Genomic DNA, 288,358 nt, shown 5'->3' on the forward strand with positions numbered 1-288,358 from the left:
CTGGATTCAGCCTTAGAGATAGGGGGAGGAGGTCGGACATTCGGGAGGAGCTCAAAGTCGAGCCGCTGCTCCTCTGCATCGAAAGGGGCAAGTTGCGGTGGTTTGGCCATCTATGTAGGATGCTCCCTTGGGAGGTGTTTGTCCAACCGGGAGGAGACCCTGGGGCAGACCCAGGACATGCTGGAGAGATTACATCTCTGGGCTGGCCTGGGAACGCCTCAGTATTCCCCCGGAGGAGCTGGAGGAGGTGGCTGGGGAGAGGGAGGTCTGGGCATCCCTGCTTAGACTGCTGCCCCCTGCCACCTGACGCTGGAGAAGCACCGGAAAATGGATGAATGGATGGAATCTTATGCACAGAATATATTCTGCAAAGGACTAAACAAGCCAGGAAGAACTGGATAATCATGTTAACATAAAACTCATTTATGCAGCTAGGAACATTACATTAAAAAAATGAATGAATGTTTATGTAATGTCTGTAAGTGTTAGATGCTACACTCCCAGTTATGCTCCTGAAATGGAAGCCTAAGTCCCACACATGCTAAACCCTATCTTGCAGGATACAGGCAATTACTAAAGCATCACTGAAACCAGTTTAAAGGTCATACTGGGGAAAATGTCAAGGGCCCTGCTCAGCACTCCAGCAGTACCAGGACCGCTACCAGCCAAATGAACTCTCTATGAAAGCTAATTAGTCTGTAAAGTTACCTGCGAAATCTTGGTCAGGATATTAAGTTTATGCAGATGTAATTTACTACCAATAAGAACTGATAAATAATATGATTTTTGATTTATGTGGTAATATATATCTAAGTACGGAACATATTCGATCTCCAATAAAACCAGATAAAGATTTAATTGTGAAAATTGTCATGTAGTGTCCTGCAACCCCAACATCAAACACGTGATTATACTGTATATTAGGGGTCCAAATTTTTTAAATTGTGACGTCTACGTCTTTCAGAGCTAATGAAGCTACTTTAAAGCACCATTTTTGTTTGGCATTCGCAGATGACCTACTTAATTTCATGACACATTCGGAATAGCGATTCAGAAATCAAGTGTCACACTTGATATCCGCATGGATGTTCCCATGGTGACAGGTGAATAATCTGATTAGCCTTTTACAGATAGCTGGGATGGATAGCAGCCTCTGCTTCACACATGACCAAGGTCTTGGCTGTTGATGAGTACACTGGCTCAGGAGACCCAACTCGAGTCCACTTCATCAGCATGAGAAGGTGTTCTGCTGGCTATCTTTAAATACTTTCTGTGTTTAATACTGGCCACATACACTCATTGGCCACTTTATTAGGTACACCTTGCTAGTACTAGGTTGGACCCCCTTTTGCACTTCAGAACTGGCTTAATTTTTCATGGCATAGATTCAGCAAGGTGCTTGAAAGATTCCTCAGAGACTTTGGTCCATGTTGACATGACAGCCTCACGCTGCTGCTGCAGGTTTGTCGGCTGCACTGTCATGATGCGAACCTCCCGTCCATCTCTTCCGTTATTGGATTGAGGTCTGGTGACTGTAGAGGCTGTTTGTGTACAATGTGCTCATTGTCATGTACAAATAACCAGTTTGAGAAGATATTCTGAACCTACCATCTGAATACTACAGTAGATATCGAGAATCATATAAGCAGGCAACATTTTTCTAATCTCCCAGTGTCCAGTTTTGGTGAGCCTGTGCCCACTGTAGCCTCAGTTTCCTGTTCTTAGCTGACAGCAGTGGCACCCGGTGTGGTCTTCTGCTGCTGTAGCCCATCTGCCTCAAGGTTCGATGCATTGTGCATTCAGAGAGGCTCTTCTGCATACCTTGGCTGTAGTGAGTGGTTACTTCATTTACATTTGCCTTTCTATCAGCTTGAACCAGTCTACCCATTCTTCTCTGACCTCTGCCATCAACAAGCCATTTTTACCCAAGGATCCGCCGCTCACTGGACAGCCCATTCTCTGTGAACTCTATAAACGATTGTGCTTGGAAATCCCAGTAGATCAGCAGTTTCGGAAATATTCATACCAGCCGGTCTGGCACCAACAACCACGTCACATTCACAGTCAATTAAACAACCTTTCTTCCCAGTTCTGGTGTTTGATGTGAACATTAACTGAAGCTCCTGACCTGTATTTGTATGATTTTATACATTGTGCTGCTGACATATGATTGCCTGATTAAATATTTGTGTCAAGGAGGAGTTGAACAGGTGTACCCGAGTGTATGACAAGTAACAGGTAGCAGGTACAAAAACGCTTTGATATTTGTTTCTCTTACATAAATGCATTTACACTGGGACACAGAGATGAGACTCACCAACTTTGACTAACATCCCCAAACTTCCTTGGGAAAAAGTCATTGTGGGTCCAACTGGATGTAAATAATGGACTCTGGAAGGGTTTTGAAAGTTTCCTCCTTGATCCCTGTTTAAAGTAACACCGGACAGCTTCAAACGAGACTAATTCATGCTGGCAAGGATGACATTCTAAAGCCATATATCACGCGCAGATATTTGATATCATTTATATTTTATATCCTATAGAAAAATGATTCAGACAACAAAAATAATTAACTCATTAATTCTCCTGGTTTGGGTAAAAGTATTTTTGTTAACTCGACAGATATGTAAAACCATAAGTGATTTTAAGAGTTGTTTTTATTTGTAGTTCTTCAAGCCTTTGTTTCTGAAAAATACAGAATCCACCTTCTTACAGTGATTTCTTGCATCTGTTTTACTTTATTCCACATTTTTACTTGTCAGTATGATTCCAAAGCAAAGGTGCTTTTTTTTCTTTATGTAATGCTTGGCATTTTCACCAAAAGATTGTAAATGAGTAGTTGCTTCGACATGAATCATCGACCCCCCCGAAAATACCTGAGCATAAAGGACATAAGACTCTCGCATCAACAGAAATTCTCCATGATGCTCACTGGGTTTCATTTTAAATTAACAACTTTAATTTGGGTTACTTGGTAAACCTAGTGTCACAATTTAAATGCACATAATGTGGTGTTACAAAGGGTATCCTGGCCTTTGCGAATGTAGAGATACAGAACTCTGAGTCTAGACCATCTTCCCTCAGAGAGAGAAAGTGATCTTTGCAGTCAGGTCGAAAGACAACCATGCTGTTCTAGAGGCGACTTGTGTCTCTCAACACTGAATCTGCTGGGAGAGACCCCTTACCCAGAAACAGCACTATGTGAATGAAGCCTCTTTAGAAAATGCATAGAACCGATTGCAGAAATGCCACTGTGCTTAAAACCAGTGTCTCTGTGCGGCAGAACTTCACTTGGAGCTTAAATGACTTCTTAATTGCACAGCCAACAACGCTAAACATTTGCAAAACATTCCTTTATTATAAATAAATTATTTGTATAAAAATTAGCATGCTTCAACCATCGCATTTACAGATTCACAACCCAGGGCAACAATCCTGTTAACCAATACAAGGGACGAACTCATCTCATTATGCATATCAGACAGTGAGACAAGAATTTAAAATCTTCACAACCACAAAAATACTAACAAGTAGAATAACAACAAACATGGTTGACTCTGTATCTTTTTTTATAATTATCATCACAGGTCTCTTCTCCTTTTTAATGCTTTTTTTTTATAAATCTTGCTTTGTTGGTCTTTTTTTGCATGTTGGTTTTTTTACTTCATATCACCACCTTCTCGATTTTTAAATTCAGCCTCTAGTTTATTTTATTTACTTATTCATCTACCCGTCCGCCAAGGACCTCCCTCGCTCTGCCCTCAGTTCAAAGCCGGACAGCAGAAAATGGCTCATGCTTGGGTTCCAGTGGGCAAATCCCATCGTCTTGGAACGTCTCCAGTCGGCGTGTGTTCTGGTGCATCATGGGAGTCCCTCTCCCTCCAGTTCTCTTCAGTTGGCGTGATTGCTATAGCTGACATATGTTGTCTTGGTTGATGAAGCTGTCGAGGGAAAATAGGAGGGATAATTACTTTCCTTTTCAGCAAACAGATCCATTTTACAATTTACTAACATTTTGGGCCCATTAAATACAGAAAGGATTCCTTTAAACAACTGATTGCGACTGTTACAATCCACTTCTAAACCTCAGCGATGTGTCAAACAATCGCGACACATTTTTATGTCATTTTAATAATAACCTTGAAATTCTCAGTTTCTAGTGTCATAATTAACACTATGTTTTTTTTCTTTGCATCTTGGAATCCAGTTTAGTTCCTGGCTGCATAAAAGGAGCATTCTTGATGTCACAGAGCCATATCAGTCATTCTCCATGTCTTTGCACATTTAATGCATTCTCTAATAACCCTCTTTCTTCTAATCTGCACGACGAAGCTGAATGTGCCACTGCTGGCCCGCCTCCTCTCACTGTCTCGCCACTGGTCGCAGAGCTGGAAAGTCTTCATCTGGACACAGTGCTTTCTAATCAGACTGATTTCCATTATGCATCTGAGGTACTGCCAGGGAAAAAAGCTTCAGTAAATAAAACAATTCCTCTCTGTACTGACTGAAGCCAAGATCCCTAAAACGATGTCCGAAGATTAAACGAAGAACTCAAGCAAACTAAATTCAAAGTGAAATCCCGTGCACTGGGCCGCAGTTCCCTTGCGTACATTCTGCAGGGGCAGATAACGAGGCCACCTGCCTTGGTAACTCAACAACAAGCATATTTTCCCCACACAAATACCGAGTGCACCAATACTATATAGAATAAAAAATTGAATTCCTGAGGCAAATTAATTCTGGCTAAAGAAAGTGAAAACCTAAAATGTGTTTATTGCAAAACGGAGTTAATGTATATACAAAGTAAGATTAGTGTGATTTGACAAAAATAGACAAATGTTTATTTTAATTATTTTTAACAGATTACGCAGAAACTGATGTGGTGTTGCCCAGCTGACACAGTGTTCTGAAAATGACTCAGATGTGTTGTGTTGTCCAAATTAAGCAGCCGAACACAAAAAGTTTAAAAATGTACCTGTTAATTCTGAGCCAAATTTTGTTCTGACTAAAATCATACAGTAAACTGTGCAAATTCTCTTTTATTACTATGGCCCGTAATGAATTTTCCTCAAGCTGTTTAAGGACTTAAAATGACCTGATGTTCTGCCTTTGTGTTCATTTATTAAATGAAATATAAAATGGAATAAACTTGCCCCTACAGGGCAAACAAATGAAACAGATTTGTATTTCTTGTCAGTAGCTCTTCGGAAACAAATTAACCTTTTTTGCATATGAGTTATTCTTTCTGGTTTATCAACAAGATTGGTTTTCAAAATATGCAGTAAGTTGGCTCTTTAAAAGTTAATGTGAAATAAAACTACAAGTGTTAGTCAAATTGTTCCTAATGTCACAGAATCAATTTTAATGTTATTTTATTAAATGACAGTGAATTTTTCTTGGAGGAGCCGTCCATAGCAGAGGGACACCAAGGGAGAGAAGCCAGTCAACTGCAGGGCGTACAAACATTCACACACTGTAGGCAATGAAGGAACATCACCTACCAATTACTATTTAATTTAGCAGATGTTTTTACCCAAAGATTTCTGAGAAAGCAGTGTGACACAGCTGCTGGAGCGACTGGAGCTTAAGGGCCTCGCTCAGGGTCCCAACTGGGAAACAGTCTGCTGACACTGGGATGTGAACCACTAACCTTCTGATCACAGGCACTGTGCCCTAACTTGCTGAGCCACACACCCCCACCATCCCAACTAACTGCATGTCTTTGGACGACAGATTTCGGCATTTAATTTTATAATATAAAAATTCAAGGTCTGAAAAGGTAGCGCACCACACTCACTGTTGGTCTCCATGCTCTCGCAGAGCTCGGTCTTCACCTCGCCGTTGGGTCGGTCGCCCCCCTTCTGCGTCAGCTTGCCCGACATGGCGGCGGCGGTGACGATGGCCTTGAAGCTGCGTTTGCGCTTGGGCACGTTCTGCTCCGGGTGGAAGATGATGACGTAGACCTTGGGCATGTAGAGCATGCCCAGGGAGACAGAGGCGCTCAAGCTCAGGGAGATGGTGAGGGTCGTCGTCTGGATGTACATCTGCAAGCAGGTTTCAACACAAACCACAGAAAAGCACTTTAAAGACTCCTACAACATGTCCCAAATGCCAATGTAATCCATCATTAATTTAATCCAATCCAACATGTAAAATTATATTTCTGCATCTGGACAGCTGGGCTTTTTCAGTTTAGTGTAATGCTATTTGGACTTAACCAGACACCTTCTGACTCTGAAAGGATGATACAGATGATGGCCTAATCCTTTAAATTATTTTTTTTTGTATATCTGTAAAATGCTGCAGCTTACTCCCCTACTGGAGTCCTGGGTCAGGTCTGATATAATTTATAAATAATATGACAGCATTTACTTTGTGTGTAACATCTACTTCTGTTTTCAGTAGATCTATAGACATGTTTTTCGATCAACAATGGATAATCAATGATATCACAGTGGGCAAATTCATTTTTGGAAAACCCACCAACAAGACTAAGAAATAATTCCATGAAATACTGCAGTATATGACGATGAACTAGATTCTTTTGAAAAAGCACATAAATGGATTAGACGAAATGCAATTAATTCTGAATGTTACCATTAATTATTAGTCGAAGTAAGATTGAGGTGAACCTCTCTTGCCACTGGAAAAAGCTAAACTGCCACCACTGTGAACGTAAAGTTCTTAATGACTGAGATTTTGGTGGATTTAACAGGCCCGGCAGTTCTTAATCAAAGAACACCCAACAACACCTGCACTTCCTCAGACATCTGAGGCACAGATAACCAAGCCCTGCACAATTAAAAATATAATTGGGAGCGATACAGTGTGCCTGGACAGCATGGCCGCTCAGGATCACAGAGTCACATGAAAGGCTGAGTTGTCACAAAAGATAATTGTCATTGACTGTCACTTGACAAAGCTGCAGGTACGGCCTAACCATAATCAAAGTCCCCAGCCATCCAGGTGTTTTTGCAGCCTTGCTGCTCAGTAAATGGAAACAGCACTTAGACCTATAGCTGCCAGTAGGGTTTGTATTCCAAATGAAGCTGGTTTTCTCCAGGGCTGATTGTATCGATCCTGACACAGCACTAGGCATAGTATCTTTTTTCACTGGCTTCCACATTCAGTGCATGGGGTGCGGGGTCAGTGGGCACCACTGCAGCCTCACACCTGCAGGGTTGCAGGTTCGATTACTGACCCAGCTGTGTTCAGTCGAATGTATACTTGGGTATCCCAGAATCCTCTCACAGTACCAAGATGTTATTTGGGTGAATTAGCACCTCTAAAACTAATTGTTCCCTGCATTTGTACTAGACTCACGTGATTCTTAACTGAATAAGAGGTTATGGAAGACATATTTATTCTGTGTTTTATGCTACCCTGCAGCCACTGTGCGTATTCTGTTAACATGAGCTATGTCTCTAAGAATGCTTCACATGATTAATTTGCAGACAAGTGATTCCAAACTAATCCTTGGCATATTCCTGTTCGAACACACTTAGCCAGCAAGTCTGATCTGCAAGACTTAATAAATAGCACTGGGCCAACATATCCCTGTTAAGGATTCACATGAACTGGACCGTTAAATACTGGTGGCATTTATAACCAAAGATGCAGCAATGTAGCAAAGTGGATGGCTCTTTTTTTATTTGACGCTATAGGACAAATAAATACACAAAAAATTGACAAAGGGACACTCGCAGGCTAAAGCCCACACCCTGACAGTACATCTCCACTGTCCATTGTACCATTTTCCTAACATACCTTTGCTCCACTGTTGGCCACAATTCAGCAGAATGTCATGACACCCCAGCACTCCGTACACCGGCTCCACGACAACACATGAAGCAGAATGCATACCTCAGCTGCTTGCGGTTCCCTTTGTAAATTTACCTGCCCTGATGAAAGGCACTGACAACGGGCTATTAGTTCTGCATCGGTACCGTTCTCATAAGAAACTTGTCTTTTCAAAAGTCAATATGGAGCCTCTTTGTTTGCAGCTATCATTTGCTCCTGGGCTTCATTCGCCCTGGAAACGTGGTGCATCAAAGAACAACAGCAGGAAGGACTGAAATAAATCAGACCGTGCAAGAAGAAACGGACACAGCTATAAGAAACTGCAGAACTGACCGCTCTGTTAAAACCCTCCTGACGATTTTCCCGCACTTCATCACAAGAACATAAACACACATCTTGTTGTGCAGTGCCATCAAAACGTAACCGACAAGCCATTCATCTGCACACTGATATTTACAGCACTGCAAACCAAACAATAAGGCGGTATGCAAAGTATTCTTCTCTCTGTCACAAAGGCTTAATCTAATTTTTCATAAAGTTACGCTGTTGCTATGAAACCGATGCCAGCTTACAGCTGATGCTGGACTTAACATGCAGTAGAGGGCAACTGAACACATTTGGAAAAAGAGATTGATGATGTTGTGCCTAGATTTAAGACAACAGTTTAATACATTCCCTCTGGTAGGAACATTTTATTCCGAATCTGCATCATAACTCCCATTTCCAAACTGCATATTATGTCAACACAGGGTGCATAAATACAAGCTACTGTCAGTTCCACATCTAACATGATTCATGAGTTAACATGATTAAAAATCCATCAACTCCATCATTCCAAATAAAAGGGCTATTACATAAGGTGCATAAAGACTGTCTTTCAGCAGTAATGCTCTGGGGTCTAGATTTTCAGTGTTTAACACAAACACAACACTTCCATACACCAGTGTCTGTACGAACATGAACGAAGCCATAGCCTGACTGAGAACATCGAAACTCCCAGTTAGTCAGCTGGTGAGAGCTATCAGGGCACTTAATCACTCAATGGCTCTGCTAATTCCTCGAAAATGCCAAAGCAGAATCAGATTAGAACACGTATGTAAGTGTAATGTCTTTGGCTAGAACAACACTGCTTTCATCAGTCTCACAGAGATATGACTTGAAGTAACTCCTTAAATTACACTGAATAAAACATAGCAGAGCAATGGAAATATAGCTAGAAGGTGCAACAATCATGGGCAGGGAGATAGCAAGCATGACGCTTTAATAAAATGTTAATTTCAGTTCCTCATATTGCATTACTATATCGCAGTACCTAATGCATTGAACATGGCCAGGGAAATGAAGGGATTAAACTGGGGCGGATGATACATTGTGATAAATTTCACTATTCTTTCATTGTAATTTAGCTGAAAAATGGTCTGGCATAAGGAATAGCTTAGAAAGGCCTCAGTGAAGTGACTAAAAGCTGAAGCATCACACACAAGCTTGAAATGTGACATACGGTTTTACTGACTATACTGATTAATGTGCATCGTGTTACGAATTTTATAAGTTCTGAAACCCCCAGTAATTGGACGGCTTTGATGATACTGAGCTGGTTCCCATGAAAAACACTGCTTTGCCAAAACTATTGGGAGATTACAGACACGCCTTATATCTAATGAAATACATTTCATCTGTTTATTAACGCCATATTAGCAACACGACACTACCAAATACTATATTTCGCGATTATTATCATCTCATTTAAGCGTTTGTGGAAGCAAGTGGCTTTCATTAATACCAAACAGAGTTTCATAATTAAAGAATGCTGATTTAAAGGAAACAGAAGACGGTGTGTAATTAAAGATAACCACATGTGTAATGCCCCGAGAGCACTTACATATCGCGTTCAAGACAGTTCTGGATTCAGTGTATCTTTTCTTGGACTGTCATGACGAGGTCTGATAACCTTCGCTAAAGAAATCATTTTTGGAAAGCTCAATGAAAATGCAACATACAAAAAACTTTATCAGCAAGGACCATTCGGAAATATTTATCTTTTTTTTAAAAAAAAAAACTTAATGCCATTTTTATCATCATGCCTCCTTTCCCACATCTTCTGAACATCCTCCCTAACGACATCTAGAGAGCCTAATTACTGCTGGAGAGGAGAGTCTGAGATTTGAAATTTGCGACGGGTGGATTTTTGAACGTCATTTCTGCCATCACTAAGCTATTAGACTGTGCAGATCCACCTTTGTTTAACAAAGTCTGCTAGTTTCTAATATCTCAAAAATCATTAGTAAAATGGAAAAAATATCATCATAAGGCACTATATGTGACCACCAAGTCAATGCTGTAGTGAAGTACACTGAATCACTGCTGGTGTACCCATATACGTCTATAGTGAAGTACACTGAATCAATGCTGGTGTACCCATATACGTCTATAGTGAAGTACACTGAATCAATGCTGGTGTACCCATATGCGTCTATAGTGAAGTACAATGAATCAATGCTGGTGTACCCGTACTGTATACGTCTATAGTGCAGTATGCTGAATCATTTCTGGAGTACCCATACTGTATATGTCTATAGTGAAGTACACTGAATCAATGCTGGTGTACCCTTATACGTCTATAGTGAAGTACACTGAATCAATGCTGGTGTACCCATATACATCTATAGTGAAGTACACTGAATCAATGCTGGTGTACCCATACTGTATACGTCTATAGTGAAGTACACTGAATCAATGCTGGTGTACCCTTATACGTCTATAGTGAAGTACACTGAATCAATGCTGGTGTACCCATATACATCTATAGTGAAGTACACTGAATCAATGCTGGTGTACCCATACTGTATACGTCTATAGTGAAGTACACTGAATCAATGCTGGTGTACCCTTATACGTCTATAGTGAAGTACACTGAATCAATGCTGGTGTACCCATATACGTCTATAGTGAAGTACACTGAATCAATGCTGGTGTACCCATATACGTCTATAGTGAAGTACACTGAATCAATGCTGGTGTACCCATATACGTCTATAGTGAAGTACACTGAATCAATGCTGGTGTACCCATATACGTCGATAGTGAAGTACACTGAATCAATGCTGGTGTACCCATATACGTCTATAGTGAAGTACACTGAATCAATGCTGGTGTACCCATATGCGTCTATAGTGAAGTACACTGAATCAATGCTGGTGTACCCATATGTGTCTATAGTGAAGTACAATGAATCAATGCTGGTGTACCCATATACGTCTATAGTGAAGTATACTGAATCAATGCTGGTGTACCCGTACTGTATACGTCTATAGTGAAGTACACTGAATCAATGCTGGTGTACCCATATACGTCTATAGTGAAGTACACTGAATCAATGCTGGTGTACCCATATACGTCTATAGTGAAGTACACTGAATCAATGCTGATGTACCCATATGCGTCTATAGTGAAGTACAATGAATCAATGCTGGTGTACCCGTACTGTATACGTCTATAGTGCAGTATGCTGAATCATTTCTGGAGTACCCATACTGTATATGTCTATAGTGAAGTATACTGAATCAATGCTGGTGTACCCATATACGTCTATAGTGAAGTACACTGAATCAATGCTGGTGTACCCATATACGTCTATAGTGAAGTACACTGAATCAATGCTGGTGTACCCATATACATCTATAGTGAAGTACACTGAATCAATGCTGGTGTACCCATACTGTATACGTCTATAGTGAAGTACACTGAATCAATGCTGGTGTACCCATATACGTCTATAGTGAAGTACACTGAATCAATGCTGGTGTACCCATATACGTCTATAGTGAAGTACACTGAATCAATGCTGGTGTACCCATATACGTCTATAGTGAAGTACGCTGAATCAATGCTGGTGTACCCTTATACGTCTATAGTGAAGTACACTGAATCAATGCTGGTGTACCCTTATATGTCTATAGTGAAGTACACTGAATCAATGCTGGTGTACCCATATACGTCTATAGTGAAGTACGCTGAATCAATGCTGGTGTACCCTTATACGTCTATAGTGAAGTACACTGAATCAATGCTGGTGTACCCTTATATGTCTATAGTGAAGTACACTGAATCAATGCTGGTGTACCCATATACGTGTATAGTGAAGTAGTGAATCATATATGTTTTCCAAAGCAGCAAACTCACATGTTTAAAGGAGAATTACTCAGGGCAGAGCAGTACAGAAATGCACAGGAAATCACTTGTTATATTGAGCTAACAGCGGATTCACACTAAGCTCACACAGGATTTATGCTGTACATTAAAACTCCTAGATCCGTACAGGATGCACTTTCTATGATGGAGGAGATCAGAGGTCAGCTTTACCAAAGACCTCTAGCCTGGTGCAGAGGCAAAGCTATATGGACTCTCCTATGGCCAAAAGAAGCACCCGCTACTCAATTCTGCTGATTTACTCCAAAGGAACCAGGCGGCATCCTGATTATTACAGTGACCTCAGATGACAGCGGTTTGAGAAAAGGATCCAAAGCAGTATTCTGTAAGACTGCGTTTATCAGCAATGAAGAACCACACAGAGACTTCAACCCCTTCTCCAAACCAAAGCTACCATTATCCATGCTTGCACACTCATGGTGCCAGGCCACCCCCTGCCTCTACTGTCTGGGCCCTGGAAAATCTTCTCATTTCCACCCCTTTTTGGACAGTGCTGACGCTGCCACATTCAAGTGGCCCTGCCTTGTTCGCTGTGCATTCTGGGAAAGGCCCCAGGCCCACTGTGACTGAGGATGAATGGATGGATTGATAGATAAAGTGTCACAAGATTGAAATCTACATCCTATATGTAGGGTTGGGAACGCAAAGTAGGTTCCAAATTACAACCGATAACACAGTTCCTGGTACCAGGTACCCAGTTCTCTTTTCTGAATTTTGGTTCTGCTTATCGGTTCCTAAGTATTATATATCTGTCATGACCTGTTTTAGGTGAATACATCATGCATCAACGCGAAACAAGCTAGCATGTGTGAAAGACAGTGACCCATCAAAAGTGCAGTTTCACTTTATTAATGAAAATGACAACAATTGATACACATCAAATTGAAAAGTACATAATCAGAAACCTTAATCTGTCTACCGTAAAATGCGTTCTCACAAATTACACACTAAGTTTGCATTTCTATAAAATACATACAAATCGCAACATGCTCCTTAATTTTTTTTTCTCTCAAGGCAGATTTGTCTGAAGTGCGCAACCTAAATAACTCCACTTGTTTATGTCAGACAGATTTAATAAAAATATCACTACAACCCAAAATGTGTCTTCTTTCAAATATTCTCTCAGCAAACGTCCGCTTTTATATAAATTAACGTGACCGGCTAATCCTATGCCAACAAGGAGTTCATTCAAGGTGGAGATAAGTCACGCGCGGAAACACCAACCGAGAATGACAAAACGGCCGGTTGTATTTGCTAAATTTACAATGCCAGACACTCTGCAACAAGTTCAACCATTTCTTGACAGCGGTGATGAAATTAATTCATCCTCCGATGAAGACTGTGACAGGGATGAAGATCGTTTTAATGAGAAATTCTTTTACATACTGGCACAAAACAAGCTGATTGTTCTTAATCATGTTAAAATAGCTCTTGATTTCCCCAATCTCTCATATTTACCATTACCATTGCTTTCAGCAAACAGACAAACTACAAATTATTTATATTTTTGGCTTGTTTCACACTGACGATTTGCACTAGACAGGTCCATTGACAGGCTGATTTGGGTGTGGGAAGTTCCTCAGGTGAGCATCAATCATATTCATGACCACAGCTGTTTGCCCAGGTAGAGACAATTGAACAGAATCAAATTATTGTGTTAGTCCGACTAAAACCGGACTTTTAAAGTATAGGTAAACATCGTAGTCTGACTGAAATTGCACTAAATCAAATTTCTCAAACTTGGACTAAGACACCCAGATAATGTGACTGGGAGTGGATTTACTCCAGCATGCATACCTTCAATCGGACCCAAACTGGCCAAGGTGCTCTGCCCATGCTCCACAGTGCCCACCCCCCCCCCCCCCCCCCCCCCCCAGGCTTTGACCCAGAAGTAGCAGAAGAAGCTTGGAACATAGCAGAGCATGTGTGAGATGTACAGCGCTGTAAAGCTGTCCAATTCACCACTCAACTAAAGGGCATTTTTCCACCACACCAGGTACCGTACTTTTGGTACTTCAGGGAGGTACCAAAACGACGGTACTTCAAGGTGTTGATTTTCTACTGCTGTAAAAACTGGAATGACATCACAACGCAAGGCAAGTATGTTGTACTGAATTAGAAAAATGGCTGTAGTAGGACTGGACAGCTAGATTAAGATCAGGTTTTTTACCTTCAATTTGGTATTATGGCGCAGGGAGTTTAAGTCTCGCAATTTTTACTCTGTCATATGAAAAACCCTGCAAGTTTGGCAATTTTAAAGATTCATTCTTTTTAAGATTATCTAGTACATGTTTAAAAATCAGTTTAAAATTGACCTCGGCTGTTTCTGCCTGAGCGCTGCATGCGTACTCCAAAACAATCAGTCATTTTCATCCTTGCTGTTTAAATCACTCCTTGACGGGTTTGTGAGAAATTTATGTTGAACTCATAAATACCCCAATATTTATTACAACAAAATCACTTTGCAATATTTGAAAAATTTCCAGTACTGTGCTGTCATAGTGTATTATGCAAAATGCCTTATTTCTTGCTACGCTAATCCTGATCCTGATCCTGATCTTGATCCTGATCTTGTATCTGTTCTTCTGACCAGATCGCAATTAAAGCTCGTGTCACTTAATTGGTCCATCTATCCATTATTACTCATTTTATTCTTGTTGACAACCTTGACGTAATGGGTCAACTGGAAAACGCATAATACTAACGGGCTGAGAGGAGCCATATCGCCACCTACTGTAGCGGAGTCATACTTCGGTCAATAAATCGATTCCCCTCCCATGCATGTATACTGGGACAGGGACAGCAGTCTGATTAAACTGCTATAACTATAACATTTCCCCCCACAGTCAGAAAACATACTGAGGTTAATTAGAGTTACCCCATTGCCCAGAGCTGCGAATTCCTTACTTTATGGGGACACAATGTCCTCACAACGTGATGAATACCTGTTTTTTTTTTTATCACAAAATGTCACAAAGCGTAAAACAGTATCAGTACATTTCTGTGTAGGGAAAGTACTGGCTGAAGCAGCAGCTTTGCCGTGTGCACTAGCTGTCAAGATAAGGGAGACTTCATTTGCCCTTTGTACAAGATACACAGGAATTCATTGGTTTCCATATGCCCCATCTTACACTCCGTGACACACGCGGTTTTGGGGTCAGAACAGAGGGTTAGCCAGCAGGTTGTATTCCTGGAGCAGTAGGGGTTAAGGACTATGCCCAAGAGCCCAACTGTGATATAATTATTCTGCTGACCACGGGATTTGAACCAATGACCTACCGGATATAGACCCCTACCGCACTGTGCTACAGACCACCCATGGAATTCAGGAGTGCATCAACATACTGAGAGGACTGCCTGCCTAAATGTGACACTGTAGAGGAAAAACAGCTAAACTGCAACAAAGGAACTTTAAAGAAGCCCCCTTTGCGTCTGATGTGAGAGGAGCGTCTTGTCTCGCCTGCGACATTTATATCCACATACGGCCCCTCAGGATTTGGTTTCCAGTGTGGCTGAAAGTCACAGCAAAGCAGATGTTCCCATTTTTAGCCGTCAGCTTTTATAAACATGCTGCTATTATGCCCGATAGACTGTGCTTTACTGTGAATGGGCTCCGTAAAGCCTGTTCACTGCTCACAGTGACACGTCATTGTTTTTCCTCCTTCCGAATTTCTCCTAAAGTTACCTCTACTAAGCTTTTCGATTTATCTGCATTGGCAGAAATAGTTTCCTTGCCATAAAAGTGAGTGCTTTTTCCCCAGGAAGAAATTGTTAATATGTATGTTGGCACCTCGCTCCTGTGCAAGTCCTCAAAAATAGGTTGCACGTATTTGTGTTATGTTCTGCAGGCAGTAATACCTGTTACTGGGTGTCATTAGTAAATAAAGAGCTGGAAAGCTAGACAGACTGGTCAGCAGGGAAGAAGGTGCATTTTGTGACGTTAAGCAGCAGTGATGACTAAACAGAAATGAACATTTTATCCACAGGCCAAATTTGATTAAAGTTTGTCTGTAATCTGCTGTGAGAGGCTGGGTAATACTGTTAGGGAGATTCATCATGGGGACTGATAATACAATCCTAGAACATCTAGATGATGCAGGACAGCATGCTGCTAAATTAGGCATAGTCAGAAACGTACTAAAAGGCTTTTAGATATCAGGTTGATCCAATTCGGGGTATATAAGCAGAAATGACCGTGATCAGGCTAACATGAATGAAACAGGATTTCTCAGAAAGTCTCCTACCCATGTTTATGATGAATGAAAGCTGAAGAGGTGCTGATGCCATGGCCCATATAAAACCTGAGCGGAGAGTGTTTATGCTGCTGGAGAGAGCACTTTAGCACCCAGTCAATTGATCAGTCTAGATCTTTAGCTCCAGGTTAATATGCTGAGCTGTTTTTCTGACAAATATCCCCATGGCGTCGACCAGATACACTGTGACATGTGACTGCCCCAAACCGTCACTCTCAATGGCCGCTCCTTCCATGTGATTGTCTTCTTTAATTGCACATGAATGGCATGTCACGTGACTTACAAACCCAGGCTATTCTCCACTGCTTCAAGAATCTACTTCGCCGACCAATACAAGCGTGAGCTGTGAAATAGTGTGGCCTTGTCTTAACGATATTTATGGTAAACATATCATTTAATGAGAAGTCACTGTTTGTTGAGGAATTACATTAGTTGGAATTCCCATGCATTTGTTTGAAAGGCACGGATACAGTCAAACGGAAGGTAATTAGTCATTTGTAATTTTAAATCATTAATCTAACACCTTTTTCATGGCCAAAACCTGAAGGATGTTTCAGTTGTATCCAATAAAAAATTTCACAACTATATTTTCCTGTGGGAAAAACTCATCTGAGATTAATTAATAAGAAAGATCCAGAACAGGCAGGGGCATTATAAGCGGCGTGCATGCAGTGCTCAAAATGAGCCCCAGGGGGCAGCATAGAGCGAGCAGATGCTGGCTTTCGGTCCGAATGAAGGCCGGTGCACAAGACACCACCCCCTTCTTGCAGTGTCTTAAGATGGCTGACAACAGCAACTGACAGACTCAACACTGCGAGCGCCGCACCAACAGCATGATGGATGTAGTTCAGGCACCAACCAACTGCTTCTCAAGGGAGAGCCGTGTCTGCTGTAGGTCTGAACGGCTACAGTCCGGTCTTTCTTCAGCTGCCTCTTGGCCATGCTGACGACAAACATACAGCCAGTCACGTCCCTGTCTGAGGCAACCTTACGTATCTCCTCCTGCTGCTTGCTGTGCCTGTGTTTCTGCCCGTAATAGGGAACCGTTAACAGAGGAACCGCAAGATGACAATTACTGTCCTGTCGTCTACCCACTGGGATAACCTAACTGCGTAATAGCTATCTACTCAGCTGGCCATTATATCACACAGATAGAACATAAATCCTTCTTAGACAATGTATGTTTTATGCCAACTCTGACGGCACTGCAGAGAGATCCGTTTGCCTATGGCTGAAGACTTTCAAGATGGAAAATTGGGCTAAAAATAATTGCCATCCCCTGTTGGCGATGCCGACCCCCACCACAAACACACACACACAGGGTGACAAAGAGAGACAAAACAGAAAATAGGATCAGTTGGCAGGGTTATTCCCATTCTCTAGCGGTGTTAATGAGGTCTGGGCAGGGAGAAGTGAGCCAGACCAGTGAGGGGAAGCTGCCCAGCTGCTGACACATTCTGCTCATCGCTGCCCTTTTGCGACGACTGAAATGAGACGCCACGGACGGCAGCGACTTGAAAACGAGGCTTTGAAACCTCCGCCGTGTCGTCAGCACACGCCGTTATCGGGCCCATCTCTTTGATGGCAGTTCAGGCTCCCGGGGGCCGCTATTGTAAGCAAAGCCGCGAGGACTTTGATTTCGCGGAAAGGCTGGTCTTCTAGCAGACGAAAGATCAGACGCCGGCGGTGGAGAGAGGAAAAGCGTAAAAGCTTACATGCCGGTGTTCAGGGTTTTCGCTTGCTGCTTGCCTCAGCCCCGGATATTCCTGACAGACCTCATCTTCCATGACTCACACCGATGCCAAAAACGAATGCAGGAAATATGCTAAGCCATAGTTAACATCGACAGCAGATGGCTATGTATCTAATCACGGAATACATTACTACACACCGTGGTGGGTAATTAATCAGCTGCACATGGCCCTGGCCTGACGCAGAGTGCGCCTGAGATGGTTTGCAATCTTGTTTGCATCTGAACGATGCAGGGGGACACCCCAGTCAGAGCAGGCACACGGGAGCAGGGTCAACTCATACTGCTGGTCCCAAACGGACTTGGTCACCACGCTGCCACCTTTCACGCTCCAGCACCTTCTTCAGATATGAACTGAAGAGCAAATTTCCAAAACTCACCAAGGGATACGTTTCTGAGGAAAATATCGGTAGAATTTTTTTCTGTAAAAATTTAACGAAAGTTAAAAGTTGAGCAGTGCGTTTCCGTGCCCAACATGGTAACATATGAAGTGGAAGCCTGAGTTTGGGGTTCAGGGGGCCTTATCTCAAAAACAAAAAAATCGACTGAGCGAGTTTTGTTACTTTGCCTTTCAGTTCTCACACTGAGGTATGTGTCTCTCTTAATGTTCAACAGGAAGTAATTAGCCAGCTGCATGCTGGTGCAGTAATTAAGCCGACTTACCCTCTCTGCTGACTGTGCTGTCCCAAAAAAGATGGGTATGAATGCCAGCCAAATGATGCAGGTAGTGTACATGGTGAAGCCAATGGGCTTGGCCTCGTTGAAGGTCTCTGGAACTCCTCTTGTTTTTATCGCATACACAGTGCATGTTACCATCAACAGAATACTGTATCCGAGGGAACAGATGAGGGAGAGGTCCGAGATGTCGCACTTGAGGACACCGCGGGCATTCGCTGGGTCCTGGGTGCGCTGCTCGCCATAGTCCACCACGGTGTGCGGCGGGTCAGCGGCGAACCACACGAAGACGCCCAGTAGCTGTACGGAGATCAGGCTGAAGGTGATGGCCAGCTGGGAGGCGGGGCTGATGAACCGCGGTGCCGTCACTGACCGCTTGCCCTGCTCGAAGATGCGGTGGATGCGGTTGGTCTTGGTGAGCAGGGCGGCGTAGCTGAAGCACATGCCCAGGCCCAGGAAGATGCGGCGCAGCGAGCAGATGGCGGCATCGGGGGCTGCGATCATGGGGAAGGTGGTGGCGTAGCAGAGGAAGATGCCCGTCAGCAGCACGTAGCTGACCTCGCGGCCCGAGGCGCGCACGATGGGCGTGTCGTTGTGGCGCACAAAGGTGACGATGACGAAGGTGGTGGCAACAATGCCCAGCATGGAGATGAAGACAGGCATCATAGCCCAGGCTGAGTGCCACTCCAGCTTGACGATGGGGATGGGCTGGCAGCCAGTGCGGTTGCGGTCGGGCCGCTGCTCGTATGGACACAGCTCGCAGCTGAACTCGCTCGCCTGGATGTGGTAGCCCTCACAGCGCTCACAGTGCCAGCAGCACGGCACGCCTTTCACCATCTTCTTCCGTTCGCCCGCCCTGCAGGGCATGCTGCACACGGATAGGGGCACTGCGATGCTGCCCCGTGCCCACCGTAAGGCGTCCATCTGCGTGGTGAGACCAGACAGCGGCATCAGCGATTCTCGCAACAGTGACCCAACACCCCAATTTAGGCACACATCACAGGGCAGGGACACACACCACAGGACAGACAGACATCATAGGACAGACACACACATCACAGGGCAGGGACACACATCACAGGGCAGGGACACACACCACAGGGCAGACACACATCACAGGACAGACACACACATCGCAGGGCAGACACACATCACAGGACAGACACACATCACAGGGCAGACACACACATCGCAGGGCAGACACACATCACAGGACAGACACACATCACAGGACAGACACACATCACAGGACAGACACACACATCACAGGGCAGGGACACATCACAGGACAGACAGACACATCACAGAACAGACACACACATCACAGGACAGACACACATCACAGGGCAGACACATCACAGGGCAGACACATCACAGGGCAGGGACACATCACAGGGCAGGGACACATCACAGGGCAGACTCACTTCATAGGGCAGACACACATCACAGGGCAGACACACATCACAGGGCAGGGACACACACCACAGGGCAGGGACACATAACAGGACAGACACACATCACAGGGCAGGGACACATCACAGGACAGACTCACTTCATAGGGCAGACACACATCACAGGCTGGACACACATTGTGTTCATATGTTTGTGGGGAAAACTCTAATTCGAACATGACAACCTTAACCGCTACCCAGCCCTAATCTTAACCATAAGTAACCAAATAAAATACAAGAATATTTTGTTTAAAGTCAGATTTTTATAAAAACTGAAAAAAAAAACAGTCCATCAAAATAAATACATCAAAATAACAGGTTATTATCACATTGTGGGGACATTTGGTGCCCACAATGTAATATGTACATAACCCACACATATTCAGACACTATGGTCAATGCATTGTCACAGATTCGCCTAACTGTGCGTTTTTGGACTGTGGGAGGAAACGTATCTTAAAACACGGACTCCACCCCGTGAGTGGAGAGCATGCATCGCCTGCCGAGCCACGTGTCGGTGGGGAAGGGAGTCGCTTATGAGTGAGAATTGGGGGGGGGGGGACTTTCATACGCACATCCTGCGCCTGGCCAGAGAAGACGACACACATGGGCTCCATCAGAACACGCTGCATCGATTACCTCTTTATGGCTGCAGCGTTGCGGAGTGCTGGACAGCCATGAATTATTCATACTCGTAGACCGTGAACTTTTTTTATTATAATTATTGGGAAAACAACTCACAAATGAATTGCACTCTAATTATACTTATCGCATAAAACATTATGTGCTTGGGAAGAGACTAAAGCCTGGACACAACTCCATATTACTCAGGTGAAAGATAATTATGCTTTTTAAAATTTATTTTTCCAAGAAGGATCTTTGGTGGTTTCAGAATATTTTTTTTCTTCATCCGGGTTTTTTGATTATATAATTTAATCCTTGGCTCAGTTTTTCAGAGGGGGGAACGAGATGATCATGGGGGATTTGTGAGATCTTCCATACAAAGATCTGATCTGTGCAAACAGATTCCTGGAAGCCATCGCACGGGAGGAGGGAGGGAAAGCCGTCTAGCTGGCTGTGGAGGAAAGCTGTTCATTCCACAGGCCGTCCTGCTCTGCCTCTGCCAGCCATGTGCTACGCAACATGTTTGCTGCAAACACTGGGATTCTTCCTTCTGTGCGTTAATACGATGCCAAGAGGGAATCTGGGTCGAGGCAGACCATGTTGTGGAACAGGAAAGCAATACATATGTCACAAAGACAAGGGAAAACAACAAGACGAGGGCTGAGAGGCGTCCCTAATCAGGGCTAAAAGCGGCTCCGTCGCCCTTACATTTAAGTGAAGCTGGTTGGTCCACTGGCCAATGACCTTGTACTCGGCAGTGGACCTGTTGCTGATTTGGTATTGGAAGATGTCGTAGCGTCCAGGCGCGTCGCCGTTCTCGTTGAACATCACGGGGGTCCCGGCACTCCCTGTGAAACGGGAAGATGTGGAATCAGCGCCACTCCTGCATGCACGTCAGCACGGCAAACATTTCATTCCAGTTTCCTAATTAAGTTCCTTCTGACGGCACACGGCACCCTAATGAGTTTGGAGAAGTGACAAAAAGGACAGAATTGTGGAAGCTGCAGCCGCGAGCCGCCCCTCCCGCCAGGATCCTGAATTTGCTCCGCGCTGGGAGTACCGAACGCGTGTCCAGCGGTCCCACCTTCCGAGACCTGTCTGTCAGTCTGGCTGCCGCAAGCCTAAACAGCACGATTTTAGGACCCTAGGAAAAAAAGCATGAACACATGACACCTCGGTTGGGTATTTCAGGAGAGAAGGACCCATCGAGTGCCTTAAGAAACAAGGATTATTATTCTTATCATATTTTTTAAAAAATCACACAGCTAAAAGGAAAATGGCGCGTGACAGAGCTAAGGAGCCCCGGCGTGTTCCCTGGCATGTGTGGGCAGGTGAGACTGGAACATTCCACGCTCTGTCATCCTCAGTAACAAAGCAACCGACACGAGGAGCTCTGAGCAAGCGTCTTATCCTCCACACTTTAATTTTCAGCGCGGGCTGCAGGCAGGGCAGGGAGCCACAAAATTAAAAGCAGGAATTGGAGTTATGCAAACCCCTAAATCTCATTCTGTGGCACGTGCCAGTGTTAATTAGAAATGTGGGGAGATGCAGTAGTTATTATAGAGAGTTTATAATGAAATAGATAAATAAATATATTTGGTAGCACACAGGAAGTGATTCTGGCATGGGGGAGGGTGCTGATGATAAACAGGGATGTATATGGGGCTGGGCCCCCGGAGTGCCCCCTCCCCTGTCATTCACAGATCCAAATCATATCTTTGGCTAATGGTAATAATGGCACTTATGTATGAATTACGCCCCCTCTTATGCCCCCCCTAAAATATCCTAGCATCACCCCCAATGACTAGACTGTCTGACTAGAGCGACATTTATGACCGTCTGAAAAGAGGGGCACAGATGCCATGAATTAGGCTGAGTGAGTCTGGCGATCTTATGCAGACATGAAACACACAACAACAGTGCAATAGTGTGTTAGTAATGCCTGATATTTCAGGCTAGTTTTGTTTGTTATGTAAATTTTCCAATGCCATCCGACACAATGGGGAGTGTAGGCAAAATGATCGAAAATCAGTACACTTTAAAATCAGCAATCAAACTTGGTCAAATGTAAATGAAATAATCAGTGAAGCAGGCAAACAGTGAACACAACACAGGGTGACTTTGAAATATAAACGTCTTTAATCAGGTGAAGAATCCTTAGGCCGAATTATGTACCTCAAGGGCAGACCCTACGTCCAAGAGTCATTGCTTTGATTGCACAAAAACACAAAAACATAGTTCAGCTTTGCAAGGAACTGGAACAACCTGGAGCAGGTGAACACAGCCTTTCATGGTTCCTCATCCCAAGGCTTAGTCTCCGGTCAGCCTGCTCTACAAAGGGAAAATCTTTGAATCCCGAATTAAGGAGACAGAACTATCACTGATAGTGTCTCCATTAGCACTCAGGCACAGCTTTGGATGAATTGCAAATGAACATCTCAAGCCATACCCTCACAGAAGAGACCCAGTAAAGGTCCCCAGAAGGTGAACAGCGATAAGCAAAGCGCAGCTGGTGTGAACATCTACACTGTATCATCGTGGTGCCACCCATGAGGGTGCAGAGCTCTTTCCTGCAGCATGTACTGTACAGAGGAGACGAATGATTTGCCCCTTGCAGTTTGTCTACAGCTAATCCATTTCAGATTCCAAGCTCTCAGGACAGCATAGCACACAGCCTGAGGACAGCATGGCACGTAGCCTCGGGACAGCATGGTACACAACCTGGGGGCAGCATAGTACACAGCCTGAGGACAGCATAGTACGCAGCCTGAGGACAGCATGGCACGTAGCCTGAGGACAGCATGGCACGTAGCCTGGGGACAGCATGGTACACAGCCTGGGGACAGCATGGTACGTAGCCTCGGGACAGCATGGTACACAACCTGGGGACAGCATAGTACACAGCCTGAGGACAGCATAGTACGCAGCCTGAGGACAGCATAGTACGTAGCCTGAGGACAGCATGGTACGTAGCCTCGGGACAGCATGGTACACAACCTGGGGACAGCATAGTACACAGCCTGAGGACAGCCTAGTACGCAGCCTGAGGACAGCATGGCACGTAGCCTGTGGACAGAATGGTACATAACCTGGGGACAGCATGGTACGTAGCCTCGGGACAGCATAGTACGCAGTCTGAGGACAGCATGGTACATAGCCTCGGGACAGCATTGTACATAACCTGGGGACAGCATGGTACGTAGCCTGAGGACAGCATAGCATGTACCTGGGGACAGCATGGTACATAACCTGGGGACAGCATAGTACACAGCCTGAGGGCAGCATGGCACCTAGACATGGGACAGCCTGGTACATAACCTGGGGACAGCATTGTGCGCAGCCTGAAGACAGCATAGTACGCAGCCTGGGGACAGCATGGTACGCAGCCTGGGGACAGCATGGTACACAGCCTGGGGACAGCATAGTACGCAGCCTGGGGACAGCATGGCACGTAGCCTGGGGACAGCATGGTACACAGCCTGGGGACAGCATGGCACGTAGCGTGGCGCTCTCTGTCTACCACTCAAGTATGCTGTAGTTTTACACTGATTCAGTAGGCAGGTGGTTTGCATAGGGGCACAACGAGCAATTGGCCCTTTGGGAAGCAACATTAAGCCCGCCCTCCAAACTCAGGGGGGCGGGGCATAGGGTCTCTGGCCCCAGCTGATTGGTCCCCAGAGTGCCCCCTCCCCTGTCACTCACCGATTCAAAACATCATTGGCTAATAAGAAGGTGGGCTCATCTGTACCAATTATGATCCTTGATATGAGCCCCTGGCCACTCGAGTGGTTAGTCTTGCTTTGCCTAAATGTCGGCTGCTTTTCTCAATGTGAAGTATGGGCATATTAGAAAATGGAAGACAGGATGAAGTCACGCCAGGGAACATAGAGAACGGCCGGCAGACATGATCGTGACCATGAAACTGTGATGTCAGCTGAACGGGGAAATGCACAAATCGATGACTTTTACTGCCGTTAATGTCCCACATAAAGAGCATCTCAATTACAGAATCCCATATCATATGGCTATTAAACTGCATTAAGCTTATTGTTTATTCTTCCTGAAGTTGTACAGTGTGCTGAAGGCATCATCCTGTATCTGCAAGTGTGATTTCTTAAATGACCCCCCCCCCACCCAGAATGAGGAGGAATGTGTTGCTTCCTGAATGTTTCATTAGTCACTCTGCTTAGAGCCACAATCCGCCCACCCTCACCTGGTGACTGTTTATCTCTCTTCATTATGATTTGCCTGGGGAGGGATTGCTCTACAGGAGCATGAAATTCAGGGGAACCTGTGAGCTGCTCGACCCCCCATCCAGATGCATGCTCGCCGGTGGGCCTTTCTCATCTGGGACTGTCTGAAAAAGCGAGGAACTTTCCGGAGTGTCGCCATTACATGCATAAGGATCAGGCCATGGGTGGGGGGGGGGGGGGGGTCGCCACAATGAGCACCTGGACCTTTTGCCTAAATAACTGAAAGGGCCCCCTTCTGAGGTTGTAAATACCCCTTCTTGATCACCGACGATCACAAAAAAATTACGGAGCGGGAGCCTGCAAGGCGTGAGGGAATACATTTAGCTGGGAAGACAGGAATGTGGCTCAGCTGGAGCCACTGGTCCAGGACCAGCCTGCCTTCCTGTCTCCCTCCCACAGGCGCCGGAGTCGCTGACTGTCACTGAAGCACAGAAGACCGTCCCCCAGGACCTCAGCATTTCTCCAAATCATTCCCAACGCTGTTCAGTAGCTCGCCGGCATCGACTGCGCGCCATGGAGAACCAGCAAGTGAGACACACTCACGAGCTCGCCGGCACAGCAGCGCGTCCTTCCACGTTTTCGGCCAACATTCCGGCCTTCGCACATCACGGCTTGCTGGTTACGCCGTTGGTGAAGGCGTGGCACGCAGAGACTGCATTCCGCTGCCCTCACCAAGAGTGATCCCACCCCCGTGCTGAGCTGAGGGCGCTAAGCTGCCCCCATGAGGGTTTAAGGCCATCGTTATGGAGCAGGTGCGTACTGCCAGTTGTGGGGCTTTATTTCAGGGTTACATGCCAAGGGAAAGGGGACTGCTGGTCGCTGGATTTAGTGTAACAGCATTAGAGCGGGGAGGAGTGGGGAGAACATGGCCAAGCATTTTTAGGGAAAACATAGGGGCAGACAGACGGACACGTTTATGGTCAAACAGGATGGCGTCACAGGGGCGTATACAGGGGAGGGACCACAGGGGCACCGGTTCCAGCTGAAAGCTGATTGGCCCCTGCAGGGATCCTCCCCTGTCACTCACCAATTCAAAATATTTCATTGGATAACGATAAGGTTGGCCCCTCTGCCTCAGTTATGCCCCCCCAAGTCCCTCACATTTAAAAAAATCCTAGAATCTCCCCTGCACCTGCATTTATTTAATAGTAATGAATGACAACGTCATAAAAAGAGGAGTTTCTCATCCTGTCATTGTCAAAACACGGTTTCGAGTTCTGCTTGTCGCGGCAATCAATCTATGACTGGTAATCGAGTCCATGTGATTAAACTCACCAGGCCGACATCTCCAAGGGCCAGTGTTGAACTGCAACACGGAACCATTCTGCTGGCTCTTAGCCAATCAGCAGCCGGGTGACACAGCTGTTCACTGGGCTGCGCACACAGCCGTGCGGTATGGTGCTTAGTCAGTCAGTTAATGAGGACAAATTCAATTATTCCTCAGTCCTATTATTTTTGCAGCACTCGGAAAACTGCACATTGAGGTGCAACAGCGTGCAGTTTAACTAAAAGTCTGAGATGGGATCAACTCCTGCAGTTAAAAGAGTCGCTCAGGAACCGAAAGACAAAGTGTCCAGACTGAGCCCTTCCCATGTCCAGGCCCTCGCCCCCCCATGCTTGTGACCGTCAACAGCGGTACACGTTTCACACGTCAGCACGCATCACACATTGGCTTCACAGGTATTGTGAACATTTCACAATTTTTTTGGGTCTGCAAACAGTGACAAATGTTTCACACATTTAATTCTGCCTCCCGTTAAGATCAGCTGCAGCCATATGCCCTTGAATGTGATAGGACGTCACGCAGCAGGTGATCCAGCCGCTCAGCCACTTTGCCAATGAGAGAGCGCCACTTGTTAACTCGCTGAATAACAAACGGGAGCCTGCATGGCTGCAGCCGCCGAGCCAGCGGGGAAGTGCGTCTGCCACCGAGGACTGGCGCTAACCGCTAGCTAGCTAACCGCCCATGTCCAAATTCCCTCCAAACTGTCCATACAGCCAAACGTGGCAGACAGGACTATTGGAAGGATGCTGTGATCTGTTGCTATAGCAAAGGACATGATACCCTAGAAGGTGGTCTCCACTAAAACGGGCCCTCAAAAAGGGCACCTGCACGCCCCCATGTGCCCCCCTCACAAACATAGTAGGGCCTCGGGGTACAAGTGAGGGATTCGTGTCCCATTGTGATGCCAGTGGGAATCGCTGGGAAGAAGCCAAGCTACTGAGCTGATCTGCATGGATGCTCTGCCGGTGATAATGAGAGGAAGTGGGAAGCTGGAGAGAGACAGCGTTCGTTCAACATCAACAAGCCGTGGGAAAAGACGAATGACGTACGGGGGCCTGTCGGGCTGGGGCGCTCTACTGGATCTGAATATCAGACTCCTGTGGGGTGAGCCTGTCCCTCATTGCTCAACTACATCAAGGTTATTATTTTATTTGGAAGACTCCTTATAGCTGTAATTCAAGGCAGTGAGGGAATGACGTTTGTCTGCCCATGACGTTTGTCTGCCCATGACGTTTGTCTACCTGGCTTGACATCTGTCCACTCAGACTGGCATTTGTCTGCCCGGCGTGGTTTGATCACGGGAATCCTAGGTGGTAACAGATAGCAAGCAGATGGAAAGAGAGATAAAGTGGCTGGTTCAGCAGCTGGTGTCACACAAGTGAGACGCAAAACAAAAGAGAAACTGGCATGTTTCAGATACGGCCTGGAGAATGATGTCAGCACTGTAAGGCAAAGTAAAACACACCAAGTTAGGCCTGCGCTGGGGACACCAAGTCAGGCCTGCGCTGGGGACACCAAGTTAGGCCTGCGCTGGGGACACCAAGTCAGGCCTGCGCTGGGCACACCAAGTTAGGCCTGCGCTGGGGACACCAAGTCAGGCCTGTGCTGGGGACACCAAGTCAGGCCTGCGCTGGGGACACCAAGTCAGGCCTGCGCTGGGGACACCAAGTTAGGCCTGCGCTGGGGACACCAAGTCAGGCCTGCGCTGGGGACACCAAGTTAGGACTGCGCTGGGGACACCAAGTCAGGCCTGCGCTGGGGACACCAAGTCAGGCCTGCGCTGGGGACACCAAGTCAGGTCTGCGCTGGGGACACCAAGTCAGGCCTGCGCTGGGGACACCAAGTTAGGCCTGCGCTGGGGACACCAAGTCAGGCCTGCGCTGGGGACACCAAGTTAGGCCTGCGCTGGGGACTACATCACCTCTGACAAACACACTCACACCTATAAAGCCATTTTGAGAACAACTCCACCCGAAAGCATAATCCATGGAGCTCAGGAAGGATCCGGCAAATGTCAAAGATATGCATACTAAGGCACGCAGAATGATTTGGGATCTGAACCGATCAACGTCTCTCAGTTTCCATAAGAAACAGCTGTGACTGCCCCCCCATAAAGGCCCCCATGATCTTCCTCACAGAGGGTGTGGTATGTAGAATATGACACCTTCACAAAATGTTGTTAAAACCAGGTAAAATCTCTCACACACAAAATATTTTCAAAAACTGAAAACTATTTAATTCCTGGGACTGGGGACTGAATAATATTCCGATATGTTTCTCAGTTCTTTTCATTTATCCTGAATGCCTCCCCTACATCATAAGAACCCAGTTCCGACTGGTTATCGATCTATACACAGCAGTGTGAGGAAATTTGTGAACCCTTTGTATGCAGGCTCACAGCATTCCTCCATGCTGTTCTGTGAGGTGGAATGCATTAAAATTCCCCAAGCTGATGTGCAGGACTGTTCACACACAAATATGTAACACTGGATCACTGTCCTCAAATAAAGAAATAAATATAATATTCTGTGTCATTTCCCTGACTGGCTTCTCTTTATCTAGTTCTAGGACTTACGTGAAAATCTGATCACGTTTTATGTGATGTTTATGCAGAAATAGAGAACATTCTAAATGGTTTCCAAACTTTTGAGCACCACTGTATGCATATGTAGAAGAATGGAGTGCAAGGACATATGTCCTGCAGATGAGAGCAGCGAGAGGTCTGTAAAAGCGACGAGGACATATGTCCTGCGGATGAGAGCAGCGAGAGGTCTGTAAAAGTGACGAGGACATATGTCCTGCGGATGAGAGCAGCGAGAGATCTGTAAAAGCGACGAGGACATATGTCCTGCGGATGAGAGCAGCGAGAGGTCTGTAAAAGCGACAATGTCCAGCAGGACCAGGCCCGTCACTCTTGAAGGGGTGTAATCAGTCTGAGTTGCACAAAGTCATTCTGCAGGCTGAAAGCAGAAAATGATTAAATGACATCTCTCTGACTGCTTCGGCCAAATGGGAACATTTTAAGCTCTGGAGAAAAACGACGTATCTCTCTTAAATGGCAGCGCTAATCACAGCCGTAATGGTGAATATGTAATGACACAATTATGAAAATAAACAGCATCCATGGCTATAGGAGGCCTTGCAGAATAAAGGGAGCAAAGCAGAGAGGCAGATGGTATCAGAATGGAGAAAGACTAACATCGTACGCTGAAGCCGAACAGGACCGGCTGAGCCAGAGACTCTGAGCAGACTGTCTGACTTCCTGTGTGGTTAATTAAGTGATTTCTGCAGTGCGAATCGAAAACACGGGGCTCTTACAGCCACGAGGGGCCGTGCCGAGACAGGAGGGCCCTGGGGGTGACTCGTGGAGGGGCTCAGCTATCCTGTCCTTTACCGGGGGGGTCTGGCTTTCCACACAGGTGGGGGACTGGGGTGGGAAGGCCACCGAACTCTATAATCCCCACCATTACCACAAGGGGGCCTTTCAAAAGACTAATCAGCAGAGTGTGTTTCCAGGAGACCACCCCCCATGTAGGCAGGAAAGCAAAATAAAATAAAATGTGTCTTTGCTAAGTGTGGACAGGGTCTAGGCGATTGGTTTCGGAAGTGCGCTTTAGGTTGGCTTGATTGGTATGAGCCCAGCACACTGTTCCTGCTCTGTGAGTCCCATCCAATTACACTCCAGCTAGCATCGGTAAGCTGAACGCCCAATCAGCAAGCAGAAAACAAATCACATGGCTGGGTCTAGCTTTCACAGAGCAGGGTTTCCTGGAGGAGCATGTAAGCACACAGTCACCAGGCTAAAAATGCTTCTTTAAGTATAAGCGGGATCAGTAAGGCAACGCAGGGAGGGAGACACATCGTTTGACAGTGTGAAGTCTTCAAATAAAAACTGAAGAGTCGTCTTGCACTATAAAAAAATCCCATCAATATCGCCACTAGCCAGCAGGTGGCACCATGGTTAATGACGTGCCCTCAAACCTCAACATCCAGAGAGGCCCTATTGTGGAATCTATAACATGAGCCGTCCAGTAACAGAGCCAGCTGAGCCAGTTTATATAAATCACATTCGCCATGCTTCACCCTCCAACACTTCTAACTGTTTTTCTCGCCCAAAGGTGTTTTTTCAGGATGCAGACACATTACTGCTCGTTAAATCCATCTCCACCCGGCAGCCTGACGCAGCAGACGCAGGCCGGTGACAGTGGCCCTCCGTCGGGGGGGGCGCCTGAAGCCCCGCCTTCCCACGCTGGTAAACTTTCGCGAAGCCGCTGGAATCCCGACAGACGGCCACCATACGAGATTAAGCTGAGCCCTGACAGCAGAAGGAGAAACTCCGCGCTCTAATGGCGTGGGAAGGCCTCAAGTACTCATGGTATCAATGCGCATGTTGAACAAAGCTGGTAACCTACTGCAATAAGGCTGCCGACTTTAAACTACAATGGAAAAAAGTCTAGTACAGGTACAGAACTAAAGATAGCGCACTTCGGTCATGTCACCTTCTCTTGAAAACTCTTTGATTCTGCCAGCGATACAGCAAAGCTGCGAACCGCAGGAAGTATGCAAGGGGAATTAACTGAAGGTAACAAACAAACAGGCAGCAGCTCTTAAGTGCTTATTCTGCTTCACATTTTGGCCTTTGGGAATGAGTAAGGAAAATGTGAGCAATGGAGTCTCCACCAAATTACCCCTCAGTTTCTGCGGCTCAGATCAGGGTGTAGTAACAACGCAAAGGTTGTGGGTGGGTTCCAATGCCAGCGAGCGCACAAAAGGTCTAAAACTCCCTTCTACTGTAACTTGCTTTGGCGAATGTAATACAAGATGCAACCTGCTCTACCGGAAGGTTCTCAGATTTATACCACCGGCAAGCCAGCCCTACAGGCACCTGCCAACGGACTGTCTTCCCTTTTTCTCCTTAGAGCAGCAAAACGTGGGATTTGACCATGTGCAGGCTGACGGGTGCCGCTTGAAGCCCAGCGAACGGCCCACACACCGTTGAAGCTGACGGCCCGGATGTGCATGAGCAGCTCCTTGCCGTCGATGTTGCTCATGCGCGGACAGAGGCCCAGGTATCCGGAGCAGAGCTGGCGGTGCATGCGGTGCAGGGCATGCGCCATGGCGTACACAGCGTCGATCACGAACTGCACCTTGCCCTCCTGCTCGTAGATGGAGTCCCTGCCCACCTTCTCTGTCCCTGGGGGAGACAAAAGGCAGCAGCTGAATTAGCTATAGTGAAAAAAATAACAAATCATTTCCTATTTGAGCAAAGGTTTTCTGAGGAAGAAAGAGGACATTGTGTACGCAACACCCACACAGGAGACATCTCCTGCTCTTCCAGAACAAATATCCCTGACATTTATGCTAGCATTTACTGGAAGATGAGCCATTTTCTATTGAACTCCAATCGTCATAGAAACATCTGACTACCCACAGAAAATTTCTCTTAACTCCGAATGACTAACTGTAGCCTGTCCGTGTAAAGAAAAATAAATCCCCCCCCCCCAACGGGAGTAGAAAAAGACAACAACATACATCCACAATAACAGACCGAACAGAGTTACTATTCCATCCAATACTTTATCTGAAAATGAGGCTTTATTAAAATCGCTTCAAATGAGCCGAATAATCCTATGTGCAAAGAACATCAATAAAAACACATTTGCTGGGAATTACTGGCAACAAGCGTAAACAAAGAGAATTCCCAAAATTCTGTGCCAACAGGTGCCCATGGACAGTCACCACTGGACCAGTTGTTCATTCTGATTTTCAGGCATAAAACATTTGTTTAAACTGAAACGAGGGCAAAAATGGCTAGTTTCAGGAAAACTGTAATGGCTCAAAGTCTCCAAACAAGGACTGGACGACTTGAAGAGACGGAGTTAATAATTAATTACCGAGGGTTGGGGGGACAGTGTCAGGTGTCGATTTGTTTTTTACTCATACCGCGGGGGTGAAATGTATGTAGTCACAGACCACGGACACCCCCAACACCCCACGTGCTCCCCAGGGGGAACAGAGCGTTCACTGAAGGATCGGTGACATCTGCTTCGCTCACTAAGTCAGATCGCATTAATAAATACACAATGCTGAGATTAAATGGCTGTGCAAGTCGGTAATTGAAACCAAATTAGATTCAATTGACCATTGCTGACAGAGGTACTGTATTTAATGAATTTGCCAATCTTGATTACACACATATTATATGATCACATACCTTTGAACAAACTGAACGCCTTGAGTATTTTTCTATTAACCGTGAGCATTAGGTTCCAGTCTGTCCTTCCTGCTGCAGCACTGGTGTCCCTCGCACTGTACTGCAGACGTGGCTTCAATGCCACGAGGACTTTGCTGTACTGCAGACGTGGATTTAATGTCACGAGGACTTTGCTGTACTGCAGACGTGGCTTCAATGCCACGAGGACTTTGCTGTACTGCAGACGTGGATTTAATGCCACGAGGACTTTGCTGTACTGCAGGCGTGGATTTAATGCCACGAGGAATTTGCTGTACTGCAGACGTGGCTTCAATGCCACGAGGACTTTGCTGTACTGCAGACGTGGATTCAATGCCACGAGGACTTTGCTGTACTGCAGACGTGGCTTCAATGCCACGAGGACTTTGCTGTACTGCAGACGTGGCTTTATTGCCACGAGGACTTTGCTGTACTGCAGACGTGGCTTCAATGCCACGAGGACTTTGCTGTACTGCAGACGTGGCTTTAATGCCAGGAGGACTTTGCTGTACTGCATACGTGGATTCAATGCCACGAGGACTTTGCTGTACTGCAGACGTGGCTTCAATGCCACGAGGACTTTGCTGTACTGCAGACGTGGCTTCAATGCCACGAGGACTTTGCTGTACTGCAGACGTGGCTTCAATGCCACGAGGACTTTGCTGTACTGCAGACGTGGCTTCAATGCCACGAGGACTTTGCTGTACTGCAGACGTGGCTTTATTGCCACGAGGACTTTGCTCATATGCCTTATACTTTCCACCGCGGGAGTCACTTTCGGAATTGAGATTCACTATCATCTCTCCATAAGCTGATATTGCAAGGTGAGACTGGTGGGGAACTGGAGCAATTTCTGGAAGAAGGCAGAGATGAGTGATTGCCTGGCCTCCCGCTTAAACCGCGAAAATGAAAAACAAAGAGGAGAATAAGAGCCACCACATGTGCGAGATGCGCGTGACTGATGTCTGGCGGGAGGCCAGGCCATCGTGTATCACGGGGCAAAAAGCCCTGGGTTCACACCTCACACGCCAACCGCGCGTCCTGTCAAATCGGTCATGAACTCAGTCCATCACGTCTCCTGGCTGGAGTTAATTGGAGGCGGCAGCTAATTAAGCAGCCTGCTACTGTCGGTCACTCTGGCCGAGACGGACGCAGGGAGGCTTGCATGTCAGGTTCCGAGGTGACAAGGAACCTGCAGTCATGAAAAAGCGAATCAAAATAAAGAGCAAAGCTGCCGGGGTACAATCTGCCCCCGCTGCACGCCCCAGGCAAAAAAATGTTGCATCTCACTTGATGACAGACAACTTAATCACATGAACAAGCAGTATGGATAACTGCTAGTTAGGCAAGCAAATTCAATTCCCCACCAGAATGGACCCCTTCATCATTTATCTATCTGTTAGGGTACTATTGTCTTTGAGAAAAGGAATATATAACTACATATACAATGCAACCCTAAATAAGCATTTTTTTTTCAGAAATGTATTTCTGCAAAACATATTTATGTTAATTGCGCTCGGTTGTGGCTCCTGAGTGTATTATAAAACTGTTAAATTCTAAGTTCCACAGGTGGAGGTGCTGCTGGTTCCCAGAAGGGGTCTGGGGCATGATTATCATTTTGGGTCCAACTTAGCTTCACTTTAAAGCCAGTTGAACAAGAAATACAGTTTTTTCTGTAGACAGAAAAGCAGAAGGTCTGGCTAAGGTCACACATGTATCACCTGATGGCTGGTTCAATCCCGTGCCCAATGAGTGTTACCCTACTAACCCAATAAGATCGGAGCTTATCTACATGGCCACTATTAGCCCAATGAGACCAGAGCTTGCAGATTTACAGACAGATTATTTACCCAGTAAACCCTCAAGCTTATAGGTTTACAGGGTTACTCTTAACCCAATCAGAGCCCAGCTTGCAGACCTACAGATGCACTATTAACTGGGGAACCATCTCTTCCCTCAGGCCATCAGACACCTCAACTGGAACTGAACACAATCCCCCCTCCCCCCCCCCTCCACACACATACACATCTGTACATATATATATATTACAGATGTATATATAGTATTTATTGTTATTTATTGCCTCTAACTCTTTACTCTTCTATACCACAGCATTTTTGCACGAATAACCCTCACTGCTACCATACAGTAACTCCACTGTTAATTTGCACTGTATGTTGTCTTGTCTTGTCAGTTTGTACTGTTCTGCTTGTGTCCTGTCTGCACTTATGATGTTGCTCTGTTGTGTCCTGCTCTGTGTTGCACCATGGTCCTGGAGGAACGTTATCTCATTTCTCTATATACTGTTTGTATGGTTGAAATGACAATAAAACCTACTTGACTTGACTTGACTAATTGCTCTGACTCTTTGGTCAATCCTCAGTTCTGTGGAGAAAATGGTGAGATATGAGTGGCTGCATGGCGGCCCTTGGTGGTGGGGGCGGGGTATGTGAGTGAGGGTGAAGGAGGTTTCCGTGAGTGTTTAGGGCACTTAGAGTGGGCGGAGCCTTGTGACGGTCCCCCTGAGCACCATCCATGGGCAGCGAGCTGGACAGATTGATGTTCTGGGACGGAACATCTTTCGGTTTCCCAGTGGGACACCACAGCCCAGCATGTTGAGCCCCCCGCAGGGCTGCCATTAGTGCCTGAGTTCTCCTGCCCTGACCTGCTCCCCACCCCTGCTGGGGCCAGGTGGGGTCCCCGCTACAAACACTCTCAGATACCTTAGTGCTCAGGTTCTTGCTGCTTGAGAAAGGTCAGACAGATCACACAGCTGAACACTGCAGCTCCCGGTCCCCGCCCCCCCCCCCCCCCCATGCCCAGCATCGCCCCCACATCAAGCATCACTTCATCTGTGAGACACCAGCGGGCCAAAGCGAGCAACTGCCAATGAGGGTTAACAACCCCCCACCTGAGAGATGCTGCCTTTTTAAAAAAAGAAGGCGGAGTATGAAATCGTATATCCTGCTGATATGAAGCAGGGGCAACAGGCCCCGAGAGGCAGCTCCACAAAAAGACCCCTCCTCCTGGCTTTCCACAGGTACAGGAAATGCCACGCACCACCCAGGAGCCGGGGGGGGGGTTTAGCAGCAAGGCCAGTGGAGGGGCAGTAATTTCATTTCTGCTTCTTTAATTTTGCCGGGTGAGAGCTCATCTCACGGGGCGTGTGACGCCTGATTAAACCCTCCACTGAACACGGACTGCGGGGAGACAACAAACTCACCGAGGAACAGCCACCTTCTGAAAGGTTTGCGTGGACTCGCCACGTGCCCTGTGATTGGTCAGTAGTGAGGGCGTCGCTCGGTCGTTGTGAACAGTACCAGTGCAGACATGTTACTGCTCAGCCTCAATGGGTCAGCACACCTTTGATCAATGACTGCCATGGACCACAAGCAGCAAGTACATGCTAGGAAAATGCAGAGGTTATTTGTTGAATGATGCTACGATCTCAGATCAGTGACCTCTCAAAGGTCGGTGGGGGGGGGGGGGGCAGCCTTGGTGGGTAATTATCTCTCTAGGACCTTCAGCAGCTTGTACTTCTGCTCCATCCGTTGTGACATGGATGCAGGAGACACACACTGGCGCAGACATTTTCCGAAGTTTCAGTGCCAATAAAATGGGCACAAATGCACTCTCTCGTCAAGATGGGTTCCCCAAATCTTCAGCACCAAAAAAGGAAAAATGAATTAATTTACATAAACCTGACAATATAAAACAAAGCCAACAATTTAAAATGGCCGCTCAGACAAACTGCACCGAAGCGTGTAGATCTGGCACCTCTGCTATCGATCCACAAAGCCGCTCATCAGCAATGCCATTCACCAGAAAAATGCCTATATGTAGAATCTGTCCCGGCCTTCATTTTGAACCCCCCCCCCCCTTTTAATGAACCTGTCAGAAACAATGCCATCTGTGATGGGAGCGGACCATTTTATAACTGCGTGGGGGGATAATTCACAGCAAGAAGGAGATGGGACATGGCAGGGAGCTGGCTGGGATCCAGCTGTCATCCGGCTGTTATCATTCAGCGGAGGTCAGGGGTCACAGGCAATTGGGGGTTGTGGCTGACTGGGTAACCCTGAAACATCACTCCTTCCGGAGCGGCGGGGAGTGAATCATATACGACCGAGACCCACAGTGCGGCACTCACGATCCAGCGATGCCGGATATCAATGCTCACCAACTCCGGCCAATCAGAGACCGGTGTTATGACATTGCAGCTGTTCACCAGAACTGGGACTGACACGCGACACGCTGTCGTCCTCCAATTCACAAGCCCTTCAAACGTGACCCGCAGCAGCCAAACGTGAAAACAATCGGAGGTTCCTTCCCGCGCAAGTAGAGCGGTGAGCGGCTGTAATACAAGGGCTTCCCTGCTGGCTTTGGGAAGGAGGCCTTTCCAGGAAGCCTGAAGCAAGACAGGAAAGTGGTTTTTCGTTGGCGCAATGACCGCCTGGCACATGATATACGGGCATCTGCCCGGGCAGACTGGCGGCAAGCGTGTGTTCACCGCATCCTGACAAGGACCCATAAGACAGGGCTGCTTTCTGAGGTACAAGTTACACAACAGTGTCGCATTTCCTCTCTGCATGCTGCTCGGACAAACAGCAGGATGCGGTATGCAGCCCCTACTCTCTGGGTGCCAAGTGCCGATCACACAGGAAAAGGGCATGTCCGGGCCGCTATTGGCTCACTCCCGCAGACCACCTGATCACAGTCCGCCCAGTCAAACCTGGTTGATACAATGTGACTGGGATTAAGGCATCAACATTGTAGGGGAAACACAAACACAGTTCTCCTCCCCAGAATCGATTCCCTCTCTTAGGTTCCAGTGACAGGGTGATGTAATTAAACTATTTGCTCGGCCTTCGGAGAAAAGGTCCCATCTATCTTAACCCCAGTTGGAAATGAGATTCCCACGGGACTGACCTCGACAGCGACGTGCGACGGAACTTCCGACCGCGAGACATTCCCCCCCTTCATCCAGTCAGAAATGGAATAAATTGCATTTAATGGCGGCCCTCCCCTCGACCATGAGCGTGGCTAGGGCTACTGACAGTTCCTTTCATCCTTCATCGTACAGTCGTAGCGTGCGGTTAAATTATTTCAGTCGCGTGGTAATCCTTTAAGACAGACACACACCTGAGATCAAACGGGTAGGGGCACAGGGGCCATTCCTACACGAGGCTTTGCGGAGCGAAACGCACTCTCATACCAACCAGCTTATTGAATCCAGCCTTCGGTGTGTTTGATTTTCTCAAAGGAACGTAAAGCTATTTTTCGAGATTGTACATAAGACCTCTAATTAAAAAAAATTGTTTTTCATGTTGCATCACAGCCTTTGTTTTGAACCCATTCAGCTACATATAGTGAAGCAGCAGCAGCTTGGTGCAGAATGAACAAAGGGCTGTTAAAGGCTCTAAATGAAATAGATTTTTCACAGTGTAATCTGTGTACAAGCAATTGTGTTGCATGTATTGCACTTAATGCATGTGCAGCACGATTGCTGTGTGAAAATGCTCAGCTAGCAGAAAAATGCGCTTGTGTTGGACACCAACGTGTGTGAGTGCCGAGGGGAGCTGCATGTCTTCCAGGTCGTGGCTTGACACTCGGGTACCTTAGTGCTCAGGTTCTTGCTGTTTGAGGAAGGTCAGAGAGATCAATGTCAGGGCCCAGCCATGAGTGACACTGACTACCTGAAGGAATCTTCCTTCAACACACGGATTCTACAACAACATGCAATCACTACCAGCATCTTTAAACTGGAGGCCTCGACGGTCAATCGGGGCGGAGCTGAATGCTTGGAGATACCCCACAATGAGCCATCTGACTCGCTCCTGAGGCTTCTCCCCTCCCGCCTCACCCACGGCAGCACCTGACAGAGAGCGGAGCCGCTCACGAGCGGCCGTGGACCACAGGGAGCTCTGCTGTTTGTTTTCTAAGCACCATCCAAGAGGCAGGAAGGACACCGCTATGCTTAATGACACAAACAGGAGCCATCTGAGCTCGGGGGAAAGGCACAGTATCCCAGCATGCAGCAGGGCTGACTGCTGAGCTGCTGCAAGACGTGCACATGAACTCACACAAGCGCACGCACACACACACCCACACACAGTCACAGAAATACAGTGATTACACCCACAGAAATATAAATACACACACCTAGCACAAACATACGTATAAACTCACACATACAGAAATACAAGTCACACAGGTCAATGTACACACACACACGCCCACACGCACTCCCACACACACACCCATATACGCACGCCCACACACCCACACACATATACGCACGCTCACACACACGCCCGCACACATATACGCACGCCCACACACACCCACACACATATACGCACGCTCACACACACCCACACACATATACGCACGCTCACACACACACCCACACACATATACGCACGCTCACACACACGCCCGCACACATATACGCACGCCCACACACACCCACACACATATACGCACGCTCACACACACCCACACACATATACGCACGCCCACACACACCCACACACATATATGCACGCTCACACACACGCCCGCACACGTGCCCATATACGCACACCCACAGACACGCCCACACACACACACACACACACACATGCACGCCCACACACATGCACATACCCCCCCACACACACATGCACACTTACACACACGCACACACACACACACATACACGCACCCCCACACACATGCACGGCCACACACACACGCACCCCCACACCCATGCACAGTGCGTACGTTGGCCTGGCGTGCTGCTGACTCTGCCATTTGTCTCTCAGCACCCTCACACTCGGCAGTCGGCCAGGAGAGGTAGAGAGACACCGGCCAGTGAGCGTCAGACGGCACCAAAGCCCCATTTTAACTTGAGAATAAAATCTATTCAGAATGGAGTCACCCCCATACAGGAGTACAGCCCGGTCCATCTGGGAAATACCACCATGGCAGAACTGCCGTCCAGGGCCTTCCGGCCTCCGGGTCCGAACCTGAATGACCCCTGGCTCATAGGTTGCTATTAGATTTATCATGGAAATCAAAGAAATGTTTATTTCCAATTTATTTGCCGAACGTTCCTGCATTGTGGGATTCCTGCATCACAGAGCGTTACCTGCACCTGTGCAGAGGATCTGCAGCCAGAACAGCGTACATCCATGAACCGGGGAAGTGTGAGCACCGCCGCAGCTGGGGGGCGGAACATGGCACAGACACGCCGCCTTCCACGTCAGTAGGCCGGGAGACCCGTGCATGCCGTGACCCCCCTCCCCTGAGCGTGCTGCGTCCATTTGGGATGTGACAGAAGGAGTGGAGGTCCGTCACGCTGCCACAAGCGATCTGCGCGACTCTGGTCCCGCGGTCGGAGTGACTGGGGGGATCGGTCTGGGCGCCAGGGCGGACTCACTCGCACTCTCTAATTATTTTAATTACATGTCAAAAGCGCTCTGCTCAGACGGATGGCAGGCGCCCGTCCCCAGCCCCAGTTCGCATGAAAAAGCTGTCAGTCCGCTTCGTGAAGACTGCCCACGCACACTGGAAACGGTGACAGATTGGCATATCTTTGGTCGCACAGAATGTCACATGTTTCTACCCTAAACCATTACACACGCACATCAAACATCGTCTAACCCCTTTCATAAACCATGATGGGATCTCTGGCTCGGAATTTGCAAGGTTTCAGTTATACATTTACGGAAATTGTGCTCAGTGGTGCTGCCACATCCATCCTGCCCCACTGTGCCCCAGCACCCAACTGTATTCTGTACATCATGTGTTACAGCCCAATACCTGCATGTCTTCAAATCCAACACAGTATCTCTACATAAATATAGTGTAGCCCAGTACCTGCATGTCCTGTATTCTAACACAGTACCTGTCCAACATATATTACAGCCCAATACCTGCATGTCCTGTAATCTAACATAGTACCTGCCCAACATATATTACAGCCCAATACCTGCATGTCCTGTAATCTAACACAGTACCTGAAATCATATATCGTACCCCAGTACCTATATTTCCTTATACTAATACAGTACTTGCACATCATTCAGTGTAGCTAAATACCTGCATTTCCTGTATTCTAACACAGTACATCATTTATTGCAGTGCAGTACCTGTACATTTCTTGGGGCTGCCTGGCCGCTTGCCGTGGGATCCCAACTTACACCCAAAGTTCTCTTCCCAAAATTCGGCAAACCAAACGTTCCTTCTGTTGTTCGACAGGGACCGGCTCCGGAAGTACCTGTCAAAGGCTGGAGGGGCAGGAGTGAATACAGGAGATAGCAAATAAGTAAACAGGTAGCGATTGTTCAGGCACACTTTACTTTCCAGCTTAGCGCCGATAAATTTTTCCAAACGTGAGCTTCCCATTAGCAAATAGCTAAGCCCGATGTTTAATATTCATGATTACCACACCTTCGCTATCACTGTTTTAGCATGCAACATGCTATCAGCTAAAGCTACAGCCACCTGCTACCCACCTGCCTATCAGTGTGCTACAGGCTAAAATTCAGACTTATAGGATCCATTTAATCAATATGTTTGTATTTATGTGTGTAACCCCGTTCAGCGCTCCTTGCTACCTGGGAGGCGGGACGATAAGCTCTAGGGGACTAGGCTTTGTGACTGTGGATAAGGGTAGCATGAGGGCTGACAGTGCTCCAGCAGAGAGCAGGCGCTCCAGGCAGGGTTCGGTGTCCCCTCCACCCTGGGCCAAGATTTTACCCCAGCAGGAGGACTCGTACCGTCCACCGAAGCTCGCTTGGGCAGGATAGTGACTGCGCCCTCAGCCACCCTCTCCTGCTGGATCACCGGGGAGATCTTCGACCCCCAGCTGTCGGATCCCACCCACAGGAAGTGGCCCGTAAGGTTGTTCCGTCTCGCAGCGTCTAGGATGCGCCTGAGAATCAGAGAGGAGTTTGCAGACAGTGAAAAACACGCATGACCTCACAGAAGGGGTCTCGGCCCCGTCTGACGGTGGGGGGGGGGGTGTTATGTAACCGACCCAGTCAAAGATTGGAGGGACAGAAGCTGCCTTGAGGTTCAGGACTTTGCAGAACATTCTTCTTATCTTTCTGTACTCCTGTTTTTAACTCAGCTCTGATTAAGGAAACTCTGCCTGAATCATTTGAACCGAAAGGTGACACATAAGCCTAGACTCTGTGTCGTCCTCGCATGACTTAATGAAAACGCCGCATCCCCAGTCCATGCCGAGCGGCTCTGCATTACGGTGCTGAGGATAAACCGTCGATCTGCTCTTGACTTAATGGCTTCTGGGTGCGGCGAGCGGTGACTCCCACCTGATGTCGTCCTCGTTTGCGAAAGTGATCACGGCGCGTGCGCTGGAGGTCTCCAGCAGCCGGCGGATGATCTTGTCAAACTCTCCCGCCTTCGGCTCCCTGGGGATCTTCACGGACTGCGCGATACATACCCCACCTGCAGGCAGATGGTAAAATAGCAGGGAGAAGGGGAGAGACAACTGTCACAATCGGTGTTTCTTCGGCAATCTCTAGGAATACAGATGAGGAGGCCGGACACAGGGCCGGTGCAGCCGCTGTCCGCTGCCGGGAGATGAACTGGGTTTATATTAGAGTGATATGAGATGCTATCACCTCGCCTAAGGTGTCAGGAATTTTAATGTGCCCCCTAACATATGAAAGCCCCTGCCCATACCCTCCCCCGCCACCTATGGTGCCCTCATCTTTTAATGCATGTCCGCAGCATAAAAGGCCGCCTCCGAGGGGAATGCCCCCCGGCCTCTCCCCTGCTCTCGATCCCACGCAAGATAACATCGACGCAGCGTTTAAATAAACACGATTTGATAAGCCACTTGAGCCGAACGGAACGATCTTGCATTTAATGAGACATAATGGCCCTCCATCTTTTCCTAACCGTCCTATTATGTTATTAGCTTTCCATTCTGACATAAAGGATGATCTTCCTCCCGATCCAATCTCTTTTAGTTACAGCCCATTTAATGAACATCTGCACAGTCTACTCCTCTTGATATGACGACACTCTATCAGCCCGTGTGTTCTTTAAACTAGCACCACGCTAAAGAAAACAAGCTATTATCCCAAATGAAGGACTTCTCTGACTTAATTACAAAAATCCCTGCATATTTCGCTTGCAGCTCCTCATCTCCAAAAGCATCTGAGCTCGAAGTATCATGAATTGTACTGCCAGCGACATCGATCTGCCAGCCGGTGGGATTAGACGAGGATGTACTTGTAGCGATAGCATTAAGGCCCAGTAGTTTTACAGTGAGCCTTGCTGTGATTTCACCTTATGGGAGTATGGCTGAGCCAGAGCTGTGTTGGTGCGCCTCAAGGTGGTGCAGGCATGTGTATAGGGGCGGGGCCACAGGGATACTGACCGCCAGCTGGAAGCTGATTGGCTGACAGAATGCCCCCTCCCCTGTCACTCACCGGTTCAAAACAAATAATTGGTTAATGATGTGGTTAGTCCCCCATATAAATGACGGTCCCTCTTACTCCCCCCACCCTAAAATCACCCCTGGGACGGTGCCTGTTCTGCCAAGGATGGTGAATAATAATAACAGCAAAAGTGACATGCAGGGAAATGACACGTCGAGATAAACGGCAGCCAGACCGCAATCTGCACTAACTGGCAGTTTTTCTTCTTTGCTTGACCCGCACTGTACTGGTCAATCCTGTTTTTTTCTTTTTTCTGAAACAACTTTAGCCGCCTTTAAGGGGGAAATTATGCGTTAGACTCAGTGCGTTACGGTGTTTAAGTGTAGCCACTGCGAAGGTGGAATTGATCCATTAAATCTCTCATTATTTCAATCATCAGCCTTTTATAAAACATAAATTACCCATCAAAAATGTAGGACAGGAAGGGCGAGCTAATGAGCTGAAGGCTGGAGCGTAAATACCTGACATACAGTTACACATATTAGCTCTTTCTTTTTTTAACAATACACTCCAGTTTCAGATATTTATCAGATCTCATTACCACTGAGGGTCAAACACTGCTAGGTATTCTTGGGGTCCGCAGATGGCACCACACAAGGAGTCACCTAAATCCACACTGGAAGTGCTAAAGTTTACGCTTGGTGACGCAATAACACTATAGACCTATAGACTAGAGACCCAGCAGGTAAAACTGATGTGACAGTGACCCGAGCAGGATCCTTAACAGCAAAACGGGCGTCCTTGTCACGAAGACGTGCCGCTCGCCGTGGCTCAGGAGGCACGCAGCTCTGATGCGCCACGCAGACCTGCCATGCAGCTGGCATCATGCTCCGTGTCAGCATTTAATTGCTGAGGAAAGATAACTGCGGTCCAGCAGAAGCAGGAGATCCACCGCGAGCGCCGTTCAATGACGCGTTTGTGCTGCTCATCTCTAACAATTTGATCTTCTCTCCCGGCCGCCTCGAAACACCCAGTGCTGAGCTGAGAGGCGTAGCGAGAAATTCAAGCCTGCTGACAAAATGTTGCCAATATATTTTTAAGAATTCAAAAAATCTGCAGGGGAATCCATGTCCTACCTACCGCACCCATTCAGAGGTGTGATTAGTAACTGGGGCTTTACAAACAGGACTCGGAACAGAGATCATGGTGTCCGGACCTTTTTTGCCCCATTTCAGCTGATCAATCCCTCCCACTGTCATATAAGCAAGGGGGGGGTATCAGGTGTTGGGGGTGAAGCAGAACCGAAACCCAAATGGGGTCCCAGCTGTGAGGCTGAGGGTCACAGCACACTTCAGTCCAGGAAAATAGGATTTCTTTGGGGGGGGGGGGTTTCGGACACCTTTCTGCCTGATGAGTTTCCTCAGAAACTGGCCCAAGCAGCCCCACCCCCACGGTTCCAGCACAGTGGCGCAGAGTGTCCTCCAGGGGGCGAGACCCAAGTGCTATCAATCCACGGGCATCACCAAACGGTTTCCCACCTCCCTGACCGGACGAGCTCGGGTGAAATACAGTGTGGCCTATTTGGGAGTCAGGTATCCAATCGAATTACCCGACAGCACTTAAGAAATACACCTGGGAGACTCTCTCCCCACATTCCCTGGCTCAGGAAAATCATAAAACTCATACACAATCCCAGGTGTGCACGCAGTAAAGTACCACCAGGCATCGCTGAGTCTCTGCTCCAGCGTGTCAAGTATCTCTTTAATAAAAGATATTAAATCATTACAGAAATACTGCAGACTTTCCACACCACTGAATTGATCATCTCTTCATTTTTTTTTAACGATTACTCCAACAGACTGCTGTATTAATATGCCCTGCAATTCTGTCATGGGTAATCAGGGAATAATCATGCACATGAAGAATGGAAAAGGTTTGAGTTCTGGGATCACTGGGGATTCTGGGATCACTGGGGGTTCTGGGATCACTGGGTGTTCTGGGATCACTGGGGGTTCTGGGATCACTGAGAGACACTGGAATATGACCTATACAGTAAGTATTGGGCTATCAAATATTGATTGTGTCACAAAGTCTGAAGAAAATGGATGAACAGACAAAATGCCACTGGGGTGTAAATTTGCTAAAAAAAGTGGGTTTATTAACAGCACATTATTCAATAAGGAAAGAAAAGCCATCAATAAGCTCCCAAATGTATGAGGAAGGGGGCTTTGTCCTTCCCTACCTGTGACCAGCAGCTACACCAGTGCAGGAAATCTACAGCTCAAAGAGAAACGCTTTTTTTTTGGATGACATGAAGGCAGGATTCACTAACATTTACACAGCACGGCCTTGCAGACAGTTCTGTCCATACTCATTTACAGGACATGCCGATCAACGGCACACGGAGACAGTTTGCTCGTGGAACAGATCTATTTTACACACACCGGTGATGTCTTCATTCAGCTGAACTTTCACACACTTTTATGCTTCAATGAATCAGTCCAGATTGAATAACTCATGCCAGCTCGTGACTCAAATTCTGCCTGCACCCCAACTACTGCACACTGCACATGCCAGACATCTTTTCATCTTTAATATAAGATTCTGCTCCATGTCCAGTTGTCCCTGTTAGTGTCATGGTGAGCCTGGAGGTCATCCGAGAAAACTTGGGAATGAGGGCAGGGGAGGATCCAGGGTGAAGCTAGAAATTTTGGGCCTCCAGACAAAATAGCCCCCCACCCTCATCACCTCCACTGGGAGGGTCAATTTGAATAAATACAGGGGGGCATCTGTGTCCCCAGCAAAAAAATTGCCAAGTGGGTTTTTGTCAGGATCGCCGGGTGATCAGGTGAGCGTACAGGCAGGCAAGCAGGCAAGGAGCAGGCAAGCAGGCAAGGAGCAGGCAAGCCTTCGAAGTAGGGGAAAAACGGGGATTTATTAAGGAGCGGGACGAGCAACGAGCACTTACATCCACAAACATCAATGACAGACTAAGGCAAAACAGGGACTGAAATAGACATGACAGAGCAAAACAACAAGGTACAGCTGGGTACGATCAGGGAAGCACACATGGATAATCAGAGGGGCGTGGCACACACGAGGATAATCAGGAGGGCGTGGCACACACGAGGATAATCAGGAGGGCGTGGCACACACGAGGATAATCAGGGGGCGTGGCACACACAAGGATAATCAGGGGGGCGTGGCACACACGAGGATAATCAGGGGGGCGTGGCACACACGAGGATAATCAGGAGGGCGTGGCACACACGAGGATAATCAGGGGGGCGTGGCACACACGAGGATAATCAGGAGGGCGTGGCACACACGAGGATAATCAGGGGGCGTGGCACACACAAGGATAATCAGGGGACGTGGCACACATGAGGATAATCAGGAGGGCGTGGCACACACGAGGATAATCAGGGGGTGTGGCACACACGAGGATAATCAGGGGGGCGTGGCACACACGAGGATAATCAGGAGGGCGTGGCACACACGAGGATAATCAGGGGGGCGTGGCACACACGAGGATAATCAGGAGGGCGTGGCACACACGAGGATAATCAGGGGGGCGTGGCACACACGAGGATAATCAGGAGGGCGTGGCACACACGAGGATAATCAGGGGGCGTGGCACACACAAGGATAATCAGGGGACGTGGCACACATGAGGATAATCAGGAGGGCGTGGCACACACGAGGATAATCAGGGGGTGTGGCACACACGAGGATAATCAGGGGGGCGTGGCACACACGAGGATAATCAGGGGGGAGTGGCACACACGAGGATAATCAGGGGGGCGTGGCACACACGAGGATAATCAGGGGCGTGGCACACACGAGGATAATCAGGGGGGCGTGGCACACACGAGGATCATACAAGTCGTTTTGTGTATAAAAATATTGAAAATTGTGTGGGTGATTCCCAGCCCTTCCTGCTGACTAGGTCACCAAAATGCATAACACGCAACATGGGGAGAGTGTACACACACCACGCAACATGGGGAGAACATGCACGCACCATGCAACATGAGAAGAGAGTGCACAGACGACACACATACAGTCAGAGAAAGAGGTAAGGAGCATGCACTGATTATAGTACGTAAGGAGCGTGCACTGATACAGTGCGTAAGGAGCATGCACTGATACAGTGCGTAAGGAGCATACACTGATTACAGTGCGTAAGGAGCATACACTGATACAGTGCGTAAGGAGCATACACTAATTACAGTATGTAAGGAATGTGCACTAATTAAAGTATGTAAGGAGTGTGCACTGATTACAGTGCGTAAGGAGCATGCACTGATACAGTGCATAAGGAGCATGCACTGATTACAGTGCGTTGCCACACTAACCAAATGACAAACCACCAGGGATGAGAACCTGAGTGCAGCCATGTGGCAGGTGATACCTCAGTGCCAATCCTGCCACCAACCACCACATTATTCCCTGTAAGTTGGAGGACTTCCTTATAGGGCTGGATGTAGATTAACATCATACTCAGGATGAAGCAATTGCGGATTAAGGACCTTGCTCAATGACCCAACAGAGTAGAATCACTCTGGGCATTCAGGGGACTTGTACCAGCAACCATCCAGTTACTGGCACAGATCCCTAGCCTCAGAGCCACCACTCCACCCAGTCAGAGGTGGGATTCAAAGCCTGAAGCCTGGAGTCATGAAGCTACCTACTCAGCCATAAAAAGCTTCCCAAAGAAGTCATTCGGCACAGTGAGCCATTGCTGCGATGTAGAGACCCTCCAAATCACTTCCTGTCATTTCTCCTTTGAATTCCTTGGCGGCAGCACTTAGAATAGCATTTATATTGGCGTTTCGAAATGTGTTCATTATGCTCGTTTTCCCATTTGCACACAAATGAGTTTGCAGCCATGCCGTGTGCAGGTCACCTTAATGTGGTGATGGAGGAAGCAAGGGAAGACACACCTCGCTGCTGCCCTTAAACTGCGGATCCTGGGCCGTATCTGGGGGTTAGGGACCTTTTGTTTTACCTGGACACATGCCAGGAGGACTGCCTCACAGCGGCCGGCATACGATAATGCCATTGGCTGATTGAAACATCTGCCTGCCCCCTACAACCCGTGGCTGGCGGCCCCGCAGGCTGCCACTGGCCGAGAATGACAGCACCCCATCTTCGGTGCGCCAATTATGTGTCACAGAAAGTTTTATGAAGACTAGGGGGGGTGGTGGAGTGGGGAGATCAGGCCCCTCTCTGTCACCTGGTCACCTGACTAGGGGGGGTGGTGGAGTGGGGAGATCAGGCCCCTCTCTGTCACCTGGTCACCTGACTAGGGGGGGTGGTGGAGTGGGGAGATCAGGCCCCTCTCTGTCACCTGGTCACCTGACTAGGGGGGGTGGTGGAGTGGGGAGATCAGGCCCCTCTCTGTCACCTGGTCACCTGACTAGGGGGGGTGGTGGAGTGGGGAGATCAGGCCCCTCTCTGTCACCTGGTCACCTGACTAGGGGGGGTGGTGGAGTGGGGAGATCAGGCCCCTCTCTGTCACCTGGTCACCTGACTAGGGGGGGTGGTGGAGTGGGGAGATCAGGCCCCTCTCTGTCACCTGGTCACCTGACTAGGGGGGGTGGTGGAGTGGGGAGATCAGGCCCCTCTCTGTCACCTGGTCACCTGACTAGGGGGGGTGGTGGAGTGGGGAGATCAGGCCCCTCTCTGTCACCTGGTCACCTGACTAGGGGGGGTGGTGGAGTGGGGAGATCAGGCCCCTCTCTGTCACCTGGTCACCTGACTAGGGGGGGTGGTGGAGTGGAGAGATCAGGACCCTCTCTGTCACCCGGTCACCTGACTAGGGGGGGTGGTGGAGTGGAGAGATCAGGACCCTCTCTGTCACCCGGTCACCTGACTAGGGGGGGTGGTGGAGTGGGGAGATCAGGCCCCTCTCTGTCACCCGGTCACCTGACTAGGGGGGGTGGTGGAGTGGAGAGATCAGGCCCCTCTCTGTCACCTGGTCACCTGACTAGGGGGGGTGGTGGAGTGGGGAGAGGTCAGCTGTTCCGGTGGTGTCACATATATAAAGAATGTTTGTGCCACCATGCTATTCCAAAATACTAACATTATACAGCTTATTGTGCAACATCATACAGGTTACATGTGCCTCAGACCTTCTCTGCAAGCTTCCATAAGTAATAGAAAAACATGAAAAATTCAGAAGCTTGATGAGTAAAGATCATGCAGGGTCACTGCAATAGATATGTATTTTTACGGTAGCAGAGGGCTAATGGTTAAAACCGACAATGAATTTGAGGGTTCTTCCAAATTCATAGGTATTTAATTCTGTCTTCAAAGCCCTGGTAAGAATTTCATTCCTGAGTTTTGTTTTGCTCACTCTTTCCGTTTGCCCTTCACCTGATCCCCAGGAGATGCCTCAGATCTTGTCCCCCCTCCCGTCAGTTTCGCCTTGCCCCTCTTTCCCCAGGATCAGTCTAAGGCTTGTTTTCTCGGCACCGAAAGTGAGACTCCTCTAGCGGCAGAGATTTCTGCCCCTCTGGACCCAATCACAAAGAAATCTGGTGTCAGAAGCTGCCCCTGTGGGCTCGCTAATCCAGGCTGAGCACTGGAACTATGGCTTTGATGTAATCTGCCTCCAACTTCCATGTAATTATTCCCTCGTTCTGTGTACACTTTCTTCCCATCTACACCCTTAAATGCAGCATCAGCACTGCCACCCCCATGACAGGGACCTCCTAACTATTCCCCACCCCCTCTTCCAACCTCATATGTTTTACATTTAATTATTTAATTTGCTCACACTTTCTCCTCTTGGGGGGGGGGGGGGTTCCTCCCATCTCCTGTCCACCAGACTTTGCGGATCAGCAACAATACACTCTCCATGACAACAGGAAATGCCGTGAACACAGAGCATAATCTCACGTAGCAACCTCCACACAACAGACATGGAACTATGTGAAGAGACACACATGGCTGTGTGTTAGCTGACCCTGCTCTTAAAGGGCAGCTCAGATGGCTTAACTATACGTGTGATATTGGCATTTGCTTTACTGAGAAAAGGTCACGACCGTCAGTGGCCCCGAAGTTCCTCAGGATGCCTGTTTTCCAGCTGGCCTCTTCGTAAAACCCGCACCGTCATGCTCACAAAATGCCATCCCGACGTAAACAGCCCCAAGACACCATCATCATGTCTGGGTCTAAATGACATTTGGAAAGACTTTCCTTGGAAATGGAAGGCAGTAACAGTGCGGCACAACTAGATTAAAATCATCTGTTCAAGAACTACGTTCACCACCCTTCTCCCAATGGCTAACATGCATGTTAGGTCAGGTTGGCGTTTCCCAATGGCTAACACGCATATTAGGTCAGGTTAGCGTTTCCCAATGGCTAACACGCATAATAGGTCAGGTTAGCGTTTCCCAATGGCTAACACGCATAATAGGTCAGGTTAGCGTTTCCCAATGGCTAACACGCATAATAGGTCAGGTTAGCGTTTCCCAATGACTAACACGCATATTAGGTCAGGTTAGCGTTTCCCAATGGCTAACACGCATAATAGGTCAGGTTAGCGTTTCCCAATGGCTAACACGCATAATAGGTCAGGTTAGCGTTTCCCAATGACTAACACGCATATTAGGTCAGGTTAGCGTTTCCCAATGGCTAACACGCATAATAGGTCAGGTTAGCGTTTCCCAATGACTAACACGCATAATAGGTCAGGTTAGCGTTTCCCAATGACTAACACGCATATTAGGTCAGGTTAGCGTTTCCCAATGACTAACACGCATATTAGGTCAGGTTAGCGTTTCCCAATGGCTAACACGCATATTAGGTCAGGTTAGCGTTTCCCAATGGCTAACACGCATAATAGGTCAGGTTAGCTTTTCCCAATGGCTAACACGCATAATAGGTCAGGTTAGCGTTTCCCAATGACTAACACGCATATTAGGTCAGGTTAGCGTTTCCCAATGACTAACACGCATAATAGGTCAGGTTAGCGTTTCCCAATGACTAACACGCATATTAGGTCAGGTTAGCGTTTCCCAATGGCTAACACGAATATTAGGTCAGGTTAGCGTTTCCCAATGACTAACACGAATATTAGGTCAGGTTAGCGTTTCCCAATGACTAACACGAATATTAGGTCAGGTTAGCGTTTCCCAATGACTAACACGCATATTAGGTCAGGTTAGCGTTTCCCAATGGCTAACACGCATATTAGGTCAGGTTAGCGTTTCCCAATGGCTAACACGCATAATAGGTCAGGTTAGCGTTTCCCAATGGCTAACACGCATAATAGGTCAGGTTAGCGTTTCCCAATGACTAACACGCATATTAGGTCAGGTTAGCGTTTCCCAATGACTAACACGCATAATAGGTCAGGTTAGCGTTTCCCAATGACTAACACGCATATTAGGTCAGGTTAGCGTTTCCCAATGGCTAACACGCATATTAGGTCAGGTTAGCGTTTCCCAATGGCTAACACGCATAATAGGTCAGGTTAGCGTTTCCCAATGGCTAACACGCATATTAGGTCAGGTTAGCGTTTCCCAATGGCTAACACGCATATTAGGTCAGGTTAGCGTTTCCCAATGGCTAACACGCATATTAGGTCAGGTTAGCGTTTCCCAATGGCTAACACGCATAATAGGTCAGGTTAGTGTTTCCCAATGGCTAACACATATTAGTTGTGGTTAGTGGTTTCAGCTGAACTGTTGTGTTATGGTCACATATAATACGTAAGTTATATACCCCTGCTCCACTGACACTGTTTTATATGGAAGATAAAAAGAAGATTATATATTTCCCTACCCAGGCATATAATACCCAGATACCCAAACCGCAAACACATTAGAACAGACAGACAGACAGGCAAGAAGGCAGAAGGATGAACAGGCAGACAGATAACCAGATAGACTGGCAGACAGATAGATGGACAAGCAAGTAGGCAGACAGACAAATGGCTGGACAGGCAGGCAGACAGAGAGACAGACAGACAGGTAGGCAGACAGACAGAGAGACAGCTAGACAGGCAGATGGACAGACATACAGTTAGACAGCTAGGCAGACAGAGAGACAGTTGAACAGGCAGACAGACAGATAGGTAGACAGAGATACAGACATGCAGAGACAGGAGGGAAGACACAGAAAGACAGCTGGGCAGACAGACGGACAGGTAGGCAGACAGAGAGCTGACTGCACAGGCAGACAGGTATACTGACGGACAGACAGAGAGAGAGAGCTGGACAGGCAGACAGACATGCAGTTAGAATGGTAGTCAGACAGATAGACAGTTACACAGGCAGACAGACAGAAAGGTAGGCAGAGACACAGACATGCAGGCAGACAGACAGAGAGATGGTTCCACAGGCAGACATGCAGACAGAAAGACATGTAGGCAGACAGACAGAGAGACGGCTGCACAGACAGACAGAGAGACATGCAGACGGATGGGTAGGCAGACAGAGAGACAGATGGACAGGCAGACAGAGAGGTAGACAGACATTGGGACAGAGTTAAACAAGCAGACATACAGATGGACAGGCAGGCAGACAAGTACACGGACAGACAGGCAAACAGACAGACAGGCAGAGAGGCAGACAGACAGGCAGGCAGACAGAGAGAAGAATAGACAGGCTGGCAGACAGACAGACGGAAAGGCAGACAGGAAAAGTATCTGCAGTGAGACGAGCCTTGGCAGAGCAGGGCTGCAAAGTGCATCATAGTGTGGAGCCCATTTTATTCTGTTTGAAGTGCTGATGACTGGGAGTTTCTGCTGGCTTTTGTCAGCAAGTAAATTGTCATATGAGAGAAACACAACAACATCTCTGCATCACACCAAGATGGAAAATATGAGCACAATCCATCTGTCAGGGAAAACCAAGGATCCTTTGATTAGATATTCCCAGGAAGCAATTCATTACCTATTTCATATATTATAAATCTCGCATAGTAATTTTTGTCTGTAAGCTATTATAAAAACGCTGCCTTTTCAGATTTTATTTTTTTACCTTTTGTGATTATGGTAAAATACCACCTCTCAGCCTGGCCATCTGCACGTGCCATTATTTAAAAAAAAAATAGCTGAGAACGGAGACGATTCTGCAAACCCAATTGAGTCTTGGTGAGGTCTGTAATGTAAACAGCCTCCTGCGGCACTTTTTCAAAATAAAATGAGTGCGGCAAAGAGGGAACGCCCTGCCTTCGATATTCTCCCGTTAAAAACAGCAGTGGTGAGTCTAGCACACGCCTCAATACACGTAACACAGAGTCAAAACCCTTCACCGGAGTCATAGCATACGGCGAGTCTGAACGCTCATGTCATCTCGATCCTCCCCAGAAACATTTGCCATTTAAACAGGCAGATCGATCTTCGAGACTTCAGCACACCGAAGAAGGTCACTCATTATCCAGGCAGATCTTCTCAAAGCTGCAATCTCACACAACCACCAAACCATCTAGGATATTTCATTCTGTAGTCTTCATAGTAGCGGGTTTATATATACAGTCTGTAAACCATGGATAATGTTGCACTTCCAAAGAAGGTTCTGTACCCGATAGCCGGTAGGTATCAGATGTCCAGTTACGTTGCACTTTCTGCTCATTAGCTTCTTGCTTTGTTAGAGTTGCTCCTGCTTCAGTACTGCTTACACTGTACCTGGGCATTTACTGGAAACTCAGCCTTACTGCACTTACGCCTAGCTGACTCCCCCACAGTCATGTGTTTGTAATATGCAACACTTGTACGTCACTTTGGACAAAAACATCTGTTAAGTAAAAATAAATGCGAAATAATATAAATAAAATGTAAATGTACAAAAAAGTCATAGATGTGTTCAGGAGACACTAAGCGAAATACATCAGTGCATCTTTGTGACGGCTCACTGTCACAGTTTTTAGAGGCTGTCTTACGAAACGCTGCTAAACTATCACATTTCATCATTCTAGGTGGCAGAATTGCTGTTAATCTAAGAGCGGCATCACTCATCACAATTTCAAGCGAAAGCTCCACACTCAGAATAAGTGTGAAAGCAGAATCGGGCTCAAAAATATAACAGGCTGTGGCCAGACAAAACGGCCAATCGGTGTCGCCCCAGAAAGAAATAATAAATCACCAATTTAAAACCGGCGACTAGGAATGGCCATGAGCCAATAGCAAGAGGCATCACCATGGAGGCTCTGCAGCTCCTCAGGCAACATCACAGAGGCTCTGCAGCTCTCCAGGCATCGCCATGGAGGCCAAAGCTCCCAAGGATTCGCCACGGAGGCCATAGTTCCCGAGGATTTGCCACGGAGGCCATCGTTCCCGAGGATTTGCCACGGAGGCCATAGTTCCCGAGGATTGGCCACGGAGGCCATAGTTCCCGAGGATTTGCTATGGAGGCCGCAAGATGCAGTTCCATGGGCTGTACTCTGGCTCAACACTGCAGACTGACAGAGATCGGAGCTGTACACAGCAGCTCTGCGCCTCACTGGCTTTCCACGAAAAATTACCTGATAAGGTGCATCAGGCTGATCTCTCACATTGTATTACTTCTATAATTTGTTTTCTCTTTGCTTAGTCACCACACAACGCCCCCCCCCCCCGCCCCCCCACACCAATGTACAATGGCTGTTATGATACCGGTTCATTCCTGACTCAAGCAGCGGCTCCTCCTCCAGTTTAGGAGGCTCTGACTTCCATCACGGCCTTGCTGCTGGTATCCCACTTCAACAAAAAGGAGCAATGAAAAAACACCAGGCCCCCCACAGCCACAGAATCAGAGTTGAAAATGGATGGATGGATGGATGGATGGATGGATGATGGAGAACATGGTGAAACATTTTCAAGATCAGCAACCACAGTTGTTTTTGAGTTATGTGAGACATATTTCATGATATTTCCGAATGACTGAAAACCAAAATTTCCTAAATCTCAGACGATACTGGCAGTTACTATTCTGTACCTTTAAACCCTCCACGGACAGCTGAAGTCCAGTCCAGTGCTTCCCTTAATTACTTCTTATCTTAATAAGTTTGGGCCCCTTCTAAAGTGATGAACTGCTCTAGTCCGCTAATGGACCCGCAGATCCTACAAAGCACGTCCTTTGATCTGTGGGAAATTCACATCTGTCTTGAAACTGCACATTTTGAGGCAATATCTTATTCGCACCCCTGAGCTTTTTGAACTCAATATAATTCAATATGATCCTCGGAGCGAATGAAATTGTACGTATATTTCAGCGGAATCACTTGCTTACCAATTTGCAATGCTCAAAGCAGCTCGTCATTCTGAGCAAACCCTGGGTCATAAAAACACGATTACATGTAAAGTGAAGAATGATATTATGAGAAATATTGAAATAATGCCACTATTTCCATGAATAACATTAGGTTTTACTCCAAGCGTCCATCGGCTGAGCTTTGCACAGCTTATGCTAGGAATCAGTCTTAGGGAATCATCTAGACTGTTGTTGCTGTATAACACTGACCCCCCCACCCTTCTCTGGTGGGTTATCTTCTTCAACCAGATGGCCCCGTGCATCTTTTTAAAAAGAAAGCAAGCTGATTTTCAACCATAAAACTGAACGAGGAAATTAAACATTGAGTTGCTTTCTTGCAGGGTTCTCGCCACCATCAGTTGGCCCGTACTGATGGGGGGACTCCAGGGACAGAGAGGAATGGGAGGTGTGGTTCCCACTAAGGCTCAGGCATCGGAAAGCTGACCCACAGGAAACATCCTGTAAGTGTCGGGACTTGAGCTCCTGAGCACGTTCCACTGTCATCTGTGTTCCTCACACACGTTCCTCTGAGAATGCTCAACTTAGGAATGTCCTCTGAAGTATTACCCACAACACAGACCAATAACTGGAGTAACTCAACTTCAGAATAAGTGGACATGTGCCTCAAACAATAAGTAATATAAAAACCACTACTGATATTTTACGTTTATTGTTATTGAATGGGCAGATATTCTTCCCCAATGTAAACCACAGGTGACTACAATAAAGCGCCTTAATCATAAGCATTGAATCATTAGTATATGACTGCTGAGGAACACCTTTGAAAATGAGTAAACGAAATACATGTTATTCTTCAAACCGGCAGGTGTACTGTACAGTTTCTGTAAGCACTGGCAGTGAGACGACTCACCAAGGGCACTTCAGAGACGCCCCTAAGCAGCATGCATTGAGCTGTGGGGGGAATTCAGGACAAACACAATTACCATACACATTACGCTTAAAAAACACGGGACTGGAAGTCAGAGGCCACATCGGCAGCCACTGGGTATGCAGAAGCTGATATTTCTGAAACCTAAAACGGGAATCATTGTCGATTTAGCATGAGGCTAAAATAAATTCAGCTATCACAAGTAGTATTACCATCACTCACATTTTCAAAATCAACAACTAATTTGCATTTTCCTGCCCTCCAACCTATTAGATTCATTTTCAGATTCTGGCCAATGATTTGGCTTTTTCCATTCCAAGGCATCCCTGTAAATGACACGAACTTTAAAGGTACTGCTGCACTTAACAATTTAACTACTTCATTTCAGGCTGATTAGCAATGTATTTAACCTGCCCTAAAGAGCAGGAGGCTCATTAAAGCAATTACCTCCATTTATGAGGTTCACGCGAAAACCATTAGAGTACTTTTTTGCACTGAAAATCCCACAAAAATACAAAAATAATTAGAGCTAATGAAGACAGTGAAATCGATTTTTTGTTTTAATTAATCAAACACCAGTTTTAAATGACAGATAATTGCAACAAAAAACAATGAATAATCAACGCAGGCTAATTAAAATTCTAGGCTTTAAGAACACCGGACGTACATAGGCAATTGTAGTGTTTTCTCTGGTGCCCAATTAAATTAGTGTTCCCATTTTTCACTTTTACATCATAATTATCATCGACGTTATTGCCATAATGTGAAGCCCGTCGTTATTAAAGTCTTGTCGGTTAAATTGACTCGCTTTTTCCCTGCATTGTGTGGCTGTGAATTGTGGAGAACAAAGGAGTTACTGTGAAAGAAAGAGAGAGAGATAAAAAGCATGCGGCGAAAGAGGACATGGAAGGAATTCAAGGTGCAGAAGTTAATTTGCCTATGAATGATTTAACGAGCCCCACGAAGTCTTCATAAATGTTATGACACGCCGGCGCACTGACGGGCTTCCTCCTGAACGCGGACCCGCGCTTCGCCTGCGCATCCAGCGGAGGGAGATTAATGGTGCTTGACACGCAGCAGGCTAATTCGTCTAGATGTTTTAAAAACATTTGCGAGACGAATGGCCAAAGCACATTACTGAACAGCCCGGGTGCCACAGGGCCAAACTCTGTTGGCTGAAGCATTTATAGCGAGCACAATAGCCGCCATATTACAGTCAGAGATGCTGGACATTTAGCACCCGAACGACGCGCCGTCCAGGTTTACTTAAGACTCTTAGCACTTCCTTTGTGGTTACTGAGACATTAAGCCATTGTGTAATTGCAGTGCCATGGCGAGTCAGTGGGTCGCACTAGGCCCTGCAGCCTGCAGAGTAGGGGGGTTCCATTCCACATCAGGCTGCTCCCCCTTGTTTGTGTGAGTTAATGCTGTGGCTTTGGTCAATCGGCGCATCTGGACAAAGCATGCCCTGCAGCCAGGGGTAATTCTAGTACTTTTGTAGCTGGTGAGCATAAGAAGGACCAATCTTATCATTAGCCGATGATAAGGTTTACTTCAGTGAGTGACAGGTAATGGGGGACTCCACGGGCCAATCAGTTTCCAGTATACTCCCCCATGTAGGCCATTACTCGCAGCGGACAGGCATTGCATCCGGAGCATCCCCCGGTTCATGCAGTGTGATATTCCCAACATGATTCCTCAAGTCGCTAAATGCCACAGGAATCAAGGAGGGTTTTCCGTCGTGTCATCTCACGAGCCGGGGAGCTTTGCGATCATCAGGCAAGCGATCCGGAAGATTCTCCATCCGTGGGGTTGACATTGCTCTTCATAAGCTGCCTGTCTGCCCCCCTCTTGTGGAGGCAGGATCTCCGCCACGCTTGGGCACCCACCCGCCCGCTGTGAGCAGTGAGCCCTGCCTTCTACCTGCATGGACCACTCTCCCTGACTCACAGATCAGAGGGGGAGGAGACCTCGTGCAAACAGTGTGAGTGATTTATTCCAGGGAGAGTCATCAATGTGCCAAACATGAATATCTACAAGTAGCTGCCCCTCCATCCTTTTCAAAGCCCCTTGTTTACTCAATGGCCACATCTGAGGTTGTTCCCACTTGTCCTTGATCAGAGGTTGTTCATTTGTTTATATGAATAATGGGGTTTAAACCCAAAGCCTTACAACCCACACAAACATTTCAGGCATTTCATTTTTTCCGCTCATTACACTTTATAATTTTACCTTCTCTAATATCAAGAGACCCCTGCACAAAGCCTTCTGACATTTACCACCCTGCCAAATGAATGCCTGTCAGCGTACGTTGCCTGGTGCAGAAATCTGGCTCAAGGTTCTCAGAATGCTGTCGTGCTGTGACTTGGGGCCGGTTTTAATAATCGTTTGCAAATGTGGCGACAAAAAAATGTATGAGACCGGCTGCCCTGAACGTGCGGTTCGGCGAAATGTAGCAGCAGGCTGATAATAGCAGAAGAGCTTAACGGACAATAATCAGAGAGGAATGAGACGGGCTGCATTGGCATCAGTCTGCTACAAGCATGCTTAGCAATACCAGCCGGGTGCGTGAGCTTGGGCCTGAAAAGACCACAGCCATCTGATTATCAGCATATAAACTCGACTCTCATCCCTTTTATTATGTGCAGAAATGAAACTCGCAAACTGTATGAAAATAACAAGCAAAAAAAGCAACATCTACTATAACACAAAAGTAGTCACAAACAGGAAGTGTTGGTCTCACTCTCTACATGTCTGCAAATGACATCATCAGGAAGGTGTTTTGGCTGGAGGGTGTATAGAATCCCTTAAGTCACTGTGATGTACGCAAGTTGCTTATATTATTATCAGTTAATTGGTCCAGAGACTCTTTTGTTATGTTGCAGTCAAAATACTGAGTCACAGTCTGGTTGGTTGTGATGCAGCGGGGAACGGTGAATGGAACTACAGACACAGAGGTGTCCTGCAGTGACTATCTATGTGAAGTCACTGCAGAACACTGGCCTCTGCTCTGAAATAGACGGGAGGGCATAGCACGCAAGATTAAATAAAAACAGCGGTCAGAAGGGAAGATAGGTCCTTGATTTACTAGCCCGACGACAGCTGCGTTATCACTTTCGGTGTCTGTGGCTGTTGTCAGGAGCAAGCTGATGTGTTTCAGTAACACCCTGTAGCAGCACACTCACGGTATACACTGCTATCTCAGCACAAGCATCGCCGAAGCCTTTTCCACTGCCACATGCTGGGTGACTCACTTCCTGTTTCCTTTTATTTTCTGATTGTGTCTTTTGCTTTTTGTCCTGCTATTTTGGCAAGTGTGTCCTGTTTAATTGCTGTAACAGAAGCTCCGGCAAAGCTTATTATTATGTTGTTTTTCTCTCTGGAAAATCTACACATTGGCTTAGCGCTCCATTAAATAGCTAAGCAGGGCTCAGATCGATGCCGGCATGAACCGGAAAGAATATACAGTGTGGCACTAGAGGAATAAGCCTCCATAATTAATGACGATTCCCCTGGCGTTTGTGCTCAGTCATACAAGGGTTTTGTCAGTTATTTAACCCCAATTATGCTCCAGAAATGGGTTTGGAGGGAAAAATACATTTTCAGGACTGTTTACTCCAGTAATTAATGACTTTGCAGAGTAGCTAACGTTCACTCGTTATTGTCTGAATGCAGCAGTTTCTCACAGAGATAATGAGCTGCAGGAGGGAATTTCTGAGGCGCGGGAAACGTGCTTAGTGGCGATGGGCCGGTGGATGCAGCCTGACGGGAGCACGGCAGCAGGGAGTGTAAGCGGAAACAGAGAGAACAAGTTCATTACGGCTAGCCTGGGGGATTTCACCACGGCTGTTTACAGAACAAACGGCAAATAAACTGAACAAACGCAACAAAACTGCAGGAGATCCATTCAGAGACATCTGAGAGTTTCACAGTTTTCTAAGTCCAACGTGAAAGATTGTAGCTTTTGGTCTTTACTCACAGCAACTGACTTATCTGCACTTCCTCGCATTTAAACAGCAGCTGAAGCCGTTTTCACGCTTGAACCCTGGACATTGGAGTTGCCCTTTCACACAGGTGGCACACAAGCAGAAACAGTCACATAGACTACAAATACTCCGGCTGGTTTAGCCGAAGGTGGTGCTCGGCTAGAGCATGCAGAAGGCGAGGCATCTTGCAAGAAGTACGCTGCGGAAATCGCTGTTTTATTGACGGCACTACTGGCTGAAGGTCCCGGATCCAGCCGCCTCTCCAGTTAGCCATGTCTGATGGGGTCTTCTTAGCATAAATGACGCTTCTTCCTCGGCCTCGGATGATTCCACTCTTCCGCTTTCGCATCACTTGGATGATAGGAACTCCTCATGAGCACGGACATTCGCTGGTGGGGAATTCTCCAGAACCCGCTCCATTCATTACCCAGACTTTGTACTGGGGAGCTAACAGGCTAAAATGCGTTTAAAGTCTGACACGACGTCTGCGGTCACACATACAGCCCCTCTGGGTATCTAAAGGTTCAGGGTGGCACTGCGTGTCTGAAAGGGACTTAAGGGAAAAAGGAAACAGAAACATATCACTGCCTAAGATCATGGATCCCCACTCACACAGAATTAAATAGGTCTCACATCAAAAAGTTACGATAAAACTGTACAATCACACAGATTCTTTTAAAGTCACTTTACAGCGGAAAAATTGTCGTAATATTTTGGCCAACCTTAATATGTGATTTTGCATCATATTTGAGTCACGTGCATGAAAAGCCTCTAAGATTTTCTGCAACGTTTTCTTACATAATAGGAAAAAAGCACACACTCAGAAATCATACCTGGTGCGACTGGTGTGGCTGGTGCGACTGGTGTGGCTGGAATGGCTGGTGTGGCACTTTCAACTGGAAGAAATAGGTAGGCTGTGTCGTGTGGCAGCCCCTGACAGTTGCGGGCCCCTATAAAGACCTGGGCCCCCTGAATCTGCCAGGGTATTCTGCCCCAAAGAGCCAGAAAAATTTGGCGACATGATCTCAGCACTCGGACGCGGCCTCTGACGCACCTCCAACCCACAAGTGAGGGCATCTCTCACAGCCCACTGATTCCTGTGAAGCTCCGCGAAGCACTGAGAACAGCTCATCTCGCCAGCCCAAGGGCTCCTAGATGCTAAACAGCATGGAAATTGAGCAATCTAAGGAAGAAGATGAGCCTGTGCCGGCGTAGCAGAAAGCGGCCGCCCACACGGGACGCAGGGGAGGAGTCCTGGGGGCGGGGCTTCAGGAGAGGCGGGGCTAACACCACACGGGACGCAGGGGAGGAGTCCTGGGGGCGGGGCTTCAGGAGAGGCGGGGCTAACACCACACGGGACGCAGGGGAGGAGTCCTGGGGGCGGGGCTTCAGGAGAGGCGGGGCTAACACCACACGGGAGATTTGCCAGGGTGTTACTTTATATGTGGTTTTTGTTTTCATCTCTGGGAAAGGGGCTTCTTTTCTTGTGACTTTGCCCTGTGACTAAAGTGGTGGTGTGTGCCACTGAAGGCAATTCCAAGATATCACCTTTAGGGAAGCTCAACCCGGGGGTGGCATGGTGGTGCAGTGGTTAGCACTGTTGCCTCACACCTCTCAGACCCAGGTTCGAGTCTCCGCCTGGGTCACATGTGTGGAGTTTGCATGTTCTCCCCATGTCGTCGTGGGGTTTCCTCCGGGTACTCCGGTTTCCCCCCACAGTCCAAAAACATGCTGAGGCTAATTGGACTTGCTAAATTCCCCGTAGGTGTGCATGTGTGAGTGAATGGTGTGTGAGTGTGCCCTGCGATGGGCTGGCACCCCATCCTGGGTTGTTCCCTGCCTCGTGCCCATTGCTTCTGGGATAGGCTCCGGACCCCCCGCGACCCAGTAGGATAAGTGGTTTGGAAAATGGATGGATGGAAGCTCAACCCCCCAATACTCAGCCCTCAAATATGGAACACCAGTCTAAAGTCTGCCAAGTTGGTGGGGTTCTCCCACAATAATATTTGTTGAATTGTTGTAAGAAACTTCTATGAAAATCGCTACATGGTTTTAGAAAATTATCTCGGGGGGGCAAAAAACAAGGGGGCCTCCATAGGATCTAGTGGCGTGGGGTATGGCTCACACACTGCCAGTAGTTGCTTGCATTCCGAGCCGAGCAGAGTGGTGTGCACACCCCCGCGCTCCACTGAATGTGGTACGATCTAGCGATTCATAAAAATGAAGTACAAAGAAATGCGTCGCGGGACACGGTAGTTGGAGAACAGGGCAGCCAGCACACGGCCCCTGATGAGGATATTTACAGGGTGTGAAGGTTAAAATGCAGCGTTGCTCACCCGCCATTACCCCCAGCATGTAACTGAGTCATCCGGACTACAGGGGTCAGCGAAGAGCCACAGCATGAAACCAGAGCGTGACTCTCAGTTACACAACTCCAGCCCCATGTTCCACGCTCGTTTCCATATGCAGAGTCTGGGTAATCTGCCAGTCTTCATTCCCAATACAAATGTAGCATTAGCCACTAAAGGAATTGGGAGATCATACCTGACTTATTCCGATTAGCTAAGACATTGTACCTGGGGGAGCAGGCTTACTATAGAGCTCTTTATCCACAGAAACTGGCTAGCTCTAGAAAGTGGCTAATTAGAAAACCTTCTGACCGCTAATGGGAGGTTCTCGCTAACTGGCTCAGCCTCTGGGCCATCTTTCTGGCCCGGCAGGACCCCACCAGCTGGAGAAGCGGGGTGAATTCGGCAGGCTGCCTTAAATGCTGCCGCTGTGGTGTGTCAGCGTAGGAGGCTGCTCGCAGGCAGAAAGCCCCCTCCTTCCCGGGGCCCTTCCTGGGGAGTTCCCCATGGGTATTTAAAATAGAAAGCAGACTCTCAGCAGTCAGGCCACCACCAGGCTCACCTTTAAACTGTTACAAAGCACATTTTTCCTCATTAGTGTTTCTCATAATTGGAGGACTGTTTCCATGGTAATGCTCAGAGATGGAAAGTTCAGGACCAGAAAGTACAAATCAAGACCAAGGTTTTGTTTCAACCAACCAGTTTAGTGACTCATTATACTTAACTTTCTGGACCTGAAGATTCCACCAGTGGAAACGCTGCTGCCTCACGCCTCCAGCTCTGCATGTGCAAGATCTCCCATGTCCTCCCATGTTTCCATGTGGGATTCTTCGGGTTTCATCCCATCAAACTTCCACTGACGACTGTGTAATTCTAACTCTCTTAACCTGTAACTGCAATGCACTGCTGCTTTGCTCTGCATTTACCACCTTGCGCCCGGTGATTCTTATTGGCTGACCTTTGACCTTCATATAGTCTAAGGCCCAATGCTCTCTGCATCCCCTGTGCTACTGCATAGGAGGTGGATACTCTCCCCGTGTTCTTCGTTAGCACAAGTTTCTTTAATGACAAAATGAAAGGCTATGAAAATAGCCTCAAACGTTTGGAGACATACTCAGTTCAAGCAACTATGTATAGTTCAGAAATGAGGACTTCCTCCAATTTCTAAGGCATATCAGTTGAGTATCTTCTAAGTTAGGTCTTGGTACAGCCTTAAAGTACATTTCTTCTTTTCTCTTTTCCTTTATTTGATTCTGTTCCTTTGTTCTGGGATCTATGACCTGTGCTGGTAGGTCATGCTTGCTTAGAGTGAGGCCAAATTATATCATGAAATTATGAAAATATATGGTTTTCACGGTTAGCATTGAAGTCTGCATTTAATACTACTTAAAAGACACTTCCATCTTTGCACTACATAATATACTCTACACAACAGAATAAAGCTAGATCTGTGAAAATGATCAGCTTAAAAGTATATAAAAACCCAGGATGTATCATGTGATATCAACTCCATGAATGGTTACATGTCCGAAGCAGCATACCCTGGCTGATTTTGTCCCTCGAGGCAGACGATTCTGCTCAGGCTCAGCGATAGCACCCCCTACAGCTGAAGTCGGGTCTCTTCCCAAATGCAAGACGTAAGAGCTGAAGGCAGCGGGAGTGAATTACCACAGATCATCTTAGAGCTCGTGAGGGGAATCTGCTGCCTCCCGCCGGAGTCCGGGATCTGGGCCGATTAGACCACTGGGGTTCTGTTATATGACGAGTCTCACTGCAGGCCGCTCCCTGCTCTTTGACATTTCATTCCAAAAACCACTCATTTTGTTTTATCGTACTGAGAGGCAACAGGCCACGGAGGAGCTCATCTTATCAAAATAAGCAAATCCGTCACGCGGAAGAACATTGGCCCTCCGTGTCTCCCAGCCTGGCGTCGAAGCGATCCAGATTGTTCCCCTCCCTCTGCATCCAAACAAGCGCGGGCGCGAGATTGCAGCACCTGTGACACACTCGCATCAATATGTGGCCTAAACATTAAACATAATTAAGACACAGTCTGCACTGGAAAGGTCAGTAAAAATGAAGGCGTTCTGGGCAGCAACAGTTCAGTCGTTCCAGTCCCATTATGATTGCCGGTACCTGGGGGCTCTTTTCTGTCATTAAATCGCTGAATGTCACTAATTTTGATCAGGGATTATTAGGGCCATATGCATAATTTATTAAGATGGTACCATAACTTACTTGGAAAATTTAGTTTTTATATTAAATGTGTCTGCTTTTATTTTCATGCTTTTTAGGCATTTTATCTGCAAAACTAGGGGATAAAATATGAAATACTAGTTAAGGACTTGCTCAGGCACACATAAAACATTATTAGACCTCATCATCCCGAAAATCTATGCACATATGATCGTAATCCAGACTGTTACAATATTGTAGATTTGACGGCTACCTGACAGGGAGATCAGCCCACTGGACTGCAGTAACCTTCTCAGTACCCAGGCGAGACACGTATTAATTATATCCTAGCCAGGTTAGTTATGTGTGCATGCTCTCACTGCTGACGGAGCTTGAAGTATCATGGAGTCCCACTGAAAGCGCATAAGACATGGGTGGGAGTGGCTCTGATTTCGGGGTTCGCAGGGGCTGGGTGGGAGTGGTGCCCATGTGTGGGGGAAGAGCGAGGAGCAAGGAAGTCCATCAGGGAGCAAAATGAGCCATCAGCCGAAGGCGGGACGTGTGTCTCGGTCTCGGCCAGGAGCAAGGGGCGGGCAGGGCAAGGCGACACAAGCAGCTCAGGTCGCCTGACTCTCCGACCAAGATGCCCCCCCTGCCCCCCCTGCAGTGTTATCCTGTGATGAACGGCTGCTTACGCTTCTTACGGTTCCCAAACACATCGCACAGAAACAGCAAACAGGCTGTAATACGCACTGATGCTCACACTCTTAGTAAGGACAACATGCTTGTGTCTTTCATCATTGCTGTTTGTTTACAATCGACTAAAGGAATTTTTAGCTTATTTTCGGAAGCTAACCAAGAAAAATCCTTACTCTCCACAAAACACATTTCCGTAAAATTCCAAGAAACAAAGCAGCAGTTTTTGATGAAAGCCCCAGCCCCAGGTCAGCTCCAGATCAGCCCCAGATCAGCTCCAGATCAGCTCCAGATCAGCCCCAGATCAGCTCCAGATCAGCTCCAGTTCAGCCCCAGATCAGCCCCAGGTCAGCTCCAGATCAGCCCCCTAAGGTCTTATTGACCTGGGAAACCTGCTTGACCATGACCCCCAAAGCCCTGTGATGCTTCTGCCTCTGATAAAATAAAGTCACATCCAGTCCTGGAGAGAGACAAGAGGTCACTTTCTAACGAGACATTAGCATGCGTGGATGGTCATGTTCGCACTGCACTGATGAGGAATATCGGCCAATAAAAAAAAAATCATTCCATTTTTAAAAGGAGCTTACTTTCTGACAAATATGAGGGTATAATAGCCAGTTATGCTCAGCCCAGGCCTGTCTGTGCTCATTCCAGGGTAGAATGTGATGCGGCTGTGTGTGTGTGTGTCCTCCAGTCTTCACGCCGAAAAGCTGCACACTAAAAACTCAGACCACGACAACCTAACAGCACCGAGACTCTCAGGAAGTTTCAGGATTTATACGGAAACTAAAGGGAGAGCTTCAGTGCCAGAATGATTGATCTTGTTATTCATCGTTGTTTACGCTGATGACGAGATGCACCGCTCACTTTAATCTAGAGTACAAAGCACCATACATCCGCATCCAGGCCGGAATCACAACGCGGGGGGGGTCTTGCCCCTTGGCAGTCATGCTGTGGATGCTGTGACTCCTGAGTGTACTGTACGCCAGCCGGGGGGGGGGGGGGGGGGGGTTCTCGCGGTGACCCCCAGGGAAAGACTTTCATCAGCATGATTACATGGACAGGTTCGGCTCCGGGGGTTTATTTAAGCAGACTAAGCCCCTCAATGTCAGCTCCAAGCCCCCCCATACACCTTTTCAATCGGTAAGATCAGTCAAAGTACTTTTTATAACGTGTAAGCAGAATCATAAAAAGAGAAAAACATGCCAGTGTATCAGATTCTTACAAATCATCGATATATTTTCAAAATGGGATATAGGGTTACACTATAGTGCTTATATCAATATACTATTATTTTTTGTAAAAATTAGGGCTTTATTAAAGATTCTTAATAGAAACCAATGAAATGGTTGAAATCAAACCATTCGGGTACCGATGCCATACGGGGAAGCTGACAGAGGGGAAAGACCAGGAATCATTGTCACTTGCTTTGTTTTCTTTTAAAGCATCGTTTAAAAATATCATAATCTGCATTATTTGATTTATTCTGTTGAAGAGTAAAATCTTAAAATGAGGGTCTCTCCGCATTTTCAATGGCTGTCAGGCTTTTATTTTTAGAGCCATTTGCCAAACAGGTTTCCGATTTAGATTTAAATTTTTTTGTCCACTGATAAAATTTTTCAAAAAAATTTAAAGAAAAGCTGTTGCTAGACAAAGTGGAGTGAAAGGGTTTCATGTAAAGGCCTCGCTACACTGCATGCTGCTGTCCTGGGCTGCCTGCTCGAGCCGCCATCAGCAGCCGCTAACGCTGATATAATGCCGCCATCAAAAGTTTGTTTCTCTGTTGGAAGAGAAAAGCCCCACACAACATGGAGCAGATGGCCGCTCTCCTGCCAAACAGGGAGCGTGATCATGGCCAGGACACCGGGGAGAGTGTAACACGCATTCGAGTGTTCGCACAAGAGCCCACAGCTTTTTACAGCACTAACAGGCAGCAGTTGTACTTATGTGTTCAAATGCTAACGTAATGTCACAGGATTCCTGCAGCCTTGCTAATATATATTTTCCGTTTAAAAAGGGTATTTAGGCTTGCGGTCATCGGGAAGCACAGAAGGCAAAGAACTGCAATGGTAGCACTGTCAGCATACTACCCTTGTTAGCAACTGTCACTGGCAAACACCACTCAAAGAAATAGTTCACAAATGAGGCCCTGGGAAGTTCAGCAGCCCTTCCTCCAGACTATGTGCTTCAAGACAGTCAACAGTAACAGGGAACGCACCCGAGCACCTGGGTTATGAGAGGTTATCACAGTTTGGTGTAGGACAGAATATATCATAGGAGTAATTTTTATTGACAGTACATATACAGGAATGTTTCTCAGCTCCTCGAGGACGCCAAGACCGACCACATTTTTGCTCCCGCTCAGTTCCCAGCACACTTGTACCTTGGTATTATGTGTTCTTGAATGGCTGGGAGGTGGGGTGGAGCAAGGATATGAACTGTTTGGGGGGGTCTCATGAACTGGATTGAGAAAGACTGATGTACAGCATTCATTGAAGGCAAGGTGGCCCTTACCTTTAATGTAAAAATGGACGTGATTGTTCCATCTGACCATCTAACCCTTACAATCCAAGCATTCACTTCGTTCCAGTAATCTACTTCTTGACTAGTAGTTAAATCCAGCCCTCTGCACAATGAGGGTTTACAGACTGCGTTTCTCTTCATAACCAAGCATGTGAAAGATATGTGGGGTAATTATCCTCAGCGATCACTCTCTCTTATTACTCTTAACATTAGTAGTAAATCAGATAAGAGCTGGTTCCTGGGTTCAGGAGATACCCGCAGCAGAGGCTGATTGCTGATGGAAGCTGGCGGCCTTCACGCTTATCTCTGCCGGGGGGGGGGCTGCTATGGTCGAACCAGCAAGCTCTGCACTGTGAAAGGATCCCAAGAAGACACTTGATAAGTTCTGGTTGTGTTGGGCACCAAAGATAAGAGAAGAATGTCGCTGAAACGATTTTATCCATCCATCATCAGACTGTTTCTTCTGGTGAGGATCGTTTTGCAATCAAATGCAACAAATATAGGCAGGGAATCCTCCGCCATTCCTACTCCAACTGGAAGACACGATGCTTTATTATTATGAAGCAGGTCAAGCCAGGACCTGAGCAAAATGGCCATGATCTCACACAGTGAAGCTTAGAGCCTGCACTTGTTATCTGAGGGTGATTCCTTTAACTCTGCTGCGCTGTTTTAGCACAGGTGCATGTGGAGAGTCCCTTTCCATGCTCCTCTTATCGAATCCTACCTGTGCCAAATGCCTCGTTCCACATCCCTTTCCATGCTCCTCTTATCGAATCCTACCTGTGCCAAATGCCTCGTTCCACATCCCTTTCCATGCTCCTCTTATCGAATCCTACCTGTGCCAAATGCCTCGTTCTACATCCCTTTCCATGCTCCTCTTATCGAATCCTACCTGTGCCAAATGCCTCGTTCCACATCCCTTTCCATGCTCCTCTTATCGAATCCTACCTGTGCCAAATGCCTCGTTCCACATCCCTTTCCATGCTCCTCTTATCGAATCCTACCTGTGCCAAATGCCTCGTTCCACATCCCTTTCCATGCTCCTCTTATCGAATCCTACCTGTGCCAAATGCCTCGTTCCACATCCCTTTCCATGCTCCTCTTATCAAATCATACCTGTGCCAAATGCCTCGTTCCACATCCCTTTCTATGCTCCTCTTATCGAATCCTACCTGTGCCAAATGCCTCATTCCACATCCCTTTCCATGCACATCACATGCTTTTTTTCCCACGAGGGAGTCTTATCGAATCCTACCTGTGCCAAATGTCTCATTCCACATCCCTTTCCATGCTCCTCACATGCTTTTTTTCCCCCGAGGGAGTCTTATCGAATCCTACCTGTGCCAAATGCCTCGTTCCACATCCCTTTCCATGCTCCTCTTATCGAATCCTACCTGTGCCAAATGCCTCGTTCCACATCCCTTTCCATGCTCCTCTTATCAAATCATACCTGTGCCAAATGCCTCGTTCCACATCCCTTTCTATGCTCCTCTTATCGAATCCTACCTGTGCCAAATGCCTCATTCCACATCCCTTTCCATGCTCCTCACATGCTTTTTCCCCCAAGGGAGTCTTATCGAATCCTACCTGTGCCAAATGCCTCATTCCACATCCTTTTCCATGCTCCTCACATGTTTTTTCCCCAAGGGAGTCTTATCGAATCCTACCTTTGCCAAATGCCTCAGTCCACATCCCTTTCCATGCTCCTCACATGTTTTTTTCCCCAAGGGAGTCTTATCGAATCCTACCTGTGCCAAATGCCTCATTCCACATCCCTTTCCATGCTCCTCACATGTTTTTTCCCCGAGGGAGTCTTATCGAATCCTACCTGTGCCAAATGCCTCATTCCACATTCGGCACAGAGGACAGAAACCTGCTTAAATGTTAGTCGCAGATCAGATTACTGCTAATCCAGGACTAAAGCACACATTCTCGCAAGGCGACTATCCCGGCACAGGATCCTATAGGATTCCTATTACTCAGAACAACCATTAAGAGTGACTGGATCCAGACAGAAACCCATGCAGTGCATGCCTGAGAAGACATCACAGAGATTTGTGTTCAGGGTTATGAAACACATTAAGGGTCACATGCTATAGATTCTAGGTTGGAGAATGCTAACCCAAATCTTAGCTTTAGTGAGGTTTTCTATACATATATACATCTATAGTATAACATCAGCAGTTGCAAGGGTAACCACAGTTTATGCTAAATGAGTGACACACAGTAAATGTCATTGCCTAAATTATCTTTTACAAACTCATCTGACATAAAGTTCATTAGAAATAGCCATTTATGCAGGTCCCTGTTTTACTGGGCAAATTAAGGTAAAGTGCTTTGTTTAATACCAGCACAACACCCACCCAGAGACAGGTCCAAGTGCTTAACCATTACCCCATCTACTGGCATAAAAAAATAATACACAGGATTCGGTTGCAGCATTACTAATATGTCAAAACAGCTCCTTGTGATTCACAGCAGGCAGGACAGAAACGCTTTCAAAATTTGCTCAGAACACGTTTTCAATCGATACCTTTCAGCTGCCATGGAAGGTTTAAACCTACAAATCTTATAACAACATATATTTTCTCTGACACACTGAAAAACCTCCTGTACACTAAACTTTTAAACATTCATGTAGTTCTCTGCATTGGGAATGGATCCATTTTCTGCTAGCTTGTGCAAGCTGATATAATTGTATAATATTCTACGCAGTGTATGGTTTTGTTGTGTTACACTATTCTACACAGCACACAAGCACAGGATGGTAATACCATGGCATTAGCAAATAATCTTAATAAGAGAATGCAAGTCACTCAATAAGCAGCGTGGCAAAGGGGATGACGTTCAGAGGCCCAGACATTGGCGGGGGGGGGGGGCCTCAGGATAAACGGAACAAATGATCGACAAGCACACCCCCACAAATGTTATCATCAACACTCCAAATCCAGACAAACCAAATTTTTCTGAGGGCCCCTGAAAGGATTGCATGCATTCAGCATCCCCCCCCCCCCACTCAGGTCACCCCAGCCCTGTCTTTGTGCTACCCCATCTATGTGGATTAACGCTTGTATACATGTATTCTGCATTCCAGTGGCTATGATACTTAAGCAGCTGGTTTCTAAGCAGCAGACGGACCGGCAGTAGCACTGTGACAGGTGTCAGGTGGCATCGGAGCCGGACAGTGGCTCTGTGTTGTAATGGAGCTAGTTAGCACACTGCTGTCGGATCCAGTCGCTAATTATACCGCGGTATAATGAAAAAGCGCTAAACACACCAGCTCGCGTCCAGAAGGGAACCTGACGGCACATTACAAACTGCCGGATGTCTAAGAAGCCGGGGACCCATTATATTCTCATGAGATGACTCAGAGCACCTTTGCCGTGTATCCATGCTGACATGCGGCTGGCGTCTGGAGGAGCGGCCAGCAGAGACCGATGGCCCACGGCGCCCCTGCCAGTCGACGGCCGTCGGGGAGATAAGTGCCTCACTGTCTGCCACAGCGGATTGAATCGTGACAGCGTGCTGAGTGCACATCGACCTCATTAATTGGCTTTTCATTTAATGTGTGAAAAACTCTGTTCCTGGTGCTCAATTTTGTAACTGTGTTAAAAATGAAGTGTGTGTGTGTGTATTAGCTGGATTAGTGTTTTGTGTTTCCATTCTATAATTATTCACAGTCAATGGCTCGAGCACAGTGAGGCTATCTGTGCTAAATGCCATCACATCTCCTGGGTCACTATGACAGAGGAACAATACCACCGCCACGGGGAAGCCACTTTGCTAAACCGCCGGAAATTAATCAGAAAGGGCTCACAAGTTTTCCTGCCTCACCTCCCTCTAGCATGACTCACCACCATGGATCATTGACCATGGGTCACTGTAGGATTTTGTAGCTTGTGGGGGGGGGGGGGGGGGGGGGGCATAAGACGTACCATAATTCATAAAGAGGGGCCAACCTTTTTATCAGCCAATGATATCCTGTGAATCAGTGACGGACAGGGCAGAAGGCACTCCAGGGGCCAATCAGCTTTCAGCTGGAGCCTGTGCCGCTGTATACACCCCCCTCATCAACCTATTAAATTGACGAGCCAAACCTGTCAAAGTGTTGGGCTGAGACTGCGTGGCTCCATCAGCTCATGCTAACTCCAATGGCTGCATTGGATCATTTCAGGAGCTGCATTCTCCAGACAAAGTACTGATCCAATGTCAAAACCCTCCCACAAAACCACGGTCTTGGTAAAAACTCTCAGAAAACCGTAACTGAATGTTACGGCATCATCTGGGGTCTTATATTGTGTCCCTGAACACCCCCCTGAAAATCGAAAACCTTCGGCCTATGGGCCACCAAGACCAGATGGGACATGAATCACATATCAGATCCCTGTTCTGGGTGTCTGTCCCATCAAGAAAACACCCCAGCAAGTGTCAATAACAAGAAATGCCTTACAAAGATAGAAGATATTACCATCCATCCTTATGGGCACAAGGCAGGGAGCCACCCAGGAAGGGACACCAACGCATGACAGCGAAGGCCGTCCAATGGATATCAAGCATTTTATGCAAGTAGGACTGAAGGCCCTCAGACCAGTTGTGTTTTTCTTTTTGAAGAAACACTTGACAGGGTACAGAAACAGGTATTATGGGCTGTTTGCTGGGCCATTAGCAGAAATCAGGGCCTCTCATGTTACACTTAAGACCTTTTCCAAACAAAACCAAGTGAGTTGCAATAAGACCTCCAACTGTGGTTCAGGGCCTAAGATTTTAGGAGACGCAAAGGTCCAATCGGGACACCCTCCTCTTCCTGCCAGACTGCACGTTGAATATCAATGCGCTCCGCTTCTGTGGGGTTTGCTTGTTCCAAAAGCCCAAGTCAAATTACTGAGCTCTGTAAGCAAGACAGTCTCATGGAGGCTATGCAGTCAGTGTAATGAACCTCAACATCCACTAGCTTCAAAGCAGAGGTGTGTGTAGGGGCGGGGCTACAGGGGCACTAGCCCCAGCAGAAAGTTGATTGGCTCCCAAAGTGCACCCTCCCTTGTTACTCATTGATTTAAAACTTATCACTGGCTAATAGTAAAGTTGCCCCCTCTGTATGAATTATAGCCCCTCCTTACAACATCCTAGAATAGGCCCTGCTTCAAAACCTTCAGATTGTTGATGCCGGACATCAGAATTCAACACAGCTGGCTATTTTGCTTCAGTTTAAATGGGACGAGCAGAGTGAGAGGGCCAGAAAGAGAGAGAGAGAAGAGAAAGGAGGGAAAATTGCCTTAAATTACTTCCCACTTTGCTGACGCTGAAGGCAGGCGAAGAGTGTTGTCACGCGTTTGGTGTGATTGCTGCACCCGGCGAAGCTGTAATTCCCAGAAATTCAGACCTGACTAATCAGCACAGCACGGCTCCTCATTCATCATCCGGCAGGCCTACACTCGGCCGGTATCAGACTCATTAGAGACAGGAAAGGTTCCCTCTGAGCTTCCTCTGGGTCTGTAATAGATTTCCACGCTCGGCTCTCTGGCCTGGCAGGTGTGGAATTCCGTCTGCTTTGTCTCTGTAAACATTGATTCAGTGTGAGCCTCCTCTGGCTAGACCAGGAGCAGCAGAGCAGGACGCATACATATCTCTCTTTCCGTTTGCTGTATTCATGCGTGCTTCAGTCCAAACTACATTCACACACAATAAAATCTTTCACCTCAAACATTCAGAAAGAACAAGTGATTATCCCCTTCTCAGACGTCCCACGTCTCCCGGAGTTCCGGGGGTCTCCCGCAAATTGACAGAAGCTCTGACACCCGTGAATGATGCTCAGTGTCCCAGAAATCTGTCGCTATGCTATTCAGTGGTGGGTAAAATTAGCTGTAAATAACTACTATGGCAACTCTAGCCTGCACTAGGCTCGGCTGGAATCTAATATTTAATTTTGTCCAGGCATTATACCGCGGTACATGGTATTTTGATGGTATTTTAAAAAGGAAGGCTTTTCTGGCATTTCCTGATAAAAATTTTGATAAGGGGGGTGCGGGGTGTTGGTATATTTTTTACCAGAAACACTGTGGTATACTGTACTTCCTAGTGATGGACAAAATGATGCTTCATGAACCATTTGCTGTATTTTTTAACCCCACTAGATGGTGCTCTAAGTTAGATTTGGAACATGCTTTGTGCCCTTTTTTGAACAAATAGCACCACCTAGTGGGGTCAAAACAATACAGCAAATGGTTCATGAGGTGTCATTTTGCCTATCACTAGTAAAACCTAGCACCCCTCTCTCCCATATAACAAAGGTGGGACTCCTGCTCTAATCCTCTGGATGACACGCCAGGTAATTCCAGACCCAAATTCTTACATACTAACCTTTGCCAGAGACAATATGAAACATTTACTTGTTTGTACTATCAGAGATTACATCAACGCTTCCAAACCATCCAAATTCCAAACTGAATATTCCAGCCTTGATCAGCATCACATTGCATATCTTTATTTCGATCTTAAAAAACAGAACAATTCAACTATTATATGGACACTAGAAGAAATGAATACGCATCCTGAAAGACACAGTCATAATGCCTTCATCTTTAGCCAGTGTATTAATGAATATTTAGGTCATGAATGCATTACTTCTCTCTGGCGACGTTATTTGTTGAGAATCTACTGCATTGTGAAAATGTGATGTAGAGGAATTCATTAGATTACTGCACTTAAATCCCAAAGCTGTCTTTCTCCAGGAGGAAAATCATCTAGGCCTGACAAAATTAGCACTTAGCACGAATCACAGGATGAATATTATAAATATGAAAAATAGTAAAACATTTTAAAATGCGCCTCGTGCCCATTGATTCCGGGTTAGGCTCCGGACCCCCCGCGACCCAGTAGGATAAGCGGTTTGGAAAATGGATGGTTGGATTTTAAAATGGCGGGGGATTTCAGGGTTATGGTGTTTTTGGCCATCCATCGTTATCTCGTGATGAACATGCGGGTCCTGTAAGTGGCGAAGAGCAAAGCCACGGTCTTCCTCTGCTGCGGCCCTCCTGTTTGTTTGTATCTAAGGATTCATTTTCATCTCTTCCCCTTTAACGTTACAGAACACTCCGGAACAAACCGGCAGCTCCTTCACTGGCGGATCTGCCCAATAAAAAGCACAATAAAAAAAGACTATGAGTTTCCAGAACTCATTATATAAGTTTTTTTTTTTTTTTGCTTGTTATTGCGAGATAATACAAGTGTTGGTGTTGTAATTTATTTCTGCAGTGACACATCTGACCGCTTTTTAAAGACGCGTCCCGGGGATCTGAAAGTCACTGAAGCAGGACTGAAGGATCCTACACTGGAGGCTGACACATCCGGGGGTCACACGGGGCAGGTTACACCGCAGTGTTTCCTAAGAATGACAGTGACACTGCACACTGCTCTCTGCCCAGCCATACAGTGCTGTGCTGTCATGCCTCCCTAGAATTTCCTTTCTGTCTACACTCAAACACAACATCTAGCACACTGCGAACCGCAAACTGGAAGTTGGCAAGCATCAGGGAACCATCGCTCTACAAGGCGCCAAGGCCAATGTCATCCTCAAAATGGTTACCAGTGAATCCAGAGCACACTCCAGCGGTCATCCAGAGGTAATGCCAGCAGCAGGAGCATCACCATCTAGAGCCTGTCCTGGGGGTGCAGGACTCAGGATATCGTATCTGGGGTGTAACCCATTTGGAAACCTGAGCATGTGGAGAAGACCCAAGGGAACTCTAGGCGAGTGTGCAGGATCCAGCCCATGCAGAATTTGTACTAAGCTGGATTGGACAGCTATGGACGTATGAGGCAGAAGTGCTCTGCCAGGCATTAAATACGTCCAGCATGAGAGTTCCTTTGTTGGACAGGTGACTTTGCAACATGTATAGATAAGAACTGGTGAATCTGTGCTTGGTTGACAAAGTTTGAGACTCCAGTGGCTGGGATGGTTGCGTCACGCAAGATAAGATAAGATATAAGCTGGTTGCAGATCGAAAGAGTGAAGAGAACCATGTCCAAAGAACGAAAGCTCTGCCTGCATGTGGGTCAGCCACGGTGCTTTAGAGTAAGACGTGATGAAACGGGTGATTCTGCGAATATGATCATCACTATATCACGCTGGCTCTTAGCTGTCAGCTCACCGCTGATTCTCCTCTTTCTCGTACTGCAGTTTCCATGGTGCACGTCTGATTAAAATATCTCAGAAGGCTTCCTCTGGAAAGCAGAAACAATCCTGACAAAGCATCTGTTTCTGTTGATCTTCAGTTTGGCCTGGTTTTATTCTTCAAACGCATGGATCCTCTGCATCTAGTGTCAGCATTTAGCCTCATGCTTCTTGATCTGGTTGGTGATTGACTGTCAGCTTGTTAGCAGGAGAAGAGTCCTCTTCATCAATGAAACAAAGCGAATTGGAGAGAAACAGCAGTAGGACAAGTAGGTGAGTCAAGTCAATGAGGAGTTTAGGGAGGAAAGTACCTAGAGATTTCTCTCCATTCCAGTCATTATTCTGGTTTAAATGCAGAAATATATTAAGCCAGTGTTTCTCAACCCCAGACAGTGCAAATTTTTGCTCCCTCCCAGCATATATGTATTAGATATTCAGTGTTTGTGACTGGCTGGGAGCCTGGAGGGAGCAAAAACATGGACTGTCTGGGGGTTTCTGAGGACCGAATTGAGAAACACCGTGTTGAGTATAGGACCGAGTGTCCGAGGCAGACCCACGTCTCCATAAGCCGAGAGAAACTAAAAATGAAGAAGCGTTTCCATTTGTTAATCTGTCGGACATTCGGAGATAATATCTGAAGAAGACAGCAGACAGCACTGTTAAAAGTAACGGCCTCCACTGGATCCGCATCACGACCAGCAGGATGCACATGGTGCCTTTGTGTTTAGTTTGGATGCAAAAAACATTGCCGACGTGTGGCTTCATGTTTATTAGTGAATTACTCACTATGATTTACTGTCTCGCTTTCAGTCACATCCTGCTTTTCAGGAATATTCTTAATAATGTCTGCTAATAATCTTGATATTATTAAAGGAAATTAAATATTCATTGCAGCAAATTAAATATACAATACAGCGAGGGCAGGCTTAGCAGTCAAGAGCATTTTTCCCCAACTGAAGAAAAATAATCTTTCCACATAGCGCGTATCATTTAATCTGCTTTTACATTTCAGAACTCACCCTCAGTTGAACATTTCAGAAGGAGAAAATGATGAAAATTGCCACAGATTTACCCAATTTGTCCAATTTAAACTGATAACCTGCTGGCGAGAACATGACCCAGGGTCAAGCAGAAGGGCAGCCACAAATTCCACATGTGGAACCAGCCCTGCAGTGTATGATTGCACTTATCTTCTTCGTTACTGATCAGAAAAACAGGAGCTTCCAGACTTCTGCTCTCTCTGGTGGTTTAGCTAACATCCATCCATCCATTTTCCAAGCCGCTTATCCTACTGGGTCGTGGGGGGTCCGGAGCCTATCCCGGAAGCAATGGGCACGAGGCAGGGAACAACCCAGGATGGGGGGCCAGCCCATCGCAGGGCACACTCACGCATCATTCACTCTCACACGCACACCTACAGGCATTTTAGCAAGTCCAATTAGCCTCAGCATGTTTTTGGACTGTGAGGGGAAACCGGAGTACCCGGAGGAAACCCCACGATGACATAGGGAGAACATGCAAACTCCACACACATGTGACCCAGGCGGAGACTCAAACTCAGGTCCCAGAGGTGTGAGGCAACATTGCTAACTGCACCACCATGCCGCCCCCGGTTTAGCTAACATGACACCTGAAAACACTCAGAATGTCCATCCTAGAGCCCAAAGATGCCTTAAGTGCAATTCTCTGCCCCCGAAGCCCAGATCACGGCAGCTCTTACTTGTTAAATCCTCACATTAGGACAGACGTCTTATCTTGCCGGACTGCAAACCACTACAGGAGGAGAAGAGCAGCCAGGTCGACTCTGAGCTCCACGGCGTGGACGGTGGAGGTTGGTGAGAGCTCAATCCAGGCAGACCTGGGCTCTCTCACTCTGCTATTAGGGAGATCGATTCTGCCATGTGTTTGGGAGCTAACTGGCCCTTTCCCAGCGGGGTGAGTGGTCTGAAGTCACGACTCCTGCCAGGTCCTCAGGCACCGAAACCGCCACACACAACATGCAGTCAAATTCTTTTTTTCAGACGTCAAAAATATTTCCGGGAACAAAAATGCTAAATCATTTCAATATATTTTGAAATTAATTTGGCACGTCGAAATTGCAGGTTAGAAAAGTTGGTGTCGTGCTCGGGGCTAAATTATACCTTTCGTTATTAAAATGTCAGTCTTTCCATATTATAGGCAAAGCCTTTAAAACAGGAGACAGGTTCCCATGTGCAACAGCCTGAATGAGGCAACGACAACCATCACCTTCATGGTAGGGAGACAAACTCTTGAACAATCATTTAGGCTGCAGGAGACTTCAGGAACAGGTTGAGAATATACTGAAGGACCAGTATCTGCATTACTTGTTATGAGTATCCTTGGCTAATTTCTTAAAGTTTATATTGTGCAGCAAGTTATTCTGCTGCTCATGATTTTTGGCCTTGTTATCACTGCTACAGACGTCTACGAACATCACACACCTCATCTGCCTTCTGGGTGGAAGGAGCTCCACCATTTGCGAGTTCTCATGTTCTCCAGACACACGACTGTCGAAGAGGAACCAATCTGTGGTGGGGCATGGTGGTCTTCACAGACTTCAGACTAAGAAGCAGCACTAGTGCAGTGGAGTATTTGCCTTGTCTAGTCTTAAATGTGTATGTATCTGTTGTCTGTATGGGGGCCACTGACCACAGGAGACAAACTCCACCACCAAACCTGATCCTGATTCTACTTCTCTTTCATTGACCTGCAGGGTTTAATTTTTGCTTAAACCATTTATGATGCTGCCTCGTTCAGTTCTGCGAGTTCCTGCTCATACTCTTGCACATTTCTAATCAGAAGTCTACAGCTTTAACTGTCTCTAAGAGCAGCACAGCAGAAAGCAGACGGTGTCCCGTCAGTCAGTCACACATACACAGATATCAGACTGTATCTTTTTTTCTCCTTGAAGTGAAGCTGACAGGAACGAGATGTGAACCGGGAGAAACTATGGATCATCCAAGCAGAAATCCTTTTTTAATAAGCCGGAGCTGGTTTCGGCTCTGCTTTGAGAGCAACCCCTTTGCAGTTAATGCCATCGCAATGCAATTTAATCCAGGAATCGCAGAAAGTGTGAGCTGTAAATAAACCTGCTGTATGAAGAGTGCAACCGTGTCAGACTGACATACCTGCTGTCTCTTCTCGTCAGTGTTGTCTGCCTGTTAATCGAGGAAAAGTAGTAGGACATTATTTTCTCAATAAAATAGTTTTTTTGTGTTATTTTGGGCATTTATTTAGTGTGCTGCCTGGGACAGGTCCCAGGTCCCAGCCCCCACTCAGGGGGAGCGAGTGGGAGATAGATGGATGGGGGCGTCCATGTCCCAGGACGGGCCAAAGGGCCAAACTCATCCGACAGGCACGTTTGTTCAGCTCACCTCGGTTTCCTTATTCCCAGTCAACAAACATGGCTGAGTATCGCTTCCTCTCGGTCCAGGTAAACAAGCACCTGCCCTTCCACACGGCCATATCCCTCTTTCCCTTTTCTCCTTTTTCTCATTCCTTCTCCCACTGAGCTCCCCATTCCCATCAGCTGCTGTTCTCCATTTCGCCCGGGGCACGTCTCACGATGCAAACGAGAATAGGAGAGAGTGCCACTGTCCTCACAGAGGATACGCCAAAGTAGCTATTGTTCCTTTTTTGCTTTGTCACTCGTTCTGTCCAGTCTGTTCAGTAGTTAATCGGATCATGGTACCATCCCATGGCTCTGTCCTGCCATCCTAAGACTGCTGTAAGCCGTCAACTGTCTCAGGGGGGATTTTGAAAGGGAGGAATCTCTCCAGTCTGTTTCCGTGCCAACGAGCAGCGGATGCCGGTTAGGGATAACGACAGGCCAGGTAGCCATGAGCCTCCCCTTCTAGTGCAACATTTCGTGGCTCCTCCTCCCGGCCAGCACATCTGGATGGGCGGGGGAGCGTCACGCCCCCTGCCTCTCACGCTCGACCCCAAGTCCCCAAAGTCACCTCAAAGTTTTACACGGTGAGGTTGATGACAGGGAGTTGAACAGATCGCGCCGACACTTCTGAACATTCGTGCCGCAGCTTATGAATATTAATTCTGCAATTACAGCCTGATTAATTGAGCCGCACCACAGCCGCGGATGATGGTGTGGGAGAGGTGGGGGGATTGATGACTGCACACGCAAAGCAGAGAAACTTGGGTCACGGGCCTCTGTTATGAAATTTGTCATTATCTCGTCATCAGATCCATGGGCTCGTCCTGTGCGTGACAGTACCCCCCCCCCCGCCCACACCCCCATAGGCAACCCCCCCAACCAGTAAGCTGCACTTAATTGGTAACCCTCCAACGTAATTGAAAGCAGCCCCTCCTCGTTTGAATCTCATATCAATAAATAATTTTGAGGCGGCAGTTGAGAGAAACTCTCATTAATAATTGCTGAGTGAATTTCATGAAACGAATGAAGTGCTGATATTAAGGGGGGGTGCCATATATGCCCCCAGAGCAGGGCAGGAATGTGGGCCAATGACTAGGTTTGGATCTACCTCCCCCCCCCCATATAACGGCCATCCAACAGAAAGTGTTGCATCTGTTTACAAGCCACATTTACAAGAACTAATACATGTAACATTCAGCCCCGCCAAACTGACCAAACAACATTTGACCATGTTTAAACAAAAGACACTGGGCAAGAAGTCGGGTTTAAATCTAACTACATCTACAGTAGTTTTTGTACACTGTGTATCAGCATCATGTATGGCTTTTCTCTTGGGCTTATATATGCATTGTGTGTTGGGGCTTTCTGCAGAGTCTCTCCATGGAGACCAGGTTAATTTGCATTTAGCTGTCCCACCTGTTCTTTGTTTTCGATGGCGAATACACTCTCTCATTTGTTTTGTTTCACCCCCCATAATCTGAACGCTAATTTGACTCATAACCGCAGCACCATTGATTTGGCAAACACCAGGCAAACGGCAAGAAAATTCCAGGCAAATGGCAGGAAAACACCGGGAAAACAGCAGGAAAACACCAGGCAAACACCAGACAAACGGCAAGAAAAAACCAGGGAAAGAACAGGTAAATGCCAGGAAAACACCAGGCAAACACCAGACAAACGGCAGGAAAACACCAGGGAAACAACAGGCAAATGCCAGGAAAACACCAGGCAAACCCCAGACAAACGGCAGGAAAACACCAGGGAAACAACAGGCAAATGCCAGGAAAACACCAGGCAAACCCCAGACAAACGGCAGGAAAACACCAGACAAACAACAGGCAAATGCCAGGAAAACACCAGGCAAACACCAGACAAACGGCAGGAAAACACCAGGGAAACACTAGGCAAACGCCAGGCAAACAGCAGGAAAACGCCATGGGGTGGGGAGGATCACCTACCGGACTCCCGGGAGATCTGCACAAAGGCCTCCACCCCGCTCTCGCCGTAGTTGCCCTCCGACGCCAGGGTGGAGACGTAGGTCCAGCCCATTGCCATGACGATGTCCAACATGGCCTGTGCCTGGTAGGAGTCGGGCGGCACCACGCGCGAGAAGAAGTCGTAGCGGGTGTTGTCACTCAGCTCCGGGGCGGTGGATGCGTAGCTGATCTGAGGTATCTGTGAGGACAGCAAGACATTGTCAATGGTGAGAGAAGCACAGGTCACAGATCAGCTTTAAGTAACAGGTAGTCCAAAAGAACAACTTAGAGGATTTTTACACAGCTGAAGAATAGAGGAACTGAATAAAAATGAGCATGGTTTCCTTTGAAGGGAACAGCAAAGTATCTACGGAGCGTCCCTCTGGTTGCTGGCATCGTAGCACCTGCGTCAGCTGGCCGATTTCACTTGTACTGCATAACACAGTGCACTGGCAAGACAGGGTGCCTAAGGAGGGCAAACTGGCAGTTCACACTAAGGAGGCTGGTATATCGTAAGTGGGTGTGCTGACGGAAAGGTGGGCGAGCGAGCAAGTGGCTGGCCAGGATAATGATCCGCTGCAGTGACTGATTGACGGATTGATCCCTCCACATGGAAAGGCCAGGACATCCTCTGGGGCACCCCCTGCCATCTCACTGGCCTTCTGGAGGAGACTGGGGGCATATAAATGGCACTCACGGCTGGGCAGGGCCACCCACTGCCTGCTGACTCACAGACAGCCATAAACTGCACATTTGTAAATACAAACTGTCCTGACGGTTCCACACAACAGTCACGTAAATATTTTTTATTATTATTATTTTTTTTTTACAGTTGCCTCTCTGTTGTACCATGGTAAGAAAATATGCTCTGCTTTGAAAGGAGCACAAAATGTCCTCATAAAGATGTCAGATTTGTCGGGCCTTGAGGAAGACAAAATGAGGGCAGGCGGTCTGGGAGACTGTCAGCTGTGACATTTAAATTGCATGTCATTTTCTCCAATCGGATAAGCTATATTAAGTTTTATTTGACTCTTATCGATTTTAATATATGTTGCGTTACATCTGGAAAAAGACCAATGAACTCCACCCTTTCAGCAGGCCAATCTAGTTAACTACAGATAGTAATGTTAAAGAAATCATTAACACCACTGTGAACAGGTTTAACTAAACTGGAAAACTACAGGCACCCCTAAAGCTACCCAGTCACACTACAGGAATGCACACATGGTAAGATCAAGCATTTAACCCACCAGTAAGCCAGTGATGGACACTACTCAACGTGACGAATACTACTCAAAGTGTTGAACATTATGCAAAGTAATTGAATGCAGAATGGAATATTCAAAGTGCTGGACCCGACTCAATGTACTGGACACTACTCAAAGACGTAGGCACTACTCAATGTGAAGGAAACTACAGCAGGTGATGGACACTACTCAAAGTGATTGATACTACTCAAAGTGATTGATACTACTCAAAGGGATGCCCACTGCTCTTTACAGACACTACTCAGAGAACGACCATGCCACTGATCTGAATATCTTTGCCTTTGATGTGGCTGCATTTTAGCCAATGCATGCGAATTGAGCATCTGTGTGACTAACCCTCAATGGAGGACAGCCTCAGTGGAAAGAACCTTCCCCACACAGTGTGAATATTGCTCAGCGTTGCTAGCTAGTATACAGGATAAGCCAGGCATTCATAGCATCCGCCGTTCAATTCCCTCCCAGAGTGCAGACACTGTTGAGTTAACGTGAATGATGAGAAAATCGATATTTGCATGATTGGTTAGAGACATAAAGAAGCACATCTCATTACTACATGTTTAACGCAGGTGAAACGATCCCATTTTTAATACCACTACCCCCGGTATCTGAGAAGCTAACCTCGCAAACCGCATCATCCTTTTGGCTAGACCCTTAAATTCACTGCACCCGTGGGTGTCGTCTTAAACACATATCGATCAAAAAGTCGGGCCTTTAGGCCAAGAAATACGATGATAACATAAGGAGCAGCCATGCGCGTTCAGCGGCTGGCTTTTGGGGAGTAAGAACAAATGACATTAGCGATAAATTACGCTGCGGGGGTGACTGATTCACAGTGTCCTTGGAAGGAGACCTGGGACCCACAAAGGCACAGATTTTACGGTCATTGTTAAGTGTAGCCAGGGGTCGGCATCCTGCCATCCCATAATGCCCCCAGAACAGCGCTGGCATGGAGATACATGCTCAAGCGGGCACCTCGTTTTGGGTATAATGTGGCACAGCCTGTTTTATGAAGTGTACAGTGCGATCCTGCGCTGGCCCCCCTGTGCGAGAGACTGAGCCAGCGGCGTGATAGATAGTGCACACCAGCGGTAATTAAGCAGGCGGCGGACCTGTGCTCCGGAACACGGGGCAGGGGAGGGGCCGACATGCGGGGGGACAGCGGGCCCGGACGGAGACGGATGGAGCGCCAAGCTAAGTGCCGCTAATTTGTGGCACGCTGTGCCGGCTGGACAGACGCAGTGACACTTATTAAGGGAGCCCATAGCCATGATATACAGCTGCTGTGATACCATTCATATTCCACAGCACACAAGCTTTCTCTGCCTTTCTCTCCCTGCACATCCCTCATCCCTCCCTCATCCCTCCCTCATCCCTCCGGGTCTGTCTATCCTCCACTCTCTCCACCACTCCTTCCTTCTGCCGCTTTCAATGCAGCCAGTGATTACTGCGGGTAAGTGCACTGCATGTGACAAAGAGATGAAGGCTGATGTTTGAAAGCACATTACGCGGCAGGTCATTTTATAGGTCATTTTTCATGATGCTCCAAAAATTCAGATCTCAGTCAATTAATAGATATAAATAACAATGAAAATAAATCTGTTAAAACTAAAAATAATCCTTGCCCTGCGATGGGCTGGCGCTCCATCCTGGGTTATTCCTTGCCTTGCACCCATAGCATCTGGGGATAGGCCCCAGCAGCCCTGCGTAGGACTAGTGAGTATAGAGATGGATGGATGGAACTAATTCCTCATTATTTGTCAGATTACTCCGTCTTCTAGCAGGATAAAACAGCAACAAACAATTAGCCAATCAGCCTTCTGGACACATGTAGCGACGGTCCAACAGGGGACACAAAAGGGAACAGAGTCTTCTGTGGACACCAGTCGTGGGACCACAGCAACCCCAAACTGCTCACTACACAGGACAAGATCCTGTTGTCTCCAACCCTGAATTCATCTGTAGGAACCCCAGGAAAATTCTGGAAACAGTCCCGCTTTGACATCCAAACCCTTGCTCTATTTCCAGTAAAGGCAAGCAATGCTGTGGGAAATGCTGTCTTTAGTGGAGATCATGTCATAATCAACCGCGGGTGAAAACCTCCACAGCTAAGCACTTTCATCAGACATAGATAATAGCCTGGCAGAGCAAGGCTGAGAAATCCAGCATCATGCTTCTGGAAGGATCTCTGAAACAAAAGTTACAGAAAAATTAAAAATGTATGTGAAATTTTTACATAACATTACATGACCTATAAGATTGGTAACAGTGCTAACGTTGCAATACACCCTATCATAACATCAAAAGCTGTAATTTTGTACAATTAGTTGGGTCTTTGAACATCTAGGCTAATAGGAAATCGCAGTTCAATTCAGACGCCGGTTTCAATAAACCCGTCCAGCTCGTCGAAAGTAGACTGCAACCACAACCATTAATTACGAGCCACAAATATCTGGCAGTCAGAACTGTCACCAGATTTGATTTCTCTTCAAGCAGTGTTGTGTGCTGGGAGAGCGGCCAGTCCGGAGAGGAGATCTATCAGGATCTATCAGGATCTATCAGATGCACGTTAGAGGCTGGTGTTACGGGGCCACATGCGAGACGTTGACCCATTCCACTTGTCCCTCATGTTAGCCTTGTCGCTAGCATCCCTCCTGCAATTCCTATCGAGAGGCTATATTAAAATCGTTTTTTTTTTGTGGGCCCCTGCTCAGTCAGCCCTGGGCCTAGGAGCCCTCCAGCTCAGCCCACCCCCCCGCCAACCCAATGTGCTCTGAACCAATCGCAGGGCCTCCAATCTTCCACGCCCTGAGGTCACAGAGGGGGGGTTGACTCCCCGGAATGCTAATGCTAACGTCACACGAGATCCAAAACCAGTGTGTTGAGGTGGAGGCGCTCGCTGAGGGAGTCAAACGAAATCCCTCCCGGCCTCCGTCCTGCAGTCCAAGCTGTTCTGATTAATAAACTAATAAAGGTCCGAAAGAGGCGCCGCCGACAGAAGCAGATGCTGTAACACTGAAAATGGAGGCACTTTATAACCATTAGCGTAATCAGGAGATTTACAGCACGCTGTTTATGAGCGCAGCACCAAACCTAATATTGGCTGCCGGCTATTTCCTTATTTTTCCCCTTATTGATCACATACCCCACCGGGGTCATATATGTCCCTGAAGGACAAACGCACTCTCCAGAGGGAGAGACATTCCAGCATGTTCCCAAGCCGCCACTAGGAGGCGCCGTGCCAAACTGCAGTGGCTAACAGCCCCCGTCACGTCACAGACCCTCCGGCAACTCAGGCAGAACCATATTTTTCCTTCCCAAGTCAAATTGTTCGATGTTTTTTTTTTTTCTCTTGAGGGGAAAATGAAATGAATCAGAGGTATCAGGAGAATAATACACCCACCGCCAGCTCCGCCTGCAGATGCGAGGCTAAGGGCTCCAGGGTGGCGAGTTTCCCCACGACTCCAGCCGGACACCAGCAGCACAGAATGTCAAAGCGGCTGCTCCTGCCTGTATGCCAGGAGGATAGACCGTGTGGTTTCCAAGCAGACTCAGCTAAGTACTGCACCCCATTCATAAAAATGTGAAATTTCCAAAATGAATGCTTCATTTAAAAGTCTATATTATAAAGGATGCTTCACGCAGGGGTGATGGAGTAGGATTGTTCCTAGGCTACGAAACACTCGACCCTCCCACTAAGACAAGATATCATGCGACAGCTAGAAAGCATTTTCAAGAGGTGATGCGACACTCCGGGGCGCTGCTAGTGACTTTGGGCCCCATCAAAGCACATCAAATGGGCCCCCCATCCCAGACCAATCCAGTTATGTTCCAAATTCTCTAGGGCCCCCGGCCCCCCAGGGCCCCTTGGAATCATCTCGACTTTCCCTTTTCCAGTCCAAGTGACACGATTGCGGGGATTCAGATGGTGGAATTTCAGGGGTAATTATCTCCAGGTTACCAGCTGTGCTCTCATGGCGCAGAGGAGAGTCATTCATAAGCGCGCTGGCAGAACTATAAAGGGAAGTGCCCCCCCCCCCGCGTCCCGAAGGGCTGTCTTGCCAGCAGGTGTCATCCTAGACTCGGGCTGGGGGGAGGGAGGCGGACTGCCCAAAGACCCCCGACCGACTGGCTCGGAAGGTCACATGTCTCCAGGAAATCAAGGCCTGGATGGTGGGGTGCTCCAGTGCTCCGAGTGTGATGTCATGCTGCTAAGAAGGGTGGATCAGGGGAGGGGGAATTCCCCCCCGGCGACAAGAGCAGGAGCCGAAAGCTGTGCTGTCCTGAAGGGGATAAACACATTAGTGCGCCCCCCGGTGGTGGGATAAACCCGGGCCATGATGAAGGTGCAGCTACAATGAAGAGAGCAGAGTGTGACACCGCAGTGCCGGCCATAACACAGAGGAGGATGCACTGCGGTGTGGGGCTCCTCACTCCCCGGCCTGAAAGTGACAGGTCATTATTCACACGGTCCCATGCAGAGTGGTGGGGGGGAGGTGGGGGTTGTCCCGGAACTGGCGCCTGCTGCAGTAATTAGCGAGCAGCCGGCTTTGGTTAATCAGGGACCACCCCCTTGCCGTCACACGGCCCCTCCCTTGCAGTGGGAGTGCACTGGGCCAGCTTACACCATATAACGGGGAGACTCAGGAATCCCCACACAAAAGCAGCTTTTCCCCAGTCAGAGTCGTGATGCTCCAGAAGCACATGACTGTGAATGCCGCTCTGCATTTGCATTGGTCCTCCTTTTATACGGGGTCAGACTGCACACACACCCAGGTACATCAAAGTTTCCGAGCCCTCAGTGTCAGCGCTGCCAGTCGGCGGCGGCTGCAGACAGTCCGCATTCTTACTCGCTCCCAGCGCCCAGCACACATGGACCAGGAATGCTATGCTCTCCGTGGAACTGGATGGAGTGGGGGGGCGAATTCACCCCGCCGCACACATGCAAGTCACATTTTGGAAGGACAGACGAAAGGATCATTTTAAAAATAATTTAAAAAAGATTTCATCATTTAAAATAAGACTAACACTGTTTAGGGTACAGTCTTATAACTAAACATAGTTAATGAAATAACTGATCCACAGGATGAATGGTTTGTCTGATGCAGGACTGCTGCGCCTCAGTAACATAATAAACGATAAAGAACGTACTCTTAACTATTTCACGTTTTGGGAAAGACGGGGTTGGGGGGGGGTGTCAGATATGCCAGTATTGGGGGCTGTCCCCCCTATTTCTGACACCCCTGGATATTCCTGATTGGCTGGGAGCTGGAAGAGAGTGAAAAGGTGGACTGTCTGGGCCCCCCTGAGGATTGGATTGGGAAACACTATTGTAAATCATTTACATTTTGTTAATTTAGCAGACGCTTTTCTCCAAAGAGACATACAAATGTGGAAAGCTTGGGGTGAAAGAGGCGGGAGAGGGTTGGGGTTAAAGACCCTGCGGTGATATGATGGGATGCGAACCAACGACCTTCTGGATGTGGCTACAGAGCCCTAACTGCGATACTGAGATACTCAGCACCCATATCCATCAGCATCTTTTGTGTTCTCATATATGGATCTGCCGCGGGCATCTAACTCACAGGACCGCTGGGGGTGGAGCCATGGTGACACAGCAGCCCTCTGTGTGCTCACAGCTGCCGGGTCCCCAGTCAGGGGGCTGTATCCTCACACAACGCGGCCTTGTCACCCTGCACTCTGGGCAGGGCCCCCATCTCTATACCACACAGCTACCCCTCTCTCCTAATTTCTCTCACATATCTGCTCTCCCTCCACTTTGCTTTCCTCCTAGACGCCACGTCCCTCATTGTCCCTTTTCCTCCAGTGCCGCCTCCTGCTACATACAGCCCATCTTGGCATCGCAGCACCAATCAGTGCCCCCCCAACCCCCATCACCCCCTCCAGCCTCAGTCCACTCCCTCCATCAGCCTCCAAATCCCATCCATTCAAAGGGGTTTTATTACTCAGCCGACAATCTCTTTAGAGCCTGCCCCTTAAGCAACACATTATTCCTCTGTCCGAGGCCCTGCCCTGCCGTCTCCCCAGGACTTGGCAAATGGACCATCTCTCTCTGTCACGTGCTGAGCGGGGCCAAGCCACTCCCCAGGGTTTAAGCACGCCGATCCCATCAGCGAAGGACAGAGTGCCAGACAGGGTTCCGCAGAATGAAGGCCGATGACCCGAACTCATTTATTCACAGAGGCGGCCCGTTTATCCAGCTAACAGGTACTTATTCAGCCTGCTATCACGCAGGACTTTTTCCGGTGAAGAACTCTGTTTCAAGGTACAATGACAGAACCCATCTGAGATTTGATCCAGCAACACAGGTTTGAGTCCTCTGTGACTGGCTGACGTGTTAGTGCTCTAAGGTCACGCAGCTACGCATTAATGACGCTCCCCCACCCCTATGCGCTTCTAGGAGTGGGGCACAGACCATAATTCATAGAGGGGCCAACCTTAGCATTAGCCAATGATGTGTTTTGAATTGATGAGTGACAGGGGAGGGAGCCAATCAGCTTTCAGCCAAGAGTAGCGCCCCAGTGGTCCTGCCCCTGAATACACCCGAATGCCGCCCAGATCAGCTAATCGACTGCCTGCGTTGTCGCCGGCATTCGGTTAAGTACGTGAGCCGACGAGAAAGCAGTGCATTTATCACGGAGGCCCGTGGGGCTGAGGTCTGGGTAACACACGGAGAGCCACACTTGTACAGGCTCACTCCATCTTCCTGACAGCGCACAGCAGCAGAGCTGGCACAGACAGACGCCTCCGTGACGCGCTGGCTCTCCCCTTTAATTCTAAAGATATGAAAGAAGACCCTTGGGATTGAGACTCGAAAATAATGACCCAAGTCTGGCAAGGAAATCTCCAAACAAGCTGGCATCATTTGCACGGGCCCTGCGGAGGCCTTGGAGCCCGTCACCGCAAAACAGGGGCCAAAGCAATCACTCCGGGCATGTGACGTGTCTAATGCGATGTCTCCCGGGGGCCTGCTTTTTCCGATGGCATAAAATGCGTTTAAAGTGCACTTTGTAGAGGAGGGGAACTAGAAGCCACAGGTCAGAAGCAATCAAAATGCCAGAAAAGCATCGCTTATGCACTGTTCTGCTTGGGGCCACAGACGCCATCACTGAGACACTGCAAAAGGGAATTTAAATCTAAACTTTGTGACGTGCAGTCACACAGCACCCACACTGAAGTTTGACTCTCCGGGAGTTATTTATAGCAGATGCGTGACCTGCTCCGGAATGTGTCACCTCTGCCTTATTCCCTTATCCTACGCGTTAGTCCATGGCAGGGATATCGGGAAGCTTCTGTGATACTCGACTGAGAGCTTCTCACCATGCATCCTGCTTTCCTATTCAGTATCTGTGTCACTTACAAGAATCCCGCCATTTTGTCTGACTCTCCAGTCCTCATGTAGCTCAATGTTACCACTAAACAACTCGCAAAACCCCCCAGCAGCAGCAACCTGACAGAACTGTTCCAGAATAACGTTTCCCACATTACAGGTAATCCACTAAGGCTCACTCGACATCGGGCATGCTGCACGCAAAGCCTTTTTTCGATGTTTGGCTCGTTAAAACCCAGCGTGAAGCATGCGTTATGAAAGCCGCTCTCCATGCTTGCCGACGCTCGTCGGCGGCCTCTAGGATAACGATGCAGAGATACAATTAACATAAGCTGTCTTGCGGCTGCTCTGGGACTTGACTGCTTAGCTACAATTGTCAAAGTTAATTACACTCAGACATGGACAGGAGGCCTGCGATCCTGATCAGGCAGGATATAAACTTTGTATCTCCTCGGAGTCCGGGGGTAATATGTTTGTAAGAGAAACAAACACTTCTATAAAGTGATGCCAGCAGAAAGATTAGCTTTGAGGTGTGATCTGAATAATTCTATAATTACACGCAAAGTCCCCCGGAGAATAACAAATTCATATTTCATGAAGGAGACTTTTCACACCGCAGCCAGAATATTATAAAAGGCGTTTGCATAATTTAGACGGTATGGAATCATATGCAGAGAAATTAGCCAAAGTGGGCAATTACGAAATGCGCTGGATTATGTCACGCCACGTCCCAGAAAGCCCTTGTTTCCTTCCCTTTATTTCCAAGCTTTATAACCCATGTGAGCTAAAGCCAAAGGCAGAGTAAATACTGCCCCCTCGCAGCCCCCGAAGATCAGCCGCCACATGCTCCCACGGCTGCCTGCTCCCCAAATCCAGGCCGGGTCGCTGGGATTCCTCTCCAGCTGGTGCGGGGCGTCAACTGGCACCGCGACTCGCCGAGCACCATGTGCCCAGACGTCAGCTCATCCCGGTACCTGCATGTGGACAGGGCCCCCCGTAGGGGCGGAGACAGGGAAGCCCAGCAGCGTGTGCCAGTGTGGGTATTGGTAGCTTTGGGCGGGGGGGTGTGCATTCCGTAGAATTTTTAAGGGGCCCAAACATGTCTCTGGGCAGACATGTGTGTCAACACTGCTGTCAGACTGGCTGTCCGGTCAAACTTTGGATAAAAATCCTTTTAGAGGGATATAGATGTAAATTCAAAAATAAATGAAGCTACATTTCTCTGTCAATAAGCTGCACCTCATTCTCAGGAAGCTTTTCCCCGGGATTCTTACCTGCACACAAAAGGATCCCACACCTCAGCGCTTCCCGAAATGGGTCAAACTCATTTCTGAATGTGTACAAATTACAGCAAACTATCTGCAGCAGAATCCCATTCCACTCCCTCTGGGGTGAGTGGAGGGTGAGATGGGGGGTGGGGGGTGGGGGCGACAGAGTTAATCAATGGGTGGGTGGCAGACGTTCACAGAATGAGCCATGGGTCCACACCGTCCTGTACGGGCAACTTGTGATTAACGCTCCATAGTCTTTCCTCTCATTTCTGCTATTGTTCAAAAGAGAAAAGTTTAGTACAATAATAACAAAAAAAGGAAATGTATTAATATCCATCCACCGATCCATCCCAGGGCACACTCACACTCCATCCATCCATCCATCCATCCATCCCAGGGCACACTCACACTCCATCCATCCATCCATCCCAGGGCACACTCACACTCCATCCATCCATCCATCCATCACAGGGCACACTCACACTCCATCCATCCATCCATCACAGGGCACACTCACACTCCATCCATCTATCACAGGGAACACTCACACTTCATCCATCCATCCATCCATCCCAGGGCACACTCACACTCCATCCATCCATCCATCCATCCCAGGGCACACTCACACTCCATCCATCCATCCATCCATCACAGGGCACACTCACACTCCATCCATCCATCCATCACAGGGCACACTCACACTCACACTCCATCCATCCATCCATCCATCACAGGGCACACTCACACTCCATCCATCCATCCATCACAGGGCACACTCACACTCCATCCATCCATCCATCACAGGGCACACTCACACTCCATCCATCCATCCCAGGGCACACTCACACTCCATCCATCCATCCATCCATCCATCCCAGGGCACACTCACACTCCATCCATCCATCCATCCATCCATCACAGGACACACTCACACTCCATACCATTCATTCACACAAGCACACCCACGGGCAATCTGGTAACTCCAATTAAGTTTTAGACTGTGGGGGGAAACCGGAGTATCCGCAGGAAACCCCATGATGACATGGGGAGAACATGCAAACTCCACACATGTAACCATAGTGGGGGCTCAAACCCGGGTCCCGGAGGTGTGAGGCGACAGTGCCCACCCCTGCACTACATTACTATTATTACTGCTGCTGCTGCGTATCGGGACAGTTTATCTTCTATATCTTACATCTATAAAGATGGCGGCTTCCGCACCCTGTGAGGTGAATCTGAAGCTCACGCACACACAGTTCTCTCACGTCTCTCCTCCGCCGGCTCAGCCACGGCTGCCCTTCTTCACGTAACCCTACAGCACAGAATGCTTCATCTCTCGCTCCTTATCGTCCACACGCACCTTCAATCCCCTGTCTGTGTCTCCGCCTCCACGTCAGAGGTGAAAAATACTGTTACCCTGTATGTCCGGCACGGTGACCCGGCATAAACCTCACCTCCTTATAACACTGCCATCACATTGTGATGGTGCAGCACCATCAGCGTGAGACGATAAAGAAGACGAGCTCTCCTGAAAAGGCCGACTTCCTTCTGCCAGTAAACAGCAAATTCCTCTTCTGCTGCAGCATAATCACATCTACCCCCTCCCCGTTTAAACTGCCATCCCATTAACTGCTGGGGTGCATCAAGGTAGGGCCCCTCTGGGGGAATGTCCAGCAACATTTACGACAATGTCCTTAACAAATACGCCACCTGCTGGTCCTTTTTCGCATTAGCAGCAACTCCAAAAAAACATACAGGAGGAGCATTCAACAAAAATCCCGAAGAATCCTAGTCTGTTTACACTCAGGGGCTGACTGCCTACCTAAAACCGGAAGTGTTAACCAGCAGTTTTCGATTATCTCTGCAGTAATCATATACCATCTCACATAAGGGCTCATTACATCACCTTATGTAAAAAGCATAATGTGCTAAAGCTAATTTTCAACACCTACATGCTGTTCAATGAATTATACTTGCATGTTATTACCCCAATCTGACCCTGGATAAGCCGTATACAAAGTTGAGGGATGGATGGATGGATGGATGGATGGATGGATGGATGGATGTCATTGCCCTTTTGTTACCACTTAACCCGAATGTCACCCTGCTCAAAAGGCCATCTGCCCCCTGCTGGCAGTCCGCACCTTGGCACCGTCATTTCTGCCAGTCCTCTGGAAGAGCCCATATATTTCTTTAGGGTTTAGCAGGGATGTCTCTTGCACTAAAAAATGCACCATCTCGCATGCGGTGATCTAACACTCTCCTGTACCTTCAGGTCCCATCAGAATAAGGCTTACGGGGTGACTTCCTGTCCGGCCTTAAGATTCCCAGCCTGCCGGATGGTTCGCCAACCCTTGGCTCTTTCTCAGAGGGAAGTTTATGGCATGCTGTGCCCGCCAGGTCGTGCGTGGCACCCCACCCCCAATCGCTTTGCAATATCCATGTGACCTATGAACTAGGCCATGCTTATCATTACCTCGGCCTGCAGATTCATGCTTCGGGCTCATGGCTAACATGCAGGCTGAATGTGTGTAGCCGGGTATGTTTACTCACTGGTCACTTTACATCTATACACTGTCACGTTATTTATTACTAAAAATTCTTGCATTACTGTTTATTTGTTGTCTCTGTAGCTGTCACGTGCTTTTTTGACACGTGCTTTTGTGTTGTTCAGTGATGAAGTCGTATATACAGCCAGGCAAAGACAAAAAGGGAATTGTGATCATGATGTGATTCTGACAATGTGCTTGATTCACATTATCAGAGTGGAAAATAAGTGCTTGTGTTTTAAGAGCTTGTAGTAGTAAGCCATTAGTTCCCATTGCAGCCCACAGAGCTGAGAGACCGACTGACACCTGAGCGGATTCTGTCAGAAAGGCTGCACTGCTGACGCAGCGCTGTTGACAGTGGGGGGGTGCCAGAGGGCAGTGGGAATCTTCGGGAAGTCGAAACTTCATAACTGCATTCATCCACCCACCCAAAACCAACTCAGAGCTTATCCAGGACAGGGTTGCAGTGAGCCTGGAGCCTAACCGAGGACACAGAGCACAAGGCGGGGGGCACTCTGGATGCCAATCTATTGCCATTCCAGTCTATCGCAGGGCATGGGGGGGGCGGAGGGAGGGACACCCTGGACGGGATTCGCAGGATAGGCATAAGTGTGAGTCTGAGTACCTATAAGCCTGGGGTGGGACACCAGCCTTGAAAATAAGTACACAAATTAAATTTTATGAAAGGTTTACAGAAAATGTGTAAGTCAGTAGAAGTGCTGCCACATATATAACAATATATGTCCAGTATAACAAAATCCATCCATCCATTTTCCAAACCACTTATCCTACTGGGTCGCGGGGGGTCTGGAGCCTATCCCGGAAGCAATGGGCATGAGGCAGGGAACAACCCAGGATGGGGGGCCAGCCCATCGCAGGGCACACTCACACACCATTCGCTCACACACTCACACCTACGGGCAATTTAGCAACTCCAATTAACCTCAGCATGTCTTTGGACTGTGGGGGGACACCGGAGTACCCGGAGGAAACCCCACGACGACATGGGGAGAACATGCAAACTCCACACACATGTAACCCAGGCGGAGACTCGAACCCGGGTCCCAGAGGTGTGAGGCGACAGTGCTAACCACTGCACCACCATGCCGCCCGTATAACAAAATCCCACTAAAATAATAATAATGCACTGTAGCTCTTCATCACGACACAGAACACACGCTATGTCGCTAATAAGGTACAAGGTTCTGGGCTAGTTTGTCACAGAGAGGCTGCACTTTACTTCACAGGGTGGCTGCAGGACCCGAGGTTGCTCCTTTCAAATGCCCATCCCACCAGGCTGCAAAATCCAGCCACACACAGAGGAGCGATTAAGGGGAAGCAAAGCCGTCTCTCCTAATCAGAACCTGTGCACCACGGCACGAGAGCACAGAGGCTGAGGCTGCCTTCCATGCCGCAAATTAATAAAGAGCGGGCAGCAGGGGAGCTGAGGAAAAGGCCGCTGCACCTATCAGGCAAAAGCTGCAGCCAAAGACCCGCATTAAATCAAGACTGAAACCAACACCCACTCAAATACCAATGACTGACACTTCTCTGGATTGGAGCAAACTGCTTCACCCCAAGATGTGACTCGGCGGGGCCGCATGTGGGAATCCCCCTCCACCCAATAAAGGTAGCTGCCCAATTTATTGCTCGAAGGAGCCTGAGGGTTCGAAAAGCATGGCAAGCATGGTGGGGGAATAGCAGCCATCTCCATGAGTCCAGACCAGCGAAAAGTGAGAGGCGTGTAGAGAGGGAGTCAGAGGGAAAGGCGAGCTAACACTGAGCAACTGAAGATTAGCTATAATGCATCTCCTGTGCTGACAGGTTCAGACATGCAGACCGGGTGGGGGGGACACCACAAGAACACCTCCGCCTCGTGGTCACATACAGGGCAGCCGGGAAAAAACAGGCTGTAAAATGTTAGCTAAAGCTAACAGTCAGCAAAAAGCTCAGATGAGTTTGTTACGATGCCTGTGAAAGAGGTGATGACCCACCCCCCTACCCCCCTCACCCCCCCCAGGGTTGGAGTGTTAAGGCATCAGAATCTGGCTGTATCTCTGTATCAGGAGATGATCGTAGAAGGACTAGGTAGGTGAATGCAGCCAAGAAACAGGAGAAGCAGGTGGGCGGCCGGGAGCAGGAGAGGCAGGAAGGTGGACTGGGAACAGGAGAGGCAGGCGAGTGGACCAGGAGCAGGAGAGGCATATGAACAGACTGGGAGCAGGAGAGGCAGGCGAGTGGCCGGACGGGGAGCAGGAGAGGCAGATGAACAGACTGGGAGCAGGAGAGGCAGGCGAGTGGACCAGGAGCAGGAGAGGCAGATGAACAGACTGGGAGCAGGAGAGGCAGGTGAGTGGCCAGATGGGGAGCAGGAGAGGCAGATGAACAGACTGGGAGCAGGATAGGCAGGCGAGTGGACCAGGAGCAGGAGAGGCAGATGAACAGACTGGGAGCAGAAGAGGCAGGCGAGTGGACCAGGGACAGGAGAGGCAGATGAGCAGACTGGGAGCAGGAGAGGCAGGCGAGTGGACCAGGGACAGGAGAGGCAGATGAACAGACTGGGAGCAGGAGAGGCAGGCGAGTGGACCAGGAGCAGGAGAGGCAGATGAACAGACTGGGAGCAGGAGAGGCAGATGAACAGACTGGGAGCAGGAGAGGCAGGCGAGTGGACCAGGAGCAGGAGAGGCAGATGAACAGACAGGGAGCAGGAGAGGCAGATGAACAGACAGGGAGCAGGAGAGGCAGATGAACAGACTGGGAGCAGGAGAGGCAGGCGAGTGGACCAGGAGCAGGAGAGGCATATGAACAGACTGGGAGCAGGAGAGGCAGGCGAGTGGCCGGACGGGGAGCAGGAGAGGCAGATGAACAGACTGGGAGCAGGAGAGGCAGGCGAGTGGACCAGGAGCAGGAGAGGCAGATGAATAGACTGGGAGCAGGAGAGGCAGGCGAGTGGCCGGATGGGGAGCAGGAGAAGCAGATGAACAGACTGGGAGCAGGAGAGGCAGGCGAGTGGACCAGGAGCAGGAGAGGCAGATGAACAGACTGGGAGCAGGAGAGGCAGGCGAGTGGACCAGGGACAGGAGAGGCAGATGAGCAGACTGGGAGCAGGAGAGGCAGGCGAGTGGACCAGGGACAGGAGAGGCAGATGAACAGACTGGGAGCAGGAGAGGCAGGCGAGTGGACCAGGAGCAGGAGAGGCAGATGAACAGACTGGGAGCAGGAGAGGCAGATGAACAGACTGGGAGCAGGAGAGGCAGGCGAGTGGACCAGGAGCAGGAGAGGCAGATGAACAGACTGGGAGCAGGAGAGGCAGGCGAGTGGACCAGGAGCAGGAGAGGCAGATGAACAGACAGGGAGCAGGAGAGGCAGGCGAGTGGACCAGGAGCAGGAGAGGCAGGCGAGTGGACCAGGAGCAGGAGAGGCAGATGAACAGACTGGGAGCAGGAGAGGCAGGCGAGTGGACCAGGAGCAGGAGAGGCAGATGAACAGACTGGGAGCAGGAGAGGCAGGCGAGTGGACCAGGGACAGGAGAGGCAGATGAGCAGACTGGGAGCAGGAGAGGCAGGCGAGTGGACCAGGGACAGGAGAGGCAGATGAACAGACTGGGAGCAGGAGAGGCAGGCGAGTGGACCAGGAGCAGGAGAGGCAGATGAACAGACTGGGAGCAGGAGAGGCAGGCGAGTGGACCAGGGACAGGAGAGGCAGATGAGCAGACTGGGTGCAGGAGAGGCAGGCGGGTGGACCAGGGACAGGAGAGGCAGCTGGTCGAACGGGGAGCAGGAGAGGCAGATGAGCAGACTGGGTGCAGGAGAGGCAGATGGGCAGATGGGGAGCAGGAGAGGCAGATAGGCAGACAGGGAGCAGGAGAGGCAGGCGAGCAGACTGAGTGCAGGAGAGGCAGGCGAGTGGACCAGGGACAGGAGGGGCAGATGAGCAGACGGGGAGCAGGAGAGGCAGGCGAGTGGACCAGGAGCAGGAGAGGCAGATGAGCAGACTGGGAGCAGGAGAGGCAGGCAAGTAGACCAGGAGCATGAGAGGCAAGCGAGTGGACCAGGGACAGGAGAGGCAGATGAGCCGACGAGGAGCAGGAGAGGCAGATGAGCAGATGGGGAGCAGGAGAGGCAGATGGGCAGATGGGGAGCAGGAGAGGCAGGCGAGTGGACCAGGGGCAGGAGAGGCAGATGAGCAGACGAGGAGCAGGAGAGGCAGATGAGCAGACGGGGAGCAGGAGAGGCAGATGGGCAGACGGGGAGCAGGAGAGGCAGATGGGCGGACGGGGAGCAGGAGAGGCAGATGGGCAGATGGGGAGCAGGAGAGGCAGATGGGCAGACGGGGAGCAGGAGAGGCAGATGAACAGACTGGGAGCAGGAGAGGCAGGAGAGTGGACCAGGAGCAGGAGAGGCAGATGAGCAGACGGAGCAGGAGAGGCAGGCGAGTGGCCGGACGGGGAGCAGGAGAGGCAGATGAACAGACTGGGAGCAGGAGAGACAGGCGAGTGGACCAGGAGCAGGAGAGGCAGATGAACAGACTGGGAGCAGGAGAGGCAAGCGAGTGGACCAGGGACAGGAGAGGCAGATGAGCAGACTGGGAGCAGGAGAGGCAGGCGAGTGGACCAGGGACAGGAGGGGCAGATGAGCAGACTGGGTGCAGGAGAGGCAGGCGGGTGGACCAGGGACAGGAGAGGCAGGTGGCCGAACGGGGAGCAGGAGAGGAAGATAGGCAGACGGGGAGCAGGAGAGGCAGATGGGCAGATGGGGAGCAGGAGAGGCAGATGGGCAGACGGGGAGCAGGAGAGGCAGATGGGCAGATGGGGAGCAGGAGAGGCAGATGGGCAGATGGGGAGCAGGAGAGGCAGATGGGCAGACGGGGAGCAGGAGAGGCAGATGGGCAGACAGGGAGCAGGAGAGGCAGGCGAGCAGACTGAGTGCAGGAGAGGCAGGTGAGTGGACCAGGGACAGGAGGGGCAGATGAGCAGACGAGGAGCAGGAGAGGCAGGCGAGTGGACCAGGAACAGGAGAGGCAGATGAGCAGACTGGGAGCAGGAGAGGCAGGCAAGTGGACCAGGAGCATGAGAGGCAGGCGAGTGGACCAGGGACAGGAGAGGCAGATGAGCAGACTGGGAGCAGGAGAGGCAGGCAAGTGGACCAGGAGCATGAGAGGCAGGCGAGTGGACCTGGGACAGGAGAGGCAGATGAGCCGACGAGGAGCAGGAGAGACAGATGAGCAGACGGGGAGCAGGAGAGGCAGGCGAGTGGACCAGGAACAGGAGAGGCAGATGAGCAGACTGGGAGCAGGAGAGGCAGGCAAGTGGACCAGGAGCATGAGAGGCAGGCGAGTGGACCAGGGACAGGAGAGGCAGATGAGCCGACGAGGAGCAGGAGAGACAGATGAGCAGACGGGGAGCAGGAGAGGCAGATGGGCAGATGGGGAGCAGGAGAGGCAGATGGGCAGACGGGGAGCAGGAGAGGCAGATGGGCAGACGGGGAGCAGGAGAGGCAGATGGGCAGATGGGGAGCAGGAGAGGCAGATGGGCAGATGGGGAGCAGGAGAGGCAGATGGGCAGACGGGGAGCAGGAGAGGCAGATGGGCAGATGGGGAGCAGGAGAGGCAGGCGGGCATCACAATCAACAAAGAGCCTTCTGGAGCAAGAAATTCGAGGAGAAGTTTAAAGACACCGTGGACGGCGCTCAGCATGCTGCTTAAACGAGATCCCACTGAGCCTCGGCCGGGTTCTGGCAGACACAGGTAGCTTGTCATCCTCATGAATTCTTCCCACAGCAGGATATAGCAGAACTGGATCAGGCTGCACTCTTGTGGCCAGGCAGATTTATAACTGCCTAAATGGGAAACCAGCTTCATACAAAAAAAAAGTCTTGTCTTACTTGGGGCCTAAAAAAGGTGCTTTTGTCGAGGAGGACAGACATTGGGACACATTAATGGTTCCGCCTAACAGAAATTATCCATATTAAAGGATCTCCTTATGTTTTCCCAGCATGCCAAGAGCATGTATAAGAAATTGTGAATCACTCAAAGGAAATCATTTTGGTTTTGAATATGAGTCAGACAATATCTTATAACCCTAGGGCAGAATCCTCCCTTAAGAGACTGGCACAAACCCCCTACTCCTAGAATGGTATGTTCCTATTGCACTCTGATTTAAGAGTATTGAGGGAGTTTGGCATCACACCTCTAAAAGGGTGTGTGAGGTGTGTGAGGGGTCAGCATGATGGTGAGCCACCTCCTTCTTCACAGCGTCTCGGGGGCTTGGTGTGGCTGAGATGTTTTCAAGAAGATCATTAGCACCACAGAAGACCTGGCCTCCCTAAAGCCCCAGTGAACTACAAGCAGACATAGCTTCTCCAACCGTGGGACAACACCCTAGGAGAAGGAACCCAGCAAAGCTAGTCAGGAACCGCAACCAACAAGCATGTGTCATTTTCATCGGGGGGCACAGCACTCACCAGGACTGCTATTTGCTGTGCCCATGTGGCCGCTGAGACACATGTGAGACACATTTTTTCTTGTTTTGACAACACAGCTACGCATCACTAGATCATGAATAAGCAGCAACGAGAAGCTTCTGCCAGGAGGGCCTCCAAGTGCCACATCAGTGCCAAGAAACTGTAAAACACCAGCCTACACAGAGGCCTGTGTGGATGGAGCAAAAATCATTAAACCCCATCCCTCTACATGCTGGACTCTGAGGGGTTAAACCCCATCCCTCTACATGCTGGACTCTGAGGGGTTAAACCCCATCCCTCTACATGCTGGACTCTGAGGGGTTAAACCCCATCCCTCTACACTCAGTACTCTGAGGGGTTAAACCCCATCCCTCTACACGCAGGACTCTGAGGGGTTAAACCCCATCACTCTACATGCAGGACTCTGAGGGGTTAAACCCCATCCCTCTACACTCAGGACTCTGAGGGGTTAAACCCCATCGCACTACATGCAGGACTCTGAGGGGTTAAACCCCATCCCTCTACATGCAGGACTCTGAGGGGTTAAACCCCAAGCATCTACACATAGGACTCTGAGGGGTTAAACCCCATCCCTCTACATGCAGTACTCTGAGGGGTTAAACCCCACCCTTCTACACATAGGACTCTGAGGGGTTAAACCCCAACCTTCTATACGTAGGACTCTGAGGGGTTAAACCCCACCCTTCTACACATAGGACTCTGAGGAGTTAAACCCCACCCTTCTACACGCAGTACTCTGAGAGGTTAAACCACACTCCTATACATGCAGGACTCTGAGGGGTTAAACCCCACCCCTATACATGCAGTACTCTGAGAGGTTAAACCACACTCCTATACATGCAGGACTCTGAGGGGTTAAACCCCATCCCTCTACATGCAGTACTCTGAGTGGTTAAACCCCATCCCTTTAAACGTAGGACTCTGAGGGGTTAAACCCCACCCCTCTATATACAGTACTCTGAGGGGTTAAACTCCACAACTCTACATGCAGGACTCTGAGGGGTTAAACCCCACCCTCCACACAAAGAAACCCAATGTCACACACTCAAGCTGACAAGACTTTCTAACGACTTGGAATTGTTGTTTATAAGAGTCATATTTTCTCACATCGCATTATTATTAAAGCTGCTCTCCACATGACTCATTCACATTTGCCCCTTTATTTTGCATTTCTCTAACCCATAAAACATCCTTCTGGGTGTATCTGAGACTCTGACAGCTTTTAACAGGTGCCTGCGTCAGGTGGCTCTTTATGAGTCAGAGACAGAAGTCGGTGTCATTAGAGGCTCATCAGAAGTTCCCCCGGGATGTCAGCAAACGACGGTGGGGACACACCAAACAGAGAGGGGGCAGGAGCACGCACGTGTACGCACCGATAGACAGCAAGGATGGCGTGAGGCGGGCGGGCAGGGATGGTGGGGGGTGAATCACCATGGCACGGTGCTGCCGGCTGCACCCCATTGGCCGCTGGCCCAAAGACGGCCCACGCAGGGTTCTGACGTGACCCGCGGGGAGGGTGGGGCCACCGAGACAAGGCGAACACACAGCGAGCATGTCACACCGCGGCGGTGCTTATTTAAAGAGACGGCCAGTTTGGGGGACTTTAATGAAGACGGTCATCGGGACAGACGCCAGAGTAAACGCGGCTCATACCTGTCAGCGCGGGCACCCTCTGCGATCTCGCGTGGGGAACACAGGTCCATGAACGTCGTGTCGCTGATGTTCCCGCTCGCACGCTGCGCCTTATTTATTAACACACCCACGGCGTCGCAATATTTCTTCCCCGCCATGACGGGAAAGCGCGGCGATTACGAGCGGCAGCCGTCCCGGCCGGATGCAGACGCAGGAGCCGCTGACAGGGGAGCGTCCACCTGCGCTCGAATGGCTGAATCCGCCTCCCCGCCGCTTAACCGGCAAAAGCGGGCGTCCGCAGGGAGACCGCCTGCCATTCTTCACATCAAATATTTACTATTATTTTTTTTACAAATAAATACTTGTCGTATACTGTAAGACAGGCTAAATAATGACACAATGTCTAATATTAACCGCAATAACCGATATTAAATTATGGTAGGAGCAGTCCCACTTGTGGGGACAGTACTTGACCTGATGATTACAATTAATTAATGGCCCTTGAACGGGTGTAGTTCACCGATAACCTGGTTTCCCACCATATAACGCTGCACCATGGCAGCAGATTACATTCTATAATGTATGCTAACGGGTGTGAAAGCTAAAATTAGCTAAAGATATATTTTTGATCGTTAATTAAAAACCTCAAATGCTTTAAAGAGGAAACAATAATAAAACCGTCTAAAACTCGAACAGTTCCATTTGCTGGGATTTACCCGCCCAGGGGGATTGGATTTAGATACCTCACAGAGTCTCAATTGAGCTAAACCACCATCGTTAGCCTGTGGGTCCAGCTCTCCCACACAACGCGACCGGCCACCATCTTGGTGGGGGCAGCGGAACCAGGCTTTTATCTTAATGCCGCCTTCCCGAGAGAGCCGGTCCGCGTTATCCGAGCTAACTGAAGCAAGCAGCATCGACTGGCTAATTATCTGCTCTGGGGCTCTGAAAATCTATAAGAGGCCTCGTTGGCAGAGGAGCCAGCGAGGAGCGCGAGCCTTTGACCAGCACAGAGCCAATTAAAGCCGCGCTGAAGAGCTACGTCGCAATAACGACCTTTGTTGGGCAAAATCATTCCAATGTGCAAGAATAAAAGCCAGGAGCTCATTTTCATTTTGCTTGCCAGAGCAGAACGATGGTTTTAAAGGATTCTTTTTGTTCTCAACTCTCACAGCCATGAGATGAGTCTTTTTATCTTTTCGTTTTCTCCACTACACGTAGAATAGAGAATATGACCACACAAATCCCCAAGCCACGGGAATTGAGGCCATTCTGAATTGTACTGGATCACACACATCCTGCTTTATAAGGAGTGTGGTTTTTAAGAATGTAAAAGTCACAGATCTGCAAAGGCTATGGTCAGCCCCTTTCGCTCCTGCCATTTCCACACACTTTTACGCTGTAACCTATACAGACTCATACCCCATTGTTCAGTTATAAACACATGTGCTGCATAGGGGATGCATTTTTAAAATGGTGGCTATCAACTCTGTTGGTCATCCTGGCCCCTAGATGGCGCCATGCCAAACACCAAAAAAGAAACGATAACGAGAAAAGAATATCTCTGGATTTTCAATTTCCCTGCGGACTGTTCTGACTGCTGAGGCTACTAGTCCCTCTTAGATTGAGAGATATACAGTTTGGAATTTCTAGACGGTTCCCTGGCAACCGTGAGGGTGATGGAGGTCAGTGTGAAGAAGAGGTTTAATGGAACCAAGGGACAGGACCATGACGATGTGACGCACGTGACCAGCTGCTGTGGTGCTGAAGGCCAAAAGCCAGGCCCGGGTCAAGCCCAGATTCAGAGCAGTAATCAGGTCCATTTCCTCCACCTGAATGAGGTCGACTTTGTTGCTTGGTACAGCTCGATGTTAGCCTCTACTGCGCTAATCCCACTGGCCCTTCTAGGAAGTGATGCCACGACCTGCCACATGACCAATCCATGGGCCACTTGTGCCACAGCACCCGTTGGCAGAAGCCATAAACACACAACGGTGATAGGGACGGATGGAAAAGGGCTACCACGATGCCAGGGCAGCTGAGCACTGCACAGCCCCGCCTCAGCCCCAGAGAGGCTGACATCTTGCCTCGCCACAGGTGAGCTGAGGTGTTGCTCCCAAGATACATTCTTGAGGATTTGGACGTTGAAGGCGTAAGCTCTCTGGCACCCCCTAGAGGGCTTGCACTACACCTGTAATCAGGACTCCCAGAGGCTGGCTAAGAAAGCTACTCAGCAGCAGTTCTGTACGGCTTAAGTGTTTGAAATGTGCTTAAATCTCCATTCATGCATGCAGCACAGCATCACAGTGGGGCTTGGAATCCATCCAAGGCTGAGATAAACACATATTTCACACACACAATCCCACACTATGGACAATTTAGAAATGGCAGTTCACGTAACTGCATCTTTTTGGACACGTCGCGTGCAGAGCAGGGACAGCAGAGCATGACATTTCAATGTGTTTTTGATTAAATATTCCTTTGACACATCAGTTTTACGGGTAGGATATTTATAACATGAATGGAGGTATTTCCCAAAGTCTGAAAGATTTACAGAGAGGTATAATTCGATCAATATTTGGGTGTACACATACATAATATTTGCATCCTCTTTCCCACATCATCTACTAAATGTGGGCTAAATAGAAATTTGTAAAAATCTAGCCACCATTTGGAGTGACAGATCCGTCTTCACACCTAGAGATGTGTGGTTCTGAAATCACAGCTGAAGAATATTGCACCTATCATATTTAACACGTTATTTTTAACTTCCAGGATACGCAGCTAGTCTGACTCTTCCCTAATCGAAATGTACACGCTGTGAAAGCACAGTAATGGGTAACGCTGCTCTGTACGTTCATTAAACCCGCCTGTATATCCGAGGCAAAGGACTTATTCGCAACAGCACTGTCATCATGAGTATAAGTAAATGCTTCTAATACTTTTCGATTTGAATTTGCAGTCGAAGGTGAATGTTATGTTCTGAAACTGGTATATGAGAGATAAGATAAGAAAGTGGGGGACATCTTGCGCTGGGTGTCAGCATCCGGGGGGGGCAACTGCTTACGAATAAGCAGTATGAAGCATGCATCAGAGGGAGCTACGAGTCCGGCGACTGTCAGAGCGGAGAATGGGGCGGAGCCACAGGGCTACTGGTCCCATTCGAAAGCTGATTGGCTCCCAGAGTGCGTCACTCACTGACTCGTAAAATTTCACTGGCTAATGATAGGAGTAGCCCCTCTGTATGAATTATGGCCCCTCCTTAAAAAAAATCCTAGATTCTTAGTGGAGAGAGCACACCGTCCATAGGAATGACACACACACTGCAAACACAAGCTCATTTCCAAATATATGGCTCAGAAGAGATTCCCCCATGCACAAAACACCAGGAAAGCCTGACATCCTGCGATTGGTGGGGCCGCGGCGTGCGGGGATGCCCGCCTACTGCTGTACAGCCCCTTCTAGAAAAATGACTCTGAATCACTGCCGAGCTCCGTGTTACTACCTGCCTGTAGCAAAATGCTATGCTGAATAAAATTTTATGGAAGGGGGTAGATTTATGAAAGCGGCCCTAACTTATGTACGCAGCATAGCGCAAATCACTCCTCCGTGGGCATGGGGGCTACGCAGCGTCTCGGCCCGCTACCGGTGGCGTGATTAAGCAAACGTTCAGCCACGTTTATCGCAGGCGTCCGGAGAAACACAGAGTGGAAACAGGTCGAGCAGGAGAAACGCGTGTGATGTGTGCCTGCAGGCTCCATTAAGCAGAGAGCAGTGTTTGTTTTACAAGCTCGCTGAGACTGCGGCTGGCAGACCACGTCCGGGCAGGGGGACCTGGGCAGCTGTCCTCATGCCAGTCACGCCGCACCTTAACACACCCCCTCATGCTATTACCCCTCCCTCTGTCACTGAATTCCAAGTGCTGGACTCACCTGCTTCACGAAAAGGCAAAAATGTTTTTCTCTCTCAGTCGAACAAAAGTGGACTCACAAATGCCACAAAGATTACAGGGTTGGTTATTTTCCTGAGGCAGATTAAAAGCTCCGAGATCAGCTTTGTGGAAGCATTTATATAAAGCGAGGAATAAAAATTCAAAGGCTGGTGGCTTTTTCCAGTCTGAGCTCCATTTGAAAGGTGCCTTCATCTTTTCTTTCAGGGTTTGTCCAAAAATTGCAGCTTAAACACAGACCCACCAGCCGCCATGGAAGGACACACTCGAAAAGGACTCACAAGCAGGCAAAAAGTCTCCACCCCAATTTATTTACTGCAACCTGAGCTAAATTCCATGATGACAGACCCATTTATGGGGACCCTGCAATCAGGAAGGTCCTGTCTGTCTGCAGGTTCGAGCAGAGATGATCCGACAAAACAGAAACTGCTGGGATATCCTCACCAAGCACCGTTCGATATTTACAAGCACTGCTGGGTAGTAAATGCAAAGCCTTTACATTGAGCTTAGGCTCACTGAGTAGAGGTGAGAAGCCCCACACTGGCATGCAAAGGCCAAACACTAACTGGCAAGTAAATAAATGGCAAGTAACAAAACTGACAATATATACTTGATCAGAGGAGACATCATTTGCCTGCCTACTTCACATACGGGTGGACAGTCGGTGGACAGACAGCTCCTGAAAGGGGCCTGCAGTGCTACAGTCTCCATGAGCATCATCAGCTCAGCCATTAAATGCTCTTACATCCTGGCACCTCTTCCGTCCCGAAAACCCTCAAGCGAGAGCATTCCAGCCCAGCTGGCTGCGGCCAGGAGCAGCCACCGATCTGAGAATAATTACCTCAGCATAATCACATTCACATTCGCTGCGGCGTTAGCCTGTCGGAAACCTCTGCTCGGTACCACTTGGAATCACTAACCTATCACAAGTAGGACCCATTATTTACTTGTTAGAGTGAATGTACACATGTTCGCTGGACTGTGCATGTAATTAACAGCAATAAACCATTTTCCTCATTGGAGGAAAGCCCAGATCACCAGTGTTCTGCTCAAGCCCAACCCAAGTGCAGAGAACAAGAGGCCCAGCCAATTACAGGGTCCATTTCAAGGGCAGGCCTGTGGCGGGGGTGGGTACATCTTAAATGACTAAAAGACGTCAGAACATCTCTCCCATGTCCCGACACACCTTGAGACATATGCATCCATCCATCCATCCATTTTCCAAACCGCTTATCCTACTGGGTCGTGGGGGGTCCGGAGCCTATCCCGGAAGCAATGGGCACGAGGCAGGGAACAACCCAGGATGGGGGGCCAGCCCATCGCAGGGCACACTCACACACCATTCACTCACGCATGCACTCCTATGGGCAATTTAGCAAGTACAATTAGCCTCAGCATGCTTTTGGACTGTAGGGGGAAACCGGAGTACCCGGAGGAAACCCCACGACGACATGGGGAGAACATGCAAACTCCCTTGAGACATATGTACAGTTATTATTACATAGCAAGATACTGGTTTATTAATCTGCTATGAACCTGGCTGACTGTTCTGTAATTACCACCTACAGCAAACACTTCCTCTGTACTTGAGGATTTCAGGCATACCTTACTGCCACCGAGCCACACAGTGATATGGACTCCAAACATCTTTAAAAAGATTCCCATAATTCCTTGGTCCTGCGAGAGGCTAAAGTTGCAGTTTTAATGAGTAATGCAAGTTTCTTTTTCTTACCAGAAAAAAAATCACAGGCTTCCTCTTGCAGGATTCTTCAGGGAGATGTGACAATTCATCATATGACACCCCTAGCTGTACACGGACCTGCCTGCCCGCCATAACTCCGTGTAAGGGATCCGCAATCGTACTTTGGCGGATAACATCGGCTTAGAAGCACTTCCAGCACGGGTGAAATCTGCCCCATAAATCTCAGCCGGGAGATGATTAATTGTTCATTTATACCAAGGGAACCCAAGCGAAAACGGTCTCTGTGACAAGTACGTTATGGCTGCTGGAGCAAAGGTGTTATTTAAGAACAAAAAAAATATATAAAAATGCTCCACTCTTCAGAGATGTATATCAAGCTTCACTTCAGATCCCTGAGTACTTCTCTCACACGCTGTCGCCTCCATTGGGGGGTGGGGGGTGACAGCAATGAAAGTGACAGAACCACGACAGAGCTTCTGTACAAAATCGGACCGCTGACTTTGTGGTTGTATTTGCAGAGGAAACCCCAGACCCAAGACGAAGGAAAGGAACACTCACGTGTCAGTCATCTTCCAAATTTCTTGTCTGTCACAGTCAACAGTGGATCGCCCCATTGGTGAATCACGGTCATGTGATTTTACACCCTGCTAGCAATTGGCATTCCAAGAGCACAGTCCTCCTGTGATTAGCTCTAAATCCTACGGCACAGGAAATGCCATCAGATCATTCATTTGGGGGTTAAAGCTTGGCATGCAAGATGCAGAATAGCTGCTTTGCTAACAGGCCACCTATGCATGAGGCACTGACGTCAGGGCCCCAGAAAAGCCCCGGGGCTGCTGTGAGGCTGCCTCCCCTCGCCTCCTCCTCTTCCTCTGCCTGTTATTCCTCCAAACTTAGCTAATAAAGTGAAGCCCCCCCCCCCGCATAAGCCCAAAAGAGAAGCACATGTGTTGAAGGCGACCATTAATTTTTCAGTGAAATAGGTGCAGAGCATCACTTTCATATCTCGGTTTTCGATTCATAAATGTTTAATTGAATCTGAGACTTATCTCAGCATCCGTTAGGTACAAAATAAGTAGTTTTACATATTACATGTGCGACTGGGTGCCGATATGAAATACACTAAATCATCTTAAGGTCCCAGTAACTCTCGCTTTGATTGACGACTGTGCAAAGTAGTTTTAAATCACAGTGCTCCTTGTTTTGGAAAATGGCTGCTGCTGTCCTCCCACATCGCCGGTACACCGACCACGGTTCAACCTTTCCGGACATTTCCGAATCAGATATATGTGTGTCTGTGTAGAGGCGGAGCAAATGTATGCTGGTGGGTGGAAACACTGATTCAGGGACAAATGTTTGCTCTCGAATGCTAGTCCAGGTCAAATAAAATTTCTTTTCATAAAACCAAGCATGTGTGCATGTGTGCAAGCGTCTTTTATGTGTTTAAGGAAGTTGTGTGTGTGTGAGGGCAGCACAGAGACCTCTCACCTGCAGGGTGCCGGGTTTGATTCCTGCCACCCACCCACTCTGCTGGGTTTGCATGGGCTTCCTGGGGGGATCCTAATTTCCACAAACACGTTCAAAGACAGACAGTTACTTTATTGGTCTCTCTAAAGTGTCCACTGTGTGTGTGTGTGTGTGTGTGTGTGTGTGTGTGTGTGTGTGTGTGTGTGTGTGTGTGTGTGTGTGAGGAGCCCTGTTATGGACCGGAGCCCCATTCAGGGTATCCCCCTCGCCTACTGGAATAGGTTCCCAGCTCACCATGACACTGCAGAGAATCAGTGGTTATTAATGGATGATGTAGTAAGTTGCTCTGTTTTAAAGCTTCTGCTAAACCAGCGATTCTCAACCAATGGGTCGAGACCTAAATTTGGGTCGCAGCAAGTTCTGAATGGATCACAAGATAGAGTTGGAAGCATTTTAAAATGATCAAGCTCCTATGCTGATCCACGATCAGATTTTCCATCCTAGAATTAACCTGTACAAATGGATTTAGGGTCTGCAAATGCTTGGCGCAAAATGACTGACCACCTCAACCCGAGAAGTCGAACCACAGATGCTTAATTTAAAATTCACTGGCACATCCAATCAGATTTGTGCGAAAGGCATTGAGTGGCGTAAACTGCAGGGTGCACTGTGTGCTTGGTCATAGCGTTCATTTAAACCTATACTTGATATAGGGTCGTGACTGAGCTGGCATTGTGAAAATTGGGTTACGTTGCAAAAACGTTTGATAACCACTGTGCTGGATCACTGTTTCACAACAGAGCAAAAATATGAACAGTCTGGGGGTCCCTGGGGACTGGGTTGAGAAATACTGCACTAGAAAAATGACTATTGATGCAGAAATGTACAGACCCTCCCTTTACAGTCCTGTTACATCCTCATACGACATCAGTCCCTGTGCACCATCCGGAACTCATACGTACAGCTTGTATTTAAGGTAATGAAAAGCTGGGTGGAGCCAGAGGGCGCAAGACCCCCAGAGCTGCAGGCATGACGGAGCAGGAGCCCAGCTGCTTGGGGGTACTGGGGGTGCATCTGCGTGCCTAATTACAGCTCGCATGTCCGCATACACACACCGTGCCACATGTTGGGGTTTCCACGTGAGCGTCCCTGCTGCATCACAAGGCCAAAGAAATGTCTTGGGTTTTTACATGTATTTTTTTATTTTGCATTTATTTAGCCAACGACGCAGGCTTCTCAGCAGACAGCCCTGAACGCGAGGCCCCCAGTCAGGCTCGGGGGGAAGCAGCCATGTGACCTTCATACACGCAGAGGCAGCACACGGCCGGGGCGTCCCGAATCGCCAGCGCCCCCCGCATGCCCGGCCTCTTACTGGATCCTTTTCAAGGACCTGACCCATCAGAGTCCACCTAAGAGTGGGGGGGGGGAACATCTTAAATAATTAAAAGATATCAGAGCCTGACAAATGGGTCTAATGGTGCGGCTCAGGAACTCAGCTGGGGTGGGGGTGTCAGTGCGAAGTGGTGGCGGGTCCCGCTGCAGCCACGCCTGCCCCTGTACCCCCACGCCGCCGGTAAGTCTCTGTCCGTAGCCCGAATGCTGCAGTCGCCCCCCAATTCCTCAGCCCTGTCAGGTGCAAACAGCTGCACAGCTGTCTGTGATACACTCTATTAGCGGCGTGACGCACAATCGCACACGACACAGCCCCACACATCCCGGAAGCTTATAAATCGGACACTGTTTAAAAGCCGGATAATCATCATACTATTTATGCGTCTAAGTTCTACAGCAGCGGCTGCAGGAGAAAGAGACCCATAAAATAAAGATGGCTGAGCTGGGGGGGGGGGGGGGGGGAGGCGGAAATTTCCAGACCGACTGGCACATCTTCTAATTTAGCCAAGACCAGTCAGGCCGAAACCAAGGATCTATCAGGATTGAGGAGAAGGCAGGAAATAGAGAAGCTGCTGTACAGACCCGGCCTTCCTGTCGGCCCGCAGTGCGAAGCGACGCGTGAATTACAGCCGTGGGGAGTCATTTCAGCCGCTGCTCAGCAGGGGCGCCATTATGGGATGGAAGTGAGGCATCACAGAGAGGACGGGACGGCCCTCTTTCCCCCGAGTCGGGGATCCGCTCAACATGTTCACGCCCACAAGGCGATAAAAGTACAGCAGCCACTGGCATGTCGATGTGATTACAGCACACGCAGCGGCCATAGCGTCGCCTGATGTGGACTAGAAAAGGATCAACCTGTGAAACAGCAAAAAGCGCCGGCGTGCCACATGGGGAAGGCTGCACTGGGCTTCCCATTCATTTTTCATAGCCAAAGAGAATCACGTGATCCTGGATCCTTCTTGTCAGTGGGAGGATCTATTTGCACACATTTGCATATTTAGCACGTAATTATACAACACAAACCAACCAGGACTGGAACTACTAGGAAAGCCCTGCCATTTATTTATAAGCTGTTAATAAGGAAGAGGAGAGACGCGTGGAGACTGAACACACACACACACACACACACTGTGTCCATAACATCTGCTCCGGACACCCCGGCATCATTGTCCTTTCGCTCTGCCGGTCATCGTGCGCAGGTCTGTCTACTACCGAGGCACTACAAATTGTGATGTGATGGTGCACCGTGATCCCGCCACACACCAGCAGGGGGTGATCAGCACACAGGCCGGTGATAACCATAGTTATCTCAGCCACAAGAAGACTGGGAGCAGGACAGTGTTCCCCAGGAAGGCTTAGAACTCATGCTGGCAAGAAGGCCAGAGAGAAAGGAGAAGGCAGGCCGATCAGGGGGTGGCCTTCCGGAAGACTCTGCCACCTCTGACTGACCCCAGCCTGTTAGTGGAGAGAGACCCTTACCCACACCACTAGAGACCACAGCCCATCTTCACAAGGCTTGTGTATATTTTCCTTTTTCCCCTAAATAACCCCCTCGCCTCGGGAGGGCTTTTTGTCTGCGACCTCATCTCTCCACGCCTTCCTGCCTGCCACACAAATCCTGTGCGTTTCTGCTCATGTGTGATTATATTGGCAGTCATGCAAGGGACGGCCGGTGCCGAAGCGCAGCCTCGCAGCAGCCTCGCAGCAGCCTCGCAGCAGCACACACCACAAGCACATCTGCATGCCTCTGGTCACATATGCTGCCTTTTGGTCCCTCTCTATACCCACCATGACCCTCTTTGCTGATTAGAAAGCTTATCATCTATCATAAGCTACAGAGCTAGTCTGTCTATTTAATCACATTCATTGGCTGTATGCACATGCCTGTAAGCATTTTTCTTGCAGTGTGACATAAATAAAAATGAGTATGTTGTGTTTTGCTGGGCGTGTCCATTCTATGGTTCCACCTACATACATGGATGCAGACACAAGTCTGCAGTGGAGAGTGTAGTCTGGTGTAGGTGGCCCCATCTTCAGCATTCCGAGCCTGGCTCATAGGGAAGACGAAGACTTGGGGGAAAATCTGTGCATGAGCATTTCGTAGAGACATCGTGAGATTTTAAAGTGAAATTGTAGGCATCCAATGTACAAACGTTCTGAGTAAGCAACTATGGGGCCTTAAATATCTTTTTTTTTTGCAACAAGTATTTGCAACAGCTTGCGCGAAGCCCGTTTTTGGCTAATCCCAGTGACAGGCGGCCTCATTACCCATGTGACAAGCAGATGTGTCGTGGGAAATTTTAAGAGTACAAAGAAAATAGAGCCTTCTGGGCTCTGCCAGAACCTGAGATGAGGAGGAAGACCAAGAGGTTCTTTTTCTGATAGGAGAAACGCTACATACAGAGGAACATGAAAGCGGTACTGAAAAGACCCGACAAATGAAAGGTTCGTCCTGTCGACTTTTCGGCATCGTGCTAAGGGCGCCAAAGTTGTATTTCAGGAGCTTTGGAGTTAAATGAAAGCGTAAACAAACAGGTTCATTGCGCATATTACAAACAAATAAGTGATAACGCCCTGGAAAAATCTAGGACAAAATCTGTTTATAACACCAAACAAAAATCCTCCACAAAAGTCTTTTTTCTGAAAAGTTACACACGAAACTCTACATAAGATAGTCAATTAAAAGTTGATATAATTCAGCAGAGTCCCTACGGTAAACAGTCTACAGCTACAATAACCCATTTCCCATTCTCACCTGCGGCCAGATGCTGCCCCACTCCCCTCGTCGTACTGGGAATATCCTTCTGCTGCTGATTGGCCAGTCTCACATCCCCTAAATGTCATCGCATGCACAGTGGTAACCATGGCAGTAGGTGAAGGATAGTTACAGTGATGGCTGCCGCTCAGGAAGGAGCTGATCCACAGTGACGCATCTCGCGCCTCAGTCCACGGAGGCCCGTCTGCCTGCATTAATCGAAACGCAGCTTGAGGGAAAATGATTTCTAGTCAGCTGACATCCAGAAATAAAACAAGTCACTGTACCAATCAGGCTACAATCAGACATGTCTCAAATGAAATGGAGGAGTTTAGCAGAAAGAGCAACTTATTTCAGCGTCACGTATAGTCGCAGCTCACACGCTGAAGTTACGCAGATGTCCCTAAAGCCACATCTCAGAGGGAAGCACAACTTCGAACAGACAGAGCGCATGATAGCTTACGGGAGAATGTGAAAGCTGGGTAAACCGTAACAATGCTCCTGGTGTCAGCCTCGGCTGTTCCGCAAACCAGATGAACCCCCCCTGCCCCCAGGCATTCCGGAATTTGACATGCTACAGGTAGCTGACAACAAGATCCTGTGAAACCAGCAGGGACAGAGCAAAAACAGGGCCGGGTACAGAACAGGAACTTCTGTGCATTGTCAACGTGGATGAGCGGCCCCATTCTCCAAAGGAAGAGGTTCCCAGACCCTCAGAACATCCACGTGACAGAGGGGATCCGGGTGAGCAGGCATGACCATAAAATCCCCCACTAAGAGTCTAAAGGAAAAGGTTTGCTGGTCTATTCCAGCAGATTAGGAGTGATCTGGAGATCACCCCTTAGCCAGCGTGAGACGCTGAGGGACAGAGCTGGCCTGTAGCGACAGGCAGATATGCGCGAATGAGTAAAGCCAAAGCGGCCCGTTCAGAGCAGACGCCGCGCTGCCCGTGCAAATGGGATGAGCCACATAATTAATTCAATTTTCTCTTCATGGAGCTGCTAAGTAGTCTCGAGGTGTCCCATTTTTCAATTCAATTTGTTATCAACCCTGTTGTGAAATTAACACAAGGCATTGCACTGCTTCCGACATTTTCCACGCACCCTTAACTCATTTAGTAACACCAGAAAAATCCATCCAGGACCCACTAGGGTGTCCATGTGCATGCTATGCCACGGCATGCGCTGGGAGCGTGCTAGAGAGACAGCGCCCCCTGCAGGTTGGCTGAAGGCTGGTTACAGGCTGCTGATCTTCCCGAACTCACAAGAGCTTTGGGTTTCGGCTTCTATTACCTGAGAAGTGCAGAACCCAGGCGAGTCACTGAGTAGAACTGCAATCCTACTTTCATAGCACTGATTCTTCTGAAGAAGAGTCTACTGTCTCTTGGTTACGATGCCTTGAGTAATTGCACAGTAATAATGCTGAAAAGAACAACATTTGGCTCAGTGGGCTGGTTGCTGGTTCGAGCCCCAGCCTCAGCCCATCTGCGGGTCCTTGAGCAAGGGCCTTAACCCCCAGCTCCTGGGGCACATCCTACAGAGGGCAAGTAGGGGGGAGGCATAGTAAGAATTTCCCCATTGGGATCAATAATGTATCAGTCATTATAATCATCAAATAACGAGGGAGCTTTCTATCCACAGGAAGACTGTTCATTATTCATCAATTTACTGAAAACAAGAAAAGCATCAGCTAGTGAAGCAGAAACTGCCGCACTTGTCAGATTGCGACGATGGAAAACCCTGCTCAGAGAACAGGACCTTCGCCGATCAGCACACGGTGATCTGTGAACTGGGTAAGCCCAACTCCGGTTCCTGTGGACGGGAACGAAATCCGAATCCAAACGGAAGCACATCGAACACCTTCCCCTCCCCCCCACCAGCACTACCACTGCCGCCCCTGTTATACAGCAAAGATCTAAGCCATGTGATATTACAGATCCAGGCCCCAGCCAGCAAGGCTCTGATGTGCAGGGTGGAGTGGGAACATGCTCCCAAGGAGCAGGAGGGCATGAGAGACCCCACCACAGCTGAAGCTCACAGGTCCTCACAAAATCCACTCTCAGGTATCATCACACAAGGGAAGCACGTGACCTGCCGTCAGCCTATCACACGGCACGACTCGCCCCTTGGCCACTCCCTACTTATCATTCATCCTGTTACGCATGTGAACGGCGGACCTCCGTGGTAATTCAGCTCCCTGCGATGGTAACCCGTGAAATCCGGGCCAGGCTGTCACCCCGCTCAGACGGGCTGATGTAGCACACCAGGCTCTGTCCAAGTTCTCCATTAACGGTCGGGGCGCAGGGCCAGCCTAGGAGCACGGGGGCCGGAGCGGGAAGCCAGAGGCGCCTCTGCGGTCACTCTGCCGCCAGGCGTCACGGACTCTCATTACCTCAGATGCTTTATGGCTATTTCTCTCCCATGAATTATTCAACTTCAGAAAAGACTATTAAAAATACATAGGGACACGGCCACACATAATTCTATCATCGGCGGAGGATAGGTACTGATGGCTGTTCTTTAACACTGGGGGCAATTAGAGCCAACACTCTCCATAAGCTGTGAGGAGATGCATTCATCATTCATAAGTACCATAGCCAGGGCCTTGTCGTGCACATGGCTCATCACTGCAGGCCCTGGAAGAGACTAACCTCAGAGGTTTCCATTCACACAGAACAGCTTCCACACCTCATACCTCATGGAGTTCTTTCTGTTCTGTTCTGCAATGGGATCCGTTGTTGTTCCGGCACCTTCTGTCATGTACACAGGCCCAGGACCGCTGGCGACTGCTTTCACACCACACTAACCTTCATTCATAGCAAACTGCTCACAGCATTTCCCAGAATTGACACCTTGACTACGAAACGTAATTCTTTTGTTGCTGTTTTCCTTTTCATGTTGGTTTCTTCTTCAAATATCTCAAGAATTTCTGCAGTGTCTTTATGACATTACATAGAACCTTTAGGTCACTCAGTACTCACACCATCAGACAGAAATGATATCACACACTACCTACATTATTCAGAACATTCACCACATCACAGACCATGTACATGACATCACACCGTATGCATATGACATCACACCGTATGCATATGACATCACATAGTGCCTATATGACATCACTCACAATATATCACTCACACCATTTGGTGCGCAGCAGTTCGCACAACAGAGCAATGAAGTTGGTCAGTATGCTGTGTATGCACCCAATTCCAAGTCAAAGCGAAGATATAAAACCAGATGGATTCTTTTTCTAAGGCTCAAACTGCTAGTCAATGTGATGAATTTATCTCCTTCCATCTACCGCTTATTTCACTTTACTGATAATATACCCAGAAAAACAACTGCAGACCTCGGGGGCCATCAGAGCTGTAGGTATTCATGAGAAAAAAAGCAGGAGAATAAGGGCAGGAGAAATAAACACTGGCTTTTGCAGGGTGCACCTGTTTGTGCGATCTCCGCTTGTGCTGCATGGTGGTGATGCCAGAAATTAGCCGCCCAAACGTTCACGCCATGCGGCTGTGAAATTACAGCTTCGGTGTGAGTCCACAGCACGCTTCCAAACAGCAATACACATTCATGCCGCCTCACCCAGCCTGCACCTGCTCTTCGAAAAGCACAAAGAAGCACCTACTAAACATGAATATGTTTTCTCATTACAGTTTAATAAGAAAGGCATTACTACAGTCAGCAATCTCTATTAAATCGTGCATTAAACGTAATTTATGTTACCGGCAGAGTTATTACGGTACACTTATTATTAATACTGTCTGCTGTCATAACTTCGATTTGCCCGGTATTCCAGCTACCCAAGAACACGTCTCTTTAATGGTGACTTAAGCATTTTTTTTTAATCACTGTCCATGGATTATTTAGCTTGGGGGGCATCAGCAGGATGGGGAGGGGGGGCTTGTCTCCACACCTTCACGCCTCTCTGCCCCGCTTATGAGTCATGAGGAGCAACAGTAGGAGCGCGCCACAGGTCACTTCCAGCAGTCACGCTACGCTACACACGCACAGCGAAGAGCCCTGCTCTCTGGCCACCGGACGCCCGGACATCGGGGGCCGACGGCGCCTCACCACCTGGCCCCTACCAAAGTCCCTCCAGTGGGGCTTCTAAAGAAGCCTTTCCTCTACTCCCCTCCTTCAACGCGAGACAAGACAGAGGCGTCCACTGACCAGACATGCAAAATCACATGCTGAATGCTTCAGCCAGTAGAGGTGCCATGACACCCCCTGCCTTCATGGCACGACATGCCTTCTGTCACCACACGGGGGAGCAGTGTTAAGTCACCTTGGTTTTCTCAGCCTCCCCCAGGTTGCTGAGAGTGCGGCTCCCCCAATCAGAGCGCCCTTTAACAAGTCATGTGACATATGACTTTACAACAAAGTGACTTACATTCCGCCCACATTCTGTTCTAGAAATGTGTAGGTGTGTGGTGGGGGGGGCAGTTGAGCTAAGGCAGGACTGGAAGCCAAAAAGAAAAATGAAACAAAAGATTTAATTTTTAAAAAATCATATTTAACCCCAAAGCTGAATGTGGCCGGAGGGGAATATCCAAACAAAAAACTACAAATTACAGGATTAATTAAATTACATGAAATTGAACATGTGTCTGTTTATTTCAGAAAGAAAAAATCAGGGTTGCAATCTAATCTTATAATGAACGGCTTATTCTTTCTTAATTAGCTAAATGCAGTCTGATCACTGACTGCAGCACAGTGGAGCATTTTTCCAGTTAAATTAACAGAGGTAACAGCACCGAGGGGGGTGGCATGTCACTTCTGAGGAGCCCTCCCATCACCCCCTGAACTGCCAATCCCATCTTCCCATCTTCACGTGAACACAAAGGTCTGTGACGACCAGGACACAAAACCCGAAGAGAATCGAAAAAGATGATGATATTACACCCAAACTGAAGAGCAAATGCCCAAGGCTGACTCAGTTCAGGAGATATATTTTTGAGATCCTTTAAGTGAACTTAAGTGGAGATTTAACGGAAGTTCTTCAGTGGATTACATGAGGGCTGAGCTTTTGTTGCCAACAATATGTAAAATATGATGAGGAAGCCAGACTTTAGATAATAACTCAAAAACAAAAAACAAAAAGTTTAGGAAATTTGCTCTTGAATTATCCTTTTCAAAAGTTTAACTAAAGAATACCTGTTACATTCCTGCTCTAAAAGAGGAGAGTTACACAAGAAATTGGTTTACTTTGCAAACAATGGTAACAGGGACAGGCGATGGACCCGAAAATGTCCCAAATGCGTCCTGCTTGTACTATACCTCCTTGCTATTTATGCAAGTGCCTGCCAGCCTAATCTAACTGTGCTGAATCAGTAGCTGCATTCTTTGCGTTCAAAGTGACAGCCTCACACTGCTGAACTTGAAGATGTGCCGTGAAGGCAGGTGCTTATGAATATTCATCATCGGTGAAGTAATACCTTTCTGGGTGGCGATTCCAATCACGATCAATACGCTTCTGTACCCACCAATCACTGAGAATTAAAGCACGCTGAACCTCGCTCGCTCATGAATATTTATGAGGTGAACACCAGAACTGTAACATTTTAAAGAAAAAAGAAACAAACACTCAATCTGTGGTCCTGATAGTAAAAAAAAACAAAGCGATAACTGTCCTTTCTACCCTGGTGCACCCGAGACAGCGGGCGCACACCATTCAAAACAACAAACTCAAGCACCATGAAATGTTGGACTGACTCGAAAGACATTACTTGGGTCATTTCCTCATCACACTTTTATAAACTCGCTTCGCTGCTCTGACTGGTGCCCAATACCTGCAGTGGAGTTCCTACCATATATGACTGTGAGCTCAGCAACATGAAATATAAGAACACAAATGAACATGAATATGTTAAGAGCACAATAAACCTGTTTGCATCGGTATGAGGTAAGACAGGGAAATATCATCCCAATAAAACACGCATTGAAATGGCTCCAGATGGACACAGAACAGACATAGTGTATGTTAGAGAAGACTGAGATTGAGGATGAACACAGAACAGATATAGTGTATGTTAGAGAAGACTGAGATTGAGGATGGACACAGAACAGATATAGTGTATGTTAGAGAAGACTGAGATTGAGGATGGACACAGAACAGATATAGTGTATGTTAGAGAAGACTGAGATTGAGGATGGACACAGAACAGATATAGTGTATGTTAGAGAAGACTGAGATTGAGGATGGACACAGAACAGATATAGTGAATGAGGAAGAACACAGAAGTTATCTGGACTCCATTGTCCAAAGGTAAAGCAGTATCATACAGAATCAGTTGTCCAACGGTTTACGAGGGTAAGGACCGACAGATCAAAGGGCTGTGGTAACACTATGAAAAGCTCTTTCTGAGCTGAGATTCTTTTAGGACATTTACACACCTTATACTATACATGTCTGCCGATATGTAGAACATTCTGGTACCAATATTTAGAACATTCTGGTACTGATATGTAGAACACTCTGGTACTGATATGTAGAACACTCTGGTACTGATATGTAGAACACTCTGGTACTGATATGTAGAACAATCGGAAAGCATGCACAATATATTGGTTAACATATTGGTTGTCGGTCCATGTTTATTTAAAATAAACACATCGGCATCAGTCAATGCATTAATATTGATCGATGCTGCCAGCTGATATTTATACCTCGGTTAATACTGGAAGCTAGCAGCACCAGACCTAAACACACAGCCACTAAAACAATGCAGATGCATTGTACAATAAGCCATTTTCCGTAGTGGACGTTGAGGGGGTTCTTTGGTTTATTTACCTCTTGGAAGCTCATTGAAATCTCCCAAATTGGCAGTACTTTGCTGACACATCGCTCATTGCATTATATCACGTGGTTGCTAGACACATTCATGTTAAGAAGTAACGTCACCATCAGTTTCATTACAGACTTTTGGAGCTCAGAGATTACCCAGTTATCGGTATCAGCCAAAATTAGAGAAAAATATATCAGCTATTGCTATAGGCCAAAATTTCCACTTTGGTGCACCACTGACTGAATGTGTGGCCTTCACCATACTCCTGATCCCAGGCCACACCGACAGGGGCCACACCTTAGGGGCCACAAACCCAGAGGGGGCACACCAATGCCACAGTGATGATTTTCAACCAGCTCCAGGCTTGTTCTCATGTGGATTTTTGGGTTCATCTTTCCCGTTCACATGTTGTCTGCTGGCTTTAATGAGCTCCACACGCAGGGAGGCATCTGTGGTGGCCTGTATTCAGTTACCAGCAAAAGCATCCATCTATCAAATTTCTAACAGATGTTTAAATATTAATGCAACATAACAGTAAATAAGGACCTGACTATAATCAAATGCAATCTCATTTCCTGAGTAAATGACTTAATTGTTCTAATTCCTCACCAGGCTTGCGAGTAACAAATGGAGAAAGAACCTCACAGGTTGAAAAGCTCCTGTTGCAAATTCGAACTCAACCTGCAGGGGAATGTTGTGGAAAACGTTTTACATCATGTCACTAAAAAACCAAAAATGAGCATATAAACGGCCCTCGCGGCTAATAAGCACACATGGAGCGTGTGTTTGACACGGCTTGTCGTGCAGCAGAACATCGAGCGAGCTGTGCACGGCCAATCTCATTTAAATGCAGGCCACGCCTCTGGCACTCACGGGGCCGATAGCGGACGGCCACCCAGCCTCAGCCGAGGTGAGACCTGCTTTTAATAGGACTTCTCTAACTGGTTGTCACAGCTGAACTTTATCTGATCCAACACCAAACAGCGTGCGGGTCAAAGAAGTGCCATCGAACGCTGGGCTTCCGTCTCCCAGAATGCCGGCTGACACACTTATTTTTAGAAACAGCCCTGTGGTCTTAGAGTAAAAACGTACAGGGGGCTTGATGGCGACACAGGAAGCAGAAGCTGCCCGAAACGCCCTGCCTGGTCCCCTGGGTTCCTTCTTCATGCTGCTGCCCTGCAGCACAGGAACCAAGACCGTTCGCAATCACGAGACAGGGGAACAGGAATCACGAGACAGGGGAACAGAAAGGAGACTCACCTTGAATAGCCGGAGGATGTTCGCGACCATGATAGACACAGAGCTGGCAGAAGCCCCGATGACGCCCACGATCTTGTCTGGCTTGGCAAAGATGGGTGGGTCGCCGTTGGCACAGCGGACATCAGAGGAGTCCTTCTCGATGAGCGCCTGTACAAAGGTGAGCGACTGCTCCAGGGCGTAGGTGTCCCGCGAGCAGGTGTCCAGGACACGGGCGCCCAGAGTGATGTTGGGCAGCAAGTCTGGATCCTTGTTGATCTGGTCGATGGCAAAGAGCATGGCTTCCAGCCGGTGGATGCCCTTCTCCTTCTTGAGCTCACCACATGGCACACCACGGTCGCCGCGGGCATGAACGGGGAAGAGGCCACCGAGGACGATGTCGCCGTCCAACCGGATGGAATGGGCATGCTCCTGGGCTTCCGTCTTCTGCATGGAAGTCAGAAGCCAGCAACACTTGGCCGTCAGCAGGAAGAAGCACTGGCAGGATACGGATCTGCGCTTGGCGGCCCTCGCCATGGCGAAAGGGGGCAGGATGCAAACTCGGGGGCAGGGTGGGGTCTCGACGTGACGCGGGGTGAAAGCAGCAGGCGACGGTCCGCCGGTGGACCATCAGCGCCGCGCTCTACATCAGCATCCGGCCGCGTGCTCCGAGCTCCTGGGAGGGCGAGCCTGGACCTTTATTACGTCCCAGCCGCACGTGGCTCGCATTTCAAGAAGGAGGAGAGCAGGAGTGCAGACCTGGGAGGGGAAGACACAGATGCCTAAGTGCAGAGCTGGTAACCCGAAATGTCACCTCCTAGAACTCCTGACCGGGAGCAGACAAAAGCAGATGCGTTGCTTCCTCTACTCCAGACACCAAGAGCCTATACAGACATACTCACCCGAGAAAGAACATCAACAGATCAACAAAGGAGCTTCTATGAGTGGCCGACTTCAAAAAACATGTAGGGTTATCATAAGTCTGACCCCAAAACACACGAAGCCTGATGCTCAGGGACAGTACGATAATGTTATTGTTTTTTCTAAATTTAATCTTGGTTTTATCTTATCACTAAGAGGATCCCCATAATATGCTGGCAACACAGTGCTGATGCATCCATTTCCTGCAGCCACTTACCCATGTTAGATTCCTGGCTCTCTGGGGCCATCCCATTAAGCACTGGTCACAGCCTTGGTGGGACGACGGCCTGCTGGCCATCTGCCTTCCTATAAGGCCAATTTACCAGCACTACCTTGAGCACCTGGAGAAATCCCCAGCAAACATGTGGCGGGGACACTAAAGCCACACACAGCCTCCGGTCTCAAACCATAAGCCACGAGACAGGAGGTGCCAGCTATCAGGTGATCTCCACACACACTCCTTCTCATCCCTGTCCCCGACTCCCAACTGCTGTGACATTTATCATTACGGTTTGTTAAAGGGTGCTCTTCGTGTCAACACATGTCACGGTCTTTTGTTCCCGATACGCTGCACTTCCTACTGGTGTAAATCAAAACGTCCCTCAGACTACACTACAAAAGCACCTTTCGAACCACCACGTTCATCCACGCGTGAAAGTGAAGATTGCCATTTAAAATAGCCACCCAATGTGTTTTTCCGTGTCTCCAGATAAAGGTACAGCTAATTTGAATAGATCAGTATTAAGATTCCCGTTAATACTGACTGTTCTTACAAAACCTTCCACAAATCCTAAAGGGACATTAATTCACAGATAAAATAACGTTTGAGAATAACAACGTGCCGACCTGCATAATTTAGATATTTGTCATTGTTCTTCCAGGTGTCAGACTTCCAGACATCTCTTGGTTGGATGAGATAGGGGTACTTTTCCATGGCTTTTTAAAACTATTTGCTGTTATTTGACTAAATATGTTGCAGATATTTTCAGAGTGATACTAAAATTAAAGACCCGGAGAGTACACAACGCTTCGTACGCCTATATCCAAGCGCGCGTTAGGGCGCCGCTCGCAGGTTTATTAAGGCGGTGCCAGGAACAGGCAGATCGCGAGGGACCCCCGGTTGGGAAACGTCCAATTCAAAGTGCAGCTGGCGGTCTGGCAGCCCCCGCCTGCCGGCGCACCGAGACGTGGGTCCAGCAGCTGCCTTCGTCCAGCAAAAAACCAAGGCAATTTACTGTTGATCTAACACATGCGGCAAGACCCTTATTATTTCAGGAGTCCGCAAGGCAGCCGATGATGGAATTTTTCTTTCTTACCTATACTCCAAAGGGGCGATTATACAGTATGACAGCTTTTCATAAAATGTGCTTGTTTTTCAACTTAACTAAGAAGCGGTGATTCCGCGGTACTGCGAACAGGGTTTGTGTCTATGAACAGTGCAGCGGGAAAGACCACTAAATAAAAATGTACACATGAACATAAACCGGTACCCTAAAAAATAGCCGGATAGATGGGCGTTTAAGGAACCTCATGACATCTCTACAAAAATATAAATATATACAGAAATAATCAGAAACGCATAGAAAGGAAGCACGAAGCAATATTCCCATTTATAACAGCGCATATAAGAGAGGTCTTGCGGGAGGGGGGCAGCTCAGCCAAACGCCGCCTTTGGCGGTGACACCGCGCAGCCACCACGACAGCAGTGGCGACGGCGCGCTCCAGCCACCACCAACCCCCCCCAGGGGTCTCCCCACGGTAAATTAGCCCCGCACTGCCCGTGCTTCCTGCGCCAAGCGCCGGGTTCACGTCAGGCGATCGTCAACATGTATATGTAGTTTTTCATATGAGATTTGCGGGAAATTTGCCGTTTTCACAATATCACACTTTCAGGGCGGTTTTAATGACATTGTTTCATATTAAGGCAAAAATAAAACGTTCTACGTAGTATTTAGTCGTTTAAATTTCAGGAAGAATTTTATCTTTTAAAATATTGCAATCTTTTAAACTTATTGGGCTATTTTTTAAGATAAACACAACAGACATGTATTATATTGTTTAATTTGGAAACCTGCACTACACAAACTGGCTGGGGTGACGGTGAAATTGCAGGCAGCCTCCAGGACAGATGCCTGGCAGAGCGCCGTAGTACTTCAGCGCTGGAGGTCAGCCTCATCTCTCTTTTTAATTTACGCGAATTGGAAAGTGTCAAGCTGTTTCATCTTCTGCTGTTGATTCTATTATTTGTCCGCAAAGTAACAGCTCTCGGGGGATAATCTTGCTCTTTTCAGAAACTGATTTATTTCGGCTCTCCGCACTGTGGGAAAACTCGCTCCCCCCTCCCAAGCCCCCAGGCTCTCGAAACTGTTAAATACGACATTGCGCTACATGTGGCAGATCGGAGAGGTAGAGATATTTATAACTGTAGTTGATAAATCTGTTATAAATGCTCACAAAAGGCATGATATCGCGCCTGCTAATGAACAGCTGCGCGGTAACAAACTCCCCTGCAATATGTTATATCCCTCTGTGAAATGCCCGCTACTTCTCAGCGATAAATGGATGCAAGGATGCCACCGCCGCCCATGCACAGGAATACAACCGCCTAATTAAAACCATCGGCAGTCCCATAATAACAGAGCCGCGGCCTTATTTCGGCGCTCATACTAAGCGCTACGTCTTTAAGATTTGCGCAGGTACGATATCAAGAAAGCATTTTAATATATTGCAAGATTCGTTGAAGTTGTTTAATTTATTTTTAACGTTTTGGTAACGTAGGTAAAATACTAAAGCAGAATAAAGACAAACGTGACATTTAAGAATATATAAAGTATCAAATGATATATAAAGTACATCATTTAAATACAGCTTAAATATGTTTTAAAAAATCTATTCTTTCACGAATGCTTAATTGAGCGCGTTTAAATAAATAAAAGCTGTTTAAAGGGGCGCTTGTTGTAGAAATTCCCAATTTGAGCGCATTCCTTCGCTTTTATGCGAGGGAACTTCCTTGTGGAGCTCAGCACTTTCTCCTGTGATGTAGGCAGACTATAAAACTACAGTATTAAACATTTAAGTCCGCCGTGGCGACCATTAAGATTTCCCCTCTTGCTTTGTCACTCTTTAACTGGCAAGTGTTGGATAAATTCGTCAGAAAGCAATCCGATATGATTTTAAAGTTGAGAGCGTCGTGTGGCGCACAAGTAGACGGGCCACGACGGACACATGCAGATAAATCGAAATGGGAAACTCCACCAGCACCACCTGCAAAAACCAACTCATAGTATCACATCAATAAGGATAAAGGATGAAAAACAAAAACAGAAGATGCACTACGGTAGTACCTGCGGTCCTGAGGGTTGAGCCCCGCTGCTATCGGTCCTGAACTCCGCTCCAGTCGGTGCTGAAAGGAACAGCGCTTACGGAGCAGCAGCGCGCAAGTGACTCACAAAATACTCCCACCGGCCCTGATTGGTCTCCTCACTCTCCACGGCGCACCTCCGCCGGCCGGGAGCTCCATCAGCCCGGGGGCTCCGTCGCTTTGCACGATACCGCAACTTGTCAACGTTAAAAAATAACTTCAGAGCATCAGTATTTTATGGAGATATGATTAAGCCTCTAAAATTAACACGCTACTTTGTAGAGAATTACTGGTACTGATTAACAGTGGTTATTCCATTGCGGAATGAGATCCATAAGGAAAAAAATACTAGCACTGGGCTCTCAACAAGTAAAAATGTTGCTAGTTTAACAGAAAAAAACGGAATTATTAATATTAAGGAGACCTGTATTTGCGGAAGGAAATAAATTTCCGTTTTATATATTCATACTCTCCGATTTGCATTAAAAAGCGTCTATTATGATAGGTGTAGATTCAAGCGTCTGTTTAACGCCGACTGGGGCGTTGGCTGAAATTTCGCATTTGCCAAAAGAGAAGCAGTTTGACTCGCGGACACGATTGATTTTTCAGCGCTGTTCAAAACTATCCATCCATTGACTTCAACCACAAAAAGTCCGATTGTGCCATCTAGTGCTCTTATCGTGCAATTGCCGGCGGTTTGCCAGTGTCTCCTGTCAGACAGGGAAACCGACTAATTAAAATGAACCAGACACCGTTCCATCCCATTATTTAAATTCCCGATCACCGCGACTGTTTTCATATAAGCAGCTAATGGAAATGCATTACTTTCAACCAAACCAACGATGACAATATTATATAGCTTGATAACTCATGGTCTAATTGGCATTGAGTTTATAGCTTTCTAAATATACATCCGAACATACCTTGGATCATTTTCTCTGTACACTTCAGTATCTACCAGCTAGTTATAACACTCCGACTTTCATTTCCGTATAATTATGAATTAGGAGAATAGGCCTTCACAGGGATTAGTCCAAGTAATCACATTATAATAAACGTTATTTTCATACACCGATGAGAACATCTACCAGACCGCAATTAGTCTCTATTAGTCACTATCGATTATATCAATAATCTACCGATCAATCCGACGATTTATCGATTAATCGTTTATATATAGACCTAATATAATAGTAATATTATATAAAACAATAATATAATACAATAGGGTGAGTTTTGTTAAAATAGGACACTACAAATTGCTTTCAGCAAAAATCATGTCTCAATCCCAACTTCATAGCGTTCTAATTACATTAACGCCCCTTAAACATTATATAGAAGAGAAAAATAAAGTAGTACTAAGCACATCTATTAACTTATTAGCTTGGGGGAGGCTTGTGGGTAACAGCGCAGCCGGTGCCTCTTGATGCCACAGCCCCAGCCGTCGCCTGTCTCATTTCGCCGCTTCACCGAAGCCTGCAGGTCTGCTAGGCTGCAGGGCACCTGCTTGAAGATGCTGCGATGCATCCGCTACAGCAGCGCCAGTGTGGCCGCTTCTGACATCCTACTCCTGACACCACTGGGGCGCCGGGCAAACCGAGGGATGACGATGGCAACGGCGAATGAAGACGAGGAGGCGCAGACTGACAGGCTGCTCTTCTAAAGTACCTCAAAAGTTCCGATCTTAACGCACAATAACACGGACCCACGTTACGCGCAAACGCGGGGAAGTTACACGTGTCGGTTACCTATCTGCAGTACTTTCAAAGCCTGTACTATTCAGTCAGTTTAGCCACTTCAATTCACTTAAAGGTGTCACAGAATACTTTTTTTCAAACTGTTCTCTTGTGTCTACATGGAAGGAATGTGAACTTGGTTTGGTCGATTTTTTTTTACACTGCGATGTCCCACGTCAAACCAACAAAGGGCGCTTTTCCACCGCACCAGGTACCGTACTTTCGGTACTTTCATAAAGTGCCAAAAGTATGGTACTTCTTTTGTGTCGGTTTTCCACTGTCGTAAAAACTAGTACCGGCGCAAAATGACATCATCAGTGACCGCCCCTGACTGACATCACAAAGCGCGGCGCAGTATTTCTTTCGCTGAACTTAAACATGTTATTATGATCCTTCACTTTCCTGTAGTCCTTTTTTTTATTTTCAAGCGACATTATTTGGTGTTTCGCGTGTGCTTCATTTCTTCCAAGTGGCTTGCTATTACGGCAAATATTTTTTTATTTCGAGTCGTGTCACCTAAATCCCACTGGATCTGTTCATTTGACCATATGGCGATTAAAGACTGCGTTTGTCCATCCTACCATTTTACTTTTGTATATATTTTTTGTTTCTACTGCTTTTTATTTTGTTTCGCGCTGTTCGCTGTGTGTTTCACAATATGCCGGTTGTATTTTGTGTTTCAGCGGCAGGCTATTTGCATAACCAATCGACAGCAAATACGTTTGCCAGTCCCACCCCAAAGTACCCAAGTACCAAAGTACCCCAGCTGGCTTGGCACTTTCGGTACAGGTACTCGACCGGAAGTCAATGGAAAAGGGAAAGTACCGTACTTTTTGCGGTGGAAAATCGCCCATAGATCAGCACAGGTGGAACATGCAGCACTGAGCCATCCATCCAGCCGTGTGCGTGTCAGCCTGTATCGGGGGGGATCACATGCCGGTGAACAGCCAGAAGCTGCAAATGAAGGCTTCTAACTGGTACGTTTTGTTTCCTGGGACAATTTACGGCACGTAACTGTAATAGCCCCACTTCAGCCTAGGCACTTCAGCATTGTAACAAAAACACTGAAATGTTTTTTTGTCTCACGCAACAAACGAATTTAAAATGCTAGTTTCGGCATGTAAGTTTTATTAAGAATCTCAAACAGCAAACTGGGCAGCTTGTAAATGCGTCGTTTGTGATGAATTTGGGTTTCTGCTTTCAGTTGTTTACTGCACTATGAGTTAGATATTTGTTTAGCTTATAAAAAGCCGTCTACAGGAAGTACAGCAGGGCCTCCTCAGTGTCAGTATCCCAGACTTCGTAATTTCGTTTACTTGTTAGGATATAAACACGGCATGTAAACACACAAAAAGGAAGACAGGAATGTTACATGCAGTGATTGTTCCAGTTAGGGTTTGCACACATTACAAAAAAGAAATACTGAGTGATGCAGATGTCAGAAAGTTTGTTTTGAATAAAGCCTTTGGTTTACATTTACATCCACATTATCAGCACCTTTCATCATTGTTCATGCTTAAAGCTCTTGATAAATCAGAAATTTTTATTAGCCAAGTACAGAGAAGTACAAGGAAGGCTGAGGCCAGACACCCTGCGGAGGAAACTAATTTCTGCCGCTTGTATCTGCGATCTCATTCTTTCAGTCACTACTCAGAGCTCATGACCATAGGTAAGGGTAGGAACGTTGATCGACATTGAAAGCTTTTTCTTGCCAATCTCGCGCTCCCTTCTTTCCTCTCGTGAGCAGCACCCCAGATATGTGAACTTCTCCTCTTGAGGCAGTAGCTCATCCTCCACCAGTAGAGGGCGATCCACCCTTTTCCCGGTCGGGAACCATGGCCTCAGATATGGAGGCACTGATATCCCATCCCAGCCCCACAACAGTGGATCCCATACCCTATAGTCCCACAGGACCCCAAGGGAACACAATCGTATGCTTTTTCCATGTCCACAAAGCACATGTAGACTGCTTGAGCAAATTCCCACAAACTCTGAGGTTGAAGAGGTAGTCCAGCACACAACGGGCACTTTCTCCCCTCTTCATTTGGAGCTCCATCCACCATGTGCAATCTTCCTTCTGTGATGTTGCAGTGATTGAGGAAAAAAATATAATCGATGCTTTTAAATAAGTGAGTGATCGTCTTCTAGGGAGAACAATTTCTGTTTAAATCCTGGCCTGAGCTCATTCTGCTCAATTACTAAAAACAGCATGTAACGAAGCGTTTTTGGTTCAGTCATGTAATCATGTTTAGGACTCGGGGAGGATATATGACCACTGTACATCAGCCACAAAGGAGACTTAAATGAAGACTCAAAACCGGGGCCTATGGTGCAAAAAAACAAGCCTCATTCAATCATGAGAGAACTGAAGACTTCCTGAGAAACCACGTTAAAACAAACCAATGACTGTCGGTTTGAGAGGCTGAACATGCTGCATTAACACACAGCTCCAATCAAATTACACTTAACATAAAATGTTCACAGCGCTGAAACATCAAGCAGCCATTCATCCTGAAAACCTCTGAAACCCATTTAGGCAACCATGCCCCTTCACCCACCCAGGTCCTAAGTGGACAAAACGGCAAATTTTAAGGTCATGAATGATAAATCACAGCTGACAGCCTTTTAGTTTATTATTGACAAACAGTGCATCCAGCAAATTACATTCATCTAGACAGTAACAAGCAACAATCTATGACTTCTTTCCCATTAGTTACATTGGTTTAGTAGTACAGGACAGAAGGACTAGACTTTCTCTGCTCTAATTGGAGACTCTCAAGCAGTTTTAAATAAAAATGAAAGATTCCAATGGTGTGAGAACTGAGGGTACATTTGGGGGAAGCCAGATGAGTGAAACATAAAAGTGAAAGTTTCCAAACACCATGGACCTGACCTGACACCACCGGAGTGGAAAGAATGCGCTTCTGACATGTTTAAAACATGCTCCACCTCATAGCAGCCGGAGTAGGGAACTTCCACCAGCCAACGGCGATGTGGGTTTGTAGGACATGGGGAGAGAGGCGTGACCAGAAGGATCTCCGAGGTCCGGTCACGATACCATGTTCTTCACACACACTCACCTGACACCATCAAGCTACATTTCATCGTAAGGTTCGATCACAGATCTCTTCCATAGCACGGACTGAAAAATCCAAGTGGCGTTTCGTTGCTTAAACATTTCCAGGTTATTTCATGTCATGTTAAACAGGAATTCAGTAGGAATGGGATTTAATTAGAGGAGAATATTGAAGTCTGACTCGCTGATCAAAGGAAGGTCACAACTAGTAAAACAGACCCAGCAGTTTATGATCGTGTCTTCAGTTCTCTGTCCGAAGAGAGAAAGTAAAAACAAACCAGGCTTCTCTCTTCCAGGAATAAGCTGGGAAATAATGGATACTGCAGATTCTTCGATATGAACAGATGAACAGATACGAGACAAATATCATGAAGACCAAGCAGAGTCAGCACACACACACACACACACACACACACACACACACACACAAAAGTTCCCTTACACGTGCCTTAACTCCCTGCAAGTCACACAAAACTCCCAATCTAAGAGAGATCAGACCTCCCCTTACACACCTGGTAAGTACTGCTTAGATTCAGTGGTAAAGCTTTCGAGGGGGATATGATATTTACAGGGTAACATCTGAAGGTAAAAATATAGATGCTTCAAACCAAGTGCTGCCATATTAGTTCACATAAATAGACTTCTGACCACGACCCTGGTCAACACCTTCTGAAATCCAAAATAAAACCTCTACCAGAATATTTCCCTCTTTTAAAAAAATAATCATTTTGTACAGTTAAATAAATCTTTCGCATTTGTCTGATTGGAGGACATACACTTCTGCAGTTCTATTCAAAGCCCACAGTTTCAATGCCCAATCCATATTCAATACATTTCAGTCTGTATACTTCCTTTAGCACTTGTGGAGAATCCCAAAATTCACAGAGGTTGCCCACAATCGAAATACCTCCCACCCACTGGGCACAGGCTAGTGTGCCTCTGCCATTGGCCAAGGAAAACCAATTCTGGAAAAAGATTGGACCACAGAGCTGCCAGTCAAGATGGGAGGCCATGTGTTTGCTCTGCTACTGGCTCAGAGCACTCGCGCTGATCCACGGCCTGTCGAGGGTTTCTGACCACTAAAAGCTCATGCTAACAAGCTTGGTCCCCCCTCCCCTCCCCTCCCCTCCCCTCCCCAGATGCTGAGGCGCAGGTCTCACAGCCGTGACCATTTATACACACAGCACATACATTCAGGACTCTGGGGTGACACTACTGCACTAATGCTTACTCTACAAAGGAATTCCACAATGTTGACGTTACAGCCCGGTTGTCATATAGCTCTAAAGTTAAAATGACATGATTCTATCAGACTTGCAGTGCATGGATCCATCTGGAATGCTACTTCATTAATATCTGTATCGTAGGACGCTGGATTCTGCCTATTAATTCAACCAGCACTCGAGAAGTTATCCATCGCCTCGTATTCAGTCCCAAACATTCCATCCATCCATCCATCCATCCCCTCCTTATATGGCGAGTGGCTTCCTCGGTTGCTGATATTTTTCTTCTGTTTGAGAATCCAGTGCGAGTCATGTGGGGATCTGGGGGGGGGGGGGGGGACGAGAGAGCGAGAGAGAGAGAGCAAGAGATGACACCAGGTGCTGTTACACCAAGCTTCAGGGTTTGTTCATGGCGCACTCACACGTCACTCACTCACACAAGCAGAGATGACAGGGCATTAGGTAACTCCAGCAAACCTCGGCTAGCAATCAGAACCTGCAGGCCAGTCTTCTGGCTGCCCTGTGCCGACACACCTGCCAGGGACGATGCAGGCCGAACCGGAGTCGCTCTCACATGATTGAAAACAGTGATGTCAACAACACTCTGTTGCTGCCCGATGATAAACAGGCATCTCCAATGGTGCCAACAGCATACAAATTAATCCCGCTTCATATCCACAATTCATTTTAACTAGCTGTTAAGCCAATGTTGTTCAAACTAGCTATATAATCTATACAAACGCCCATCATGAATACAAATGTTAACTAGTACGAAGAAATACTAGTAAATATATGACTTCATAAAACATCTTTTCATTGGTCAATTAGACATCAAACACACTCAGTACACGGGAGGATGGCGTATTCCATACACAGTAGGTCAACACAGCCAAAACAGTCAGATATGCGGCTTTCACACCGGCGTACATGCACATCGGACTGCAGGGGGTGCTCACCAGAGTAAGGCTTTGGAGCGCGTGCTGCGCCCTTTGGCTCGGCCGTCGTCTCCCGGCGTGAGACCGCTGTTGGCGCGGTGACTGCGCTTGTGTGACTCCAGGTAGAGCTTTTTGGCGAAGGCGCGCCCACATACGTCACACGTGTGCAGCACAAAGTTCTTGGTGACCTTCAGCTCGGCGCCGCCCTGCTGGCCGTCCTGCCTACGGCCAGCGGGGAAATTGGCGGCAGCGGGAGGTGCCGGGGGAGGGTCGTGTCGTTCCTCGGCATCCTCCCTATGCGGGCCCCGGCGTGTGGCACTGTTCAGCACCAGCTCGGCCGGCTTCTTGACCGCCCTCGTCTCCAGCGTGGGCACAATCTTGGCCAAGTAGCGGGATGACTTCTTGTGCACCACGGTGATGTGCCGGATGACATCGCGCTTGCGCCGTGACTCGTAGCTGCAGATGGGGCAGCAGTAAAACTTGATGTAGATCTCGGTGCCATCGGTGTGCAGCTCAATGTGCTTCGTCAGGTTCTGCCTGGATGTGAACTGCCGCTTGCAGAGCTTGCAGTAGAGCTGCCGAAAGTCGAAGCCCACTGCCAGTTTGGACCTGCGGGCTTTGGGGCCCTCTCCTTCCTTTTTGGGTTTCTTCTTTATGCCTGCTGGCTTCTTCTCCATCTCCGGGGCGACAGGGGGTCCACCCGGAGGTACCCGGACCTCAACGTCACTGCGTTCCAGAGCCTCTTGCTTCACCTTGACTCCGGGGCTGGGTCCGGGCCCATTCTCCAGAGTGTGGATCTTGTGGACGATACGCATGTGTCGCTTGAGCATGACCTGTGAGCTGTACTTCCTATGGCACAACAGGCAGCGGCAGCCCGAGAGGCTGAATTCTGATGCCACCTTGTGGCGGCGCGTGGTGGTAATGGGCACGTCTAGCGACAGCGGTTGGCCGGGCCGTGTCGCGATGTCAGGTGTGATGGTGTCACGCCGGAGGCCACGGTGCACTTCGTCGAAATGGCGCCGCACGTTGGCCTTGGTGGCGAATGACTTCTGGCACATGGGGCAGCTGCGGCCAGCGGCCCCCGGGGCCCGGCGGGGCCGGCGTTTCACCATGGACAGCAGGCTGAGGGGCAGTGTGCGAGTCTCGGTGAACTTGCGCAGCTCCTCCAGCTTACTCTCGTGCGCCTTGCGGCAATGCCTCCTCACACCCCGCCGTGAATTGAACTCCTTCCCACAAAGGCAGCAGGAGATCCTCACACCATCCACCCCACCGGTGATGGCTTCCTCCTCCTCCTCCTCCTCCTCCTGATTTTCCTCCCTTTGAGGCACCAGCTCTACCTCCTCTTGCGCAGGAGACTCCTCTTTCTCGCAAGGTGGCTCCTCCTGGGCCTCTGGCTCAGCCGGCTCTTCCACCTCCCCTGGTGGGCTCTCCGTCGGTTGGACAGCAATGATCTCTGGGGCTGGGGGACAGGCAGCCTCCGGCTCAGGCTCCTGATTGTCCTCCCTGGAGAGGAACTGGAAGACGGCATTCTGGTTGGTCTCAATGGGCTCCAGCCTCACCACGTACTCGGGCTGGTCCTTCCTTGGGTAGATGGCCTCCAGAAGCTCCTTGATGGCCTTGCTCTGCTTGTTGTCTGAAGGCGGGTCTGTAGGGACAGAGATCAACGGGGAGACAGGGGGCAGGTAGACTTATCGTGACCTTCAGAGTTGGCTTATGAACCAATTTGGAGTGGAAGGGAGGAGGCAGGATATCTGAACTGACCATTGATGTCCAGGATGCTGGGGAAGCAGTAGAACTCCTTGTGAGTGATGAGGTTGGGCAAGCCGCGGAAAAGACTGCGACAGAGCTTACACTCAAAGATGGTGTCCACCTCCCTCAGCAGGATGTGCTTTAGCTGCGCCGTTCCTGTGGAGCCGAACACAAGGGGGTGCCATTGTGGAATTGCCAGGCTGAGGGCCGACGGAATCATGGGATAACTGCAGAAGAGCCTGCCTACCTGAGCGGAAGCATTCAATTATCTGCTGGATCCCAGACTTGGACGTCTGAAGCTGCTGCTGTAAGAGTGGAGGGTCACCTGGCTCCAGGGAGAACGCTGAAATCAAAGCCGAGTCGTTCTGTTAACGCCCTCAAACAGGGCTTCCACACAGCCTTCACCACCCTGCCTCAAAGTGCAGTGTTTATCATCATTTTACTCCAAGCTTACGTCACCGTCACGCTTACTTAGGGCTGGAATCGACAGTACTGTGCAAATTAAAGTAGGAAGCCACCCAACCTGACTGGGGTGCTAATGAAGCAGCAGAGGCAAGAAGATCTTAGCAGGCAGACAGTCTGACAGCAAGCCTGTTTTATTAGGACCTCTGTGGGAACCGTGCTTACCCAAAGTTATCTATTAGCGGAAATGGAAGTCGGTCTTAGGAACCAAGTCAGAATTCTAAGTATGTGTGTCTAGCTGTCGTGTTTTCCCTAAGATACAGAGGGCACCAGCAGGAAAGTTCCACATCTACATTCGGTGGAACATGGTGGAGGCAGTGTCATAGTCTTGGGGCTGCTTTGCTGGTGGCAGAGCTGATCTTCACCAAATCCACAGAATTCCTCTCGCAGCGTACTTCAAAGGCATCTCATCCTATCGGCGTTACTCATCAGGCGATCCTGCGCTAATTAGCAGGACACCGACCCAAAACTCACCTCGAGTGCAAGACCTGGCAATGTGAAAGACAGCTTGAACTATTGACCTGACCTGCCCATATCAAGACCTTAGTCCAGCAGAGGTTGACCTGGACAGAAGCGTTAAACCAAAGCAAACTCTGCATCTCAGGGTTTATGTGAAAGAGTTGCTGAGACCTGGGATGGATGTCCTGTGATTAATTTTAACAAAATTTCTTGCACGTGTAACTATTATTAGGGCAGATAAAAAGATCCGGCCTGCTTGGTCTCATGACCTCCGAACTCATATGGGACAAACTGGAAAGAAGAGTTAAACCAAAGCAGCCCACAAGCACTCTGGGAAGTGCAGGGTAGGCATGCCCTGTTACCTCCTGCTAAAACATGACGCACGTTTCTGAAGCTGTTCGGCTTCACTGCGTCACCAGTCATACACCTGGCAGAGGATCTGGGTGACAGGCTCCAGTGTGCCGGCCCGCACCTCAGAGGAGCAAATTAACTCTCCCTTCATGTTCCCTAACTTCTCGTGTCAACTCCAACAAGCAGGATATGCAAGAACAAAACACTGAGAAGCCATGTCGCCCCCAGCAGGTGTGGAGGTGTATGGCAGCGTCCCTTTTCTGAGATCGGGATCAGCAGCATCACTGGCTGCAAGACAGTTTCCATGGCGACGGGCAAGCAGACACTGCATGTCACTCAGGACGAAACGAGGGGGGGGGGGCAGTGTTTGAGCAGAGGCAGCACTACGTTGCTCTTACTTCAACTGACCCAACACCCCTCCGGCTGCATGCCGTGACACCGATTCCAGTGTCAGGAAGTCACCACAACACACCTGGGAGAGTCATCCGAGTTAAAAGGAGTAATAAATAATAAGGCAAAAGCTATTGGTCTGAACAGCCATGACATTCCCCAAAATCAACACTGAGCCATCACCTCCCCCTCCCACCCAGACTGCTGCCTACACTGTGGGAGGGGGCAAGACAATGACTGCGCAGCTGCGCAGCCACATGCGCAGTGGGAGCACAGCACCACTCCTGTGTGTTGCAGGTCAGTCACGCCCTTTCATAAACCTGAATATTAAACAATCCATGTGCTCCCACTGCCAGCCCACAGAAACATTGTAAACTCACTTTAACTCATAGCCTGCAAGGCGCTCAGAGAGTGGCTGCGTCGAGTCAATACGTCAGTGCAGAGATCCACCGATCCCACTTTTTCAGTTCCAATACCGATACCTCAGCTTTGGATATCGGCTGATACCAAGTACCACTCCGATACCAGTGATTAATAAGTTGTAGGCTTTGCCTCACTGCGTAGAAGAAGCTGTGATCATTCTTTTTTGTGTAAGTGAACATCAGGCTTAAGTAAACAAAGCATGCATATGCATATTTTATATATATATATATATATATATATATATATATATATATATATATATATATATATATATCATACACACACACTGTATATATGCATGTATAATTTGGTACATTTAGCCAATATGTACAGTGGAAACCGATAAAGTGATCGCGTCCGTCTGGCTGAAACTGATCACTAAAATTGCATGATCATAATGACTGACACTTTATTAATCCCGGGGGACACTGTCTGTACGCCTGCCTCGCCTTGCTCTTCCTGGTGTAAGCTGTGTCTGTACGCCTGCCTCGCCTTGCTCTTCCTGGTGTAAGCTGTGTCTGTACGCCTGCCTCGCCTTGCTCTTCCTGGTGTAAGCTGTGTCTGTACGCCTGCCTCGCCTTGCTCTTCCTGGTGTAAGCTGTGTCTGTACGCCTGCCTCGCCTTGCTCTTCCTGGTGTAAGCTGTGTCTGTACGCCTGCCTCGCCTTGCTCTTCCTGGTGTAAGCTGTCCACCTGTTGGGGCGCCCAGCCACACAGGTTCAGCCCATTGAGACACACGCTGCCTCCTTCATAACCATTTTTTTCCCTTTTTATGTCTCTACAGATTACCATCTAATTGACAGTTGTACATTTATTATATAACCTATAAGGTAATAAAAACGGACAGTGACTATCTACTGAAATGTATCTATACCTCGCAGCGACCCGGACCGCAGGAGCTGTGACTGGTCCGCTACTTATAATTGTGACTGAACATGAAGGGTTAGTTACAACTAACATTAAATAACTAAACTTATTTAATAGGGGTGTAACGCCGATATTACAACATGACAAGATTCCGGAGTGAAAAGTGGTCTCGCGAAGGCGCTGAAAATCAGCTGCTGTAAGCATGTCGGCGTCTGACGAAATTACCGCAGACGCCCAAAACACTTTTACATCTCTGGTGTGGCAGCATTTTGGGTATAAACGGCGAAAGGGTGACGGACGAAACACGAACCGCCTGTAAGCACTGTAGGGAAATAACACTGTACACAGAGGCTAATGCTACTACTGTGCAGAGCCATTTGCATCATCAGAGCTCTTTACTTAAATCCACTGCACCGGTGAAGAACACATTAGAAATAGGATTTATATTTATTTGTTTTACTTATATTCTATTTTATGTTCAATCGAAAAGTCAAATAGGAGAGAAACCTGTCATTTGAGTTTGTGGTTAAATATTTTATGGTGCTAGATATTTGTTCTGTTCATTACTGCATATGATGATGGTGATTAACACATTTCACCATAAATCTGCATTATTTAATTTAAAAGACAAAAACGCTAATCAAATAAAAGGCTGTCTTCCAGCTATATATTTCCTGTTTGAAGTTTTCCTTAAAATATTGTTAAAATATCGCCTCGTCTCGCGAGCTCGCGCTCCTATTATTTAATGTTAGATATAAATAATGTTTCGGTTGCATTTTCTCTCGCTTTTCCATAATTTGCGCTAAAGTTTGTTGTTGCGGTCTTTCTCTGCTAGGATTAGCGAATTCCGTGTACTCCGCACTGCGGCGTGTCGTTTGGGGGAGCTGCCCCTTCCTCCTCTTGGCATTTTAGCGGAACAGACCTCACACTCTAACGTTGCAATTAAGTGGTACCGGTCCTCGGTATCAATATTTATGAGTATCAGTATACGAGTACAGTGTCGGCCCGATACTCGATGCTGGTATCAGTACCGGTGCATCCCTACTTCAGTGCTCTCCAGCACTTTGTTTTTTACACCAAACAAAACGTTTACTTTCTTTTTGCTACACAAATCATAAAAGGGGAACCTTACAGTGCTGTTTGTGCCTAATTAAAATATCTAATCAGAATCTACCATCACACAAACATGTGGAGTGACATAAGTAAACCTTACGCTGCATGTATATTTACAGTATATGCGCATGATGGACGTGACTCATCTTCAAGGTAGAAGTGTGTGATTTCCTGCTGTTCTTGGCCTCAGGAACGTCCCTCTTAAGGGTCCAGCGGAAGTCAGCCAGCACACTGGGATTCCTCCGGCCCTGACATCGCTTTTCCGTATCAGACAGAACAGCACACTGGGATTCCTCCTGCCCTGACATCGCTTTTCCGTATCAGACAGAACAGCACACTGGGATTCCTCCGGCCCTGACATCGCTTTTCCGTATCAGACAGAACAGCACACTGGGATTCCTCCTGCCCTGACATCGCTTTTCCGTATCAGACAGAACAGCACACTGGGATTCCTCCGGCCCTGACATCGCTTTTCCGTATCAGACAGAACAGCACCCTGCCTCAGCACGTCCAAACATGTTACAGGCTCTAAACTCTGGCAAGAGACGCTTAGTCCTTTACACCCCTCAGCACATTTCTTAAATCAACATTATAAAGTGCATAAGACAGCCTTGTTATGTGAAATATTTTAAACATTTTACAATAACAAAATTGCCCATTTCTCATAATCCTTATGTGACGTAAAAATGCTGAAGGCATTTCTGTGATCAGCATCACAACATCAATCTCACGCATCAAAAATCATACAGGAAACAAAAACACTGTAAACCTGTGTTATCTACACCGTCGCTTCAAATCCGACTAACATCAGGTTTACCAGGGAAGCACTGCTGTGCATCCGGCAATCCACCCCGACGGCTCAGATGTCAGATCCCTCACGAATGGAGAGGTTTCCTGCACATTATAGCCGGAGGAGCCCTGGCTCTCCGCGGGAGACATAGGAGGGGAAGCGAGCCGCGCTCCTCCAGCTCAGTCAGCCAGGCTTTCGGACTCCGCCTTCAACTCTGCCTCTCCGCGGCAAAATGGACAGACTCCTACTTCTCAGCAAAACGAACTTTTCACTAGGGGCTTTTTGCTCTGTGCCGCCACCTACTTCACATAAACCTGGCTCTGTGAATCCATACCAGACACCACATTACATCTGACGGGTTTCAAAGCTTTACAGAGTGAAAAAACACAGAGAGACAGAAGGGGGTTTTATATAAATGAGGATTGGGGCATTGATGTGAGAGGGCTGAAGCACCTGGTCAGCGTTTACGTCTCAGCGCGAGCCTGTGTGCGTGAGGCACTGTAACTGTATCTATCGCCAGCTTGGAGCAGAAATACCCAACTTCCCTGCTAATTATCTTGGTGACTTCAACAGAGCAAACCAGAGATAAGAACTGCCTAAGATTCAAACGGCACATCAAGAGCCCAGAGACAGTAACACGCCGGACCACTGCTAGCGTTAAGCAGACCTACTGTGCCGTTTATTCATCTTCTCCCACCCTACAGGCAGAAATGTCAATCTTCTACATCTGCGGTCAATGCTATAAGATGCACCAGTCAGGCTTGGTTTGACTGCACTGACTAGAGTGCATTTGAACCTGGATGAGCTCATGGACACCGTCACATCTTACATCAACATCTTCATAATTCACTTTTCGTGTGCACTTTTGGTCACACACAGGGCACGCTGACGTAAATTTCGTCGTCAGGGGTTTGCACCAGACGGTTACAGATGGTGTCTGTGTAGTGGATGATGTATGCAGGGAAACTGACTAGGCATGTCCAGTAGATGGCCGCACCTTTCCCAGAACAAAGGTCAACCAAGAAAGAGTATAGGTAGGATACTTGTACCAAGTGCAGGGATACCTGCTTATCTAATGTTTACTGTCCAGATAATTTACACTGAAGAACTGTGAAGCAGACCTGTGAGCACTCTTCCGGACCAAGGAGAAACCAGGCCCAGACTGTATCTCACTGTCCTACGCAAAAGCATTTGCTGATCAACTAACTTCCATCTTCACTAAGATCACTAGAAAATTCCATCATAAGCCAATTGCCAAAACATCTTGCATAAAATGACTGAGTGACTACAGGCTTGTTGCTCTGACATATGTGGTCATGAAGACCTTGGAAAGACTGACTTAGACCCCCCTGAAGGACATCACATCCATCCTACTGACCCCGCTTCAGTTTGCCTACCGAGCGATCAGTCAACATGGGCATGTCTACATGTCATTGGGCCTCTCTGGCCCACCCCACCTGTCACTGGATTTCTGTGCCCCCCCCCCCCTCACCTGTAATTAAATCAGTGGCCCATTCCACGCCCGGGTCTCTGGCCCATCCCACCTGTCATTAGATCTGTACCACCCCCACCTGTCATTAGATCTGTACCACCCCCACCTGTCATTAGATCTGTACCACCCCCACCTGTCATTAGATCTGTACCACCCCCACCTGTCATTAGATCTGTACCACCCCCACCTGTCATTAGATCTGTACCACCCCCACATGTCATTGGATCTCGGTGCCCCCCCCCCCGGTAATTAGATATGTACCCATCCCACTCCTGTGACTGGATCTCTGTGGCCCATCCCACCTGTCATTGGATCTTGGTGCCCCCCCCCCATAATTAGATATGTACCCATCCCACACCCATGAATGGACCTCTGTGGCCCACCCCCACCTGTTATTGGATCACCAACTTCCTAAGAGACAAGAAGCTGCAGGTGATGAGTGAGAAGCGCACATGCAGCCCCCACGCAGTCAGCAGGGGGCCTCCAGGGACGTCTGCTCTCTCCACCACTTCTCTCCCTCTATACCATGACCACACTTATGTGAACATACTTGGCCAAATAAACCTGATTCTGATGACACTGTGTGAGCTGTAGAGGGCGCCATGCAGTTGGCTGTATTTACAGGGTTCAAACCGCTGGCCAGGTCACATGATCCAGGGCCCTAAACAGGCGCCTAAATCAAGAGGATGAACACAACAGCAAGCTACACTCAGCTACATAGACTAATGGGACCCCACAGCCTACAGTGCAGGCGACAGCACCATTAGGAGACGAAAAGACCCGAGTGTCCCAGGACACTCCAAGCTTCTGTACTGTCGCCCCCTACAGGTCACACACAAACATAGCCATGACACATTCAAGCAGGTGCTGGGTATTTTCAGTCTTGGCTGAGCTGAAATCTGAGCTGTAGTATAACTTTACCTTTATATTACATATTGAATAATTACAGTGAAAAATTTACTTCATTCACTGTACTTGTATTCTCTTTTAGCTTTTCTTGCAACTTTTTATCCATTTCTAATTCTAAGTACTTATTTTGATATCCTTCCATCTCTTATTGCAAAGTCTGGTGCAGCAGCAATTTCATTTCACTGCTGGGGTAGCAGTACATTCACAGAAGGGACAATCTGGAATCTAATATAAAACATTCACAGGTCAGTGCTGGCATTGGAGTTTTAGTGTCATGTGACAGGAAGTAGGCGGGAACAAGTGCTGCAGAAAGTGGAGTAACTGGAGGAATTTTCACTTGTAGTGATGTCACACGGTGAAAGCAGCCAAAGAAAAACCTCACGGCTCTAATTTCAGGCCTGTTAACACGTGGGAAGCTACACAACAGCGAACACGCACAGCGCGTAAAGGGTAAAGGTCACCTGGTGGTTTGAGCCCCACGTCGGCGTCTGTGCCGGGCACTGTGGCCTCGCCATCCTCATGCTGCTGCTCTGTCTGGCAGCACTGGTCCTTGGTCGGGGTCTTCTGCAGTTTGGCCTTGGGCTCCCCTACTTCCCAGTCCATCCTGCTGATCTGCTGAACCAAGGAAGCAGCAAGAGGGGTCACTGACAGCCCCCAAAAGGCAGGTGGGCCTCGGTCAGCCCTGACAGCCCCCAAAAGGCAGGTGGGCCTCGGTCAGCCCTGACAGCCCCCAACAGGCAGGTGGGCCTCGGTCAGCCCTGACAGCCCCCAACAGGCAGGTGGGCCTCGGTCAGCCCTGACAGCCCCCAACAGGCAGGTGGGCCTCGGTCAGCCCTGATTATGGCTGGTTCCTCCTCTCCTCTGACCTCACTAACCTGGCCCCAACAATCGCAAACGCAGTCCTCAAACTCTGCCCGCCCCTTCAATGAGTGCCTACCCTACTGTGCCTGTCCAAGCTGAAAAAAATACCAAGGATTACCATGACGTCTGCGTCACTGAGCACAACCTCCCCAGTGCTTAACGGGCCATAAGCAATCGACGCGCAATTAACGGCTGGCGTCTCCCACGGGTTCCCCAAGCGCTGCGCCTTTAAGGAGGCGTGGATGCTGCAGGCAGCCAATCAGGCGGCCTCCTCAGAGACTGGGGGCGGGGCAGGGCGGGGTGGCTCCGGTACCTGCTTCCGCAGGTGAGGGGTCTTCCTCAGAGCAGAGTGCGGTTTCTCCATACTCCTCCTCGCAGTGACCTGGAAAAGCAGAAAGTGTGCAGTCAGTCAGCTCTGCTACACAAGTTAACGTTTCGCTCTATTAATACAAAAGTCCCACAGGTCACATGTAGATTGATGTCACCCTTCGGTGGGGGGGGGGCTGCATTTTCTGAAAGCTGCATATCATTTTGGAGAATCCCTGAGCCTGTTGGTAGAGGCGAGTAGACAGGAAACCGTTTGGTGTCTCCAGTTTCACTGACTTCAGTCACTCTGTGCACCTTCACGTTGTATGTTTTTGCTTTTTCAAAGTCACTGTTTAGAGAGGTGATAAGCCCTCAGTCACACTGTGACCATCACGGCCTAAACTTTAGCTCTCCATTTGAGCTGATCACAGACTTCCTCTGACGCTTCATTTCACGAACAACTTTGTATTTCAGTATAGCGAGAGGGCAGTAGATGGCGCTCTAAACACGCAAACGGGAGAGGAGTGCTAAAGTTCACGCTAATGAAATTCATTTTTCCATGAAGAACTGACCATGAGCTCGTCTTTTACTGAGAATCCAAGCCTGTAATGGTGAGATTCAGGCTACCGTACCCTGCCAGGGGTGTCACTGTGCCAGACAGTTTGGTATGGGGACACGTGGATCAGACACGTGGACAGAGCATTGCCACTCATGGTAACCCTGGCTGGGAGCCTCTGGCCTTCTCAGCATGAGAAGGAGAGATGCAATCAGGAACAGCAGATCTGGAGAGGAATCACTGAGCTCTAGTGAAAATCATCTCAAAGTCAGAAACATCTTAACTGGACCATCTTAATGTTCGAAATAAAACAAAAAAAAAAGTTTCCAACATGCCTCTGAACGTCGCAGTGAGAGATGAAGGATGGACAAAGAGAAAGGACAACAGACCCAGCCAGATATATAAACACGTTATAGGACAGCGCTTCCCGGTGTCTTCAAATCTGTAAATCTGACTCCACTCTTCCGCAAAGAAAGTTTATTTTGTGTTTCACGGCACTTTAACTTTAGGGAGGCTCCCAGCATTTGTCTCCTCATTCCTTCTTCCCAAGAGACCACAGCTCACGTCAGCCCAACACCTGCCTGACCACCTCCGGGGGGGGCGGGGGGAGAACAAAAAAAGTCCCTGGAATTTTGGACCCAAATCCACCCTGGTTCTGAAAGGCCAAAGCAGATGCTGCCGTTACCAGTCTGCCTGAGGTAACCATTGCGCACATTCCTGCCAGCTCAAGTTATTCTACTGGTCAAAATAAGCTCTCAGGTTCCTCCTCCATTACTTCTATAACGGCACCATTAGCCCCTTATTTTTCCAGAGGAACTATTTTCGTACGACATGTAGACTGATATTCAGTTGTCCTCATTCACACCAAGGAAGAGAGCATTTCGCCAAGACACCGAGAACGGAAAGACGGAGCCCTCAATGCCAGTTATCGTGTAGAGCTGGGGTCACGGGCATGAGAACACCATTTTCAAAAGTAGCCAATGGCAGGTCTGCCTCCCAGGACACCAAGACTGCAATCACTGCACCTTTCTGCAGTTCCCAGTTAACTCGTCATGTGTGATAGCTATTTTGGGGCTCAAAATCCCCTGCATCAAGTCAACGGCAGGCGAAGATAAGAGAAGCGCCCGATGAAATCGCATTTGAAAGGGTAAGCCCTGCCCCTCCCCTCACCGGCCGCACCCCGCAGCCTCGATCAGATGATACTCCTTCATGCGTTTACAGCATGCCGCTGGCTACACTTCCTGTTATGTTGCACGTGTGTCACAATCGATTCAGAACCCGGGCTGCGCCAATTCAGGCAGCGACTGACATCACTTACGGTCCTCAGCTGGCTGGGAGGAGAGGATGCTGCTGTACCTCCTCCCAGGCCTACCTTTGCAGTCACATCTGCTTCACTGTACTGGTTTTCATGAAAATCAAGAGGACAATGTCAGATTTCCAGTTCTGCTCCTAAATTTGTTCGAGGACAAATTTGTCTCCCCCCCCCATATATACTTCTAACAACCATTTGTGTGGATAAACTTGTGAATTAATGATTCCATATATCTGCACATTTGGTAAGAATGGCAGTAGGACCCCCAGTGGCCTGAACACCACTTCACCGTGTAGCTCAGTGGGTTAGGGGGCCATGCCTGTGATCAGAAGATTTCCAGTTCAAATGCCAGACTTGGCAGAGTGATTTTACATGGCACATTCCATTTGAACTGGAAAGTTGGAATTTCTGAGTTACTAACTGGAAATTTCAACTACAACGCCCCCGAAGTCAGATGTCCAACCTGTAAAGTCAGAGCAACCTCGACGACAGAACTGAAGATGGCTACTCTGTGCATCAACAGTAAAAAGTTGTAGTACTTCACTGTTCATACTGTACTTTTGTCTTGTCTTAAATTAGTACTATCCAACCGCTATCTGTGGACATGTTGCCACGGCATTTGCGCGATATTTATAAATACAAACATCACGTAATTAATGTTGTAGTATTATGCAATGCATAACTGTTAATGCCTAGCAATGAATCTGGCTAGAATTGGAATTACTAACAGCTAACCTGGCTAGTTGTACTGGAATGTGGTTAACTAGGGTGCGACGTCATTCCCAGCTTTGGCTTTTGACTTCCAAGGTAAATGGAATGGAGCAACAGTCCAGCCTTTCATAGAAGTGTCATCTGATTACAAAGAAAATCACAGTTAATTCAAGCTCAGAGTTGTTAGGAAATTCACATGGTAGAGTCTGACTGATAAAATGGGAAATCTGTATTTAGCAAGATCTACCGATGCAGTGACCCTTACTACCTTACAGCAGCTGACAGACAGCCAAAGACCAAAATTACCTTTGGGGGTGTACATTTTTTGTAGTAACACCTGAAAATTAATAAGAGAGAAACTCTCAGTTCGCACAACAGCACCTCAGCAATACGTTCCACGTTCTCGGCAAACAGAAGTTCGGGTCCTGGAAGAACGTTACATCACACCAGCCCTTGGAGCAGAAGCTTCACCGTCAGAGTGCATGAGACACATCACAGAAAAAACAAACAGCAGCGCTTTCCTTTGTGGTCAGTACCACGTACCCGCCAGGCTGCTCCAGTGCTTCACGGGGCCGCATGTCTAACAAGGGCTAAATGATCATTTGTAGGACTTTTATACCAAGGTATTAGTTTTTATGATATCTATGCTAGTCAATTTAGCGTTATGACTTCCTTTAAGTTCACTTCCTGATGTCTTGGGGAGAGCACAGGATGTCATTTCCCTGCTCAAAACCACAAGCAATGCCACAGCTCGTCAGCTAATCAATGACAACTTCCTGACTGGCAGTTCCATGAAGTCAGAGACAAAAGCAGCCATTCCTTCAAGAAAGATGAAACCCCACTGATAATGGGCCTGCTTTCTATAAAGCAGCACCTCACTTAGGTCACACACCAACCGATGTCTGCAGGAAGGCTGCAAACACCAAGAAATCACTTCACAAGCCATACAAAAGTCACACATACTGTACAATACCTTCCAACAGTCACAGTAAGCCAACATTCCTCTTCCTGCCAGTAACAGTCAATAGCCCAACAAAGCCCAGTCACTTAAAAGGCCTGGGGTGATTTCATTGGCCAGTAAACCCTGCCAATCGTATTCTGTACAGGGCACCAAGTGTCACAGAGCAAAGAATAAATGAAGGGATCTGTAGATGAGGAGCACAGATTCAAAGGGCTTGGACACTGTTAAAATTAGATGTACAAAATGCAAAAAATAAATAAATAAATAAATAAATACAAAAGAGCCTACTGAATGTATTGAATTTAATTGGTTCAGCCCATCTACATCAGGGGTGGGCAATCTCGTCTGAAAGGGCCAGTGTGTATGCGGGTTTTTGGGATAACCTTTAGGTCAGCTGTTCAAACCCAGATGTGAGGACTCTTCAGCCAATTAGTCCTCTAATTAGTGACCTAATTAAAGAGTTACAGTGAAAACCTGTATATGCAACAGCCCTTTCTGGATAAGATTGCCCACCCCTGATCTAAATTGATGACGCTTTAGTCTGATACCAGCAAATTTCCACACAAGCAAAGTGAAGATGCAGTATGACTGCAGCATGACATCAAAGGGCTCTCCCTGAGGAACCATGCAGGTACCACTTGGAATTTGTGAAATTCAAGTCTACATGCAGTAAAGCTTTAAACTATATAAACTTTAAAGCACTGCATATTCTTCAGATGACAAACCACAAACCTGGGCCCAAACTTTCCCTATATAGAATAACACTGTTTTGAAGCATTCCGTTTATGAATGTGGAGCAGTGTTACAGCTCAGTCTTTGGGATACCTCTCAAGATCAATACTGATAACAGTGACCCTGGTATTAAATCAAACAGATTTGGCATGTTCATGCCTTACTGCGATGTAATTCCTACATAAGAGATATGTTACGGTGTTTTATATTTAAATTGCTGGTGTGTTTATGTCTGCATTCACGCGGTGTCTCGTTTCCTGACTACCGCTCTAAACTAGGCCGATGTGATCAGCTTATTTGAATACCACAATAATAGATACCACCACGAAGTCCGACTTTCCTGGTACACACCTCTATAGCACACGCACTCGTTGCCTCCATGGGTTCACCCTGATCTGATCAAAACCATCATTCCCACAGATCGACATCATAGTGCGGTTCAGATGTGACCGACCAGGGTAAGGCGAGATGTGCACTTTTTCATTTAGAGTCACCGGTGTCTATTTTGGACGCTTGACTGCATCAGCCGCATGCATATAGCCGGACACCCCGCTACAGGGCCGCTAGATGCGGGCGCGTTTAGGACCGCAAGCTGGAAAGGCGCAGCCAAGCTGCCCCGCCGGAGTCTGCATCGGCACGCCGAGTACCCACCTAATGGCTTTACTCCTTATCCCCCCCCCCCAAAGATTTTCGGCCCGAATCTGCACTTCGGATGATGCTATCCCCAACCCCCCCAGCAGGATGTAGACGACAAACAGCACTGGGAGGCACCATGTGGAACATCTGCATCCTGGCCGGTAACCCGGTGGGCCCAAGTACGTGCGGTCCGATGACTCCACTTTTGCACAAGCTGACTCGTTCCCCCAGCCGAGGTGTTTGTCCTCCGGTGGGAGGGACGCAGGTCTCCGATCCGCGTGCTTTTAATGTAGCCCGATGGGAGCTGCGTGCGCGGTGCTGCGCTGCGCGGTCACACGGCGTAGCGGGCTGGGGAAGCGGTGTGCCGTCCAACTCCCCATCTAACTCCGCTCAACTCGCGGGACAGGCCGCCGGCATCGCTCTACCCAAAAAACATGCACACAATCGGCTTTAAGTGGGCTAACCAGCGGCTAAAATATGTATATAAATACGTCTCCGCGAAGTAGCTGCGGACCGCTCGGGCGCCCGTGAATATGCGCAAAGCGGGACCTTCGTTGCGCAGCTACAGAGGCCGGTTTTGTGTTAACTTCACCCCGGCTAGCCAAATGGGAATCTTATTCCGACCTTTTCTTTTCTGGAAACCTACGGCAAAACAGTTTACCGTTCTCATGGCACGATTTGCATCGCCCCATTATCCCCTGAAATCTCCTTTACACGGTTATATTGTCAGTCCCCAAAACGCCCCTATTTTGGACCACAAAGGGCCAGATTAACTTGATCAAAGGAAAAGCCAAGTACAAAACGCACCTTTCAAAGCGTAAAAAGAGGCCCCTTTTACAGATTGCTGCATGGCAGGGAGTGTGGCGCAAAAGCGGGCTGAGCCGAAGAAAAGACATACAAAGAGCATGTCCACATACCCAGAAATGCGAGCCCGGCCAGCGGCGGCTTCTCGTCAAATGCCGTTAATCGATCCGTCTTATAAACTTACGGCCCGCGTTATTCCCCCAACTACCCCAGTAACGGCGAAATTTCAAGTGTAAAAATGTTGCGCTTTGCGACTCCGTGGCACCTTTTCCAAGACGGAGCTTGGCGCACAGCTCCGGTGACCCTTCCGGCTTTTGCGCGTCTTTCCACGGGCTGCGATTTCGCACAAAGTCGCGTATAAACGCCGGGCGACGGCCGAAACGTGCGCCGGCTCCCACCCCCGACAAGCGAAGCATCTAATCCGGAGGCCGGCGGGCGATTTTTAGCTTCGGAAAACGGCGTGTTTCCCCTCCTTGTGGAGGCAGAGTACAAGACAGCGATGACGCCATTTTCTGCAAAAAAAAAAACAACCACGCTCGGGAAAGCAAGGCAGAGGAATCGGGTCGCCCTTTCAACGCGACTCGGGCCCCGCGCCTTCACTCCCGGCAAAGCCGCTCGCCGAGTCCTTACCTGCGCGGGCCGCTCAATCGGGAGCCTAAAATTGTGATCGGCGGTGCGGAGTCAGCGTCCCGACGGTGCGGATGGCTTCTTACGCCTGCGAGCGCCGGTCCGCGGTCCGCGCCGGCAGCTGCCTTTGTGCACGGAGAGGGAGACCTTCCAGCTGAAGAGCGGCCGCTGCGCAAAGGTGCGGCGCCTCTTTCAGCTCCGCAGCAGCCTGAATGCCAGCGTCTTCCCCACTCGGAGGGGGTGCACCAGCATCAGATTAACTCCCCCCAGTAAAGGCGGGCAGCTCCGGTCAATTTGGACCCTGTTTATTCCGTCTCCGAGCTAAAACGCACGCCTGCTCACTCCAAATGGCGACACTCCGGCGTAATATGCAAAATTAAACAAACTGAAATGTGTCACTCTCGTTTTGGTTTGTTCTCACTCAGTCACTTATCTTATCTCATCTTAAATATACTTTAAATATATTACTTGTGTATTAATGCACGTCGGCTCGCTAAATTAATCCAGTTAGATTTTGTGCAGAACTGCGCACTTTATAAGCCGTTACGCTTTTAGTAAGTCAGTTTGCGCAAAAAAATAATAATTTAGCTCAATTGTATTTAAAAGTTTCGAAAGTTTTTACATAATAAATACGCCTGAATAAAATGAATTAAGTTTTGACTAATTCGTCCTATATTCAGTTTTTATAATTTCCCTTATTTCCTTAAACATAAATTTAACTCCAAATTTCTAAACATTATTGGGTATTTTCGTACTGTGGTTAATTGTTGAGAAACGCAACTTTTTAATAACATTTAAAAATGTTTCTTTTAAATTTTTATTTTAAAAATACATAATTTCAAAACAGATTTGCTTGCACGCCGGATTTCTGTTATTCGTGATATTTATCTTATAACTTTGGCATAAATGACCCTTATTAATTTCCTAGCTGCACAACATGAAGGCCTGTCTGGGTGAGCTGTAATCGAAGATGTACAGCTGGATGTTTGGGTGTATGCGTGGATGGATGGATCTTGTTCAGTCACACAAACCAGTCCGTGAATTTTCTTGGCAACTGGCTGGTTTAACACATACTTGCACAAACCCGAGTGTTAAAATGTGGGTTTATGTGTATAGCTTTGCACTCGTTAAATTCTTTTCTATATCATTAATTATATTTATGTCCTTAATTCTGTGATTTGACTCCAAATTCAACCTCACTATGCATGATTCTGCGCCGGAGAGTGGCGACGTGTTATTGTATGGGATGGTTTGTGTTTGATCTTGTTGCTGGTTTGGTGCAGTGGGAATTTACGTTGGACTTGCATCTTTTAAGATAGCCTCGCATGTGCTGTTTTACTAGTGTTACCCTGAAAATTCAAGTCAAGATTGGTGTAACCATTCTTTTCATCTTTTGGGCGCAGAGAATTAAAGATTAGTATAGACAAAAAGTGAAATAGCTTGAGTGCTAATTTAAATGTTCACGAGAATGTTCATGAGAACAGTTCCGTGTCCGTGGTTCGCCAGACAGCGTCATTTAGAGAATTTAAATTAAAGTGACGATTTTTACAGGAAATAAATTACCCACATTGTAATACAAACCCAAACGACATTTTTTGACATAAACTTTTTCCACTTTCTTTTGTCATATATAACACGATCAGAAACAGATTTCAATTCCCCACTGACATATTTATTTTTTTGGGATGCACTTACATTAACATAAAGCATGATCTATAATCAAAAAGCACGTTATTGATTCTACGTGACAATACTTTTTTTTTGCAAAAAAAGCAACAAAAAGTAACTTTTAAAATACCGTTTCCTAGTAGAGATAATGGTCATAGTCATATCGAGGAGAAAAAAACCTGGTAGTAGCGACTCCAGTTGGTGAATCAAGTTCAAAAAGCAAAGTGGATGTGAAGGTACGCGGCCAAAAAACTCTACTGTTCAGCTACTGGAATATTGCCATATCCATTTACTTCTGTACACGGTTTTGTTGCCACATCTTCAACACTATTATCCCCTTTCCCTTCTGCCTGCGTTCAATTGTACGTATAATTGGTGGTATTTTCTGTGTTTCGATTACTTAGCAATTCGTTTATTTGTTAGTTAACTAGAAGTGGGCGAAAGTACTAGAATGATCGGACGGCTTGTGCATAAAACAAGAGCCCCAACTCAATTAATCTTAGGGACTCACAAGGGACGCACGAAGGACTACCCGGGAAAAGTTAATGGTCGGGCGCATATTGCAGAGAAACGCGGCGCTGCACTCCGGCGTCGCCATGTTGTTCTTTCACAGGTACTGTTTAATGTGGTTGCCATGGCAGCGCAATCTCCGGCTAACGCGCGAAATTCAGTGTCTGAATGCTGCGCTGCGAGGGCGATGCAACAGGCGATAGTCTCACCGCAGACATTTTGCGGAGTGCAAACACTTCACAATGTGTATATGGAAATTCCACGAATTTTGAACGAGATCCTCTTAGTCGACACGACGATCTTTGCTTTAATTAAAAAATAGTATTTTGTCACACGTGATATTCGGCATTTGCCTAAACGCAATCCGTTCTGATAAACGCGATTACGCCTTTATTTCCATTGCATAAATCGTTTTGATTCTTCAGGGTGATCTGATTTGCTGTTTTAATCACACCGCTATAAATTGTAATAATTTGTGGTAGTATTCGCCTACTCTTTTTTCCCAAGAAGCAATGTGTGCCTCTTTGCACTACATGCTTTATAAATTCAGAGGGATTTTTCTTCAAAAAATATGCGTTTAATAGTACTTGCGGAATTCTGTTCTGGAGAGTTCTAATCCCTTTCCTTCTGCCCTTCCCCCCAGGAAAACATAACAAAAGGTACCCACCGCTACTGTGTAGACAATTAACTAAAGGGTCAGCATTAATACATTATCATAATAAGAGAGAACTGCTGTTGAAATGGATCCCTTTCTGAATTCACTGACATGTTGAAGATGTTGTCACACACAGAAGGACATTCTTGTTGTTTTTGGTAAAAGAGCATTCAGAATTGATTAATGTCATGGACTACGTTTAGATCGCAACTTTTTATGTTACATAAATTTTTTTCTCTGTGTATTTAAATCAGTACCCTATACATAATCTCTCTCCCTGTATAGAACTTTCTCCCACCGTTCAATGAAAAGGCAATTTTAACACTTTGCTTTTAAGATTTTGTCGGGTATCAAAAGACGGTATTTTTCGCATGCTTGGCATGGGTCTTAATTCAACACAATTAAAAATTATAATATAGACTATAGAACTCACAAAGGATGAGTTTATGTAAAATAAACACCTTAATTAAGAATAACCCCAGTCAGTGAGATAGTCTGTAGGCTTATTGTCAACAACTTTTGTAGTAAGGTTAAAGTCTCTTGATATTCAAATGTAAAACACAGTGACTTGATCTAAGATAAAAAGGTGGTCTTATATGTTTTGACATAAAGGGTCGGTCTGTCTGAGTACCAGTTAAGTATGTCTGATGCGCCAACAGGAGGTATGTAAGGAGAGTAACCCAGACGGCCTCTCCTTCCTTCACCGTTTGCCTGCATTCACGGGCTGTGGTGGTCCACCTCCCTGTGACATTATGGGGCGTTTAAGGTCATTACCTGCAGCGTGACCAGCCACTAAGCAGCCCTGCCCAGCGCAGCTTCCCTTTTAGACACGGTCGTACCGGCGGAAACCTAAACGTGGCCCGAGAGCGGACAGCGTCAGGCTGAGTGAACCGCCTCCCGATGCGCATCGGGGGAGCTGCAGGAACTGTCCTCCTTCATGGAGCCTGCAAGGTGCTAGTATTAGTCTATGTGGGACAGTAGTACACAATTTTTATTTTTCTATCGGGATATTGTTTTGAGTTAGATGGTAAACATATTTAATGTTTTCAATATTGAAGTCAGAGAGCGCAGAGGGGAAGCCGAGCTGCTGATTAATGAGTATTTAATGAGTACATAGCAATCCGTGCTGCTTTACGGCCACATTGCGCTCCGCTTCTCCCATCTCACGGCGCTTGCCGATCGCACCTCGGATTCGCTTCTCTTACAAACTGCAGGCAAGTGAACGTCGTCTGTGTCGGGATTTACCAGGTTTCATTGCTAAAATACGGGTTCAATGAGATTAATATTTCGTCCTTTCTCCTGCCAGCTTGTGTGCACAGGTGTGTATCATGGTAATAAGTAACTCATATTTCTTAGTCCCGGCTGTTTTCCAAATAAACTCACATAGGAATTACAAAGAGGAGACGTTTTTCCATTAGTAAAAGAAAAAAAACATACATGCCGATTTTATTACGTGGATCTGCCAACATTGATGGAAGAGTCTGGACTTTATTATTATTTTTTTTACAAACATATAAATACTCTTTACTTACAATTTCAGATACTAAACAAATAAAAGGATAACTCCTCGCAGCCTCCAGACACAGGCGAGCAGAGTGGCTATCCACAATCGGCAGCCTCTGTGTCATTAAACATGTTTACTCATCGTCCTAGAGTCCAACATGGCTACGTGTCCTCCGTTAGACCCTCACAACCCGGACCGACCTGACATCCTGTATTCTCTCTCTCACACTCACTCTCTCTCTCTCTCTCACACACACACACACACACACACACACACACACACCTGACTGTTCAGAGGAACAATATCTAGTGTAATCATTACAACCATACGGGAAATTTGATTTTTGTAGTTCTCCAACATCCCCTTGAAAAACCTACAAACTGTATACAAGAGAACAGTTGGCGGATACATATGCATATCTGTTACAGGTCTGATGTCATTTCCTGTGAAATTCAATGGTAATATTTAAAAGTGCAAAAATATAAATTTTTTTACACTAAAGTATCAGCCATAGAATTCTATATAAACACACAGTCTACAAATGTAGCTCTATTTACAATGGGTAAAAAAAATAAAATAAGGCATTCTACACACACGTTAATGTGGCTGTTTTACGGCTGGCTGAACGACTGCTTGTCTACAGCCGCCCACAAACCATGACGGCCTGCTAGGGGGCTTAAATCTATTAAATAAGTCACAGGTGCTAGTTCAGGGTGCAAATATGGGACCTCTGGGTTCAGGACCTTAGCACTGAGGATGCGAAAGGCAGGAGTTCCTATGCTGGCATCGTATTTACCTGAATAAATGTGGGCAAGGGGGCCCTGTGTTAGGCTGCAACATCTCAAAGAAACCAGCAATCCCTGCCCAGGAGCACACATACTAAAAACAGCTACTCACAGTCAGAGCTATAAGAGCCATTAATGCTACAGAAGGGATGAATAATTACCAGTGGTGTTTTACATCTTCTCTGGTAGCACGTAGGCACAAAGGATCCTGCTGCCTGGAACCAGCATGTACCAGGACACAAGCTGCCATCCACATAACCCACTGAAGAGATGCAGGCTTAGAGGAAATCTCCCTGCTAATATGAAATGTTAAATCTCTCAGCGATTTCCTACATGTCCAGTGCATAAACAAATTTCTAGTTTTGTATTCTGGGGGGGGGGGCGCAAATTACATCATCAAGACTTTCTCTTAACATTTGTACTCGTCTGATCCCACTTTTAACACCTGCTACATATTCATGTTGTACAATAAATGCATGGGATCATGCTGTCATGCTGTCTGGTCTGCAGTATCAGAGGTGAAAGTACATCAACTGATGGCAATTAAGTGAAACCTCAGAGTTTTTTTTTTCCCACTACCAGTAGGCAAAAATGTCCCAAAAACAAGATCTGGTGTATCACAGTGAACATGTGAACAAAGTGTGAGATGATCAAATGAGAGTGGGATCAGTTTTAAGAGACACAAAGTCAGCTGGCTTCCCTCCTTATCACAGCATTTTATAGGCTAATTAGGTGTGCAAAAGCTGGGGCAAAATATACTATGATCACTGTGCTTTACTCCCATGTCTGCTCCCTAATTCATTCAGCTCTACGCTGCCACAGAAAAGCCAAATGTATTTCAAACATCATGAAAAACATCACCACGCTTCTACATTATCAATGATATACATATAGTGTGAGAAATATCATCTCCTCAGAAAGCGCACTTAAGATTCTTGTTTTTGCACAGGAATCCCTGAAAATCGAATTTATTTAAAAGCCCAAACGCACAAATGAGCTGCGAGCTTGCGCTAGCTACACATTAGCCTTAGATCTACTACATGCCTGTGGCTGCCCCAGGTCTTCTGGCATGCTGTGCTGAACGGTGACTTTCATATGAAGTCTGCTTGTGATGACACAACGGAAGATCCGCCCGCAAAAGCCATGCATCTCCCTGTCCACCTCCCTGTTAGAAATATGACGTGGAAAAAAATATCAAACGTATAAAATATTGTAAATGAGGGGCGGAGAAGGCGAGTCCCTGTCAGAATGCATCAGTACGATAGGATGAGGGCGGCACGGGGCAGAAGGGAGGGAATGCTAAAGAGGGCGTTTGCATGTGACTGAACACCTGCATTTGTGTGTGTGTGTGTGTGTGTGTGTGTGTGTGTATGAGTGCACCCACTTGTGATACTTGGGGTTTAGGAAACATCAACATTTAGCAAACAATACACATTTTCCCTAAGTAATTAATACTAGATTTCCACATATAATATAAATAAGTGCTGAACAAGATCCTGACGCAGGATACAAAGTGCATAAAAGCAAAGGTCTCCCAGGGTTTTTGGAGCAAGAGGCCCAGCAAAAAAGTGAGCAGTGACAGGTAGCCTTGGCTGAGCTCCTAAACCAGCCACACTCTGCTCTGGCTTCGACGACGTCGTTCCCTGTGCTCAGCAGGCCCTGGGATATCCTGAGAAGGGGGATTTTCCTGCACGCGTAACTCGGGGACCCCACCTTTTAAATGAAAAGGACCAAAGGAGGAAAGAAAAAAAACTAAGAAAGAGGCGAGAGGACATTCCCCTGAAGATTCAGGGTGACATGGCAGGGAGGATGCACAACCCCACAGGAAGGGGGCGCTCTTTCCATTGGCCTCACTGCTGACCCAATGCAAAGTAGGAGTGCTGTGCCCTTTCCGACACAAAACGACAGAGTTTCATAATATTTACTAGACCAGGGTGGCAGAAATCCCCTAAATGCTTTTAGCTCTGAAAAAATAATAAATACAAAAATAATTAGGATTTTTACACATTTTTCGACGACAGGGACTCAGTAATAATACTTTCAACTTTACAAAGGAAATACAAATATAATTCCTCTTTCCATCTGTAGCACTTTTCTGGTCAGTTAGAAAGTTATTACAACAAATAATAAATTACCATACAAAACGTCCACTATAAAATATTACACTTACGTGGTGAGCCTAAACTTTGAATGCTTTGCAATAATTAATACAAACCTCCTCAAAAACCTGACTTTGTCCTATATTAAAAGAAAAAAACACGTCAGCTAAATAGATTCCCTTGGTTCAAAGCACCTGGTCTGTTGCTTCACAGACGGTTCCAGACCAGGATTAAGTGCACTTTTAATACTGATCTGCCGGGGAGCCACTTCAGTCCGGAGCGAGCCTGCATTTGCCTAAAAGCCCAGCACTGAGGCCACGTCCTGGGACTCAGCCGAAATCCCCAAATTCAGATTTAGTTTTGTTAATTAAAAAAAGGAGCGTCTGACTAATAAATATCACACATTCAAACAATACCTGCTAAAAAATGAAGCAGGATGACACAGTTTCCCTCCAAACACAGCAAAGTGTTCAGCTGCAAAGATGAGAGGCAGCGATCTGCCGAGTGCACAGCAGCCTGAAGACGAGCCGAGCCGGAGGAGGGATGCGGGCACGTCGCCGATGCCGACAGCAGCTCCACACGCCAGGCCTCAGTGATGCACTTTAGGTTGGGACTGCAAGGACACCCACAGACAGGAGATAAGAAGGGACTCCATCCCCTGCCTGCTCGTTCACAGCAGGCGGCTCACAGGTTTGACTAATTAAACCACGTGTCACCCTAACCCTCATCAGTCCTAATATCGAAATACAGCTATTTCATCACATTATGCGGAAACTTTAAACTCATTTTGATTACAGTTTCACCACCACATGAAACCAAATTCCTGCCACCATCAGTGGTGTCTCTGCTGGTCTCAGGACCGAATGCAGTTTCTGCAAGAAGGCCAGCACCCACTTTTAATTATTACAGTTTAGCAGTTGAGGTGATATACTGACACTAAAACATGTGAGCATTTTTAATTAAGCACCTTTATCATGGGTACCCTTCACAACACTGCTACTTCAGTCCCTCCCAGACACTTTACAAGCAGCACTCTTACCTGCCAGAAGGGGGCGCTGTGGGGAGCCTCTGACACAGGGGCCAGGAGGCTGACTGTGCTTCTCCTGTCATCGCCACTCAGACCTGCCACCTTGGCCGCCTTGCTGGCCTTCCCATAGGTGCTGGGCATCTTGTGCTTCCGCCCGTGGGGGCGCGATAAAGCAAGGAGGCCGTGCTCCTGCACGAGGGGGAGGGACATCTTCGCATCAGCGCCCGCCGGCTTGGCAGTCTCGCTGTGTCGGGTGTGTCCCAGAGGCTCTGCTTTGGCACAGAAAGGGGGCACCCCATTGGTGGGAGCTGAGTGCGCGCCGAAGGAGGAGCCTGCAGTGAAGCAAGGCCTCGCGAGGGAAGACAGCGACGCCTGCCAGGGAGGAGTCACGGCCTGGGGGGGCCTGCCCCTCCTGCCTCCTGGGATGCCCCCGGCTGCCGCTGACCGCTGGCTCCCACTTCCTTTGGCTCTGACCTTCTTGCCCTGGGTCGACATGGGGGCCTGGCCAGGGCTGGGAGGCACAAATGAGTCAACCTCCTCAGGCGAGGGTCTGCAGACACGGTCGCCACGCGGGAACACGGCCAGGCAGGTCGCCATGGAGACATCGCTCGACGGAGCGGCGATGGCGGGGGCGCTCACGGAGTACGACGACGACAGGGAGGGGGACAGGCAGGCCGAGCCCGGTGCACCCAGGGGCTGGAGGCTGGGCAGCCCCCCATGGAAGGACCTGGGTCCCTCAGCTGCCAGGGGGACCTTCCTGCAGCACAGGGCGGATGGCATCACTTACACCAGGGGTGCTTACAGGTCAAACCACTGACAATAAAGACATTCAGGAAGATTAAAAGGCTCGATGGATTGGACTAGTGATCCAGAGAGCCAGGTGTAGAGGTAAGGCGGGGGACAGACACTGGCATGATGCTCACCTCCACATCTGCGAGCTCATGTGCGTGTCCACTATGTGCTGCAGGGCCCGTCTTAGGCGATACAGCCTGCGGTTAAAAACGTAGATTCCACGGCCCATCAGCCGGCTGCCGAAGGAGCAGTACTGAGGGACAGGGAGAGAGAGGAAGAGAGACAGGCGGCGTAACGCATCAGTAAGACACAGCCCCGTACGGGAAAGGCCTCCCAGATGACAGCACATACCCCCAGGGGCAAAGGGTGGCGGGCGAAGCCAGAACAGTCCGCCATGTCGCAGTCCTCTGGAGCGCCGCCCTCGTCACTAGATATTCGGCTTCCGTCATCCCCCCCCAGGCAGGGGTGTGCGGACCCGACAGCGAGTGTGACACTGGTGCCGTTATTCACGCTGAACCAGGAGACACAAAATACAGACGGGGAGAAAGAGAACAAAGCTGACATTTAGAGGTGGACGTCCTGCTCACAGCACCAAATACATGCTGGCAGACTTTAAGCACCTTAATTGTTTTTCCGTCAGTCCTTTAGGTCAGGAGAGGCCAGTCTTATCCTGACAGCGACGCTGTGTGTGTGCAGGTTCTCTCCGCAAATCCCTGATTAGATTACTAATTAGAGGACTGATTGGCTGAAGAGTCCTCACACCTGGGTTTGAACAGCTGACCCGAAGGTCATCCCAAAAGCCTGCATACACACTGGCCCTTTGAGGACAAGATTTGTCACTTCTGCTTCAAATGTAAAGTAAAAAAGGCAAAACTTTACTTAAAGTTTGCATGTATAATGCATCATAGATACCTTAACAATGCATTATAATGCATTCATAAAGTATAATCAACACAGCTATAACTATTTATAAAAAAAAAGCATAACACATAGCCATGTGTATTACGCATTATGACTGCTCATGAAGCTCTCATCTATAATGCATTATAAATACCTTCATAATGCCTGAAGGTATCTATAATGCATTATGATTACTGCTTTAAAGTAAAGTGTTACCAAAAAAATATTCAGAAAGGCTATGGACTGCTACAGCGCCCTCTGGTGGCCAGAGAGGTCTCTTCGTGTAATTTCCCCAATGCTGTTGTTTCAGTTTAAACTAGATGAGTCGAAGTACACCGTATACAGAGCTGGATAAAAATGTCACCTGAGACAGAAGCGGGTCTTCAGTGCGGCTGTGCCCTTGCCATCATGACAGTTTGCTTGCACACCGTTCTGGCAGTCATGTGACAGGGCGGGCTGGGCCTTGGACGAGTCTCTCCAACCCGCCTGCTCCTTGCCACGGCCCGCCTCGCTCTCCTGAAGTCGCCCCCTGTGCTCCGCCAGAAGCGAGTCGAAAAGCTTCCTGCGGCCCAGCACAGCGCGTCTGTGTGTCAGTGAGTGCGTCTGAGAAGTGGATGGTACACAGAAATCAATGAGAGAGAGAGAGAGAGAGAGAGAGAGAGAGAGAGAGAGAGAGAGAGAGACATGCTTTACAACCAAGAAGTGGATCAACAGACTCACATCACAATATATTAAATCTCTCAGAATCACAGAGGGCACCCAATTAAAGTCAATTAAAGGTGCCTGTCTGCCTGAATCACAGATCAACCCCCGACGATACTTCATCAATACAATTAGGTGGCTCCTACTCCATGGGTGCCCGTGACGAACCTTGCAGGTCAGCGATCGCGTGCATGGCATTCTGCTCTCAGGGTCCAGGACTCCACAGTGCTTGTTGGGGTCAAAAACCCTTGCTGGGAGGAAGACAGAAGCCACAAAAGCATAAACAGGAAGGTCTGTGAAGTCACAGGCCACAGCATTTAGTTCATACAGAAAGCTGGGTCACTGAAAGGCACAAATGGCCTGTCTCCCCCCTCACAATTATACACAAGCGCATGCCGAAAGTCAGCTGCCAGGTGTAGACCTCCATGGACACAGTTAGCCTTGAGCATGTCCCAGGAACCACATGACGAAAGGCAGAGGAACAACCTGGATAGGATACCAGTTCATAGCAGGGCACACGCTCACACACAGGGCAATTTAGCCACACCAGTTAGCCTGCACATTGTTCTGCTGCAGGGAGAACCAGGAGAGAACCCAAACAAACATGGGACAGACATATAAACTCCACACACAGGGGCAGGAATCGAAACACTATCATGTATGGTGTGAGGCTACAGGGCTGCCCCCTGCTTTGTGGGCTTTCCTACAGTGATGCCCTAGATACAGAAAGTGCTGTTACAAACACCAGGAGAGTGTTGGGTCGCCACCCTTTAGACAGCAAGCATGGGCAGTTGAATGTGGAGGGAGTACTATGAAGGCAACGGTTCTCTTACAGATATTAAGCATGACTGGATGAAGGGTCGTGGTAAAGGGGAAAGTCACCACAGGCGAGAGATTTGGAGGCGAATCGGGAGCAGAGCTGTGTGGGTTCCAGCGAGTGACGTCCAGAGAGAAGTTATCCCGCGGATTCCCGCTTTGCCAGCCCGGACAAGGATTGACTGCTCATGAATCCCAAACATGGGCTTTAAAAGTTTTCTTTCACTTTAACCATTTTGTGATATACAAAATTAAAACAATTATGAAATACTGAAAAAGCATTTCGTATTTTAAGCTACATACTTAACATTATTATGTATTTATTTCATTGATTCAGACAACTGATTTTCTTAAATGCAAGCCTCACCTGACAGCCTGGCCCTCTTAGTGCCATTTTGATGCCTTCTGTCCAGTGATGAAGGTGGGGCACTGAGTCCCCTGTTCAGAGGAGAGGGAGGGGTACTGAGCTTCTGATCCAAAGGAGAAGGCGAAGCATTGGGCCGCCTGTCCAGTGGCGAGGGAGGGGCATTGAGGCGCCTGTCCAATGAGGAGGGAGAAGGGGTCGGCCGCCTGTCAATGGCAGAGGGGGAGACACTGGGCCGTCTGTCCAGCGTGGCGGGGGACGTGGTGGGATGCCGTTCGTACGAGCAGGCAGGGCCTGGAAGCCCTCGTCCATTGAGGACCTTCTCCAGAGGTTTCTGGGATGCTGGTGGCATTAGGGAAGATTTGACACCAAGAGGAATGGGGGCAGTCTTGGTCCTCCCCAGGGTGGGCATCTTCTCCAAACTTACCACAGGTACTGAAAGACTGAGGAAAGAAGGGGTGGGAGGAGGAAGAGTGGGTCAGAAGAAGAAAATGAACCATCCTGCAGCTCAGCGCCAGCACTTACTACCCACCATGGCTTGCCCTGGGACACTTTGGGTGGGTTCATGGCATGGGGTGTCCTGTGAGAGGCACTGTGCGGATGATCTCGAGATGCTTTGTAGGGCCTGGCTGGTGCTGCAGGGGAGCCGCCGGGGTCGGGGCCTAGGGAACCTTTAGGCTTCTTGGGGATAGAAAGGCCCCGGGGACTGGAGGAAGAGCCGTGCCTCCGCTCTGAAAGGCAGGGTGAGACACACAGCTGGGTGAGGCCCAGCCTGGCCCAGCTAGGCCCTCCTGGCTCTCCGAGCAACGTGCAGCAAACGGTTCACCGATCACTGCATGGCTAGCATGCATGGGGAGGTTTCACACTATATCAACAGCACACTTCTTCTTAAATAACATAAGCGATTATCACCACACTTTTATAGGCTTAAGAGAAGTTTAATACAAACCACAAGAGGGAATAACAGATGCACTAAATTAGAAGATCACCACTGTACTGTCCCATTAGAAGCGCCAAATGTACAGCAGAATAAAACACAGGGAGCGACGTCCAGCCTGTGCTGGTCTGACACCCATGCCACTGATCCCTGAGATGACCTACAGAAATAACATGCTTCATGGGGCACCACGGTAACTGGGGTCATAAGCCCCCTCACCATTACCATGACAGTAGGAGCCATGAGTCTTTACCGAGACCCTACGCTCTGCCCCTGCTACATATATGACATTACCCAGCATCCCTCACCATAACAAAGGCACAGTCCCTAACCATCCCTACACAGGTGACATTACCCAGTATCCCTCACCATAACAAAGGCACAGTCCCTAAACTTCCCTACATAGGTGACATTACCCAGCATCCCTCACCATAACAAAGGCACAGTCCCTAAACTTCCCTACATAGGTGACATTACCCAGCATCCCTCACCATAACAAAGGCACAGTCCCTAACCATCCCTACACAGGTGACATTACCCAGCATCCCCCACCATAACAAAGGCACAGTCCCTAACCATCCCTACATAGGTGACATTACCCAGCATCCCTCACCATAACAAAGGCACAGTCCCTAACCATCCCTACACAGGTGACATTACCCAGCATCCCCCACCATAACAAAGGCACAGTCCCTAAACTTCCCTACATAGGTGACATTACCCAGCATCCCTCACCATAACAAAGGCACAGTCCCTAACCATCCCTACAGAGGTGACATTACCCAGCATCCCTCACCATAACAAAGGCACAGTCCCTAACCATCCCTACATAGGTGACATTACCCAGTATCCCTCACCATAACAAAGGCACAGTCCCTAACCATCCCTACATAGGTGACATTACCCAGCATCCCTCACCATAACAAAGGCACAGTCCCTAAACTTCCCTACATAGGTGACATTACCCAGCATCCCTCACCATAACAAAGGCACAGTCCCTAACCATCCTTACATAGGTGACATTACCCAGCATCCCTCACCATAACAAAGGCACAGTCCCTAAACTTCCCTACATAGGTGACATTACCCAGCATCCCTCACCATAACAAAGGCACAGTCCCTAACCATCCCTACATAGGTGACATTACCCAGTATCCCCCACCATAACAAAGGCACAGTCCCTAACCATCCCTACATAGGTGACATTACCCAGCATCCCTCACCATAACAAAGGCACAGTCCCTAACTATCCCTACATGACATTACCCAGTATCCCTCACCATAACAAAGGCACAGTCCCTAACCATCCCTACATAGGTGACATTACCCAGCATCCCTCACCATAACAAAGGCACAGTCCCTAACTATCCCTACATGACATTACCCAGTATCCCCCACCATAACAAAGGCACAGTCCCTAACCATCCCTACATAGGTGACATTACCCAGTATCCCCCACCATAACAAAGGCACAGTCCCTAACCATCCCTACATAGGTGACATTACCCAGCATCCCTCACCATAACAAAGGCACAGTCCCTAACTATCCCTACATGACATTACCCAGTATCCCTCACCATAACAAAGGCACAGTCCCTAACCATCCCTACAGAGGTGACATTACCCAGCATCCCTCACCATAACAAAGGCACAGTCCCTAACCATCCCTACATAGGTGACATTACCCAGCATCCCTCACCATAACAAAGGCGCAGTCCCTAACCATCCCTACAGAGGTGACATTACCCAGCATCCCTCACCATAACAAAGGCACAGTCCCTAACCATCCCTACATAGGTGACATTACCCAGCATCCCTCAGCATAACAAAGGCACAGTCCCTAACCATCCCTACCACAAGCTCCCTAGGTTGGCTTACACAGCTTATTGTAGACACTATGTCTGACACCTACTGAAAGTTCAGCTAAATCACAAAAGGCCTGTCTAATATGCCAGCAGCCGGCAACAATCTACTCAAATTCATTAAATGTTATGGGGGGCATCCACCCAACTCAGTATGCAATATTATGCGAGGGGGTTATTGACTTCTTTACTAACAAAAATTGATTTGTTCTGTTCCCACACTCTGGGGACACAGACGGTCCTGGCACCCTCAAATGAACATTCCCAAAGGTGCTACTTCAAGCACAGACCTTTAGTTTCACCCATTTGCCAGCTGGACAGTCTAATTTTTTAATCAATGAATCTCTGGTCTGTAGTCAGCCTCCCTCAGACAAGGTTCTGCTCCCTGAGAGTCACCAGAGTCTCTCTCAAACTGTACCGACTCGGAACTGTGTCACACCTCTGTAGCAGCAGAGGAAGAGGAGTTTGGCATAAAAATAACAGGTCGCTATCACAGCATCAGTAACCCAGCATCCGGTTACACAGCGGTCAGACTGTCTGAGGCTTTGGCTGGCAGGCCGAGTGACCAATCACCTGAGGTCTAATGCCAAGGGGAGCAAACCCCTAAACGGATGAGGTCAGGGGCCGAGGATGTGGCTGACCCAAACCCGGGAGTCCCAGAAGTTGCCACGATGACAGACATAGTTATTCTACTGGTCATGTCAATGATCAAGGACATCATCATTATAATTAAAGAAGTGAAATGGAAAGGGGTTAGCACCAGGTGGCACATGCCAGCTACCCATTTTGCAGACAGGTGCTGCCCTGAGGGAACATTCTAGAAGGAGCCGTGTAAGGCATGGGTGCTGATACCAGGTCTAAAGAGGCATATGGCGCAGACACCCCCATAATGAAGTGATCACTCTCAGCTTTAAACAGCGATGCAACAGCGGCCCAGGGTTACCAAGTGTATTATAAATGTTCTGGAAAAGCACCACAGTGTGTGATCGTTCTGTGGAAGAGGTGACAGACAGAGGTGAAGATTTGCCCGGGGGTCTCAGTGTCACAGAGGAGCCACACTTTCTCATCTGGCGGCACCCAGGTGACAGATTGTGCTGTGCTGGAGACAGCTTGCTCCCATGTCAGCGAATGCACACGCACAGGGTGCTAGTTAACAGCAACACTGTCATGACCATGATCTAGGCCCAGGATTAACATTTCATTTTATTTTTTTCACAGATGCTTTTATCCAAAGTCACAGATATTTCTGAGACAGTCCCTGAAGCAATTGGGAGACTCAAGGTCTTTGCTCAAGGGCCCAACAGTGAAATCATTTTGCCGCTTGTGGGATTTGACCTGGTGACCTTACAAACACAAACACAGAGTCCCAATCCAACAAACCACATACAGCCCCCCACGAAGATATCAAACCCAAAAGATGGGGGAACTAACTAAAAGGGCAATGATATACTGATAGTGAAAGTTCTCAGTGGCCTTTATTTATCTGCGCCAAGTCCAGATTTGTATTGCTGCACTCAGTATAATAAAAATGGACTTTAAAGACGTTATCCAGTGTACAGAAAGGCCAGCCTGATGAGATTACAAGTGCTAAAACACAAAACCGCCTGTCACCTACAAACCATACCTGTGCATAAAGCTCCCTGTTCATCTTAGCGCAGGTGTGCAAACAGGCAACATGTCAGACAAAGTGCAAAGTCCAGCTTATGTTTTGGCAGCCGCAGACTGTCCATGGCCCACATCCATGGAGACTCACGTAGGCACTAGGCCATGAGGTCGTGGGCATTTCACAGCATTACTGCAAAGGCCAGAAGAACAATATTGCCAGCTACCACTGAAGTAATATCTACCAGATTACTTATGTCATAAAACCACCGAACAACTAAAATGCCTGATGCAATCCCATGCAGAAAGGATTTGCAAGAGTAGCTCCACCTTCTGTAGAACGTAGTCGTTTATTCTCCAAAGGAAAATCTCTCACCAGACAGGGAGAGTCGGCCTGTGACAGCTTCTACAATGACAGGACTCAAATTACACCAGCAGGGACAGCTGAATGATCCCCGATCAACAGCATACACAGATCCAGCAGCCGACTCCCTCAAGTAGCACACAGGCGCCCATGCGTGACAGCTGAGCCGCACCGCCACCACCACACCGCAGCGGGCTACGCGCGTTTTCTGCCCGAGTATGCGGGTGGGGCATGGCGCTTGGCCAAGCCACCGCGCTCCACTGCCAGAAGCAAAAGTAAACACGGAGCTGGCAGAGAAGAACGCGCACCAGCGGCAGGGTGGTGAAACGGCGCTCACTAACGCCAAAACAGAGCGAGAGATACAACGGTAATACACACACACATACAAACACACACAGGTGATCAGAGCAACACAACCTCACAGGCACCAAGCCTCAAGTCTGAAGACAGTGTCTGTTTAGTTTAAATACAAAAGAGATATGCCGCCATTTTGTTTGTTTTAATCACAAATGATTTGCAGTGTATGGGGCCAGACGAGGACCATCGCAATGATCCACTCACCCTGCCACATGTCAGAGCAGAGAACGCTGAGCGTTCAGCCCTGTTCAGGTTCACACAGCTCAGAGGCGCACCAACATAAACACAAGTGCCATGAAAAGGGAAGCTTGCCTCAAGTTTGAAATCAGTTGCCCGCTGGCACTCACCCTGTGTGATCCATCAAATGTGCCCAGCTGAAGATCTCACAGAGCTCATATCTGACTTTGTTTTTTTATGCTCTGCACACAGGAGCATGTGAATTCATGCAGAAGATACGCAGTCCGGCTAAGCAGGGACAAAACACAGCACAAAAAAACCCCAAGAAAACAAAACTTACCGCAATGCATGTGGAAGCCCTGAGGTTTGACAACTTGATTGCAGATATTGCACACAACAAGACAGAAATCATCCTGTGCAGGACACTGGCCGAACACTCGCATGTCTGCAGGAGAGAAGCATGGGGGCTGCGAGTTACGTGGGTGGGGCTGCACATTACCAGTCACTTGTCACATCCTCAGTCAACACCGGAGGATGAATGAAACATCGCATGGTAAGCAGGACACAACCATCAACATTCCCAAAATTTAAGTATTTATTATTAAAAAATCCTACTCCAATTCTAACATGTAAACATCACCCATCCTGCCACAGATCTTATAAATAGACCTGCACTACCTGTGTTACTCAGCAACCATTAGGCAGATCAATTATTACAAACAGTGTAATAATTATTTTGCTTATGTGTAAATTTGTGGGTTTGTGGCATGTTTCTGACCCAAATCTGTGTTTTTCCGTTTCGTGCACTGAGGCAGGAAAGCAGGCCATGGGCGGTCTCATCCCAACAGCTGCCTTCCGCTGAAAGTGCTACATTTTGCCACACTATACGGAGCACATGGTCTCTGCGCGATTCGTGGGAACGTCTGCCGCAAGCAGATCCCAAACCCATGGCGGCAGTGGCTTTGTTGCCACGTCTGGCTCGAGCGACCTCTGTGTGGATACTAAACCCTGAGCCGTTTATCGGCCAAACGGGATGCAAGTCGCCTTGACCAAAGTGTCACAGTGTATGGATGGTCTCAAATTACCCTCAGCTAGAAACTTTAAGGCTTAAATAAACACATAAACGCACCGTGGACTATGCCACAAAACCCCATTCCAGCACGCCTGCCAACATAAATAAGACGTGTTCTTGTAGCCATTCGCTGCAGAGGGCTGGGAAATTAGCACTCAAACACTTTCTACGCCTCTGTGAATTCATTATGAACGCTGCCAGGAGCTGGCAGTGTGTGGGGAAAAAAGAAAAAAATAAGTTAAAAAAACGTTCTGCTTTCTGATATTCAGCCCTTCTATAGCTCACTAAGTCCTCCCCACAGGAAAGGGAGACCTTTTTACAGAGCCAGCATAACACCGTGATGTCAAACATTCTGTAAAATGGATGGATGGATGGATGCATGGGTTAGACTTTGAATATCATTACATTTGCCGCTTCTACACTAACAATAAAGGCATTGTATTAAGATCACAGAAGCTCATCCTAAGAAGGGAGATATTACAGCCGATTACAGCAATCAAAATTTCACTATGATAATTAATTGATCAATGTCGCCAGTAGCATGTTCACACAAGAACAAAGAGCAAAGAAGCTAGATAAAACAGGCTGAAGATCCCGGCAGTCAGCTATCTGCTGCAGGCTGCCCACACTCTTCACCTTAACCAGACATGCCAAAAAACACTGGCACGCTGAAATGACGTTCTCGTCTGAACGTCTGTGCTAGCTTACGCAAGCCTTCAGCCGGGCTCCTAGATCAAGCTTCACCACAGCCTGTGGCGATTAAGACCACAACAACGACAAATCGGCAGCAGCACCGCGTAGGTAACGTCCCTAGCTGACCCACATGCAGCAGAACGGATAATGCCAGCTGAAGATGGCTCTGCGGATCGTGCGGAACGTGCAAGGGCTGGGCCGCACTGCCGCAACAGGGTGGCAATCCCATAACTACATTAACCATGGTGTGACCTCAGGTTCATGACTAGAGAAATTGGGAAGGGCCACAACACACCAGGATATTTTCGTCCTGGGAGCATGCGCAGATACACATGCAAGTCCATGTTTCTGCATACATAAGCACAACATTGATAGGACAGGGCAAGACAGGAGATTCATGAGATAGACCAAAGAAGTGGGTCTGTGTTGGGGAGACAGAATGAGACCAGTTATTCCTAGCCTGCCATGCATGACCCATTACACATGATAAACAACTACTGAAGACTGAACTACATGCCAGGAGAATTCAGTGACACCAGGCTTACAGAAAACGTGCAAAAGGGAACATCACTTCAACGCCGCCTCCACTGTGCTATCACAATAAACATAACTTGACTGTGTTTCTCTTAAGCGTCACAGAGCATTAAAACATCATACCCTTTCTGATACAAAGTAGAATGTAGGTGACACTGCAGAAAACACGTTTTATTCTGTGCTCAGTATTGGTAATAATAATACAAATTCATATCCCAGAAAAATGGCTTTTTGTGATATTATTTTCGTTTTTCAGATGTGTTTGTTTTCAACTCCATCAGCATGCAAACTGTCAGGGTGTTATTGTGCGTTAATGAAAACAATACCTCTCTTCAGCATGTAGGGAAAATAATCAGGTGAACAAATATTACTATATGGCATTACTTTGGAAAAAATTAGAATTCAATGTTCATATTCAATGTTCATATTCTTTCAAAAAAGAGAAATTATTACCCATCATGGTAGATTTTATTTAACAGTATTTCTTCTAATAATATTCTGGTTTAATTTCTAATATAATGTATTATGTTATAAGACCTGGCTGCTTGACAGTTTTCGATCGGACTTCCAGCGTGCACCTATCGCCTTCGTCGATCTTTGAGCTACAGGTGCCTGAATCAGAGCCCGTGAGTGACAAGAGTAGGAGACTGCACCAGGGACACGGAGCAGCCTTCTTTAAGTTTACCCTGACAGAGGACGGGCTATAGCCGGCAGAAGTTAAGGTAAGGGAGCCTCCAACGGAAAACTTACCGTCCTTGCTGAGTTTCATCGCCTCCCCCCGGCCGTCCAGGAGCAGCTCCTTGCCGGCAGTATCGTCCCCGCGCACACCTGCCGGGGAGAGCGGGCTCATGGGGTCACCCCGCACACTGACACATCGCTGTACTGGCCCTGGATGGTTTTACTGACCCCCACATAAGTTATCAGACAGACACCTGGTAAATTAAGCCGGGGTTAGGCACTGGCCGCCACTGACAGGAGGGGCATCTGTCAAAGTACCTCAGCGACAGCACGCGGGGCTCGGGGCGAACGCTCGGCAACTTACCCAAGGACTGAACGGCCACTTCTGGGCTCAGAGTCAATCAGTCAACTTCACGTTTTATTAACCCGGCTAGCTACCTGTTTATTTAGACGTTAGCCTAGTTAGCTACCTCAACTAGAGGTGCACGGAGGAGAGCGGGCAGCCTAGCCAGCTAACGAGCCAGGGACGAGCGCAAAAGACGACGGCCAGGGGGCCACACGCTTACCGTCACAGAAGTACAGTTTAGCCGCATCGGCGTACGTGGACCAGGGTTTGTACAGAAACGTATCCGGGCTCGGCAGCTTCCCGTCCAGTGTCGCCATTGCTCTTCCTTCTTGTTGCTTTTTCTCTCCTTCGCTGTCAGCGACACGAGACTTCCGAAGTGTCTGACGTAATTGTCGGTAATTTCCGCCTCCGTTCGTCTCGAAGCTCGGCCACATTCGGGTGTTAGTAATACGGGGTTATAAACAGTCAGCACATCTTTTGCTTTTCTCTTCAGAGAACCGACACCTCTCAGTATCAGCTAGTACTGTATAACAAGGGGAGTGCCGGCACCCGGTACTGAATAGCAAGGTGAGTACCGGCAACTGGTACTGTATGCCCACTTCAAGCATTGATTGATTATAAGTGCTTGACTTAAATTTTTTCACGGCTTTACTGCGGTGAGAAAATTATCAAAAGTGAAACAACAATATACCTTATGTTACGTGAATTCCAAAAAAATAATAAACGTGTATGCCTTTTTATATAAATGTAAGTGCTGCTCTGTATCTAATGTGATCAGCATTTTTTAAAATAGTTTTTAAAGTTCTCAAATGAAGTACAATTATCTTCGTAATACCTTAGGTATATTTCATCTTTTAAAACTTCGTGGATTAGCCCTCTCCAGTTAATTGGTGGAAGGGACACACGTACACTACACTTTTTCCACTAGGTGTCAGTGAAATACAATTCGTCAAGCAAAATACAATTCGCCCATCAATAACTCGATATAATAAATAGAGAGCGCCTCACAAGTTTTTCTTGTGAAAATAAGAAAAACTGTGATAGAATAAATTAATTTTATATTGCACAATCAAATGAAAATGTATGATTTCCTTTAAGACCACCTCATTACATTGCTATTTATAATTTGCCTGAAAAGATTTTCCCCTCATAACTAAAATGTCCACGTGACTCGTCATTATCATAGCTTCTAACCACTACGTAGGTCTTATCGGCAACTGCAAGAAGCGTTCGGTTAAGGCTGCTGAAAATATACGAGACATATGTGTTTGGTAAATGACTGCTAGTTGAACATCAACATCAACCATTGAGTGATTTATGCAGAAATACATGTATTTCCAGAGGTCTTCATAAATTGCCATTTATCATTCTCTCCTTTTGGTTTGTCTGTTATTACTGTGGGTCTCAAATACTGTCAGCCCATGGCCTGGGTGGTTCCCAGCGATGTTCTTTTACAGATTGTTGTGTTGGACATCTAAGGACCAGCTATTGGTCACTGTGACTAAACCCCACCCCTTTCTGAACAAAGGTGAATGATCGTTAAAAGATGAAGAGTCAAATAGACAGCTGGGAAACCTTGACATGTCTGCCCTCTTGCAGATCTGGTTTTTGTCTGGGTTCAGTTATCAGCGACTGATGAACATAATTTATACTACTCATAGCATTTTTGAAATTCTGTTAGAATGAGGACTGGGCAAATGTTTTAGCTGCTTTCGTGATGCTTATCTAAAACGAAATTATTTAGCTAGACAAGTGACCACAGAAGGGGCGACATGGTGGTGCAGTGGTTAGTACTGTTGCCTCACACCTCTGGGACCCGGGTTCGAGTCTCCGCCTGGGTCACTTGTGTGTAGAGATTGCATGTTCTCCCCATGTCTCCGCCTAGGTCACATGTGTGTGGAGTTTGCATGTTCTCCTCATGTCATTGTGGGGTTTCCTCCGGGTACTCCGGTTTCCCCCCACCGTCCAAAAACATGCTGAGGCTAATTGGATTTGCTACATTGCCCGTTGGAGTGCATGTGTGAGTGTATGGTGTGTGAGTGTGCCCTGCGATGGGCTGGCCCCCCATCCTGGGTTGTTCCCTGCCTCGTGCCCATTGCTTCCGGCACAGGCTCCGGACCCCCCGCGACCCAGAAGGATAAGCGGTTTGGAAAATGGATGGATGGATGGAAGTGATCTTGCTCAAATGCCTACATCCTGGAGAAGTTGGCACCAGGAGAGATATGAACCAGGTAGCCAGAATGAGTCTTAGCGTAGAATGAGTCTCAATCAGTCAACTTGCCCAAATGCGTGTGTTTTTTTTGTTATTGCCGTTTTTCTTTTCGTTTACTGTGGTCCCTTCCACTTTGGTATTCAGCATCAGTCAGCACAGAAGGTCCTTGCTGAGTACAAAAGTTTTCAGTTGAAGAGTCAATTTCCAAAGCTTTGGTTCCCAACACTGTAATATATGATGAGGAACACTTTAGGCCATTGGTGGTCTTATATTAAAAAAAAATAGGATAGAGTTTGGGAAACTGGCTCCTCAGTTATGAAAATTTCAAAGAACATCCACCAGTTATCCTTTTTACTTGTGTCTGGAGAAAAATCCTTCTTTTGTTGTGCTTGATTCCTTAACTCACCAAGGTTAACACATTAAAATCGGAGTATCGGTTAATTTAAAAGTTTACTTTAAAAAATGGGTTTGAAAGAATTTTAATATCCTGTGTTTTTAACTTTAATATTGCTCATCAACAGTCAAATCAAATCCAACAACCTTGGATTGTCTCATTGTCTCTTAAATTCATCTGCAAAGACAGGTCTCCCATGAATTCCATGACACAATATAGTGTCTATTTTTAGGACTATTGCATTGTTCACCATTCCTTAGTCATTACTAATATCATTGCACTTATGTCAGATGATCCCAGCTATGTTTGTCATACAATCAACCAGCAAACAAACGTGAAAGTTGAGTCATCATTAATGAATAATGAAATACATAGAGAAAGACACTGATGTTGGATTGTGGTCTAGACAATACATCATCATAGCATTTTATTGGAATTATTAATGAATCATATCTGCCCCTCCCAAATGTTCCCCAAATATTTATTTTTCCTGTGACAAATAACAACAAAATTTGGTCCAGTGTGAAACAGCTGCTGCAGACCTGATTTCCTTCATCAGTGCCAGCTTGATGGACTGCAAGTTTCTGCCAGGCCCAATGCCAGAATCTAAATTTGGTTGGGGGGGGGGATTATGGGGTTAGTGGTCTCCTTCAGTAGATTTTGTTGACTGGGTGGCAGAAGCAAATTCTGAGATTTAAAGGGAGGTTCAGTCCCATTATTTCACAGCTGGCTGTGTGTTTGATCAGTAGCAAATTTCGGAGGGAGGGGGGGCTCAAACCTATTAGGCTGTGTGTCTGGCTGGTATGTTTAGGGGAACATGCAGTTCTCTCTCTGACCGTGACTGCCACATGGACCACCTGCCCCCCACAGGGCCCACATTGCCCCCACTGCCCAGATCTATCAGACTCACATCACCCTCACAGACAGCAACGAGCTGCATCTGTTCCTCTATCGCTCAGAGGAAAGTCTAGACCCCGCCAGCCCAGCCATCTAGCTTAAGGGCTGTCAGGAACTGGTGAAAAGGAGACGTTGTGCTCAGCTCCGCCACCTTAAGCACTTACTGCAGCAGATTAATTTTAATGCTTAGCTGACACTTCTGAATTAGGAAAAAAATTCCATTCACCTCAAAGTTGTGTGCCTCATCACATGATTGTCCACAGGAGCCAATCTTGACTCAGCACCCCACCTTCTATCCAGTCATAATGCAGATAAGGTGTATGTGACCAATCAAAAAGGAGGACTAGCTTTTCAGGTTTGGTCCCACTCAACCAGAGAGTTGTACACTTGAGAGCGTAATAAACAACTTCTTTGTTATCTTCTCTCATTTAACGCATAAACACACAACGTGTAGGAATTTATTTGCATACCTGAGACATAACACCAAGCCTGGTTAATTCTTCAGACATGTCTGTATGTTGTTGCTAAAATTTCATCTGCCTCCGTTCCTCGTTAAGCACACTGGAAGAATCATTAACGGCCCTTTCTGGTTCAGAACACAGAAACGCAGAGCGGAAAGCAAAGGCTCATGTGGTTAGAAATGTCCGTGGCTTTTTTGCTGCAGCAGGACATTCCTGACCCAGTTCTACCTCAGCCCGGTACTTATTCATTAACCGGACCAAGGTGGTTCCGGGCTTGAAGGATAAAGCAGTAATAGCAGATCCTTGGTGTGAAGTACTACATGGTTCGAAAGTGCGAAAAGCAGAGGTGCACCACAGAATGGCGGGGTCACAGGGCCCCCCCCAGGCACGCCTCTGCCGACAAGGTGATGCTCGTATCTGCAGCAAGGTGTCGCTGTAACAGATTGGCCACGGCAGCTCCTATCAGCCAGAGGCTGCCACGCACGGCTGTTTTCACAGCAGGGGATAATGTCGGGCTTGTTCTCCGAACGCTGCTGGAGCAAAGTCACAAGATAAACGGGAAAACAGAAGCAGCTTTATACCGATGGGATTTACATACATTCCAGGCCTAGAGGCCGAATCGGCCTTATTTGGTGTTGTTGGGGAGAACCATAAGGGGGTGGGGGCTGGGAGGATTTTTACTTTAGTCAAGCATATGTTTAAATATGAAAAAAGGGACTCAGGCCATCTTTAACTGCTTTTATACAACATCACATTCATAGTTTAATCAACAAATATTTAAAGGGACAATAGCAGGGGCAATATATTTCTCTGTACATGAATTGTGGTAGAATGGTCGCAACCAATTTTCGGCCTCTGCTATAAACATATTAAAATACACACGGTAAAGAGGAAGCCGTCAGGATACACACTCTGCTGCAGTCACTGGTATGGGGGGTCTCCACTGATTGTGCTTGTCTACACATGGAGTAACAACAAGCTACAGGGGCTAATTCCACACCACCCACCACTGGCAGCACCAAGAATAACAACTGGCCGAAGTTTCTAGTTCATCCAGTTTGAAAAAAAAGAGGCTTATTTGTAAGTGTGCTGCCCATGAACAGAGGCATTTAGAAAACACAGGTAAGATGACAGTGAGCGCACAGTGGCCCGGCTTGTAGGGCTAGGAATTTGTTAGTGTCAATTGTCCTTTTCCATATCTACAGCAGTGCGCACATACCACATGCACCAAATCACTTAATCAATGTTAGAACACAAAGTACAATTCAAAGGACTTTAATCAATAGGAACTCAGGAACGCTGGTTTTCGGGGAACAATGTCAAAATGTGTAACATATTAAGCCTTAACATACACAGAAGCCACAAGGATTCATACTACTCAAGACCAAAAACAGAAACAGTGTTGCAGCCTCCGTGTTTCATTCACTAAACAGATTAACTTCTAATCTATAACAAATTAATTCAGTTACTTTTCTCTTGCTTCAGGTCAGAACATACTCCTGCAGTTACAGAGAGGGGCTCAATCTTAAAAACATAACAGTGTTTATAGAGCTACCAAACAAACATTACACCTGATTTACCAAATGGAATAAGAGGAATAACAGGGAACTGAGTAAAAACAATGTTGAATATGAGAGAGAAACAGCAATACAAAAGAACATATTGCGTTGGTTAGCCGTCACAGAACGGCAAGTAGAACGATAGGCCTCTTTGTTCAGAGAAGCTCCCAGGAGGAACAACCAGCAATCCAGCAACACAAGGCCAGGACCTCCCACATTCAGGAGGCCATGGACCAGGCTCTGGGGCAGCGGTTAGATGGACCTGGGGGCTTGCCCTGGATGGGCGGAGTACCTCATGGTGTGCCAGCGGGTCTCCTTGTAGACGAACCATGCATTACAGACCCATAAGATCAGGCCAAGGAAGCCGAAGATCTGCAGAGAAATCAAAGGTGAGCCAACTACAAGCCTGAAGGCAACAATCAGGCCAACTGGAAAAAATGAATACTTACAACAACCCAAACATAAACGCTCACGGTTTTTATGTAGGCTGCTCATAATCCATTGGGATCTAACATAAAGTGCAAAATTACTGAATGTGAAGCCGTGTGTGAGCCTCCTGCATCGCTTTCCCCGCCCGAGGAGAAGCAGGGCGTCTGACGTTCCCTGAGGAGCAAGAGACGGACAAAGCAAGCTCACCACAGACACATTGAGGCTGCGCATGCTGGCGAGCTCCGTAACTTCACAGGCCACGCCTTCCTCCCGACACACAGCCAGCGTGGCCACGATGCCGATGGTGCCCGTGGCGTACTTAAGGTTCTGCAGCCCCTTGGCCCACGCCGAAGAGCACGTTAGCCAGAAGACTGCAAAAACCACGGTCATCATGAAATCCTGGGGGCACAGGTGGAGTGGAAACTCAACAGCAGATCAGTGACATGCATACTCCATGCTCCCGTTTGCCCAGAAAATATCTCTGAATAATATCCTGCAGGATTTACAGTTTTCCCACTTCTGATTTCCATTAGCTGCCTGTGCAAATGCCATATTAAAATGGACAAAATTGTGCATTAAAACTTTCCTCTCCAGCTCAAGTAAACAAAGTGAATGCATGCTAAGCATTTCAGATCTGCACACATTCTGAAACATTTAAAGGTTTCTCAAAATGCATTACGTAGATTTAATAAAAATAATACATTCGACTCCCCATACGGCTACTCCCCAAGCGTACAGGATTGCCATGTGGCTTAATCCAGGAAGCACAGAAGCACACTGTTTGGGATGCCAGTCCATCACAGGACACAAGGTGAGGGACACCCTGGATGGGATGACAGTCCATCACAGGACACAAGGTGAGGGACACCCTGGATGGGATGACAGTCTATCACAGGACACAAGGTGAGGGACACCCTGGATGGGATGACAGTCTATCACAGGACACAAGGTGAGGGACACCCTGGATGGGATGACAGTCCATCACAGGACACAAGGTGAGGGACACCCTGGATGGGATGACAGTCTATCACAGGACACAAGGTGAGGGACACCCTGGATGGGATGACAGTCTATCACAGGACACAAGGTGAGGGACACCCTGGATGGGATGACAGTCTATCACAGGACACAAGGTGAGGGACACCCTGGATGGGATGACAGTCTATCACAGGACACAAGGTGAGGGACACCCTGGATGGGATGACAGTCCATCACAGGACACAAGGTGAGGGACACCCTGGATGGGATGACAGTCTATCACAGGACACAAGGTGAGGGACACCCTGGATGGGATGACAGTCTATCACAGGACACAAGGTGAGGGACACCCTGGATGGGATGACAGTCTATCACAGGACACAAGGTGAGGGACACCCTGGATGGGATGACAGTCTATCACAGGACACAAGGTGAGGGACACCCTGGATGGGATGACAGTCCATCACAGGACAAATACACTCTAACTACGGCAATTTAGGGATGCCAGATTGCCTAAGCACATTTTCGACACCAGGAGGAAACACACACACACACACACACACACACACACACACGTGTGGGCAGTATGCTTTCTGAAGCTCTTAGCAAGACAGGTATGTGCACTGACCATCTTGGGCACGAAGTTGGAGTTCCTGTAGATGTGCATGTACCCCAGGTACAGCACCAGCGCCGCCATGCAGTAAAAAAAGGTGAGGACAGCGACGGTCACGAAGAACTGGGATGAAGACGCAGAGTTTCCCACCAGGTGAGTTTCGGGTACGGTGACGTTGCAAAGTGACGTGTTGTTCTTCACAAGCAGCGTGTGGCTCAACCTGAAGGTGCGAGAGGTTTCCAGGTCTGATCAGTACCTCCTGACCATGCAAGTTAGGCGCATTGAGCCATAATCTATAGGTTGTCCTGCTAACATCCCAGATTGGACGCTTCTGTTATACCCTTAAGATGGACATTTTAATGGCTTAATAATGATTTATTACTCAAAACTGTAGAATTCTTGGAGGAATCTCAGGCAAAGAAATGAATTAAACAGTACATATCCCATATTGCTTCTAGAAAACTTAACTGGGATATCTAGGTTGTGTCCTTCATGACACCTTACTCAGCTAGAGATACACTATTTGATCCCTGCTTAGAAGAACAGATGTGCTATTACCCTGCAGAGCAGTGAGCCTGCATGCTGGTTATTCAGATAGAGCAAGCAGGTTAGCCAAACTGCAGCGTGAACTCACTCACCTGAAGGGGTAACTGAAGGCGAATTTCAGCGTTTCATTCCTGCCATCTTTGCAAAAAATGGTTACCGTGCTTGTACCACTATATCCGCCACAGCTTGCAAATGCGAAAATTGCAGTCAGCTGAAAAGCGGAATTTCAGGACTGATTTAGTGGAGGGAAGAATGTCTTCTTTATTGTAACATGATTTACTACATGTATCACAACACCGAAGAATTCGTTAAAGTCATTATTGGAATTACAATGGAAATATTTTTTTTCATGGCTAAATGCCTAAACCTTTTTAAATGCTGTGCTTCTTTCTGGACATACAAATCGGAGTTTGGACATAGCTTTGCTGACATTAATATTTCGGTTATTCTAGTTTGGCGACGCGAGTCCTTTCGGGAAAACACATTAGTGAATGACACAGAGCCTCGGTAAAGGCCAAATTCAAAGGGAGATAGCTTTTTAGATAGCTAATCAGCGTCCAGCAGCACTATTGTAGGATTAGGATACCTAAACAAAAGTCCCCCGGTTAGACTTTTAACTGCCGAGATTAAAGGTATTCAAATGTTATGGCACTTTTTAAAGAGAAACTAGCTGAGACGCGCCCCCGACCGGGACCCCGACCCCGGCGTCCGGGGCTCCTTACCCACTCCAGGGCTTTGATGAATCCCACCGGCTCCTTAATGGCCTGCAGGTTTAATCGTAATCCTGACATCATCCGCTAAAAGAGTCTGAAAGATGAACGGAAATTTATAATAAAAAGTAGGCACTCTGGATTTTCAGATGTCACAAGTTGGGCGTAAAACGGTCAGTCCGTTTAATATCAGCAAACCAGCTCTTCGGATGTATAAATCTCTGTATAGTTGTATTTCCCACCGAAGACCCCCGCCATTTACAGGAACTATCACAAATGTTTGAATTTGTTTTTGCTTTCGCGGGAAAAAAAAAGCTCCCAGCTTGCCCCCGTGCTGATGCTCGCGGAGGGAGCGCGAGGACTGCGGACCAGCTGCGCTTCTCCCAGTAACCCGGCGCTTCCTCCTCCCACTGATCCCCAGGCTCGGCGATGTCAGCCTCGTCGCCGCGTCGAGCCTCTATACCAGCTAGTATTTCTTGTTTACTAACAACGAGCCGTCCGATCTATAACCACCGAAACCAAATTACGAGGTACGTGCCGCCGAGGGGCCTGATAGACGTGAGTGCAGCTAGGCAGAACTTCCAGGTACGGACTATTACTCAAAAGGAAGATTCTAAAATCATATGGAATTAAAAGAACGGAATTTAAGAGAAACTACTTCCACAACTGCTGGGTCTGTTATTCAGATAGAGCAGAAGTACGTGCGTGTGCCCATATACCAACAGGTGGGTCTGTCATTCAGACAGAGCAGAAGTACGTGCGTGTGCCCATATACCAACATGTGGGTGTGTCATTCAGACGGAGCAGAAGTATGTGCGTGTGCCCATATACTAACAGGTGGGTCTGTCATTCAGACGGAGCAGAAGTACGTGCGTGTGCCCATATACCAACAGGTGGGTCTGTCATTCAGACGGAGCAGAAGTACGTGCGTGTGCCCATATACCAACAGGTGGGTCTGTCATTCAGATAGAGCAGAAGTACGTGCGTGTGCCCATATACCAACAGGTGGGTCTGTCATTCAGATAGAGCAGAAGTACGTGCGTGTGCCCATATACCAATAATTAGGTCTGTCATTCAGATAGAGCAGAAGTACGTGCGTGTGCCCATATACCAACAGGTGGGTCTGTCATTCAGACGGAGCAGAAGTACGTGCGTGTGCCCATATACCAACAGGTGGATCTGTCATTCAGACGGAGCAGAAGTACGTGCGTGTGCCCATATACCAACAGGTGGGTCTGTCATTCAGACGGAGCAGAAGTACGTGCGTGCGCCCATATACCAGCAGGTGGGTGTGTCATTCAGACGGAGCAGAAGTACGTGCGTGCGCCCATATACCAGCAGGTGGGTCTGTCATTCAGACGGAGCAGAAGTACGTGCGTGCGCCCATATACCAGCAGGTGGGTCTGTCATTCAGACGGAACAGAAGTACGTGCGTGCGCCCATATACCAACAGGTGGGTCTGTCATTCAGACGGAGCAGAAGTACGTGCGTGTGCCCATATACCAACAGGTGGGTCTGTCATTCAGACGGAGCAGAAGTACGTGCGTGTGCCCATATACCAACAGGTGGGTCTGTCATTCAGATAGAGCAGAAGTACGTGCGTGTGCCCATATACCAACAGGTGGGTCTGTCATTCAGATAGAGCAGAAGTACGTGCGTGTGCCCATATACCAATAATTAGGTCTGTCATTCAGACGGAGCAGAAGTACGTGCGTGTGCCCATATACCAATAATTAGGTCTGTCATTCAGACGGAGCACAAGTACGTGCGTGTGCCCATATACCAATAATTAGGTCTGTCATTCAGACGGAGCAGAAGTACGTGCGTGTGCCCATATACCAACATGTGGGTGTGTCATTCAGATGGAGCAGAAGTACGTGCGTGTGCCCATATACCAACAGGTGGGTCTGTCATTCAGATAGAGCAGAAGTACGTGCGTGTGCCCATATACCAACAGGTGGGTCTGTCATTCAGATAGAGCAGAAGTACGTGCGTGTGCCCATATACCAATAATTAGGTCTGTCATTCAGATAGAGCAGAAGTACGTGCGTGTGCCCATATACCAACAGGTGGGTCTGTCATTCTGACGGAGCAGAAGTACGTGCGTGTGCCCATATACCAACAGGTGGGTCTGTCATTCAGACGGAGCAGAAGTACGTGCGTGTGCCCATATACCAACAGGTGGGTCTGTCATTCAGACGGAGCAGAAGTACGTGCGTGCGCCCATATACCAGCAGGTGGGTCTGTCATTCAGATGGAGCAGAAGTACGTGCGTGCGCCCATATACCAACAGGTGGGTCTGTCATTCAGATAGAGCAGAAGTACGTGCGTGTCCCGATATACCAACAGGTGGGTCTGTCATTCAGATAGAGCAGAAGTACGTGCGTGTGCCCATATACCAACAGGTGGGTCTGTCATTCAGATAGAGCAGAAGTACGTGCGTGTGCCCATATACCAACAGGTGGGTCTGTCATTCAGATAGAGCAGAAGTACGTGCGTGTGCCCATATACCAATAATTAGGTCTGTCATTCAGATGGAGCAGAAGTACGTGCGTGTGCCCATATACCAATAATTAGGTCTGTCATTCAGACGGAGCAGAAGTACGTGCGTGTGCCCATATACCAACAGGTGGGTCTGTCATTCAGACGGAGCAGAAGTACGTGCGTGTGCCCATATACCAATAATTAGGTCTGTCATTCAGATGGAGCAGAAGTACGTGCGTGTGCCCATATACCAATAATTAGGTCTGTCATTCAGACGGAGCAGAAGTACGTGCGTGTGCCCATATACCAACAGGTGGGTCTGTCATTCAGACGGAGCAGAAGTACGTGCGTGTGCCCATATACCAACAGGTGGGTCTGTCATTCAGACGGAGCAGAAGTACGTGCGTGTGCCCATATACCAACAGGTGGGTCTGTCATTCAGATGGAGCAGAAGTACGTGCGTGTGCCCATATACCAACAGGTGGGTCTGTCATTCAGACGGAGCAGAAGTACGTGCGTGTGCCCATATACCAACAGGTGGGTCTGTCATTCAGACGGAGCAGAAGTACGTGCGTGTGCCCATATACCAACAGGTGGGTCTGTCATTCAGACGGAGCAGAAGTACGTGCGTGTGCCCATATACCAACAGGTGGGTCTGTCATTCAGACGGAGCAGAAGTACGTGCGTGTGCCCATATACCAACAGGTGGGTCTGTCATTCAGACGGAGCAGAAGTACGTGCGTGTGCCCATATACCAACAGGTGGGTCTGTCATTCAGACGGAGCAGAAGTACGTGCGTGTGCCCATATACCAACAGGTGGGTCTGTCATTCAGACGGAGCAGAAGTACGTGCGTGTGCCAATATACCAACAGGTGGGTCTGTCATTCAGACGGAGCAGAAGTACGTGCGTGTGCCCATATACCAACAGGTGGGTCTGTCATTCAGACGGAGCAGAAGCACGTGCGTGTGCCCATATACCAGCAGGTGGGTCTGTCATTCAGACGGAGCAGAAGTACGTGCGTGTGCCCATATACCAGCAGGTGGGTCTGTCATTCAGACGGAGCAGAAGTACGTGCGTGTGCCCATATACCAGCAGGTGGGTCTGTAAATCAGTCGGAGCAGAAGTACGTGCGTGCGCCCATATACCAACAGGTGGGTGTGTCATTCAGACGGAGCAGAAGTACGTGCGTGCGCCCATATACCAACAGGTGGGTGTGTCATTCAGACGGAGCAGAAGTACGTGCGTGCGCCCATATACCAGCAGGTGGGTGTGTCATTCAGACGGAGCAGAAGTACGTGCGTGCGCCCATATACCAGCAGGTGGGTCTGTCATTTAGACGGAGCAGAAGTACGTGCGTGCGCCCATATACCAGCAGGTGGGTCTGTCATTCAGACGGAGCAGAAGTACGTGCGTGCGCCCATATACCAACAGGTGGGTCTGTCATTCAGACGGAGCAGAAGTACGTGCGTGCGCCCATATACCAGCAGGTGGGTCTGTCATTCAGACGGAGCAGAAGTACGTGCGTGTGCCCATATACCAACAGGTGGGTCTGTCATTCAGACGGAGCAGAAGTATGTGCGTGCGCCCAAATACCAACAGGTGGGTCTGTCATTCAGACGGAGCAGAAGTACGTGCGTGTGCCCATATACCAACAGGTGGGTCTGTCATTCAAACGGAGCAGAAGTACGTGCGTGTGCCCATATACCAACAGGTGGGTCTGTCATTCAGATAGAGCAGAAGTACGTGCGTGTGCCCATATACCAACAGGTGGGTCTGTCATTCAGATAGAACAGAAGTTCGTGCGTGTGCCCATATACCAACAGGTGGGTCTGTCATTCAGATAGAGCAGAATTACGTGCGTGTGCCCATTTACCAACAGGTGGGTCTGTCATTCAGATAGAGCAGAAGTACGTGCGTGTGCCCATATACCAATAATTAGGTCTGTCATTCAGATAGAGCAGAAGTACGTGCGTGTGCCCATATACCAACAGGTGGGTCTGTCATTCAGATAGAGCAGAAGTACGTGCGTGTGCCCATATACCAACAGGTGGGTCTGTCATTCAGATAGAGCAGAAGTACGTGCGTGTGCCCATATACCAGTAATTAGGTCTGTCATTCAGATAGAGCAGAAGTACGTGCGTGTGCCCATATACCAATAATTAGGTCTGTCATTCAGATAGAGCAGAAGTACGTGCGTGTGCCCATATACCAATAATTAGGTCTGTCATTCAGACGGAGCAGAAGTACGTGCGTGTGCCCATATACCAACAGGTGGGTCTGTCATTCAGACGGAACAGAAGTACGTGCGTGTGCCCATATACCAACAGGTGGGTCTGTCATTCAGACGGAACAGAAGTACGTGCGTGTGCCCATATACCAACAGGTGGGTCTGTCATTCAGACGGAGCAGAAGTACGTGCGTGTGCCCATATACCAACAGGTGGGTCTGTCATTCAGACGGAGCAGAAGTACGTGCGTGCGCCCATATACCAGCAGGTGGGTCTGTCATTCAGATGGAGCAGAAGTACGTGCGTGCGCCCATATACCAACAGGTGGGTCTGTCATTCAGATAGAGCAGAAGTACGTGCGTGTCCCGATATACCAACAGGTGGGTCTGTCATTCAGATAGAGCAGAAGTACGTGCGTGTCCCGATATACCAACAGGTGGGTCTGTCATTCAGATAGAGCAGAAGTACGTGCGTGTGCCCATATACCAACAGGTGGGTCTGTCATTCAGATAGAGCAGAAGTACGTGCGTGTGCCCATATACCAAAAGGTGGGTCTGTCATTCAGATAGAGCAGAAGTACGTGCGTGTGCCCATATACCAATAATTAGGTCTGTCATTCAGACGGAGCAGAAGTACGTGCGTGTGCCCATATACCAACAGGTGGGTCTGTCATTCAGACGGAGCAGAAGTACGTGCGTGTGCCCATATACCAATAATTAGGTCTGTCATTCAGACGGAGCAGAAGTACGTGCGTGTGCCCATATACCAACAGGTGGGTCTGTCATTCAGATAGAGCAGAAGTACGTGCGTGTCCCGATATACCAACAGGTGGGTCTGTCATTCAGATAGAGCAGAAGTACGTGCGTGTCCCGATATACCAACAGGTGGGTCTGTCATTCAGATAGAGCAGAAGTACGTGCGTGTGCCCATATACCAACAGGTGGGTCTGTCATTCAGATAGAGCAGAAGTACGTGCGTGTGCCCATATACCAAAAGGTGGGTCTGTCATTCAGATAGAGCAGAAGTACGTGCGTGTGCCCATATACCAATAATTAGGTCTGTCATTCAGACGGAGCAGAAGTACGTGCGTGTGCCCATATACCAACAGGTGGGTCTGTCATTCAGACGGAGCAGAAGTACGTGCGTGTGCCCATATACCAATAATTAGGTCTGTCATTCAGACGGAGCAGAAGTACGTGCGTGTGCCCATATACCAACAGGTGGGTCTGTCATTCAGACGGAGCAGAAGTACGTGCGTGTGCCCATATACCAACAGGTGGGTCTGTCATTCAGACGGAGCAGAAGTACGTGCGTGTGCCCATATACCAACAGGTGGGTCTGTCATTCAGACGGAGCAGAAGTACGTGCGTGTGCCCATATACCAACAGGTGGGTCTGTCATTCAGACGGAGCAGAAGTACGTGCGTGTGCCCATATACCAACAGGTGGGTCTGTCATTCAGACGGAGCAGAAGTACGTGCGTGTGCCCATATACCAACAGGTGGGTCTGTCATTCAGACGGAGCAGAAGTACGTGCGTGTGCCCATATACCAACAGGTGGGTCTGTCATTCAGACGGAGCAGAAGTACGTGCGTGTGCCCATATACCAACAGGTGGGTCTGTCATTCAGACGGAGCAGAAGTACGTGCGTGTGCCCATATACCAGCAGGTGGGTCTGTCATTCAGACGGAGCTGAAGTACGTGCGTGTGCCCATATACCAGCAGGTGGGTCTGTCATTCAGACGGAGCAGAAGTACGTGCGTGTGCCCATATACCAGCAGGTGGGTCTGTAAATCAGTCGGAGCAGAAGTACGTGCGTGCGCCCATATACCAACAGGTGGGTGTGTCATTCAGACGGAGCAGAAGTACGTGCGTGCGCCCATATACCAACATGTGGGTGTGTCATTCAGACGGAGCAGAAGTACGTGCGTGCGCCCATATACCAACAGGTGGGTGTGTCATTCAGACGGAGCAGAAGTACGTGCGTGCGCCCATATACCAGCAGGTGGGTGTGTCATTCAGACGGAGCAGAAGTACGTGCGTGCGCCCATATACCAGCAGGTGGGTCTGTCATTCAGACGGAGCAGAAGTACGTGCGTGCGCCCATATACCAGCAGGTGGGTCTGTCATTCAGACGGAGCAGAAGTACGTGCGTGCGCCCATATACCAACAGGTGGGTCTGTCATTCAGACGGAGCAGAAGTACGTGCGTGCGCCCATATACCAGCAGGTGGGTCTGTCATTCAGACGGAGCAGAAGTACGTGCGTGCGCCCATATACCAACAGGTGGGTCTGTCATTCAGACGTAGCAGAAGTACGTGCGTGCGCCCAAATACCAACAGGTGGGTCTGTCATTCAGACGGAGCAGAAGTACGTGCGTGCGCCCATATACCAACAGGTGGGTCTGTCATTCAGACGGAGCAGAAGTACGTGCGTGCGCCCATATACCAACAGGTGGGTCTGTCATTCAGACAGAGCAGAAGTACGTGCGTGTGCCCATATACCAACAGGTGGGTCTGTCATTCAGATAGAACAGAAGTTCGTGCGTGTGCCCATATACCAACAGGTGGGTCTGTCATTCAGATAGAGCAGAATTACGTGCGTGTGCCCATTTACCAACAGGTGGGTCTGTCATTCAGATAGAGCAGAAGTACGTGCGTGTGCCCATATACCAATAATTAGGTCTGTCATTCAGATAGAGCAGAAGTACGTGCGTGTGCCCATATACCAACAGGTGGGTCTGTCATTCAGATAGAGCAGAAGTACGTGCGTGTGCCCATATACCAACAGGTGGGTCTGTCATTCAGATAGAGCAGAAGTACGTGCGTGTGCCCATATACCAACAGGTGGGTCTGTCATTCAGATAGAGCAGAAGTACGTGCGTGTGCCCATATACCAACAGGTGGGTCTGTCATTCAGATAGAGCAGAAGTACGTGCGTGTGCCCATATACCAACAGGTGGGTCTGTCATTCAGATAGAGCAGAAGTACGTGCGTGTGCCCATATACCAACAGGTGGGTCTGTCATTCAGATAGAGCAGAAGTACGTGCGTGTGCCCATATACCAACAGGTGGGTCTGTCATTCAGATAGAGCAGAAGTACGTGCGTGTGCCCATATACCAACAGGTGGGTCTGTCATTCAGATAGAGCAGAAGTACGTGCGTGTGCCCATATACCAATAATTAGGTCTGTCATTCTAATAGAGCAGAAGTACGTGCGTGTGCCCATATACCAATAATTAGGTCTGTCATTCAGACGGAGCAGAAGTACGTGCGTGTGCCCATATACCAACAGGTGGGTCTGTCATTCAGACGGAGCAGAAGTACGTGCGTGTGCCCATATACCAATAATTAGGTCTGTCATTCAGACGGAGCAGAAGTACGTGCGTGTGCCCATATACCAACAGGTGGGTCTGTCATTCAGACGGAGCATCAATACATGTATGCAGTCGCAGCTCACATGCCCCTGAAATCGCCTAAGATTCTGAAACACAAAGAAATCAGCAACTGCTCTATTCGTTATTGCTTTATTTCAAATTTCACCCACACGTTTCAAGCACACAGATCCCTCTTGAAAATAGATACAGTTGCCATCAAATCAAATGCTAGTGCTTTCGCCGATTTTTTTCTTCTATTTTTTTCAGTAGATAGAAAAGGAAATGCAGTCGTCTTTTTACTTTACAATGAAGAAAATATTTCGGCAAACAGTGTGGTCATTTCAGTATTATGTCAATATCTCCACAATAACATTATCCAAAGGTGATGAAAGGAAAAAAATAGAAAAATACACACACATACACATCACCTTCAGCATTCAAATATTGTACACAAATGAGCTAAAACTGATGAAATAGTGATTTTTATAAAACTGGGCTTCACACAGAAAAAGGTACATCTTCCCAGCCAGGCAGAGCTTTTACTTAAGCTTTACATACATACATACATACATACATACATATCTGCAGACACAAACACACAAAAATCTCAGAGAAGGCAGTTTGGCCACATAATTAGAAATATTCAGTGTGATAACTTTTCAACAACATTATATTTTCCAAAAAAAAAAAAAATCTAATGAAAATTAAATTTGAAAGTATCAAAATAGTAAAATCAGGTTCTAGTAAAATGTTTTGATCCATATCTCATTGTAAAACTGTCAAAGTGTTTAATTTCCAAATGACAGTAATGCAATAAACATTTTAAATTGTACAAAAAAACAATTACTCTTTCCATGGATATTGTGGATTTCTTACCGTCAGAACAAAGTCTGACTGCTACAGGACACAGTCTACAGAACAGGCAATAGATCACCTTCATTTGGCATTTACAATGGGAGGAAAGATCCGGTTCTCTGAATAAAACGTGAACGGGACAAAAACCAAAAAGTGCCTTTCCCATTTAAAAACATAAATTGCATAAAGGAATATAATCCCCAACAACAGGTAATTAACAGTTTGCAAAAAAAACACCCACATTCATCAACATGTAACATTTACCTTAAGGTTCTACAGCTGATTAAAGTTCAGACACTTTCATTAATGTGCATGTTTACTTCAGAATTGTGGTCTACTGAACAGTTCATGTACAGTAAGTCCTCAAACTGTATTAGTCTCTTGTAACTTTATCGTCCCACAAGTAAATATACAACAAAGCTTAAAGTTCTGGAATTTGTAGCATACAGTTCTGTAGACGGCATACAGACGCATTCTGTGGGGTTTGTTCCAACAAGCTCTCTGTGAGCGTGCTCTCTCTTTGAGCTCAGGCAGGTGTTTGGCTTTCTCTCCATGCCAGAGGTGCAGGGTGGTGGTGACCTCAAACAGGACCCGGGACCCCTAGCACAGACAGCCCATGCAGTGCTGCCTGGGCAGGCTGTAGCTCGGTCAGTTCAGCAGCTCTTGTAGCTCGCAGTCCTTGAGCTTGGCGTTTTCTCTGACCTCGTCAAACGTGTAGGTCTTCACAATCTTCCCATTGTGAAATACTGTGTGCAGCAGGTCCTGATGGGCACAGACATACCAAAGAAACCAGAGTGAGATTTGACCGCTGAAGTGAGGCAATAAAGGTGGCCTCTAACAGCGATTCACAAACAGCATGAAGGGCAGATGGGTAGTAGATTAAAATGTAGACATCTAAAATACAAAACATCTGTTTTTCATCATGAGTTTGCTTTTTGTTTTGTTGTGCAATATTTAACTGCATGGAGATGCAAAAATATCAGCCAGTTTTACAAGCAAGTGCTAATCTCACACTCGGTTCTGTAAAATTTTTGTGTTAAATTTTAAACTAAAAAACAAAGTAAATCAGAACATCTATCAATGTCCTTAAATAATCACAACTCATTGTTCAATATAAAAGGTGCTTCTCATGACACAGAAGAGAGAACGATCCAGTGTATTTCCAAGGCGCTGAAAAGATACCATGGACCCCACTGGTCTAATAATTGGCTGATAAAAGTAAATATTATAAATACATTAGATGAATAAAAATAATATATCCGCCATCTTTTGACTGGAAACATTAAGGGACAGGTGTTCTTATAGAGGTTTGGCAAATAATTCAAAGAGGGTATCATAGCCATCTGGAAAGGTGCTAGCAGTTGTACTCATTGGCTGAAAGGTTTAGGTCCCCAAAATGACCAGTTTTTCTAAAATAATTTTCCACAACCCTGAGCGGTGCTGGAAAGTTTGGTTTGCGAACTCGCCACACCAAAGGAATCGGTGGCCAGCCACTGGGCAATCTGAGGATCGCACACCTGTGCCAAGCGCTCGAAGCCAGAGCAGTGAATCCAGTGCCAGTTTCAGCTAGAAGCTGAACTGGGATGAAAATGTGAAACAAATATATGAAGGATGAAGTGCAACATGTGGTGAAAAGGGGAAGCGAGGGGACGCAATACACAGGTTCTAAACATCCATCTTCCAAAACCATGTATTGCAGAGCATGTGGGAAGGTCAGCATGGCTTTTTATAAAACGTTACATAAATGTGTAGTGTATGGACTATGGGAAAGAGGAGAAAAACATAGGAGAATATATACAGCTACAGGAGTCAGATTCAAACTCCCAGCCTAGGAGGTGTTAGACTACTCTGCAGCCCACTGAGCCTAAAACTCAACAAGCACATGAGGCCATTTAGAAATGCTCACCACTCCATACTCCTCCAGCTCCCCTCGGCCCTCCTCCAGGGTGAGGTACTCCCCACTCTGCGACTTGTGCAAGGACAGCCGTCCCTTCTTGGAGCGCTTGTTGGGGTCCGCTACAGGGTCCTTGAACACATTTACCTGTGGGGAAAACGAGCCGTATTTGCAAACTAATCGGCAGTAGTAGAGGAGAACGTGGCTGAACCTCGGAAATCTGGGCCGAAAGCATGACCATCCCACAGGAACGCTGATGTCACTTGGTGCAGTGGAAGACTGACAATTATGACTGAAAAGGTGTGGTCTGATTCATTGTAGTAGTTTTTAGATGTAGAGGAGAAGACCATGGCGAGAACTCACCCCAAGACCGTTGGTGACGACATAGCTGCACTTAAAGGAGCAGTTCAGGAGGTCTCGAGTCAGTTTCTGCAGCAAGGCACCACCAGAGCCAAACGAGATGTTCTCGATGCTCCACCGGTTCGTCTTCATTCCCTCAACAATCTGCCCCCCACCCAAGCACAGGCACGAGGTCAAACTGAGCATCCTCCAGCAAGGCGCTGGTCCCAGAAAACAGGATGACTGTACCCACCTCCTGCAGCGTGTTGATATCTACACCGTCGCCCTGGATCACTCGAATGTAGGGGGGCAAAACCTTGAAACCCAAGCTGTTCTCAACAGGAAGAAACTTCTTGCCTAAAATATCCAAGACCTGACAGGACATTAATTCTTACAGAGTTATATTGAATAAAAATTCTGATATAATAAAAGGTATCAGTCTTCTTATGAACATTGTTCAGTCATATTTAAAAAATCATCATATTCTCTACTGAATGTACTCAATTGTGCATTTAGACTATGACTGTTCGTTTATTTACTGGTACTAATTTGCACACTGTCATTACAAAGCTACCATTTTTCGTATACAGATGCTCTTCGTTTTATGATAGTCTTTGGGTTTTGTCTTTGAATTTTGATCTGTTCCCAGGCTAGTGATATATTATATGATACTTTATAATATATTGTATGGTGTTTTTTTCCTGTGTTTAACCAAATCAACAAACTTGTACTCATTTATTCACAATGCAATTACTGGTATTTAGTTATAGTAATCATTTACTTATTCAGTAACAGTAGTCATTTACTTTTTTACCGTATCATATGCAATTGTTTTTCACTTATTATGGATTAATCAGAGCGTAACTCCATTGTAAGTCGAGGAGCACCTGTACTTCCTGTTTTTCCACTATTGCTTTTATTTTTCACTACTTGGTCTCTGCTGTTGTGAATTTGCCCACAAGTGGTTTTGATCAGTACATGCCACAAAGATCAGGGTCTTTCATGATGTGATGATGCCCTAGCCTACCTTCAGTACGGTGTCCAGGGGGTTCCCAGAGTCTGGTCGCACCAACAGAGGTGCCTTAGCACTCCGAGACTCGATGAGGTCCCTCAGGTCTTCACCCCAAATTTTCTCGCAGGCGTTGTAAATATCATAGCTATCACTGACGACAGACACCGGGACGGAGGGGAACTGCGTCACGATGTGCTTAAAGGCGTCTTTCTCATGGTCCTTTCCCCAGGCGGTAATGGTGCTGGGGGAAAGTGCAGAAGTGGGAACATTGTGAGTCAGTGGGAAGCATGCCAGGCCCCTGAGTCACACAAACAAAAAAGGAACTTCACATCAAATAACAGGTACAGAAAGAGCGCGTGTTTTGCTGATTTTACCGCCAGGCACGGACGTTATACAAAAACAAACATTAGCGACCTATATGAGAAAAGCGCCCTTTTATATTCAACTTATATTTCAGTTCAGTTAGGACAGTCTGCCCTTTTGTTCCATTGATTCCGTCTTTCTTCTTGGTGAGAATGTGATGGAGATGTACATGAAATCATGTAATTACCCTTTTACCACCACAAGACACAGCATTCAGAAGAGGGCAGTACAGTCAAAACATGAGGCAATAAATATGCAATTCTGAAAAAAATAACGTAAAAAAGCTGCATTTTCCCAAAAGATCTGGGTTACTGACTATGACGAGTCAGGTGGCAGCATCCACTATATTTAGAAAAATGCTTTTCAGTTAAAAAAAAAGAAAAAACTTCAGGCATAGACAGTGAGGGGCGGCAGCCTGGTATCTGCTGCAGGTCTACCTGTGCTCTGCTGCCGGCACAGAGAATCCAGGCACAGGGTCCTTGGTTCCGTAGTAGTTCTTAATGACCCCGATACCAGCCACGGTGTCTGTGCCTTTGAAGTTCACCAAATGCGCAGAAGCTCCAATGCCAGCTGTCTGAAACAGACATAAGCAAAAATGCTGACAACCAGACCATTGAAAAACTTGCTGGTTTTACAGTAGACTGTTTGAAGCAGTTGCTGAAATGGGCCAGAAGTGAAATATTAGAAAATGATTGAATTGGGCCTGATTCATTGGGATTTTAAAGCCCCTGCTACACTCAGATTACCTCCTGTGAAGAGACTCCCCGATAACCAAAGTCATGGAGCTTGTACCCGAGACCTTCAAGGCTCCCAGAAGTCTCCTTCAGATACTTGGCCAGGATCTTCTTCTGTTCCCTGGAATTGGTGGCCACGGTAATGGGATACCAGATCTGAACTAGAATCGTCTGTGGAAGAGGAGATGAGAGACTGTTCACTTGACAAGGCTACTGGGTCAGCACCAGATCCTTCATTCATGGAGCATGTATGTGAACAAGGTTGTTACAAGGGCACCATCCATTTAAAAGTCAAAGGGCATCTAAAGGACTTGGGATAGTATTCCTTGAGTGTCAAGCAAAGTCCACCTTTGACTTGACGACTTTGACTATGAAGCCAGAACAGAAATTCTCAGTGGATACTGTCTGGTGGGGAAGCACAATACAACTATAGAAGAATTACACTCTGTACCGTACTGATAGACGTCTTAGGCCTCCCAGACAGATGGGGCTTCATTCTGGGCCCCTTAAATTATGCTACGGCAACATTGCCTACAGGCCCTGTGGAGGTGATGATATTGCTGATGCTCCACTCCCTGCTTTAAGGTTCTTCTCCTGATTTGTTGTGGATAAGCACATTTGAGACCTACGTTCAAGCGGATGGAAGGGTTGGAGCAAATATTTCAAAGTAGTAAACCATTTAGGAGAAGAGGTGTATAAGTGGACATCAGGCATGATGGCATGACATTAAGCCCCATGATTATGATGAGCAGATCAAGTTCAACTTTCACATTCTATGGGCTGGTTAGAGTCAATGCCAGTATGGGGAGTTTTTTCTGATCATAGAAATTCATATTCAGAAATCATTCTCTTTTCTGCACAGTGACACCAAGGTGAAAGATACACCATGAACTTACCTTCGAATGAACAACAACCATCATGAAACATGCAAACAGCCATTTCAATTAAATAAACAGCAGCCACCACTGGCCAAGTAAATAAAAACAAATCAAGAAAAAAAAACAAAAATAAGGGTGACTGTCTTATGAATCCGTGACTGGACACAGAGTCTTTCTGAACGGGGAAGATTTACATCTGGCAGAATGTAGGATGAACCACACAGGGGTCCATTTCTCAACCAATAGAGTGCCATTTCACTGACCTCCACCCAGTTTGTGAGCCAATAGCACTTGGGGTCAGTGCTCTCGACGGTAAAGAGCACATTTCCACGTGGGATCACGCTGCCTTCTGGGACAGCCTTGATTTCGATGGGGAGGTGACCATCATACTCCTGAAAGCCACAAATTGCACGTATGACTCTACAATGAAGTGCACGGACCTAGGTCCTTGCAAACAAAGAACATAAATATCCACTTTAACTACAGCTCAAAATAAATACATGATCTGACGTGCTAATATGACATAAAAACATTTTTAATAATTGAGTATTGTGTATTTAATATAAGCATCACTTTTGGACATGTGAAAAACATGACAATATTTCATGACAGAAAAATACTGAAAGTAAACTTCAAGAAAAATGAGTTCATCCATTAACTAGCAAAGTTGACCATCATTTCTGTATTATGCAAACCTCAACAAAAAAATACTACAGCTCTACAAAATCTTGTAACTACAGATATTTGTTTAACCCATTTACCTGCAGAATATAGTTCCAGCCACTCTCATTGAACACATCATCTTGAAAATGTTCCAGATACACCTTCTTTGCCTCTTGAATCTTTTCTGAAGTGACCACCCTGCCTGGGACCCCCCCGAAGCAGTAGAGGCGGAGAAACACAGGGATGGGTGACAGCGGGGGGTGACGGAGATAAAATGGAAGGGGTGAAAGGGAGCAGCAACAGTGCAGTTTTCTGAACTCATCACAAGAGACACATTTTACCCTTGTTGGAATGCGAGGTACAAATACCTCAATAATGCAAGAAGCCTCCGGGTTGGTGTATTTTAAAAGGAAGTGTCTATGGTGTGTGACCTTGAATTCTTTTAAATACATAAACAAGTCTACCAAATTTAAGACAAACACAAGAAGTTGTGAAACAGGAATTACTACCTTTTAAGTACTTGTGCAGGATGTACTGTAGACCATAAAAGACCGTTTTGTCATACTTGACTTTCCTGTCCTTGCTGGTTTCTGTCTTCTTCTCCCGGCACTCAAAATACGAGTAGACCTTACTAGTATTGGGTGGGTACTGCTTGTAATGTGTGACCTATGCAACAGATAAAGAGACAGGTATTAAAGTAAACAAATCGACGTTTCGGAAATTTTTGGGTTTCACAGGACAATGGTTCATGTGACATCAAAGTTCTGACAGGACAAACGGGCCGGGCCCCCATCCCACTCACTGACACTCAACAGCACTTCAGACGAAGCTGGTGGCAGAGCATCGAGTTGGAGAAGCAGTTCTGGGCATTTATTCCCAGCCTACTACTATCTGAAAGTGACACCTGGAATCCCGTCTGGATCAAGGGCTGGTAAGAGCAAACCCAGATCAGAATGATGCCAGGCCACCACAACCACGCTGCCTCAGCATCACTGTCAGGCAGCGACGTGGACAGGCCCCATCCCCACACTCTCTTCTGGCCCAGTTATGAGAATCCTGGGATGAATCCAGGCATTAACTGGGACTATCGTCCTCGCTAAACGCCTGCTTCAAGCGTGACGAGTTTTTAGGGGCTTAGGTTGAGGGACACATGGGAACAAAACAGGAAGGGTAAGAGTGTCTCATTATCATGGTTCCCCTATATGAAGGAAAAAGAAGAAATCCTCTCCAATAGGCTGGCCAAGGGATTCGGGAGCAGGTAATTACAAATGGAATAAGGTAATTACAAACAGAGTAAGGCAATTACCAACGGGGTAAGGTATTTACAAACGGGGTATGGTAATTGCTGTAATGCCTGGCAACAGGATCACGGACATGGACACATTAACGAGCGCGCTCTAATGTGCTTACGCTGCTTATTTTGTCCAGAAACATTAAGGCCAGAATAACTGTGCAGGTTCACGGTCTGATGAATATTTCTGATTCTACTTTTTCTGGAATCCTTTGTCATTGAAATCAGAGCAGAACCACAATGAGCATGATAAAACGTGGCATTTTTCAGTCTGCAACCCCCTCCTGGGGTGTAGAATGTGGGACCCCCTATGAGGGCCCATTTTGACTCTCTGGTACCTTCTGCATAGCGTTGGTGGGGGGGAGGGGAGGGCAGATTCTGAATGGCACCAGGCTTCTGCTTCACCTAGATCCTTCGGATGCACCCACTGCTGGTCACAATCAGATGGGTCAAGCCATTGCTTTAGCACCAAGGTCCGAGTAAAGCAGATGAAACACACAACCATCCTCACAGACGCCGCTGGGCACGGCCTGCCCTGGGGGGGCGGGGGGGGGGGGTTAAATAGATCCTGTTGCAGCATTTTCCATAAGGATGTCGTGCCACAGAAGTTAAACGATCCACATAAAACTGAAAATCTTGCAGGCTGATCTTTTTTCATTAAAACAATCGGAGAGGTTTTTTCCCCATTAAGTGTTTAAATAATGCCACTGCATTTTGCAGTGTTAGTGACAGACGCGACTCCACTGGCTGCAGCTATTAACAGCCTGTAACCTTTGCTTCCTCCTTGACCTTCATAACAATGTCACACGCCCCCGAAAAGGCAGCGCCGGGCAGCCTGAGATCTTTTTCTGACACTTGGACTCTGATTCCAAGCCGAACACTGAGCTCAGCTCCATGCGTCTTGTTAACAGCTTATCAAGTTTTCTGCTAAACGCACCAAAGTCTCTCCTCAGAACAGGGAGATTATAAATCTGGGGCCGTGCACCTGTTTTCAGGCAGAGCGACCAGTTTGCTCCAGACAACATGACCATGGAAACTATAAATAAATGTTAAGGTCAAAAGCACATTTCATCTCACATAAAAGTTCTCTCTTTTACATTTACCTTCCGGTCCAGCCATCCCACACGACACGCGGCTCTTTGCCTAGCCCACATGGGGGCGCTCCGGCAGTCTGCACAGCCCTCTCTCTCTGTAGTGAAGCTCTACCTCCCCCTAGGGAGCCTCACTACACTTTCATTATGCATTTAATTTATTCAGCAGATGTGTTTATCAGAAGTAACACGTATTGTTGGGAAAGCAGGGTGAGACAGCTGGGAATTAAGGGCCTCAGTCAAGGGTCCAACGGGAAAAGCACTCAGCCCTGGGACTCAAACCAGCCACATTTGGATCACAGATCAGGCATCCTGACCCCTTGAGCCACACACTTTCAGGCACATGTCCGAACATTCGAGCCGCCCCCCTCAAGTACCAGAGCTAACATGTAGCATGTTGCAGAAAATTGTTAATCTGGATACTCAGCCATGCAGTGCTGATCATATGAGAAAGGAATGCACGTAAGCTTTCATTCATACAATGTAATGATTATATATTATATATAATAATACATGTACGGTATTTATCATGGATATTAGTAAATGCACTGTCTTAGGCAGAAAGTGTGATATATCAGAGATTCTTATACAGTTTAAACATTGACTTTAAATGAAACGGGAAAATTATTACGACATACCCTGTTCGCTTTACAAGGAAGTTAAGGGTACTTATTCTTTTACTTCTGCTGTGAAGCACTTAATGCTTGACTGCAGAATAGTCTGATTTCATAACTAAAGGCGTGGCAGTCGGCTTCTCCGCATCCATCTCAGTCGGCATCACCCCGAAAAGCACGAAAATAGTGACTGTAGCCTGAAAGGAGGCCGCAGAGCCTCTGGCCGCCGTCACTGGGTACCTGTGCGCATCATCCAGTCCGCACTACCGCCGTTTCTATCGCTGAAATTACGCCTTCAGATAAACTCCTCATTGGCATGCGGTCACAAAGAAAGTAAAGTCTTTTGTTTCATTTGTAGTTCAAATTGAAACCCAAAACATTGTATCATTTTATTCCGCTTAACTAGTGAGAAGATGATTTACATTTTCAAATAAGTTACTGTAATATATTCGCACTTCCTTGATTTTACTTTACGTTAGTTTCACTTTCCGTTTCGGAGCCCACTGTCACGCGCTCGGCAGGATGGCCGAGCCCCCCCTCCCGGACCAGCTGCTACCCTTCGACCCTCCCCTTCATCACTTCGCCTCTTCTGACCCTCAGAACAAACCGCCCCCCCCTCCACTGCGCGTACGTGCAAAACGGAGCATTTACTTACTCCTTTGCAGAAAATGTCCGCATACTAACCAGGAGCACATGAATCAGGGTGGGAGGGAGAGTCACGGAGGTTATGAAACAGCGCTTTTCGGTTCCTCGATGGCTAAATGACCCCCCCAGGTCGGCCTAGCAAACCCGGCGCACGGAGCGATGGCCTCAGAGAATAATCATCCTCGGCTTTGCCGCACCGCTGCGGTCAATGAGCTCCGCCTGCCGGCCAAGCCAGCGCTCACCGCCGCCCTTCATCCCTCCGAGCCCACCTTGTAGGAGTCCGTGGCCAGCAGTATGTTGAAATCCTGGTCTCCGCGCTCCATCTTCCCTTCGCGGATGTCAGTATTGTTACTGCGAGCCCTGCCTGCCGCCGGCCGCTCACAACCAAGCCCGTCGCTGGAGGCGGGGTGCAGGATAATGCGAGCCGAGGAGAGGCGGGCCTACGCCGGACCCTCCCGTCAAATTGGGAAGCCGAGGGCGGCGGTGACGAACAGTGCGAGGCAGGAAAACTACTTTAGGGGGAGGATAGAAAGAGGGGGAGGGGAGGGACGGCGGAGCCGTGATGTCAGTGCCGGAGGATGGGCTCATGATCGGCCCTTTCTGCACGCATCGTAGCTGTAACACATGATCGCAACGCCTCCCTGCAGTTTAATTTCATAATTCCAGTGGTGAAATACTCAAGGAGCATTCTGCGTATTAATATGCAAATATTTGCACATATCTCCTTTCGTAAATTGCATATATAACCTGTGTTTTGCATATATCTGCTCAAATCTCCGTACGTGTCTGTGTTTGGAAGACATCAGCGGTGTTTATGTGGAATTACATTCGTCCTTTTACTGATGCGTTTGCACTTGTATGTTTTATTAAAGCTTCGGTTCGTGATTTCACTGGCACTGTGCAGTTGCCCACATTTGACGGAAGGTGGCAGCATTTCGTCGAAGAAACCTCACTTGGATAACTTTACACAATCATGATGTCGTTTTGGGGCCGTCAGCCATTGTCCAAAACAGGGTTGTACAGAGACAGGTTGAGGCGCAGGTGCTCAAAGGTTAAAAAAAGGCACTCAGTACATTTAAAGCTCACGCACAGGTTCACATTAAATAATTCAGGCTAAGCGAACTGGAAATCCCCCCCACTCCCTTTGCACTGGTCTGGTCCAATAGACAATTCATAAAAAGTATATGTCGGTTATTTAAACAATATTAACAAAAGTGATTAGAGGCTCTCTCACTTTCTGGAAATTTCGCAGATTATTTTAAAAGAATATTTTTTACTCTCTGTATCCACAGAGGAGAGATACTGCAAATGTTGATCGAAGGATGCTGAGGATAGAGCTGCCAGGCTGGAGGAAAAGAGGAAGGCCTAAGGGGAGGTTTATGGATGTGATGAGAGAGGACATGCAGGTGGCTGGTACTTGTGTTGGTGGTGTTGCAGTAGAAAATATACTGTGGCGATCGGCACATTAAGGGGAAACCCTAACCCAAAGTTTCAGAGCACCTTCATTGAAAAGTCAAGCAGCCCCATAGCACCAGCAAAATAAAATCTTTGGCGCCGCCCATGTGGCTTGATTTGGCAATGACGCAACTTATTATAGGTGTTGATATTAATATATGTTGACATAGCCTAGAAAATTAAATGCTCATGTTAATTGCCACCTACTATGTTTTATTAACCTCTTTTTAAAACAAGCCTTCTGATTTATTTCAGGACTCATTCTTGGAAAGTGTCCTGGAAATAAGTTAATGCGACTCCATGCCACACGCTGCAAATCTGCTTCTGAATGGGCACAGCCTTCACTTACAAACACGTTCACCATTCGAGTACCGCAAACCGACCAAATCTAAATGTGGTATTTTGGCGACAAAATTAAAATAGCCGCCCATCATCACTTTAAACGGGGTGTAAATGAATAAATCAATTCATCTTATGATCGCTCGTCTCGGCCAGGGTCTCGGGGTGAATCCATACCCAACAGCGCGTGTGGTCGTCCTACAGCTGGCACGCAGCATGTTTTTCATGTATCGATATTCATGGAATTCTCCTTGTTTTGATTGGCCCATCGCTCTGGAGCGCCCCCTGGGTTCTCTGCAAAATACGCAATCATGCACAATGTAAATGTAAATGTGATGAGAGGACTGGACGGTAAATAGCATTGCCAGCAGTCCCTGTCAGTCCCGGAAGCATCAACACTGCGAATTAAAGCAAAATAAATTAAAAACCTTCTTAAATAAACATAACGCCTTGGTTGAGGGATTTCTGCATAAGTTTTGTTTAAGTGTGTTAGGTGATACATGAGTGCTTGAATGTCTCAGTAAAGATACCTGTGGCCTGTGGCAGATGTCAGGCTGGAATCCCTGATTGCTCTTTGGAAGCATATTGATTCATTGATTAACTTTTTGTCCAGTTTTACAGCAACCACGATGTAATATATACTGAAGTAAAGAAAAATATACAACACAGGCACATTTTAAAGAAATATTTTTAAAAAAGTATTATCAACACCTCTCCTGGAGCCGGCACCTTATCGTGGTGGAGGGGTTTGCGTGTTCCAGTGATCTCAGGAGCTATGTTGTCTGGGGCTTTATGCCCCTGGTAGGGTCACCCAAGGCAAACAGGTCCTGGGTGAGGAACCAGACGAAGTGCGGCTCAGAAGACCCCTCATGAAGAATACAATTTTGGACTCATGGCTTCCCTTGCCCGGACGCTGGTCACTGGGCCCCCCCCCGGAGCCAGGCCCGGGGGTGGGGCTCGATGGCGAGCGCCTGGTGTCCAGGCCTACACCCATGGGGCCTGGTCGGGCACAGCCCGAACAAGGCACGTGGGTCCCTCCTCCAATGGGCTCTCCACCCATGAGAGGGGCCATAGGGGTCGGGTGCGATGTGATCTGGGCGGCGGCCAAAGGCAGGGACCTTGGCAGTCCGATCCTCGGCTGCAGAAGCTAGCTCTAGGGACATGGAATATCACCTCTCTGATGGGGAAGGAGCCTGAGCTGGTGCGCGAGGTTGTGAAGTTCCGGCTAGATATAGTCGGACTCACCTCGACGCACGGCTTGGGCTCTGGAACCAGTCTCCTTTACGGGGGTTGGACCCTTTTCCACTCTGGAGTTGCCCACGGGGAGAGGCGCTGAGCGGGCGTGGGCATACTTATTGCCCCCAGGCTGGGTGCCTGTACATTGGGGTTTACCGCAGTAGATGAGAGGGTAGCATCCTTTCGCCTTCGGGTGGGAGGACGGGTCCTGACTGTTGTTTACGCTTATGCGGCAAACGGCAGTTCAGAATACCCACCCTTTTTGGATCCCACCGTACACGCCTTCCGACATGGAAGCAGACTGTGGGGACTTGGGGGTGGACTCGCCTATCTCTGGGGTGGAGGTCGCTGAGGTGGTCAAAAAGCTCCTCGGTGGCCGGGCCCCGGGGGTGGATGAGATTCGCCCAGAGTTCCTCAAGGCTCTGGATTCTGCGGGGCTGTCCTGGTTGACACGCATCTGCGGCATCGCGTGGACATCGGGTGCAGTGCCTCTAGACTGGCAGACCGGGGTGGTGGTCCCCCTCTTTAAGAAGGGGGACCGGAGGGTGTGCTCCAACTACAGGGGGATCACACTCCTCAGCCTCCCTGGCAAGGTCTATTCGGGGGTCCTGGAGAGGAGGGTCCACCGGATTGTCGAACCTCGGATTCAGGAGGAGCAGTGTGGTTTTCGCCCTGGCCGTGGAACCAGGGACGGATTATGGGTTGTGTGGGCCCCTGGGCGAAACGTTCGCGTTTCCCCCCCCACCACCACCACCACCACCACAATTCAAGGGCCCTTGGCAGCCAAACGCCCTCCCTATAGGGTCAGAGGCCCTTGTAGGCAGAGGATCAAAGAATGGAGGCTCTCTAAAATAGACAAACGAAAATACATTGTTGATAAGCGTTGCAAATTGTTTTGGGCTAGGGGCCCCACGGGCCCTCTGCACCCCAAGGGCCCCTGGGCAGCGGCCCTGCTGGCCCGGTCCGTAATCCGTCCCTGCGTGGAACAGTGGACCAGCTCTATACTCTCAACAGGGTCTTGGAGAGTTCATGGGAGTTTGCCCGACCAGTCTACATGTGTTTTGTGGACTTGGAGAAGGCATTCGACCGTGTCCCTCGGGGAGTCCTGTGGGGGGTGCTCCGGGAGTATGGGGTACCGGGCTTCCTTTTAATGGCAGTTCGGTCCCTGTAGGACCAGTGTCAGAGCTTGGTCCGCATGGGCGGCAATAAGTCGGACTTGTTTCCGGTGAGGGTTGGACTCCGTCAGGGCTGCCCTTTGTCACCGATTCTGTTCATAGCTTTTATGGACAGAATTTCTAGGCGCAGCCAGGGCGTTGAGGGTGTCCGGTTCGGTGACCTCAGGATTAGGTCTCTGCTTTTTGCAGATGATGTGGTTCTGTTGGCCTCATCGAGCCGTGACCTTCAGCTCTCACTGGGACAGTTCGCAGCCGAGTGTGAAGCGGCTGGGATGAGAATCAGCATCTCCAAATCCGAGACCATGGTTCTCAGCCGGAAAAGGGTAGAATGCTCTCTCCGGGTTGGGGATGGGGTCCACCCCCAAGTGGAGGAGTTTAAGTATCTCGGGATCTTGTTCACGAGTGGGGGAACGATGGAACGGGAGATCGACAGGCGGATCGGTGCGGCGTCAGCATGGAATGTCATGGTGAAGAGAGAGCTGAGCCAAAAGGCGAAGCTCTCGATTTACCAGTCGATCTACGTTCCTACCCTCACCTATGGTCATGAGCTTTGGGTAGTGACCGAAAGAACGAGATCGCGGGTACAAGCGGCCGAAATGAGTTTCCTCCGCAGGGTGGCTGGGCTCTCCCTTAGATATAGGGTGAGGAGCTCAGTCATTCGGGAGGGACTCAGAGTAGAGCCGCTGCTCCTCCGCATCGAGAGGAGCCAGATGAGGTGGCTCAGGCATCTGATCAGGATGCCTCCGGGACGCCTCCCTGGGGAGGTATTCCGGGCATGTCCCACTGGGAGGAGACCCCGGGGAAGACCCAGGACACACTGGAGAGACTATGTCTCTCTGTTGGCCTGGGAACGCCTCGGGATCCCCCCAGAGGAGCTGGATGAAGTGGCTGGGGAGAGGGAAGTCTGGGTCTCCCTGCTGAGACTGCTGCCCCCGCGACCCGACCCCGGATTAAGCGGAAGATGATGGATGGATGGATGGATGGATGGATGGATGGATGGATGGATGGTATTATAAACAACTATGATAATAATCATCATGAAAATAAAAGAGGTGACTGCACTACCTGCATTAGCAAGAAGACTGTGCCAAATGGCCAGGTCTACAGAGGGGCTGGGGCTGACATTTACACACACATACACACACACACACACACACACACACACACACAAATGGACATATTCTCCATGTCATTGCTGTCTTTCTATTCAGTCCTGGTCTATTGTCTTCTTTGTTCTGCAATATATTACCACTAAAATGCTGAATGGTTGTACTGTGTCTCTGGTGTATCTATATATATTGTACTGTATGTTCATTTAGCTGCGGTGTGCTGGCACCTGCCCAGGTGTGGTTCCCACCTGCGCCTGTTGGTCCTGGGATAGGCTCTGGACCCCCCGCAACCCCAGTGCGGATTCAGTGGTTAAGATAATGGATGGATGGATGGTTCATTTAGATAAATATATGTATATAGGTGTAGTGTAAATGATCACCCCTCTCACCCTCATTGTGATCTGTCTTGTGTGTTTTATGTCGCACTTATGGTGATGGAGAACGATATTTCGTCTCACTGTATACTTATTGTGTATTGTTGGGATGCCAATAAAGCTCTACTTACACTTACAGACATCAACACAGACACACAGACAGACAGACACACACACACACATATATATATATATGTATGTATATTTTGATAAATAATATTTCTTTTCTAATGCATGAGAAAGTATCAGGTAAAGAGTAACTGATCCCAACCGGAGACTCAGATTTCCTTCCCATTTAAGCCTGTCGAATAGCAGCGAGCTGTTATTAAAATGTCAAATTTATGAATTCCCATTGAATGACCTTAATGGCATCCCCTACTTCTGTATATCAGTATATATATTTGAAAATCAGATAATCGCTGTCAGAAATGATTTTAATTGGATTTTTTTTCCCACTTCAAAGTAAAGATGTTCATGTGTCAACCTAGTTTTGGACTTAATTTAGTTCTATGGGGGTCAATTACTGTATTTAGATTTCCATTAAAATAGATTTCCTAAGGAAATAGGCCAGGGACTCGCCGTAAATGAAGGACATTTGTCCTTACCACAAAACACAAGCGTTTGCTTCTCCCGTGCCGTTCTTGAGAATCTGTGATAGCCGTGCTTATACCCTAAAATGTATGCAAATGCATTTCACAATGGTCATCAAATAGCAGACCCTGCAACTGTTATTTGAGAAATAGTGTGTTATGTACTTCTCCTTGAACGAATTCCTGCATGCTGGGGTGATTTCGCGCTGTTACGATGAGCCGCCTGCAAGCCTGTGGCAGATTCCGCCGCCGCTGTGCCACAACTGTACTGCGAAGGCGCAGTTTGGCCAGTGCGCGTTTCTTTCCTCCCCCTTTTCTTTTGCGGCGGATCGCATACGCAATCCCTGAATGGTCGGTTGCCATGGTTTCCCTGGGTCACATGCGTGGGTTTCCTAGCGCCAGCAGCAAAGGATGCTACATTTCGCCCTGCCATTTTCATTCAGTAGCGACATAGTAGCGAGAAGGCGGAATATTCCCATTCTGCGGTGTCTATGGGAATGAGGCCACGTCTGTAACGCCGCCAAATCGTATCTTTTATTTTACATTTTTTTTATCCCCCTCAATACCTTAGCTTTTATAGCCATTCTTCAAAAACAGTCACGTTATTCAATCACAAACTGCGTTTTGTTCTGATTCCTCCCGGAGACTGACAATAGGAATGAGTATAGAAATCCCCGAAGGACTGACGGAGCTGTTGCAGAGCTTTACAGTTGAAGTGCTGAGGAAGCAGCCGAGGGATCTGCTGGAGTTCGCGCTGCAGTATTTCACTAATCTGAAGGAAAGTCAGAGCGCCGGCGCCGCCTTCGGCAACGAGCAGAACCCGGCCGCTAGGCATGGAAAGGCTGTCAACTTTATCGAGGAAGCCATGCAGATCGACTCGGAAAACGGGGAGGATGAGGACGACGACGACGAAGAATTCGTAGGTAACAGATTACCTAAAATCATAACTTATATCGATAGCTGATATTGATTTGCTAATTTGATACCCGGCTCAGTGAGCTGGCTATCCTTGGCTAAGGAGCCGAGGAACGTGCGATCAAAACGTAATGAAGCTGGCGCCCATGATTCCGCATTTTCCCAGAACGTCAAAGGAGACGTGAAACAAATTATTTCTTTATGAATAGGATGCGCCTTGTATAGTCTTTTTTTTTCTCGCCTGACCACATGAAGAAAATGCAACATGATCCACAAAACACCCGTAAGTGTATTAAAATGCCTCGTATATTTACGCATTAGATCCTACAAATGGAGCGACAGTTTGCATTTTCGTTTCCTAATTATAATAATGTGTAACTATTTAAAGTAACTGAAAAAGAAGAATTGAATGAAAGCAGGCCGTATATGTTAGGCCTGTTGTCACCATTGCACTTTACGACAAACAACCCAGCGCATTTATGTGTGTATCTACATGTGAGGTTCATTATTCATGAAATTAAAGAGAAGATGCAGTGTATGGATATACAGAGAGGGTGGCTGTAGATAGCAATGTAATGGTGAGTGTCAAGAGGGAGTAAGCAAATGAAAACGCATTTTCAGGAATGTAGGCTGATGAAACTTGATCAGGATAAATTCGCTCCGCAAACAAATAAATAAATAAATAAAGAAAGAAATGGCAGACTGTCACGTGACAGCCGTAGGCGCCCTGGAGCTGTCCAGCGTTTCTGCTGCTGCCGCTGAATCTGCTCTCTGCAGAGTGACCAAATGTACTGGGTGATACGGCGGATGTCCACGTGACTTTATCCAGCGTGGCTCTGGCCCATTGCTGTATTAGGGACAGGGACCGGGGTCTCCTGGGACGCCTGGGTGTTTGGGGGAGGTGCTGTTTATGTTATCCCACTCCAGATATTTTCACCGTCATAGTAAAGCATCAAAACGCTCAGAATAACTTTAGACATATGGTGTTGTATTTATTTTTGCTTATATAATATATTTTATTATTATTTCGCGTAAAATGACAGTTTTATTGAGCTGCATGCTTACTGAAGCAATTAATTCCTACCACCTTGCTCATTGGGAGAGCAATGAGGTCTGTTCTCAAGCAGGTCTTCAGTTTGAAATTCTTTCCATAGCCACCTTGTGGCTGGGTAACTTGATCAAAGGGTGGCACATCAAATGGCAAAAATAAGGACAGCAATACTTTTTTTGTGGGGCATAAGAGGAACTTTTGCTAAATTAATTCCGGTTAATGGATGTTTAAGAAGTAATACTGCTGCTGTTTGGATTCCAGCTACAGTTGTTATTCAATGATTCTTTAGATGACTAGAAATATTCCGTCCATTTTTCATAACTGATTATCCAGTAGAGAGTCGTGGTGAGTTTGGGGCCTGACCCAGGAAGCCTGGGACATGCAGCAGGGGGCGCCCCGGCTGGGGTGTCAGTTTATTCCAGGGTACACTGTCATACACAGTGGGCATCACCTAACTGCATGGTTCTGGGTTACTCAAGGAAACCCATTCAGACACCACATCCCTAGACCAGACTGAGGGCTTCTGCCCTGATTATATGAGGCCACCCCCCAAATGGATATTAAGACCCAGCAGGATCTCCAGGTCACTGTTATAGGGGAAAGTTGAGGTTCGTTTGGTGGGCTGTTTGGACACATAGTTTACTTCAGTACTGTTCTCAAAAGCTACTTTATCAAATGTATTGTAAATTTTAAAATCTTTCTGTTAGGTCTGACCTTTAAAAGGCACTGAATTAAAATTAGATCTATGTCAAACAAACACTTAAACTCTGACTTGGGATGTTCCCCTTGACTCAGTGGAGGTGCTGAGCGTCAGGAGAACGTTGGCTGAGCTTCATTCCCTGTTGGAGGACGTCTCCCACCCATTACAGGACACACTGTCAGCACTGAGCAGCTCCATCAGCGACAGACTGCTGCATCCAAGCATTGTGCGTGTCCCAAGGTTGCGGTCTGCATTGTGCGTATCCCAGGGTCGCGGTCTGCATTGTGCGTATCTCTGAGTCGGGGTCTGCATTGTGTGTATCCCAGGGTCGCGGTCTGCATTGTGCGTATCTCTGGGTCGCGGTCTGCATTGTGCGTGTCCCAAGGTTGCGGTCTGCATTGTGCGTATCTCTGGGTAGCGGTCTGCATTGTGCGTATCCCAGGGTCGCGGTCTGCATTGTGCGTATCTCTGAGTCGCGGTCTGCCTTGTGTGTGTCCCAGGGTCGCGGTCTGCATTGTGTGTATCCCAGGGTCGCGGTCAGCCTTGTGTGTATCCTTGAGTCGCGGTCTGCATTGTGCGTGTCCCAAGGTTGCGATCTGCATTGTGTGTATCCCAGGGTCGCGGTCAGCCTTGTGTGTATCCTTGAGTCGCGGTTTGCATTGTGTGTATCTCAGGGTTGCAGTCAGCCTTGTGCGTATCCTTGGGTCGTGGTTTGCATTGTGCGTGTTCCAGGGTTGCGGTCTGCATTGTGCATGTCCCAGGGTCGCGATCAGCATTGTGCATATCCCTGGGTAGTGGTCTGCATTGTGCGTGTCCCAGGGTAGCGGTCTGCATTGTGCGTGTCCCAGGGTCGCGATCAGCATTGTGCATATCCCTGGGTAGCGGTCTGCATTCTGTGTATCCCTGGGTTGCGGTCTGCATTGTGTGTATCCCAGGGTCGCGGTCAGCCTTGTTTGTGTCCCAAGAAAAAGTTAAGGTACCATCCTGAGAGGAATGCTAATCTATCACAGGACATATAAATAATATAATGCAATAATGTAATACCTAGATTTGTCATGTCTATCTCCTTCCACTGCAGTCCAATTACATTTAAAGCTTTGTCCACTGACTAAATTGAAATCATATTAATCTTCGCTCCTGGGTAGTCATGTGATATGAAGCATATGACATGCAGTCACGTGATGCAAGACCTGACACAATTGCCAGAGTTTACATAAGCAAAATGAAATTTCATAATTAAATATTACATATGAATAAAATATAATTGTGAAAAGTCCAAACATATATGTAAATATATTTAGCACTTTTTTTTGTGAAATCCAAAGAAGGTAGGTAGTGGAACTAGTTAGTATGATCGTGGGCTTGTGTTTTACAAAAGGGATGTTGCATACTGGATCAATAGCCTTCGAGAGTAGATTAGATTGTATTATTGCCTCCCTCATGTTACAGACTCACAGTTATTCATTTATTTCTCCTTTCTGGTAACATAAATAATGGTGTGTGGATTCGTTAGTAATTTTGCTGTAGTGACATGTCACGGAAATCAGTAAACACATTTGCTAAGTGGCTAAAATAACGGTTGTTAAATGTGTTCGTGTAATGACATGCGAGCGGGCAGTTTGAAGTAAATGTCATGCAGACAGTGTGGGTCCAGTGAGCCCGAGTGGGCCATTGTTTCCGGAAACCCAGCCTGCTCAAGCTGCAGTCAGCCTGAAAACCAGCCTTAAGCACGTCTGACGCAGCCGCAACGAGCTGGTCGGAGAAACGTACAAATAAGGCCCCGGTCTCTTGTTTTTCATATGGATGATTTGTTTCACCGCTGAGGTGTTTTATTAGGTCGAAGGAAGCTGTCAGTTTTTTCTTTGTAGGCTTCAAAGGATTCATGTGCGCTTTACGTGCATCACTGCTAGCCAAACATGCCTGTTCTTGTAGCATGGATAATAAGAAATGTATTACGGTGCAAATCGGCCACACAGTTACAGGGCTGCAGGTTTGAGGCCCACTGCTGCTCTCTATGTGTGTAGAGTGTCTTCACACAGTCCTACAATATGCATTTAGGTGTCCCTAAAGTTGCCCGTAGTGTCCATGGGTGCCAGGCGAAGCACTGGCATTCTGTCCATGGTGGCACCGTCTGGGCTGGGTTCCAGACTCACTGCCTGCTAAGTCACTAGTATGAAATCCTTCATCTGATCTGCAGTCAGGAATTGCATAAAGTCCTTTTATTGTTTATATACTGTGATTTGTGAATATCAAAGTGCATTGACTACATCTGAATAAGGTTTAAAAATTATGCCACCGACAAGAATCGCTGTACTGCCATTGCATGTAATTGATTATATTTTATGAGACAATTACATATGGAGCAAAGTGCTGTAAAGAGTGAGCCTGGAACTGTTCAGCAGCTATGCAGTGAATAAGTTTCCTAAAACAGTGATGCCTCAGCCCATGTCTGTGGAAGAGGATGGGCCTTTTATGATTGCTGAAACCTGTTTCATTTTTTTCATTTCAGCTCCAGTGATCAACAGATTTAACAGAAGAGCTTCAGGTGAGCAGTGGGTCAGCTTTACTCCCCTCCCCCCCCCCCGTCCCCCCCACAGCTATGAAGCCCGCATTTACCTCAGCGTCCACGTTAATGCCCCTGCAGGGAGAATTAAACGGACAACAAAGTCGTAACGCAGCACATAGCTGGCATTCGTGAGATGTCCTCCTCGCGGTTGTTATGGACGGAGAAGTGAGACGTGATTGGCTGGTTTGGTCGCGGAAGTGGCAGCTGGCCGCTGAGCCTCTGCGTGTTTGTTTTTAGTCACATGACCAGTGGATGGCGCCACACTCTGAATGAGGGAGTACCATTCACCGGGAAGCGGCTGCCCAATCCGCACCGGAGGCTCTGTCACATGAGGGGGACGGTCTTCTTTGTCTTCTTCAGCTATTTTTCTAGACCAGGAAGATTGTTCCTTTTTCTCTTTTCCTCACACAGCTGTATAGTATCCACAAATTTTGCCTTTATCGTGCCTGAACTGGGACATGAGCGTTTCCTGTTCCTGTATGTTTTCCAGGAAAACACTAGTTAAAAAAAAACAAATAAAATTATTTCCACCGGAGAATTTCGCAGGGTAGCATGTCCTTTACTTTCATCATAATGTTTTAGATTAAATTATTCTGTTAGTGCACTCCTGCCAGTCTGACCTCATGCTCGTTACAGAGGATCTGGGAATTGCACAGGTCGATGGTTTAAAGCCGCGTTTCTCAGTCCGGCCCTCAGGGACCTACAGACCCCTCAAGTCTGGCAGGGAATTCGGAGGGAGCAAAAACATGGAGGGACCCTGGGTCCCCGAAGAGCAGCTGATAGACACCGGCTTAGAGCATCACAGAGCTAGACAGGAGTTCAGAGGCTGTTATAATAACTTAGGACCCGAGCCTTCAAGCAGGGAAGTGGGACAGATGAAGCGGAGGAGGGGCCTCGGACAGGAGCAGGCATGAGAAGGCGTGAGCGATGGAAAGGACGCCTGCAGAATGTGTGGCACCCAAGCAGCTCTGCACACTCACTGACTGGGAAAGGGTTCATACAGGAAGCATAATATAAATTCCTCTGCTTGTTGTCATGTATCTCAGTGTGGCATTTGGTTTAGGATTTCAATAAGGAACCAAAGCAAATGTATGATTTTTAGTTAACTTTGGCTCTTATAGTTTTAGTGGCTGGCAGAGTGATGTCATCATTGGGCCCCTGAGCGAAGCCTTGAACCCCCAGTTGCTTCAGGGACTGTATGGCCCTGCTCTCTCATCCTTACCTGGATGTTGCTCTGGATAAAAGCATCTGATAAATAAATAATTGTGAATATTTATCTTATGAAACAAAACTTTTCGGTGAGTGTAACATGATGGAGTCAGCAGGCTGTAGGTACATTTTCCATGTATACTGTAGCTAAATGTTTCCCAAGTGGCTTTCATATGTAACCAGCAGGCCTGCATTGACAACCCGAAAACTGCTTTCATATGTAACCAGCAGGCCTGCATTGCCAACTCATAAACTGCTTATATCACCAGGAGACCTAAGTCTGTACACTGGGACAAATTCAGCTGCAGAAGAATTCAGAAACTGTACGCATTAGTTGCAGAACTTGCCAGATTTTATCTGAAAGGTGGTGGGATCTGTGTCTTGCAGTGTGTGCAGAAGCCTTCAATCCCGACGATGATGAGGAAGACAAAGAGCCAAGGGTAAGCCCTCATGCAGCAGGGTAAGCTCTCATGCAGCAGGGTAAGCCCTCACGCAGCAGGGTAAGCTCTCATGCAGCAGGGTAAGCCCTCACGCAGCAGGGTAAGCCCTCACGCAGCAGGGTAAGCTCTCACGCAGCAGGGTAAGCCCTCACGCAGTAGGGTAAGCCCTCACGCAGCAGGGTAAGCTCTCACACAGCAGGGTAAGCTCTCACGCAGCAGGGTAAGCCCTCATGAAGCAGGGTAAGCCCTCACGCAGCAGGGTAAGCCCTCACGCAGCAGGGTAAGCCCTCACGCAGCAGGGTAAGCTCTCACACAGCAGGGTAAGCTCTCACGCAGCAGGGTAAGCCCTCACACAGCAGGGTAAGCTCTCAGGTAGCAGGGTAAGCTCTCACGCAGCCGGGTAAGCCCTCGTGAAGCAGGGTAAGCCCTCACGCAGCAGGGTAAGCTCTCATGCAGCAAGGTGCTCTCATGCAGCAGGGTAAGCCCTTATGCAGCAGGGTCAGCTCTCACGCAGCAGGGTAAGCTCTCACGCAGCAAGGTAAACCCTCACGCAGCTGGGTAAGCTCTCATGCAGCAGGGTAAGCGCTCACGCAGCAGGATAAGCTCTTATGCAGCAGAGTAAGCTCTCACACAGCAGGGTAAGCTCTCACGCAGCAGGATAAGCTCTCGTGCAACAGAGTAAACTTTCAGTGGCAGGGTAAGCTCTCATGCAGCAGGATAAGCTCTTATGTAGCAGGATAAGCTCTCATTCAGCAGAGTGAGCTCTCATGTAGCAGGGTAAGCTCTCATGCAACAGAGTAAGCTTTGAGTCACAGGGTAAGCTCTCATGCAGTAAGGTAAGCTCTCATGCAGCAGGGTAAGTTCTCACGCAGCAGGGTAAGCTCTCATGCAGCAGGGTAAGTTCTCACACAGCAGGGTAAGCTCTCATGCAGCAAGGTGCTCTCATGCAGCAGGGTAAGCTCTCATGCAGCAGGGTAAGCTCTCATGCAGCAGGGTACGCTTTCATGCAGCAGGATATGCTCTCAAGCAGCAGGGTAAGCTCTCATGCAGTAGGATAAGCTCTCATGCAGCAGGGTAAGCTTTGAGTCACAGGGTAAGCTCTCACGCAGCAGGGTAAGCTCTCACTCAGCAGGATAAGCTCTCATGCAGCAGGGTAAGCTTTGAGTCACAGGATAAGCTCTCACGCAGCAGGGTCAGCTCTCACTCAGCAGGATAAGCTCTCATGCAACAGAGTAAGCTTTGAGTCACAGGGTAAGCTCTCATACAACAGGATACGCTCTCATGCAGCAGGGTAAGCTCTCATGCAGTAGGATAAGCTCTCATGCAGCAGGGTAAGCTCTCATGCAGCAGGATACGCTCTCATTCAGCAGGATAAGCTCTCATGCAACAGAGTAAGCTTTGAGTCACAGGGTAAGCTCTTATACAGCAGGATAAGCTCTCAGCAGGATAAGCTCTCATGCAACAGAGTAAGCTTTGAGTCACAGGGTAAGCTCTCATACAGCAGGATAAGCTCTCACTCAGCAGGATAAGCTCTCACTCAGCAGGGTCAGCTCTCATGCAGCAAGGTGCTCTCATGCAGCAGGATAAGCTCTCATGCAGCAGGGTAAGCTCTCATGCAGCAGTATAAGCTCTCACGCAGCAGGGTAAGCTCTCATGCAGCAAGATAAGCTCTCATGCAGCAGGGTAAACTCTCATGCAGCAGGATAACTTCTCACACAGCAAGGTAAGCTCTCACGCAGCAGGGTAAGCTCTCACGCAGCAGGGTCAGCTCTCATGCAGCAAGGTAAGCTCATGCAGCAGGGTAAACTCTCATGCAGTAGGATAACTTCTCACACAGCAAGGTAAGCTCTCACGCAGCAGGGTAAGCTCTCACGCAGCAGGGTTTTCCTATGGAAGGGGGGTTGTTCACCCTTGTAAACTATGCTTATTGGTATCTTGGGAAATGTAGCTTGCAGTGTTTTTTGCGACACACTTCACAGGTCAGTCTCTTGATGTTCAGCTTTTCTTTTCAGATTACCTATCCCAAAACAGACGAGCAGAGGCAGCGACTACAAGAGGCATGCAGGGATATTCTTTTATTCAAAAACCTGGACCCGGTAAGATGTGTGATATGGACGAGTAATTTGAACATAATTTAGAATGGTGGCATTCGCCTAGTGTTTACAGAATACGGTGCTTATTTGAATTGTTTGTTGGTGTCTTGCATTTGGTAGCCATACTGTCAGATTGATGGCTAATTCTGAGACCTGTTTTGAGACCTAGTAATGTAGGTTAAAGCGGTAATGATAATGAAAATTGCCTAAAAGAAGAGAAGGTTTATGCTCAGTAGGTCAATGGTCATTGAGTCACTGTCCATACCAAAGGTTTATCTTCAGCTTCAGATCTCAAGACTTAAGTCCAATGCACATCTTCACTCTTTTTAAAGGTCAGGTTATCTGCATAATCTCAGTGTCTTTATGCTTTAGAGGTCAGACTCCTTTATAGGTTGGAGTCACATCATCTTCTGATCTTTCAGCATCTCTTTAGTTTGTTGATAGAAGTTTCAACGGAGTAATGTGGACACTGGTAAATGAACCAACTTAAAGCTGCTATAACCTGCTTCTGCTTTGTGTTTCTGTGGGATCGCAACAGGAGCAGATGTCTCAGGTCCTGGACGCCATGTTCGAGAAGCCTGTGGAGATAGGAGAGCACGTCATTGAGCAAGACGACGATGGCGATAACTTCTATGTCATTGAAAGGTTAGTCGACGCCATGCTTGAATGTGGCCATTAATGTGATGTTTTCTGTGTCTGCGGCCACTCTTCTCAATCTGCTGTTGAGTTTGTGTGGCGTCCTTTTCAGAGGGATGTTTGACATCTACGTTAAGACTGATGGTTCTGAGAGGTTGGTGGGCTCATACAACAGCCGTGGGAGTTTTGGGGAGCTGGCGTTGATGTACAACACCCCCAGGGCCGCCACCATCATTGCCACCTCAGCAGGAGCCCTCTGGTGCTTGGTCAGTGGTCAGCTTGTGAACAGCAATTTAATGTGTTTTATCATGCATTGAATGGTCTGCCCCCCTTATATTATGATAAATAATAACAGTTGGATATAGCTCCCTCTGCTGGAGATATGATGAAGGAAATGTTCAGTGGCCAGATGCTAATTGCTGTTTCAATAGACTGAAATTCACAATATAAAAACTTAATCAAATTGCAGAGTGGTGCAGCGTTTCTTCAGTGTTCTCTCTTCCCAATTTAAAAGATGACATACTTGCTTTTTGCTCCGCAGGACCGACTAACGTTTCGGAGAATAATCGTGAAGAACAACGCCAAGAAGCGGAGAATGTACGAAGCCTTTATTGAGACACTTCCGTTGCTCAAGTCACTTGAAGTTAGTTTTCTTCTCTGTTCCTCTCTTGGGTCTCTCTGTTTTCTCCCTTACGAGAGGAGACATTTAATTACATGTTATGCCTCCGCGTTGCAGCCCTCGGAGAGAATGAAAGTCGTAGATGTACTGTCTTCTAAAGTTTACAGCGATGGAGAGCAAATTATTGCACAGGTAAACAAAACAAATGATTTCTGCATTTTATTGATATTAAAAATGCAAACTGCTGCCTGCAGAATTTACTTGTCCAATATGCCTGAAAGTTGAAACGTACCCCGACCATGAGATTTAGGGAGCTGGGTCACGTGGGTGTATCACACGACTCCCGTTCTGCTCATTTCAGGGTGACATGGCCGATTGCTTTTACATTGTAGAATCTGGGCAGGTTAGGATCACCATGAGAAGAAGCCGGGTAAGTGAGATCACCTTGCTGGTATCTGCCTGTGTAGCGTAACTTCATGGCCGAATGGCCTTCCGCTGACCTCCGGGTAACAAGCACAAGGCCTTGAATTTGAATTCAGCTTCGGATTGAGTCCCGATTTTCTGGTATATTCTGAGAAATCTGAAACTGTGGTTCACCAGGAACCCTTATGACCCAGCTTGGGTTTGCGTGAAGATCTAAGCTTGGCCTTGGCATAACAGCTGGTGCTCTCGGGGTGTGAAGCCGAGGTGTTTTGTGTGATACTTATTTTTGCCACTCGCAGTCGAAGAAGGACCTGGAGAACGGAGAGGTGGAAATTGCCATGTGCTCAAGAGGACAGTACTTTGGGGAACTGGCACTGGTCACAAACAAGCCAAGGGCAGCTTCAGCTTATGCTGTGGGAAGCGTCAAGTGCTTAGGTAGCGACTCTCTCCTAGCTTCCCAGAAGACACTCGGCGGATTGTAGGGTTCAATGAAGATTTACAATGGAGATCTAGGAGTAAAAGTTTAAACTTCAAAGTGTGCTTCATACTCCCTCCCCGACTGACTCTGCATGCGATTTTGTACATCCATTTCATCTCTCTCTTTTACTGGGCATCGTATATTTTTATATTTCACTATATCTCTGTTCCCTTTAAGTTTATATTTATCGGTAGTAATTGTACAGCTTTGCACTGTTTGCACTATTTCATTACAGCGTCTTATTTCTCCTTATACAATTTTTCTTAACTGATGTTCTGTGTTTTCTGTGAATGTATGCTCTAGTACCGCCAGAGCAAATTCATAGTACATGCAGATGTACCTGGCCAGTTAAGTGAATTCTGGTTCCGATACTCTAAATAAGACTGGCACTTGTACTACTTCCAGTGTAGTATTTTTATATTTCAGCTGCACTGATGAGCACGTCCATGTCTGTGTGATCAGTATACCTTTTCGGTGCTGTTTTGTGGATCCTTATAAGCTCTTGTGTATAGTTATCCAAAGTGGATTAATCTGTGCTATAATGTGTTTTAACCTCCTTATTAGCCCATTAAGACCCTGTTTTCCTTGCTCTTGACAGTTATGGACGTCCAAGCCTTTGAAAGGCTTCTGGGTCCTTGTATGAACATCATGAAGCGGAACATCGCCAACTACGAGGAACAGCTGGCGGCCCTCTTCGGGAGCCAGTCTGACGTCGAGGATCGGGAGGCGTGAGGGATCTGCGGGAGCGAACGTTTGTGCCCCCTGGGGGGAGAAGCTGAGCAGGCTCCCCAGTGCCATCAGCTTGTTCTCGTGCCGGCCGTTCCCGTAACTCCTGTTCATTTGTATGCTTTCAGAAATGTGAAACATTATGTAAATGGTAGCGATGTAGGTCTTTTGAAAAAAAAAAACACATTAATATACTGCCACATTTCATGTGGGGAGGCTTTAAAAAAGTTATCTTGGGGAAATGGTAGAGTTATTATTTTACTGGTTTCATGCCCATTTTTGACTTTCTTAATTTCCCTGCTGTTGTTTTCATGAATTTTCACGTGTGACTTTGTTAGTCTTTGGATAAATGCAGTCTGTTTAAATCCTCCTCTGATAACACTAATCGCATAAAGACCACGTTTTAGCAAGGCTACCTGCGGTATCGTCCTGCTATTTCTTCTCCATTTCATTTCTCATCTTGCTGACTATCCTGACAGGGCTATGACCTCTCATGCCAGTGTGCTGACGCGTCCTGATATTGCGACTGCCGCAGTTTTGCACAGATTTTAGGCCAAGACCTGTGAGGTGGACAGGTTCATGACGAGCTTGAGGTGACGTGTCTCCACACATTCTGGTGACTGCGGAGGTGAATCTCTGTTATCTCTCAGCGTAAAGCTTTACAGTCTTTGACATAAAAAAAAAAAAAACGTCACAGAGGATAATTCCAACAGATTGAAAAGAGCTTTACATTTTCCCTGAATGATTACGGCCTGAATTCAGGCTTTTGTGACAGATCCTTCATGTCACATTACACACATGAAATACTTGAATTTCATTTAATATAAAAATTTAACCATGAATGGAATATGTATTAAGATGCACTGTAATGAAGGCCAGGTGTGTATACAGGGGTGGGGCTACAGAGGCACTGGTCCCAGCTGAAAGCTGATTGGCTCTCGAGTGCTCCTTCCTCTGTCACTCAGTTATTCAAAACATATCATTGGCTAATGATACATATGGTGCCTCTGTAAGAATTATGGCTCCTTTTATACCCCTCACCTTAAAAAAACCCTAGAATCGCCCCTGTCTATAGACGGGTGACTGAAAGGTCTGTGTGTGCTCATGTAATTCTTTTACAGGACAGTATTTCGCTTACTTCCCCCCCCACGAAGTTCAGAGTTTAATACCTCCAGTCCAACCCCAAAACCCAGTATTACTGCTGCTTCCATTGTTCATTTTGTCCAGTGTTTATTAAGTGATGGGTGGGCTCACCAGTGTGTTTATGTATGAGGGCATGGACTTTATATTTCTTATAAATGATATAAGTGTGTTTTCTGCTTTTTTGGAATAATACTTAATGATAAGGGTATTATGGTGGAACTGATGGAGTTTGGGTGGCAGGAAGATAATCAAGATGCGTAATAATTAGTTCATTAGATACAGCATTAATCACTTTTCCTTTAGGCAAGCTTTCTTTTATCCATATGTCATGTTTATTGAATTGTCTTTAATCTTGAAGTAACAGCCTTCCTAGTGTCAGTAAAGTCAGCAAAGGGCAGATTCCTGCAGTCCTGATAGTCCCTCCTGAGGACAGACCGTCGATTGGCTCATCACTCTCTACCTCTGCACTCCCATACCAACCATTTCCTATATTCTTTATAAAAGTCTACACCTTCATCTTTCAGAAGATAAGATTTTTTCTTGTTTTGTGGTATTTATGTAACCGCATAATTTCAAACTTTAATGTGTGAACATGTCATGGAAAGTAGTGTACACAAGTTTAATGGAGAGTAGCTTTTTTTAAAGGTATGTTTTTTTTCTGTATGTTAATCAGTTGACATCTTCTTGGACTAGTTTGGTGTTGGCAGTGCTGTATGTTCCCTGTAATGCAGTTCAAAGGTCTAAAGAGTATTTTCAGTATGATATTGTTGATTATATTTGAATTTTCATTACAATAAAGTACAATTTTTTTATTAAAAAAGACTTATTCAACTTATTTGAGAAATGTATGAAGTCGTTTCTGAATATTTACACTCGATCCTGTATATTCTGTTGTGATCTATTTAAAAATATAATATATGCCACAGCACTACCATGCCACCCTTGAACTGAACTATATATAATAATATAGTGGTGCAGCGGTTAGCATTGTTGCCTCACACCTCTGGGACCCGGGTTCAAGTCTCTGCTCAGGTTACATGTGTGTGGAGTTTGCATGTTCTCCCCATGTCGTCGTGGGGTTTCCTCTGGGTGCTCCGGTTTCCCCCCACAGTCCAAAAACATGCTGAGGCTAATTGGAGTTACTAAATTGCCTGTATGAGTGAATGGTGTGTGAGTGTGCCCTGCGATGGGCTGGCCCCCTATCCTGGGTTGTTCCCTGCCTCGTTTCCGTAACTTCCAGGATAGGCTCCAGACTCCCCGCGACCCAGTAGGATAAGTGGTTTGGAAAACCTACAGTTCAATGTCGGTCAGTCTTTGATGTAATGCATGTATTTGTAGTTTGAATAACTGTCAGTGAAGGATGAACTTAAAATTTTTTATTGCCAGTGGCACTGCTGAAGCCATGTACTAAATGTATACTGGGCCGTTAAGTATACGCGCTGATATATTCCGTATGTGGAGTATAAGTATATAGTTTTATTTTGTATGAAATAGTGTACTCAGCTGAAATTTTGCAAAAGTTTTTTTTCTCACTACAGTGGAGTTTGCGTCCTTGTATTTTTTTCATTCCTGATGGAAAATGCTGAGAAGGCCGGGAATACACCAGAAAATGATCATCGCTTTATAAAGGCGACAAATTCTCTCTGGTGTTCAAACGGGGAGTTTGCGCGCATGGCCGCTAGAGTGCAAACGCGCGCCCCCTACTGCCGTCAGCTGGCAGTTTCTTTCCATCCGACAGTCAGCTGTAACCGAAACTCCTACCAACTTCCATTTCCTTCTAGCATCTCGTAGTCTCTTCTCACGTATGACACTTACTTTCTTCCACTTATCTTTGTTGGAGACAAATAAGCGTTTTGTTTTACACATCGCGCACGTTCTCGTTTACTTAATTTCTTTTCGATTTCTGCCTGCAACTCTTCCACATAGGTTTCCTATAATAATCGAGGAAGCTGTTATTCATGGTTTTGTCATTTGTAGTTATGAAGATTACCATACTGTTCACGTTAGCATTAGTTATAAGCACAGCCATCAGCAATGAGGATTAAAGTCAACTAGCCCTAATGTCAAATAATACTGAATTTTTATATAAATGATATCACTTATGTATGAATGTATTAATCTGTATGTAGGAAATTACTCATATAATTGTAGTCAACCTTTTTATTGTACTCGGAGTGTAGCATTTGGTATTGCAGAGTGTAATGAATAGTAAAAACTAAAATATTATCGTAAACAAATATAATGTATGATTTTTTAAACAGACAATATGGAAACAATGCCGGTGCTCTGCGTACTAGGAAGAAACTGGCGATGTAAATACATATGACCAGAGCTGTTCTACACACGTTGTGCAAACGACCACTTTATATGAATCGGGCGATACTCATTCTTAATATTTGGTAAATAAAAGACGGGCGTCACAAAAATACGATTAAAATAGATTACTTTATAACCCGCCTCTCCTGCCATTGTTTGATTCAGTATCGAAACACTAACACTTAGTTTTCTTGATATTAAATCATAGAACAAAAACACTAATGGGTGGGTGGGGGCTTTGTCCAATAAATAGCGGCATACAGATAACGAACATGCCGTTCAACCAATAAAAATACAAAAATTAAATGAAGGCTCAAATTTTCGGAAGTATGGTTAAACTAAGCCAATTACAAAGGAATGTGGTTAGGATTGACATTTTGTAGCACCAATAGCTGTGCAGATCTAAAAGTAATCATTCCCGCCCCTTCAGTGAATGCCAGAGAAACTCGGTAATGGCGACGGATTTGGTAAGTGACAAAGTTAGCTGTCTTGCTACGGAGCGAAACAAAAGGTTGAAGGAAATACAATGAAACGATAAAATAACTTTAATTCTTTCTGCGGACGTGAACGTTAGAGAGCGAAAGAGTACCGCTGACGGTGTCGCCTTCGAATGACATTTCCTGCCAGGGTGGAAAATTTCATTGTGAACGTTTGTTGTTTTGGTAGCTAGCCGTTAGCTCACTAGCTAGCTGGGTAGTTTTGTTTTGGTTTAGCTCTCAGGAGGTAGTTTAGGGTTCAGCCCGAGACGTGTACCTTTGTCGATCCGTGACTTTTAACTTCATTCATTTCACCATCGTGAATGACAAGTCGTCGGGGCTTCGTGTCTGAACTTGTCGACATATTTTTGTGAAGTTTTAAACTTGGATCGTTTTGTAGTCCGCTTTTTCTTTATCTTGTTGTTGACATTATAATGGCTGATTATCCATCCAACAAAAGAGTTACGTTTTGTCATCGAAAGTCACTAGATTAATGCGATTAAAACACCTAAAACCACCATTGTCTAATTTTGGAATTTTTCTTTATTTTTTTGGTCGACCGTCGTCTGTGTGTCTTTGTAAACATATGATTTTGTATGAAAATTTTGCCTGCAGAGGATAAAGACGAGGACTTTCGAGACAAAGGAACACTTCAAAGGAAACGTGTGTAACGTTTGATTTAATGTAATATATCAGTACATTCCGTATACGTATTTTAACTGATTTTGTTTGGATATAACATACTAATGTACTTTTTACGTGCATTTGATCGACGATCTGCTACAACTTAATTATAAAAGTGAATGGGACACGTAAGGCAAAAAGATTGCACGTTCTTTTCTCATTGTGAAAACAGTTTGAGCTGAACCTTTTAGGGTAATTCTGTCGTGTTATTGATCATTCGTAGTTACGCAGTTCTGAATGAATGAGCCCTGGAGCGCATGCGCCAAGTTCCAAAAGTTTATAAACAAGGGTTTGCGTGCAAAGGGTCACATGACGCCTTCTGCGAACGGAGACACCGAGTCCTGAGACAATAGATCATAGTTCGCGGCATGCATTTTCCCCAAAAATATGTGTAACTACTCCGCGCACATGCACCTCAGTGTATATTTACCTCCAAAATACAGAATGGGAAGGTTTTTCGTTTTTTGCATATAGCGTTTTCTGAGACCATTTATGACGTCGTTCTCTTTAAACAAAAGAAGCCGTGCTATGCGTTATAAATATGAAGCTATTTATAATGTTATGTAAATATGATGTAATGGGCATTTTTTTGTTTTTGTGATATCACGTTTATGCCGTTATGTAATCCCTACTGTAAATACACTTATTTGCATTATGTAATTCCTAAATACACTCAATAAAGATATCTTACTCTTAATTTATATTGATGAGGACTAGATGAGCTTCAGCCGACGAATCATTTCTGATTGTGGTGACCACCGTGTTTCTGCAGTCCGGCAAGCTGACATGGCGTAATATGGTCTGGGAAGTGGTGCCCAACAGAGCAGACCGAAGCCAGCTGGTAGAGCTGCAGAACGCCTCAGGAATCAGAGACGATTTTGACATGCTGAAGTGCAACGAGGACCTGCCATCCTCTCCCGGATACCCTTCCAGTGAGAGTCACGTGGAGTATGGTAATCACAGACAGACACGCATACACGTATACACAGGCAGGCCCATGGAGAGCCAGGCTTACCTGTCTGTAATTGTGCTCCATAGACTCAGTGCAGCTGAAATCATATTTTAGCATATGCCGCTCATCCAGTTCTGCACATCTGCCATAAAAGTCATTTAAAATATGATGAAATACATGTTTAATGAGAAATACGATCAGCAAGGTTTTACAAACTGAAAATGCTCTAAAAGGAGCTGCTTTGAAGTCTTGCTTTGACTCTGGAATGTGGTGTCAGCATTAGCATTCTCAATTTGCCCCCCCCCCCCCCCCCCCCAGATGATCTCCCGGAGCTGCAGGAGGTCCAGGAAGGCAGAGGCTCTCCGGCCGTATTCCAGTTGTCAGCTGGCGTCTCCCACCAGGAACGGCCGCAGGGAGCCTGGAGCCCGGCTGCGGACAGCGGCTCTCCTGATACCAACTGGCTCGCCGAGCTGGCTAACATCGCCACCAGTCCACAGAGTCCCCTCCTGCAGACCCCTCACCCCAGGTGGGTTTTAGTCATTTCAGTGCGAATTGCCAGGCCATGCAGTTACAGAGCAGAAAGCACAGTAATGTGACGATGTGAAGGAGGCTGCTGCACGTACAGCAAGCGAGGAGACAGGCACACAGTCAGCACACACCTCCTCCCCACATGCAGGCGTGACGCCTGTATTTCTCCAGCTTGCTGATGAATCACTAACTCGTCTCGCCTCCCTCTGTCACTGCAGGTCCTCCCCTGTCCACATCTTTGCCAGCAGCAACAGTTTACATTCCTACGCCCGCCCCCCCCAGGCCTCCAGCAGCAGGCGTGTGCGGGTACGACCCGAGCTGGTGCTGTCGCCCCCTTGTGGAGACCCTGTGACAAGCAGACCATATAGCGTTGACTGTGTAGCATTGACTGCATTGGTGCTCCTCACTGCCCCCCCCCCCCAGGCGAGCAGCGAGTCAGAGTCGGGGGTCTTCTGCACGTCTTCACTCTCTGATGATGATGACTTGGGATGGTCCCATTCCTGGCCCCCTACCGCCTGGCACTGCTTCCTGAAAGGTACCAACTGCCAAGGGAGGGGCCACCTAAGGCCGCACCGCTCGATTCCCTTTGGAGAAAAAGTCGAGAAAAGAGTTTCTTTGTACATGGGGCTCACAGTGGAATGTAGAATTTAAAGATGAAAAATATATACATGCATATATACTGGTCATACGTATTTACCGGGGCACCATAAAGGGAGGAAAGTTAGGGTGGAGAGTCCTACACGATTTGGAGCATATTTGGATTGGTCCTTGTTGGGGGCTCAATGTGATATGTCACAGGGCCCAGAATCCCCACTCCCCTCCTGCACATATGCACATAAATTCCAGATACACAGAAATATGATATATGGAGGCATATAGAATATAAATACATAAGGTATAAGCATAAGGTAAATGGCAGAACTCCAACTGGACAGCTCAGCTATATAGTTGTAGACTTTAATTAGAATCAAAAAACACGATATACAGCCCAGTTCTTAATTCATAATATGGACTAACAGAGAATTTGGCGTCTTTTTTCATGGTGCTTACTTAGTACCTTTGGAGCTGCAGGCTAAATCGTATCTCTGCCCTGTTTGCTAGTGAACTTGGCTTGTTTGCTTCCCACTGGCTGCTCCACCACACACAGGCTGTTTAGCATCTCCTAATTGCCCAGAGTGTGTGCATATGTGTGCTGTGATGGACCGGATTGCAGAAATGACTGATATCTGATGTTTCCATAGTCCTATTAGTACTTTCCAGCCATTTTGTACAAGTTTGGTATCTAAAGTCAATAGCGCCCTCTACTGTACGGTATTAAACTGCACAAGAAGTCACAAGCATAAGTAGTTCAGTCATACATCAGTAAGCCCAGACATTCAGCAGTTCCTCTGGCTGAGTCTGTTCACCAGGGGTTACTGAATCCAGCAGTTATCATCTCATTTACATTAAACATCTATTTATTTAGCTGCCAGCAAGGCAACGTTCAAGCAAGGCAGGTAGTAAGTCACTGGCATACAGCTGCGCAAGTGCCTCTATGTTGGGCCAAAACCAGTACAGGACAGCACTGCAGCAAGAGCTATGCTGGGCCAAAACCAGTACAGGACAGCACTGCAGCAAGAGCTATGCTGGGCCAAAACCAGTACAGGACAGCACTGCAGCAAGAGCTATGCTGGGCCAAAACCAGTGCAGGACAGCACTGCAGCAAGAGCTATGCTGGGCCAAAACCAGTGCAGGACAGCACTGCAGCAAGAGCTATGCTGGGCCAAAACCAGTACATGACAGCACTGCAGCAAGAGCTATGCTGGGCCAAAACCAGTACAGGACAGCACTGCAGCAAGAGCTATGCTGGGCCAAAACCAGTACATGACAGCACTGCAGCAAGAGCTATGCTGGGCCAAAACCAGTACAGGACAGCACTGCAACAGGAGCTGCACTTAACATTACAGGACCTGTAGCCATTCAAACAAATAATCACTTAATATTTCAATTTAAAACGATTATTATTGAGTCACAAAATATGTATGAAGTAAATAATAAATGATTTGATTTAACAAAAACAAAAACACTCCAGATTTATTTGTTTGGCTTTTATCCAAAGAGCCATACGATTGGGAGTGCTTGGTGACATCACTGTGCTGACCCTGGGGTTTGAACCAGCAACGTTCCGATCCTAGGCGCCCCATCCTAATCCACTGACCCACACACCATCCCCATATATATGAATTCAGTAGTAAATGATTTGATTTTGGAGCCAAAACCACTGCAAATATCAAATTTAAACAGAGAAGAATGCAGTTTTATTTCATAAGGAAGAAGTAGAGACTGTTTCCCACGGATGTTGGTCTCGCAGTCGCGGCGTGTGATGGGTTCCTGACCGCTCTGTCCTCAGGCACACGTCTACGCTTCCACAAGGGCCCCAATGTGGAGTGGCAGGACGCCGAGGACCTTGCCGACTCTGATGACGAGTCTGGCGATGAGGGGGAGCCACCATGTCGCTCCATCAAGGTGAAATGTCGTCACTGGTAACGCTGGGAGCACTGGCTGACACAGTCACTGACTCTGTCTCTGGAATGTCACCTTGCAGAGGTATGGCTCGGAAGGCTTGAAGCTGGTCGCCCACGAGGAGACCGTTTCTTTCGGCCAGTCGGTCCTCAAGCTGACCTTTGACCCTGGCTCGCTGGAGGAAGGCCTCTTGACTGCAGAGTGCAGACTGGACCATCCCTTTTATGTGAAAAGTAAAGGTAAAGTCAGGAAATGCCAGGAGAAAATGGCTAGTTAGTACTGCATGAATAAGTATGTTTACTTGCCTGTGTCCTGGAAATGATGTCATATTTCCAGTGGCTTTCTTAGTGGTTAATCTTTATAACCGTCATTTAATCAGGTTTCGCTTTCACATTCCTAACATCTGTACAAATGGAGAAGGTAGCGGCAGTATTGCTGCATTCACGTCCTCCTCGTCTCCTCCTGTAGGGTGGTCCTCCTTCTATCCGAGCCTCACCGTTGTCCAGCACGGGATTCCCTGCTATGAGGTCCAGGTGGGAGACCTGTGTCTGCCACCCGGGCACCCAGACGCCATCAACTGTGACGATTCGGTCGTCTTTGACACGTTCAGAAGGTGAGGATCTTATGTGTAGCACCCAAATGCTCGCTGAGCTTTCTGGCATTTTGCTGCCCCTGTAGCTGGGCTGTGCCTTGTAATATGTGCTGTGCCCCCCTCCCTCAGCTATGACTTCACCCCCCTGGACTCATCGGCTGTGTATGTGCTAAGCAGCATGGCTCGCCAGAGGCGAGCCTCCCTGTCCAGCGGGGGCGCCGTCAGCCCTGACTGTGAGAAGTTGGCTCGGGATCTGGAGCCGTGCAACGCCTCTCAGACACCCCACAGCAAATCAAACAAAAGCCACACCTCAGGGACCGGGAGCAGTGCCACGCCCACCAAGTGCAAGCGGCCAATGAACGCCTTCATGCTTTTCGCCAAGAAGTACAGGGTAGAATATACACAGATGTACCCAGGGAAGGACAACAGGTCTGTCTGCGTGTTTGTCTGTGTGTGTGTGCGCATTGATTTACGGAAGTTGTAAGGTTATCAGTATAGTTGCTTTAATACTACAGCATTCACTAGTATACTATTGCATTCACTTGCTACACTGTGTTACATTACCGTACTAGTACAGGACTTCATCACTTCACTGCTACAGCACTACGCTAGTACAGTATCAGGTTATTATGCTGTACTACATTAGTGTGGTACTAATTAGTTTGTTACTGTAATACAACACTACTTCATCTCTAAGGTACTACAGTCCCAAATGACTTCACTGCTACACTCCTTCACTAATACCATAACAATGAACATCACTGCACAAGTACAGTAACAAATTACTGCAGTATCACATTAGTACAGTACCAAATACTTCACGACAAAATAACCCAAATACATTATTAAGTTGTTTCACCCCTAAGATACTGCAATAGTACCGTACCAAGTGACCTCACCGCTACAGTATAACACTCGTTATACAGTGTTAAATTACCTCACTGGCTACACCACTGCACTTCTGCATTACTGAAGCACGGTTCGTGTTCCTGAGAGGTCCTGAATCACTCTGTCCCTTTTGCCAATGATGCTGTCATTGAGATGAGATGTTTCTCTGCTGAATTTCCACGCCGACCTGCTGCAGCTTCCGTGTTCACAGGCAGCGTCCTGCATTGTCATCGCCGGCCAGGCCATCGCGGAAACTCCGATAGGTCCAGCTTGCGATCACGGGACGGCACTTATCTCCTAGCCCTGATCCCTGTGCCCCCCCCCCCCCCCCCCACAGAGCCATCAGTGTGATCCTGGGTGACAAATGGAAGAAGATGAAGAATGAGGAGAGGAAGCTGTACACCATGGAGGCCAAGGCCCTGGCAGAGGAGCAGAAGCGCCTCAACCCTGACTGCTGGAAGCGCAAGAGAACGAACTCGGTGAGCTGCGTGACAAGCCCTCGCCCTCCAGCTGGGTGGTAGGCAGTGAATGGTTCTACCCACTGCCAGTTACACCGACTCTCTCTCAGGAGTAAGTCATTGGCAGAGTTGGCCAGGAGGAGGAGCCTCTAGACAAGGCCCAATTACAAAGCTCGCTCATCGTATCGCCCAGGCAGTGTGCCCTGGCCAGTCAGTAATCCCGCTGTTCTTTACACTGTTTGTCCAGATGGGGGCTGCTCGGGAAGCTGGGGGTCCCAGAGGTGGGGGAGGGTATTTATCTGTTAGCTGAAGTGGAGCAGGACTCCGGAAGCCTTATCTGTCCTTTGCAGCTCACCCTGGCCTCTCCGGCCCTCTCCCACACAGGGCTCGCAGCAGAACTAGGTCACAGACGCAGCCAGACGCAGAGGAAATGTGAACTGGACAGAGTCGTGGACAGGACCGCCTGCCCCCCCCCCCCCCCCCCCCTCCCCACATAAGGTCGACATGATTTTACTGTGACAATGAACACCGTTTTTAAAGAGGCTCTTCAGCGGAAGACGCCGGGGTGCAGGGGGCAGGCAGAACACAGGCCGAACTTTCAGATATAATCCAGTAAATAACTGCTTCAATATTTTGTGTGTTTATTTGACCGAATTGCCTTATTCTTCCAAAGTAAGAAACCGTTCAGTTCTTTTTTCAGGTAATTTCATACTTATAGGCTTGAAACACAAGACCCTATGGTGCTACGCTGGGGAGAGATGGAGTTGTATACAAATGTCTATTTTTAAATGTAAAAAAGGGGAATTTAAAATTGCTTTATTTCAGCTGTTCATATAATTATATTTGTATTACTCACTATGTTATTGCAATATATAGTAATCCATTTAACTTTGTATTTGCAGAAGAGCTGGGGGTGTATAATGTAGCGAAACCTCTTTAGCTGAGGCTTCTGCTATATACTCTGGGTGTGTGACTAAAGCTGCCATACACTGATGTATTATATACAGCTGTGATGGGAGACGTGGGCTTTTGAAACTGGTGGGCAGGATTATGAGTCACCCACTTGTCAATCTCGCATGCCATTGGCTGAACCGGATGGTGATTGACAGTGCGCGGTCCCGCCCACTGCCACTCTCAATGCCCCGAAACTCCCATCGCTAATATAGAGGCGCACATACACGCAGTTCTTGGGGTCTATACTATTGCCCTATATGTTTTTGCACTTTATACACAAACAAACACACACATACATACACATAGTCGTATAACAAATTTATAACAACGGAAGCTGTGTTTAAAGATTTTTTTGTTTTGTTTTTTGGAATAATTTCAGACACAATCGTCGCTTAACTGAGTGACTCCAGCGTACTGCTGAGTTTCATTGCGTTTTTAATTTTCTCTGTCAATAATGTACAGCTCCTTGTCCAACAGAACTGTTGCACAGAATGATCTTGTATTATATTATAAATAAAAGTTTAAACTTAATCTGTTCACTTCTTGTGTGTCATTGTTCTGTGTATCTACAAGTAAAAAATGGCTTAACTTTGTTAGCAATCACAAAGAGAGGCAAAGTGCATTCGGATGCAGTGACCCTCTGTCAGACCTGTGATTTACTTAATCCTGCGTCAGTAAGGTGCCTTTGACAGCGGGCTGATACTACAGTAGGAACTGTAAGGGAACTGTTAACTGTCAGATGGGCCCGGTCTCCTGCATCCTTCCGGCCAGCAGATCTTGGCTTCCGCGCAGTCTCTTCTGCGTCTGTGCAAGCACCTTCTCCAGAGGCTCCATCGCTATGGTGACGGCCGGCCCGCTGCGGCCTGACACCATGCTGCTGGCTTTGGTGTAAAACCTCAAACCAGATGCATGCGTAATCTAATCCTCTCACAGCTGCTCGGCGCGCTGCGCGCTGTCCTGACGAAGGGACCGACTTCTGACACTTTTAATTCATTCCGTGCCAGACGGCATGACGAGGACAGCATAGAAAGGAAATTGCTAGATGAAAGGTAAGGCATTATCGAATTAATGCCTGCGTATCTTACTCGCCTAGCCTCACGCTTTCCCATAGTGCAACAGGAAAAAGGCGGTAGGCAGCAAATATTGCTGTACATGTTCAAAGTGGGAAGAAATGGAGAGTAAGTGAATAAGGACAGTGATCTCAGTGCTTTACGCATAGTGTATTCTCTCGTCTGCCACTAGGGTGCAGGCTTACATCACTGTTTATAAATATACAGAAATACACCTATAGCACACTGTGTAGCCTGCAGACTATGTGCACATAAGCTTCACAGCAGCCATTCCTCTTGTGTCATGGTGACAGCGCTCACCTCTCCTTCATAAATTTTCAAAAGTTAATTTTGTTACAGTGGTGGCAGCTGTCACATGACAGTCAGGACAAGGGACTGAGTCTGCGTCTGTGTCGGCGTCTGTGTGTCGGGGGGGGGGAGTGGCTCTGATTACTGCCTGTCAACGGGACACGCACCTCTGAGGTTAGTCGGCTGGCACTGCAATGTTTGTGCAGCTCTTCTCTGTCTTCATGTTTACTTATATTAGTTTATTATTTTAAACTAATAATTATCACTTAGTGTTAATTTTATTTAAAGTCATTTAAATATTGTATATTTAAATAAGAATTTGTATAGGTTAACACTTAGTCCTTTTATACAGTAAGGCATTTTGAAATGACATTTGAAATGCAATAAAATTAAAATTTAGGTGCAACCTTTTGACTGTTTTGGGATCAATTCCATTCCCCACAATTGCAGGTAGTCCCAATTGCAGTCAAACTATGGGAATCACTGTAAAAATAATTACGAATCCATCAGTTCATCAATCACATGACTGGCTGTTACAATTAAAGGTCAGTTAAGGAGGGCTTGGCTATCAACAGTAATAAATGAAAGACGCACAGAGATATTTTAACATTATTTTGACACCCTGGATGGGATACTGGTCCATCATAAGGAGGGGGAACCCTTGTATGGGATACCAGTCCATCACAGAGCACAGGGCTGGGTGACACCCTGGATGGGATACCGGTCCATCACAGAGCACAGGGCTGGGTGACACCCTGGATGGGATACCGGTCCATCACAGAGCACAGGGCTGGGTGACACCCTGGATGGGATACCGGTCCATCACAGAGCACAGGGCTGGGTGACACCCTGGATGGGATACCGGTCCATCACAGAGCACAGGGCTGGGTGACACCCTGGATGGGATACCGGTCCATCACAGAGCACAGGGCTGGGTGACACCCTGGATGGGATACCGGTCCATCACAGAGCACAGGGCTGGGTGACACCCTGGATGGGATACCGGTCCATCACAGAGCACAGGGCTGGGTGACACCCTGGATGGGATACCGGTCCATCACAGAGCACAGGGCTGGGTGACACCCTGGATGGGATATAGTTTCAACTAAGCAGAGTGATGACTGATGCTCAACTAGTTGGTTGAAACAAAATTCTGGTCTGGATTTTTACTTTCTGGACCTGAAATGCCTACTTCTGCTATTATTTACAGAGGAGCCACTGGATCTGCTTAATAGAGCAACAACCTTTTGTTTTCTTAGTAACTGTCTTGAGTTGAGATCCTGACTCGGTTTTATAGAACATGGCCCAAAGTTTTACTCACTCATTTCCGGAGCAGAGATTGGAAACTGGGAGATGACAATTTACCACCAGTGACCAAAAAATGGATGAAATCTTCAAATCATCAATCATTTTCTGTTTTTTGTGGGACCATCTAATTCATTAGAGAAGTGGGTAAATTAAAATTAGTCTTAGCAACTGTCATGAGACGAATTTCGTTAGTTGACGCTATGGTTGCAGAAGCTGACTTTGCTCTCCAAATGTTTACATGAAGTACTTTCGTAGAAAGCCATTAACCTAGCTAATGAACTCGGAAATGAAAGGAGTCTTTTCAGATGGAGAAGATGTCACTGATGGCTTGTGCTAATCGAACCTGCATCTTAATTATGGGCTCTTTGTTAGAAGCAATTAGAAACAATAATCTAGCAGGGGGACGTCAGACTCTTTCTTTCTCGCTTATCGAGATGAACCAAGGAGTCTGTCTGTCTTCATGGGAAGGAGGAGCTATGGAACCCAGTGAGAGGTTTATTTCCGTGGTCGTCATCATTTCCACAATAAAAGAGACAAATGGGACATATTTAGGTAGGATGTGGCCTCGGAGGAATGAAGTAGGAGATGTACTCTGAACATCATGCTAATTCTAGACTTAAGCTGGTGTTGAATAAGGATGGTGAATGTTGATGTATAGTGGCAGATGGCTGGGTCAGAGGAGCAGGACACAGAACATAGAGGGGCTGAAACATTAGGTTCTACACCCAACCATTGCATGCCACAGCCAGATACAAGGATCTATGGATACATGAGCCGAGATAGAGGTGCAGTATTATGGCTTCACAAGGCACAGAAGGCGGGATTACTGGGTACTGTCACAGCAACTTAACCAATAAGGTGTGAGTAATTGGTGGCACAGGTCAATCCTGTCCACCAATGGGGTGGGGGCCTAGTTTCTCCCATGACTCTAGGGTTGCTCAGTGGGTGGTACAAGCCTAACACCTTTTGGTCTGTGGTTCTCCCATTAAACACAAAAGTAGGAGAACTGGCACCTCCAGAGTGTAACCTGTGATGGACTGGCTTCCCACTCAGCTGGACAGCAATCATAGCCTTCATTGTCATTAATTAAAAGCCCAATAGAGCTGTCTGCTAATCATAACGAACCTCAGCGCTCAAATGCATTCAAATCACAGCTGGCTGACGATCACCTACGCTTCAAGATCCGCACCCAAAGGCAGACAGTACGCACCACGCATCACTCCTGCAACTGACCTACACATGAACAGCTGAAGATAGCTATGAGATCCGCCTGAAGTGATGGCATGTCTGTTATGTAACCAACACAGTATAATTGCTCTCATTAAAGGTGCACTTGTCCAATTAAGAAAAAATATACCCAATGTTCAACTAATGCTTTTTTTGGGTGTTGGCGACCAACGTTATTCGCCATTTGATTTATCAAACAAGTAACTCTGCATACGACTGTTAACGAGTCTCCAGGAAAGAAAGAATGTATGATATTTTAAAACCAGCCCCCAACCCTATTAAACCTCCAGTTGGGTTGGCTTGACTTTTATGAATAGCTGTAAATTGCCACGGGTCAAAGGTCAATGTTGGCTGAAGGAGATTGAGTGAGATTGAATTAAACAGGAAAGCAAAGCGCTGCCTCTCTGTCATTCGTCCTTCTCACGCTCCTCCTAATTATATCTTGCCTCAACATTCTTGGCTTCATCTTCTCCTTTTCCTCCCACTTCTCCCTCCCTCGCTCCATCCATCTGCCCCTCCCTGAACCAACAGGATACCCTGTGGGTACTGATCCACCTTCAGAGTGGGTCCCCATCCGCAAGGGGCCAGACTGGAAAGGAGTCACAAATTAGTACCTCACAGTCGGGCTGGCTGAGAGCCAGGAAGAACAGAAGCGTGAAATGAGACCCCGGTGAAGCCGCCCAGAGGCGTTGGGGGGTAGTGCGTGATGGCGCCGTAATTCTAATCGGTGATCCTTTGTGCTGCCGAGTGCTATTGTGTTGGTGGTGTTAAAGAAGCAGTAGCCGATTTTAACAGCCTACACTTCAAAGCCAAGTATATTACGGCACCTTTTGCCAAAAGGAGAAAGTGTGGGATTTATAAAATAGGATACAGGCTCTGTGAAGTTAAATGCAGCAGGCTCGTTTTAACGGACGGCTGTTTGGGACGCTTAGAGGTCAGTGCTCTGCAACAATGGCATTTCATTGTAGTGCGGTGCTACGACGATGGACTGTGGAGAGGGTACTTGTGGGGGGTAATGAGGAAGATGACGATGAAGAAGAATGGGTGAGAAAAAGAGTCTGTTTCAGCCCAGCCATCTGCTTCTCAGTCGGGAATGGATGTGAAAATCTTTATTGGCTCGATGACTTCCCCACCATGGGACTAAAAACAGTGAGTGGACCCCCCCATTAATTCTCTGCCACCCACTGTACCTGGAGACGCTGTTTATACACTGGCAAACAGCTCCAATATGGCAATATGGCCACATCTTCCTGTAGGGTCCTAATCACTAAATGGCAGAGGACTCGATAAGGTTAATGACGTGAAAGTGGACTCTACACCAGGGCCAAACCAAACCCGAATCAGAGAAAACAATCAGCTTTAAATACTCATTTCCTTCTATGCAGGAGAGATTGTTTGCTAAGATGTTCCTTCAACATAATTAACTTTCCCCGTCAATAAGTCTCCAGTTTGTAGCCCTAATGACACCATAAACCTCGGCGCACTCACAGGGAGCACAGGACGGGTCTGAGGCGGGTCTGTTTCATGCACTGTAAACGCGCACACTGGCCAAGGAGCAGTGCCCCACTGGTGATACGTGTGACGTCAAACATACGCGTGTGACTACGCACCTGCTCAGCTCTCCCCCGAAGTAACCCCCTCACTTACATATCGTACCATTTTACAGTTTATTTCATTTTTGCTGAACTTGTTTGCTCTTGAAGGTAATTAAACTGAACCAGCACTTATGCGAAATTGACATAATTGAATTAAGCGAATGATATTAACACAGAAAAATGATAATGAGCCAAATGGTGTATTTGACCAGCAAGGGCATAAAAGCAAGAAAAAAGGCTTAAAAATCCCAACATAACTCGCTTCCCAGCAATAGTTTTCCTCTTTTACCAGCAGCCCATTTTCCGAACTCCGTGTCTGGCAGACAGGGGGCCTAGAATTCCGGATCCTGGTTTTTCTAGAGAGTCACACAGCTCAGCATGACCTCCCGCAGCGGCACTGCTGCCTTTCAAGCTAGGTGTTATATTTTGAAAGACATTCGCTCCAGAGAGCAAGCTGGCCAGCGGTTGTCACTCACTCTCCTTAGGTGACCCCCCCCCCCCCCCCCGCAGACTTCCGAATGAAGGATCTCTATGGCGACCAGCACTATGTCACAGCAGCACCATCGCAGGTATTATTACATCATTCCATCCGTCTGATTGTAATTTGAAAGCAATCACTGTATAATCATGCCAGCTGATTTGACACGATGTTAGTGCACTTGCCGTGTTTTTTTGCCGTCAGCTCACACGTCAGCAGGCCTGTATCTGACAGTTACTCTGGCCCTGTATCTGAGCTAATTCTCAGTGAAATTTTCTGTCACCCCCCTGACAGGTAAAGTATGGCTCAGACAGGAAGCTGATGTGTTTATTGGGGCCATTTCTGTATTTCAGCATGACATGATGTGCCAATCCTACCTAATGGGGTAGCAGTGTCTCTCTCTCTCTCTCTCTCTCTCTCTCTCTCTCTCTCACACACACACACACACACACACACACACAAACACACACACACAGAATGACAGACAGGTAGACATACACACATTTGTACTCATATCCTTGTGGGGACCCTCCATTCATTTCTATGGGAAAATCCCTAATCCCAGCAATGACGACCTTAACCCCTACCCAGCCCTAACCTCAACGATAAGTAACCAAAAAACACAAATCTTGTATATTTTTAGTATTTTGATTGAATTTTTTTAAAAACTGAGGCTATCCATATGGGGACTGAAAAATGGTCTCAACAATGTCAAAATAACAGGTTTTTATCACAATGTGGGGAAATCTGGTCGCCATGACGTATTACACTGAACAAAAATATAAACGCAACACTTTTGTTTTTGCTCCCATTTTTCATGAGATGGACTTAAAGATCTACAATTCATTCCAGATACACAATATTACCATTTCTCTCAAACATTTCTCACAAATCAGTCTAAATGTGTGATAGTGAGCACTTCTGCTTTGCTGAGATAATCCATCCCACCTCACAGGTGTGCCACATCAAGATGCTGATCTGACATCATGGGTAGTGCACAGGTGTACCTTATACTGCCCACAATAAAAGGCCACCCTGGAATGTGCAGTTTTGTCTCACAGCAAAATGCCACAGATGCCACAAGCATTGAGGGAGCGTGCAATTGGCATGCTGACAGCAGGAATGTCAACCAGATCTGTTGCTCGTGCATTGAATGTTCATTTCTCAACCATAAGCCGTCTCCAAAGGCGTTTCAGAGAATATGGCAGTACATCCAACCGGCCTCACAACCGCAGACCACGTGTAACCACACCAGCCCAGGACCTCCACATCCAGCAGGTTCACCTCCAAGATCGTCTGAGACCAGCCACTCAGACAGATAATGCACGGCCCCATGTTGCAAGGATCTGTACACAGTTCTTGGAAGCTGAAAATGTCCCAGTTCTTGCATGGCCAGCATACTCACCGGACATGTCACCCGTTGAGCATGTTTGGGATGTGCTTGACCGGCGTATACGACAGCGTGTACCAGTTCCCACTAATATCCAACAACTTCGCACAGCCATTGAAGAGGAGTGGACCAACATTCCACAGGCCACAATTGACAATCTGATAAACTCTATGCGAAGAAGATGTGTTGCATTGCATGAGGCAAATGGTGGTCACACCAGATACTGACCGGTTCTGAGTCCCCAGACCCCCAATAAAGCAAAAAACTGCACATTCCAGGGTGGCCTTTTATTGTGGGCAGTATAAGGTACACCTGTGCACTACCCATGATGTCAGATCAGCATCTTGATGTGGCACACCTGTGAGGTGGGATGGATTATCTCAGCAAAGCAGAAGTGCTCACTATCACACATTTAGACTGATTTGTGAGAAATGTTTGAGAGAAATGGTAATATTGTGTATCTGGAATGAATTGTAGGTCTTTAAGTCCATCTCATGAAAAATGGGAGCAGAAACAAGAGTGTTGCGTTTATATTTTTGTTCAGTATAACTGCAAAATTGCACAGACAGACAGACAGGCGGGCAGACAGGCAGGCGGACAGACAGGCGGACAGACAGGCGGACAGACAGGCGGGCAGACAGGCGGGCAGACAGGCAGACAGACAGACAGACAGAAAGGCGGGCAGACAGGCGGGCAGACAGGCCGGTAGACAGGCGGGCAGACAGGCAGGCGGGCAGACAGGCAGGCGGGCAGACAGACAGACAGGCGGGCAGACAGGCAGGCGGGCAGACAGGCGGACAGACAGGCGGGCAGACAGGCAGACAGACAGGCCGGTAGACAGGCGGGCAGACAGGCACGCACACACACACGCACACACACACACACACACACACACACATGTAGGGTATACCTATACTTATGGGGCCTGCTCATTCACTTCTATGGGAAAAATGCTAACGCTAACTATGACAACCTTATCCCCCACCCTGCCCTAACCATAACCATAAGTAACCAAGCAAAATATAAGAGTTTTTTTAGTTTTTTCATAGCAGTCACTGATTTTTATAAAATAGAGTTTTTCCTTATGGGGACCAGGAAACCGGTCCCCATAAGGAAAAAAACAGATATTTATCACGTTATGGGGACATTGTGTCCCCTGTGCAGTTCCTATGTGTTTGTGCCGTTCCTCTGTGCCTGTGCAGTTCCTATGTGTTTGTTCCGTTCCCCTGTGCCTGTGCAGTTCCTATGTGTTTGTTCCGTTCCCCTGTGCCTGTGCAGTTCCTATGTGTTTGTTCCATTCCCCTGTGCCTGTGCAGTTCCTATGTGCTTGTTCCGTTCCCCTGTGCCTGTGCAGTTCCTATGTGTTTGTTCCGTTCCCCTGTGCCTGTGCAGTTCCCATGTGTTTATTCCGTTCCCCTGTACCTGTGCAGTTCCTATGTGTTTGTTCCGTTCCCCTGTACCTGTGCAGTTCCTATGTGTTTGTTCTGTTCCCCTGTGCCTGTGCAGTTCCTATGTGTTTGTGCCGTTCCCCTGTGCCTATGCTGTTCCCGTATATCTGTGCCGTTCCCCTGTACCTGTGCAGTTCCTATGTGTTTGTTCCGTTCCCCTGTACCTGTGCAGTTCCTATGTGTTTGTTCTGTTCCCCTGTGCCTGTGCAGTTCCTATGTGTTTGTTCCGTTCCCCTGTGCCTATGCTGTTCCCGTATGTCTGTGCCGTTCCCCTGTACCTGTGCAGTTCCTATGTGTTTGTTCCGTTCCCCTGTGCCTGTGCAGTTCCTATGTGTTTGTTCCGTTCCCCTGTGCCTGTGCAGTTCCCATGTGTTTATTCCGTTCCCCTGTACCTGTGCAGTTCCTATGTGTTTGTTCCGTTCCCCTGTACCTGTGCAGTTCCTATGTGTTTGTTCTGTTCCCCTGTGCCTGTGCAGTTCCTATGTGTTTGTTCCGTTCCCCTGTGCCTATGCTGTTCCCGTATGTCTGTGCCGTTCCCCTGTACCTGTGCAGTTCCTATGTGTTTGTTCCGTTCCCCTGTACCTGTGCAGTTCCTATGTGTTTGTTCCGTTCCCCTGTACCTGTGCAGTTCCTATGTGTTTGTTCCATTCCCCTGTGCCTGTGCAGTTCCTATGTGTTTGTTCCGTTCCCCTGTGCCTGTGTAGTTCCTATGTGTTTGTTCTGTTCCCCTGTGCCTGTGCAGTTCCTATGTGTTTGTTCCATTCCCCTGTGCCTATGCTGTTCCCGTATGTCTGTGCCGTTCCCCTGTGCCTATGCTGTTCCCTTGTGTTTGTTCCGTTCCCCTGTACCTGTGCAGTTCCTATGTGTTTGTTCCGTTCCCCTGTACCTGTGCAGTTCCTATGTGTTTGTTCCATTCCCCTGTGCCTGTGCAGTTCCTATGTGTTTGTTCCGTTCCCCTGTGCCAGTGCTGTTCCCATGCCGGTGCTGTTCCTGTATGCCAGTGCTGTTCCTGTATGACTGAGCTGTTACCGTGTGCCTGGATGCCATGTGACATGCACTGTCACCATGGGGGAAAGAACAGTGTTCACTGCCGCTGCATCTCTGCCAGACAAAGTGTGATGGCGCCGGTATTTAACCTGATCTCCCTCTTCTACAATCTTTGCTCAGATGTTAACACCTCACCTCAAGCTAGGAAGTGCATCAGCATTATGGGGGAGCAGCGCTGCACGTTTGCCTGAAAAGTTGCCCAATGCAGTCCTAGATAACAGCCTGACCTTGTAACCCCAGGGAGAGATTCCCAATCCGAAATACATCTCTAACACGATCTTCTGCTAAAAAGACAAACAATCCTTATGGAAAGATCTTTAATTCCCCTAATCCCTAAATCAAAACATTTAACTGGATCAATACATTGGCTCACATCTTGTCCTTCATATAAGAGAACATTCTAGGATGTTAAACATCAATAGTTTCAGAAATATCAATACAAAAGTGATTTTGAAGCTAATCCTTCGATCACCATGGAGATTTGGCTGCTGGAGGATTTGTAACCGAGCGTTCAGATACTAGTGGACATGTTGGAGCTAATGGGTTAGCTAGTCTTCAGGAATGCTCCTCTAAGCCACTTAACCCTAACGGATTGTGACAGCACACTCTGTCACTAATGGCAGAAGGACAGAAAGATGGAGTTGACAGGAGATAATGAGATCTTGGATGTCTGAGTGACAAGTTTCAGTCATCTACAGAACCATTAGTCACTGGCGCGGGGACACACATTTATCTTCAAAACAGCAAAACGTGATCCATTTTCTCATAGGCAGGTGAGGATTTTAAAATGATAGGGAATTATGGGTAACAGGAAGAGAACCGGGTGAAGACTACAGATGCATCTTGATTGGGAAATATGGCAGGCAATTTTGGCCAAAAATATGAGCAGCATTTGGACTTGTTGCATGTCCTCAATCATGTATGAGACCTGGCAATCTTTTCACGTCCACAGACAGAGGGCTGCAATTATCCATGTCTCAGATCTGTCCATCCTCCTAGAGACGGTCATCATTCATTGCTCTGCAGTAGGAAGGAGTGTCCAGAGCAGTGTCCATAGATTATGCTGCTTCCTCAGTTATGTGCAGAAATGCTTTGCTCAGGCAGTGCCATTCTTTCCTGTTTTTTTTGTCTCACGACTCGTTTTTTCTTTGTTTTCACGTGTTTTTTCTCCCCTTGGCTGTTTCTCCCGACCTCAGTAACACACGACACACAGAGTTGTCTAGGAAACCTACTAACAAGAAGATGTAATTTCTGGTTCCATTTTCATCACCCTTCAGATATCACTCACACTTTCCAGTTACTTAAAAACAGAAGATGATTAAATAACACACACACACACACACACACACACACACACACACACACACACACGTCTAGATATCGCCTCCTCATATCGCTCAAAGCTGAGTAAGTGTATGGAATGCAGCAGCTTACAGCAGCAATGTGGAAGGTGACCACCTAATCCATGTCAGGGAGGAGACTTTGAGCTACAAACTACAAAAGTAGTTTTACAAACTACTTTAAAACTGAAAGGCTCCTGTGTTTGGCTAATTAGTTCAGTTCTTCTTGCATTTTTACTGGTTTGATTCCTTGATTTAAAGGTTCATCTAGCTGTTTCATATTTAAATCGGAAACTGACCAATCAGCACACAGCAGGAACTCAGTGCTAAAGTGAAATCCAGGTTCTTTTATTTGAAATCCTGTCCTCGCTCAAAGTCTCTTCCTGACATGGATTATCTGGTCACCTTAGCATTGTGAGCTTGTAAAACGTCCATGGCCCTTGTCCACCTGCATTTACATTGCAAAAGGGGGAGGAGTTTTGAGAAGCTTCATGGGAAATGTAGCTTGGTTCTTGCATACCACTGATCTGTCAGCCTTTTGTGTATTTTCGCTGTCCACTTTTTGACAATTGTGAGTTTTTACTATAGATGGAATGTGCCCATTATCCTCAGGCTACTGATAGCATTTGGCATGTAATTGACTGATGACAAGATGCTTTATGAAGTTATAAATTTAACTAGTATTTATGTTTGTTATGATGTAACATTTGCATTCATGATGGTCATTTATATTAATTGCTTTATATAATCAAGTTTAGCAATTTAATGTTGATAGCTAGATAACTAACAGCTTTGTTCAGTGTAAATATAAAGCACGATTAGTTTGTGGTTTGTTAACACTGACATATTTGCCTCGCTGACAACAATCTATGTAAGTCCATTTGAAGCATTAAACCGTTCACTGATGTCTGTTAAAACAAAAGTTTACATTTGTGATGAGAGGGCATCTCATTTGGTTGTAGTTTCTGAGAAAATGCTTTATTTTTATTTTTGTGTAGCCAAGTGGTAAAATATGGCCTCTTTTAATAATTTGGTGGTGCCCCTTGAAGAAGCATCACTTACGTCACAGCATGTGTGCCTTTCAAGTGAGTGGGTAGACCTCGGAACGTAGGAAACAGGGAGACCCCAGAATATATGAAACAGGGAGAACCCAGAACCTATGAAACAGGGAGACCCCAGAATGTATGAAACAGGGAGAATCCGGAGCGTATGAATCAGGGAGAACCCGGAACGTATGAATCAGGGAGAACCCGGAACGTATGAAACGGGGAGACTCTGGAACATATGAAACAGGGAGAACCCAGAATGTATGAAACAGGGAGAACCCAGAATGTATGAAACAGGGAGAACCTGGAACATATGAATCAGGGAGAACCCGGAACGTATGAATCAGGGAGACCGTGGAATATATGAAACAGGGAGACCGTGGAATATATGAAACAGGGAGACTCTGGAACATATGAAACGGGGAGACTCTGGAACCTATGAAACAGGGAGAACCCAGAATGTATGAAACAGGGAGAACCCGGAATGTATGAATCAGGGAGAACCCGGAACATATGAATCAGGAAGACTGTGGAATATATGAAACAGGGAGACTCTGGAACATATGAAACAGGGAGATCCCAGAACCTATGAAACAGGGAGAACCCAGAATGTATGAAACAGGGAGAACCCAGAACCTATGAAACAGGGAGACTCTGGAACATATGAAACAGGAAGAACCCAGAACCTATGAAACAGGGAGAACCCAGAACGTATGAATCAGGGAGAACCCGGAACATATGAAACAGGGAGACTGTGGAATATATGAAACAGGGAGACTCTGGAACCTATGAAACAGGGAGAACCCAGAATGTATGAAACAGGGAGAACCCAGAACATATGAATCAGGGAGAACCCGGAACGTATTAATCAGGGAGAACCCGGAATGTATGCAACAGGGAGAACCCAGAACGTATGAATCAGGGAAAACCCGGAATGTATGAAACAGGGAGAACCCAGAACGTATGAATCAGGGAGAACCCGGAATGTATGAAACAGGGAGAACCCGGAACGTATGAATCAGGGAGAACCCAGAACGTATGAATCAGGGAGAACCCGGAACGTATGAATCAGGGAGAATCCGGAATGTATGAAACAGGGAAACCCAGGAATGTATGAATCAGGGAGACCTTGTCCACCAAATATTATATTATATGTCCACCAAATATTACATTATATGTCCACCAAAGGTTTCCATATGATCGGTTAATTGGTTGTCTTGCCGAATCGCCATGTCGTATCTCACCACAGACCTGGTGTGTCTCCTTGGACTAACTGCTCCATCAGGACACATGCAGAACCTCCTAATCTCCTTATCTAATACTCATTCTCCTGAGGGATCAATCTGAACTCAATAGCTGAACTCAGACCTGTCGGTCTGTAGGGCTCCATCAGCAGGCCTCTCCTGCAACAGTGAGATAAACAGATCGTCCATATAGATTGACATCTGCTCAAACTCCTACGTAATGAAGTTAATATTGTGTCCTAAATCGAATCGTGGTTCTCTATTCATCCCTGAGGGTACAAAATCGGACCTCTCAATTCAACCTGGCAATAAAAGAGTTGCGCCACTGGTTTGGAAAGCCCAATGCCCAAATAAACATTGCTGCCATCATGAACTGACTGATCTAAGATCTCCAGTAGCTTCTGTGGCTGTGTCCTCAGTACTGCCAGGTAATTTTGCACTATAATGAAGAATTGTGTTGGGTTTTACAATGCTGCAGGTTATTGGTTGGTTCTCTGTCTGTGAAGCCTGTGCAGTATCCTTAGCCTTGTTGCCTTACACTTACGCAAACATATTTGAATTAAAGCGTCTTTGCGCTGTGAATGCAGTAAATTCACAATTTCGATTGTGTTCTGTAGTTATAGTATATATTATATACACTTTCTGCTATGTGTCTTGTAATATTATCCTGTACTTCCTATCTGACACTGAATCACAGCCTATGTCACACTATGTTTGTACATACAGGCATTAATCTGTACATACAGGCATTAATCTGTACTCACGTCTGATTCCCCAGGTCCTTGCACTGATGTCGGAAGGAGAACTTCTCTGGGATCAGTCCACACTTCTGGAGACCTGGTCAGGTAAGGTCTCCCAACATGTCGCCGGTTGGGGAGGACAGGGCCAGAGGGGGGGTGCCCAGCACAGTGTGTCCTCCACACAGCCCTCATCCGTAATTACAGGCGTGCGGTGCAGCAGTCCCTGCCCCCCTGCCCACCCCCCTGCGGCTTGTTCCTGACCACGTTGCCATTTCCCATTTAAACACTAACAGCCTGACAAGCTGCACTTCTAAATATTTCATGGAGGCAGTAATTCCTTGGTATGACGTTATTAATCACAGCCGCCTGTGAAAGAGAGCGACGCTTCTCAGCGAGAGCAAGGTGACAGCTTCCGGACGCTAACGTCCAGCTCGACACGCCGCTCTTACGTTCCTCTTCTCGTTCCATGATGACAGTCTGTAGATTTTATGTAGGTTACTGCCATGACTAGTGTCAAATCTACACTGGGGTTGTGGTTCTGACCCAACAGGACTGGCCTGGGGTTTTATTTCAGCCAACAGGCCCGTGGGTAAGAAGTGCCAAATCAAGAACCACAAACTCCTCATTCCAGGATGTCTGTAACACTGAAACAGCAGAAATATCAATTTATCTATCTATCTATTGGGGTTAGGGGGACAGGACATCCAAATGTTTAAGACGAAGAACAGCTGGACAGACAATGGAGATGCTAGATGCCATCAAAGCTGACAATGGGGAATTATGGATGGACCACTCCAGATTCATATATGAAAACGGGTTTAATAATATATAAGATGAGAAATCACTGAAATAAGAAGAGCCATTGCTGCTGGGCAGATAATTTAAAAGGGAATGAGATGCAGTTTGCTCTGTCACACATGAATGAATTGCTGTAATGCTTTAAGGTGTAACATAATGTAAAAAGCTTTGCGTGTGATTCAGGCCTACTTGCGAGACCACAGGCATGCAACCTGGCCTTGCTGTTCCAGGTGAGACTGGTCACATGACCTGGAAATATGACACACAGAACATTGGTTAGCAAGAAAGATGGTTTGGAGACATGAAGGCTCCGAACCCCACAGACAGCGCCCCCTAGTGCACTGCCTGAAACTAGCTGCTGTTGTACCAGCTCTGCATGTAGTGTCCGTGTAGTGTAATGACAGCCCAGATTCAAGCCGAAGAGGACACATGCAAATGGAACTGACAAGGCATCAGTGTCGCCCCCCACAGGCTCCTTCAGCACAATGCAGGCTGACCTGAGAGGCCCCTGTGCTTTTTCTTGGGGTTCGTTTTGCCTCCCTGCAGACCGGTCATGTGACCACATGGCACTCGCTATTTCATGCATGGTGGTCTGCAAAGACTGGTGTGACCGGGAGCTCCGAGGATTTCTCTGGGCGAAAGCGAGGCGAGGCAGCTCGAAATGTGCCAACCACAAAGATGGAGCACAAGTAGCTTGACAGGTTTGATTTTTACATTTCAGGGCACAGATGGAAAATCGAGAATATCTGTAAGACGTGATATCACACAGGAATGATCATTATCACCTATGGGAGGTGACACCCACAGCAAAGCATGATCCGAGTCAGAAGCACTTGGAGCGGGGGGGGCATTCGGGGTCTCTCACTAACATCACACTGGTGTTGCCAGCAGTAGAGTATGGGAGTCCCATCTCTCAAAGGGAGTCCTTGTTGGAATGATTGGAGAGTCCCTGTCTATCATGTAGTAGATAGTTTTGAAGGTTTGAAGCCATCTGGTGTGTAGATGTAGTGCTTGTGATCAGAAGGTCACTAGCTCAAATCCCAGGGTCAGCTGAGTGATTTCCTTTTTGGACCCTCAGGCAAGGCCCCAATCACTCCAGCACAGCTGACCAGACATTCCTAAAAAATGTGCAGTGCTTTGGATAAAAGCCCCTGTTAAAAAAATAATATGTCTCACAGAGACATTTGGTGTAACGTGGAAGATGGGTCTCCAGTCGAACCCGAATCATTTCTCGTGTATGTGTGTGCGCATGCTAGGTATGCAGCAGGAAGCATGACATGAAAATAAATATCATTTTAAACACGAAATGGAGCCGTCTGTCCGCTGGCCAGCTGCCTCCCTGCTTATTTGCTCGTCAGAAGATAAGGCTCGCAGCCAAAATCATGTTAAACCACCGTACTGTATTTCAAAAAGCCGCGTTCAGTATTTATTCGGTCGTAAAGCACATTTTTAACCAAAGAGTGTTATTGCATCAGCCGGTGAGCCTGGATCTCCTGTCCACAATTTAGCTGCTGTGTCAGACGGCATCCCGCCTGCCGGCCGCTTGGCGTGTGGGGTGCATTCCCAGCCGGCTTCACTCTGTAACTGAAGCTGAAATAGGAAACAAAAGCAATGATTTCCAGAGAGTCTCCCCTACTGAATTTAATTCCATCTGCTGCCCCCCCATAACCTACTCTTTTATTATTAAGAGGCTTTCTGAGTTTAATGTTGGGAAACATCCCAGTGGCTCCAAAGACAGGCCGATAAATCACATCCATGCATTTTATTACAGCTTTAGCCCCTGGACCTACACAGTAGCAACCTGATAAACTTTGGGGTCTTTCTCCCCACATACAGTTCCTGGGTGACCTTCTGCCCATAAGGCCAGAAGTGAACTGCAGCAAAGACTCTTGCCAAAACATTAGAAAGACCTCAACACTCACACACGTCTCCCACAACCTGCTTTCTGTGCAGTGGGATTCTGTTTTGGGGGCCTGAGTCATCCACCTCCCCCCGGGATGTGTTAATGACATATTTAGCCCTGTTCCAGCCCTCCCTCCTCCGGCCATTAGTGGGGGTGGGGCTGGGGCAAAATGTTCCCTTCCAGGAAACGGGCTCCTGAATTCATTGATGTAATCGGCTGCTTGTTCACATGTCACGCCGGCCACCTGTAAGCCCACTGAGGGTGACCAGGTGGCCTGGGCTGAGGCAACCCCGCTGTCACTGCTGGGATAACATGTTGTCACCTGGCAGGGGGATACCGCAGCACCCACCACCCCCTCTGTACCCAGCGAGCCCTCTGTACCCAGCGAGCCCTCTGTACCCAGCGAGCCCACTGCACCCAGCGAGCCCACTGCACCCAGCGAGCCCACTGTACCCAGCGAGCCCACTGCACCCACCACCCCCTCTGTACCCAGCGAGCCCACTGTACCCAGCGAGCCCTCTGTACCCAGCGAGCCCACTGCACCCACCACCCCCTCTGTACCCAGCGAGCCCTCTGTACCCACCACCCCCTCTGTACCCAGCGAGCCCTCTGCACCCAGCGAGCCCTCTGTACCCACCACCCCCTCTGTACCCAGCGAGCCCACTGCACCCACCATCCCCTCTGTACCCAGCGAGCCCTCTGTACCCACCACCCCCTCTGTACCCAGCGAGCCCTCTGTACCCAGCGAGCCCTCTGCACCCACCATCCCCTCTGGACCCAGCGAGCCCTCTGTACCCAGCGAGCCCTCTGTACCCAGCGAGCCCACTGCACCCAGCGAGCCCACTGCACCCAGCGAGCCCTCTGTACCCAGCGAGCCCTCTGCACCCACCATCCCCTCTGTACCCAGCGAGCCCACTGCACCCACCATCCCCTCTGCACCCAGCGAGCCCACTGCACCCACCACCCCCTCTGTACCCAGCGAGCCCACTGCACCCACCATCCCCTCTGTACCCAGCGAGCCCTCTGCACCCACCACCCCCTCTGTACCCAGCGAGCCCACTGCACCCACCATCCCCTCTGTACCCAGCGAGCCCACTGCACCCACCACCCCCTCTGTACCCAGCGAGCCCACTGCACCCACCACCCCCTCTGTACCCAGCGAGCCCTCTGTACCCACCATCCCCTCTGTACCCAGCGAGCCCACTGCACCCACCACCCCCTCTGTACCCAGCGAGCCCACTGCACCCACCACCCCCTCTGCACCCAGCGAGCCCACTGCACCCACCATCCCCTCTGTACCCAGCGAGCCCACTGCACCCACCATCCCCTCTGTACCCAGCGAGCCCACTGTACCCACCACCCCCTCTGCACCCAGCGAGCCCACTGCACCCACCATCCCCTCTGTACCCAGCGAGCCCACTGCACCCACCACCCCCTCTGCACCCAGCGAGCCCACTGCACCCACCATCCCCTCTGCACCCAGCGAGCCCACTGCACCCACCATCCCCTCTGTACCCAGCGAGCCCACTGCACCCACCACCCCCTCTGTACCCAGCGAGCCCACTGCACCCACCATCCCCTCTGCACCCAGCGAGCCCACTGCACCCACCACCCCCTCTGTACCCAGCGAGCCCACTGCACCCACCACCCCCTCTGCACCCAGCGAGCCCACTGCACCCACCATCCCCTCTGCACCCAGCGAGCCCACTGCACCCACCATCCCCTCTGCACCCAGCGAGCCCACTGCACCCACCACCCCCTCTGCACCCAGCGAGCCCACTGCACCCACCACCCCCTCTGCACCCGGCGAGCCCACTGCACCCACCACCCCCTCTGTACCCAGCGAGCCCACTGCACCCACCATCCCCTCTGTACCCAGCGAGCCCACTGCACCCACCACCCCCTCTGTACCCAGCGAGCCCACTGCACCCACCACCCCCTCTGCACCCAGCGAGCCCACTGCACCCACCATCCCCTCTGCACCCAGCGAGCCCACTGCACCCACCATCCCCTCTGCACCCAGCGAGCCCACTGCACCCACCATCCCCTCTGTACCCAGCGAGCCCACTGCACCCACCACCCCCTCTGTACCCAGCGAGCCCACTGCACCCACCACCCCCTCTGCACCCAGCGAGCCCACTGCACCCACCACCCCCTCTGTACCCAGCGAGCCCACTGCACCCACCATCCCCTCTGTACCCAGCGAGCCCACTGCACCCACCACCCCCTCTGTACCCAGCGAGCCCACTGCACCCACCACCCCCTCTGCACCCAGCGAGCCCACTGCACCCACCACCCCCTCTGTACCCAGCGAGCCCTCTGTACCCACCACCCCCTCTGTACCCAGCGAGCCCTCTGTACCCAGCGAGCCCACTGCACCCACCACCCCCTCTGCACCCAGCGAGCCCACTGCACCCACCACCCCCTCTGTACCCAGCGAGCCCTCTGTACCCACCACCCCCTCTGTACCCAGCGAGCCCTCTGCACCCAGCGAGCCCTCTGTACCCACCACCCCCTCTGTACCCAGCGAGCCCTCTGTACCCACCACCCCCTCTGTACCCACTGCGCCCTCCACACCCTAAACACCTTCTGTGCCCTGCGTGTCTCCCACAGCCACTGCACCCTCCACACCATCCTCTGCAGTGGTGGCTCTCCTCCGATCCCAAACCCACATGGAATTTAAAATCACCCCCTCAGCCTTCCGCTGCATGTCACAAGGGCCCAACTCTGCATGCCTCTCAGCTGGGATTAAGGGGTTAGGGTGCTGATGTAATCATGAACCAACTGGAAATGCTTGCACAGCAGGAAGAATTAAGGCTTGCATTTTTTTTTCCAGTTGTACAAGTCCATTTCGGCCCCATAATCCTGCTGAGATGAGGCTCCGCTCTCTTAAAATACAGATTTCGAGGCCTTCTTTAACCTCGTTTCCACCACTTATCGATGGAACTGCTGAATGCACAAGAACATCACTTTCGCTTTGAGACCCATCCTTTAACCCTTTCTTTGCTATTTTTTAAAGCCTCAGCAGTCAGAACAATCTAGGTTGCCTATAGCCTATAAAAATGTGTAAACCTGCTTTCAGTGTCACCAGGAGCTGTACCCTTAAAGTGTCCTCTCACGCACAGCTGAACAGCTTTTACAAGCAGGAAGCACCACCACTGTCTTCCTGTCCCTCCCCCATATCAGCTGGCTGGGGTGTGCTGCCCCCCCCCCCCGGACCCCGCTGAGTTATAATTCAGGAACACTGTCCTTTTTCCGAAATGGCGCATAGGGGAGATGAACCAGGCCACTAAATTAACTCCCCGTGACCCCCTGCCCACCCCCCTCCATTTAAGGGCCCAGCCCCCTGACAACCCGCTGTAGCAATTTACGTCATTATATAATACAGGTCCCCCCTCCCCCTTTTACTATGCAGCAAAAATTCTATTTGATTTTCTCCCTTTTCTTTTTCCTGAAAAAAAAGAACATCAAAAAATGGGGTTTAATCCTTTAGCACCACTCATAATTCTCAAGCGTTAGCAGTACAACAGTTGGAAAGGAAAAATCAAATGTCTTAAGAAGAATATAAATGCTGTAATATTTCTGATCAAGCCCCCATCCGCCAAGCAGAGGCGGTCTCTGCGCAGAAACGCGGAGGCCTTATATCCCATTTACCCGCCTGTCCTTGTTACTGTGCTCCGCAGACCCACGGCCATTAATGCAGTAAGCAGACTGCCAGCGGCTTGGCAGGAAATACACTTCCTCGGGTTTTTTTTCGGGTCGAGAAGCATCCCACACAGTGTTGGCCAGCTGGCAACTTTCTCAGCCTCTTCTTGGTGTGGTGGCACAGTAATGGCTGACTTACCGGCTGTGACCGAGGTCAGGAATCCGACTGCTGTTAGATCGGAGCAGTGGGACAGTTTCCATCGGCAACCAAATGCTTCTCACACTACTTGCGTCTACTGCACGGCCTTCAGTCCTTTTGTACATCACGCTTAGTTACTGGGGTCTCTCCAGGGAGATAATCGATAATTGAATGCTGTACCTGCATCTAACCACTTCAGATTTTTATAGGATTCCTTACTATAAAGGCAAATTTGGGATGGGATGTAGCTCAATGGGTTAGGACTGGAACGGTCAGCGGTTTGAATCCTGTGGTCTGTGGAGTGATTTCAGCTGTGGGCCCCTGAGCTCGGTCCCCAACCACAGTTGATCCAGAGACTGGATTTCTCAGTAATATGGGTCTTTGGATACGGTGAATGAGTTTCGTGAAGGTTTGTACTGCTCCCACAACTATCTTGAACGTTTTCTAGTCACTCTTCAGAGGTGGAGCCTGGCAGGACGTCTCGACAGCTGCATGCATGTCACACTCTGTCTGCCTCACTGTGTCGGTTTGGACAAATAAATAAATCCAAATGTAAAACTTTTCCAATAAACAAGACTTTTGTTTAACATCCAAGATAAATGTAAAGACATTGATCTTCACGAGTGGGAGAGATTTGACTAATTAAACACAAAGAATTAAAAACGAAAGTGTACCCAGATCTTACACATAGGGGGTGCTTTGGCTATATTTAGCAGCCCCATCTCTGACCTTAGTCCAGTTCGCCATTGTACCATAAACGCAAGGTAAGCTTCCATTTTAGAGCACTGCCGCCTATTAAAAGGCCAAAAGTCGAAGCTGACACACAGACGCTATTAAAGCACGAGAGAGACACAGGCCCGTAAAATAAGAAGCCGTCCCTTTGTGGAAATTTCCATAAATATCAATGTTAGATTCAACAGAAAAGTCTAGTTTTGAAATGTTATCATGAAAACATTCTTTTCTCGTATAGTTTAATGGTCATTCCAACCATTCTGAACTGAAAAGAATTTCTCCATTATTTTCTGCACCCATCCCACCCCAAAACTAAATTGCGATGGTTTTCTGGGATCTGCCTTTAAGGTCTTCACAGGGGCTCCGTCTGCTCAAATCTGTTTGAACAATTGGAGGTTCCTCACCACTGGGCTGATCAATGAGTGGAAAATGAGAGGAATGTATACACAAGTGTGGCTAGAAACCCCAGCTATTGTCCACAGGACTGTCCCAGGCCTGTAAGGTCAACATGAAATGTTTGGTTTAACTGCGTTAGGCGAGGTTTCACATGAATGAAGAGGAGATTCCACCCAGTAATGGCTTCAAAACGCCTCTGTTAAGAAAGGGCTGGTCTTAAAGGGGAGCTTCAGGGTGTCTTCAATAGGAGAGAGCAGGTCTTAAAGGGGAGCTTCAGGGTGCCTCCAATAGGAGAGCGCGGGTCTTAAAGGGGAGCTTCAGGTTTCCTCCAATAGGAGAGAGCAGGTCTTAAAGAGGAGCGTCAGGGTGCCTTCAATAGGAGAGAGCAGGTCTTAAAGGGGAGCTTCAGGATGCCTCCAATAGGAAAGTGCGGGTCTTAAAGGGGAGCTTCAGGGTGCCTCCAATAGGAGAGAGCAGGTCTTAAAGGGGAGCTTCAGGATGCCTCCAATAGGAAAGTGCGGGTCTTAAAGGGGAGCTTCAGGATGCCTCCAATAGGAAAGTGCGGGTCTTAAAGGGGAGCTTCAGGGTGCCTCCAATAGGAGAGCGCGGGTCTTAAAGGGGAGCTTCAGGTTTCCTCCAATAGGAGAGAGCAGGTCTTAAAGGGGAGCTTCAGGTTTCCTCCAATAGGAGAGAGCAGGTCTTAAAGAGGAGCGTCAGGGTGCCTTCAATAGGAGAGAGCAGGTCTTAAAGGGGAGCTTCAGGATGCCTCCAATAGGAAAGTGCGGGTCTTAAAGGGGAGCTTCAGGGTGCCTCCAATAGGAGAGTGCGGGTCTTAAAGGGGAGCTTCAGGATGCCTCCAATAGGAAAGTGCGGGTCTTAAAGGGGAGCTTCAGGATGCCTCCAATAGGAAAGTGCGGGTCTTAAAGGGAAGCTTCAGGATGCCTCCAATAGGAAAATTATACAAGGTACTGTGTATAATTACTGAGCAAAAAATGCTTCAGTGCAACAATGGATCAACAGCGGAGACCATGCTCTTAAAGGTCACCAGGACCAAAAACCTCTGTAATGTGACCATCGGCTTGAGGATCAACGGCATCCTCACGGGGGAACCGGAGCAGTTCACAGGCTGATGTTCTGACGTTCCATTGCTGTACCTGGTCACCTGTGTAGGTCCTGCCTTTCTCCCATCACAGGCCCTGACTGCAGCAGCAGCTTTGGGCTACAGGCCTTTATTGAAATGGATTTCAAAAAGAGATTACATGAAAATGTAAGATAAAAGACTTAAAAGTAACACTAAGGCTGACTGTACTCTTGCACTTTTTGGTTTCAATTCATTAAAATGTCTGATTATTAAAACATTCCACTGAGCTCAGGTCAATGGCTGAAGGATGACATTTATTGTTTGATTTTCACTTTCCTGTGGAAACGACAGTCAGGAAACGTTTGTGGAAAACGCATTTCCATATAGAACTTGATGCACTTCAATAGTTTAACTGGCTTGTAACTGGCTAAAAATAGCTGCTTGACCTGAAATGATTTCAGATATTGGTTTACAGAGAACAGATATCTATGAAATCATATTTCCTTTGTCTAATAGTTTCTTGTAAAATGCGGCCTATAGTTTCTCTATATACTAAAAAGCCATCTAAACATTGAATGTTCACACCTAGTGATTTGCCAGTGAAATTGCTGTTTGAGTGTGATATTTTGGTGGCCATTCTTCTCCATGTTCACACGGTAACTTAAAACGATTCCAGTGAAGAAAACAAACACAGTTGCCATCCACTTTGAGTGTATGTGTGAGTATACATGCATGTGAATTTCTCTTTGAAGCACTTTCCCGAGTACATCGGCGTGTCGGAAAATCCCAGTGCCCAATCCCTAGACTAATCTAGGATACCATGTCCATGGAAAGGAGGCTCCCCATTTCATCTCCATAATGAGCAGACAGGAGGGATGAGCTGCGAGAATAAGCTGGCAGGTAAAATACGTCTGCTATCATTTTCTAGCCGGGCCACGAGTAATGCAACACAGGCGAGAATTCCAGGTGATTAAGCAGAGCTTATTGTGCTGGCAAAAATGACACTGACAAGGAGAGCGTCGCACTGGAACATTCCCCAACCTTAATTAAGCTGTTACACGTTTTGTAATCCCCGCATGGGCAGGTAATGAGTTTCTAGAAAATGTCTTCATTTCATTCAGACAGCTAAGGGCAACAACTCAAGCAGGCCATTCATTCATTATCCCGCAGTTCAGAAGAAACTAATATTTGCATTTTAGATCAGATGGCACCTGTGAGGCAGAACATTCCAGAAAGAAGCCGAGAAGCTCCTCCTACAACAAGCCATTGGCATGCTGAATGGGAACCGCAGAGAACCGACAACAATCCCTGTCATATGACCCATGGGGATATGGGCATCCAATGGGGGAGGCTGCAATGCATAAATGAAGACATCGACTACCAATGTGCAGGTAGCCTGCCGCTATGAAATATGAAATGTTTTAACAGTAGACTTTACTTTTTTTTCTGGAAGCACTCAGGAAGTACCACTGCTACATTTTTACAGGGTTTCTGACAAAGGACAGAATAGCTTTAATATTGTGTTTATGGGTGAGGTGACACATACGCAACGCAGAAGTAACTCAGGAGTCAGACTGCTCCATGCAGGAATGAAAGGTTTGAGAAAATGGGATTCATATTCTTTTTATTCGCCTCTTGACAAAAGGCAGGTATGGCCCCTAAAATCTCAAATCAGAAACTCCATTTAAGGGTTTCATCCTGGTTATGAACACAGTGAGCAGTTCTAAATCTTAACTCTAATCCTAACCCTGACTCTGTGAGCAGCTCTAAATCCTAACTCTAATCCTAACCCTGACTCTGCGAGCAGCTCTAAATCCTAACTCTAATCCTAACCCTGATTCTGCGAGCAGCTCTAAATCCTAACCATAACACTATGGACCGGGTGGCGTAGATGATTGCTGGGACCATTCAGGCTTCCTCTACATTGGCAGCTTGGTCAGGGTGCCCTGCTGGATATGATTGCGTTGGCACGGATATGATTGCACATGACTGCTCCTTAAGGGTCCTGCTGCCCGAACCATATGGATCTCTCTGTCTCGCATGTGTTCACCAACCCAAAGCTAGGACAGGTTGCCACTGCACTCTTGATGATGCCTTCATGCGCGCGTGGGTAGGAATAGGAAATAAGGAGAATGGTAGAAGAACACATTGACATGACCTTTACCATATTGTGCTATAAGATAAGATAAGATAAGATAAGATAAGATAAGATAGGACTTTATTGATCCCACAGTGGGGAAATTTGCGTGTTAACGCAGCTCCAGACAGCCAGCATGACAAGTTATGACAAAGAAGACCTAAACTGCTAAATACTAGGTGGCACTGTGGGTATCCACGGCTGGCCATATATGTGAAGGGAGTGCAACATGCATTGGGCAATCAGAAGGTCTTTGCACATGTAGGTAACTTGCAGAGGTGGTTGCTGGTAAGAGCCTGCATATCGCCCAGCTCTCAGTAAACATCTAAGAAAAGCTGTAAGCACCTCTTATTCCCCCCCCCCCCCCCCACTCTAAATTCGAGGTGAGGGAATGTTTACACTGCAGCCGATAATGTGCATGGTGGCTGGAGATCCTGCGATAGTTGTGGGGTCACTGTGCCCCTCAGATCCTCCGAGGGAGGGTCTCGCCGGCGTTATCCTGTGTTTACTCTTCACAGGGACATGGTTGCCGCAGAAACAGGTAGGGCAGGAAGATAATTATCCATAAGGAATTTCAGCGAAGGTCTTGTGTCATCGCGTCAGTTTGTGAGTGTTAGGTTTCTCGCTGTAGATGTGGAGACTGTTTGGTTAGTCTTACTCTCCCAGGGGTTAGATAAAGATCTAAATATGGGAGCTCAAGGTCATGGATGTTTGTTTATCTGTTTGGGCTTAAGAGAAAGAGGGGGGGGGGGGTGTAATCGCATTAGTGTCTAACAACAATGCCCACTGACATCATATATCTGCCAACAAGGAGAACCTCTGAGACTGAGATTGATGGTGACACCAGTGAATGGTTCACAACCAACTACGATATAACTGATGGAACCAAGTAATGATAATATTTCAGATTTCCAATCTTGTACTTACCCAACGTTAGGAATACCATATATCAGGACATGACTGGCAAAACCAGCCCAGTGCCATGCATATAACTCTCCCTAGTTAATGTGATTTTTTTCTTTTTAAACATGGATCATAATTGCATGTCTCTGCTTGATGAGTGTGGCAGACAATGAAATTACAAGATCAATTATGTAGATACTGCAGCCACATGTAAGAGACCCAGTAACTAATTGGAGAGCGGGCTTTAAAGAGGAGCCTAATGAACTATACAGGAACGATGAAGCAGGCTTTAGTCAGTGAGAGAGGGAGGGGGAATTTGTCAGTGACATAAACTGTCATTTAAGGGGGACAGGAACAGGCAGAGGGGAGGGGGAAGGACACCTTCCCATAATTCTCTGGTCCGTAAATGACCTGAGGCAGAAATGGTGGGGGATTCTGTCTTGCATGGCCGCCCAGGGACAAGCAGGTCGGAATGACCCCTTCCTAAGCACAGGTGCCCCCAACCTGCAAAGCCAAGGACAAGTCTTTCCAGTGGGACTCACAAAAGCGAAGCCTCTGTCTCTCAAAGTCAAAGTCGACTTTATTGCCATTGTGTAGCAGGCCATCCCAGTACAAGTGTCACACGCAGCAATGGCCGATAGACAGCAGAACAGTACGAATAACATAGGTGCAGGTGTCAAATATACATACATAGACATAATGTCATTGTCCAGTGAAAAACACAAAAATCCATTATTTCTGGAAAAAAAACATTCTCTCAGACACCTTATCTTTACCCAGCTGTCAGGGAACGATCTAATGTTTTAAACGGATGTACGCGGACTGCTGTCAGCAAGGCAAATATGTCAGTGTTAACTAATCTCGCATTATATTCACATTTAAGAAAGCTGTTAGTTATCTAGCTATCAACGTTTTGCTGTTAAAATTAGCGATATAAAGTAATGCATACAAACCCAGATTTCAATTAAAATCATTAACTTGTTACAAACATTAATACTAGCTAAATATATGACTTCATGAAACATCTTTTCATTGGTCAATTAGATGTCAAACACTATCAGTAAACTGAGGAGGATCAGGCTATTACTACAGTACAAGGTCTAAGTTGTAAAAAAATGGACATAAGTGGTTTTCATGGGACAGTGACAGTATATATGTGCCGGTGTAAAATATACACTTTTCTGTTTCTCATTGATGAAGGGCTTCTGCTTTACGGGTCTTCAGTCCTGCTTCTAGAAGCCTGTTACGAATGTCCTAGCAGTGCACTTCACAGCACGTCATGTTTCTCATTCTTTGTGAAGGTCACTTGAGGTCACCCTCCAATCTGTCAGCCACTGCCGGATAAGTTTACTGTCCTCTCTGGCATTATACAGTCGCTTCTGCCCTCTATCTGGCTGGTTTCTGGTCGTTCCCAGTGTCTCCTGCTTCACTTTGTTCTTGTGTACTGCTGTCTTTAAACACTTTGAGCCTGGAAGCAGCCTGCCATGCAGTGTAGCCTTCAGCCAGCAGAACCAGAATTAATCCAGGATTTAAAATTGCAGAATTTTTAAAATAATTTAGAGTGGTCTCAATTTTTTCCAGAGCAGTGTGTGTATATATACAAGCAAAGCACAATGATGTAAAGGCAAGATCATCCCCAGCACTGCTAACAAAGTGTCATGAGACTGGAAAGGCACGATTAAAATTGCAGATCCATTTAGAGCAGTTAGGGCACCTCTGTTAGCTCATTCATTCTCAGAGAGGAAGCGCACAGGCGGGGCGGCGATGCTGATGCTGGAATTCAATTAGCCGCTGAAGGAAAAGGACACTTACCAGGTGCGCTGTGGAGCCCCAACGGGCAGACATGGGAACATGTGAGCAAAATTAACCGGGGGGTTTATTGACTTCGACGGTGACAGAGACAACCCCATGTTGAGAGGAGACATGTGGCAGATGTGTAGCAGTGGGGGAGGGGGGGTCAGAGGATGAGTTCCTGTCATTAAATTCACTGGCACAGCCCACGGCAGCGACGGCTCCAGTCCTGCCGCCAGGGGTCTCCACCGCAGCTCAGTGTACGTGTGATAACGGACCTGACAGGTCATGTCTTAGCGGTACATCAGATGAGTCCTCATGTCGTGCCACAGTGCATCAAATAAGAGTCCACATGTCATGCCGCGGTGCATCAGATGAGAGTCCCCACATTGTGCCACAATGCATCAGAAGAGAGTCCCCACATTGTGCCACGATGCATCAGAAGAGAGTCCCCACATCGCACTATGGTACATCAGAAGAGAGTCCCCACATCGCACTATGGTACATCAGAAGAGAGTCCCCACATTGTGCCACGATGCATGAGATGAGAGTCCCCACATCGTGCTGCAGTACATGAGATGAGAGTCCCCACGTCGTGCCACAATTTGGTGAAATATGACCAATTACCTTGTCAAAAGGGATGACGCTGTGGATCACACAGTGGTGCCTGCGAATGCCTTTCAAGCACAATAAACCTGCTTCCAGACAGGCCGTTCTCTGTCCCGGTGACAGCACACTCTGAGGCAGGCCGTCTCCATGCCCACCGCCACATTTCCCATTGGACCACACCGGCAAGCGTGCCGCGGTTTCTGAAAGATGTGCCAATCACTCCGCGGGGACTTTTCTCACGCTTGTCATCACTCAGCGTTTACTGTCCTCTTTCTGAATCGAGAGAATCCGGAAAGAGCTCTTCTCATTTTTAGTTCGTTTTTTATCACGATTTAGCAGGAGCTGTTATGGTTTCAGTGAGAGCCTTTGGAACATTCCAGGCCGACATGAGGACTCACGTTTGAACTACAGGGCCCGTTTAGACATTTATGTGCCAGGTTGAGTTATGACCCCCCCTGTGTGGAGGGCTGTGGTCCTGCTCTATCTTATTACAGAGTAAAGAGGGTCCTGGCGGCTTTTTGGCCCGAGGAAGACGAAAAGTAGCATGGAGAGATCAGGTGTGTTCTGTCTCGATCTGGCCCTTTAATAACTCAAGTGACAGGCTGAAGGGGTGGGGGGGGGGGGGATGTTATTAAGGCCGGGTTCAGCTCAATATATGACCTGAGGCGGGGGCAAAAATAACTACACATGTACCGGCAGCCCAGCATCCCCTGACAGGGAAACTGGGTACTAAGAAAAGGCACTGAGCAGAGATGTGTACAGGGGCAGGACCTCAGAAGCACCGGCCCCAGCTGAAAGCTGATTGGTCCCCGGGGAGCTTTTGCCACCACCCCTCACTAATTCGAAGCATATCATTGGCTAATGCTACAGTTGGCCCCTCTGTATGAATTATGAACCCACTTTTGTCCTAGGATTTGTCCAGGGACGACACAAAAACAAGAGATGCAGAGATCTAAACAGTGAATAGTAAGTTATTCAGCAGGGACGATCAGCACTCCAGACTGGGGCTAACCTGACAGACAGCCAGGTTACCCTGGAACATGTGTAATACAAGCCGTTTTCCGACACAGTCAGCACATGATAAACGTGCACCATTAACTCCCAACCTGCCACCTCAAGGTTTAGCCACTAATGGATGCCTCACGTCTACGCTGCCTTCCCTCTAATGTCAGGAGATTGTTGCTCCTTCTACAAAAACAAACAAGAACATTGTTTGAGGATCAGAGGTATTAATGAAGATGGCAGCATCTGCCACGGTAGAGACTTTGCTATTCCGTTAACCAAGGTGGAGTGAATTTGTAATGGTGGACACTCTGACCTTCGTGTTTTAAAAACACCCATATAAAACAAGTGCTATGTAATGTCATCCTTCTTGTGAACAGTTCCACTTTCTTCCCACCTCCTTATACTCTGTAATATTTCTCCTATATATGGACTTATCGAGCCTGGTAAACCTGACTCCAACCAAAGAGGCGTGCTAACTTAGTTGCAAATATAGCTGTTGTGTTGAAACCCACAGATGTCACAGTTGGAGGGGAATAAGGTGTCGTTTCCATAGAAACAATAACAGTCGCTCTCAGCTGGGTTTCAGTCCTCCAAAGGAGCAGTTCTATTTTTATGATGACTTGAACAATAACGAAAAGACGCTTAATTTTTGAACAAAACCGTTCTGTCATCTCGCTGTTCTTCTGCGGAAATTCGAAGTGGATTGTGCTGCAGCGTTTCGTTAATCTGCCATTTAGCTGCTGGGGAGGGCTTTCATGCTCTGAGCTTGATGGGCCGAATGGCCTCCTCTCGTTTGTATAGTTCTTATGTTCTTATGTTCTCTGCCCCCCCCCCCCCCCGCTCCCCATCCCCCCACCTGTCAGCGGATACCATACACCAGCAAGGCCGCCGTAGCACTTACTCAGTCACTTCTGCATGGCACAGACCACATCCCACCTCTGTTATCACGCACACACATGTGTGTGCGTACATTCCATTTCCAGGGGCTATAGCGTACCTTTGACTGTGGATATGGGGTTTAGAAACTACAATATACTGTCGGTCAACGTTGGGTTTAGAGTCACTTTGGAGAGCTGATATTCCCATAAGATTCTTTATTCTAGTCTTCTGCGGAAAAGCACTTTTTCCTGAGGTTACTTGTTTGTTGTTATTTTCTAAAAGCAATGTACAGGAAAACTGACAGCTCCAAGGCCGGACTAGCACACATGCTCAGTGTCTGCATGAGAATCATCCACCAGCAATAAGAACAATATAAAATGTGTGAAGAAACGTCAGCCGAGAGTGGGCGTTCAGTGGAAAAGCTCACCGGCTTTGCCCAGCCGAGTGTGGCCACTCAGTCTGACGTTAAAATGCTCAGACCGTGCTCAGCGTCCACACCTATGGAGGAACGATTAGTCAAGGTTAAAAAGGAAATGCACTCTCCGGTATGATCGATGAGTTAGTGAGCCGTTGTCTCCAGGTGACGACGTCGCCTCAAATCTGTTAGAGTCACGCGTGACATTTTGCTGAATTCGCTCTAGTAGACAGTATTAACATACTGTAGTCCGTGTGCAGCTTGTTGATCCCCGGTGGTGAAAGTGTCACTGTGCAGACCATAAATAAACACAGCAAGATTATATAGCTGTTGCTGACCAGTTACCCAGACTGCTTGAATAAACGGAAATGGTTGTTGAGCCGTGGACAACAGCGGTCAGATAAGGATGACAGCACGGCTTCCGAAGGAGAAAAGGCCATAGTGTCTCGTAGCAGCACAGAATTCCAATGCAGCCGCACCTTTGTCTAGTTGAAACACTCAAGGGCAGTGCGGTATTAATCAGCCCCCCCTCCCCACCCCGAGCAGTGCCATCGCCCTCCTGAACACTGGCTGGGGGATGAACACGGCATCGTGTTCTCTCCATCGAAAAATGATCCTGACAGATTGATCTGTGTGTTAATGGGTGCCGTACACCATTCCTGATTAAGCTGGCTGTATCGGAAGATGCCTGCCCTTCGGATAATCGCAGAAATGTCACATTAATATTCCAAACCGTTATTTACACCCTCTACACAAAATTTCACCTTTTGAATGCCGCAGTAACAATGCCACCCGTAGGACATCCCATAATACAAAAGCTCAGGATGATATTTGCATGCAAATGCATGAGTGGTTATTGACAAACACGATCTGTCTACACACACGGCACAGCGCTTCATAATAAAATGAGATATTTGGCTTGGATTATCATGTTTGCATTTGATGTCGTATTAGTGGTGATGTAATGTTTTGGGCCTAGAACCCGTGAAGAGGAGGCAGTAAAAGCTGCATCCAGCAGTGGGCTGCATGGGAGGGGATTGTACGCAAAGTCAAAGATGGACTTACTAGGGAGTCCATGGCTTTGCATTTAGCATGTATTAAACAGAGAAACTGATCGCTTACTAGAAAGGGCCAGAGTAATGTACTAAGTAACCCCCCCATAACCAGCTCGGGCTGTCCAGCAACCTTGGTTACCTTTTTCCAGTAGCAGCAAAGCAGCAAAGGAATGCGCATTGTTACTACATTCGGCAATGCAAATGCCTCCTATCGCATTTATTCAAATGGGTCTCTGGCCCAGAACTGCCAAAGGTAACTGTCCCTGTCCAGTGGGGGGGGCACACAAAACAGTGAAGCAGCCAGTCCATCATGCTGCGCACACTTAGACACGTGATGATACACCACAGGCTAATGCAGGGACACCAATTCACCTGAGGGGGGAGGGCATGAGAACTCCGCACAAAGGGGGCTTGGCCAGCATTGTGCACCCCAGTCCCGCCTTTTATTTCCCAAAGCCCCCAAGAGACCCCCAATGTCCTGCCTTATGCACTGTCTACTCTCTATATGCACTATTAGTCATTGTTGTTGTTTAGGATAGTTTAATTTTTACATTTTTTACATTTATTTCCCAAACCTTATTTCGAGCTTTCTGATGCTCAGTAGAATTGCAATTTCATTCCATGTATTTGGAAATGACAATTAAGTTCCTTGACTTGAAATGTTGTAATTGTGGTGAATTCTTGATTACGGAGAAACGATTGCAAATCCCTCTTGTGACATTGAGACTTTGGCTGTTGCTTGTACTTCGGTACGGATGAATAAGGAAAACACTGTATTAGTGAGACAGACCGCAGAGATGTAGGGTAATTTAAATTACCAACAAACATGCAACCCCACCTCCATCTAAACTCCCCTTATTGCGAAATAATAATAATTATTATACATCCTTGCTGGAACCTGTGAATCGAGCTAATAAGCACAGCCTGCATTCACACCAAAAGTGCGACGCCCACTCCAGTCAGGGAGACGCCCACTCCAGTCAGGGTGACACCCACTCCACAACACCTCCTCCGACGGAGAAAGCCACGTGCGGTGCATGGCTGGCAGTACTCTGCACTGGGTCCGCTCTGTTAATTCCCAGTCTCCTTTGCTCAAATTCTGATCCAGCTTTGGGTGGACCTCTTCTCATTAAAAATATATATAAATACATTTAATTAGGAGGAGCGAATGGGGAATGCCATTCTTAGTGTGATTTTGGATGACCCGGTTAACAGTAATATCCATAAATGTAAATGTATGTGTAAAAGGTCTCTCAATGTTAGTAATACAATGTAACAGGTAGGAGTCTGATTGGCTAAGCCGGCTGCCAGAAAGCACTCGTGTGATACGTGTTCAGCTGAGCGAATCCCACCTGTGATTTTTTCATTCAACTAGATACTCTTTCTTCCCACGATGTGATACTGAGAGACGCACAAAGTGGACAGCCACTCTTTCGGAAACCCTGAATAATTTGACACACATTCCCTACCTGACGTCTGTGAATAGCTCATTTCAATGGCATGTAACACCCTCTGCATTCAAATTGATATGTTTCAAAAGTCTCGCTTTCCCAGAATGCATCTTGTCTACCTAATCCAGACTAGGTGCAAACAAGTTTATTTGTCTTACTGAATGGTCACAGATGCAGCTAGTTAGCTTAGCTCTGTTCTTAGAGAGTAAATGCTTTGGTGTAGGGTAGCGCTTGGTTTATTGATTAATGCGACCTGTTAGCATATCAGTTGGCTTGCTAATGCATTCATCGAACCAGCGCTAGTTCTCTCTAACGCCTCTGGTGATTCAAATGTTTGATAAGACTCTGGTGTCATTGACTATGTAAGCCCTTCTTTTGCAGGACACTTATGCTGTTAGACAGCTGATTTTGGACCTTGTGTGTATCTGAAAACCGGCTTGATGACCATAAACACCCCTCACGTAACAACCACCACCACACAGACAGACCGGATTGGAATGACTTGTGGAAAAATCAATCCCTCTTCATTATTTTGTCTGACACACATGTTTGACAATGAAAATTGACTTCCAGGGGATTGATTGACTTAGCAGGCATGGCCTGGGTGAGGGCAGGGCGGAGCCAGGTCAGTTACGAACTGGGGGGGGAAGCTAGTAACAAGCTACATCCTGGGGGCCTCTTGCTGATGGAAATCACACCCTGGAGAGGCCCAATTAGTCTGCATGAGCAACTAATGAGCATCTAACACTGGGGGAGGGATAGCAGGAGAAACGCTGCCCCACCCTCGCCGAGGACACCCCTAAAAATGACATCTTCTGCCTGTCATTCTCATGTGGGTCACATGGAGTTCCGCGATTCATCGTCATGACAGGGAAGCGGAAGGCTGTGGCTTCTCAGCAAACCGTGAAACCCAAAAGACTCCACTGTCCCCAAGATGGCGGCATCACTGAAGCAGGGAGGAATGGTGGCGTCTCCTTCGCCCCGTTCTGAGTCGTCTAGGCTTATGATTGCAGTGAAGATATGAGATGGCAAGCAGGAGATTAGCCGAAGAAAAACCATGAGCGATCACTGATGGAGATAAATGTGTGTATAAGAGATCAATAGGTAATCAGAAAGTAATGAACTAACATCTGAATAGAAATCACAGCTTGAGAATTCACCAGAGGCTGTGAACTCAGAAAGCGGAGGAGTGTAGTAGCAGTGGTGTAAGGCAGTGTTTCTCAAAACAGTCCCCCAGACGGTCCCGGAGGAGAACTGGGGGGGAGCAAAAATGTGGACGGTATGGGGCTGGGGGAGAGCAAAAATGTGGACTGTGTGGGGCTGGGGGAGAGCAAAAATGTGGACGGTGTGGGGCTGGGGGGAGAGCAAAAATGTGGACGGTGTGGGGCTGGGGGAGAGCAAAAATGTGGACGGTGTGGGGCTGGGGAGAGCAAAAATGTGGACGGTGTGGGGCTGGGGAGAGCAAAAATGTGGACGGTGTGGGGCTGGGGGAGAGCAAAAATGTGGACGGTATGGGGGTGGGGGAGAGCAAAAATGTGGACGGTATGGGGGTGGGGGAGAGCAAAAATGTGGACGGTGTGGGGCTGGGGGAGAGCAAAAATGTGGACGGTGTGGGGCTGGGGGAGAGCAAAAATGTGGACGGTGTGGGGCTGGGGGAGAGCAAAAATGTGGACGGTGTGGGGCTGGGGAGAGCAAAAATGTGGACGGTGTGGGGCTGGGGGAGAGCAAAAATGTGGACGGTGTGGGGCTGGGGGAGAGCAAAAATGTGGACGGTGTGGGGCTGGGGGAGAGCAAAAATGTGGACGGTGTGGGGCTGGGGAGAGCAAAAATGTGGACGGTGTGGGGCTGGGGGAGAGCAAAAATGTGGACGGTGTGGGGCTGGGGGAGAGCAAAAATGTGGACGGTGTGGGGCTGGGGGAGAGCAAAAATGTGGACGGTGTGGGGCTGGGGGAGAGCAAAAATGTGGACGGTGTGGGGCTGGGGGAGAGCAAAAATGTGGACGGTGTGGGGCTGGGGGAGAGCAAAAATGTGGACGGTGTGGGGCTGGGGGAGAGCAAAAATGTGGACGGTGTGGGGCTGGGGGAGAGCAAAAATGTGGACAGTGTGGGGGTCCCTGAGGACTGGTGTGAGAAACACCGCTATAAGGTAAAAAGTGAAATGATGACCAGATTCCAGAATAATCGGGCGCAGATCAAGCAGAAGAGCTGGACTATCATGACCTGCTTCTCCGATCCCCCTGTCTGCCACGCCCCCCTCGTTACCTCATGTGAATTCCTGATTGTTCTCAGCCGTTCTGCATTTCTGTTCCTTAGTTATGTGTATTTAGTCTGCGTTCGAGTGTGTTTCCCCAGTCCTGTCATAGAAGTGTTTCGCTGTGTTGGGCTCTACTAGCATTACAACCCCTTGTTTTGGATCCGTGTGCCTGACCCTGATTCCCCGCTTCCTGTCCGCTCGCTTTGCACATGGTCATCACATGGACCAGCGGGTTCAATCATTAGACTTTGGTTAAACGTCCAGACACTGTTTGACAACAATTAATAACATAGCATTCAGTCTTCTGAAATCAGCAGATTATCATTTTGGAATAAGAGAGAGGATTTTTTTTATTATTCTGTATTTGTCTATAACTGCCGTGTATTGCTGAATATCAAACCTAAAAATAATTTCATCCTCAGATAAGGATTTTTCACAATTCATAGTTTGTCTCAGTGTTCCATTTAGAGGAATGGATTTATGTATGATGACAGGATGACAAGGGAAGCCTGCTGTCCATTCCTGCCACTCCGATGTCGCCGAGATGAGAGCGGCACAGCAGGAATGGCTTCTGATTAAAGCGCTTGTCAGCGAGTGAACTCTCACTGGCAATTAGGGCTTTGCCCGCGTCACTGTGGCCCCGGGGAAGGTCTTGCTTCAGTGAGTCACACTCGGTGTGCTGGGATCGAGGTCAGCAGAGCCTCCACTCCTGGATGGTTCTCCTGCTTCCCCACTTCATCTCCATCCTACAGCCCAGCAGGGTGAAGGTGCCAGCCATGCTCTGCCTGCTCTATTTGATATCACATCTCACTTTATATCTGCTCTTCAACCAAAGGAGGTTCTCAGTTATGGACCATAATGAGCATAATGTGTATTCTCTACACTAGCTGATTAGCCTTATCGTTAGCCTATGACACATTTTGAATAAATGAGAGACGGGGGGGGTGGGGGGTGCCCATCAGCTTCCACTGGGGCCGGTGCCCCTGTGGCCCCCTCCCTGTAAGCGGAGGCACTACACATCAGATTCATTAGGCAGATGGAATCTTCAGTTCCTGAAGGTACCAAATTATACCATCCTGGAACTCAACCAGCAATCTTCTGCTCACAAGTCACGCCACTGCATTAAGGTGGAGGTACCCCAGCCTCGAATAAGAATGTTCTTCCATGGTTATTGGTTAATACCTAGACAACATCCTGTTTAGTGGAAAATGCATTACTCTGGGCAAAACACGCCCATTAAGAAGAATTTAATAAGCTCTGTTTGTAGCTAACGACAGAGAATGGCAGCAGGCTGACCTTGATGGATGGGGTGTATTCACACTGGAGTGCTCTCTCCCTTCTATCACTCACTCTTTGGCAATATTGGGCTTTTGTCCTGAGAATTACTGCCTTATTGTCACCGGTGCCCAACTCTTTGTTTCCCTGCTGGCAGAAGAAAATCCACTTAAAAAGGTTTGGCTGGCACTTTGTAAACTGAGCTTACAGAAGAATGAGGTTCGTTGCTCCGGGCAAAGGGGACCATGAGTGTGTCTAAAAATACTCAGAAGTGAGTAAATGTAAATTAGATTAGTAAAATTCTGGTATCATATGATGGTTATGGGAATAAACGGAAATGCAATATGGATAATGTGGGCCAATACTGTTGTGTTGGTGCTCTTCTCACCACAGAAGCACATGCAGCTTCTACCTGCAGGAATCTTCTCTGGAGATGTTGTTGCTGAGCATTCTTTTGCAGGGGTTTCAGGGTGTGAATTCTGACTGTGATGGTGTCTTAGACCATGTGTCTGAGTCTATGAGTGATGGTGGCGCGTGAACTTATCTTAGGTACACCAGACCTGAAGGTAGAGCACGTAAGGATGGGCTTTGCTGCAATGCGTCCCAGGTGTCTCTCTTCAAACGCAGGTGCTCCTTCTGTATCTTCCTGTGGCACAATCTGGTTTCAAGCCTGATCTTCAAAAGACAGGTAGAAAAAGGAATTCAGCTGAAGAGTGACTTGCAGGACATCGCACTTGACGACTGAGGATGTGTACCGCTGTGCTATGCCGTGAAAATAGGAGCGAAAGGATCCACACCACACTGAGGATGACAAGCGGAACCAGGAGAAGGCAGGGCACTTTACTGGAGATGCATTTATTTACAGGTTTGCTGGCACTAGACAAGGGGGGGCCAACAGGAGGGATGAAGAAGAAAAGTAAATAAGCCATATCCGCAAGAACAAAGATTAAAAATTAAACTTGGGCATGTATATCAGGGAGCTGTATCAGCGAATATATTTGTATAAAATCCTTTTTTAATCGCTCATGGTTTTTATATAAAATCCTTTTGTATAAAATCCTGAAAACTGAAATATCAAAGCAGTTGGCACCTGTTTGATGGTTCTCGCTTTTCGCTGGTTGCATTGCGGTACATCGCTTCATCCCTGCATCCCCGGAGAAACCATTTAAATCTTGTAATAGCACAAAATGATCTTGGCTTTCAGAGAGTACATGTGGTCTCCTGTAATCAGGGTAATTATGCTCATTGCTGCAGATCAAAGACAAAAAAAAAGCATTTGGTATTCTCACGCAGGGTTACCTTTGATGTTAATTACTCCACCTGTGTGTACAACAAAACATCCTGTCAGAGCAGTCGTTTGGTGAATGTCCATGTGAGATGGGGGCGTGGTCATCTGGGCCAGAGAATCAGGTGACTGGGGCTCTTTGTGTTGCTTTAACTCCACCTGCCCCTCATTCATACGGGGGAGGGGGCGCATGGTTATCACAAGCAGTCAGCTGACCTGGCCTGTTCTGCTGATTAGTTCCACCTGTCCCTCATTATTTATCGGTGATGTATCTTGTTTCAGCCAGACTATGGATTACATGTTTGTACCCAAATTCCATGCCCGAGTCCGGACTTTTTATTTGTACATTTCGCTTGCATTTTCTGTCACCCAAAGCTTATTTATTTTTGAATTTGTGACTTTCAGCCTGTTTCCTTCTTCTCTCTAACTTCCTCGCCACACATTTCTGGTCACTGCTCAGATTCTCAAACGTATCATGTTTCTTCACATAGACATTAACTTACATTCAAATTATAAATGGACAAATTGGCCCCTTGTGTGTGGAAAACCAGTTATTCCATTCCTCAGTGCTGTTTCACATGACTAAGTTTTCATGCCACCTGGAGCAATTTGCACAGAATCCTTCCTTCGTCATTTCCTCAGAGGGTTATTTGCCCACCCCGACCTAATCAATTCAGAAGTGCCTTTCTTTGGAGTCAACTCTAAATTTAAAATAGTACTCTGATCCACCTAATCTGTAGACCTGAAGAAAAAACTATATGTACTGGACAGAAAGATTACGTGAAAGTCAGGAGGCATGAGAGAAGCATCCTTTGCATCAGGAACTGGGGGTGAGAGAGGCGGGACCAGTACACCCAGTGCCTAGCCCAGCAGCAGTAGTTGCTCCCACACACGCTAATCACTAAGGGAGGCACACAATTACGTCACAGTGAATGATCTGTGAGATACAGTCCAAGGGTAGATGGAAGAACAAAACAAAACTGTCATTGTCACCTGTAGCTGGAGATCGAGAATTGCTGGTGCTCAACCTGCCAGCTCATCAAGGAGGAAACAGATGCACTAAAATACCAGCCTGCTGGACAAACCAGCCTCTAGGGAAATATGTGAATCCCAGCTCCGAAAGTCACTGCTGTATGAGACCAGGAAAAGAAGCAGAAAGCACATGGTGGATCTTTCAGTCAACTTATGCAAACACCTGTCCTGGCCACAAGATGAATGAGCCTGTAAAGGCTGAGGGAGTCACTCCTGCTAACAGCCTGGGATCTCGTGCACATGTCCAAGGTCACGCTGAATAACATGCCCTCCACGGGAGGGGGGCCCTCGCATGCCTGCCTGCATTATTCATGTCCGTCATATCTGCACCAGAACCACAGTCCCAAGCAATCGATCCAAATCTGAATATGGACACCCAAAACGGCTTGGGACGTGTCGCAGAAACGTACTGTCGAAATTTTGTTGAAAATGGAGGACAAATTAAAATAGTGTGACCTAATTACTGCAGGTCCCACTGACTCTCAGCACTACTAGTGAAGAAGGTGAAACGAAAGCACACATTATAACTCTAAAAAGATGGTGAGTTAAAATCTGCCTCATGGTCACAGGGTTAACCCTAACCCTCACTAAGCATCGGCTTTATTTGTACCAAAAGACATTATTTTCATGTTTAAAAGCTAAGAATCCATTTATTAATAGAATTGCTTTCCTCTTCCAGTGACTTATTTCTGCATTTCCGTTTAGTTTCTATTTATTTTAAATTACCTTGTACTTCTGGAATATTAAGTAACTTTTGAATTCAGGATTATAATGGTGCCCTGATTTACTACCGTGATTCGTCTGACTTGCATTACGTGTGTGGTTACAGAAAATTAATCAACATTTGTTCTGACCAATCAGATTTGAGAATTCAGCAGTACCTTGGTATAATACAGACCTTAAATGCATCTCAACGTCCTAATGATCCTTCACAAATGTCACGGTGGAAATGAAGCACCGTGACTGGGGACGCCATGCGATAGAGAACGGGACGAAAGAGCACACAAAGGTCACAGAACAAATGAGTCACTAGCACCTTCGTCAGCACCATGTACGGCGCTCGCTCTGCGAGCTGACAGGCCGCAGGTTGTACCAAGCAACATTGATGTAACACTTGTCATTGATGGCAGATCTTTAACAAACACACAGCACCTCCGTGTTTGGCTTTAAACGGCAAGTATAAGCTAGCAGCGTACATGTGTTTCAGAAAAGCACATTTTGTTCCCTTTCATTCTTGGGTGGCTTCACACCTCCTGGGTTTGATTCTTCAGGCCTGCGTGTGAAGTCTGCATGTTCTCTCCATATTCGCGTGAGTTTTTAGGCTCAAAGAAACTAATTTATGGGTGGTGTCAACTGTGGAGCCTCATTCCTCTGACCGTAGTGAAGATGTACCCATGATAAAGCTTCTCCCAGCGGTAGAGGCGTGTCCTCAGGCGGAGCCACAGGGGCACTGGCCCCAGGTGAAATTGGATTGGTCCACAGAGTGCTCACTCCCCTGTCACTCATCGATTTGAAACATGTCATTGGTAATTGATCCCCTCTATATGAATCATGGCCCCTCTTATGCCCTCCACCATAAAATCTCTAAGATTCGCCCCTGCCTAATGGCACACATATGCCGGGTAAACAACAAACAGGATACTGCAGGGTAAACTCACTGAGTCGCAGAAGCAAAGAGTCATATCAGGAGTTTAGGAGTAGGCTCCAAGAGCTACACATGAGCTACAATGAGAGTTTTAGTACCTTCATTAGGGCTGCATGCTGCATATGATTTACAGGCTGGACTAGTAACCAAGTAACCTACTGAATCACCAGGGAGGGGCTCATCGGCGTTCCCTCAAATATGATCGCTAACCTAAATTAGCCCGACAAAATCACCAGAATTTACTCCTGTGGAAGAACGTGGCTGTTATTGCCAGTGCAGTTAGCGTCGGCGCTGTTAACGGCTGTTAGCACTGGTGCTGTTAGTGGCTGTTAGTGCTGGTGCTGTTAGCAGTGGTGCTGTTAGCGGCTGTTAGCGCTGGCGCTGTTAGTGGCTGTTAGTGCTGGTGCTGTTAGCAGTGGTGCTGTTAGCGGCTGTTAGTGCTGGTGCTGTTAACAGTGGTGCTGTTAGCGGCTGTTAGCGCTGGTACTGTTAGCGGCTGTTAGTGCTGGTGCTGTTAGCAGTGGTGCTGTTAGCGGCTGTTAGTGCTGGTGCTGTTAGCAGTGGTGCTGTTAGCGGCTGTTAGCGCTGGTACTGTTAGCGGCTGTTAGTGCTGGTGCTGTTAGCAGTGGTGCTGTTAGCGGCTGTTAGCGCTGGTGCTGTTAGCAGTGGTGCTGTTAGCGGCTGTTAGCGCTGGTGCTGTTAGCAGTGGTGCTGTTAGCGGCTGTTAGCGCTGGTACTGTTAGCGGCTGTTAGTGCTGGTGCTGTTAGCGGCTGTTAGCGCTGGTGCTGTTAACAGTGGTGCTGTTAGCGGCTGTTAGCGCTGGTACTGTTAGCGGCTGTTAGTGCTGGTACTGTTAGCGGCTGTTAGTGCTGGTGCTGTTAGCGCTGGTGCTGTTAACAGTGGTGCTGTTAGCGGCTGTTAGTGCTGGTGCTGTTAGCAGTGGTGCTGTTAGCGGCTGTTAGCGCTGGTACTGTTAGCGGCTGTTAGTGCTGGTACTGTTAGCGGCTGTTAGTGCTGGTGCTGTTAGCGGCTGTTAGTGCTGGTGCTGTTTGCAGTGGTGCTGTTAGCGGCTGTTAGCGCTGGTGCTGTTAGCGGCTGTTAGTGCTGGTGCTGTTAGCAGCGGTGCTGTTAGCGGCTGTTAGCGCTGGTACTGTTAGCGGCTGTTAGCGCTGGTGCTGTTAGCGGCTGTTAGTGCTGGTGCTGTTAGCAGTGGTGCTGTTAGCGGCTGTTAGCGCTGGTGCTGTTAAAGATGGCAAATAGCAGCATGGGGACAAATGACAGTCAGAGATGACATTGGTCAGGTAGTTCCCCTCTGTTACTAGGTCAACTTCTGCATCACCTCGTGCCTTTGTTGTACTTATTTAATTGGTTGAAGTGAAATTGATGGTAAATTACTCCCTGTGGCGAACAGTTTCATAAGCTGAGGGATGCGCATTTACCCAGCAAGCCTGGGGGTCTGAGTACGGAAATATACAGCTGGGGATTTTGGAATTGAGGGATTGGGCTCCGTACAGCAGATATTTTCTCTCTATTATAGGCACTTTCAGAAATCTTTGAGCACATGCATGGTAACCATGGCAACAGCAAAAAATTTTTAGCTCATTGCCAGGTTTTTGCCACGCTGATACTAATAGCCAATGATAGAGAGAAGGGGCATTGTGTCCTCTGTGAGCCAAAGGCAGGATGTCCGGGCCGAGTGATGACATTTAATAAAGTGAACAGAAGTATATTCTACATACAGTGTGAAACCTGCAAGTCCCTGAGCTCTCTGACAGCACCTGCCCTAAAGTACACGTCAGTCGACAAATGCAATAATACTGTTGTATAAAACTGGCTTGTGATGCATGGATTTAATTACTTACTGAAGGAGCAGCAGTCGAATGAGGCTCAATGTAGTGAAACCACTAGGTTAACGCTGGCAAGGCATAATTAGCAGATCTGGAAAAGGGGGCTGAGAGATTCACTTGGTCAGGTAGGAGGCGCTGTCTTGTTCCGCCTTTTACAGATTCGTCCTGAAGGCTGCTCATCTAGCCTGTGTTTCTAGGACCTGAAGGGGGCGGGGCTTGGGATGAAAATGCATTTATAAAAAAGCATTCTGGGAAATCAAGATCCATTTAAAAAGCATTAAAACTATGTGGCACTCTGGGAGAAGGTGCATGTAAACAATCGTGGTTTCTTTGAGAGCATCAGTCCAAATCTCAGACATTCTTGGGCAGGCACACAGCACCGCATAAGTCTACAGCACCCAGGTGATAAACTGGAGATCAGGACACATTTTGGAATTTTCATTTTTAAAACCTCATTTCTGCTCGGCAGGCCTCCGTGGATGCTGGTTGGTGCACGTCGCTTGTGCAGCGTGCCCATGTCTGGGGTGCACCAGCATCTTAGCATCATCTCCCTGGAGCCAATGTGGACGACAAGGCGTCTTTGCAGCAGATTCCCAGCATCGTGCTGTGGCTCGCTCAGTATGAGGATGGTTGATGAGAGGCCACTCGTCTGCCAAGGACGATTCACTCCTGTTGCCAGTATCTTGAAGGACCAGCCATCCGTCACCTGCGTACCTGGAGTTCTGCGTGGTTGAGTGACCCCATTTCTGGGGCAGCAGACCGTGTACACACAGCGCCACGTCGAGACGGTGGCCATGAACTCGATGCCGCGTGTGGTTTCATGGCGGCTGATTCGTTCTCAGTGGTCAGCCTTGAGTCCCACTGTTGACAAACACCATGGTTATACCACCTCATTTAAACAGGTAATCTGCTCCTTGAAACCCGTCACCTTCCTGGTGCTTTATCATGGCAGGTTAGATGCCTGTAATGTGAAATATAAAACGCAATATATCATTACAATGGAGGCTCAGGGAAATAGGACGCTACGCCCGTGATCAGAAGGTCGCTGGTTCAAATCCCAGGGTTGGCAGAGTGATGTCACCGTTGGGTCCTTGGACCCCTAACCTACAGTTGCTCCAGGCACTGACTAACCCTGCTTTCTAAAAATGTACGTTGCTAGGGATGAAAATGTCCTCACATTCATTCTGGCATCACCTGTGACCAAAGGAATGAGGGCTCCTGGTGTAGGGAGAGGCGTCATAAGCGTCCCTTCCTAGCCATGGGACAGTCTGCTCTCACATCTTACCCCCCTCCTCCATGGATATTGTAGCCGTCTGTGGGCTTCGTGTTTAAATCAGATTCCATTAATAGCGTCGACTGCCTTGTTTACCCTTGGATGTTGGCATTTCTAGTGGGGTTTTTAGAAAGATGAGTGAGGACCGGGTCTTAGGCGTCCCCCCCCCCCCCCCCAGCTCTCCTGGCTACACCTCTGCTGACACGCACCGCCCCTGGCAGGAGAAGGCTATCTCTGGGCCAGCTCCGCACAACCGGGCCCCATCTGCTCCAATGACATTTTCCTGGGAGCACGGGGGCCCTCCTCCACTAATCCGTACAGGCCACCCGGTCTTTCCGGCTGCTGACTGCCCCCCCCCCCGCCCCCACATAGGCCTCGATGGATGCCTGCAGCCCAGCGACAAGCAGTGGACATGGGGCCAAAGCCGGATTGTGCTAAAGGCTCAACGTGCTAAAGGCTCAACTCTAGGTCTTTCCTCTAGGGAAGCTGGATTGGGAGCTGCATCCAATCAGAATTGTCCTTTGGGTTCCCCACCAATGTCTCTGTCCAATGACAGTCAGAGCTATTTCTTCATTTTCATATTTCTTGATATGAAAATCGAAAATCATTCCCCGTCTGCTGCGACATTTCCAGGAACAGCTACGGTCACTCAGAGGCACTCAAACCCACCATCTTTGGTGTGAGCCTCAATCCCACACTTGCCCGGATCCTCTCAGAACGTCGTTTAATTTTCGCCGGCATCATTGGGAGAATCTTTGCATTGAAAAATGTATTGAAGTGGTCTGAAAGAAGACATTTCAAAGAAATATCATTTCACTTACCAGAGTAACAAGTATAGTAATATTGTCTAGCAGAGTGTCACTGAGATGCAATGAACTTCAGAAAATACTGTGAATAGTCCACATTGATTTGCGGTAACAGTATAAATTAATAAAGTTCATTAATAAAGTTCAGTGTCTTTAGGATTAAATTAGTTCAAAGCTCTTGTATGAAATATTAAGTAGCAAATTCATTTCTGTATTATGCTAGCCTTTTCTAAAACACAGTGATATCACTTATAAAAGAAGTACGTATTATGAGAGAAACTAAGGGCTTAATCGATTTCACAGAAGTGATATTCAGAGAGCAAGTACCTTAAGGGGCACGGGGGTCAAGATGGGTCTGAGTCTTGGTCGTCACCTGTCTGAGGCTTTTAAGTCACCTGTCTGAGGCTTTTTCATCACCTGTCTGAGGCCTGGTCATCACCTGTCGGAGGCTTTTTCATCACCTGTCTGAGGCTTTTATGTCATCTGTCTGAGGCTTTTTCGTCACCTGTCTGAGGCTTTTTCATCACCTGTCTGAGGCTTTTTCATCACCTGTCTGAGGTTTGGTCGTCACCTGTCTGAGGTTTGGTCGTCACCTGTCTGAGGCTTTTTCATCACCTGTCTGAGGCTTTTTCATCACCTGTCTGAGGTTTGGTCGTCACCTGTCTGAGGTTTGGTCGTCACCTGTCTGAGGCTTTTTCATCACCTGTCTGAGGTTTGGTCGTCACCTGTCTGAGGTTTGGTCGTCACCTGTCTGAGGCTTTTTCATCACCTGTCTGAGGCTTTTTCATCACCTGTCTGAGTTTTGGTCGTCACCTGTCTGAGTTTTGGTCGTCACCTGTCTGAGGCTTTTTCATCACCTGTCTGAGGTTTGGTCGTCACCTGTCTGAGTTTTGGTCGTCACCTGTCTGAGGCTTTTTCATCACCTGTCTGAGGCCTGGTCATCACCTGTCGGAGGCTTTTTCATCACCTGTCTGAGGCTTTTATGTCATCTGTCTGAGGCTTTTAAGTCACCTGTCTGAGGCTTTTTCATCACCTGTCTGAGGCTTTTTCATCACCTGTCTGAGGTTTGGTCGTCACCTGTCTGAGGTTTGGTCGTCACCTGTCTGAGGTTTGGTCGTCACCTGTCTGAGGCTTTTTCATCACCTGTCTGAGGTTTGGTCGTCACCTGTCTGAGGCTTTTTCATCACCTGTCTGAGGCTTTTTCATCACCTGTCTGAGGCTTGGTCGTCACCTGTCTGAGTTTTGGTCGTCACCTGTCTGAGGCTTTTTCATCACCTGTCTAAGGCTTTTTCATCACCTGTCTGAGGCTTTTTCATCACCTGTCTAAGGCTTTTTCATCACCTGTCTAAGGCTTTTTCATCACCTGTCTGAGGCTTTTTCATCACCTGTCTGAGGCTTTTTCATCACCTGTCTGAGGTTTGGTCATCACCTGTCTAAGGCTTGGTCGTCACCTGTCTGAGGTTTGGTCGTCACCTGTCTAAGGCTTGGTCGTCACCTGTCTGAGGTTTGGTCGTCACCTGTCTGAGGTTTGGTCGTCACCTGTCTGAGGCTTTTTCATCACCTGTCTGAGGCTTTTATGTCACCTGTCTGAGGCTTGGTCGTCACCTGTCTGAGGTTTGGTCGTCACCTGTCTGAGGTTTGGTTGTCACCTGTCTGAGGCTTTTTCATCACCTGTCTAAGGCTTGGTCGTCACCTGTCTGAGGTTTGGTCGTCACCTGTCTGAGGTTTGGTCGTCACCTGTCTGAGGCTTTTTCGTCACCTGTCTGAGGCCTGGTCATCACCTGTCTGAGGCTTGGTCGTCACCTGTCTGAGGTTTGGTCGTCACCTGTCTGAGGTTTGGTCGTCACCTGTCTGAGGCTTTTTCGTCACCTGTCTGAGGCCTGGTCATCACCTGTCTGAGGTTTGGTCGTCACCTGTCTGAGGCTTTTTTGTCACCTGTCTGAGGCCTGGTCATCACCTGTTTGAGGTTTGGTCGTCACCTGTCTGAGGCTTTTTCGTCACCTGTCTGAGGCCTGGTCATCACCTGTCGGAGGCTTTTTCATCACCTGTCTGAGGTTTGGTCGTCACCTGTCTGAGGTTTGGTCGTCACCTGTCTGAGGTTTGGTCGTCACCTGTCTGAGGCTTTTTCATCACCTGTCTGAGGTTTGGTCGTCACCTGTCTGAGGCTTTTTCATCACCTGTCTGAGGCTTTTTCATCACCTGTCTGAGGCTTGGTCGTCACCTGTCTGAGTTTTGGTCGTCACCTGTCTGAGGCTTTTTCATCACCTGTCTAAGGCTTTTTCATCACCTGTCTGAGGCTTTTTCATCACCTGTCTAAGGCTTTTTCATCACCTGTCTAAGGCTTTTTCATCACCTGTCTGAGGCTTTTTCATCACCTGTCTGAGGCTTTTTCATCACCTGTCTGAGGTTTGGTCATCACCTGTCTAAGGCTTGGTCGTCACCTGTCTGAGGTTTGGTCGTCACCTGTCTAAGGCTTGGTCGTCACCTGTCTGAGGTTTGGTCGTCACCTGTCTGAGGTTTGGTCGTCACCTGTCTGAGGCTTTTTCATCACCTGTCTGAGGCTTTTATGTCACCTGTCTGAGGCTTGGTCGTCACCTGTCTGAGGTTTGGTCGTCACCTGTCTGAGGTTTGGTTGTCACCTGTCTGAGGCTTTTTCATCACCTGTCTAAGGCTTGGTCGTCACCTGTCTGAGGTTTGGTCGTCACCTGTCTGAGGTTTGGTCGTCACCTGTCTGAGGCTTTTTCGTCACCTGTCTGAGGCCTGGTCATCACCTGTCTGAGGCTTGGTCGTCACCTGTCTGAGGTTTGGTCGTCACCTGTCTGAGGTTTGGTCGTCACCTGTCTGAGGCTTTTTCGTCACCTGTCTGAGGCCTGGTCATCACCTGTCTGAGGTTTGGTCGTCACCTGTCTGAGGCTTTTTTGTCACCTGTCTGAGGCCTGGTCATCACCTGTTTGAGGTTTGGTCGTCACCTGTCTGAGGCTTTTTCGTCACCTGTCTGAGGCCTGGTCATCACCTGTCGGAGGCTTTTTCATCACCTGTCTGAGGCTTTTATGTCATCTGTCTGAGGCTTTTAAGTCACCTGTCTGAGGCTTTTTCATCACCTGTCTGAGGTTTGGTCGTCACCTGTCTGAGGTTTGGTCGTCACCTGTCTGAGGTTTGGTCGTCACCTGTCTGAGGCTTTTTCATCACCTGTCTGAGGTTTGGTCGTCACCTGTCTGAGGCTTTTTCATCACCTGTCTGAGGCTTTTTCATCACCTGTCTGAGGCTTGGTCGTCACCTGTCTGAGTTTTGGTCGTCACCTGTCTGAGGCTTTTTCATCACCTGTCTAAGGCTTTTTCATCACCTGTCTAAGGCTTTTTCATCACCTGTCTGAGGCTTTTTCATCACCTGTCTAAGGCTTTTTCATCACCTGTCTGAGGCTTTTTCATCACCTGTCTGAGGCTTTTTCATCACCTGTCTGAGGTTTGGTCATCACCTGTCTAAGGCTTGGTCGTCACCTGTCTGAGGTTTGGTCGTCACCTGTCTAAGGCTTGGTCGTCACCTGTCTGAGGTTTGGTCGTCACCTGTCTGAGGTTTGGTCGTCACCTGTCTGAGGCTTTTTCATCACCTGTCTGAGGCTTTTATGTCACCTGTCTGAGGCTTGGTCGTCACCTGTCTGAGGTTTGGTCGTCACCTGTCTGAGGTTTGGTTGTCACCTGTCTGAGGCTTTTTCATCACCTGTCTAAGGCTTGGTCGTCACCTGTCTGAGGTTTGGTCGTCACCTGTCTGAGGTTTGGTCGTCACCTGTCTGAGGCTTTTTCGTCACCTGTCTGAGGCCTGGTCATCACCTGTCTGAGGCTTGGTCGTCACCTGTCTGAGGTTTGGTCGTCACCTGTCTGAGGTTTGGTCGTCACCTGTCTGAGGCTTTTTCGTCACCTGTCTGAGGCCTGGTCATCACCTGTCTGAGGTTTGGTCGTCACCTGTCTGAGGCTTTTTTGTCACCTCTCTGAGGCCTGGTCATCACCTGTCTGAGGCTTGGTCGTCACCTGTCTGAGGCTTTTTCGTCACCTGTCTGAGGCCTGGTCATCACCTGTCTGAGGCTTGGTCGTCACCTGTCTGAGGTTTGGTCGTCACCTGTCTGAGGCTTTTTCGTCACCTGTCTGAGGCCTGGTCATCACCTGTCTGAGGCTTGGTCGTCACCTGTCTGAGGCTTTTTCGTCACCTGTCTGAGGCTTGGTCGTCACCTGTCTGAGGCTTTTTCGTCACCTGTCTGAGGCTTGGTCGTCACCTGTCTGAGGCTTGGTCGTCACCTGTCTGAGTTTTGGTCGTCACCTGTCTGAGGCTTTTTCGTCACCTGTCTGAGGCTTTTTCGTCACCTGTCTGAGGCTTGGTCGTCACCTGTCTGAGGCTTGGTCGTCACCTGTCTGAGTTTTGGTCGTCACCTGTCTGAGGCTTGGTCGTCACCTGTCTGAGGTTTGGTCGTCACCTGTCTGAGGCTTGGTCGTCACCTGTCTGAGGCTTGGTCGTCACCTGTCTGAGGCTTGGTCATCACCTGTCTGAGGTTTGGTCATCACCTGTCTGAGGTTTGGTCGTCACCTGTCTGAGGTTTGGTCGTCACCTGTCTGAGGTTTGGTCGTCACCTGTCTGAGGCTTGGTTGTCTCCTGTAGCCACGCTCACCTGCAGATGGCTCCAGTCTCTAGTCAGTCTATTCATGGTCGTTCCACTCAATGCCTCTGGTTCTGTGTCCAAATGCCCCCCCGGTCTTCAGGGCCCTGGCTTTTCTTTATGGCAGCGGCTCCCCCACCTCTGCACATCTGCTGATGGTGTCAGGTTTCTACAAACCACAAAGGGCCCCTCAGGGCCCACAGACCCCCCCCCCCCCCACCGCCTGTACTGGAATGTGGCATCATGGCACAGCCCGGCATGTGATGGTCACATTCAGGGGCATCGAAAATAGGGGGGCAGGGGACGATGGGGGACCCCTCCAACAAACAAACAAACAAATAAATGAGACCTCGTTCCTTACCTTTCATTGTGAAAGGTAAGGATTATTACCGGACGGATCAAACGTTTTATTACATGGATTAATTATTTTTTAGTTACCTTATGTTTAGTTGTGGGGGCGGCATGGTGGTGCAGTGGTTAGCACTGTTGCCTCACACCTCTGGGACCCGGGTTCGAGTCTCTGCCTGGGTCACATGTGTGTGGAGTTTGCATGTTCTCCCCATGTCGTCGTGGGGTTTCCTCTGGGTACTCCGGTTTCCCCCCACAGTCCAAAAACATGCTGAGGCTAATTAGAGTCGCTAAATTGCCCATAGGAGTGCATGTGTGAGTGAATGGTGTGTGAGTGTGCCCTGCGATGGGCTGGCCCCCCATCCTGGGTTGTTCCCTGCCTCGTGCCCATTGCTTCCGGGATAGGCTCCGGACCCCCCGCGACCCAATAGGATAAGCGGTTTGGAAAATGGATGGATGGATGGATGTTTAGCTGTGAAACTAAACCCAAAATTGTCTTTTTTAATAGGATGAAATCTTTATTATTCAAAAATTATTTTTAAAACTTTCTTACATCGCACCTATTATGATGTTACTATTGCATCTGTGCGCAAATTGGGCCTCCCCCAGTGCCAAGCCCCTTCTCTGGACCGATTTCGCCTGGTCAGGAACGTCGGCTGCATCGGCTCTCACACCCTCCTCTCCTTCCTTTCTCATAAGGATGCATCAGATCGTCACTCATTAAGCGCTGACTAGAGATCAAAGAAGATTGAAGTTTAATGTCATTTATTATTTGATATCCTCCGGACGTTATATTGATCTTTCTGTTACAGTCCTCATGATTAAGGGAGGAATATATTACTGTTTGATTGCATACATACTAAAAATTTACTGACGAGACGACACTAGAGCTGTCTGGCAAGGTGCCCCAAATGTTACCAATGGAACATTATCAGAATATTTTTCCAGTCAGACTCCTCGCCCTGCTAGGAATCCTGCAGAAGATAAATGTTTAAAACACGTTTCTTGCAGAACTCACAGGGTTTTCATCACTATGGTTGGTTAGGGTAGCGTCTCCATAAGCATTTGTAGTTAGTGGTTTGAGGATGTTAAGGACGTCTGCAGCTAGAAATGAGTATAAATTGTACACAGAGTATGGTGGAGATGTCACTTATGTATAGATTATGTACAGCTGAATATATTTCATATATTTATTTAATTTCATATTGTTATCTTTATATTTTATATCTTACTCTCTTTTTCCATGTTATTATTCTCTTACTATGCACAGCTGCTGAGAGTGACCAGGGTTACATTTCACTACATGTTGTATGTATACAACCATATATGTGACGAATAAACCTCTTGATTGATTGATTGATAAAGTAGAGTAAAGCATCGGTTTCATCACAGAGGAGTTCTGAATAGGTAAGCGGTGTTCTTCTAGGTTGTAGTGAGGTCCATCTTGTTATTCAGCTGACAACCAAAGTCGGCAGAGAAGACTCTTCCGTCATGCTGGAAAAAGAAGTCATGCTCCTTGGAACACAAGGATATGGAGGCCGATCGTCGTAAAAATACTAAATAGACAAGAACATGTTCATAATTACATCTGTAAGCGAATGGAAACAGGAAACAGGTTCCCTTCCCGGAATATCCAAAAACGTAGCTTTTGTTGGAAGCTCTTAGGTGAGCAAGATCTTTGCACGATTAAAAAAGAATAAATATGAAAATCTATAAATCCAATCACAAGGACAAAGAGGGCTATGAAAACAATCTAGGTACTCCAGCAGAAGACTTAAATGGCTGACACTTTAGATTCACAGCTGAATTATTAAAATAGCAGCATTGATTTTCCCAGAAACCTCCACACCACAGATAACTTTCCTGGAAACATCTTTGAGGTTTTTCTTGTCTTGCAGAGGAAAATTGTGGAGCTATGATGTTATTCACACTCCCAAAATGTAAAACCTTAAAATCTGATGCAAAAGGCCGGCTGGCATTAATTGCTTTGATTGTGCATTACTGACAGAAAGATGCACATTTTTATACTACATGTTTATATATGATTTTTAGCTTATTAATAAGATTCCATGCAGGAGCAAATTCTAAACTGTTTCTATAACCTGATTGACTTGGGAGGCTTAATGAAACTTACTGGAAATGTTCTTCATGTAAAATGAACATGCGTTAATGCAGAGTTACACTCACTGATCAAAGGTATGTTCCTGGGGAATTTTAATTCCCTCAGGATGTCAATACATCATAGTTAGATGCTGGCGATTCTCATGGATATGCTGGTGTTTTTGAGAATATGACACGATACGCTGTGAAGTAGGACTATAGGCTGTGCTATTAATGAGCAACGTACCAGTCAGGCAATTAGCAGATTACAAATGTATGTGCTGTCAAGGCGTCGACTGGGCGTAAGTGGAACTAGGCTGAGCTTCCAGTCAACGGCCAAGTCCAGGTGTAACAAGCTTTGGAGCGGCAGCAATACAACCAGGCAATAGCGTCAAACAGAGTGAGAACTTACTAAGTAAAGACTGAAACTCTTCCCCACATATGTAATACTTCCCCTTTATATTTCTAATTATTCAGTTCACTATATTTATTCCGCCCTTTTATGCTGCTGTATTTATGATTTACATATATACACCTCACACTGTGTATATATGCCCCTGTGTACAGCCCCCCTGCTTCACACTGTACTGTGTTTTTGCAGTTTGAAGCGCTGTGAAGCCCAGACTGTCTGCATGTCATACCGTGGTCCTGGGAGAAAGTTATTCCATACCACTCTATACCTGTATATGGGTGGTATCATAATAAAGCCCATTTGGCCGCTCTATACCTGTATATGGGTGGTATCATAATAAAGCCCATTTGGCCACTCTATACCTGTATATGGGCGGTATCATAATAAAGCCCACTTGACCACTCTATACCTGTATATGGGCGGTATCATAATAAAGCCCACTTGGCCGCTCTATACCAGTATATGGGTGGTATCATAATAAAGCCCATTTGGCCGCTCTATACCTGTATATGGATGGTATCATAATAAAGCCCACTTGGCCGCTCTATACCTGTATATGGGTGGTATCATAATAAAGCCCATTTGGCTGCTCTATACCTGTATATGGATGGTATCATAATAAAGCCCACTTGGCCGCTCTATACCTGTATATGGATGGTATCATAATAAAGCCCATTTGGCCGCTCTATACCTGTATATGGGTGGTATCATAATAAAGCCCATTTGGCTGCTCTATACCTGTATATGGATGGTATCATAATAAAGCCCATTTGGCCGCTCTATACCTGTATATGGGTGGTATCATAATAAAGCCCACTTGGCCGCTCTATACCTGTATATGGATGGTATCATAATAAAGCCCATTTGGCCGCTCTATACCTGTATATGGGTGGTATCATAATAAAGCCCATTTGGCCGCTCTATACCTGTATATGGGTGGTATCATAATAAAGTCCACTTGACCGCTCTATACCTGTATATGGGTGGTATCATAATAAAGCCCATTTGGCCGCTCTATACCTGTATATGGGTGGTATCATAATAAAGTCCACTTGACCGCTCTATACCTGTATATGGGTGGTATCATAATAAAGCCCATTTGGCCGCTCTATACCTGTATATGGGTGGTATCATAATAAAGTCCACTTGACCGCTCTATACCTGTATATGGATGGTATCATAATAAAGCCCATTTGGCCGCTCTATACCTGTATATGGGTGGTATCATAATAAAGCCCATTTGGCCGCTCTATACCTGTATATGGGTGGTATCATAATAAAGCCCACTTGACCGCTCTATACCTGTATATGGGTGGTATCATAATAAAGCCCATTTGGCCGCTCTATACCTGTATATGGGTGGTATTATAATAAAGCCCATTTGGCCGCTCTATACCTGTATATGGGTGGTATCATAATAAAGCCCACTTGACCGCTCTATACCTGTATATGGGTGGTATCATAATAAAGCCCACTTGACCGCTCTATACCTGTATATGGGTGGTATTATAATAAAGCCCATTTGGCCGCTCTATACCTGTATATGGGCGGTATCATAATAAAGCCCACTTGACCGCTCTATACCTGTATATGGGTGGTATCATAATAAAGCCCACTTGACCGCTCTATACCTGTATATGGGTGGTATCATAATAAAGCCCACTTAGCCGCTCTATACCTGTATATGGGTGGTATCATAATAAAGCCCACTTGACCGCTCTATACCTGTATATGGGTGGTATCAATGCGATCCCTAGTTGAGTATCCCTCCTGGGGTCTCTATTTGCTCCTCTGTTCTCCTCCTTCCCTCTCCCTCTTCTCCAGGCCCCTCGGTCATCTGCCGGATGCTGGCAGGAGGTGCCGTCACTTGCCATCTGCTTGATGTACCCGCTGTGTGTCATGTGACCATCGTTGAAGGCGCCCTTCACAAGGAGAGGACACGATAGTGTGTGTGTGTGTGTGTGTGTGTGTGTGTGGGGGGGGGGGGTCCGGTCCCCTGTCCATTGTCACTTAACACTTGAGTGGATTATCACCACTCAAACCGGCCCCTGATGCATGGCAAGGTCTCATCTACCCCCCACCCCCACCCCCACCCCACATTTGGCTTACGTGCTAATCAGCTGATTTTTTAATTTATTTACATTGTCCTTCATTTTCTCTCATTCTTGTTTTGGCTCTGACAATAGCTCATGTGGCACCTGCCTGTTGCTCACAACAGAAACATCAACAAACCCACCCCTACTTTGATGAAAGGAGGACAAACATCCACAGCATTGCTGTCACCTCTGCATTCCTCTTTTCATGGCATAATACTTCTCAGTACTCCACTTTTTGTCATATAAAACTGATCAGTACTCCTCTTTTCATGGCACAATAGTCCTCAGTACTCCTCTTTTCACAGCATATTACTCTTTAGTACTCCTTTTAATAATACTATTACTCCTCAACACTCCTCTTTTCATCACATAATACTCCTCAATGCAACTCTTTTCATCACAAAATACTCCTCAGTACTCATCTTTTCATTGCTTAATTCTCATCAGTTCTCCTTTTTCATAGCATATTACTTTTCAGTACTCCTCTTTTCATGGCATAATACTTTCATTAGTCCACTTTTCATCATATAATACTCCTCTAAGGGCTTTCATTCACTTGGTGACTTTTTTTGCCTGTAGTTTAAGCAGCATTTTGTGAATGAGGTGTGAGTGCATCATCTGATAGAATGAGAAGCTTAAGAATAGCATTAGAATTCTATTTAAAAATATATAACCTGAATCTACAGCACAGGTGTGTGTCCTGGATGTTCAGCGCAGGTCTGTGATCTGACCTGGATTTTGACAAGCTCTATAACCCAGGCTGCACCGAAGAATGGGCCCAGAACTAAGGTCCAGGCACTCAGCTGAATGTCAACCTTGCTCTTTGCTCTCAGCTGTCTGTGTGTGTGTGTGTGTGTGTGTGTGTGTGTGTGTTTAGTGCACAGTGAGTGAAGAGGAGGCAGTTGTCAATGATTTCAGTCTAGGTCGTGAGGAGGGGGTGGTGAATACCCCTGAAGAGATGCAAACAGAATACATGTACTGGGGAGGGCATGTCATCCCATCCAGTCAAGATATCTGCTCAATCGAAGACACTTTTCTACATGTCTTAATTTCACACCTGTTGATTACAATTTGTCAATACACACGAGGAGGATCACAGTTTTATTAATGAGCAGACAAGTTACTTAAATTATAAATGAGCTTGGACAGAAAATAGGGATTAGGAGATACTGCTTCTCCACAAATCTGGCATCTTCCCTGAAAGGTATCCTATGTCTGTGGACCTCCACAGTTTGACAGTCTTCACGTTTGGCCCAAGTCAGTGTGTCATGTTTTTAGGACAGACATTTGCCACCTGAAATTTCCTTGTTGGTTTGTAAAGTGGAGATTTGATCTGTGCTGATAAGCTCAGAAGTATGTAAAACAAATTATGGCTGATTCTTCATGTGGAACAAAACTTAATATATTAGTATTAATACGGTGTGAGGAACGAGATCTTTTTAGGTAAGCAGCTTGTGGTTGTCTGTGTTAATTGACTTGCCTAAGACATGCTGATTTTGTGATTCCTTTTTAGAAATCATGAGTAAATATGACACCAAATTAAATATGAAGAAATGGCTCCATAAAGCTGGTGGTAACGGTAGGAGTGAGTATGTGTCTGTCGCTGATAACCTTGAATATTATCATTACGCTCATATTACTGGACAACCGTCAGACATAAAGAGCACTTCAGCAGTGCACTAATGCTCCAGTCAAAGGTGCAATGAAGGAACCCACAAGCTGAACACCATTCGGAAAGTATCGGAGCTTTCTGAGGGCGACTGGGCTTCCATGATGACAAACTGTGTCCTGTCTCTGCTTCCGTAAGAGATTCCCGACCCCTACAGTATCAAAAAAAGGAAAAACGTCCTGGTCAGAAAAAGGGGGAAAAAAAACATTCAGAAGAAAAAGCATCAACTGTCACAGATTTGCTTGTCATAAATTCCCATGGCATGTTATGTTTAAATAAGGAATATAATTGTCCTTGTCTGGTACAAATCCAAGGCATACACTGCAGACAGGTTTAGCATACTGTATCTTACTGACACATTGACACCAAAACAACTGAACTTGAAAGAAAGCTCCAAAGAGTAACGTTAGATGTTTCTTGTCTTTTCAGTATAGAAATATCAGACAGGGAGCGGGACAAACTGTCGTTAGAAGAGAGAATGAGAGAGGAAAGAGTGAGATAGGCAGGGGAAGCTTTCGGACCCCCAAGCTTTCCCTGGTGGACAGCGACCTCATTAATTAAGACATATGCAGTGGGGCTCCGAGCTGCCGATGAGCCATCAGTCTCGGTGATCGTCTCCAGCAGCTCAGGCGGTAAGGTCAAGAGCTTGGCAGCGGCTGGCCTATTAACACCTTCAGCGCTTGAGTGCTCGCCAAATACCAGATTGGGGGGGGGGATTCCATATCAAGCACCTTCCACCATGGGAGACTGGTCTCTTCTGCTCTGTGCATGTCTCTTGTGCATATGCCCGTCGTGCACTTTCCTCTCACTGCACCCTTTGCTCACTGCCTGCTACACTTGCTGTATATAATGCACACTGTCTTTCAACAGTATTTTTATACATAGTCTTTCATATTCTATTTCTCTTTTTAATTTATATTATTTTATCGATTTTTATCCTACTCCCCTTTTAATTTAGTCAGTTTAATTTAACTTATCTATATACTGTTTTTCGCACAGTTGCAAAGGCGAACCAAGTTGTCATTTGACTTCACGTTGTGCCAATTTAACTGTGCGAGTGGGAAATTAAATCTGGAATCATGAATTGGAGACACGGAAAGGTGGAGCAGCATGGGCAAGCGGTCTGGGCAGGACAGAGATTCGATCTGTGCGATCGGATCCGTTGTTTGTGTTCACCAAAGTGCCATCGTGTAGACATATACCCAAACAGCTCCAGTGAAACGCCGCTTGGCTCACCAGGACTGATAAAATATTTATAGGATATTTAGAGAACAGCTTCATGAACGTCTATGCTGGAGGTCCTTGATTTAAATGTAACCATTAAGCACGAGATACAAAAAGGTACAAAAGATTCTCGAAATAGCTTGCAGGGGGGAGTGAAACTGCTGTGGGTTTTTTTTTTTAATGCTGGAGACAGGAAGGAGGCATCTTGAAGATGGTGGGAGGAAAAGAAAGAGAAGATGCAGAAGATAGAGGGATGAATGAAGGAGGCTGCAGGCAAAATGCAGGATTAGACGCGCAAATGGGCGAGGCAGCGATGAAAAACAGCACTTTGAGCCCCGGTTAGGTTACGTCAGGATCCTACAAAGAGCAAAGAGCAGCGGCAATGTGTCACTGTGCTGAGGGTCACATCATAAACACTGACAAAATCTCGAATTCCCAAAAACTATGTCAAAACAAAGGAGTGGAACAGTCATCTTCTGAAAAGCCTCGGAAAGCTGGAAACATAAACAGAGTGGAAAATAACACACAGAGAGACGCTTTCCAAAATGTTACACAATTCCCCCGAGATGCGCGCGTCCAGGAAGACAGGAGCGCATGCAACAGTGCAGCTGGACCAGCCGCAGAGTGCGAGAGATTCCCAAAACACGGAGGGACAGGAAGCATATTGGGACGAGGCACGCTAGGCCCCCTGTTAATTTAAATGTTACTTTCGTAGGACTACGAGGCATGCCGGCAGAATAATGAAACCACTTAAAAGGATCTGCAAGTTAATTCATTTATCTAATTAATTTTTTAATTAGCTCCGAGATAGCTTCATGAATAAGCAAAAAAAGTGGAAAAAAACAGAAGAGAGATGAATCATCCCTGTTTCCAGTTGGACTGGGGGTGTACAGTGTCACATCTCACTCGCCTATACGGTGTCTATGCTGAGTGGGTTTCTCTGACTGGGTTTCTCACAGATCTTTGTATACTAAAAGCATTTCGAAGCGGCAAAATGGATCGCTAGTCATGCCCTAGCCCCCTAACACCTGCCATAGCTTATAAATGATGTCAGCATTTGGCATGGAAATGAGATGGGGGGGGGTATGTTCTGGTCCAGGTGATGATGCACGCCTCCTTTGGATGCAAGGAGATCAATCTAGGGGAGCAGGTTTTTGTGGCGAATGGAATGAGGGGGTTTCGAAAAGGGGGTGCTGCCCGTGCAGTATGGAATGTGAAACCAGGTTTGGCCAATGGGATGTAGATGAAACATCTCCTGCTGATATTCTTTGTTAAGGTTTTTTACTGTGGCAATGCAGCTGCTTTCTTTACAGAATTAGAAAGTTGTTTTTATTGTGGTCTTTGATGCCTTTTTAGCTTTAGGTTCCGTCGTTATCTGACGGGCAGGAGCAGTGGCACTTTGTGCTGTGTTCACTGTGCGAGGTCAGATAGCTGAAGGACTTGAGCTAAAGAGCTTGGCGATCTTGTAAAAACATTGATCACTAATGGATGAAACAGATGCAGTATTGATGATGGATTGCTGGCCAGACTCTTTTCAGGGTCGGGCGCTGTAACCGGAGACCGTGAAGGTGGGGGTCGGGAGTGCAATAATGTGGCTTGTTGCTGCGGATGGGACCCCGAATTACACTGTCACCTGAGGCTCAATTAGATCAGTATGACACCAGCTCTGCTCATCCTATTGATCCGGAGCAGCTAACTGGGGGGGTGGGGTGGGGGGGCCGTTTCTGAGTAATCACATGCACGTGCTGTAGAAAAACAAACCGTCTCATGGATATAAACAGTGTGGACTGCACCAATCAAGCTGGTTCCCCTCATTAGCTTCATTGGACACATTGGGAACCGAGGCAGCTGAGCGGAATAAGGTTCTGTGTTGCTGTACAGAAGATTGTGGGGTTGAATTCCTTGGCTGACAGAGTAATCATGTCACCATTGGGCCCTTGAGCACAACCCTTAACCCCCATTGTTCCATGGGTCTCTTATGGAAAGAAAGATGGGGAATATAAAACCCAACAAATTCATATGTGCCTTGTACAAATGTCAAAGTAGTCTTACACACAGCCCAGTATGATGTGTAGTATTGTGGTAGTGTAGCATGCACTGTAACCAGGCACGTAGCCACATAGTAAAATAACGGGTTTAAACAACTATTTTGTCACTAGTCAGGCATGTCGCCAGCAATTTTGAATCACCCTCGGCCTATGAGCCTATGTGGAAATATAACATCCGATGTAACGTAACACGTGGTCTGTGTGGAAGAAGAGATACTGTATCTCAGTGGAATATTCCTGGTAAAATAATGGATAAATAAATAAACTAAATAAATAAATTTTACACTGTAACGTAGAATAAGCTGTATTGTATTCAGTGCTGTAATCAGTGGCAAAAGGATACCTCCACAGCCAGAGCAATGCTGAGTGCTGTAGCTTACACTGTAAAGTAGCATACACTGTACCGTAGCCAGTGCTGTAGCATACAATGTAAAGTAGCGTATGCTATGACATAGCCTGTGCTGTAGCATACACTGTAAAGTAGCGTATGCTATGACATAGCCTGTGCTGTAACATACACTGTAAAGTAGTGTGTGCTATGACATAGCCTGTGCTGTAACATACACTGTAAAGTAGCGTATGCTATGACATAGCCTGTGCTGTAGCATACACTGTAAAGTAGCGTATGCTATGACATAGCCTGTGCTGTAGCATACACTGTAAAGTAGCGTATGCTATGACATAGCCTGTGCTGTAACATACACTGTAAAGTAGTGTATGCTATGACATAGCCTGTGCTGTAACATACACTGTAAAGTAGTGTATACTATGACATAGCCTGTGCTGTAGCATACACTGTAAAGTAGCGTATGCTATGACATAGCCTGTGCTGTAACATACACTGTAAAGTAGTGTATGCTATGACATAGCCTGTGCTGTAGCATACACTGTAAAGTAGTGTATGCTATGACATAGCCTGTGCTGTAACATACACTGTAAAGTAGTGTATGCTATGACATAGCCTGTGCTGTAACATACACTGTAAAGTAGTGTATGCTATGACATAGCCTGTGCTGTAACATACACTGTAAAGTAGTGTATGCTATGACATAGCCTGTGCTGTAACATACACTGTAAAGTAGTGTATGCTATGACATAGCCTGTGCTGTAGCATACACTGTAAAGTAGCGTATGCTGTGACATAGCCTGTGCTGTAGCATACAATGTAAAGTAGTGTATGCTATGACATAGTCTGCGCTGTAACATACACTGTAAAGTAGCACATGCTTTAATGTAGCCTAGGCTGTAGCATACAAGTAGTATGAGCTGTAGCGTAGCCTGTGCTGTATTGTAACATACACTATAAAGTAGCATACTCTAATACATAGCCTGTACTGTATCGTACCATATGCTGTAACATAGCCTGTGCTGTATTGTAGCATACTCTGTAAAGTAGAGTATGCTGTAATGTAGCCTGTGCTGTATTGTATCATACTCTGTAAAGTGGAGTATGCTGTAACTTAGCCTGTGCTGTATTGTATCATACTCTGTAGAGTAGAGTATGCTGTAATGTAGCCTGTGCTGTATTGTATCATACTCTGTAAAGTGGAGTATGCTGTAACTTAGCCTGTGCTGTATTGTATCCTACTCTGTAGAGTAGAGTATGCTGTAACTTAGCCTGTGCTGTATTATATCATACTCTGTAAAGTAGAGTATGCTGTAACTTAGCCTGTGCTGTATTATATCATACTCTGTAAAGTAGAGTATGCTGTAACTTAGCCTGTGCTGTATTATATTGTATGCATGCTGGGAAATGACCATCAGCAGGTTATACTCTGCATTCAGTTTCGACATAAGTGGAGATGTGGTGAGCAAATTTGTTTCTGTTAGATGAAGACATGCTCAACTGTCACCCGCTGCTCTCTGAGTGCGGTTTCCACATTCTCCAACAGCCTGTCACAGTCCTAAGTGGTGAACCCCTGTCCCCAAACTGGTTTCTTTATTGCCAAGTGTTATGGGATACTTAAACCCACTGTATCATACTGAGATATGTTACCATGTCACATAGGTAACCATGCTGTAAAAGGCCATAATAACGGCTAAACTTCGTATTCACGCTGAGCTGTAGCTTTTGAGAAAGGTAAAGACGTATTTAATAACCAAGCATGTAAATGTGAATATCTGATGAAATGATGGATGACAAAGTGCCCTGGATAACGGAAATGTGCCATATTTACTTCACTTTGCGACAACATTAAATGAATACTCATATACAGTGATGTGGAAAAAATTAGGAAATATTTAATTCTTTATTGGGAAATATCAACAAATCAGTATTAAAATAATATTCTTTAAAAAAATCTTCTTTCAAATTATATCTGTAGATAAAAGTGAAGTAATTGCATCATCTATGCAAAAACAAGAAACAAATTCACTTATTTAGGAAAAGAAATAAATTAAGACGCTAATTTCTACGGAGGAAAAAGTTAGGACACCCTCACATTCATCACTAAGTATAAGTCCTAGAATTAGATTCAGGTGCAGCATATCAGGTGAAAATGATTAGAACATCATTACAGAGCTTTTTGCTGAGGCCTGTCTTATTTAGACCACAGACATTTACTTTCCTCGGATCTTGATTGTTGAAATGAGTGGTATCGCCATGTGAGATCCAAAGAGCTCTCTGAGGCCTTCAGAAAGAAGCTTGCAGATGCACATGAGTTTGGGAAGGATATAAAAAGATCTCAAGACAGTTTGAAATCAGCCATTCCACTGTCCAGAAAATAATTTACAAGTGGAGAACGTTTGAAACCCTCCAGCATGGTCAGGGCAGGCTGTCCTAGCAAGTTCAGCCTAAGAGCAGACTGCAGGATGCTGAAAGAAGTCTCCAAAAATCCTAAAAGGTCATCACAGGTCATACAGGAAGCTCCTGCCACAGTTGATGT

At 47.4% G+C, this 288,358-nt stretch overlaps 7 protein-coding genes and 1 long non-coding RNA gene across 25 annotated transcripts; 3 read left to right on the top strand and 5 right to left on the bottom strand.

Annotated features, from left to right (window-relative positions):
• Positions 1–3,598: 3,598 nt before the first annotated feature.
• On the bottom strand, positions 3,599–126,022 carry LOC125750196 (metabotropic glutamate receptor 8-like). Of its 2 annotated transcripts, none has more exons than XM_049027638.1 (11): positions 125,462–126,022; positions 121,221–121,955; positions 81,332–81,548; positions 41,853–41,988; positions 41,298–41,452; positions 40,668–40,805; positions 31,294–31,494; positions 21,471–21,610; positions 18,676–19,611; positions 5,789–6,044; positions 3,599–3,941 (listed from the first exon to the last, which is right to left on the bottom strand). In XM_049027638.1, exons 2-11 carry the CDS (start codon positions 121,731–121,733, stop codon positions 3,892–3,894), a joined length of 2,742 nt encoding a protein of 913 aa, XP_048883595.1. In that variant the 5' UTR covers positions 121,734–121,955; positions 125,462–126,022; the 3' UTR covers positions 3,599–3,891. The 2 variants fall into 2 exon arrangements, with proteins under 2 accessions (XP_048883595.1, XP_048883604.1); XM_049027647.1 differs by having other exon boundaries at positions 5,798–6,044; positions 125,462–126,020.
• A 3,807-nt stretch (positions 126,023–129,829) lies between these two features.
• znf800a (zinc finger protein 800a) lies at positions 129,830–149,322 on the bottom strand. Of its 9 annotated transcripts, none has more exons than XM_049024350.1 (7): positions 148,962–149,321; positions 142,627–142,695; positions 141,914–142,067; positions 134,445–134,540; positions 134,210–134,353; positions 132,470–134,093; positions 129,830–131,834 (listed from the first exon to the last, which is right to left on the bottom strand). In XM_049024350.1, coding segments are annotated over exons 2-7 (2,070 nt in total). In that variant the 5' UTR covers positions 142,678–142,695; positions 148,962–149,321; the 3' UTR covers positions 129,830–131,833. The 9 variants fall into 9 exon arrangements, with proteins under 9 accessions (XP_048880307.1, XP_048880320.1, XP_048880284.1 ...); XM_049024363.1 differs by lacking the exons at positions 129,830–131,834; positions 148,962–149,321 and adding exons at positions 145,223–145,339; positions 148,597–148,931 and having other exon boundaries at positions 132,466–134,093; positions 141,914–142,064; XM_049024327.1 differs by lacking the exons at positions 129,830–131,834; positions 148,962–149,321 and adding exons at positions 145,223–145,339; positions 148,597–148,931 and having other exon boundaries at positions 132,466–134,093.
• Positions 149,323–153,209: 3,887 nt separating this feature from the next.
• On the bottom strand, positions 153,210–169,768 carry LOC125741917 (ataxin-7-like protein 1). 3 transcript variants are annotated; one of them, XR_007397938.1, is made up of 12 exons: positions 169,623–169,768; positions 169,129–169,206; positions 166,420–166,524; positions 161,313–161,511; positions 160,784–161,223; positions 159,769–159,851; positions 159,263–159,501; positions 158,350–158,509; positions 158,130–158,251; positions 157,219–157,963; positions 156,596–156,792; positions 153,210–155,245 (listed from the first exon to the last, which is right to left on the bottom strand). XR_007397938.1 is itself a non-coding variant. In XM_049013442.1 (11 exons), the coding sequence occupies exons 1-11, from the start codon at positions 169,717–169,719 to the stop codon at positions 156,769–156,771; spliced, it is 2,292 nt and encodes a 763-aa protein (XP_048869399.1). In that variant the 5' UTR covers positions 169,720–169,768; the 3' UTR covers positions 153,210–156,768. The 3 variants fall into 3 exon arrangements, 2 of the variants coding, with proteins under 2 accessions (XP_048869399.1, XP_048869413.1); XM_049013442.1 differs by having other exon boundaries at positions 153,210–156,792; XM_049013456.1 differs by lacking the exon at positions 166,420–166,524 and having other exon boundaries at positions 153,210–156,792.
• Positions 161,963–163,583, top strand: LOC125741930 (uncharacterized). 2 transcript variants are annotated; one of them, XR_007397940.1, is made up of 7 exons: positions 161,963–162,062; positions 162,124–162,245; positions 162,307–162,367; positions 162,429–162,489; positions 162,551–162,855; positions 163,214–163,392; positions 163,454–163,583. It is a non-coding gene; the product is annotated as an uncharacterized LOC125741930 (long non-coding RNA). The 2 variants fall into 2 exon arrangements; XR_007397941.1 differs by lacking the exons at positions 161,963–162,062; positions 162,307–162,367; positions 162,429–162,489 and having other exon boundaries at positions 162,079–162,245; positions 162,612–162,855.
• Positions 169,769–174,625: 4,857 nt separating the features above from the next.
• Positions 174,626–178,810, bottom strand: LOC125704497 (synaptophysin-like protein 1). Of its 2 annotated transcripts, XM_048970121.1 has the most exons (6): positions 178,529–178,810; positions 178,214–178,298; positions 177,584–177,702; positions 176,961–177,165; positions 175,562–175,753; positions 174,626–175,297 (listed from the first exon to the last, which is right to left on the bottom strand). In XM_048970121.1, the coding sequence occupies exons 2-6, from the start codon at positions 178,283–178,285 to the stop codon at positions 175,178–175,180; spliced, it is 708 nt and encodes a 235-aa protein (XP_048826078.1). In that variant the 5' UTR covers positions 178,286–178,298; positions 178,529–178,810; the 3' UTR covers positions 174,626–175,177. The 2 variants fall into 2 exon arrangements, with proteins under 2 accessions (XP_048826078.1, XP_048826068.1); XM_048970111.1 differs by having other exon boundaries at positions 178,214–178,809.
• Positions 178,811–186,422: 7,612 nt separating this feature from the next.
• Positions 186,423–197,159, bottom strand: LOC125745764 (nicotinamide phosphoribosyltransferase-like). The gene is made up of 11 exons (XM_049018944.1): positions 196,937–197,159; positions 193,536–193,692; positions 193,125–193,228; positions 192,627–192,755; positions 191,498–191,656; positions 191,189–191,325; positions 190,404–190,629; positions 189,630–189,749; positions 189,401–189,541; positions 189,050–189,184; positions 186,423–187,905 (listed from the first exon to the last, which is right to left on the bottom strand). Exons 1-11 carry the CDS (start codon positions 196,988–196,990, stop codon positions 187,792–187,794), a joined length of 1,476 nt encoding a protein of 491 aa, XP_048874901.1. The 5' UTR covers positions 196,991–197,159; the 3' UTR covers positions 186,423–187,791.
• Positions 197,160–203,379: 6,220 nt separating this feature from the next.
• On the top strand, positions 203,380–215,511 carry LOC125704239 (cAMP-dependent protein kinase type II-beta regulatory subunit-like). 2 transcript variants are annotated; one of them, XM_048969641.1, is made up of 11 exons: positions 203,380–203,868; positions 208,121–208,156; positions 209,774–209,826; positions 211,839–211,922; positions 212,458–212,564; positions 212,668–212,821; positions 213,097–213,198; positions 213,292–213,366; positions 213,536–213,604; positions 213,897–214,032; positions 214,674–215,511. In XM_048969641.1, exons 1-11 carry the CDS (start codon positions 203,604–203,606, stop codon positions 214,805–214,807), a joined length of 1,215 nt encoding a protein of 404 aa, XP_048825598.1. In that variant the 5' UTR covers positions 203,380–203,603; the 3' UTR covers positions 214,808–215,511. The 2 variants fall into 2 exon arrangements, with proteins under 2 accessions (XP_048825598.1, XP_048825609.1); XM_048969652.1 differs by lacking the exon at positions 203,380–203,868 and adding an exon at positions 203,879–204,143.
• Positions 215,512–218,665: 3,154 nt separating this feature from the next.
• On the top strand, positions 218,666–226,825 carry hbp1 (HMG-box transcription factor 1). Of its 4 annotated transcripts, none has more exons than XM_048978103.1 (11): positions 218,666–218,727; positions 220,193–220,373; positions 220,691–220,898; positions 221,119–221,206; positions 221,324–221,435; positions 223,290–223,405; positions 223,485–223,641; positions 223,871–224,015; positions 224,124–224,423; positions 225,220–225,361; positions 225,725–226,825. In XM_048978103.1, exons 1-11 carry the CDS (start codon positions 218,713–218,715, stop codon positions 225,740–225,742), a joined length of 1,482 nt encoding a protein of 493 aa, XP_048834060.1. In that variant the 5' UTR covers positions 218,666–218,712; the 3' UTR covers positions 225,743–226,825. The 4 variants fall into 4 exon arrangements, with proteins under 4 accessions (XP_048834060.1, XP_048834142.1, XP_048834221.1 ...); XM_048978185.1 differs by having other exon boundaries at positions 220,193–220,352; XM_048978264.1 differs by lacking the exon at positions 218,666–218,727 and adding an exon at positions 218,742–219,399.
• The last annotated feature ends 61,533 nt before the right edge of the window (positions 226,826–288,358 follow it).

This window comes from Brienomyrus brachyistius, chromosome 1, assembly GCF_023856365.1.
Source record: "Brienomyrus brachyistius isolate T26 chromosome 1, BBRACH_0.4, whole genome shotgun sequence".
NCBI lineage: Eukaryota > Metazoa > Chordata > Actinopteri > Osteoglossiformes > Mormyridae > Brienomyrus > Brienomyrus brachyistius.

Excerpts from the sequence above, each read along its gene's own strand:
- hbp1 (XM_048978103.1), top strand. Across the intron at positions 221,436-223,289 it reads CTGGCACTGCTTCCTGAAAG|GCACACGTCTACGCTTCCAC; the intron begins GTACCAACTGCC and ends CTCTGTCCTCAG. Across the intron at positions 224,424-225,219 it reads TACCCAGGGAAGGACAACAG|AGCCATCAGTGTGATCCTGG; the intron begins GTCTGTCTGCGT and ends CCCCCCCCACAG.
- znf800a (XM_049024308.1), bottom strand. The coding sequence starts at position 142,677 with ATGGAGAAACCGCACTCTGCTCTGAGGAAGACCCCTCACCTGCGGAAG. Across the intron at positions 142,068-142,626 it reads CCCCTCACCTGCGGAAGCAG|CAGATCAGCAGGATGGACTG; the intron begins GTACCGGAGCCA and ends TCCTTGGTTCAG. Across the intron at positions 134,541-141,913 it reads CGTGGGGCTCAAACCACCAG|CGTTCTCCCTGGAGCCAGGT; the intron begins GTGACCTTTACC and ends CTTTGATTTCAG.
- LOC125741917 (XM_049013442.1), bottom strand. The coding sequence starts at position 169,719 with ATGGCGACACTGGACGGGAAGCTGCCGAGCCCGGATACGTTTCTGTAC. Across the intron at positions 169,207-169,622 it reads TAAACTGTACTTCTGTGACG|GTGTGCGCGGGGACGATACT; the intron begins GTAAGCGTGTGG and ends TCTCCCCGGCAG. Across the intron at positions 159,502-159,768 it reads CGCGATCGCTGACCTGCAAG|ACGCACTCACTGACACACAG; the intron begins GTTCGTCACGGG and ends TCCACTTCTCAG.
- LOC125745764 (XM_049018944.1), bottom strand. The coding sequence starts at position 196,990 with ATGGAGCGCGGAGACCAGGATTTCAACATACTGCTGGCCACGGACTCC. Across the intron at positions 192,756-193,124 it reads GCTGGAACTATATTCTGCAG|GAGTATGATGGTCACCTCCC; the intron begins GTAAATGGGTTA and ends TGTGGCTTTCAG. Across the intron at positions 190,630-191,188 it reads GTGCCGGCAGCAGAGCACAG|CACCATTACCGCCTGGGGAA; the intron begins GTAGACCTGCAG and ends ACTTTCCCCCAG.
- LOC125704497 (XM_048970121.1), bottom strand. The coding sequence starts at position 178,285 with ATGATGTCAGGATTACGATTAAACCTGCAGGCCATTAAGGAGCCGGTG. Across the intron at positions 177,703-178,213 it reads TCATCAAAGCCCTGGAGTGG|CTGACTGCAATTTTCGCATT; the intron begins GTAAGGAGCCCC and ends TCCGCTTTTCAG. Across the intron at positions 175,298-175,561 it reads GCAGCCTCAATGTGTCTGTG|ATCTTCGGCTTCCTTGGCCT; the intron begins GTGAGCTTGCTT and ends ATTTCTCTGCAG.
- LOC125750196 (XM_049027638.1), bottom strand. The coding sequence starts at position 121,733 with ATGGCGAGGGCCGCCAAGCGCAGATCCGTATCCTGCCAGTGCTTCTTC. Across the intron at positions 41,989-81,331 it reads GCAGATCTCCCGGGAGTCCG|GTGGGGTATGTATCGCGCAG; the intron begins GTAGGTGATCCT and ends ATCTGCCTGCAG. Across the intron at positions 19,612-21,470 it reads CCAACCAGCTTCACTTAAAT|ATGGACGCCTTACGGTGGGC; the intron begins GTAAGGGCGACG and ends CTCACCACGCAG.
- LOC125704239 (XM_048969641.1), top strand. The coding sequence starts at position 203,604 with ATGAGTATAGAAATCCCCGAAGGACTGACGGAGCTGTTGCAGAGCTTT. Across the intron at positions 209,827-211,838 it reads AGGAAGACAAAGAGCCAAGG|ATTACCTATCCCAAAACAGA; the intron begins GTAAGCCCTCAT and ends TTTTCTTTTCAG. Across the intron at positions 211,923-212,457 it reads TATTCAAAAACCTGGACCCG|GAGCAGATGTCTCAGGTCCT; the intron begins GTAAGATGTGTG and ends GGATCGCAACAG.